Raw genomic sequence first — 206,260 nt, 5'->3', positions numbered from 1 at the left:
ATAGTTGTCATGAACAGCAAAAAAGTGTGGATTTTGGACATGTGGTCACTACAAGTAATGTCATAATTAAATACACTTGTCCCTATACGGATGCCTTTGTGAATGAAAGTGATCCTAGGTGATCTGTGTACAAGTTTAAGTCATTTTCCATTTACACCTTGATCTGAATTACACTTTCCACTAAGGACGCGTCTCAGAGTTTAGTGTTTGTACAAACTGAATTCCACCGAACTTCCTAAGCATAGGTTAAAAAATGAGATCAGACTAGTTTTTGAGAGGTCATCTGCTTCTTCTCTGTACCCCCTCAATAGGCTCAACCATATAAATTAATTGTGATAAGTGTTTCAGAGTGGTTTACGAGGGCCTCCACTGACAGAGACTCCAGCTACTCTCCTCTAGTGCTCAACTGTGCTTACCATTAGAAAGCTATTTATAATGTCCTACTGAATCTTGCTGCAATTGGAAATCAGACACTACTTATCCTGTCCCCAGTAAACAAAGAAAACAATTTAGTTTCCATATCTCCCTTTTCAGTCCTGTTTTCTGTATGCAGGACAACTCTGGATTGTTCATTCAGCCTTTTCTCACAGATTTTATTTCCTGACCCCCATCGTTCTGACTCTTTGCCTATTTCGTTTGGGCTGAGCCTGTCTTGCAGTGTAGTGCCTGGCGCTGGACACAGCATGCTGCACGAGGCCTGTCTGTGCCAGTTAAGGTGGAAGGATTACGCCTGCCTGTGCCGCTCAGGTGGATGTCTTATGGATGAAACTCCTGTTCATCTATCCCTTTTTCGTATTTGTTTTGTTTCAGTAGCAGGAGATGGTCACCTTACATTCATCTTGTTTTCCACTGTAACAGTGGTATCCTACCTAGGTATTCCCAATCCAGTAGCTGTCTTGCACGTGTCATTATTGAATTTCATTCCTCCACTACCTAAGATTTTGTATCTGGTCTTCTGATTCATTTTGAATTGCCTTTTTTTTTTCCCCTAGTAGCCTCTCTCAGCTCCCTGTAATCTGCTAATATTAATGAAGAGGATTATTGTATATTATTTGGGTTGTCCGTGAAACTGATGAGTAATGTTGACCCTGGGAAGCCTTCTGTGAAATTGTCCAAAATACATGATTCCTCTTTGATAGCTCTTTCCAAGAAAAATTGCACTCACCACATTAAAGTTCCGTCTAGTTATGCTTCCCTAATTTGCATGTGGAAGTGTTAGAAGTTTTATCAATGTCGTGTGGCTTCTGGAACTTCAAAGGCTTTCACCCACTTTAATGAAAAGGTAACACACCTTGTAGCAAAGGAAACAGGATTGCTTGAAGTACTTGTTCTTACTTACAAATCTGTGATTACTGTTACTCAGTTTCTTTTTGAGTACTTATTTTAGTAGATTAGCTAGTTTAACTATAAATTCCTGTTTGTATTCTGTCCTCCCTTCACTGCTGTTGAAAGAAATTTGAGGAATGGCCAAACTATCAGTGTTCTGGAACCTCATTAATTTTTTATAAAGTCCTATATAGATGACTACTAATTGATTAGAAATTGCTTCAGCCAGTTCTGTAAATACTCAACGGTGGTATTTTTATCCAAGTTGAAAATATTTATCAGATTAGAATGCTTGCATCAGATTATTTTTTTCCATAAACGCAGCTTTCCTTGTTCTAGCCTGACTTTATATTTTACTAGTTATGTTAGATAGCTTGGTAACACCAAATTGAAGCAAAAAACCCACTACCTTACACTCTTTGGGCTTTGCAATATTTGTTCAGTAATTTTCCACTCTGGATAGTAAAACAACTATTTCTTAAACTTCTCTGTTAATATACTATGTAGGATGCTGCCTTTATGTCCATTGCTGGTTGGATCTCATTTCTGTGTCCAGGCCTTTCCGAGTCCACATCCCCATCTCTCTGCGTTCTGCTTTTGATACATCCTTCATGACTTGACCTAGTTCATATACATGGCTTTCTTGTACTTGAGGTCATAACTTGAAAAACTTGAGATTTTCCTGTGGTACTTCATTCATATACTTCCTATCCTTCCTCTGCATTGAAAAGTTTACACTTTTACTATCATTTTATTAAGGAAGTGCTAACTCCTCTAAGCTGCATTTTCCCTCACATCAATTTCCCAAGAGATAAGAGATTCCTGAGGTTTGCATTTTTATTTGCTGTTACTGTTTTGTTGTTCTGCTTCCTTTGAAAATTCATTAGGTATATCCTTTTCACAGTCGTTCTTCTGTTTTTACACTTTTCAAAGTGCTTTGCTATTTTTTTCTAGAAGCAAACATAGGACACTCAACTTCATAATTGCTTTTTTTTTTTCTATTATCAGGAAAAAAAATCTCAGTAGTGTATTCTGAGAATTTCCTGTGCAATCTGTCCTGCTGTATCGCTTCCTGAATGATTGTGCCTATGGTTTGAGTTCCCTGTCATCACAAAATCCTGCTCTCTATCAGCAAAAAAGTATGTTCAAAAAAAGCTTCAGCTATCAGGTTTGGGAGGTTAATATTAGAATTTAACCGTAGCAAAATTGTTGTGTCTTTTAATTCAGAGGCTTTCACTGGTGTGTCTCACTCTGCCTTCTGCAGTGTGGCCTGTCCTTGCTCGTCCTTCCCGAGCTGTATTTGGACAGGACCGCTTGACAGCATGCACATTCTAGCTCTCGGTGAAGAGAGATGCCGATTCCCAGCCAGAGGGCAGGTGACACAAATGTGATACACTGGATATGGGGGCCTGGAAGGTCGAAATTATGGGAAAGAGGTGAAGATACGCAAGATGCATACAGAGAAAAGAGGTATAGGATGTTGAGGAGAAATGTGTTGGAAGAAGGGAATATAGTCATTAAATTTGACATATTAAGTGAAATCAACAGGTTACTTATCCCCTTATTTAGGAATGTGTAAACATTACTAACTATAAGCTATTTAAACCCTCAGTTCCTTCACACTCTTAAAAAAGAAATTCTGCTACTTTCACATAGTCTGATTAAGAGAAATTGTCTTTCTCACAAGAACCAGACAGTAAAAAGTAGATGAGAGAGAAGATTTTATATATATATATATAATTTGATACCATGTTAATTGAGAAGTTTTAATAAATATCTGTGACCTCTTGCCCTTGTCAGTTGGTGTTTGAGATTCAAAGAAAGATGCCCAGGTAAAACCGGCAGGGCTAGAACAGGGGTTCTGATACCTAATAGCTAAGGACGGCAGCCGCAGCCCCCGCAGTGCTGCTCCCCCCGGCTGCGGGCTCGCGGCAGAGGCCTGCGCGAGGCGGGCAGGCCGGCGGGCCCACGGGGCGCCGCGGCGGGGCCCTGGCCTCGGCCCCGGCCTGGGGCGGCGAGCGAAGCCGCGGCGGCGCCGCGCGGAGCGGGCCGGCGGCCCCGAGCCGGGCGCGGGCACCCCGCCGCGTGCCCCTCCGCGGCGCTCCGTGCCGGGGCCTGTCTTCGCTTTCCCGAGCGAAGACCTCGTGGCCGTTACGTGGCCTGTCGGCCCGTGTCCCGGGAACCCGACCCGGCCCAGGCCCCCCGCGGCTGCCCCGGGCACTACAACTCCCAGCATGCCTGGCGGCAGGGCGGACGTGACGTCAGAGAAGCGGCCGGAGCTGGGGCGCAGGGACGGAAGTTCCGCCTCCGCCGCGCTCTGGGAGGGCGGCGGTGCCGTCGGGGGAGGCTGCGCGCGGAGGAAGTCTGGGCCCGCCGGCTCACCGTCGTGAGAGCGGCGGCCATCTTGTGCGGAGGAGGCGGCTGCGCTGCGCGGCGGGAGCGGCGGTCGCGCGTCCCCGCGAGCCCTTTCCGCGCCGCGGTCGCTGCTGCCGGGCGCCATGTCTGCCGAGAGCGCCGAGCCCGCCTCGGCCGAGGAGCAGAAGGTGGGTGCCAGGTGGCCCGCGCCGGCCCACCGAGCGGCTTCCTCCGTCTCCGTCTGCGCGCCGCAGCGGGCGCCGGGCCCGGCGGCCGGGCCTCTCCCTCCGTTCCGCCCGCAGCCGGCGGCGGCCCTCCGGGCGGCGTCTCCCGGCCTGGCTGCCGCCGCGCCGCTCTCCGGGCTCCCTCAGCGCCGCGGGCCTGGCTGCGCAGCAGCCCCGGCGGCCCTCGGCCCCGCTGGGGCAGGGGCAGGGCCAGGCCCTGGGCGCGCTGCGGGCGCGGCGCCGCGCTGCAGGCCCTGCCGCCCGCGCCTCGGGGCGGAGGAGCCGCATCGCCGGGCTGGCTCCGCGCTCGGCACCGTGATTCCCCGTCAGCAGCCGCTCGGCAACCCCAGCAGGAGGGCGCGTCCGCGCTCGGGGCCTGCCCCGGCTCCTCCGGCCGCCTGCTGCTCTTCTGCCCGCCGTGTCCGCGGGGGAAAGACTTTCTCCTCGCAGTCTCAGGGGCTGGAGACCGGTGATAATCCAACTAGTCAAACTTTATTGCTATTATATGAGTGTGTGTGCGTGTGTGTATATATACATATATATATATATATATATATATATATATATATATATAAAATTAAGGTAATCTACTAAGAAAGAAAAATACACAAAACCCAATTGCTGTGTTGCAGCTCGTCGTACTGAAATGTGGCTTCTAGAAAGAACAACTGCTAAGTTTAAAGGCACTCATGTCATTGTTGTAACTAATAATTTTACAGATGCTTAAATGGGATTTAGCTTCATAGGTGACTGTATGCTGTTTGCTATTTCCTTCTGCTGGACATGACTTTAAAAAGTAATTTGGTTTCTTAGTTTCATCTTTCTTATATGGACTCAGTTGCAATCTCTGTAGCTATTTCTAATTGGAAGAAGTTATGAAACAAGCGCTGCTCTGAAGGACCATAAAAGGAAAAGCTTAATTTACCTCACTTATCTGAGATTTTATTTAATAATTTACAGTCTGTAATATGAGTTTGCCATGTAAGAAGGAAAGATTTGGGGTAATATAGAGTGATAATGTTGTAAGTGCAATAATCAGGTCCAACCTTCTACAGCTAGTATATTGTCTGTGTTTTTAAAATTTTGTGTTCTGCAGCTCAAATGTACTTTCACATTAGGTAGATTATTGAAAGGATAGTGTTTCTATTCAAAGCATACAAAAATTGTGGTTGCGGTCCTGGAATAGCTCTGTAATAAGAGCATAGTAAAACATGTGGTAGGAAGTTTATTGTGATGCCTTCTAGGGTGTTCTGATGAAGTCAAGTGACTTCAGCTCATTTTGCCAACTCAGTTGCGATATGAAGTTTTAAAATGTAGGGCTTACACATGGTATTTTGAAAATTCACTGAGTGTTTATGATATAGGGATTCCTCACTAATTTTCTACTTCAGTTTTAATCGTGTGACTTATTCAAGCCAAATGAAATGAAAAAAGCAAATAGAATTGTGTTTGTTTTCTGTAAGATTATATAAGATTATATATGTAAGGATACTGTGATATCAGTATTTCAAAGTTGTGTTATGGCATTACAATACTAAACTTCACTAAAAATGTTTATGCCAGGCTAGACAAAACTGAACGTTGGCTTAGCAAATGCTTAGCTCTGAAGTACTTCTTGCAAAACAGGTTTGCTTAAATACTTCATATATGTGCTTGGAAAAGATTAAGCCCCTAAAGCAACCTTGACTAAAAAGTGGCTTAATGATCAAACCTTTTACTCTTAAGTTTTTCTAATGTGGTCTAAGGAGAATGAATATATGTTAGATGAGAAAGATGTTAAACAGGAAATTGATACACATTTGAAAACTTGTGTAAGACCAGTGTTTCCAGTTCTCAGTGTGAAAACTAAGAATATTGGGACAGGGAATTTGAACAACAACAAAGAAGCCTTTAGGTTATGGAAAATGTGCTTGATTGTTTCATTTTGTTTTGCCTTAAATCCCTGTTTTTTCAGGAAGTTGTTAAAAATGGTGCATCTTGTTTTAAACTGGCTTTTGATGTAGCTGTTGGGTGAAGACTTACATTGTTGCTCTAGTCCTGTTTTCCCATTTCTGCTTGTCATTTTGTCTGATTCTTTTGTTGGAGAGGCTGAGCTCTTCATACCACAGTTTGAGAAGGCTAGTGGTTCTTTTTTAGCCATGCAGTTTACTTGTCCAGCAGATGTGAAACCTCACACATTTAGTACTGCTGTAAAGATTAAAAGGCAAAAGCTACCTTCCAATGAATTATCTAACTACTGGCTGTCTTTTAATGAAGTAAGCAGACCTATCAGACAAAAATTATAATTTGCTAGAAGGAAGAACATGATGCGTTTTGATTCTTTTTCCATCTGTTGTTAGTCACTTGGTTATTTATAACTTAAAGGAAAAATACTAAATATAAGACCAGCCTTATTGACTTGGGTTCAGGGTTAGTTTGGACTAGTGATGCATCTCCAACACTACTTGGTACTACCTAAACTGCACAAGAATGTAAGGCTAGGGCAAGCATACAGTGATTTTTTTTCCTCCAACTACTATCCCAAGCCTCAGCAATCTATGACTTAAGAGCCTTTTGAGCTGTGAGTGTTCACATCCAGCTTCTTTTTGAATCCATCTTGGCAATCCATTCTTGGCATCTACTCTATCCTGTAGCAAGGAGTTCTGTAGTTTAACTGTACGTTATGTGAAGAACTATCTCCTCTTCGAAGCTACCATCAGCTGGTTCTGTTTGACACTGCAAATATTGAGGTTGAAGTTCTTCTTTAATTTGTTTCCTGCTGTTTTGGGATCTTAATTTTCTCAATCAAGAGTAGGTGATGATAGTCTGTGTCCAGTTTAGCCGTATTTTTTGATTCTCTACTGTGTGATTATGTCAACCCTGAGAATTTGCTTATACGTCTCCTTTGATGCACCATAAATACATATTTATGCAGCCTATTTATTATTGGCCCTCTATTCTTAAATTCTCTCTTATTGGTTAATGTTAGCAAAACATTTTGCTTTGTTGCTCCGTTGGTTCAATGATGAAGAGCTCAGCATTAGATCTTGAAAGTGTGTTTAGCTGAAAGGATAGTTTTTGAGGAAAATCTGGGAGTCAGTTTTGATGTGATAGCAAAGCATGATAGGAAGAACAACTGTTGAATGTTTTTTGTAACACATGACAATTGTAGTCTTGATTGGTATGATATGTAGTGAAAAAAAAGTTTTGTGTTCTGTAGCATGTTAGGTAAATTTGCGTATCTTTTATACTGCCAGCTACATTTTCATCTGTAACTGAAAAGCATTGGTTCCATTCCTCACAGAAGTTTCTTTGAAACAGTTATGATGATTATTGTCTTTCCTTGGTAGAACTGCTAATTTAGATTCCCTTTGATTTGTGAGAAGTTCTCTTTGTGAGGTTTTGGACTAATGGAGCAACTAGACCATCTATTGTATTTTAATTCTGTTGGGAGTTACCATATCCTTTGTTTCTGGAGTTTCTTACCAGAAAGATGTTGCATATTATAGATTCTTGATCTTTTATAAGAGATGTAGGAGAGCACTGTTAATTGTGGTAGGCTAGTTTTATGGCTGTATTTCTTTAGTAGTTCTGGCTGAAGGAGCCCCCAGCTGCTCCATTCCTGTGATCTCCCTGCCTCTGTGCTGACATACCTTTTTGTGTAGCTGCTTAGTGAACCAGATGGGGAGACTGATCCAACTGAGATGCAACCCAGTACGAAGAAAGGAATATATATATAGATGGCTGTTTCTCAGTTGAATTAGTTTCTGTAACCTGTTTGTGTGGAAGATACACAGTCATGCTGATTGATGCAATGAAAGGATGATGACATAGATGGAAAAGAGAGTGAAGGCGCTACCTGTGTAACTCTACAGTAAATATACAACTCTAGTCAAAGGTGAATACTGGGCTCTTCTGATCTGAATGGGAATTCTTTTCCTGGCTAAAAGTCTTCCTGTGAATTCAGATGGTAATTACATTTCAAGGCATGCAGCAGCAAGTGCAAAAAATATATATTTTTCCCCAAATAAGCCCTGTTTTGCATACAAAAAATTATACTGGATGAATATTGGAAAGTAGTGAAAGAAGAAATTTGAATTGAAGGTATTTTAGAAATGGTCTGGTAGTAATTTGATGCATATAGTACAATTTCTTCTATGTGAACTGGAGCAGATGAGTATAAAGTAGAGGTCAGTATGGAAAGACTGGATGTACAAATTACAGCTTTTGCCAAATGGGTATCTTCAAATCATTTGGGTATCTGCATTTTACAGTGTGCTCATAAAATAAGCATTTTATTCTACATAAATGGGCTATCTAGGTTAGGATGATCATAGATAACACTGCCTTACATAAAAGGCTAGCATAGAGAACTACAGTATTGCTGTCATTAATATGATAGCAAGCCTATTTTTGAGACTGAGGTACTTTAATACTGTTTCATGGTGAACATCAGTGCGTCACAGTTATAGTGCAGTCATAAAAATAGATTATTTCAAGCATGCAAGTACTAATCTGTCACTACTACTTTATGATGAAGAGAGGTACCTGGAAAAAATCCTGTGTCTCTGGCTCACCTTTCAACATTTGTTTAAACCTAGTGAAGCTCTACCTTTGCCTGAAAAATGTTTTTGTTGTTGAACTTGAATACCATACCTTGCTCTTAATATAGACTGCTTTTCTGTAAAAATGATCTGTGTTGATTATATTTGAACATGTTCAGGAATAGTATTTATGTAAGATAGCTGAACTCTTACATTTGCTTCCCATCAGTGTTTTTGAGAGAATACGAACATGTCTACTGAAATAATTGATACATTCAGGTACTAGCATAAGTCAGCATGTTGATGGATTGCCTGTGAAGGTGTTCTGATACAGAGTATTCTGATGTATTTAACTTACAGTATTGTTGATTGTGTTTCAGGAAATGGAGGATAAGGTGATCAGCCCAGAAAAAGCTGAAGAAGCAAAATTGAAAGCAAGATATCCTCATCTGGGCCAGAAGCCAGGAGGCTCAGACTTCTTGAGAAAGAGGCTTCAAAAAGGAGTGAGTTCTTTATTGTCCACAGGGTGTGGACAAGAAATGTCAAAGCTCCCATATCTGTAATTCTTTTTTGCTCTACAGACCTTCATATGCCTACAGCTGCTAAGAAGTTCAAACTTTATCTGGAAAAGCACAAGGAAGAGAAACCTGTTAAAACACCATTTCCACAGAATAGATATCCAGTTGGCAAAGTAGATGCTTACAGCATCAATGGTTTACCTGCACTTTTAAGAAGAAAATAAGGCTTAAAAGCGAGCTCACTGCTACTTTGATAGACTTCCATAAAAAACATAATATTAAACATCAAGGGTCAGAACCTCATATATGTTCTGTACTGATCTTATCTTACCCATTCTTACATTGCCAAATTGCATGGCCATTCTGAATTATTGTCCTTGTTTTTAGCATGTGAAGGCTTGGAGCACCTGTAATCTTACACCAACCACTGTCTTGCATCAGTAGCTTGAGAATGGCATTGTAATTCTGAATATATACCCTAGGCCAAAAGTAATGATACAATAATAAAGAATGAATTATTATTTCAATATTGTTCCACATTTGACCAATGTTTTTTATGTTCTTAAAGTCATTTAACTGATTTTTTGCTGTTCTTGAAAAAATCTTTGTATATCATAACTTTTGACGGTGCTTTCATTACTGTCTTATTTTTTTTAAAAAAAACATTATTTAGGCCCTTTGAGTGCACACAATGATTACAAGTATAAATCCTTCACGAACCAGCTGTTGTTCGGTGGTGATCTAGTTTTATGCTATTTGGTAACATCTCCTGGGAAACGACTGCTTTTGGTGACTTTTCTGTATATAACACAGCATAGTTAATGACTACTGGGAACAGTCAGGTAGTAGGCCCCTGGTGCACTTTGGAGTGCCTGAATTGCTGCAGTTTAAAATATGGTCCAGATAGTCAGGTAGTGGATTAGGTGGCTTCTTCTGTGAATTACTCAGTTACGTGGTCAAAGGCAACCTAAGTAAGAGTTCAGCTAGTTCGTAGTGTGTGTAGATACAGAATGGTCACGGGATGTGTATAGGGTACTGATGATTTAGGAAGACAGTACAGAGTTCTTTTTGTCGGCAGAACAATTGTTATTTTTTGTACTCTCAGTGCAAATGTGAAAAAAACACCAACAGTAACAATCTCTACAATATTTTCATCTTGATAATAGTACTGTGTATGCAAAGGATGTAACAGCCTATATTTTCAAATTTGAGTGCTTGGATGCTGTTTTGTTTTTAGTATTTTGATCCAGAACCATCAAGATCAAGAGAAGGTCATCTTATTTGGCTCAGGGTTTGGGAATCTGCTGTTGCGATGAAGGAAGACAAAAAGTTACAGATTCTGATTCATAACCTACCTTCTTCAGTTCTCCACTCATAATTTGGTGATAATAATTTTCTCCCATGTTATATTTTTTATTATTTTTGTTTAATGTGTTCAGTGTCTTAAAGGAGGAAGCCGTTTTGTTTGGTGTAGGCCCCTGGTGCACTTTGGAGTGCCTGAATTGCTGCAGTTTAAAATATAGTCCAGATAGTGAGCGTACTTTCAGAGAGTTTGACACTAAGATTCCTACGCAAATTTAGAGTCTGTTCAAGTGGGATGGTCAAATACAGGCTATTTATGAGAAGCTAGAGTATATTAGAAGAAAATAAAGAAATAAGCTAAAGAAAGAAATGGGCTGATATTCTAATGCATGAAAAGCGTTTTTTAGACATTTTTCTAAACTTACATTCTCAGATTCTCTTGTATTTGACAACTCAGACACTCTGCCTGTATAATTAGATGAATACATCATTAGCATGTTTCCTCTAGAGTAATAATAGGTAAGAATGGATGCTATGCTTCTACAGAAAGAATTCTAGTTCTACAGATGGAAATATATATCAGCTAACAGCAGTAACACATCTAAAGATTGAACAATTTGTTATTACTTAGTTCCTATTTAAAAGTTCATTTTCATTCCATCTTGAAGCACAAAATACAAAAGCCTATTTTCAGGCCTGTCTGCAGATACAGTGCCAGAATATTGTGGTGTGAAAAGGATTATGCTGTCAAAAGGGTTGAATCGGAAGATTTGCCAGTGAAAGTATCTGAATCAGGTGTACTGACTCCCTGGGAAAAAACAGATTTTTTTCTTAAAAGGTCCAGCAAACTACAGCACAAAACATTAAATGCCTTCTTCAGGAGCTCTAAATATATCTCCTCTTCATTTCTTAGGTAAACACCTGTTAATTCAGGTGTTTAAATTACTTCTCTTCAACTGCTGACACTGAACATTTTACAAGTAGTTAGTACTAATACAAAATGAAGGGAGAGGTGGTAATATGTTCTCTGACAGCTCTTAAACATAACAGGAAATGATGGTTGCTGTGGAACTGACTTAGAGGTAATGCCCATGTAAACTTACCTAGGGAGTGTTCTCTTCAGAGGTGATTGTGCATTGTAAGCAGTAATTGCTAGTGCTAGTCTTTCTTCTGAATCTAATTTTTGGCTTCATTTGGTAATCTGTGTGAAGTTGTAAGTTAAAAGTACCTTTGTGGTAGGCCTCTGAATAGGTATAACAAAATACATTTGTTTCTCTAAAATGTGTGAACCAGCAATAGAAGACTTTGTGCAGGACTTGAATGATGCTTCATCTTATCATAACACAGATAGTTTTAAGTTGTTTGTCTTTAACATCCATAGACAACATTGAGAGATGTGACAGCAAAAAGGATTGTAAAGGTTAATACTAATAAAAGTTTATAGAAATATAATATGAACGTTTGTATTTAAGGAACACTGTTTTGCAAAGTGAACGTAAAGCAAAATTCAAACTTAATGTATTCCTTAGATTCTAAATGAGTATCTTATGTCCAGAAGAAACCTGGAGTTCTGATAAGAATTTCATTCACAGTGCTTTTCAGAAGTTCTGGACAGTAGATTTGACTCAACTGAATAACAAATTTTGGAATTTAGGGTTTGTAGCTTCAGTGTTTGAATATATGCAGCTAAGACGTTTTCTTGTTATATGCAGTTTTGTGCTGCTTTGATACGGTATGACAGAGCAGACTCAGTTCTCCAGCTTTAGTTCCTACATTGATATAGTTTGGTTATTCTGTCTAGCAGAGATTTCTCACTGCAACAGATTTTACAAACCCTAAGGGCTGAAGTGTGGGTGAGCAATGCTCTTGTGAAAACTAAGGCAAAAATAATGGCCACGTGATATTAGATGAATGGTATCTGTGGAACCTTAACCATTCACTTAATAATGTTCCGAATTTAACTATGCATGCCTGATACTTTTGATAGGATTTTTTTGATCAGCGTAGAGCTAGTTATCTTACAAATCAAAAAGTTTTAATAACAATTTTTAAGTTTTAAAGAATCTATTTAACCACGTAATTCAGCATATATATCTAACACTTCAGACTTTTAAATATATGTATATAATTTTGTCTTTTAGCAAAAGTACTTTGACTCTGGCGATTACAACATGGCTAAAGCAAAGATGAAGAATAAGCAACTGCCTACTGCAGCTCCTGACAAGACAGAAGTCACTGGTGACCATATTCCTACTCCACAGGATCTCCCGCAGCGGAAACCTTCTCTTGTTGCTAGCAAGCTGGCTGGCTGACTAGAACAGCTGAACTGCATGAATATTCTCATTCCTGTTATTTCTCCCTAATAGTTATTTCTCACCTCACTCCCCCTCCTTTTTTTTTTTCTTACACTAAGTCATGAGACTGACAGCTTTGCAGGTAGCGATAGCATGTGCTGCTATTGTAAGGGAGTACTGTTAAGAAGTAAAACGTGTAGTGTTTGGAGTAGTTGAGAACAATGCACTGATTAAAAGGACAAGTTTGGTTAGAGCAATGTAATCTACTTGAAAATGTACATATTGCCCATTTCCTAGTGTAGGACTGGTTCCAGCAAGTGACATCACAAGTTTTACAACTTTTAATGTTCCTGCTTTTGTTATTTCACCTTAATTACAGCATATTTGTATTTAATATAACCTCCAGTTGTGTTGGTTTTTCTTCTGTGTTTGGGTTTGTTGTCTAAAATAGAGGTTTAGATCACAAGTTGCTAGAAGATGAAGCATGTATAAAAACAAAGACAGGGCTCTGACTGAATTTTGTTTCTGCTCTTGAACGGCCTTAAACCTGTTTCAGCTTTAACAATAGAGTTTTTACTTGGGCAATATTTGCCCATCCTGGTGTAACTCTTGTGAACCTAGTGCTTATTGACAACTGCCTGTTGAAGCTGGTATTCTCTTGAGTTCTGTAGCTTAGAACACACTTTCGTTGAAGATGTGAATGAAGTGTGCATGTGCATAGACTGTTGAATTCACTCTTGTGCCATTTTTGTAAATACAATAGTTTTGCACAACCTTTTGCAAATGTCTATTAATTTTACACTTTAAAAAGCAGATAATGTGCCAGTCAAAGCACAAGTGATTCTGTACCTTTCAGAGTACCTGAAACTAGGAGCCCAGAATCTTGCTACTGAAAGTAAAAACTGCATACCTGAGATTTGTGAAACACACTTGATTCAGCCATATGCTTTTGCAGTTGTATATTTTATTCAGCAACAACTACACACATTCAAATTTAATCTGAAATTCATACCTATATTTGAAGGCAGGTGCCCTTTTTATTCAGCATCTCTTTAAGCTTTTAAAGCTGAAATGCTCTGTGTGATGATGGGAAAGAAATGAATTGTGCTTGAGAGTTTCCCTCATGACAGACTTCAAATCTAAGCTTGCTAAGGTTAGATACTCTGTTGTCTTTGACTCTCAGACTTCTGGAAGTGAAAGAGTATATACCTTTAATTTTCTTCTTGAACTCCTGAAGTGGTAGTAAACTAACTCCTTGTCTCTTTGTTATACAGCAGTTGCTCACTGGCTTTGGGCAACATATAAATACCAGTTCAAAAAAAATTTTTTTTTAATATAATGACCTATGGAGGAATAGGCAGTTTTTCATGCCAGTAAATGGGAGCAAACCTCAGATCATCTACATGATGCAAGTCATAAGTACTAGATTGCCAAAATACAGTTGATATTAGATAGGTAACTTGATGTGTTTAAGAGCATGTTTACTCAATGAAAGCAGATGTATTAAAGTATAGTGTGATCCAAAATGTAATTGATTTTAATATAAGTAATCACAGCTGTGATGTTCTCTGGGAGTATAAGCTCTTTCAAAAGATCAGCCTACTGAATACTATTTTCTTTAAAGAAAATGTTCTGATACAGTTTCGGTTAAAAAAAAAAAAACACAATACAGGCATCATAAGAGAAGATGTTCTTAATGAACATGCATGTTTTTCAAATAATGTGCTTTTTATTGACATGTTCAGAAAGGTCTTACAGGATAAGTAATTGCTCGTCAAGAACAACATTGGCCCATATCTTTTGCAGTGCTCTCTTTTAAAGGCAAACTTGTACATCAGAAAATGATCAGGAAAATGAATAATCTTAATTTGGTCTCAGTTTGATCAGAGCATGAGCAAAGTCTATCAGTGTCTAAATAACCAGTATATTCTTCTCCATTCAGAGGATTTCCAAATTGCTAACCTTATTTTCAGTCTATATAGTAATTAAGGACAGGCTTGAGAACACTCCCCCCTCCCTTATCTACCATTAGCATTTTGATGAATTTGTGATTTTTTTTTTCACAGGAGCAGGCTGAAGAAACAGACCTACTTGGTTTCTTTAGGTAAGAAGTTAGGCTGGGAGAAGAATATACCAAGTTAAACGTAAACCAATATAGCAAGGAAAACGAATTTATTGGAGTAAACTGCTTTTTGTAGATGTGAGTCCTAATGTGAAAATTCCTCTTTATTTTTGTATGTATAAATGAAAATCAGAACTTAATTATAGGACTGGGCCTGAAACAAATTTTGAACAACTAAAGATGACTTGCTATGTATTGTCTGGTGCCACTGTTCTGTAGTTCACATAGGTAAAGTTTTCTTGATGTTTAGGAAGGTTTAAAAATAGCCATTCTGATTTAAACATTCCGTTCATTCACCTACAGCTTGGCTCATCCTGCTGGTTGGACAACACAAGCTCTTCTGATGTTCACTCAGTGGCTTGCAGACTACTGCAAATTCAGCTACATATATCTTATCCATGCAAAGTGTGTATTTGGAGTACTGTATTATTAACTAGGTCATTGATTGATTATGAGCCTTCACATCTGACAGACCTCAGCAGCAGGCAGAGCTATTTTAATACTATACGCTGTTGAAAACTTAAGTCCAATAATCACTTAACAGTAATTCAAACTTGACTGCAAATTGATGCTTACTTTCAGCTTACTCCAGCAAGATAACTCAGCTATCTAAACTTATGTACATAATGTATTATATGAGTTTTACCATTTGATAATGACCTTTTTCAAAGAAAACCTGTCCACACTGTAGTCCAGCAGTCCCTTTCATATCCTGCCTTTAAAGATAGTGTTTAGTTATTAGAGTAGTACTCATGTAGGCTAGTAATAGTTGATAGCACCAACATTTTATTCAAGATAGTTACAAGTGGATTAATGACAACTTCAGAAATATGTCCCAAATCTGTAGCACCAAAGGCTTCCCTCTCATTGTTCTTTATGGAGTAGGACAGTGTTTGTGTAAAGGCCACAGGAGTACATTTTGTTGGACATATTTATACCCAGTCAGGATGTTACAGTGATGAAAATGTCAATTGTTCTTTTCAAACATACACATTGTATAGTATACAGAATAAATTGATCTACTTAGTTTTTACTGCAATGTGCAGATTTGTCTCGTCTTTACTGTCGTTTCCTAAATGATACTGCATACTTCATTATGGATAATTTCTAAAACCTGACTCTTGCTACTCTGTATGATTAAAAATATGACTGGGCTTTGGATTGTAGTATGTTAGACTACAGAATTACTTTAATGTAATCACATTTATATATATTTCAGTGCTTATTTTTCTAATAAGGCAATTAAAGCTTATTGTTTGAAAACTCTGTAACAAATGATTATTTTGGTTCCTTATACAGAGTAAGGGGGATTTCTGGGAATTAACTTGGCATATAGTAGTTTGCATTACTATAGATTATATTGACCTGCATATGACAAAGTTTCCAAGAAATCAAGATCTTGGAAAAAAATCACATTGATCTTATACTCAGAGCTGTGACTTAGGTACTGGTCTTCTGTGCAACTTCAGGATCCTCGTAGTATGCTTATACAATTAGTTCAGTAATCAAATTTATGATAACACCCTAAGTGTATACACTTAACAGCTATACCAAATTGAGGAGAACAATGTCCAGTTTAAGTAGTCTAGTCCAGATACCATACTGAGGCAGTGCAAAGGTGCCATTAGCACTAGCATTCATATTCTAGCTCATCTGAATCTTACCGCGTGGAGAATGGCACCCATTTTCAGGCAGAGTCAAACCATTTAAAAACAGGCTTATTACCCAAATCTATTTCTAGTTAACAGTGAAGTATGCAGAGTTGCACAGACCTGCGTTCAGAGGAGCTTTGCATTTAGTAGCTGTGGTCACAGAAGAGTATGCCTGCACCAGATCAGGAGGGAGACAAGATCGCAAAAACCTGTTTATTTGAGGCATTAGGAGGTGTTCTGAGAGATGTGAAAGGATAGGCTAGGGAGTAACTTGAAATCCTGAAAGTTCTGTACGTATTAAAAATGTTTATTTCCATTAAATATTTCCTTTAAACACTTCTAAATACTTGCACAGAGGCAGGCAAGCTTTAGCTTCACTTTAGACGAAAGTGACTGAATTGTTCCTGCCTTTCTCAGGCTTTGTGTTGTAACTAGAATGCGGCTTGGTGTAATTTTACGTATAAATATTCTTGTGTATATATAGCAGGTACAGAAGTCTGCTTAGTTATGGCTGTGGAAAAACATTGCCAAAGCCTCCACCAATTTCAGATAGATATTTATTTGACTCTGGTTTAAGATGGGAATGTGGAATACTTTTTGTTCCTGACTTGATTTTAATTTAATAGCAGATACCTGTTGGTGGTTTTAGTTTACCCTTTTAAAGAACAATATTGTAGCTGTTACTTAGAGAGAAATATACTTAGATGATGTCAGCTTCCCTTGACAATGTTACGGAATAACCATCCTCTGACATTTCTGATGCAAAATAAGTTGAATTTGTAGAGACCCAGTTCAACCTGTGGTCATGTTTCTTCTGTCTTTAAAGGAGTGCTAGTATGATACTTACTGGATTAAGGGGGTGTGGGAGGGGAACTGCAAGTCCTCCTTGAGACACAGAATTTGGATTTTTAAATGTGCAGCATTTCCCAGAGTTGAATTCTAGGGCTGAAAGTACAAGAATGTGTAAATGCAAGAGATGGGAGCTGTAGGTTCTTCTAAACATCAAGCCTGTTCTCAGGTGATTTTTTTTATACTGTTAATTTCAGCTATTACATTGAAAGGAAATTATTTGATGTTCTGAAGACTACAGAAATAATCCTAGTAGGATGAGGATACTAGGGAATACTTGGGAATTTCATCATACCATTTAACACTGCTCTCTTTGAAAGCCTGCAAAAACAGAAGTAAATCCTGTTTTATCTGGAGAAAATGTACACAGCATACGATTCCCTTATGTTTACATTTCAGAGCTTTTAACTGATTTTTAACTGTTTAATCAGTACTGGCTGAAACCAGTGCACTTTCTTTCCTACAGTTAAATGTTATAGGCCTAATCCTTGAAGTGTGAGAAAGTAGCAAAGCATAGGATGAGGATTTTTACCTGTGAATTCCTGGGTTATTTTTGTGTTATTTTTTTCCACTATCCAATGGAAGCTTGGAATTAAATCAATGGTCAGTGCTAGATATACAAGAGCTTTTCTGAGGGGGTAGTTGGGCCCATCCACTATATAAATGATACCATGTTTGTTATGTTATCGATGTGTGTTATTTCTATGTCTCTAATGAATTCCCTTTTTAATTTGATCAGCAGAGAATCCACTGATCAGTTTGGCACAACATGACAACAACTGAGCACCTAATCCTAATTCAGAGGGAGGAATTTTTATGCCACAGTTGAACGGACCATGGGTATAAACAGAACACGGCTATAAGCAAAAAGGCATGACACCTGCTTTGTAGTCACTTCTGAAGAAAGTCATATGAACTAATATCAGTTCCTAAAAAGATAACTTTTTCTACTTTTTTTTTTGATTTGATTGAAATTCAGTATAAAATTGTGTATGTGGACTGTCAGTTATGTGAGCCATTAATTCACAGCCGGAATACCCTGGGTATGTGTCCTGAAATCAAATGCCATACACGATCTTTTTGAAAATATGCCATGCAAGGTATGGGATGAGAACATCTTTAAGATTTTGTCAGCAAGTGTTTGAAGCAGGAGACGCTTGTTAAAGTAATAGCTAAGTAGTCAGTCCAGATATGTTAAACAGGTTGCTTCTCTACAACTTTCATTGTCCCCAATTCCTGTCCTTAGTGACAGATTTGAAATCCTGGTTTATGCAAATTGTGTCAAATCATAGCATACTTTGGACTTGGCTATCTATTTTTTGCTGGTACTTATAATTACATTTGGCTCCTGAGCTCCAGCTATGAATGGCTGATACAGTGATCTACAGCCCAGATGAACTCCGTGAATTTGGGATAGATGGCACCCTAGAAAGGATATTAAATATCAGATATGTGATATTTACACTTGCAACATGTGTGAGGAGAGATTCGAGTCTGTTCTGGAAATAAAATTAGGAGAATTTTGTGGTCTGGACATCCGGATTCATACACCAGGTCTGTTAAAAGGGGTTATTCAGAATATTAAACCCCCAATCGCTATTCCTCTCGCTGTTTTCTGTTATGTGAAAGGTGATCGGTAGCTTTCTGGTGTAGATCTGTTTTACTACAGTGTGTGTACAAAGAGCAGCTGTGCAAGCTTCTTGCCTTGACCTGGGCACAACTGAGCAGAAATGAGCAGAAATCGGTCCTTGGCTTCTAGGACTAGCAGTGAGTGTCCCTGCTGTGTTGATGGGAGTGGGCCTCGTAGGTGTGGGCAGTGATAGTAATCTGAGATGCTAACCCTGGACATACTGGCAAAATATGGGAAGGAAGGTATTTTTTAAATTCAATTCTCATTAACCAGTTTCAACTTTCTGAAATCTCCCAGCAAAAACAAGGATTTTTAAAAACTACTTTTTTGAATTTACTAACTTTAGTTTATTAGCCATCTTATATCTGAAGCTAATATGAAAAAACTCTCAGTAGGGCTCCATATTTTCATCTTAGTTATTTTTCATCTTTTTAATTTGCTTTTGCTATCTTCTTTATCTCCTTTCTTACAGATAGCAGCAGTGAAGCACGGCTAGTGATTATAGTATTTATCGGGTGTGTTTATTTTGCGAGTTAAGGGAGCTTGCTTTTCTTTCTGGCTGTCGCTGAGTTGATACATAAGCTTGAGCCTCTGTCTTTCACAGCTCTCTATCTGTAAAACAGATTTGTGTATTTATCAGTCTTAGCTGCACCTTTCCGTGGCAGTCCGGATACCATCCGCTGAATGCAAAGCTGCTATTTAAACAGTTAAATTTTGCACAGAGATGCTGCTTGAAGAATCAAAACACTTTGACGGAGAGTGTGGCAAAGATGCCTGTTTCGATCGTGTTTTGTACTTCGGACCACTCCGAATGGAGGAACGACAGGACGTGTTCCCAAGGTGGAAAAGTAAACTGCTCTCGGGAAAGTCACGTCGTCGAAGAAGCCTCGCCACGGCGTGTGCCGGAAAATGCCAGCTACAGCTCACGGGGCGCACCAGCCCCGTCCCGGGACCGGCCGCGCTACGGGCTCTTCTGCCCGTTCTCTTGGCGGGGCGTCAGACTCCCCGGGGATGGTCGCGCCTCTCCCCTGCCGCGAGCGCCGGTCGCGCCTCGCTGAGGGGCCGCTTCTCCTCGGCGCTTCCCTCAGCAGCGTAACGTCCGCGGCTCGTGTCGTTACCGCTCGGCAGGCTGGGACCGGCTACACCGCGCGGAGGTACGGGCTGGGCGCGGAGCGGAGCGTGCGGCCCCGGGAGAGGCCGGAGCGGAGCGCAGGGGGCGGCGGGCCCCGGCGGCTGCCGGCCGGGCCCTGGCGGCTGCCGGCCGGGCCCCGGCGCAACGCGGCGGCGGCGGCCGGGGCGCGCCGCTCCCGCGGGGCCCGGCAGGGCAGCAGCGCCCGCGCCGGGGGCTCCGCGCCTCCCGCCGCGCCTCCCGCCGCCGCCGCCCCGGGGCGCGGGCGGGCCGCGGCGCGCTCGCTGCCGGCCCGGCCCGTGGCGGGGGCGGCGGCGCGGGGGGGGGGGGGGGGGGGGGGGGCCGCGCCGCGCCGCGCCGCGGGGCCGGGGCCGGGCCGGGGCCGGAGCGCGCGGGCCGCCCGCCGCCGCCTTCCCACAATGCACAGAGCGCGGCGGCCCCGCAGCCCGGCAGGTAGCAGCATGGCGCGCCGCGCCCGCGCCGCCGCCTGAGCATCCTCCGCCGCCGCAGAGCGGCCGCCGCCCGCCGCGCCATGGCGGCCTCCGAGCTGTACACGAAGGTGGGGCCGGGGCCGGGGCCGGGGCCGGGGCCGGGGCCGGGGGGCGGCGGGGGCGGCCGCGCCGCGCTGCGCCGGGCCGGGCTGGCGGCGGCGGCACACGGCGATCCGCGGCGCGCCCGGCCCGGGCCCGGCCCCGGCCCTGCCGTCGGGAGCCGAAGGGCGCCGGTCGCGCAGGGCGCCTCGCGGCGCAGCCCGCCCGCCGAGCTGGGCCCGCGGGGCCCCGGGCCGCGCCCGGCGGGAGGGCGCGGAGCGGCGCGGTGGGCGCGGAGCGGCGCGGAGCGGCCGGGTGACGCTGCGCCTTTGGGCCGGGCCCGCGCCCCTGGCCGTCGTGCGGGCCCTGCGGGCGGCGGCGGCTCTCGCCGCTTTTGAACGGGCAGCCCTCTGATCCTGCTGGCCTCGTGTTGCACGGCAGCTTGTACCCAGAGGAGGTTATTGCCCTGCAGGTCTTTCTGGTGGGAAAGCCTGCGAATTGAGAGCCGTTGAAACGATTGTTTTGTGCATTAGCGATGCTTTGGGTTTATTCCTCTGTCTAGTTTTGGTGCAAAATATCTAAAAAAGGTGGCTGACCGTAGACTGAGGGTAGTAGGGATCTTTGGGGTCACCTGATGTGAGCACTGCAGTACAGTGCAGAATTCCCCCAAACAACAAGCTTGTGAAGTCAAAGTCTGCTCTACTGCACGGCACGTCATCCAGATCCTTGAGCCACTTCATGAAATGCTCCTGAATTATCCCCAGTCTAGCTCTTTGTCTAAGAAGAGAAAGGGAAAGGAAACAGCCTGTTTGTTCTGGCGCAAGCAGTCCACCTTATCTGTGGAGCCCACCCGCAGAGCTGTGGTAGACGGCACGCTGAAAATGCATCCTGAAAATGCATCGGCACAAGTCAGATTGGACAGTCCTTTCAGTAGGCTTCATTGACCACATCTCCTATTTGTGTAGGAGAGACTGTATGTAAGGAAGTAACATAACATGCCTGCACGCCCTAAAGAAAGCTTAAAAAAAAAACCCTAGTGGATATGATGCATCTTTGTATGTCACAGACAAGTATCTGTATTAACTGTAATTGCAGAAGGGATGAAAATTAGCACTGTGGTCAAAAGGACAATGGTAGAGTTGAGTTGTTCCCAAGTTGTCTATGCAAGGAGTTATGCTATGGAAAGTTTTTCTATTCTTACCTCTCTCTGTGGATGTTCTTATTAGGGAATTACAATGTTCATATAAGACATATAAGGTTAATCAGAAATACTCATTTTTGTTTTTATTTTCAATCCCTATCATAGCTGGAATTCACTTCCTTGGATGGTTAAATCCCTGGTCAGAGACTGCCCCAGAAATGTGGGTGTCCTGTTGTCTTGGTGCCATGTTACAGTGAACTGCTCAGTGCTTCTTTTAGTCCCCAAAGAAGACTTGCCCCAGTATAGGTACCTCGGTACTGGTACAGCCCCTGGGAGAGACTGTCTTTGCATCCTTCCCCCTCTACCTGCTTGTCCCCAGGTGAAACCATCCTGCTGTTTAATCGAGTTCAGTATCTCACTTAGCAAGAAGCAACAACAGACCTCATCCTCGGTCAAGTAACGTAAATAATGGCTTTAAGGTCGGAGTGGGAAAGGTAGAAAGACCAATCAAAAAAGCAGAACGAGCACAGAGTATAGTGTTCCAATAGGGGGTTTACTGGATGACTAAGGTGATCAAGATTGCTTCTGTGCTTTACTCTCACACAACAGGCTATTCTTGTCCTCTTTAAAACCATATGTAGGCATGGGAAGAGTGACTTTCATACGTTTTTTTGTACGGGCAGGCATATTCAGGATTGTCATTCAGGACAGCTTTTTAACGTACCAGAGCATCCAACTTAAAACGCACACTTAACATACGGTATTCACGTGTATGTTTTGCCGGCAGGTAAGGTAGGGTGTGAGTTTGTAGTGCATCATTATTGACTCTACCAGTGCATGTTCTGAAAATAAGTATCTCAGAAGCTCATTTACCCCTCTTTCATTGCCAGTCCCCATTCCAGCTTATCTAAATTCTGCAGATAGCTGTATTTGTATGAATTATTTTTTTAAGTTAGTAAAAAATATGTAAATAGCTGGAGTGCCAGTGATGCAGAGAAGTTGTCAACAACTCTTTAAATATTGTCCGAGAAAGTGAGACCATATTTTTATTTCAAACTGTGAAGCTCTGTGCTGTACCCCTCTGTGTCTGGTTTTGTTAACATCCACTGTAGAGCCTTCATATTTTGCTTCACTTCATGCCAGAGTAAAAATAGTGCCTTCTGTCCCAACCACATGTATATGATATCTTGAAATAGTATACAGGAACCATCATTTTCCCAAGCTAAATTCGTTTTTGTCAAAAATTAACTGTGTATGTTTTCCCAGAAGTCATGCCAGCCTTAGGAAAATCCCATTCCTTTTATTCATGCATGTGTTTATTTAAACTCGGTGACCATATAGACAGCCTTGTTGTACACTGATGTTCGTCAATTAGGAAGTTAGGAAATTTGTATTTAAGTTCTAGAATAAGAGCATTCACAAGCTAATTGTGAGCAATGGGCTTATCCTGTACTGTGCTTTATATTCTTGCACCCACTGAGATTTCAAATACAAATTCTACTTGAAAGTATTAGTATCACTTTTGAAGTACAACAGTTAAAATCTGTTCTGTGGTTGTATCACAGGCCTTCTTATTAAACATATCTTGTGCTTGTGAGCTCTGTTTTACTTGGCTAGTTGGAAGTCTATCAGTGACAGATCAGTAGTCCTACTGTAAGATAATTTTTGAAAACTTTGGTTTTCTGACTTTGAAAACAAATTTAGTAGAATCTGCTGTGTGCCTTGTACATGATAGTAGACCCCGTACATGGTATGCATAAGTAGTTGGTTGCGTTTGGTAACTGTTGGCCAGGAATAGACATTTATGTGCTTGTGCTGACCCATAAAAACCAGTAAGGACAAGCCAGGTCATGCATCAGCTTGTGCTGAGTGTAATCTGCTTTCTTCTGAAATTAAGGACAAGTGAGAATGCTTTGCTTAGTCCTAGAACACACTTGACTTATCTTTGCTGGCAGAACAGCTAAGTTCAGTGTTAGACTTCAGTTTGTGTAAAAACAAACCCCAGCAGAAATTCTCATCTGCATACAAAAATTAACAAAGCAGATGAGATATTGTGCATAAGCCTCCTCTTCGTCCTTTTTTCCCCTTGGTTGTATTTGTTTTTTTCCAGAAGTATGTTCTGTGCTGTGTTTTCCCAGAGCATTTTGCATTGTCCCCTGGGGATTTCTTTGTGAATTTTGTACAGTTGTGTTCAGCTTATTTATTTATTTGTATCTTTGCTGCTACTGTTTTTTTTTTCCTCCCTGTCTGTAATCTCTCAAATTTGGGGCAGCTAGCTCCAGCTAGCTTGCTCTTAACTTAGGGCCTAATCCAATTTCAGTTAAAGTGGAGGGAAATACTCCTTATGACGATAAAAGGAAGCACTGAACAATTTTCACTGTAGAAATAAAATTCACTGTGTAAGCTGAACACGGGAGCTGACCTTCAGTTCTGTCACTCTCTCCTTGAAATGGTTTGGTTTGAGGGTTTCTAAGCATCAGACTGACTTAAGGAAGTGTCAGAGGGAACTGCATAAAACAAAAAAACACTTAGCAGTTCCCAGCATCGCAGGAAGCCCCTTCTGGGTTTTTTGGGCAGCCTGCGAGCAGCTGCCTCGCTTCCGAAGGCAGAGTGTTAACGTGCGTTGTCTGCCCCTTCGCTGTGTGCCGAGTCCTTGGAAGTGCAAATGAGCAAATGCAGACACTAACCAGGGCAAACTTCTGGTGTATATTAATGGTGCATGATGAGAGAAACGTACGGGAAAAAAAACAGAGTATAATAGCGAATAGAGAACAGTATTCCAAAATGTCTGTGCTTATTAGGGTATTTTCCCTGAAAGAAGTGCTGTTTTACTTATATAATCTATACTGCTACTTCAAACGATTGCCTGTGATATATGAATTTTCTAAAAATTAAGCAGTAGCCAGTTGTCTCAGTAGAGAACTGCTTTGTTTTTCCAGAGTTGTATTGCCTAGTGGTGTACTGGTGGAAGTCATTAATTTCCATGTGCAGAGAGAGTTTTATGCTATGTTGATCAGGAGGAGAGAGACATAGCATCCCACTTCATTTCCAGGTAGGATCTGCGCAGCTCAGAACAGTAAGGCCAGCGTAGAAATTAAAAATATACTATCAAGGAATTACATCTGTAAATGACAACAAACATTATAGTATATTTTATAGCGCGCTCTCTCTCGTCTTCTAAAAATCTAATGGAAAAGAAGGAGGAGATATTTTGGTTGCTTTTCTATTTTGGGGCCCTATTGCCCTGTTATTTGAATGAAAGTTACTGGAATTCTGTGATGACAACTCACAATTAATGTACAACAACTTTACTGCTGTTGTCTTCAAACTGAAGGTGCTTGGTGTGTAATTACCCAGCTGTCTAATGAGACTTGGTTTAACCTAAGCTTGACATTTTACTCTATCTTTGATTAAAAAAAAAAATCCTGTCATTGGATGCCAACAACAGCAGCTGAAGAACCTTTAAAAAACCTCTTCGCTTTCTATTAGCAATTCTGTGATTTGACGAGAATTTATTATTCTTGTTAAAAGAAAATGTGATCTTTGGGAAGCAAAATTAATGACAGTTTGAATCTGAGGCCGTGCTGCTCCAGAGCTGTCTAGGGAACGCAGAGAGCTGAGCTGCTTGTTTGAACCCGGACTGTGTTAGAGAAGGAAATGAAGTCAGTCTGGGCTGGGCAGCATGGCCTGAGAGGCAACAAGCTTTTTGTGAAACTGCTCGCAGTCCATAAATAGGTTTTTGGAGGGTGTATTATACAAGCCTACCGCGAAACTGAAAGTGTGGCATCATTGGGAGCTGCTTTCTGGGGAGAGGGAATAGTTGCTGTATACTCAAAATGATTCTTTTGGGGTTTTTTGCTACTGAATACCAAATCTTCAAAGGTATATCAATTTTCTATCTTACATGTAAGAAATAATTGTGAAGCTCCAATTTATAATAATTAGTCTCATTTATCTAATTCTTTGTATTTCACTTAAAACATTTACCTTTTAATAATATTGGTGGAATATGTGGGATACTTATCAGAAATCCTTGCAGAATCATGACGTCTATATATTGAGCTGGTTATTTCCTGTTTCTACTGCAGTGATTTTATTATATGTGCCAGATGGCTTAGATAAATATATATATATATAGATAAATAAATAATTAGATAAAATCCTGTCAAGCTCCTACTGTGCTAGGAAATGTGTGCAGTGACCACTGTTACCTTTTAGAGGGAGCACCAGGTTAAGTTGAAAGGGATGGTGGCAACTCAGGCAGACTTACCTGGCCCTTGGGGTCTTCTTGTGGGGCTTTGGAAAGTCTAATCCCTTCCATGTGTTCTAGTAACAAAGTAATTTCTCCCTCTGTTTAATGAGACTCATCATTTAACCTCCGTAGGATTAAAGAAAGCATTTTGTTTTTGAACTAGTCAGAAAATGTCCAATATCACAAGATCTGTTTCTGGATGATCTATTTTTAATAGGATTAAAAAAAAGCAAGAAGTAATAGTAAAGTTAGATGTACCTGGTGTCGTTTCTGCTGTGGGGAAAATACAGTGCGCAGCTGAGAAATACGTTGTTGCGCTGGTGAACACTGAGATGATGGCTGGATTTCCGACAACTTGGGATAAGCCAGCCATTTAATGTGTTTTAAAGGCATATCGTTGCTTGAAAATCCAGCGCGTACACAGAGGTTCGGAAGAACTGTTTGAAGCCTTGCTTGCGTTGCAAGTGTTTACTACTGTGGCGATCGTGCTCGACTCCGGTGGTGTTTGTACGGTTGGGCCCCGGGCCAAGACACAAGACACCTGGGCAAGACTCGTGTTTCTGCGCGTCTGTTAGAGTGGGAACAAGCTGCGCTAACGAGTTAAGGTAGCAGTGTGTGCCTTCGCCCTTGTCTTCCGTGCTGCTGAAACAGCCGGGAAGGATTTCGTATTCTCACTTAGTATCACATGGTCCTTGTTGCAGAGAAGATACATTTAGGATCAGAATGAACACTGGAGATTTTCTTCATGTTTGTGATCTTGACTTTTTCCTCTTCCATCGTACCAAGTCTTTTTGCTTAAGTTATTGTCATGTACCATAACCCTGTTCATGATACACCAAAGTGAATGCATGTTTTTGCCCTGGGGGATGATCCTCCTAAGAGTGTGATTAGTTTGGGTTGGAATCCAGACTTTTAAATAAATGTAGAACTATGGTAGGCACAAAATTAAATCTGTTACCTAAAGATAATAGGAAATGTGGAGAGTGAATTTGAGCTGTGTTGGATTCAAAGGCTCTTTGTACATTTTTTTTCCCTCTCTCTCCTTGTGTTGGCTTTAATTTTGAGCTGTGTCCAGGATGGAGTGCTGTATGATTGGGTTGCTAAGACCTCGTTTACCAACGCAACGCTTTTAGTGGCCTTCATGATAGAGCAACAGCCTTTTCATGCCTGTGCCAGTGCTGGGTTCTGTGTTATCCTTTGCAATGACTGCATCATTTCCGCCTTTTACTCAGTATTATTTGGCTTTAGTTAACCCTGATCCTGCAAAGATTTATCTTTATTCATTGTGAGTAATCCTGTTGCTTAATTTTATGCTTTGAAATCAAGCATGTAAATCTGCAAGATTGGGGCTTTGATTTTCTATTTCTTCTTACTGCAGAGAAATAATTTTGCTGTCATACACCTGCCCAGAAAATTTGTGCTGGAAAACATGTGAAAACATACCCTTGGGATGTTTTCCTCACAAGTTCTTCTTGTTAAGTTATGTGTATGCAGTACTGCAGTTAGGGAAGACCTGTCTACTTAAAATGCTATTTTAATATTTAGTAGCAAGAGTGTATTTGCAGGAGTGGCTTTCACTTCCTAGGTAGTCCACCATCTCAGTGAGATAATTGTTGGACACATCCTCTTGTAGCCATAGCTACACACAGTCACTTTATTCATTTGTTACAGGCAGCAGCCTAGTGTGAAATGCTGTGTGAGATGAATAACCTGAACTACCAACAGTGTGCAAATGCAAAAAGCACGAGAATTTTTGAGCTGATAATCTTGATTATTTTGGTTCCTTACTGTTCCTAGCCATCTGGGTTACAACTCATCCTTTTCTTCCAGAATGCAACTTATTTTCTAGCTGCTAACAGTTAATGGCAACATTTAGTAGTTTTATTTCTATACGTTTTCTCTGTTTCTCTGCAAATAAAATGTGAAGAAGGGGTCAGGGCAGACTAAAGAGGTGGGGGGGCAAAGAGAGAGAACGTGAGTCCTTGATGTCGTTATGTTGGGATAGTACCCCTCTGGCTGATTCCTGGGCATCGAGCAGCTGTAAGATAAATACAGGCAAACATAAGGCGCTGTTGATAAAGTCTAAAGATTTATCTCCTACTGGCTGTCTGTGGATTGCAGACATCAACCCACCTTTTAATGTGAGTATCTGTAAATTCTAATGCAAATTCTGAAGAAGGTGAAGATAGATTATTTATGAAAACAGAGATCTGTCACGTTCTTTACACCATCTGTTTTCCTTAGTGACATGGATTTAACTTCTTTGGCCTGTTGGTCTTGGACAGTAACAAGCATTGTCACAGGTCTTTGCTTGCTTAATAATAGCCTGGCAGTACTCAAGGCTGGGATGAAGCTTCTTAAAGCGTTAAGAGAAAAGAAGATACGAATGTGTAACACTACACAAGCAAAAGTCATCGAGAAGTCACCACGCTGATGAAAGGTCTGAGTGAACAGCATGGAGATTAAGCTGGGGCCAGGCAGTTGGGATTGCTCACATGGTCTGGCTAACGTGCTGCACAAGTGCAGGCAAACTGCTTCGTCTCTTTGTGTGTGCTTTTTGTATCTGTTCAGTGGGTGAAATAGTAGATGTTTTGGAAATAGTCTGAGACCTGATTAATGGTTGTTAAAGTGCTCCAAGACTTTGATGGGAAAATCTTGCTGAAGTGTGTTGGAAAGAGCAGCTGCTCCTACTGAGGAGGGAGGTCTGCTACCATGCCCCGTTGCAAGGGCGCCAGGGAGCTGCCGTGTACAAAGTCAGAGCTGTAAGGACTGAGAAAGCTTCGCTCAGCCGCGATGTGTGTCCGAGATCTCGGGCATCAAATTTGGCTGAACTACTACTTTCAAGTTTGTTACTTTTGTATTGTTTGAAAGTTGTGGAGTTTTTCTCTGAATGTCTTGAAAGCTGTTGCGTTTCTTTCAGACTGCTTATGAAGTCCTCCACTTTTGCTTTTTCATCAAGTACGGTTGTAGCTAAGACTTTCAGGTTAATTCATACAGAATAAAAACTGCCACAAATATTCAACAGGATAACTGGCTTGTTGAGTTTCCTTAGTTCTGAGGAGATGTAGAGGTGCTTGAGAGCAGGATCTTCCAAGCTACTTATACTTTGGTCTGATGAAAGTCTTAGTTTTAAAATTGAATTCAAAGGCTAAAGTAGCCTTGTTTTGAACAGCTCTGATTCTGTCTTTACAGTACCTGATACAGAAGCAAAATACGACTTGTGACTTGCCACGTAAAGTTTCGTAAGAGCTTTGAAGTTAGATGTAAACTGCATGTTTGTAGCATGATAGTCCTAAATATAGTAAGCAGACACTTGTTATTTGAGATTTTCATACCCGTATGGTCTCTCTCTTTTATTTATTTATTTTTTTTGTGTGGGTAAATGTTATGACAGATCATTAATTCTTGCTGGAATTACTAACAGTATCTTTGAATTCTTCCATCTGATTATCACAAGACAACAGAATTTTGCAATTATTTGGTGATTTATAGGAAAACACTCTTGCTCTTTGTAGAGTTAGAGAAATAAACTAAAATACTGTGAGTCAGTTTAACAATAAGGGAATTCATTGCTCCACCATGGCTTGTCACACGTTACCCTCTGCAGACTCCATGGGTTATTCATACATATCTTTAAAGCAGATGACCTCAGTTGTTTTGCTGAGGAAACCAGAGAGATATTCTCCATTTGCTTTATGAGTTAGTATACACAGTACAAGAAATATGGAAATATTTTCCATGTAGATTAAGGCTATTTTGCCTGAAAAGCAAACACTGGCTGATTCTGAAGGTGCTGTAAATCTGTGTTGTGAGAGATTCGGGATGGAAGAAGATGATTTAGACTATATGTATGTTAAAGTAAGTAGTGTATGTTTGTTTTTTGATTTTGTAGTTGAAGGCTTTTGAGCCAAATATATAATAGTTTCAGTTTTGTCGGCTTATTAATTGAGGTTTAAAGTAGGAGTAGTTTTGCTTATGATCTGGAGGTGGATAAAGAAGATTGTTTCAGGCATACCAGACAACAATTTCATTGTTTCATTTAGAAATTTTTATTTGAGAAGCATTTGCATAGTATGATATCAGGGTGCACTTCTTCATTTTGATAATGTATCAAAATGTAAATTGGAAATTTACAATTTCTATTCAATTGGAAACGTAAAGGCAGTACAGACTTTTTGCTAACAATATAACACTTGCTAACAATATAACACATGCTAGTAGCAACTAGCATGAAAGACTTTATGCTGGAGACCGAGTAAAATTAGATGTGTTTTCCATAATTTCTCATGATAATCAAGATTTGAATTTTACTGATGAAATAGGCTGGAATTAAGGAGCACTGATCTCAAATGCCGTGACGTGCTGCACCCAGCAGCTTGTAGACACGTTTCTTACTTTGGGAGTGTTAAGAGTTTGGCGGCTAACATCACAGGCGGTGAAACAAAGTGCTTCTCCTCTAAAGTTACCTGGTGTTTCGGAGCATATACTCTGGCCACTAACCACAGTTCTGCTTTTACAGCTTCCCCCTGACACTTGTGGAGGACCTGTGGGAGATGTAGCTCTGCCTGCTGACTTTAAGTTAGAGGTTGACAGCTTGTTCACACAGTTGCTGTTTTGCTTACGAATTGACTCGTTAATCTCCCAGGGAAGAGTGGTGAGACTAAATACAGCTTCATCGGATGTGCTTTATTTATGTTAGGTTGCTGTTAAAACATCCCAGTAAGGTGTCTGATGTAGGCTTGACCATGAAGACAGAGGTATGTTCTGGAGATCAGCTGAGTAAAACTAGTTTCCCCAGGTAAATCAAGCCAAATCGGTAAAAGCCCGCTTTCAATGATGGAATAATCAACACTTGGTGCTTCTGTTTCGTTCTAACAAAAATTATTATTCGCTCACTAGCTTAGTAATTTGTAGGCATTAATTTTGGATTTGTATAACGTCAAACAGGTATTTTACCTTCAGAGTGACTTTTCTCTGAGCTAGGAACCAAAAGAAAGCTGTTAGGTCCTGAGCCCAACTTTACAAAAAGATACTCAGGAAAGTACAGCCTTATCTCCTATCCACATTTATACCAAATGTCTTTGCTTTTATTTTTATCCTTTTAAATTAGCTTTAACAGAACAATTGCCCATACTGCAGATGTTTCACAGATATAGATAATTTAGCCTTGTATCACCTCTGTGAAATAGGTGATCAGTTATGGCTCCACAGCTTTTCCTCAATAACTTCTTGTTTCAGCCTCTAAGTCTGTAACACAGCAGGGTTCAGTACATCTGTCTGATCAATACAGCCCTTTATTTTCTCTTCCTGTTTTAGTGAATGCTAGATATGCCAAATAGTCTCATCACAGCAATGCAGATGGCTCTGTGCTAGAGCAGTAACTCTGACACAAGAGCAGATACTTCCTCTTTCTGTTTCTATGAACCTAAGATGAACAACCAGCTGCATTCAACGCTGCTGAGCTGCTTCTTCCCCCAAGAAAAACTTGGGTTGCTCTGCATGTTGCAAGAAACAGTTCAGTTATCCTGTCTGTCCTAAGTGAGGTTTTTAGAATTTTTGTGAAAATAAAATTTAAAAACCTATATAAGAACTTCAGTGGATTTAAGAACTTTAAAAAACGTGTGAAATTAACATTTAAAAATATATTTAAAAAATGGGTCTTCATTGAATTTGTACTAGTTATTCAGAAATGCTTCTGAATTTTAGCATCTATTTAAATAAAAAATCTTGTATTTGTTGGTCTTGAAACAAAAGCTGTACAACCACTTGTTTCATATGGCCTCATAGTATTTGTATTCTTGGCTCTTAAAACTCAGGCACCAATTAAGTTAATCATGACATATCGAAAATTTTTATGTTCTTTTTGTATTTTTAATATTCTTTAAGTATTGACTGATTTTCCTTTAAAATCAGAGTGTTTTTATTATATACACACAACATTCACTATAAACAAACAAGTGTGAAATCATGCATCCTTTTCCTGATGCTCCTTTTTTTCAGGTTTTTTAAGTTGGATGGATTAGGAGGTATTTTAAGGCAGACTTGTAATTAACTTCTTTTTGGAAATCACCAGCATATAATTCTATGTTTTGATGGTATGGACTGAAGTGTAATATAGCAAACCTCTTTATGTGGAAATGAGCCAAAACTAAATTTTATATATGTCGTTACCCAGAATAGTTTTCTATTGCTCAGGCCGGGGTAGGTGTCACACTTCTGCTCAACTCTTTACTAATCTTTTTGTACTTATTCAGAACTTTAATTATGTGTTTGTGCCTCAAGTGGTGACAAAAATATTTGTGCTTTTAATCTAACTGTAATTGTCATCTTTTGTGAAGATTTTTCTGAATCACGTTAATTTCTTTGACGAGTCTAGAAATCCTTATTACTCCAAACACAAGGTTTTCTTAAGCAATGATTTTTTAAATGCTTTATTTGCTTTACAGTATATTTATTACTTGAGAAATATTCTGAATTAACACTGCAGCATTAATATAGAAGTACTGGTGTTTAACTGAGTTGTTATTCAGTAGATTTTCTGCAGGTTAGTGGTTGTATGAGGAATACGTTAGGCGTGTGGAATACTTAGGAATACAAGGAAGGAGCAGAGAGGAGGTACTGATGGTTCATTTATCTTCTGTACACAGACTTACTGTGGCTGCTGGGATGGGAACTGTGTACATTTAAGTCATAGAGAATGCTGTGACTGCAATTTCTTTTTCTTCTTCTTTTTTCTTTCTTTTTTTCTTTAAAAAAACATGTAGCTCAGGCTAGTCTCCACACTAGTCTTTGTGCGACCCTTTGTGAAATATGTTGCACTTCCATGAAATTGATATTGCCACCATAATTAAGCCCTGTGAGAAACATCTTGTGGTCAAATTCATTATATACCAAAGGAATATTGCATGTGACTTTCTTTAGATATGTAATGGTTTTCAACTATGTATGCTGCTAGAATCACAAGTTACATAATATAAATAGTAAATATCACGTAATAAAGGATTTTAACAGTGGGAGCTGACTGAAAACTACTACTTTTGGAGAGTGGTATAATACAAAGTGTGAAAGGGGAATTTGTGGCAAAAAACCCAGAAACTGGTAGACGCCGTTATTGCATATAGCAGCTCAGAGGGTTATATGAATGGGCAAAATGTTGATAGCTAAAATACTGTATGATTTAATAATGACTGATTACAAGCCAAATATCACTCTTTCTGTATGATGTTTTTAAAAAGAGAGGGTCAACTATAGTCAATATAAAATATAGAGAGGTACATTTTTAAAGAGGAAGAGAATTTTCAATTTTAAAACACTTTACAAATTTTAACTCCTCGCAAAACAATTTTTATCAAATTCGGACCAAAAACAACCTGGAAGTGTAACTCTTTGATTAGATTTGATAGTTTGATATAAACACTAGGTTTTTTGGCTTTGATGTCAAAACCAGTGTGTTGCTTTCCAGGGTGATTGCTTTCTTTGATTTTCAAAAGAAAGGTTGCTAATAATTTCAGCATTCAAAGAAATAAAATCTTTTAGATTTTTGTTTCATAACCAAAGTTGCCTGTAGTAGCATGGATATGTATCTTGTGGCTGGGTTTTGCATCATTTCTTTAAAATAAGGTGACATTTGATGTATATGTAAGTTAGTGGACAAAACTGGCTTTATCCCAATGGCTAAAGATAGCTATGAATATGTACAAAATACATGTTAATGTAGAGCTGGCGCCTTTATACAGTGGCAGATGTAAGAGTCTGCTATACTCAACTTTTGAAAATGAGGAAATGAAATTGAAGTGAAATGTAAATATTTTAAATCAGAAAATATGCATTCTGGGCGTGTGGGCCTGTCATCCAGTCCAAACGGTGCTTCCTGAGAGGTGGCAGTAACTCTAGGAATGGTTAAGTAAGGATGAAGATACCATAATAGACTCAGCAATGCTCAAGAGAAAGTGTCGTAATGAATTGTAATCCTTTATACGACGCTGATAGTTCACCCACACTTGTACTTTGTGCCAAAGACATGTTTGGCACGCAATATCCGAGTTGTTTTTTCTGTTGCAAACAGTCAACCCTAAATACAAAGAATGCTTTGTAAAAATGTTTAGAAAGGATAATGCTTTTGTTGCCTTAGAATTCAAATGTAACAGATATTTATACAGTAGATATAATATTCAAATGCAGTTTTTTTTTGTATGCGTGTGTGGGCTATGATTCAAGTAGTTTCCTTATGAGTAGTTAAGAGTATGACATCTTATATGCTTAACCTTGAGAGCTGCGGACACTTTGACCTACATTTGCAAATAAATAAATAAATAAAAAATCAGTAGCCTGCAAGCTTATGGTAGATGCTTGATGTCTTACTCTGTAGTTCAGTGCCTAAGTCAGTACTATTGCTGAAGAAAGTGTTTCCAGCTGCCTTTTTCTGGTTGCATGTTCCTGTACCAACAGCAGTGTTTAAGGAGCTCTACAGTGCGGCTAATTAGGGAAGTGGAATAACTGAAATACAAAGTTTCCCACACTTCAGTAGTTTTTGAATTTAGCCTCATACTGTAAAACATATTTTCTGCAAAATTAATGACCACTTGTGGGTCTAAGACCTCAGTCTTGCCTTAAATCTTGCTTCTTTGTTATTTTTCAGAGATTCAGTTCTCTGAGCTGGTTCACCATGTGCTCGTGCATGTGCTCAGGAGGCAGCAGCAGGAGGTGCCCGGGAGAAGGAAGAGGTGGTTGCTCTTTCCAGCAGCAAGGGTGCTACAAAATACGTGTTAATGTAGAGCCTTTGTACAGTGGCAGATGTAGGAGTCTGTTATACTCAACTTTTGAAAATGAGGAAATGAAATTGAAGTGAAATGTAAATATTTTAAATTAGAAAATATGCATTCTGGGCATGTGGGCCTGTCATCCAGTCCAAACGGTGCTCCCTGAGAGGTGGCAGTAACTCTAGGAACGGTTAAGTAAGGATGAAGATACCATAATAGACTCAGCAATGCTCAAGAGAAGGTGTTGTCTGTTGTCTGTACTGTGTTGGGTGGCAAGTCCCCTCGCGGCTCTGCCGGAGCTCCTCTGCCGTCCAGGCCACAGCGGGCTCAGGGCTTAGATGGGTGAGGGGGCTGCTCCGGGCAGTGCGACCAGAGTCACTCCTCTCCGTGGTTGATACTTGACTGACACTTGTCCTCTGGGGGGACTTGTTGCTGTAGCCCATCGGTAGTAGGCCGTATGGGGTCTGGCCCCGTGGGTGGACAGCGGAGCGGGTGCCCAGAGCCGGGCTTTGCCGAGACCCTGGCTGGGACAAGGGAGCGTGAAGAGTGGGGCATTGCCGAGACCTGGCCAGGCCTGGAGCAGGTCATGTTTGCTCCTTGCAGCTTGGTGAGCAGGGCTTGGACTGCGGTGTTGTCTTGAGGCCACAGTGCTGCCTACCTGTTGGTACAGAGGTACCTTTGCTCTCTGAATCGTAGAATCAGTAAGGTTGGAAGGGACCTCTGGAGATCATCTAGTCCAACCTCCCTGCTCAGCAGGGCCACCTAGAGCTCTTCTTCCTGTAGTTCTTAAAAAGCTTCCCAGATGTCCGTTGACCGGTGGGTCGTCTTTATCTTGTAGCTATCTGCGTGAATTGCAGCCTAACATCCTGTAATTGAATCCCTGTGGGCTCGTGCTATGCTCTGCTGACTAAAGGGGATTACTTAACTGAGGGGGAGATGCAACCAGTAGCGCATTCATCTGTGTATATGATTTTTATTCCCACCTGCAATGGGTTTATAAGAACCTGTCTTACTGGTTAGGTCTGGAGAGTGATTCAGCCGAACCACCAAACTCAGTTTATACTTTCCAACTGTTACACTGATTCTTGGAGCGACTGTGATACTTAAATGTAAACATACAACTTCCGCTTTTGGAGATCTCTTGTATTTATTAATTTCATGGGTATGCTGTTTTGTTCTTAGTACCTTCGTGTTCGTTTTCACTTTTTATTGCAGAGAGGAACCTCCGTGTGTTTTTTGGTGCTATGTTTTACTTGCCAGTAGATGTGGAAACTAGAGGTCCTAGGTCTTACCTCTTTAAGCTCTGTTTAGTTGTGAAATTATAATGAAGTTTTAGGTAGTATTACAGTAGTTTTCATCAGCTCTCAATAATATTGGTGCTCTGTTTTAGTTCTGTCCAGATGTTTGCCATTTCTTAACAGCACTGAGTGAACTCTGAGGCCTGTTCAAATGATTGAAGCATTTGGTAGAGTTATTTGGTGTTGTTCATGACCCATTTTCTGCTTGTTTGTCTCAGAATCTGTTTGTATGTAGCTCTCCATGTGCATATTAATAATCTCACTGAGGACATTAATGCAGGCCCAAAGGACTCTCATCTGTCTCTAGGTTCCCATCAGGTATCATGTTTCCCCACTGCTTTTTTCCTTTGTTTTCGTGGATGTCTTTCCTGCACCTTTTGTAGTTCTTATGTAACTGTTAAGGATATGCTAATACCTAAAGTTCAGTGTTTTCAAGCTCAGTGAATTTTATAAATATATCTAAGAATACTTCAAGACATCAATGTAACTATTTCTGTGGCTGGGAGAAGTTTCAAGTTATTCCAGCTCATAAATTCAGCTATGTTGTAGTTGGTTTTAAAGTGCTTTGCATTACTACTAGTAGAAGCTCCTGCTGGTCAGAATTGGTGCTTTCAGACCATAGAGCTTACCAAAATAGCTGTCCTTGTTATTATGAAAAGGTAGGGCCCAGCTGACATTAAATGTTATGAACAAGCTGTGTAGTAAGCTAAGCAAGTAAAACATGACCATCTGATTCCTTTAACTTACTGGTCTTTGAAGGATTTAACAATGAAGTCCAATAACATCTAAGAATTCTTTTTCTTTGTTATTATTACAACTAAACACTATGTGAGGGCTGAAGTATGAGGGAAGAATGATGGTTATCTAGTTTTAAGGCAATTAAGAGCTACGACTGTGTGGAAAGACTGTTTATTCTCCCTGAAAAACTAAAATGTGAACTGCAAAAGTTGCAAACAGAAGTATTCAACTAAATTCTTTTTTTTTTGACTTTTCAAAAAATGCAAACTACAGTTTAGGTACTAAAGAAAATTGGTTACATGTTAGACAACATATGTACAGAGTTCAGCAATTCCCCCACATTTGGGGGAAACAGAAAGTAAAATTTCTCTTCCTGTAAGAAAGAGATTTATGTTATTACATAGGACTCTTAGTCTTCCTATTAGAGAGACAAATTATGTGAGATTATTGTTCAGATAATTAGCATTAATCACTATGTCACAGATATTTTCCTCACTATATATATCATGATATAAATATCTCTTTAAATTGATACTCCCTAAATATCAGGCCTTAAACTGTATAAGAGAGAGAAAAATGACTGTTGCTGAGCAATGAGACGGAAAATACATTTCAGTTCTAATGGCATGCTGTGCCAAAGGCCAGAGTAACGCATGCCACTACATTTAAGAAAGTCAATAATTTTTGTTTTGATTCTTTTGCAAAATTAATTATGCAATTTCCCTTGTCATAACAAGAATTTAGATGAGTTGGTCAGAGACTGTGCAGCCTCCTTGTTCTGGAAATGCCATCTTTGGCTGCTTATCGATTCTTCCTAGTTACTTGGCCTTTTTACAAAAGAATAGTGGTCTTGTCTGTCTTTTCAAATTGCAACCAACAGCAACACTTTGTTAAAAGAAATGCAGTGCTTCCTTGAGACTGCCTCTATATTGTAGGACTGACTGCAATTTTATTGGTTTCAGCACAGAAAGAAATGGAACCCCCTCCTGCCTCTTGTATTAATTATGAGGCTCTCTCTGTGTGGGGTATAGGTTGGTCAAGATAGGACTTGTATTTAAGCCTGGCCTTCCCTGGCTGTGCCCCTGCTTCTGTTATGAATATAAAAGATTAAGCTTTTCTGTTTTTAGGCTTAGTATCGTCATTCTTGGTGGTGGCAGTGTGAACCAAGCTTAAGGGAAACTAGGAAGCTGAAAGCAGAGCCTTCCAATAGCATCAACTTACATTTTAAGAGCAATTCTAGCCAAAGTAATGATGCAGCTCAAGAACTCCCTTTCTGATATGTAAGCATTTTGCATAGATGATGCAAGTTCAACAGTTTTGCAAAGCGCAAGTTTTGAAAACTTTCTCCTCCCTTGTAGTTACATCTCGCTAACATAGAGTTTTCTTTTTCCAGCCTTAATAATGCAGATTACTCCCTCCAGGAGGCCATGTACAGAGTTAGCAACAGTAATGTTCTTTCTTTCTGGTTCACCTGAGTGATTTTGGTCAAATTTGAGTTTTGAATTTTATTAGTTGATGCTGTTTCATCAGCTCCTTTAGCTAGTGCTGTCAAAATTGACAGCATATCTTTGATCTAGACAGTAACAAACTTTCCTGTATTCCGCTCAAAAATAAGGTCATTCTTGAAAGAGGGAGGGGCAGAGGTCTGTCATAAATGTTCCATGATTAACATCTGAAAGACTGATTTTGGAGTCTATCTGTAAATAAATAAAGTTATCTGTGCTGAACTAAAAGTAGTACAAGATCACGTGTGCAGGCAGATCTTGTTGAGAAACAAGGGGAAAGCTTTTATTCATTGAATTCCTTTTTTTTCTTTCTTTTTAAGGATATAGACCATTCCATGAACTCTCTCAGTGCACATCAAAAGAGCTGTTAAGTTAGCCAAATAGTTATATCTCTTTCTGCAGTAAATCTGGTTATGCAATAGAAGTAGAAAACTCTGCTGATGTGAGTGTTGTGCCACTTGGATTTCTAATTCCTGTCTGTCAGCAATGTCAATTAGTACTTCAAGAGGTTAATATCTCAGAAGAGAAGCTTTGTGAGTCATATGGTCTCATTTAATAGATAATTATTGTAGTCTGCTGATTTTTTTCATGTGATCTAAGATGAAATCATGAGATACAAGAGAATACTGCAGTTTCTCGTTGTGTTTTCTTATTATAAGAAATTCTAGTAGTGCAGCTAGCTTTCTGATGCACCAGGGGAAACAAAAACTTCTCCCTGTCTCTTTTTTTTTTTTTTTTTTTTTTAACACGAGCTCCTTTGTAGTCATCATACGGATATTATTAGTTACTGCTTTTTAGCTGCCCAAGTTACTTAAATTAAAATATTCCATTCCATTCCTTGAATAAAGTACAGTGATTCCATACTTCGGTGTGATTTTTGGAGACGACGTTGTTTTTACGTCCCTCTTCTGAGGCCTGGAGAGAGTCTAGGCAAGAAATTGAGTTTCAAAATGAAGCTGTTTTTATGCATTACATTATTCCTGTTTTCCTCTTGATACAATGCTATCTCATCTGTGTGCCTTATACATTCATTCTGAATTCAGTGGCTTAGTTTCCAGAAGATCTCTTGGAGCAACGGATCTCTTTTTACCTAGTTTGAGGTAAGTTACAGTCGAGTGAGCTCGGAGCCGCGGAGGCGCAGCTGCTGTCAGCAGCCGCCGCGAGGGCGGCAGGACGGGCTGCGCGCCCTCGGGATGCTGCCTCCCATCTTACGCACTGCTTTGGACGCAGAGAAGTTGCCAGCGGTGAGCCACAAACGTACTCGCAGAGAAGCTGCAAAGTTATGAAAGTGGCTAGCAAAATAAAGTTCTGAAACGTAAATAAAGTAAATAAAGTACTGAAACGTAAAGCAAAAGTGACACTATTGGCAAGCTTGTGATGTCATGGACAGTGATAAAATCTAATTTGATTCACTGTCTTTCCTCAAGTAAATTTGCTGTTACCTCACCTGTCAACATTATCTTTTTTTTGTGGTTAAAAGTTTGTATTTACAGAGAGCAGTGAACTCACTGACCCTAATCAGGGTCTACAATTTCAGTAGAGTTCTTGCTATACTTTTTATTAACAATTTCAGTTCCGTTTTAGGTCAGAATTTCCTTCTGTTTTTTTACAAGGCTGATACACAATTTAATGTCTCTAAAAGCTTGTCATATTTTAGTCTTAGTCTTATTTTAATGTTGTCATAAACCTCATTTTATACCTTAGTAAATAAGGAGAGATGAGTAATAAACATACTAAAGTAAGGTATTTCCTGAGAGATGAACTTAAGTGTTTTCATTCTTCAGGACATTGTCCTTTTTCTGCCAATGATAATTTTATGTTTTCTGCTGTAACGTCGCTAGGTCACTAAGGTCACACGTTCACCCTAGAACCTGTAGAGCAATCGGATTTTAACATCAATGGATTATGTAGAAGATAGCATGAAAATCTGATTTAAATCTGCTAAATTAACAAGGTGCTAATGTTCTCTAGTGACTCAGTCCTGGTAACTAAAAACATCTTTCTTTTTCCTCCCACCTGTTCTTTTTACCATTTTTTTCCCCTGGCAGGGATTTAAGTCTAGGTAGCAATCATGTTGGAGGTGAAAAACTGCAGCTTAGTGCTCTTAGGATGACTTTAATATCTGCAAGGTTATGTCATGTGAAAGACTCAGCTGGCTATAGTTACCCCGTTTCTATGGTGAGCTGCTTTCTGCTTTCTCTTTCCCTTCTGTAGACAGTAGAAAATACACAGTTTCAACTGAATAAATTAAAGGTGCCTGTTTCCTACTGGCTTGAATCATGTGCTTAGAAACTGCTATGCAATATTTGCCACTTGAAGTGAATAGAACTTGTGTCTTACAATGCTGCAGCCTTTTTTACATGAAGAAACTTTTTTTGTGTAGCCTAGAGGAGATTGACCTAATAGCTTATTTGCTAACACAATATTTAAAAGCATTTTTCTTCTTCCGTATTTACCTTTACAGTGCTTTCTGTCAATTCCTCTGCCGAGACAGAAACAATATCCCATCAAAAATGTTACAGATGTGAAACTGCAGCTTTAGCTGAGAAATTAAAAAAAAAACATAAAGTACTGGGAGAGATGTGATATGCATTCTCCTTTCATATGTTTCTGATAGTTTAACACAGAAGCTAATCTAAGCTCCCCAGTTGCTGGCAGAATTTTGATTTTTAGTTTAAAGAAAAAGTTCTGCAAATAGATTCGTTTGAATAAGTTTGGAAATACATGTATTTATGAGGTTTTACTTGTAATCATTTGTCTAAAAAACAAGTGGAAAGGAGAGAAGACATGGGCTCCTGAGTGCACTATTTTGATTCTGAAACTGTATCTTTATTGTGATGTCCTGTTTACTTATTTTGGAATTATTCTGTAGGTTTGTAGTTTCTACAGGTTTGTATGTGCATCAGCGCATATACTTGCTAGTATACACCTTCATTTTAATTCAAATATGCTTTCTCAGCTTGAAAATCATGGATACTGCAGGGCTAAAAGCAAACTTCTGTAGATTCTTCTTTTCATAGATAAACTGGCATCATATGGAAGCCCAGCTTTATTTTTTGGCTTTTAAAACAGGGCCATAATATAGAAGGTGTTGCCAGATTTGAAAGAAGCAAGATTGTGTGATGTTAGTCCAGCCTAATTTTGGAAAGTGGGGTAGAGGGAGTCATCTTAAGTCATGAAATAAGAAAAGGTAGGAAACTCCTAACTCCCTAAATGTCAAAATCCGGCATTATAAATATGTTGCATATACGGTGGTTCAAGACTACTATTCCAAGTATTATGTGGTAGCTGATGAGCTGTTAGTCCTTTTGAAGCTAAATATGAATAGATAGATTAATGTCATCGCATACGTTTTATTCCCCATGTTTGTGGTTCAGTCTTTTCTCCTGTTCTCCAGTATTGACAGTGATTTATCAGCTGGAAATCTCCCTTCAGAGATTTTACTGGAGAAACAGTACTTAAATAATCCAAGTGACCAAGCTATGTTTTCTGCAACTAATTTCAGAGCTACTCTGCTGAATTTTTATTGGCCTCCGTTACTTGTGTATGCAGCGCTGTATGAATTGCAGCAACACATGTTGAAGAGTAGTTTTTTGAATCTTCCAATTATCAAATAATTCATCATCATCCTTACCTTTCAGTGAGTGGTGAGGAGGGTATGCATCCAAAAGTAATACAGAACTTCTGTATTAAAAACAGTAGCATGAATCTACTAAAGCTCAAAGAAAAGCATATTTACTACAGAAATGAACATTTCTTGTCATTGTATAAAATACGTTCTTAAGGGCTAGCATTATCATCTGGTGAGCAGTAAGAAAGACCAGGCACAGAAGCATCAGGTATTTTGTACTGAAAGCAAAGGAAGTGAATTTTTCAATCCTTATTTCATTATTTTTCTCCTTTCACTTGGTAGAGAGAATTGGTTTACATATATGGCATAAGCTTTTCAGTTCAGGAGCTTTCTAGATGGAGCTGGTGGGAGTGCTTTAAAGGCTGCAGTATATCAAGGGTGAAAGCCATTGATCTAAGCCCTTGTAAATTTATCTTGCACACTGTTCTTCAGAAATATCCCAGATGTTTTGTGAAGTTTGAAGTACAGGCACATTTCAGGCCATTTTTACTTCTGTTAATTTTATCTTTTCATTTATTTTTTCCTTCCTTTTTATTCTTGAAAGGTTTTTGCAATCATTGGTTTGGCTCTGCTTAAATTAGCCTAGTTGATGGAATGCCCCCATAGTAGACTTAGAATATACCTGAAATAAGGGGAAGGTGTAATATTAAAACCCCCATTGGCTATGCAGTAATACTTGCATTAAATGCTGAAACTCCAGGAATAGCACTAAGTGCTCCCTTCGAATGGGGAAGAGTGCACTTGCGTTTGGGAGAAACAAAAACTGCAGCCAGGAGCTGCTGTCTTGAACTCGGCTACTGCCACTGGCACTCAGCCAGAGTTGAAAATATTTCAAATGAGATATTAAAGCTGGATAATTAAAAATGCCATAATTTTTTTGCAAGAGTTAGAAATGTTAATTTGATGTCCTGGATACTTCCCAGCTTGTGTAATTGCAGCCCTGCTCTGACTCTCCCTAGCAATCGCAAGCCAGGTGGAGCGTTTCTCTCCTTTGGTGAAGTGCTGGTGCTGTGTGCTGTTAAATACTTGTCAGGTTTCCTTCCAGAAGAGCTGAAGAGCTTATCTTTGGTGGACCTGTTTTGTTGTTTCCTGTCTTGCAATGAAAAGGCAATCCAAAGTTTTGTTTTTCAAAAAAAAAAAAAAAAAAAAAAAAAAACCCACTGAATGGGAGGTTGTCATCGAGATAGTTAGAAAACCAGGTTAATAAGAAGAAAAGAAAGAAAGAAAGAAAAAAGCAAGCTTCAGCATTTATTGAGACAGAACACGTAATACAAAAATAAGTTGTGTAAGATTAAGTGATTAAGCTGCATGACCAAATTTTCTCTGCTGTCAAATGCCATGCTTTGACAAATACTTTCTAGTTACTTTGAAACAGTTTGTGGATACTGATTTCAGTGGTGTGTTAGTCATTGCCTTCTAACTTGGACAAACTTCTACTTGCCTACCAGTAACTGAAGTAAATACACACTGTATAGGTTCAGAATCAACATTTTTAGAGGAGAATGATTTCCTCTTTTTTATGGCCTGGTTGTTATTTTCTTTGGTGTCCTTCTAAGCAATATAATCAACATAATCTACTGCTTTTCATGTCTGTAACCATTGTTCTTATCCCTGTTTCAGCAGTCAGGCACATTGGTTAGGGAAATGACTTAGCTGAGCCAACAAAGAGAACGGCAAAAGTAAGGATAAAACAAGATTTTGCTAACTCCATGTTCTGTGCACAGCCCAACAGGTGTTTAATGAAATCTGGTCAGCCAAAATATATTTTCAGCTTTATTTTATCATTAAGTTGCCTCTCCAGTCACTTTTGGATGCAAAAAAGGATGCACCCTTTTCCTTGGTTTTACTGAAGGGTAAAATTCCGCACAAGTCTTACCTGAGCACTTACCTGGATGTTGGCTGAAAGAATAACCTTAATTCTGTGGATAAAGGCCAACACTGTGATATCATGGTTCATGAAAGGGTTGTATCTTTTATGTAGTATTCTTTACGTATCCAGCTACCCATGCTCGTGGTGTTTTTAGATGGTTTGTATTTAGAGTGTAGGAACGACAGGAACCATCTTCACATTGTTGTGGTAGTGCGAGTCAAGGCATGCTGCAGAAGGACCTCACAGACCTTTCACTGCATCCTTGCCTCATGCCTGTGCCTCAACCGGTGATGGGAAGGTTGGTTACAGATCTGATCAAAGCCTCAAGAATGCTGAACCTTTATTGTTTGCTTGTGAACTAAGTGTGTTATGTGAATTAATTGTATTTTGCACGAGAATAGCCTGGACTAGATCTCCGTGCATGCTGTCCTTTAGGAGTCCTTTAAAATGAGATGACTGACTGACTTGTTTTAGACACATAAGAAAAATGATGAACTAACTTTATCAGAAGAGTAGGAAAAATGACTTGAATTTATTAATCTGGCAAAAATGAAGATTTTTTTCCATCAAAGTATGATGTGCCATTTCCCTCTGGAGCTCTGTCAACAATCTTCAAGTTAAGAAAACAAAACTCTCAAGTGACTTTTTCAAATGTAAGTGAATTGAGGTTGCCATTTATAAAGTTAGGCTTAGAGAGAGTTAAGGAGAGCAGTTCCAGCCTGTTTGCTGAATAACTTGTCTAACTTACCTTGTTTCAAAAAGGCTGTGGATCGATGGCTCACTGGCTTGTGTAGCATAAGCTTCTCCTCCTCTCCGGCATCGCATCCTGGGCAGCGCAGCTCAGGACTTTGGAAATGAGCCCGTACCATCTGCTCGAGGGAGAGCAGCAAAGGCAGCCCCCCCTCTGATTAGGGTTCTAGCCTCTTACGTAGAGACGAGGAAAATATCAGCTGCTTTTGCCCTAAGGCTGATCCTCTGCCTTGTTTTTGTTGGGATTCATGTCTGAGGATGTTTTGCAACATGACAGCACCTATAAAACCAAGCAGCTGTTTTGTTTGCAAGGCCCTGAGTGTGGGACAAGCTGAGCACTCTCCAAAAGCAGCAGGAGCATCAGTTCAGAAGCTTTCACGTATTAAAAATACCATAGCCTTTGCCTAGGGTTACTCAAGAGCTGTTTTCATATGTACATATTTGCAAGTACCTGCAGTGGTATAAGCAACTACGTAAGTTTGCATACAGTCAAGTTATTCTTTAACATGAGATAACCATGATCTCTGGCTTCACTCAAAAATATAACTATTCTATTTTTGAAAACCTGTAGTATATCTGTACTGGTTTACAAAAATTGCTTTTATGAGCAAAGTGTGATTGTATATCTGTCCTAATACAGCTGAATTGTATGAAGATCCAAAAGAATCTAGTTCCTTTAGCCACTTAGCTCACACTTCGTGTCTTAAAATGTGTGACTGCTTCTATTTTAAAATGATAAAGAACTTTTTGATATTGTTAACAAATACGTTAATATTCAGAACTATTTAATGTGTTTTAAAGACCTTATTTATTAATTTATGGCAGTTAATTTGTGGCACATTGTCAGAGGTGAACTGGGAAGAAATGCAGCAGTTGATGTCAGAACAGGGGGATTTACCATTAATAGTGTTTCTGTGGATCAAGTAAAAAGAAACATTTTTGGTCATTCTTAGTGTGTTTGTTTGTTTTAATATATATTTTCTCTGTTGTTCCAATGGAATGGCCTAGTCCCACTCCACTGACATCAGTGGAGGGGCTTACCCCTCCTGTCTGTTGTCATATTGATAAGACCAAATTTAGAAACTTTTGTTAAACTTATATTAGTGGGGTTGTCTGTCTGATATAGGAGTAGGCGTGTATGCATTTTTCCCATCTTCTCGAAGGAAATTGCTTCTTTAGTTGCTAAACAGTAGGAGAACTAAAGACGCTTGCTAGACTCTCCAAATACCTGAAGCAAACTGCTTGCTGAAATATCTGAAATTTCTTACCTGTTTTCTTGTGACAGTTTCCTCCATTGATTATAAACATTTTGGGAAAACAGGCAAGATGTCATTTGGGATTTTAAGAAGCAGCTATTAGGAAGGCCATCCAGTGACTTTTGCTGCATTTCCCCCCCCCCCCAGTTATTCGTCTCTGTGCCCGGGTGTTAAAGGACCGCTCAGTCGAAAGGGAGCTGCCGCAGCTGCCTCTGCCCCGTGTGCTGTGCTGCTTTTCGCGCTCAGGCTCTCGTGGGCTTCCACGTGTTGTTGTTCTCTTGTAGGGCACCATGTTCCTTGTCTTTATTTTCTTAAGTGCATCCTAGGTTATTTCGAGAGGGGAAAAAAAATTGCTATTTGACAAAACGGTAGCCTATCAGTTAGAAAATATTCTTTTAAAGGAAACTCCCCAAAGCCTTAGTAACCTTGCAGAAAGTGAGTCCAGTTCAGGTCCCTAAATTTTCCAGTTTTTGGAGCTGATTGTGGATGTGGATTCTTTCGGAAATATTTGAATGCCTTTCAGGGTAGGCTAGAGCCAGTCACAGTTTTTAAATCTGTAATTCTTAAGCTGTTATCATGGTTTGGAGAGACTTGGGTAGTGATTATTGGCTGTTTGGATTTGGTGATTGAAAGGAAAAATACTCTCCGAAATTCTTCTGTGTTTTTAAGAAGAGTTTTTTAGTGCAGTGTAGGTTATACTTTGTCATTTTTCCAAAACTTAGGGAGATTATTGCCTTTGTGCAGCAGGCTTGTGCGAATGCTCCAGGTTAAACTTGTTGTCAGATTTGGGGCCAGGAGGGCATTCCTCTCTCCAAGTCACGCTGGCAGGGCCGGGTTTGTTTGCCCTTCTTACCCCATATTACAGAGGTCTGCTGCTTATGATCCGGAGGGTGTTTTATTTAATATATATCCTGCAATCTCAGAGGCGTTGGGTATGGCGGGGGTGGTTGATCTCTGCTGTTCGCTCCCTGCCCACACTGCCGTTGCAGCTTTTTGGGGCTCTGGGAGGCGCCTGGTGCAGGTTGCAGGTGGTCGGGGGTGCTGCGGGGGCCGGGCGCTGCGGCGGGCGCGCTCGGCCCCGGCGGGCGCCCGGCGCGCTCCCGCGCTCCCGCCTCCCCGAGGGGAGCCGCCGGCGGCCTCTCTGCTTCCATCCGGAACGGGGGTGTTTGCCCTGAGTGTTCTGTTCGGTTCAAAGTTACCGCCGCCAGTTCAAGAAAATGCTAAAATTATACGTGTGTGTATATGTATATATATACAAGTATATACATATAGTCAGAGAAACTCAACAGTGTACACTGGAGAAGAAAAACAGTTTACATGAGGTTCCTTAATTCAGTGGACACTGATCCAGGTGCTGAATCCTGGAATTAAAATTAAAGAGGATTGACGTTTTAATGATTTGGGGTAATTAAATCACTGGAATGTCTTATTAAGAAATGTAGTTTGGTCCTTGTGTTTGGGCATATCTTTACTTCTACGTCAACTACTTTATCGAACTTGAATTTTATGATTAGTGAGTGAAGTTACTAGACCTGCACCAACACCTGTGATTAGGGTGAATACTCATAATATCCCTTTCTGACATTAAGGGGGGAAAAATAAGTTGTTCATATGAGCAATGAAAGCTGTTGCGTAGTGCAGAACGGTTCTTTCCATCATATGTGCCACGGGGTGTTGCATGCTCCAGGTTTTCCTTTCTTCTCCGAACCGCTACGTGTGATGCGGAATTGGAAATACGAATGTGGAATCAGCAGTGGTGGATCCGTGGCATGTGGCAGCTTCATGTGATCATGCATGATCTGAAGCAAAGGAAACATCTTGTGGGTTGCTGGTCCAAAGAATACCTAACTTGAAACATAAAACCTGTTTTTTTTTTTTTTTCCCCTTGTGAATGTTCTAAAATCTAAAATTAGAAAAATAAGCTTCTTTAGTTTGCTTTTTTTTTTTTTCCTTCAGTATTCAAGGTTTTATCTCAACACTATCATTAGAGGTAGTTGAGTCAATTCAGACCAGAAGGAAGCCATCCACATGAGCCTTCCTTCTTCCTCATGACATTGCTATGACTTAACATTGGAGAAGACAGCTAGGCAGTTGCTTGAGTGCAGCACGCATGTGACACTTCCTAAAGACAAAGATCAAGCCCTTTGGTGTGAATGAAAATGATCCTTCACTGGACTTGCAGATTTTTCTTTTCGATTATTTGGAGACCTTTTAAACAAGATCTTTCTTTCTCTTTTTTTTTTTTTTTTTTTTTTAATTTATTTTATTTTGGCATTATAGAGATAATCCTTTCTAAACTTTTTCTATATTTTGCAAATATGAAAGAAAGAGCTTTCAATACTTGAGGTCAGGTAGCTTTGTCTGAATTAACATAGATGTGCCTAAGTGTTCTTTTAACATTACATGGCAACATTTTTAATGTATATGTTGCAAATGCACTTAGAACCTACTCAGATAGAGTAAGTCTCAGAAGAGTCACCTTAATTAATTTTTTTTTGTAGCCAAATTTTTGATATCTCTGAAAACAGATATTTTTCTTTTTAGATTTTCAGCATTGAATATGTATCTTGGAGCACTATTTTGCCTGTGAAATGCCCTTTTCTTTCTGAATAGGAAATAAAATTAAGCTTATATGCAGGCTTTTATCAACCAATAGAACAGCTTATACACCACAGACATTCTGATAAATTTTTCTCTATTGCTTAATGTTTTGGCTGTTACAAAAATATACGTTTAAAAAAAGTTTTTTGTGTCATATATATTGAAGATTCAACTACATTGCAACAAAAAGTCACTTACCTTTTGCTATTGTCTTCATATTGCAGTATGCCAGGGTTTGGATCCCTGATCCAGAGGAGGTCTGGAAATCAGCAGAACTTCTCAAAGATTATAAACCTGGAGATAAAGTTCTCCAGCTTCGACTTGAAGAGGGCAAGGTAGGTCAACACATTATTTGCAAGCTGATTGTTCTTGGTCGTGCTGAAACCTGGTTTGTCTAACACAAAAAGCTGTGTTGTCAAAATATCTCTGTATTTATGTAAGTGCAGTTATTCTTGCCCACAGACTTTGAGTACTATTTTTGTGTGTGATAAAATTTTCTGTTTTTTTTGCAAAAATCCATTTAATCTGATTTTTAAATGTACTATTCTTTATTGCTTTTATCCTGCTGCTCCTTGTGTTTAGCTGGATCATCTTTTTTTTGTTTATGCTGCTAAATCTGTAACCCTGGTTTGATATCCCAGTGGGCTGCTAGGACAATAGTGTTGCAGAAAAAGAACTGTGACTTTTAATTCAAGCATAACCATCACAAGATTAGTAAAGATAAAAAGGAGCAAGGATTAAGAATATTCTGAAAATGATATTGCATACTATGTAAAGAAATGATGACATCTTTACATCAAAAAGTTAAATCCTTGCGGCGAAGGCATGATAACTTTTATTTATGCCATTGAAATGATTTTTTAATTTCAGTATGTAATGATGGTGATCACTTAGATCTTCATAGATGGAAAATGAAGATATACTGTATTAGGTCTCTTTTTTCTTTTTTTTTCCTTTTTATTTCTTTACTTCTTATCAGTGAGCCGCTTAGATGCTGCTTTTATGCAGTGGTATACATAGTAATGAGGTAGAAATTAACAGATTACATATAGAAATGGTTTCTAAATAAAATATTTTACTTGAATAATTTCAGTCTTTGAATCTGTCACAACCCTTATAGTGCAAGCTGAGTACAACCTTTATAATCTGACAAGATTAATTTTCCCCATGCATGTTCCAGGATATATGGTGATGTTACACACTTGGATATTACATATAGTACAACAGGGCTGTTTGGCAGTTGAATCATACTGTTCTGAGACAAGAAAATATCAGCTAAATGGAAGTATTGTTAGGTCTATGAACAGATGCAAACAAAACATCTAAGTATAAATAACTTTATAGCTGCGTTAATTTCCATTTATTTTTAGGCATTTTTTCATTTTATACGTTCTTAGTGTTCTGCCAACATTCTCATATCTTCATATGAAGCTCACTAAATTGATTGAACTTTGTTCTGCTCAAGAAGAAAATAACATGAAAGATATATATATGATATAACATATTTCAGTTTATTTTAAAATAATTTTTGGTAGCCAAAACAAGAGATTTGTTTAAGTAATGTTTTTAATAAGATGATATCCCTTTGTTTCTACATTGCATATAGAAAATGCTTTGGGGAAAAATTTTAATGATGTTTTTGGGGAAAGCAGTGCTAAGTCAAAACACTTGTTGACTTAAACGTTGTATTGTGGTTTTTGTGTCTTAGGAATATATTCTTCACTGAGGAAGAATAGTCAGAGAGGCTGAATGAGAAAGCCTACAAAACTGAGTTCTTTCAACATATGTTTCCATTTATTTTTCAGGATTTAGAATATTGCCTAGATCCGAAGACCAAGGAACTCCCTCCCTTGCGAAATCCTGACATACTTGTTGGTGAAAATGACCTCACAGCACTTAGTTATCTCCATGAACCTGCTGTTTTACACAACCTCAAAGTTCGATTTATAGACTCTAAACTAATTTATACCTATTGTGGTAAGTACTGTCTTTTTATCCCATAGAGTATAATCTTCATAGAGAATGCCATAGATGACAAGAAAAAAAAGTTGATTATTGGTATGTGTGCTTTTAACTTAAGTATCTTAATGACATGGCACATTGGGGTATTCTTGTAAAAGGCCCTGTGTTTGTGGTCATCAATTGCATTGAACAGACTTGAAAGTATTACAGTTCAGAGAAAAGTGACTTTGCTTTATGTCCTCTAGCTTCCCAAAGAAGTCTATTTATAAAATGGGTATTCAGCAATCTTAGCTTGCTGATGGTTGGTCCCTTCAACATGCTCAGCTGAGTGTTAGCCGGAGGAGAGCTTCACATGGTGCAAATGTAGGAGCTTAGCTTCTCTGATGGATTTATTACTTCCCACCTATGATTACCTACCTCTGTATTGAGATCCTGTATCTCTGTACAGAAGATACCAATTTATTTTACTTTTTCTGTTTTCCATTCAGTAGAACTATAGGAGCGAATATACAATAGTGTGTGAGGCAGGGCTTGTCCATTCACAATTATGAACAATGCTGGTTTTAAAAATGCCATTTAACCAGCAGTAGAGGTTATGCAAAGCTATAATTGCCTGTGATATTTTCAGCTGGCCAAAATGGGAGGAAATTACTGATCATTTCATCATAGTTTAAAAATTGCAGCTGAGTGGTCTATTTTAAGGAAACATAGTGAGACAGTTTAGGCTTAAAATTTAGATTTCATGCTTCTAGGCTCTTTGTGCATTTTTTTTTTTTAAAAAAAAATCTTAGTGTTTAGTCAAAACACATGGTTAACCTTTATATAACCTTTCAATATAAAATATCTTTGTTGATTTTTAAATATTCCTTTGGTTTATCTATACTTTGGATATTGTGCTAGTGCAGAAGAAACAAAATTTAACTCATTAGTGGATTTTTTACATAAGCTGAGTAAAAGTAAAACAAAATATGATGATGGAAAACAGATATTGAACATTCCCTTCCGATAACTTTTGGATTAAAACAAAGACACATTCTCCTGTTGCATGTAATCAAATTATTTTTCTGTACTCCTTGTAGCCCAGGTAATAACAACAGAAAATATATTTCAAGATTTCTTTCTAAATATACAATTTTAACTTTTTCAATTTAGACTGTCTCTAGTCAGACTTTTGTAGGACAGTTTCAGTTCTTGATATGGCATCCCGGCATATACCTGGCCTTCCTGATATCATCATATATTAGATTTAGTTATTAGACTTAGTTATTAGATTTGCTGCTTATATTTTCATTGCACTTTGCACTGCTTTGCAAAATCTAGGTTAGATTGTCACGAGGCTGGGGAACTCATCATGTTTCAGGATGGCCCCTGGCAGATATCAGCTGATCATGGTTGCAGATATCTGAAGTAAGACTTTGTGTTTTGTTGCTGAAAGCCCTGTCATGTCCTGTCCTGTTCTGGTCTGCCTACAGAGCATGCCAAGAATCAGCTTTTTCTCTGTCCAGGTTGCTGTTGTAGCTGCACCTATGGCGATGGATATGGAGGGTGAGGGCAACCAGCATGTTAAACATGAAGTGATGAGCAGACTGCAGGCACTAATAATGCACCACCACCTTTGCTCAGCCTGGTGATTCCTAATCTGTGGATGCCCAGCAGAGTGCACCTACTCCGTAGTCCTGCTCTCTGTGTCCAGACCACAGGGGACTTGGTCAAACTTTGCTTCCCTCTGCTTGTAGCCAGCCTTCTTCACCCTAGGCGTGAGAGTGATTCACACCCACATCTCATCCTGTCATGTCTCATCCTGTCATGCAGTCAGAGTGTGACTAAAGGCACAAAGTAATTTAGGTCAGAAGGAACCTCTGGAGGTCTTTAGTCCAGCTCCCTGCTCAGAACTGGTCTAGCTAGATCAGATTATGCACGAATTTGTCCAGTCTAATTTTGAGCATTTCTGTGAGTGGAGATACCACGGGCTTTCTGAGCAGCCGTTGCTAAAGGTGCATGTTTTCATCCCAGAGCAGGGAATTCTTCTCAGTTCTACAAGTTTAGATACCATCTATATTTCTGTCCCTAATGCCTCCATGACAAAGCTTGTGATGGGGGAACTTTCTGTAAAAGAGCATGTGTGTAGCTAGAGTCTCATGGTCTCAACTTGTAAATGGCTCTCAGTCTGTACTGACATTAGTGGTACGGTGTCTGTTAGTACAACGATAACCATCCCATAAGACAGCCTTATGTTTGATTTGCTTACAAATGCGGATTGTGTAGCATCGTTTAAGAGGTTTTCAAAAGGAATGTGTTGTCTGCTAGTTTTGTTTTGCTGCGTTTTCGAAAACTTGTTGTTTTCATGGTTTTCCTAGTGCTTTTGTTGATGGTTTGGCTGATTTTATGCAGCCAAATGGCTGGAAGGCCTTTAACTGTTTCTGGAGTTCAGTGATTTGTCAGAGAGTCTGGGATTGTTGAGTTTGACAAGCCTCTCTGCTTCCAAACAAGACTCAAATGAGAATTCTCAGAAATGCATGCTAGATTTATTAGAAACGTGTGGATTAAGTAGTTTGGAGTTCCAGGTGGTGAAAGCACAGGTGAGTGAAGTTTAATACTAATGGTTGAACTGAGGAATACATTATGGTGAGGATATATTAGCTTGGGGTATAGGCATATATACCTTATGTTATAAGTAAATTAAGTAACTGTGGTATGTTGGCTTTTAGGAACCTAATCCTTTGGCTGTGGACATATATTTTTCAAATCACACTATCAGTTTTCATCCAAAGTGTTTTGTTACTTCCTCTCCACCAAAGCTTGTTGCCTTAGAGCTCTGCCCGTGGATGGAATTGTATGTGCCGCCTTAATCTACTTCAGACAACAGTGGCTAGTTCATATACCTGGTGAAGGTGATTTAAATTAACCCAATTGATTTAGCCTGAAGGAGATTAAGAAAAGCTTTCATCCACCAAGAAAATTATAGGAAACGTTATTCTCAACCAGTAGAAGTAAATAGGGGATGGAAGCATGTCCACAGCCTTAGAAATTAAGTCAACTGTTCTGCCTGTATAGTAATATGTCAAAAGAATATTAAATTCTTCAAAATTTCACTTTGAGGTCATCTGAATTCTTAAAGAGAAGAACTCCTGATTTCCTAATTTCAATTCAGCCTTTCACCTGAATCCTGGGGTGATTTCACAGTTCTATTTTACTGCTGAGAATGTGAAATGAGGAATTAATGAAGTAAGTTGAAAGGTTACAAAGGAAAATTTGAATGTTTACATGAAAAAACTATTGTGGCTAAAATCAAAACTCAGTGAATATTGCTGTTTAGTTCAGATGTATAAAATACTACCTGTTATGCAAGAGGGCAAGCTTTAATTTAAATTAACAAATTATTTATTTTAATATTCAGCTTGTCTGCAGATTCTTCAGGATCTTCATGATGAAAGAATTGGTGCTTCTTATTTCGGGTGTACATAAGAATAGCCAAAAGAGTAACTAAGGAGTTCAGTTTAATGTAATTCTGTAAAATAAAAACACACATGAATCTAATTTGAGAAGGGCCATGATATTTCTTATGAAAAATCCAATGTGATTTAGTAGGAATAAAAATTTAATATAAATTATTCTGAATTATGTCCCTGTGAGATAGATTGATTTAAATGTACAATAGAAAACATATAATTCCTAATTTATATCTTTTGGATATTTCTGGATGATAATTATTTGCTTGTTGATTTTAAAAATCGCTACTGAAGTTAAGTGATTTAATATGCTGGACACTTGTCATGGGGCTGCTTATTTGCAGTTTAAGGAATTATGCTTGCCAAAACAGCCAAAAGCACAAGGGAATTGTCTGAAATTTTGCACTTTTAATGTCTCTTTGATTAGACTCGCCAGACTCAGAGGCTTTAAGAGAGTCTGTGCATCATAGTGATCAGTGGCGAAGGCACACTTTTCTCTGATGGGTTGTGGTGTGCTTGCTTTGGTAATAAGCTATGCTGCACAGAGGCACTGAAAACACTCAGGTGGTACAGAAAGTACCACTGAATAAGCACAGAGCTCTGATGGAGCTAATCAGTCCAGCTTCTCAGCACTGCTCTGTATAAGGTGTGTGCAGTCACAACTCCCTTGGGATATCTGGTATAGAAAATGCTGCTTTGATCCAGATCCTTTAAGCAAACACCAGAATGTAAGCCTTTTAATTTCTTCTCTTGTGAAGCCATTAAAATGCCTTGGATTAAGAACAGATAAAAATTTCATTTTGTTTCGCAATGGTACTTTATTGATGGAATTAGGAATTGGAACATGGTTCTTGTTCAGCGCTCAGAGGGGCCTATCCCCGAGGAGATGTGGGTGTCCATGCTACTGAAGTATGTTGAAGAGAAATAAGAGAGTAAGCATTTTTTCTGTGTATTTCTATATACTGGCAAATCCCCAAGGACCCTCAGGATCCAAAGGTGCTTCTCAGTGTTTGTTTCATGCCAGGTAATTTCCCTTAATTCCTATTGGTAGCAGCACAGGAGCCTTGGGATACCATCTTCTCTATTACATAGGGCTATGCTCTGCTGTCCTTCGCAGCAGCGGGAGGAAGGTACAAGGGGTCTGGTGCCAATTTATGAAGGTGTCTTAGATCCCTGGATTATACCTGCCATCTCCAAGAGACAGTGAAAGCTTGCAGTGAGGTGAACATACGTGCATTGCTGCCCCAAAAACAAGTAAGCAGCTGAGCTTCCTGTGCCACTCTGAAGTGTTAGTGAGACCTGGGTTTGTCCCCAGGTTTTTCACTGTAGAACTAGTTGTGCTGTAGCTGTATTGCGGTTTGCATGGGTCCATTTGGTTTTACAGAACAGGCGACCATGCTGTGGACATGTCCTGGCGCTGTCCTCTGGAAAGTATTGCCAATGTGCATTCGTCCTAGTTTGTATCCCCTCTGGCAATCCAGACTAATTTCATTATCCCACCTAGTTTTATTATTGCACCCAGTCCTCATCCTTCATATCTACTGTTCCATCTTTGTACTTCAGTCTAATTGAGGGTATTAGCATGAATTTGTGGCAGATCAGCCTGGGATGACTGGTTTGGTGACTCTCCCAGGCTGGCTGCTCTGTTCTCTGCAGCGCTGGTGGTGGTTACCTGTGCTGTGCTGGGATGCAACTTGCCGCTGTGCAGGAGCAGGTCTGCGCACCGTGGGCCCGGTCAAAGGTGTGCAACCTTTCCCAAGCAGGCATGGGAAAGTGTTGGTTCAGCTGCCCCAGTCTAACCCACTGCTGACTGTCTCGAAAATCCCAGATTGCTTATTTTTCAGTGCATCTGATGGTCACTGGAATGTTCTTTGAAGAAAACTTTACCTTTATATATACTTACTCATAATTTCAAAGTACAGATGTTCAAAACTGAAACTCAAACCGTTCCATAACTTTGCTAGTACTGAGGTCCTTTATTCCTCCCTCCCTGCCTGCTTTATTTTTTGGCTCATCATTAAAGCATTTGAACTTGGCATAATTTTTTACAGACACTTTTGACTTGCATCCCTGAGTCATTTCAGTGAAGTCATGGCTGATGGAAAAACACTGAGTCTAGCTAGATAGGTGTGTCTAGACATGTAACTTGCAATACATTTGTGGAAATAGATCAGTGTCTCTCAGATCTTTTCTTGAAAGGTATTCTGTTGTTTAATGTTTTTGCTATCATGTTTGCTTCATTTATAAATGCATGATGGGATTTAAAACTGGGACGATATTCACAGCAGCAGAGCCACATTATAGGTGCTTTCACTTCCCTTCTCTGCTTTTGCATGGAAAATTTCCTAAATATAAATGAAAACACTGGAATCTGCGCAGACCAGCTGCACTCAGGAAGCGTGTGTGTGGGTGGTGAATTTGAGGAAATGTATTGAGGGCTATGGAAATGTTTTCAGTGCGAGTTCATCAGTGACTGGTTAGTTCGAGAAGTGTTTATACTATGCTTGCTGCAGTCATCATACAGCCCCTTGCACCTATGCTGTCACTTTCAGATGCTGAAATATATATGTAAGAAGAAAATCAATTTATTTGATGGCCACAGTTAAAATTGATTTCCTCCTGCCCCCCCCCAAAAAAAAAAATCACATTGTCAAAGCAAGGAGGATTTGCCATGTCAGGAGAGCACAGGTTGCCTGACACAGCTGGGGCTCATGTGGCAGTGGTCAATGTTTTCACCTCTACAGGGAGCAAATAAGTGTTCCCTACCCATCGCAAATGCAGCAGAAGAGCAGGCTATTAGTTGCCTTTGTTCAAACCCTCCGGTGGCAGAGCAATCCTCTTTTCTCACGTAAAAGAAAGTTGGACGAAAAGCATCTGAAATCTCACTTTGCAGATAGGAAAGATGTGCTGAGTAAGGCTATGTCTTCCTGTGAAACAGGAGGGAACTAGAGGGAGTCTGTGTGGGGAGGGCAGAAGGATGCAATAAGTTTGGAAATGTTGTAGTGAAGAGTGCTGTAAAGAAAGGCAGATATGTATTAAATTGGGATGGAAAATTTGGAAGATGGGAGATGAGGGTTTTACGATGCCTTTTGGAAGTGTAAATACTTCATTAGTTTATATGGCTATGTACCTCTGTGTCAGTCCTGTGAAAGATGTCTACATTTATTTTTTGGTCCCTTGTAAGAGGTCACTGTTCAGCCCTCCTTTGAGCAGGATGTTGGACTACGTGATCTCCAGAGTTACCTTTGAATCTAAATTCTAAACCATGATCGTATGATGATTTGTAATGAAAAGGTATAGTGAAAATGTTAGTCCTGGCCACAGCATGGTTAACATACTTAATCAAACTGACAGTCAGCAAAATCTTGTGGTAGTTACAATTTTCAAATCCAAGTAGCCATAAAGTAGAATATGGGGAAACACAGTGCCCATTTATCAGTTTACTGCACTGAGCTGGCTGTGTTTCAAGCAGATGCACTCTAAATCCGGTTATATTTTTTCGTGCCTGCCAGCTTGAGAAAAGAGAGAGGAAGAGATGAAGTAAAAAGTTGTCCCTGGTATGTTTCCTATAATAAGGTACAAGTAAACTCTTCTTACACTTTTTGTATGCATTTTTGAGGTCAGGCTAAGTATCTGTTGAAGTCAATGTCAGGTCCATATTCTACTACAGTTAGTGTTTTTAGAAAGAGCAAAAGATAGTTGTTGTTAAAACCATTTTTGTTTTGTTTTAAGACAAGTGTTAATAACATCCTTTGTTTCATTTGCTTTGTAGGTATTGTCTTAGTGGCCATAAATCCTTATGAACAACTGCCTATCTATGGCGAAGATATCATCAATGCCTACAGTGGCCAAAATATGGGGGATATGGATCCGCATATCTTTGCAGTGGCTGAAGAAGCGTATAAACAGATGGCCAGGTTTGTAGGACGCGTGAGGCTTGTATTCCTTGTTTTTCTAAAAAGAACAAGATGAAAAATTTCCGACCAGCTGACTTTTATTTATAACTTTTGAAATATTTTTCCGTATCTGTCTTATCCAGTGTATCAGTAAATTTCACAAGAGGATAAGCAGCCTCAAAGTAGCAAACACTGTAACATAATGAACACCGTAAAGACTATGTCTGCCGACAGGTAACAGAAAAGACCTCATTTATTCTTCAAAATTTAAGTCTAAAATTAGTCCAATCCTATAGAGATAGGATTATGTATTTTTAATTTGATTGGCAAAATATGGACATACTTCCTAACCATCAATGACTTTTTAAAGAGAAAAATATGAGTTTCTTAACTATGTCATATTTATATTAGATACTGACAAAAGAAAACAATTACATAGCTTGTGAATGTTCTTACTGTTACAGTCTCCTACTCATACCAGTAAAGAAAGAGCAATGTGATTTGCCCTTGACTGTTACTGAGTAGAATTATGAGAGAAGAAAGAACTGATTGCCTAGAGAGTGCTTGAAGACAGAACAGATACCCATGATTACAGTTCTCTGAGGACACTGCAAGGACTGCACAGGAAATATTTGGTTTTTTAACATTGCATAAAAATGAACTCATCACCCAGGGAAAGTGGTTATTAGAACCTGTTCTTCCCCTTCACTCCAAGAGCATGCCAGTCAGAGACTTCTGAAACATTTTCTTTTTGGGATTAGTCTTCAGGTTTGGTCATTGGGACTGGTCTTTGGTTAACAAAATGGTTCCTAGTGTCCTCACTGTTTAGCTGGAAGTTGCTGATACAGTTTTCCTTGGTAGCAGTACACCCCATGTCAAGTGAGTCAGGAAAAAGACTGATCTCTGAATTAATTGTGGTGGCCTGCAGCTGTACTGCAGGAGAGGGAGGCAAAAGGAAGATGGTTTGAAAATAATAAAGTATTCATCTTTGAAATTAGCTATCTGTTCATTTAAGAATTCATATGAGAGTAAAATAAATGAATAAAATGCTCCATACCCACATAGTAGATCATTTCAAAATAACAATGCAATATTTCTTGATTTAGGGTAGTTGCAGAACAGCCACTGTTTCAAAAATACTCTACACCTGCATATTGTATAGTAGATGCTGAGTCTTTCCTTTAGTTGCCTTCTGCTAAGTAAAAGACAAAGTTTAGTATGAGACTGTAAAGGTAAAACAGTATATCATGACAGTGCATTGTGGCTTCTTTAGTTTAGATCACTGTTGTTTTATTTATTAATCAAGTCCTATTAATCAAGTCCTATTAATCAAGTCCTTCTAACTACTCTATGAAATAAGAATTTATTGGCCCACTTTTACACCTGAGGCACAGCGACCTGCTGTTCTGTGTTGGTGAGGAATGTAATTCAGGTTCCCAGAAACTTTGTTCTTAGTATTAACCAGCATAAGTAGGAGGCAGGAGGAGGATCTCCTGGCACGGGTTGTTTTGACTGCTGTTTGAAATAGGCTGACCTCTTGCCTGAGTTGAAGTTTCCCAGAGCTGGATTGCCTGTGTTCTGTTCACTTGCTAGCTGAAACGTGTGCATGGGAGCTAGCTGTCGGCCACAATCTGCATTTGCTCCTGTTTGCTCCCTGTGACAGCAGAGGAGCACTTGGAGGGCTGTGATTTTGACTAGACTTTCTGCTGTGTTTTTTCCTTTTTGCGTTAACTACCTCCTCTTCAACTCTAGGTGCTTCTTCCAGCAATTCTACTTTCGTGAATAGTTAAAAAGAAACTTCTACTACTCTTATTTGTAAAACAAATGATGAGAAATTAAGGAAGCTTAGAAATGATCTTTAATAATCCTTAGCCTTAATAAATTATGTGTTATAAACAATTTGTTACTCTTTTATGAATAGATGACAGTATTTTCATATGTACAGAATGAAATCTGAGCGCACAATGAAAACTAACACCGTTCTTCAACACTGAAGTAACAATTTCATTGTTCATTTACATTCCTAATGCTTATTTTCTTTTCTCTCTGTCTCTAATTTTGTGGATATTTTTCTTAAGAATTTTTTTCTGGCGTTCAGGCTTACTGGTTCTGTTTATTGAATTATATCTTCTGATCCTGTTCCCAATTCCTTAGATGGCTTTTCTTCTCTTTAACATCAGTGATACTTTCTGTGTTCTGGATGAGTCACCTTTTACTCCTGAACTGTAAAATTAAAAGAAGATGTGCAGATTTACAGTTCTGTAGTTGGTTATTTAAAAAGGAAAATCAGATTACATCTGAGACTATTTCATTGCAGCTTTGATAATTGCATTAAATATTCAGAAAGTAGTTATAGCAATAATCTCATCAAGTATAGGCGTATTAGTAGATTTATTTTTCTATTGTCTCTAATCTTTCCTAACTCCATGTTTAAGTGATCTGGAATAATTAGTCATGATGTTGCTATCCATAAAGCTTTAGTGGGCACCTGTAAGTACTTACTCCTTATGTCTTCTTGGTATTTTGTATTATAATGATTTAGAATTTGTTCTTATCAGCTTCATTACTGTCCCTGCTGTAGCTGAGAAACTCCTTTCTGATGTTTAGTCATAACTAAATGATTTCTCTGGTCATCTTTAGCCGGTGCTCCATGACAGCAGTCGGGAGAACTGGTAACTGTAAATTTTATGTATTTCTATCGTGTCTTCGGAACCTCCAGTGTGGAAATTCTGACTGGTAGAATTAGCTCAAGCACAGAGCTCACGTCTGGCTTCTGGAGGAAAAGTGACGTTCAACAACTGCTTGACATCATGCTAGTGTAAAAAAGTAAAGCTACCTTTTGCACATGAATCCTGCTGCGTAAAGAGAGCCCAGTTTGGGGGTATTTATGACCTGTGGACTGTTGTGCACATTTAGGATTCTGTTACTTCATATTTTCCACGGGAGTCTGTTGACAGTTTTCAGTGGAGGATTAGCAAAAGGAATATAGCTCTTCTTTGCTGACAATTGACAATCAAATAATGGGTTGTTATTTGCTCAGTAGCTTACTGTCTTTTTCAGCTCAAGAAAGTGTGCACATCAACTCTTTAGGGCTACTCTCGTGTTGGTCTTTTCTCTCTGTCTGTCTCCGTCTCTCATCTATAGCTTTGTGCCTTTTTCCTCTCTCTCTCTCTCTCCCCTCCTCTCTCTTTCTCTCTCTCTCTCCTCTATAGTTTCTCTGCACAGACTAACAGCTTCATTTCTCCCACCTTTCCTTTGCTTTGCTCAAAATAAGTGAAAATAAGCAATGAACTACTTATCACATTAAAATTGTATTAGACTTAGGATTATACCCCAAATCCTTATACTTAGAGATAATTTCACTGGGATGGGTGGCATGATTGTCCAGACTGCATGTAGAAAGATTTCAGGTGCCTATCTCTTTTTCCCATCCAAGCAGGGAGATGATTGATCGGCTGGTGTGACACCACAGAAGGAAGCAGGATCTCTCTGATGGGCTCTTCTCTGAGGGCCTGAAAGAAGAGAAAGAGTACAGAGCTCCCCTTCTGCCTTTAATGTTTCATGCCTCGTATTTTGAGGGCTGCTGTGGCTCTGTAAAAACAATTTTAACACAATTATGTTTTTGGGAAGGGCTGGGACCTCAATTCAGATGTCCCTATCTTCTCACAGATACATAATCTGCCAGATTTCAAGGAGCTGAAGTCATTCTGCATTCTCACGAGTGAGCAGATCCCAGCCTCTGAAAGGTGGTGGGAAATACGTGAACAAAATATTTCTCAGGGTCCACCAGAGCCCGGTCCCTGAGCAGTTACATTAAAATATAATGGGATAGCACTGTGGATTATTTGAGACTGTTCTTAAGACTCCATGTGAATAGTTCTTACTCTTCTGTAAGACTTAGCCAAACAGAATCACAGAATCACAGAATGGGCAAGGTTGCCAGGGACCTCTGGAGATCATCTAGTCCAACCTCCCTGCTCAAGCAGGGTCACCTAGAGCATGTTAGACAGGGTTGCATCCAGGCGGGCTTTGAGTATCTCCAGAGAAGGAGACTCCACAGCCTCTCTGGGCAACCTGTTTGAGTGTATATTATTAAGTTTATATGAGACACAGTGGACTTGCCTTTGTCCCTGAGCCTTGTATTTCAGTTTCTGTTCATTCATTTTGGATTGTATGTAGCCAGGGTGTGGATGTGTGTATGTATCTTTCATATATAACTTAGTTCCTTTGAGCAGACTTCAACAGGTTTGGGACAACATTTAAGGAAGATGAGCACTTTAAAAGGAAATAAATTATTATTGAAGCACTAGGTTTTTCTGGTTTTATTTTTTTAACCTCAGATATATAAATGACAATGTTATGATTTTGGTGTTTTTGTGTATTGAACTTTTCAAACTGCAGTGCAAACTGCTATTAAAAGTCAGCATTTGCAAATTGTTAACAACAAAAAAGGTTAGGCTTCACAGTTACCTCTCTGTGGTAACTATGAAAACAGACACATAGCATCAGTTGGCAGATTCTTATTTTCTTTCAGAAGTATTACAGCTTCAGTAGGAATCATAACCATCAGCTCGTACTGCCTTCCTTTCTTTGTAATGATCAGTAGAAACTCTATTTTTAACTGTATGGTTTGCGATAAGAGGAAATATTGATGATTATACTCTCAAAATTGTTAAGGAGGATTGTGTTTATATGTGAGACTTATGATTATCAATTTCCCAACATTATTAGAGAATAAAGTTCTAACATATACATGGGATCACTTCTGCTGTATAGTAAGAATCTATTGAGATAATTAAGATAATCTGTATTTTTATCAACACTTAGGTCTGTTTTTTCCATTTTTATTGTGGTTGATGACAGGTACAGCAGGCCAATGTCCAATGCTTGGACAAAGCATGATGATTCATTCAATGTTAGTGTGCATCTTTTTCATTAAATTATTTTTAATAAGCAGGTACTGCCTCCCTGTTTTGTCAGATTTGTGGCATGTGTCTTGTGGCTCTCAACTGTTAAAAAAAAAAAAAAAAAAAAAAGATATTTTTTACATCACTTTCCTTTCTTTTTTTAAAAAAAAAAGTTGGTGAAGTGTTGAGTAGGTGTTTTGAAAGCACCTTGACTGACAGTGTGCAGTCATCCCAGGCATCCCAAGATGATGTCCTTGTGTAAAAATGCACATTTGATCAGCTGCTACTTTGCCTCCCAGCATTTCATAAATGAATATGCTGTTCTCTTCTGCCAAAAGTTGAGAGAGGGATGATTAACTACTTGTCATGAATCTCTATCTAGTTATGGAATAAGAGCCTACTGTGGTGGGCACTGTGCAAATATATAACAGCATTCTTTGACGTATGGCTTTTGAAATGAAGTACTTATCTTGGAAAGAGGTGGTTTTTTGGGGGCTATGTTGTTAAAATTAGAATGGAAAGGGAAATCATCCTTTCTGGAGAAAGCAGATGATTTTGAGAATAAGAAGAAACCATCCTACTTTGGATCTGCCTTTTTAATGATGTTATAAGAGAGCAGATATGGCAATCAAGTTGACATAACATCAAGATCTTGCTTGTTTAAGCAGTGATTATTTTTAGGCAGCCGGACGGTTAAGCCTGATCATAATGGAAAGCTAGAGTTCATGCGAGGTGTCTTGTTGGTAGCTAAGCAATAAGCTCTAGTAGACTATTGCAGGAATGACCTCTGGCTAATCCCTAGATAAATCAGTTTGTTAGTGCTGGCTCATCTTTGTGCTCCTCTCGAGTTAATCTGTCATGGTTTTGCAGCATGTGCTGACCTCAGTTTCCTCCATTTGTATGTGTCGAGAGACGTTACAGTCAATTCATTATCTTTTCACCTTTTGGCATTTTTACAGTCAAGAGCTGTGTTCCCTGGACACAATTAAAATGGCAAGTGGTAGGATTTGTTCATTTTAAAAAGGTACATCTGCTGATTTTGAGAATATTTGAGAGTGTTTATGCTGAGCTGATGTTGAACAGAACCATAGGATGCTTAAAAATGTGAGATGTTTTGGAGTGGCTGAGTTTGTAACTGAACCCACTCAAGAGAATTCGGTTATAATACTTACTTCATCTTTGTGACATTTTCTTAGAGTTCTTCACAAAGGAGATCAGTATCGTTATTTCCATTTTATACATTGAAACAGCTATGCAGAGTGGGAAAGCACCTTTTTCAAGTTCCCCAAGGTAGGCAGTGGCAAAAGCATGGCCTCTGTCTTTGAAGTCCTCATCCAGTATCTAATTATTTGATCGCGTCACCTTGATAAAGTAAGTGTGAGAGTAGACTAAGTGATTAATAGGATTGCAGTTGAACTGATTTCATGGTAACATTCTTCCTATGATTTGTTTTTGCTATACAAAGATTAACCCGATAAATTTTGCATGCTTCCAAATTTGCATGCCTCCATGTGCTGCAGCGTAAGGGAACGCTGTGCCGGTAACATACATTGCATAATAATATTTGCCTTTACAGAAGGCTTCAGGTTTTCCAAACACTTACAAATATTCACCAAAGTCTCTCCTGTATTGCCAGTATAACTATTCTCATTTTTATAAAAGAAAAATTAAGGCAGAGATGGTAAGCTGCAACCATTTCTGTGTCGCCCCAGAATTATTCCCAGCTTTGAGCTTCCAACCCCCAGTATGTCCTCCGAACATCCTCTTTTCTCCAGTGGCAAAAGAAGATGTCAGTGAGAAATGTTATTACAACCAAAGGTTTAAACAGTAGCTAAACAAGAAATGTATTTAGAAATGCACTAAAAGGACATGGTGTGTCTGAGTAATGTTTCATGCCTATTAAAATGATTAATTTTAGAAAAAATAAATGTACTGATTAGTCAGTACCAATTGTTATGACTCAAGTTGCAGCTGAATGTGAATTGTTAATGCACAGCTTCTGTGAAGACCAGGATGTTTCAAGTCAGAGCATGTTAGATTCAGATAGTCAAACTACGTTGATGGGTACAGAGTGTGCAGATGGATAAACCAGAAAATGTAGCTGCTTAGTTCTCCAGAAGAAGTGATGCTTATTTCTGGGGCATAGGCATAATAAGAGTGGGTTTATTTGCTGCTTTATTTCTGCATCACATGACTAGAGAATGCTTCAAAACACTTTAGTCTCTAATAAAAATCCTTAGCACTTACATAGCCCTTTGAACATTCTGGATGTTTTATAAAATTTAGCTTGTTAATCCACACAACAGGCCTTTGGGGGTGGAAAGGATTAATTACTGTGTCAGACTGCACCCTGTGGCGTATGCCAGTACGAGTGAATTCTCTAGGTTTCATCACTGCGGGTCCAGGCATGGTGTGACTCGGGTGACGGAGGAGTTGTGCCCAAGTGTGGGGAAGGTGGCTGTCAGCACAGACAGGAGGACTGAAAGAAGGAAACTATTTTAAAATGAGAGAAAAGGGAGGATAGGCTTAAGTATAGTGTTGATGCAGCATTTACCAGTGGGGACTGGTTGCAGGAGACATCTGCAGAGGATGGTGGCCTCCTAGGGAAAGGGTGCATCAGGCTGCGTAAAGAGAGTGGAAAGATGTTTGTTTTATGTGCGGTACAGGCAGCAATTGGAAAGTAAGTAGACAAAATGGGGCTACTTTTTTATATCAAGGAGGCCAGAGAGCCAAAGCCAGAGGGTAATAGAATTTAGAGCTGCAAAGAATTGTGCAGTTAAAATAGTTTGTTCAGAAGGGTAATGAAGGGCAAAATCCTGCCTCCTGCGATCAGTGGGATTGGTCACAGGAAGGCTGACCAAACCTGGGGTTGGCACATGTTCGAGTCTGTTGCTTTCTCGTTTGGTCTGAGAGCATTAGAAAATCACTTACTGAATTCTTATTTATTGAATAGTTAAATTACTTCTACTTAAAAAGCAAATCCTGGACTTGTAGAGTTGCCAGTTTTTATAATGGCATCTTAACAGATGCTGCGCATCCTGGGCTGAATTTCAAAGGCCTGCGCACTGCACAAATGCTGCTAAACATGTACGGCCTTGTTTGCAGCCCCAGCACCCCATGCTTGTGCAAAGGCAGAGCAGAATGCATTGCACCGAGTTGTATTAAACCTTCCTAAGCTGGTGGATTTTATGGTTCCTTTTTATTTCAGGATACGTACAAAAAGCAATTTTCATCTTTTGAAAAATAAAATAAGGCACCACACAGAACTGGAAGATGATTGAGTGGGCAGTGAACGTGTGGCCTGGCAGGCTGGGGGACCCAGAGGGAGCAGGTGCTGGTGAGAGTGTGGAGTCATGAGCTCTGTATGACTGCACAGGTAAGAGGGGGTGAAAGATGCAGATCCAGATGCAGTTACAGTATCTGTGAGTAAAAGCTTGGAGAACAGCTTTTGGGGGAAGAGCAGTCTAGAAAGGGCTTCAGTCTGCAAGTAAAAGAACTCTTTCTGCCTGGGGTGTTACTCTCAATTCTCCTGAATAAATAGGGCTGCATTAAAATAATTCTTAATTGAAGGTAGTATCAATCTTAATTGAAACGGTGATAGAACACCTGAATATTGGCTAAATATTTGCACACAAAATAGGAACAAGATAAATGTAGGCCTTATAATTTCAATGAGGCACGCACATGTCACATAACTGACCTGTTTCACATAGGGTATAAATCCTATGTCTTACATTGTGGACATAGGGCAAAACTACCTTTATTCAGAATTTTCACATTAAGGTGTAAAATGCATTAGCTTTTTCCGAGCTACTGCTTGCAAACCTCTACTGGAAGGCTAATTTGGCTAAGGTTATCATGTTTCTGTCCAGAATTTCCTCTAGAGAAATACATGTATGTATGCCATGTGCGTGTGCACTCTGGATGTGCCCAGCAGCACAGTGAGAACTACAGGAAAGTAAAATCCTCGTACCTCTCGCAAACCGTGGTTCATGTTGAAAAAAGAAGAATCTGCTAGGAAAATATGGACCTATTTTAGTTCCAGTTTTGCAGCCACAGGTATTTAGGAAACATTCAATTCAGTATTTATTGAAGTCAGATCTACTTAGACTTCAGAAAAGGTGTGCAAAACCTTATCATTACATCTTATGCCACGGCTTTACTGTGCTGTTTTGCTGATAGCTTTTCCATGCTTTACTCTTTTCCTTGCGTTTGTCTACTGGGAATCTTCTATGTTGAAAACCCCTGGTCCTTTGATGATGGTAGTCCCTTTAGCCAGCCATGACTGGGCTGCTGGGAATAGTAAGTTCTTTCCTGGATTTCTTAGTAAGTTAAACCAGCTGCTTTCTGTGAAGGTCATAAAGCATTCAGTATTAGAGAGAACTCTTGATTTCATATTGATATCTGATGAGAGCTGATGGAGTTCTCAAGAACGGAGCTTAAAATCTTTTCTATGGGAAATTATTCCAAGGAGAGCTCTTAATTTAACAAATTTTTAATGAGGCCAGAAAACAGTTAGTGAAATACTTCCAGTCAGGACTTCTGAGTTGCTCATGTCAATAAAATCAGTCTTGTAGCTGCATTAAGTATCAATAGATTGTTTATCCTGTTAAAACTAGTTATCAGTTGAAAATACTGTGATTTTATTAGTTACAAATACGACACTACTGAATTCAAGAGATATTAAATTTATCTGCTTGACAGCATGCCTGTGAGTTAGCTAGGTGATCTAAAATTACTTCAGCATATATCAAATGGTAAAGAAAGCTATAACTCTGTTAATAGTGTTCCATAGTACTAGGAAACTTCAAAGTGATTTCATTTCCATTTCATTTAGGGTGTTTGGAAAAGGTGCAGTATTAGATCTCTTTCTATATTCCCATAACATTAATCACTACCTATATTAACCTATAATATTAACCTGTAACCTATAAGTTATTTTGGAACGCTGATGAAGCAGTTACAATGATATTTAGGACTTAGATGCTGCTTTTATTTTTCAGTGCATTGTGAAAACTTGTTTGATTTCATCATATCAACAAGGAAGTTATTTAGCATTACTTTCTGTGCTCCTGTGTTTGTTATAGCAGCCTCACAGGAGGAAGGTGTTCTTCAGTAAATCGATTTGTTAAGTCATCCTGTCAGATCAAAAGATGTGCGAATGTTTTGACTCTGGATACACTAGGTTATTTTGGTTGTAGGTGGTCACAAATATGCTACTGGGATGTTGAAAGGTTCATTGCAAAACATAGGATGCCTTCTTAGTTCAGAATTATGTTTGCATTGCTGGTGACATTTAATCATGTCAGCTGCACATATGTACTATTCTCTTTGCACAGTTTGAAATTCCATTTACCAATTGTGGAGTGTGAAAAAAACTCATCTAAGCTAAATTTGTCGGTCCCTGTTTAATCCTAGGGGTCTCAGTGTGTCCACAGCTGATGGAATTACAGCAAGATTTCAAACATGCTAGCATTTCAGAATGACTCCTAGTTGACCTTTCATTAATGTCATTGCATTTTTAAAGTTATTCTCTTGGATTGTTTTATCTGCTGCTGCTAAGTCAGCTGTAGAATGACATAACATTGAAAAAGCAAACTTAAGTTCCTCATCTGTCTTTGATGGGCATGACACACATTAATGTTAATGGTAGTTACGTATGTATATTAAAAACAGAATCTATCCCAAATATTCCTTGAGTCACAGATTCTTCTCCTTGGAAGTTTGTGTCAGGTTAGTTTTTAATGTTCTTTGATCATTCAAAATTCTCTGTTTTGAAAATCCAAAGCAATTACAGGCTTATAAGTCTGCTTCATTACCACAGAACTGCAGTAGAGAAATTGCGGTGAGATGAAGTAGGCCAGGCTGTCATTGCTAGATTAAATAAAAGCTATTTTTTATGATCTTGGCCTTGTATTGAAGCAATATGAGGTCTGGGTTGAAGGATCAGGCCCTCAGCAGCAGTTTATGCTGTTTTTGTTTAAGAGAAAATTGAAACTGTCATATGCTATGGGGGTGGTGCCCTTAGCCATAGCCTAAAGATGTTACTCTAAATGAAAACAAGAAACCAGTTGCAAACTCCATAAAAAAATGGTAGTAGATTTAATTAAACCTTTCAGCACTGGAGTAGCAAGGGGCGAGTGTGCCCTGAAAGTATTATTCTTCAAACCACACTGACAAGAAGTTTCCTTAAAAAGACAAGCACCTCAGCACTGTCCTTGAGGTTGACAAATACAGACTATACAGGATCAAAGGCAAAGTAAGTTCTAACAGTTTTCTCATCAAGATAGCCCTGTTACTTAGTCTCTCTTTTTTATACTGAGGAGGTTTTCCTCTGAGCCAGTCTGCCAATCTCATCTGCATTGTATAGCACTGAGATTAGCTTTTAAGTAGTTCATCATAGACAAAGGTTTGGAAGTCCATAACAAAATATTTTAAGTTCAGTTTTTGTAATATACTTTTGCTAGATAGTGATGCTTTGGTAAGCATGGCTTGGTATGAACGTGGACATTGATGGCAATAGTGGTGTATTCTCTTTCCTTTTTTCCCCAGGCTTCTCTCTCTCTGTGTGTGTGTGTGTGTGTGTGTGTCTAAAAGACAAGATCAAGCGGTATATCCAGTGTATCAGTCATCGAAGGGAATAGAGCACAACAGCAGTGTTGTGCTTTGGTGATTAAACTGAATAGTTCTGGGCTGCTTTAGTTCCCTCTGAAATACTTACTGATGTATAGGTTTCTAATTGCTTTAGTGTTCCTGCTTCAGAGAAGGATTTTCTGTTGATATGTATGTAAAAAAAGTAAACAAATACATCTGTAGTGATTTTTCAGTCTGAATTATCTTGTTTTTTCTGATTTGTTTGGAGAATTTGGTTTAGAAATAATGACTGTAACACTGTTAAGACCTTTTTTTTTTTTTTTTTTTTTTTTGGCAGTCAAATTCAGTGGGTATAGCGATCTTAAGGAATGAAAATTGTTTAAGAATGGGCAGCTCTACCCCTTAATGTTTTACTTCTTGCACTGGTTTTCCTTTTTTTTGCCTTTTTTTTTTTCCATTGATCAACTGAAATTGTTAAAAACTATCTTAGATAATGACAGTTGTCAATGATTAGTAAGTATTTTTACAACACTTAGTATTTTTACAGCACTTCATACACATTGCAGCTGCCCAGTGACAGACTTGCTCTTGATTCCACTGAAGTTAATAGCAGTGACCACAGGGGAATAGTGTCTTCTGTTCTGAGCCCTTCTGAAAACATCTCCCTTGGAGTTCTATGGAATACAGAATTTATAGGTAGCAATAGTCAGTGCATATGAAGGCATTGCATTTAAGATATATGCACATCCTGAGCAAAGTTTTCTTCATGTCTTGAAAACAAGATTATTTTCTTCAAAATATTTTCTGATTTTTCATGCACTGTCATTTCATTTGTATTCTGCAACCCTCTTTTCTATATATAAGGTATCTCAAATCAATTTGTAGTACTCTTTGATATGAACCTCCTTTGAGCAGATGCTATCTTCAGTGTTGTTTTTTGCAATGGTTTTGAAAAGCATAATAAAAGCCTATTGGAATATAGATTGTGATCTCAAGCTTCCATGAATTAGGTAAGTCTCTTCTGTTCTGACACTCTGGCAGAGAGTTCCTCTTAAACATGTTGCTTATTGACAGGATTTTGTAGGTAAAACAAAATTGTCTTCAAGATTTAAAGACATGAAATGAATTAAAAATTAGTGACATTTATTGTTCATACTTCTCATAATACATGGAATTTTGTATAGCTTGGATACAGCATGTGAATATTACCTTTCAAAATTAAACATCAGCGTTATTTTTGTGATAGATAACGCTGTTTTAAACTAACATTTATTTCATAGTGATTAAGAGAAGCATATGCTGAAGTCAGTTCCTCGCTACTGGAAGCAGTCTCAGCCTGTCATTTTGTCTGAGAAGTGATCAGGCCTATCATTTTAACACTTGAATTTTATTTCATTTTTGTCATTCTCTTATTTTTGTGTACTGTTCAGAAATTACAAAAGCTGAATGTGATCCTGACCAATAATTTGACTAATAATTTAACATAATACCCTGTGTTTCGGTGAGTGGTAAACTGCTCCCAGTCAATCTCTCTCAGTCTGCTGTGATTAAATGGCTCTTTCTAAGGTAGTCTGGCTTAGTATCATATCACTGTAGTGTAGTTCTGTGTCATAAGATGTGATTGTTAACCATCTTTTGGTGAAAGAGGACTCCTTTGGCTTCTTGTCGGCCAGAAGGCTTTCCCTCACTTCTCTTTTTAAAAGCATAATTAAAAAGTTCCTTCCATTTGGAAATTATCTTCGTTTTTAAAATAATCTAATTAAGTGCTTTATGCTGAGAAAAAGCTTCAGGAAGCTGAGGAGGTATTGCACAGATAAGAGATTGTGGGATCAGACTGCAGAGAAGTGTCACACAAATGCTCTTGCGCTACTTGCTTTATTGACTGAAAGTTTTAATCATATATTTTTTTCTGACTGACATGTTAAGTACTCAAAATGTCAGGGCAAATGTTGGGGGCTAATAATTTAATTCAAAATAACTCCGAAGGATTTTTATAACTTGTCTTGTTATTTCTATCTCTTAGAAAGAACTTGTGGTGTTATTTGTATGTGGTTTTTTTTTAAATATGGCCTGATTATGCATATTTCATTTGACATAAGCAGTGATCATATTTTAGACTGATCATTGTTTATGCCAAATATTTTAGATACCCTTGAATGTATTTTAATTCTATTTTAGTTGAGTTTTTTTCCCAATAAATGTGACACTTTGTTTCCTTGAAGTTTAATGATGTAAAAAAGCCCTCTGCAGTATTGTCACAGTTGTCTATAAAGACTACCTCACCCTGCTGCTTTGAAGAATAAGTATCGTGCTGCCTGATGTAGGATGTTCATCTGTCTTTTCAAGGGTTGTGGCTGTAACAGCTCATCCTTTGCTGCTTTTGTGTTTTGCGTGTTGTGTTACACTCTCCTCTCTCCTCCTCCACATGTCAAGTGGGATCTTGGACATCCTGCTGTGTTCTCCTATCTTTCTGCCAAGAAAACAAAAGAATAATATGCTAGAGGATGGTAACTCCAGTGTGTTAAAGCAAAACAATGGACTAATGTGCTTTTAAAGACAAGAGGCATTCTGAGCATGAATTGAGCTCTGGCACGGACAATGCAAGAAGGCGCTGAATGCTGACAGTGAGAGAGGCCTTTATGTCTCGTTGCTCAGTAGCTTTTGCAAGCACAAATATTCATTGCAGAATAGATGGCAGCAACTTTTCCAGCTCACACAGAGCCCCTTTGTGCCAACCAAATCTTCTCTAGGCAAATTTATAAAAAGTATATGTGTAAAAGTATGTATATAAAAATCTTATAATGGATATTTTATTATCAATTACGCATGAATGGAAAGAAAAAGAGTAAATCTTCGTATCTTATGTCAGAGGGGAGATAAAATGACCAAACTGCAGATTTGACTTGCAACTGTGTTCTTAAGAGAAATTATTTCATCCTCATTTTTTCATTATTGTCTTTGAAAATATGTAACTCCCTCCTCTGTAGCACTCTGCAGAGACTAGCAGTTTGTTACTGTTCCTAAATTCTTGAGAAGGTAGCTGCCCACGTGGCAGACAAAAATAGTGTGTGGTTTGCATGTTTGTGCATGTGTGCTGGATGATCTTACATATGGCTTGGTCTGATGCCATTTTGTTGCTGTTAATTTTCCTATCTTCTTTAAAAAGTGCAATGCCAATTGTGCAATGAGGGAAGAGTCATGCACATTATTTAGTTTTGTTTTTTCAGTGCTTGACTGGATTGAAGTGACAAGGGATAAAGGAAATTTTGAGGCAGATTTTGTTACTCAGTCTGACATGTTATCAAGTACCTCCATTGGAGCTAAACTATTGGATGAGAAAAGGGAGAGATTGGGCCGTGATTGACAGTTCAGTACTGGTAAACTTGGATGGGCAGCAAGATGAGGTATAAGTGTGGATTTTTTTTCTCTAAAATGAAACGCTTGTTTCTGTATACAAGGTAATAACGGATCACTTCCTCTGCAGAAATAGGGGGATGAGAGCATTAACAAGATTTGCTTAGATCACTAAGAAATTACTGGGATTTAACAGTTTTCTCTTAATGCCAGAAACATTAAGATCCTGCTTCAAAATTGCTTCAGAAGACACTGTAAAGGTCACCTAATGATTTTGGAAGGCATTTCTTGCATAGTAATAATAAACACTATACATTAAAGCCTATTCTCCTTGGCTATATATACTTTCACACTTTGTAGCTGGAAGAGTAGATGGAGCCCATGTGGTATTTCATCTGTTGGAGACAGTCCTTCAGGGATGTGGTAATTAGTCTGAGATACTTATTTTGATGTTCTTATCTTGGCAACAGTGTTAGTGAGCTGCCTGCAGATTTTATGTTTATAGTGCTGAGGTTATGTTACTTTGCTTTAGGAAAGCTTTCTGTACTTCAGAAACTAGGCTAAAAATAAGTTTAATCACCAGAGGATATATTTCATAGGACTTGAGCTTCATGAGTCTTCATATATTTAATGACATTTGATAGATGCAAAAAAGCTGGTGATCCAGAAAATAAAAGCTAGTTATGTCATTGCCAGTCTCCTGAATTCAGCAGGTCTTGAAATCAGACCGTAAGTTTAATTTGTTATAATGTTATGATTTTTTTTCCTATAGGAAGGAGTAATGGAGGAATAAAAGCTACCAGGCCTGTAAAGAAATTGTTCTGTGCTTGTAACTCGTTGCAGGGACTGCCTATATGAGAGGAAAACGTTCATTTTCAGTTGTCTTATTTAAGCCTAAGTGTCGTAACTTGAGCTGGACTTCTTTCGTGTTCTTCTACTTCTCTTTTTGAACTTGAGCATGTGTATAACTCATGCCACCTCCTGCTGTGCAGAGCTATAGGCTTTTCCTCATGCACATATATCTGCCACAGATTAATATCTGCAAGGAGCAAATGAGGAAGAAGCAAGAGTGCTGCTTTCCAGGTGCAAATTCTTGATCTTTACCCGAGGCTGTCGCACATACCGCTGTCCTCGCTCAGGAGCACGTACTAGCCTTTATAAAGGCTTGCTGGCCTTTTTAAAGGAGATGTCGTTAAGAGGTTGGAGGATTCATTTTCCTGGGACCAAGGATACCATCTCTGGCAGTGCAAGTGGACTATCTGTTACCTGGTATCAAGCTGAATAGTTTTGCTTTCCTACAGCTTTCTTCCTACTGACAGCTTGATGCATGTGAATGTGTGAACTGTGCTGTAGTCATTCACACCTACCCATATGTGTGAACTAGAAGTTGAGAACACAAAATTAGGTTGCTTTGATCTCCTTAACACTTTCCTACTAAATTTAAAGCGGCACCCAGCCGTTTCAATTACTTTTCTATTGCCAAAAAGTAGAAAACTTGCTTTAACCAATGACTACTTTTGGTTAAATGAATGACATCTTGCCTCTCCCAGAGATAAGTGATATAACCAGTGGCTCCCTTTAGCCTGCATCCTGCATCTTTGTGCAATATAGAACAGATGCTGAAGTTGTATGCTTTTCTGGGAACTGGGGGAAGTTTTTGAAGATGGGGTAACAGCTTGAGAGTTAAGTGATCTGTAATTTAGCTTCGTAATTTCATCATCATCCTTTTTTTGAAAGTCTCAGAAATAGAACCTCAAATCTCTTGGAGATCCTTTAGGCTGTAGAAATCCCAGATAGCTTTTAATGCTTATTTCTTCATTCTGTCTCCCCTGCATAGCATTTACTGGTGGCTCAGTAGACATTTGGAGGCTGTGCAAACTGTATATATGTTGCCTGAACATGTACGTGCCTCAGCATTCATTCACAATTATTGCACTGTAAATGCAGCCTGATCTGGGACATGACACACTTTATGTTTCAGTCCCAGCCCTGTAAATCTTCAGGGAAAACTTTTACCTTTCTTTTTCCATTATCCAATGTATAAGATAGCGTTAAACTTGCTTGTCTTGTAGGAGTATTTTGAAATATTATTCATTTTAACTTCTCTGTTGTTTTGGAAATGTAAAATACTGATGTATATTTTTTACTTTAAAAGAGCCAGGTTGTATAAACACTACTTTCCATTGTTCTTATTTTGTAGTCTGCTTACTAGTTGTATATTTGGGGTTTATGGCTAGGAACCTCTTTGGGAGGAGAGGAAATTGTTTCAGTCTCAAATGGATTTTTTTCTTTTTAAGTGAGAAGAAGTTCCTATACAACAAAGGCATCCTCTTTGAACAGTCCTACTTGAATTTCTCAGATTGAGAAAATTCTGGGAAAAGCTGATGATTAGATCAGAAGGACGAAAGTTTTCTGTTGCTGACTCTGCTGTTGATTTCCCTATCTGTAAGATGGCATTAATGATCTTTACTAATGCGCACTGATAATTTAGTGGAACACCATACCAAAGATACTGGGTAGAAGTAGCTACAGAAGTATATAGTGTAATAGTGGTAACAGGTAATTTTGTGTAGACAGGTTCTTAGAGCAAACCTAATGACTAGTTGGGCTATGACGGCAGGATCAATTCTGAATGACCGTCATGGTCACACGAGTCCAATTAGCCATTCAGGAGGCTTGATCACTAACAGCCTGATTGCTGCTGTATGCATTTACATTATCTGTATCGCTAACATTTATGATGGAAGGGTTGCTGCCAAGCTGGGAACACAAAGAGTAAGTCTGCTTGAGAGAACAGCTGGTCATTAACAGGTCTCTGTGTTTCAGAGATGAGCGGAATCAGTCAATCATTGTAAGTGGAGAATCTGGAGCAGGAAAGACTGTCTCTGCCAAATATGCCATGAGATACTTCGCCACGGTCAGTGGATCTGCCAGTGAAGCCAATGTTGAGGAGAAAGTCTTGGCTTCCAACCCCATAATGGAGGTGAGAGAGCTAGTGCATTAACTCATTACTCAAACGTAATTTGCAGTTGTTATTATGGGGCTAATGCAAGTATTTGATAAAGAGAACAATCCTTGAATTTTAAGGATCAAAAACTGTAGAATTAGTATATTTTTAAAACTTGATTTTTCATCGACTTTCCAGGAAGTGCTGTAAGGCATTGCATTGTGTAGCATTTGATGACAGTTTGAGAGAAGAGAGGAGGTAACATTTTCAGTGCTGTTAATGTATTTCACATAATAAAGTAGTTCTTATATGAATATTACTTTAAATCTGTTTAGCCTTGTAACTCTGGTAGTTTCCAGGCCACTAACCAAATGAATGTGCAAAAAAAATGTACACACTTTTGTTTGTAAAATTCAAAACAGTATTAAAACAGGATTCTGCATTTCACAGAACTACATTACGCAATGAAGGGTGGGTAGATTATATTTGAAAGGGAAGAGAGTTGTTGAGTAAAGCAAATGTTCAATTTTAGGAAATGTAATTGGGGAAGATAGATTGGAGAACCAAAGTTATGTGGGCTGCACACAATTTGTTTCAAAGAAAAAAATGACAGAAGATGCAGGTTTGCAATAATCAGCTCAGACTGTAATGTTTCAATTCCAGAGTAACCTTTGTATAACTCACTGTAATGAAATCCCAAAGCCATTGGCTTGGGAGTATTAGCGCTGGCAGTAGACTCTGAATGTGTACAGTTCCCTGTTGCTTCAGGATCTTTTTTCTCCAGGAAGCTGTGGAGACATTTTAATTCAGCTCTTGTGGCCTAGCAGAAAACACTTTTCAAGCTCATCTGAATTACTTGTTAACTGTGTTTTTCTTCCTTGCCTACAAATGCAAATTTTAGTTGTAGCTGAAGTTGAGGAACTATATTGAAAAATGATTTGCCACAGAGAAGCAGTCTTGAGGGAATTACTTATGAGAACTAGCTCAGTGCTATGAACATGCACATAGCATTTAAAACCAGCTAAATAACCAGCAGATAAAACCAGCTGTGTCGTGATCTGAGTGATCCAAGCGTACAGCTGCAGGAGGAAACCAGGCAGCACATGGTGCGGAGGCTTCCCTTGCCGAGGGCTGTCAGACTAGCCGTGCCCAGCACAGCCAGACCAGGCCCTCGGCAGCGCTTGCCGTTCTGCACTGGGGAGCTAATCCCAGGGTGCTCCTTTCAGTCTTCCAGTATTTGAGAAGTCTTATGCTTCTTGGCCATATTAATACTGGTATGCGGCTGACGGGAGGGGAAATGCTGCCTGCCCCTTCTGCTTTCTGCACGCCACCAAAATGGTACGTGTGGACGAGCAGGCAGCCCCGTGCTGAGGCTATGTCTGCTATTATTAAATATGACCGTTTTTAGTGTGCTTGCTGATCAGGCAAGAATCATTCTTTGTTAAATTCTTGATTAAACATTTTGAAAACAGCACAAAATTGATGCTGTTTAGTGTTTATGAGCCATATAAATGAATAAGTAAATATTATTTTTTCTAAAAGTTATTTAACTATTACATAATTCCTTTTCCTCAGTCTATTGGAAATGCCAAAACCACAAGGAATGACAACAGCAGCCGCTTTGGAAAATACATTGAAATTGGTTTTGATAAGAGATATCGAATCATTGGTGCTAACATGAGAACTTACCTCTTGGAAAAATCAAGAGTGGTGTTTCAGGTAATACTGGTACAATCTTCCTATTGTAGACTTCTGTGACTTTTCTGAAAAACTTACTGCCTGCTGACATTAGATATATTTTCTGAGATTGCTATAATGCATTATTTGTAATGTGGTTCATGTGGGGAGGGGGGAGAAGGAAAACCAAGTCAGTCCTTTAATATTTTAATTATTCATGGTTGTAAAATATAAAAAGGTTGTATGTTTAAACAGAAATAACTTTGGTGCAATACTGGTAAGAGTTTGTGCATACCATGGTGCTACAGAATAGGGCTTCAAACCCTAGCAGAAACCTAGCTCATGCTCAAGAAGAACTCTCCGTTGTGATTTGAAAGGCTGCCATCTTAGCTTCCTTTAAATCTCTTGTTAAAACCCACTGCTATCACAGGAATTATAAATCACTCTTAATTGCTGTTATTTAGGAAAATAAGAATATATAATTTCCTTTCTTGAACTCTCTTTATTTTGCTGTTTCATTCTCAGGCTCATCTGCAACCTCTTTATCTCCTGTACTTCCTCACTGTATTTGCCTGCCTTATGGTCTAGAGCTTAGTAGAAATGGACTTAGCTGTGATTTGGTGCCTACAGTTGTAAAACAAATAATAGCGAGGTGCATTGTATACGGCTGTTAAAAGAAGTACTGTTGCTTTTTTTAAAAAAAGAAAGAATTTTTGTGCATGGTTTAACTGAAAGAGTCTTTCTCTGTTTTTTGTTTTGAAATTACGAAATTTAGAGTGGTTAAGTTCAGAATTATGGTGTTAATCACGAGGCCAACCTTTTGAGATATTTGTTCTCCATTTTAAGATGCCAATTTTGCCTGGGCAAAAAAGATATTCCCTTTTCCAGCTTACTATAAATGCCGAGACAAATGGTATCAGTTATTTTTTGGACAGTGAAAAGCTTTTAAATATGTTCAATTCATCCACCCATAGAATCCAGATATATATTTAGTAGTAATCACAATTCTGAAAAGTGAAATTGTACATTTTTAAAATTAAAAAGTCTGCATGCCTCTTGCTTTTGAAAATAGATTAAATTTATCAAGAAGGAAATGATGCTGATTTATCTTTCCGGCTTCTGTGCAGCTTCTACGTAATGCTGGAGGATGCGATGCATACATTCTTTTCTACTCATAAATGTTTCTGGCACATCTTAAATCAATTCCTTTCTTTTTAAAGGCAGAAGAGGAGAGAAATTACCACATCTTCTACCAACTCTGTGCCTCTGCAGCATTACCTGAATTTAAAACTCTACGATTAGGTATAAAATTCACATTCACTGTATTGTGTAATCGGTATGTACAAAGTATTATCTCCAAGCTTTCTGAGCCATAGAACTAAAAGAAGAATTGCTGGCTTTTAAATTATAAACTTTTTAACCTTCATGTACTAAAATGTGTTGAAAATAACTGAAATGGCAGATTTCAGACATTCTGATTTGTAAATAAAACAGAGGTAACAAATTTGTTTATTTGGTACACTCTACAATTATATTGTAATTATAATCCTTAAGATTTACTATGTATTGGATTTCAGAGTGGTTTTCCAGTGACAAGGGTAGAATTCTCTTCTCTTGGTCCTCTAAAATCTTTTTTTCTGTGGCTCCAACTACAGAAGAAATATAACATTCCTGGTATGAGCACCTGGAAAGTTGTATTTTGCCTGTACATACTTTTGTCTGTGTAATTATTTTACCATCTCTGGTAGCCTGGTGATCACAAATTTGATTAGTGAAATTTTTCCTTTTTTTAAACAAAAATATTGATAAATGAAATATTTCCTGTTTAAGAGGGACTGACACTCTGTAAAGCAATGGCATTTTGATGACTTTGGGACAGGCAATCCTCACATGACTTTTAAACACATACGGGAAAGCACTGAAATTTGTATTGAATTTTAAAAGTTAGTTTCTTAGCACAGTATGTCGATGCTGATTTTTGAAATACCAGTTCTGATTTTTAAATGTTTTCCTACTCTTCTACACCATCTCGGCATGTTTAGGATTCACATCTGCTGACACAGGAAGAAAGGAATTGATGCAATTGTAACTAAGGAAATCATATAGCAGATTTCTCTTTCAGCTTTCTTGAAACCTTAGTAGATCAGAAGAAAAAGAGATTGTTAGTGCAGCTGAGAGAATGACAACCAATCCCGTAGGAAATACTCCCTTTACCCAATACCTAGGAGAATTCCAACTCTCTCAGTGAAGCCCAGTGCTGTCCCCAGAGTGATACAAAGCTATCAGTTCTCTGACCAGGTCTTCTCAGCCGGAACTGATACTCATCCAACTAAATTGTTGGGATCATAAATTAGAGACAAGAAGAAATCAGGTGTAAAATGTGAGTGTATGTGTATGTATATATGTGTGTGTGTGTGTGTGTATGTATGTATAAAAAGTCTTTAGTACAGAAATGTGTAATATATAATAATATTCCCAAAGTGCTGTTCACTGTCAGCTCTGTACCTACTCCTTGGGTTGTTGGCTTAGACTTGTTTAACTGTTTCCATGTGATTATTACACAGGTGTGGAAGTGTGAAGCATGGTTAGGTAGAGAATATGCTTAAGGACCTATCATAGGAACTAAACAGCTTTAGGAATACTTATCTGTACTATTAAATCTAGAAAAAGATCTTTTCCAAAATAGGTAGGATCCTATGAGTCAGAGATAAAAATACACTGACATATTTCAAACTATGAATTCTGCCAGGAGCAACTTAAACATTACATAGCTTTACACAGATACGTTTGCAGTGAGGTGAATTTCTACATTTGTGTGTGTAAAAGATCTATTTTTTCTCTTGCAGGGAATGCAAATCACTTTCACTATACGAAGCAAGGTGGAAGCCCTGTGATTGATGGTATTGATGATGCTAAGGAAATGGTAAACACCAGGCAGGCCTGCACTTTGCTAGGTAATCTATAGAACATTTTCATATCCTAAATTTTTTATCCAAGCAAATATTTTCAGTGTCGTTTGTGTTTGTACATACTCTGTTCAAGATATAGGAACGTTTGATTACCTTTCGGATCAAGATATTTCTATTGCATTTAGAAGTTATTTAAATTGCAGTGAAATCACATATCTAGTGCAGGAGTAGGACACATTATATAAGCATAAATAAATGCTGGGTTCCCTGATGTAGCCTGTACAGTGTTGGAGGTCACTGAGAAAGCTCTTTGAAACAGCAAATTAAATAGTTCAGTTTAATGGATCTTACTTGCATCTGGATGTAAAAAGGTATTAATAGAAGTGGAGCCAAGCAGCACTTTCAAATACCAGATTCTCTGCAAAAACACACACTGGGGACATTTTTTTTTTCTTTCTTCCTAACAAATTTTTTCATCAGCTGCAGCTCTTGGTTTTTTAGTTTTCTCAAAACATTTTATTTATCCTCTTTCAGGGATTAGTGATTCCTACCAGATGGGAATTTTTCGAATCCTTGCTGGTATCCTTCACTTGGGCAATGTGGAGTTTGCATCTCGGGATGCTGACAGCTGCACTATTCCTGTGAGTAGTACATGAGCTGAAAGGCCTGGTTTCTACTACGACAGTTCTGTTTTCTGTTTATTTGCAGGGGTAGGGACCTCTGGTGAAAAAGAGTAACAATATGAAAACATGAGCAATGCGTTTCTTTCTAATTTAGTAACAAATTCACTGTTCTTTTTGCAGAGGGATTCGACTCTTTCCAGTTCAGATCCTTTACGCAGACTCTGCATGTTATAACTAGGGCTCCCTTAATTTCTTTGCAAAATTGTAATTCATCTGCCCTAGAAAACTCTCCCAGATAGATGAGCTTTGAAGTTCTGGACAGGCATATAGATCTTTATATTCTTACATAAATAGTTTTTCTGCTTACAGTAAGTGGTTTGCAGGATGAGTTTTTATCTTAAATGCCAGACTGACACAAATAATTGCAAAACAAACATTTCTCAAAGCTCTCTGAGGTGTCTAGAGGGGAGCACAGGATATACAGAAAAGGAATGATTCATGTGACTCTTTTAAGGGTGTCATGGTTTTATCAGTCCTTTCTTACCTGTCTGGAGGTCGGCAATGGAGAATATGAAGTCAGTTCTGAAAAACATTCTTTATTCAGTGAGGACCAAAGCTTCTTACGGAAGCTCATATTCTGGAGATGAGAGGGGAAAAAAGCGATCTAGCTTGTTTTCTTTTTGTTGCTCTTCTCTTCCTTGGACTCTCAAGTGACCAGTTTCTCATTCTTCCTTTCCCTGAATGTCCGCTGCTGGACCACGCAGCCTTAATCTTTCTCTGTCTTCAAACATTAGTAGCATTTGAAGGTTTTTTTTCTCACTGTACTCAGAGTTGGTTTCTCAAGTGTCTGCAGTAGCAGTTTGTGGGCCTGAGACAACAGGTCCTCGATCAGTTTGCAACTGATGTGGCTGCCTGTTCGGACACTGTATATGGGATATATTGGACAGCTGCTGTGAAACCACGGTGATCGTCCAGCTCTTTGGTGTGTCTTAAAAAGGTTTTCATTTCAAAGAAAGCCTAATTTATTGATCACAGATAGGAAGCTGATGAGCCCCAGAACATGGTGTGCTAACTTACGTTGTAATGAGTATCATCAGTACAAGAATCCCACTGAATGAACTAGTACAAAGCTGAAAGTTCCTGTGCAATCCCATCCTGAAGTAGGAAGCATTAGCAGGCAGAAGTGAGTATCTGCTCAATGGCATCAGCTACCTGAGCTATGCTGTTCTCTGACAGTAGCCATGTCATTCCAGAGCTCTATTACCACGTGAGTTGATCCATCTGGGAAGCACAGATGCAGTGATGCACTGGTACCACATCAGGGAGCTAAGCACCTCTATCTGTGCATTGTGCTGTGTGAATGAATCAGTTTGTTTAGTGCCAGCTTGAGTAACCCTACTGTGGCACTTTTTATGTGCAGTGTTTATTTTTATTATTATTATTTTATTATTTATTGTCTTCTGAGCTGGTCAAAGTGGTATAGTTAAATTTAAAGTGTCCAGTGTCCTTGCCACAGGAACTTTGTGCTGTAAAGACTAGAGAATGCCCCCAGAGACTTTAGAAGGCCAGAAGATGTGGAAATAGAAGGATAAAGCAGATGTACCCTGAAGTTACTGGACATAAAGTAACAGTTCCCTGTAATCTGTCATTTTCAGCATACTGTTGAGCCACTGGATGTGAAGTGAACCTGAAGAGGAGGTAGTGTTAGGAGAGTTCCTTGAGAGGAAAGATTTGCCTTGATTTCTAGTTATCAGTTACCTGTTAGTGATGAGGTGTGGTATCTTAACTCATTAAGTGGTAAACCCACTGTACTGACTTTATCTAGGAATACTGTATAGCCTTTTCAAGATACAGTTTTGCTAGGTGATTTTATCCCATTGACCAAATGTCTTTTTTTTTTCTTAGACTTGTACAGTCTGACTTGAGACTATACATAAAATAATGTCCTTTGTGTGCTCTAATCTCTTAACATTTGTTTTCACAATTCTTTAAGGAAATGCATGTTTTAATTTCTGAGATCAGAATGCTAAAGCACTTCCATACCTCTTCCTCTTTGTCCTTGACTTGGACTGTAAATGGCCTGTTACATGTAGATCCCAGCCATGGATGTATATGAACAGATGAGAGTGCCACTCAGGAGTTTTATTCCATGCTATCTTCAGCACACACAGCTGCCATCCTGCCCTTGTCATCTCATTATTTTCTTTACTCAAAACTGAAACAATTGGTTATAAGAATTCAAAATACAAAGCCTACCTCTGCAAAGTTAGATGATTCATTTTTGCGAAGGTTATGGGTTCCCTATGTGGCACTTTTTGTTGAATACAAATATAGTAAAATGGCTTTGGGAAACTAATTCAGTAATTTACTCAAGTGATGTAAATGTGGTAAGTGAATAGGGAACTTGTTACATTTCAAGGGAAGAAGAACTAGAAGCATGCTGTTGCTGCTTGTTGTGAGATCGCTTCTGGCAGGCTGTTCTTCTGATTGCATGATCACATGTGTGCGTTTGGTAGCACTATTTCAAGACCTAACAAGATTGTTTTTATTAGCCCAAACATGAACCCCTTGCCATCTTCTGTGACCTCATGGGTGTGGAGTATGAAGAGATGGCCCATTGGCTTTGCCATAGGAAGCTCGCCACTGCCACTGAAACCTACATCAAGCCCATATCTAAACTTCATGCCATCAATGCCAGAGATGCACTTGCCAAACATATCTATGCTAATCTTTTTAACTGGATTGTAGATCATGTGAACAAAGCCCTTCATTCTACTGTAAAACAGCATTCGTTCATTGGAGTGTTGGACATTTACGGGTGAGTCTTTATGCCATAGATATAATTATCTCAGTGCAGAATGTCTTTATCACGTACTGCTGTGTGGATTAAACCAAAAACCTTAGCAGCTACTTTCTCCAGATGAAAGAAGTAGGTTTTAGTTTGACATTAATTTAAGATGTCTTGGGTTTCAGATTTTATATTTATAGTGGGATTTTTTTTGCCCTTTGTAATTCCTTTGTGCATTGCATTAGGGAAAATTACAATAGGGTTGTAATCTCAGGATTCTTCCAGGGGTGCAGTTTTAGAGAAGGCAAAGGTAATTAACATACTCTCCAGGAGCATCCCTCCCTTCTCTATGTTCCTCAGTTCGTCCAGCAGTCAGAAGAGGGAACATCTCTGAATTGTCCTTGTACTGCAGTTTCCCATTTCTCTACCTGCTTCATTGCCTAATATTCCTGGGATAACTTAATGAACTTGGAGAGAAGGAATTTAAAATTATAGGGTCATTTATTTTGTGTTTTTCACTGCACTAGTAATCTTGAATATCTGCATTTTTTAGATTTGAGACATTTGAAATCAACAGCTTTGAACAGTTCTGTATCAACTATGCCAATGAAAAACTGCAGCAACAGTTCAATATGGTAAGTAGGAAATTACTGGCATTTCCTTTCCCCTCACCAAAGTCCATTCTGCTAATTGGGTCCCCAGTGGTTAAGATGAATTCCTTGTCTATTAACCAGCTGTCCTGGCCATGGGCGTTAGGGGATGGGGGAAGATTGACTATCTCCTAGAAATAGATTTTATGACTAACTGCTACTCTGGGACTATTTGAAATTCTGATCACAGTAACAATTACAAGACAGAAGCAATGCTTTGCAATTAACACCCTGAGATTGCCTGTCAATGAGAGTACTATGTGGATGAATTTGGAGTTAGTGGTGTCTATAACCTCCAATGAGAACCTCTTCACTGACAGCAGTGAGCAGAAACACACTACTGGAGATCTGCCACTTTGATTTTCCTCTGCTGGTGTAACTGGCATTATTTTTTTGAGAGTTTACAGCTGCCTCATAAAGTTGATTACTGTCGTGTAGTAAGAGGCATCTCTTCTGCCTCCTTCACAGAGATCACAGTTCGTTCTCTCTCTCTCCTCAGGCTTAGTGATGTTTGTAATTATGTATCCTACCTGCAGAATGAAGAACCAAGTTATTTATGCTATCTCTGTTGCTAGGCTCTACTGCAATACTGAATTAACTTTGAACTATATTTACAAATGTACCTCAAATGGTGGTGCACATTTGCAGAATTGGATCACCCTGCACAGTTGTTAATCCCAGCAGCAGAGATACATGACTAAAAGCAAGCTGTTTGTCAGAACTGAAGCTGAGCTTTCCAGCTCCAAAAAGTGCTTTCTATATTTATAGTTCTACAGATGGTTTGAACTGCAAAAACTTGATGTCATAATTGCTGATTACAAGGAATTTCTGAGATCTCTCAGCTCTGCAGGAAAAGCTCAGTCACTGTGAAAGTTATAGGTTCACTTCTTCAGTTACGGTCACTCTCCCCATGTTCTCGTCCTATTTCACATTGTTGCTATTGGCACTTGCTTCATGAAAGAAATGACCAAGGAGCTTCTGTTCTGTAGCTACTTTGATTTCCTAATAAGCAACCGAAACACCACATTTCTCAACGTGTTCCCATAGGATTGACTTCTGCTACCTGGAATGCAGCAGGGAGACCTAGGGTTGAAGGCTGTTTAGAAAAGGGCTGTCAGTAGCCGTTCTTGCACCAGCTGGGGTTGCTGAAGTATCATGTAATTCCTCACTCTTCCCTATCTCACCCATCCAACACTTTGTCCCTCTCTGTGGAGGCTTTTGGTGCTGGAGAGAGGAAGATATAAAAAGATGGAAGTGGCAGCTTCTGTACTGCTGTTTAAGAAAAACCAACTTCATAGAACTGGGAAATTAAATGAACTTGAGAACAACAGTAAGTCTTAGCACGACTAAATATGTCTGAATAGATTGTCAAGACATACTGGCACAACGCACTTTCTTAGAAAATAAGGACAGTAACTGTATCTATGCAGGTAAGAATGTGGCTCAACGTTAAACCTGTTGTTTATTTGACAAATGTCACAACTTATACAAACCTGAAGCTGTGACAGCTTCTTCATGTACAGCAGGCATTACTTTGTGATGCCATGAACCTCTCCCAGTACTGAGCCATCTGACACTTTGTAGCTTTGCATTTGCCAGGTCTTTCATAACAGTCTTCACTCCTTTCTTCAAATGTCAAGCTTGGGAGGAGGGGACTATGTACTTGTACATTCATGGAGTCATAAACTGTGTAGGTTGGAAGGGATCTTGAGAGGGTACGTAGCCCAGTCTGCTGCTCCGAGCAGATCCAGTTGAGCAGGTTGCTCAGGGACCTCCTGGTCAAGTTCTGACCATCTCCAGGGATGGTGATTCCACAACTTCTGAAGGCCCCTGTTTCAGTGTTTGACCACCCTCGTGGTAATGATTGCTTTTCCTTGTATCAAGTCAGAATTTTCAGTATTCTAACTTGCGTCTTTTACCTCTTGTCTTTCAAGTGGGCACCTCTGAGAATAGTGTGGCTCTGTCTTCTCTATACCCTCCAGTTAGACAGCTGTAGACAGCTAAGATCTCCTCTGAGCCTCCACTTCTCCAGGCTGAACAAAGCCAGCTTGCTCAGCCTCTCCCACGTCGCGTGCTCCAGTGCACCGACCGCCTCGGTAGCCATGGGCGGTGCGACAATCGCCTTGTAAACCAGATTTTGTCTGAAGACATTTTTCACCCAATAATTGCTAATTCCTTTACAGCAAAGAGATGGTTTTATGTTTTCTTCTAGGATTTAGATAGCTTGGATATGATTTGCCAATAAAATGTTGTCATTTACTTTCCTGTCAGGAATTAGCTTACCACGTGATGCAGTTAAGTGACTAGCATGTGGAATGACTCTCATGAGCACTTTCAGGGAGTGCTATTTTGGAAAGGATTGTGTTAAGCTAATGAAAAAAAAGGGATAAACTGCTTTGTCAAGATAGTTTTCTACTATCTTAGTGATTTGTGTTGGAGAGCTACAGGGTGTTTATAGACTTGCACGCTGAATTAAGAGGATAATAAAGAACTATTGTTCTAAGAATACAGGTGCTTGTGTTGGTCCCCTGAATGGTGTCAGTAATGATGTGGCTTGGTGTTTATTAAGATATATTCTGAATTTATTTTTGCCTGTTAGAGCAGTTAATACATATTAAAATTTAAATGGGAATAAAAACATAGTTTAAAATAACTGGAGTCAGCAGTCTCTTTGTTTAAAAAAAAATGTGCTTGTGCTATGAAGACCACAATTTGCTTGTTTCATATTTTTTATTACTACTACTATCTTCACTTTTTCTGAAGTTTCACTTAATTTCCTTTGTGTATTTCATTGATGGTTGCAGCCTTTTATGATTTTTTTCAAACATTTACAGTTTCATTTTATTGCTCTTTGTATCAGATAGAATTTCCACAAAATTTTGTTTAAAGAATTTCTTGTGCTAATAGTCAAAATCATTTTTTCAAGTTTTTGCTGGATGATGTAATACATCATCGCAGAAAAAAAACAGGAGTCATTTGAGAGAAAAAAGAAAACATAGAAGTATATATAGTGAAATTTTATTTGAAATGGGACTGTGTGCATAACTTTAAAATCATGTGTGACACATCCAAATTTGTGAATTGCTATTCCTATATTTGAGGCTTTTTCTAGGATATGTGCTTTTAAATAAAAACTTATAGTAATTATAGGGCAATATAGTAGAAAGATAGGAAAAAAATAAACCGTATTTTCAGAGAATACAGAAGAATGCTCTAATGTAGTCTCTTGTTTTTATGCCAGTAAAAAAGGTTAATTCATCATTCTTACACTTAATTGTTAAAGGGTTTATTCAGTTGAACTTGTGTGTCATTGATAGCCTGAATTAATGTGCTAAAAGGAATTCAAGTGAGAGTTCTGTGTATTTATTCTGCATTTTATTTCACAGAAAACTCTTTTCTTTTTGCTCTGTAGCATGTCTTTAAATTGGAACAGGAAGAATATATGAAGGAGCAAATACCATGGACCTTGATTGATTTCTACGACAATCAGCCTTGCATTAACCTCATAGAGGCCAAAATGGGAATTCTGGATCTATTAGATGAGGAGTGTAAGGTGTGTGTTCACTGGCTTTTATAGTGAAAGAGGTTATCAACCATCCTGTTTCTGGAGCCTAACAGGAAAGAGGCATCTGCACATAACCGTTATTTGGACATTCTGCTGTTGAAATGATTTGGAGAACTTGCAGAGTTGCAATTACAGGAGGAGTCTTAGTCGTGTTGGAGGGGGGTTGCTTTGTTTTGTTCTGTTTTGTTTTTTCCCTTCTCCACCCACGTATCTATAGCTGCTACTAGGTCTCTGATCAACATTTGCTTTGACTGTGACAACTTTCTCCTTCCTGAGCGTAACAAATACAGTCTTCAATTCTATCAAATCTCTCCTAAGAGAAATTCTCTCACTTGAAGTTTCACCTTTTGTCTTTCATCTTAGATTATGTAAGCTATGTAATTGGCACTATTTCTTTATTGCATGGTGTGTGGTGCCTAATTCAGTGGCATCTCAGCTTGGGGCTTTTGTGTGACAGCATCACAAAATTTCTAATGATGGCTAAGTTGCTGCAGGTCAGAACTGTACCATTTCAGGTAACATATCTCTTAGGTCCTTGCTTTCATGTGTCTAACACTGAAAGCATTATTAGCATCATATGTACTGTATGTTTATGTCTATATTCTACCTTCTTTTTTTCCTCCTCTTTTCCCTCCATTTGATGTTTCAGTAATTCAGTTAAGGGACTTGCTCCACAAGCAGTGTGGAGACTTACGGAGGAGGAGGCAGCCCTGGGTGTTGAGGGGTCTGTAGCAGGCACTACACTCCGCCTTCAGTGTGTGAAGCACAAGTGCATAGCTTGTTACACAGTACTCAAAATTCCTGGAGCTGAAGTTTTAAACAACACATGAAGTACAGTCCCTCATCTTCCTAGTTTCTTTCGGTACTAAAAAATTTAAAAAAAATGTTAAATGGTGTTATTTGTTCTTTTATGCAGATGCCAAAAGGCTCGGATGACACTTGGGCCCAAAAACTATACAATACTCACTTGAATAAATGTACCCTCTTTGAAAAACCACGTTTGTCAAATAAGGCTTTTATCATCCAACACTTTGCTGACAAGGTAGGGATTTTTCTTTTGGTACTTCCTTCCCAAAGTTTGGGTTACAAAGAGTATGGGGAGCAAGGGGGAGGACGGGGATAAGCAGCTGTTTCATGCAGTTACCAGGCTGGCATAGCTGTTGACTCAGAATGAAGCTTGTGCCTGGAAACACTTTGAACCTGCATAGACCTGGCTGTTGAGCTACTTTTGTTGCCTGGCCAAACCTGTCTGCAGACTAGATACAGAGCTCGGGCTGTGGAGTGACATACACTTCCACATCTAGTTGCGCCAGAGGTTACCAGCTCTGCTTGCTCATTGCTGTGCTCCTCAAGGTCTTAGGGGCTTCTGTGGGTGGTTTTCTCTCCAAAATCAGATGTGGTGAGCCACTTCAGCTCGATCAGTTTAAGTGGCAGATTTTGGCTAATCTGATTCAGTTTGATGAAGTTGGTTAGCAAGTGCCTGGCAAGCGTTTCCAGTGGCCATGAAGCAGTAGTAATGAGCCGAGGAGCTCATTACTAGTGGGCAGTAGGCTAATTTTCTACTCAGCTTCTTGCAAAATGTGTGCTTGTCTCTATACTAGAACAGCAGAATGAAGCTGACCTGGCAGCTGTGCAGAACCAGGAACACAAACAAGAGCTCCTGACTCCTATCACATGCTCTCACCACCAGCCATCCTTTCTTCAAAACATGACAGTTTACTGTATTTGCAAGTCACAACATAGTTGTACAAACTCCAGTTGCACTGTAGAAATATGCCTGATAGGAAATCATACATCTCACTTTATTTTTAGCTAAAGAGCAACAACAAAATGATGTTGGTTTTGCCTCCATCTTAATGTGCAAACTGGAAAGAGGCTAACACACCCTTGCTCTTATCACAGGAGCAGTATGTACTTTTTCCACCCTTTGCCCCTGCTGCTCAGTGAACGGCTATTTCTAGTAAGCTGGAAGACAAGTAGCTTGGTGCAGTGCAAGTTTTGTTAGACCCTGACCATGTGCATAATCAGATTGAGCAGCCCTACAGGTTAAAAATAAACAAAATCAATCCAACTGAAGATAATTGTTTTGTTGAAAAAAGAAGCTGGCTGAGAATTTTGTCAAATTTGCCAAAAGAAGTTTGTTCACAGTGCTTAGAAATATTCTGGGGTTCTTGTTTGTAGCTTTGTATGTGCTAACTTACAGGATTTGAGGCCCTTATTTGCCTCTACTTTATTTCCCTCAGTTCCTTGAATTTGTACCTAGAAGGGAGATCCTGTTCCTGTTGCTTCTAATGTTCCCTTAAAGAAAGTAAACGGTTACAGAAATGTTCATGTTAGATTCAGGAGTTCTGTTTTCTTTACTGGATGGGAGAACAAGGAGGACTTAATTAAAATTTCATATACTGATAAATAGGCTAAACTTAAGTGTTCAAAAACAGGGCATTCCTATGACTGGTTTGAGGAGTGTGGTCCAAGAAAAGCTAAAAGTAGCTCTAAGCGGGTTATCGGCAGAGCTCTAAGCTCTCATGCATTATCTGTGCTGATCGACGCGTACTGTAACGTATGCTTACCTGGGTGCATACAGACATCTGGAAGAAAACGATGGCAGGTTAGTAAACTCCGTGCCTGTCTTGTCCTTGTCTGGAAGAACGCAGAGGTCTTGCTGCCCTCCGGTGGCACTGTGTCAGCCTCTCTCAGCAGCGCTCGTTGATGGTACCCGAAGTAACACAGCGGGATTTGAGTTGTGGATGGACCTTGAGGAAGTCCTCTGCCTTTTTTCTTCATAGGATGTAGTTTTTAATTTTTTTGCAGCTCCTGAAATACTGTCATTGTGCAAGCATTGTTAAATGGCAGTACTGATCTGTTTTGAATGAGTGCTACAGTTGATGAATTCTGTACAAAACATTCCTATTTAATACTTTTAATACTTACTTTTTGTAAAATTATTGTTTTCAGGTGGAATATCAATGTGAAGGTTTTTTGGAAAAGAATAAAGACACGGTTTATGAAGAACAAATTAAGGTCCTGAAATCAAGTAAGGTTAGTATAAGGATTTTTATTTTCTTTTGCTATTATGAGGTCTTGTTTATGGTCATTTTTCTATGAAATTTCTCATAAACCTAGGAAAGTTTTGCCTCTTAGTGTCAGAATATCTGAAAATGAACATATTTTGTGTGTTACTTGGTTATCCTACAAATCTAGAGAGTCCTGTAGCATGATTTTCCTGCTTGTAAGATCATTCTCTATATAGCCATTGATTTCAGTGGGTCAAAATCCAAAATTTGTTTTTAACTTTCTGTAAAACTTTGCTATATTTTCTGTAAAGGCTCTTGATATAGTATAGTAGTAAAAGAAGGCTTAATAGCTAAGCCCTTGGGGTTTTTTGTTTGTTTTAATCTGAAATTAGAAACTCCTTGGTTTTGGCCTGAAAATTGAGCAGAAAATCTCTGAAGCAGAGAAAAATTCTGTTCTAGGGAAAAAAAAATAAGGGAAGAAGGAAATTCATAGGGGCTGAAGACATGAACCAGTAGTTATTGAGTCTTGCCTTTTTGGTATTTATGAATAGATACATCTGAATTGAAAAATATTTCATGAAGAAATATTATAGAACAGGTGCTCAGTGACAATTGCCTACTTTATGGCAGAAATGCTAGTTGTGCTCTTCTGAAATGTAAAGGCAATTAACTCAACATTGCCTTGTGATGACTGTTGGGAATTTGCTAGCTTTAATGTCCCAGGAAGCTTGGTGTCAAGGACAGACTATATACAATTATCAGGGCAGTGCAATTACTGTTCTGTCAGGAAATCTTTTTTCTTCTGTGTATATGCTGAGTAGATATATGAAGTTAAATGTTAAAACATGTAGTAAAATGAAAAACTGCAGCAAAATTTCTACTGAGAAATGTTGAAATCACCCTCTGTGTCTTTACGAGGCACTGTGGTATCTCTTGGGAGGTGGCATGGTCTGGGCTGTGCTGCGGACGGTGCCTCTGTCCAGGCAGTGGTGCAGGACGCTCGGCGGGGTGTAATCCAATACGAAAAGCAGAATGAGCACACAGCTCCCATAAAAGTATGGCGACAGCTTGGGCAGATTCAATAGGTTGAGTCAATTCAGTCTGAGTATTAAGAAACAACATGTTTTTCCCCAGTGGAAAATTTTACCAAAATCCATGTTTCCACAGAAAAATTCAATTGTGAAAGAAAAACATTTTTCAAAAGGAGACTGTTTCTTTGTATTTTTCAGAAGGCTCTCTTTGTTAGTGATTGTAGTAGGATTATATTTCTGGTTTTTCTTAATTTGTTTTATTACTTTCTTCTGGATCTGCTGTACAAATTCAACAGAAGGTAATTCTAAATTGAATGCGTTGTTTGTCATCCTGCTCATGCATAGTGTGGCTTCTAGGGACTTGAGCGTACAGCTAGAATGTTTCTTTGCTCTCCAAAGTGCATGACACGCATACTTCTCTTGGCAGACTCTGTCTGATCCACCCGCAGGATCTGTTTGAACTAGTTCAGTTTCCATGCATGTTGTCATGAAAGTAATATGATAATTACTGCCTTTTCTGCTTGCTACTGGCATGTTGTTCAAATCTCCCTGTTGTTGTTCTCTATTGAAAGAAATGGTCTGTTAGATTATGTTGGCAGCATGTCTATAAAGTCATTTGAAAAAATAATGGGGGAAAATGCTTGCTTGTATTTTACCATGTGAATTATCTGCCCTTTGATCAGTGTTTTCCCCCTCTTTCAACATTGCTAGTGTTCTGTGAAACCAAGAAAACTGATGATGTCGTAAAAACCAAAACCAAATAAAACATAAATATCTCCACAGTGTGGATGTTCTCAGCAGTGCCCTCTTGTTGTTAACATCTGCTGGTGAAGGCCATACGTTGCTCCTTTCTTCTGAATGCAGTAGCTGAGGCAGTGTTTGTGAAAATGGTGACTTTGAAAGGCACTTGCCCATTTTTACAGGCAGACTTTCCTGGGGGTGAAAGGAGGGAATGAGACTTTTGTACTTGGTTCCCGAGATGATCTGGTCCGTCAGCAATCCAGACACAGGCGGACACTCTTGCTGCACCCTGTTTTGTTAGAGCATCAGTAGTTTCTTTGGAGACAAAGCATGTTTGAATTCAAGTAAGTTTCCATATGTGATGGAAAGACTTGGCAGTGTAGCTCGGATGGCTGAGCACACAGATTCACTCCCGCTGACTGCAGGCAGCTGAGCGAGGTGTCGGTGGCCCAGTCATCCTAAACTCTGTATTGAGTCAATGGAAGGAGATAGGTTAAATCACCCTCTTGAGATGTCATTCTTCCATCAACTGAAGAGATAATCTGGAGTGACCGTGTTCTTAATCTGACAGACTCAGGTGAGATAAGGCTGAGCTATGATACTCCTCTTTTAGTTTAAGGATTTAAGATATCTTTGTAGCAGTCATTATATTCTGCTGGAGTGCTGTGCTAGATGCTACTGAGGAATGTTTGATGCCTTCTGGTAGTTCCTTGGTAGAACCACTGAGTGCAAATATCATTTTGTTGCACCGCATGTTTCATTGGATATCATGCATGCTCACCAAGTTTTAAAAGGCAAAACGAATTTTCTTACTTTTTAGGTTGTAATTAGCCCAAGTACTTTCTAGTACTGAAAATTGAATGCTCCTATCTCTTGGGAGAAAATGCACAGATGCTAGCTAGATAAAAGATTATTCATTGACAGGTAGAGAAGTTCAGATTTTCTTATTCTTATAATGCTTCTGAAGTGATAAAGTTGTTGGTAGAAAGACCTGGTGGTATTGTTTGTAGTTGCAAGTTACTTTAAAGCAGTTGTTATATTTGGGTGTATTTTTTAGCCATTTGTAGCTATAGAAAGGGAACCAGAACCTTGGATGATACTTGAAGATTTTTCTTTTTTTTTCTTCCATTTCCACTGGCCTGAGAACAGATCTTCAGTCAGATGACTTTGGCTGATGGCTTTTTAGTTGATGATTGCTCTTTTAAGTTGATTATTTCATTTCAGAATGATAAAGCAGGGATATTCTTTGTTGCCTGTTGGGCTATTCAGTGTCCTGTCCTAGATATTTCTCATCTACTGGAATATGAGGGGACCAGTTTATTTCCTTCTAACATCAAAGCAACTATATAATTGCAATTGGCACTTACAAAACTGTTCTCAGTATCTAACAGTTTCACATGAAAGCTATTGCTGGCTCTATAAAGAAACTCAAATCAGAATTTTACCTTCAGAAGGAGACTCACTGATCAAAAACATGAAATTCTTAGTCACTGGTCAACTCACTATACTACTAGCTTGCATGCTTTTTGCACTTGTCCCCATTTCTCAACATGGGATAGAAGAAAACAGTGCTTAGAGAACTGAGCTTGAATTCTAACGTCTTAAATACAAAAGGGTGGAATCACTTGCTGGATTCTTAGCTGTCATATTTTTTCTACTATTACACCAGTTTAAGCTGCTACCGGAGTTATTCCAGGATGAGGAGAAGGTCCTCAGTCCCACGTCAGCAACCCCCTCAGGCCGTGTGCCATTGTCTCGAACTGTTGTAAAACCAGCCAAGACCAGGCCGGGTCAAACCAGCAAGGAACATAAGAAAACTGTGGGACATCAGGTGAGTTTGGAGATGTAACTCTATTAAATATCATCTCTTCCTTCAGCTAATGTCTGATAGGTCTTAGGGTTTACTGCTGCTTCTTGTAATCCCTTGTGATTGTGAGACAGCTGCAGTTGCTTATGGCTTAAGTTTGGAGCAGATATACCATAACTACTAATACATTTTAGGTAAGAATTTTTGAGAGCTCAGTTCTCATTATGATGGCAAAATAGAAGCTCACATTTTTCAAAACAGGTTTAGCATGCTGGATGCTGAACAGCTTTAAAATCTTAGTGAGTCAAAAGTAGTTCAGTCCCCAGAAAATTTGGCTCTAATTATCAATGGGCTGATCATAAAATATCCATGCAGATGTGCCAGAATTAAAATAATACTATCCAGATCAGTATGGCTGGGGAACTCATTTTTCCTTGTTACTTTCCACCTAAAAAAATCAGATTTAATAAGTATTTTCTCAGGATTGTCATATTTCCAGTTAGTGCTTTACAGATGATAGATTGTTCCTTGAACTATACACAGGAGCCAAGGGTAACTTTTTTGAGAGTTTGGAGCTCATTTTTTATCTGCATACCAGCTTGAACCACTTCACTAGTGAGCAGTTGCTCCTGTTTTGCCTGGAGCTTCTTGGAGGCCTACACAGATAACTTCTTATGCTATTGTAGAAAAGCCTGGAAGTGTAGCTGTATACCATACAAACTGGTAACACAGTAATGTCTAGACCTGGGTAAGACAGGAGAGGCTCGATAGAGAGGCAGGGCTATAGCTTTGGGTCAGTCATGGTAAAAAGCCTTCAAGGTCAGCATAGTTTCTGAAGTCTATAAGATAGTAGTGTATCTACAAAGAATCTGTGATCACAGATACAGATGTAGGAGACCTGTGTTACCGCTGTAGAAAAAGCAAATGATTTCAAAAGAGAAGAGAGTCACAAACCCAATCAATTTGTCACTGCTTCTGCCATCTCTCCGTGTGGAAAAGATGATTTGTTCTATGTGATGTGGATAGCTTCTATTCAAAATCTAGTGTCAGCCGAATACTTGGAAAGCAGAATGATCACAGAGTCCAGCAATAAAGAAAAAAAGTCATGGAGTTAAGAGTTGTTGACAAAATGCCAGAGTTGCAGCCAAGTATTACAGGACCTGTCCTTATTGCACCAAAATACATGTGGACTGCAAGGAACCTTCACTCCCAGAGAGCATAAGCTCTTTGTGTCCAAGTCCCCTGCCAAATCTTGAAGATGAACTGGCCACATCTCTTATATTCTGAAAGTCCTAATAAAAACTACAAAATCGTCTGACCCTTGTCCATCCTGGCTTGGGATGATTATTGGCCAAAGATATTAGCACAACGTATGTGTCCAATGTCATGCTCTAGTCAGACTGCTAAATGAGATTCATAGAATGTTTGAGCTTGGATATTCATAACCTTTTCTGGAATCTCCCCCAAACAAGCTGTGCCAAGCTATGGGTGGAAATAGGAATGGTTATTCATGCTACTGAATGCAAAGTTTTGGCATATATTAGTGGCATGGACTGCAAGTACTACTTTTCTGCAGTTCATACAAGAGAATCCAATTAACTTTTTAATTTGAGCCTTATTTCTGATTTTGCAGACAGACCATATCTTGAGGATGGTAGAGGCTTTAGCAGTTTTGTTGTCAGACTGAAACTGAGATGAGATGTAGGGGATACTTTCATACTATTGCTGTTGATCCATTCTGTATATTTTTTCATATATTTTAAAGAGACTAATACAAAAGTGAGTTTGGTTTTTTCATATTCTACTTACATATTCTACAAGAAATTGGTAATTTTTTTTTTTACCATTCTCCTAATTTTAAATTTGATTTAAAATGGACTTAAAATTAAAGGACTGTTTAATTTGCCATGAAGTTTAGTCATGGTGAGATGGATTAGACAAAGAGTGGGGTAAATGAGACAGTCAAAAGCTGAAAATAACTTTTTTGTAATTTATCACATGCCTATAGGGTAGTTTTACTCCCATAAAGGTTAACATTTAGAAGTCTCTCTGTAACCCAGTTCACTCAAAGATGGTATGTGAAGCTGTAATATTTGTTTATTACCTCAAGCACTATGACAAATAAGCAAGTATCCCTAGATCCCCTTTCTGAGATTATTTCAAACATGGCTGAGCTCATTCAGGTTATTGCCAGATAATTTTCCTCCTTTTTTCTTACAGTTTCGAAACTCACTTCATCTGCTGATGGAAACCCTCAATGCTACAACTCCGCACTATGTGCGTTGTATTAAGCCGAATGACTTCAAGTTTCCATTCACGTAAGTTGGGTCATGTATGTGGTTCATGTAGGCTTCTTCAACTAGTGGGGAATGGACCAAGTGCTTGGAGGATCACGCTCTGCTAGCCATTGCTCACTCAGGAGTAAAGTGGTATGTCTCATTTCTGTTGTTATATACTTACTGTGCGTGTACATGTACTTAGAGGAGATGTTTTGGGTTGAACAGAGGGGCAAGTACTTTCTGAGGTGTATATTTTCTATTAGGAGGAAAAATATCTGCAACCTCATTGTTTCCTATTTTGAATTTGACTGATAGGTTGTACTCCTTGAGTTCAGCTGACATCTGCATACTTTGATTGGAATCTGCTTTCCTCAAAAGTCTGCTGATGGACTCTTTTTATTCTTAAATAGATTTGATGAAAAGCGGGCAGTACAGCAGCTTAGAGCATGTGGTGTCCTGGAAACCATCCGAATAAGTGCAGCTGGCTTTCCCTCAAGGTATATTTGCTTTTTTTTAGATTACTTTCAGCAGCAGTTATTTTTATTGAGAGAGGTTTTCACTATTTGGACTGACCCTGACTCTGTTTCATGGCACAGGTGGACATACCAGGAGTTCTTCAGTCGTTACCGTGTTCTGATGAAGCAGAGAGATGTCCTTAGTGATCGAAAACAGACATGTAAAAATGTCTTGGAGAAGCTGATTCTGGTACTAGACTCTGTGCTTAAAATCTTTGGAATCTGAAGGGATAAAGATAGCTTCCTCTTACTAGCTTGTAAATAATTACACTGTCTTAGTATTTTATAAAACTACTGAACAACCAATGTAAGCACAAGAAGTCATAGGTTTTCTAAATGCTGTGTTAGTTATTCGTTGTTCTTTTGAAGCTGTAGAACTTGGCTCTTACTAAGGACAAGCAGTTCTTACTATAAAAAAATAAAATAGGCTCTCTTAGGAGTATAGCTCCAGTATTACTGTAGAAAGAATGTGGTTTGAATTTACTAGTGTATCAGAGGAAAGGAAGGCAGTGATTTAAAATGTGGGTGGGTTGAGGGTGAGCATTACTTTGATTAACAGTAGGGTATATTAACTCTGAAGGTTATCTGGAGGCTTTCTGATGTGGCGCTGTTTCTGTCTGGGTATGTGTTTTTGAGTCTCTTACTCTCCTCTTCTCAGCTCCTATGTTAAAGTCAAACTTTTTCACCATTGCCTGCCTGTTTAGCCCCAGGGGCCTTTCTCATACCTTATGAGGCTTTTGCTTTACCTCCTCTCTCCTATTGCAGCCCTGTATTTGCAGGCTATGCCATCAAAAACATTGGAGTTGTACCTGAACTCATGTGGTTCCTTGGGATTTGCCCATTTCTTGAGGCCTGAGGAACAGAGAGGGGAAGGCAGGCTCCAAAGAGACAGTTCTGTTCATTTCTCACGTAGAAAGTGGTTAATTGGGACTTAGTCAGGGGTATAGGTTAGGAAGAGAAAGAAACAAAGTTTACTGAAGGTTTAAAAGCAAGAAAGTCTACCTTACTGAGATGCAAAGCTAGTGTGAGGAAGTTTATGAAAAGAAAAAGAAAATACTATGTAGGGTTTTGGGGGGTTGGATTTTTTCATTCTGTGTCTATGATTGAACTTAACTGATTTTTTTTAATACAAATTCAGTGTGTGTGTGTAAGTGTGTGTACTTATACCTACCTACCTATCTACATATGTATATGTATGTGTGTGTGTATGTATGTATGTATGTATGTGAACACCATGAAATACCAAGTATATTCTAAGCTGTAGCTCTTTGCCATTCTTTTCAACTTGGCATCAAATAATCAACAGACTTTTCTTTTTGTTATCTTATCTTTCTTTATATGTATTTTCAGTATTTTCCTCCTAGAAGTATTACAACCATCTAGAAATAGAATACTGTTCTCTTGCTGTTTTAGTTCTGAAAGTTCAAATGTGTTCAAATGTTCTGGCTTAGTCCTTAGCACAGTAAATGACAAGTACATATTTGAAGCTCTAGCTGTCTCATTTTTATAATGTAGTTGTCTGACCACTCAGAGATGGAGAGGAATTGCAAATGTACACTATCTATATTGCTTTCATCCTCAGGCCTCTTCACCTTTCCTACTCTCCAAGTTTCTTACAAACTTTGTGGCACTCTTGCCTAAGAGAAATCCTGATGTTTTATTCCATAAGGCCCTGTATGTAGCCTTATTGTATTTATTTAAGAGACACATACAAATAGTAGAACTAAATACTTGCCTCCACTAGCTAATTTAAGTTTAGATTTATTAGAAGTATTAAACAGATCATTTTACCTATCTACTAACTGTACTTTCATTTAGCCTTCATGCCTTTTTTCTTTTTTAATCCACTAACATTTAATCCTGTTACTGATCATCTTTTTACCTCTGAAAATAGGACAAGGATAAGTACCAGTTTGGTAAGACAAAAATATTTTTCCGGGCTGGTCAAGTAGCCTATCTGGAAAAAATAAGGGCAGATAAGTTGAGAGCTGCCTGTATCCGCATCCAAAAGACAATCCGAGGCTGGCTGATGCGAAAGAAGTACATGCGTATGAGGAAGGCTGCCATCACCATTCAGAGATATGTCAGAGGGTACCAAGCACGATGGTAAGCAATACTCTTGGGAAAACCCACACTAGCCTCAATTCAGATCCCTTTAAGTAGGACATTTAAGTGTGATGCATTTGCTCTCTCCTTCCTGTACTGGCTGAGAGGAAATTATTTCCTGAGAAATGAAGGAAAAGGAATATAATGAGTATATCTCTCCTGCCTATTTCTGACCTTCATAGGAGGATGGTAACTTTCTGGCTGCATGATGCTTAGAACAGTGTGGTGTTAGTTGGAGTAGAATAAAAGGACTGTTAGGAGATACGTCTGCAAGTAAGGAAGTAAGCACAAGTCATAGGTTTCTAAATGCTATGTTAGTTGTTCATTGTTTTTGAAGCTGTAAGGCTTGGCTGAATTCTTATTGCTCAGCTTCCACTAGCGCTCCCAGTTTGGTCAGTCTGTACTGCTGGAGAAGCCGTTGCTCATGCAAGGTGCAGCTGTGAGGGAAGGTAGATCCACTAGAATCACTCCTTTGGATTGATGACTGAGGGATGGCCGTAGATGGGCCCAGAAAAAGAGTAGGAGGGTGGGTAGTATCATTCAAAGGCAAGGAGGTTACAAGAGCTGTAAGAAGCTACTTTGGGAAGCAGTGTCAAGATACTGTGCAATTCTCTTGTTGAGAGAACAAACATTTTAAATAGCTAGCAATCAGGAGGGGAAATCTGGAAGGTGGCATAGGGGAAATAGCTTTAAAGCTGGAGAAAAGGTGGTGAGAGATGAAGCTGAATTTATCTGTCAGTTCTATAGCACAGTTCTCAGAGGAAATGAAAACGCTTTGAAAAACTTGCGTGGTTTCTGTTCACTTGTTATTCTGTCATGTTGCCATATCGTCGAATGGTAAGTGAATATGCTATACCACTGATGACATTAGGAAGAAACTGAAGTAGAATATGCAGCTCTTAAGAGAGTAGAGCTATAAGATGTAAAACAATGTTCAGGAATTGGAAAATAATTGCAGGTATAATCTATAATCTTTTTCTTGATTAGCTATGCCAAGTTTCTACGGAGAACACGGGCTGCCATCACTATTCAGAAGTTCCAGCGCATGTATGTTGTCCGCAAAAGATACCAATGCATGCGAGCTGCCACTATTGCTCTTCAGGCTCTCTTAAGAGGTTACGTGGCCAGGAACAAATACCAAATGGTAAGAAATCCTAATGTGTTACTACTACACTTAAGTTTCATTCCTACCTTCAGAACGAAGCTGCTCTGTGGTATCCCCCGGAGAATCTGAAATGTGTGTGTGCACATTGTTATGCATGATGCACAAACGAGACGCCAAAGCATGGATGAGGCACAGCACCTGGGAGTTAGAACTGATACTGCAGTCAGAGAACTGGACATTCTAGAGATACTCACTTGTCATCTAACCTGAATGCATCTGGACTATACAGTCAGCAGAGTATCTAGCAGGGATTTATACCACTTCTCTTCAGAAAGTTTTTTCATTCATTATATAGAACGCTGAGGCCTTTAAAATAAACACTGAAGATCTGTTCGTGTGACTATGCCTTCATGAATCCAAATTAATGTTGTTCGCATTGGCGTAGATATGCTGCTCTTCCAATTTCATCCCTAATTTCAGTAGTTTTTTGAAATGGTGGAAGGACTGATAGTACATACTGAATGAGATTAATGTTAGTAAGCAGATACTTGTAAAAATAGGAGATTAAAACTTTAGCATGTTTGGGGGTTTTATATGTTAATAATTTTGGGTTCATTTGCAGTGAAATTGATACAGTCCTGTCCTGGTGGTGTTGATAACATTTTCCTGACAATGCTTGTTTTAAAAAAATTCCTTTGAGAAATTAGAATTTATTCTTCAGTGGTTACTGGACTGGAAACCAAATTATGGTTCAAATGGTTAGACCATAAAATATCAGCGTTTTTCATGGCTCTTCTGTCTATGAGAATTGGATAGAACTAGATTCAAAAGTCAGCTTATATTTCACTAAAAGGTTTCCAAGAGTTCCGTTTTTTTTTTTTTAAACAGATAAGAAAGATATATAACCCCAAAGTTAATTAGTGCTCATGTTCCACATGGTTGTTTGTTTTAAAGTTAGTCATATATGTACATGTCTACACGACATCTTAACATACATTAACTGGAAAAAAAACCAAACTCGACTTCTAGGGAGTAAATTTTGCTCCCTGTGCTTGGCTTGTCTGTATTTTTTATAGGTATGTGTTTGCCTTTTTATTAGAATTTTTAGCATTTTCAGTGTTATAAACCATATTTTATGTAGTTAGAAGATATAAGATGCTTTTAGCAGTAATCTGACAGACTTGGTTCAGCTGATCTACAGAAAGGAATAAACTTCACGTTAAACTGAGAGATAGATCACCTCAATATGTGGAATGGGGGCCATCCTTGGGAACCTGGGAGTTGATTCTGTATGCCTGAGATTAGTCATGTGAGTGGTATACACAGCATCTGTTCTGTAGCAGAGTGCTTAAAAACCTGTTAAATTCCCTTTTAATAGAGATGGCAGATTTCTAGGCAGGTCATTGCAAGAGGCAGTTGGACTTGCCTGTCAGGGAATATCCCCGTAGAGCAACAAATTATTAACTGTAGTAAAACATGAAATTCTGGTAATGCAGATGGAGTGTGTATTAATTGTCCTCAGAAGGTGGAATTTTATTAAAACTAAGATACAAGGATGGCTGTAGAAAGAAACACAAGTTCTGCCATACTAAGATTGACGTGGTGGTTCTGAAATTCACGACTATTTCAACTGAGCAAACCTGAAAGGCTATCCCATGGCAGTACACTTGGGTTGAACTATGACTCTGTAAGTAATGTATGGTACACGTGTTGCTCATTAGAGTTGTGAAAGGTATCTGTTGTTGTTTTTATAGCAGAAGGCATGTGTTACTGTCACATGACTAATGCAAGGAATTTAAAATGGTTGAATCATCTATTTCATCCGTCCTGGGGAAAGCTGCTGCCTGAGACATTGTGATATGTTTGTCAGTCCAACAAGGAGTTGAGTTCGCCACAGCTTTTACATAAACTCTCTAGGGAAATATCTTGTAAATTAAGTAAATTTTCTGATATTCTCATCTTTACTTTGGAGTATACTGTTTCACCATTGGATTACACGTGTGTAAGAATTCACAGGCAGATGAGGACCATCCCTACAGAATGGAGGTATTTTATGTGACTTGTTGCTTTCAGGCTTGAGGTGAAAGTGCTGTTGAAAACAAATTGTATTTGGGTTATTAAGGCATCTGCAAGTAACTGGAAGAACTACTCCAGTAAACATGTAAGAAGGGAAACGAGTCAGGAAAGCTAACTACATGCCATACACTCAGAAGGACTTTGACTTTTGACCTTCTGTACTTTTAATAGATCTTTTTCTTTACCTAAGCGTGTTATTTAATCTAGTGCTGTTATTTCAGTTCCTCAACTTTTCTTTAAAAATAAAGGGAGAAAGTTTGTATATCTTATAATCATGCCACTTCACCATTGAGCTGTTTGTTTCATTGATCTGAAAGTGTAACACTTATAACACATTTCAGTTTGCTATGAAGTCTAAGAGAAATTTTTCTTAGACTACTGCTTTGCTTTATCAGCTTCATTGTAAATCAGTGTAAGAATGTAAACTGCATATGATCTTTAAATTATCAAATCGAGGAAGTAACGTAAAATCTTAAGTAGTTTTAATCTTCGGACAAAACTGCTTAGTTTGCAGAAGCTTTATTAGGTGAACTCCAAAGTTCTCTGAGTTGTGGAAGTCTTGTGGGTTTGGGCATGCTCTGTGAGTATAACTGTGGTCCATGGGAATTCAGGTCCTTCAGACCTTGGGGGATCTCTGATAGCATTGGTGAGGGAAGGATCCAAAACCAAGTAGCAGAATCTTCCTAGTGGAAATCTCTGGCTGTCATATTGACAAAAATTGCTGGCATTGTTTACTGCTGTTCTTGAAAAATGATTAAAAGAATTTTTTTCACCTCAAAGTTATGGGTGAAGTTTCCCCCATGAAATAGGTCGGAATTAATACAATGTAAAATTTCTTATTAGAAGCAATAGAAAGAAGATTATTTTTCTATGCAGGCTAGTCTAAGGAATTTCAAAAAAGGGAAAAAATGGAAAGTGAAATGGAACTTTTAGTCTACTCAGCTAGACTACAGCTGTTTTTTTAGCAGCTGCTCTAATGTACTCTAGATTCTAACATAGTTTTAAACTGTGTATAGATGAAACTTATGCTGCATGTCAATGTTTTTAAGAAGTTTCAAGATAAAAGATACAGTTAAAAAAAAACAAGTAAAAACACCCATCACTTAAGTCATCATCTGAATTGTATTTTGTAATCTTACCAATAGGTACCATTTAGTTTTGTAATTAGCCTGGATCTGACATCAACAGAAAGGAATGTCCAGTTTTTCAATATGTCCCTGGTTCCTCCTTTATATGTTTTTCATCTAGTTCCTTCATAGTCATCTTCCTTATCCCTGTCCTCTTTTCCTTTTCACTTTTTTAAATCCATTACATATTCATTTCCTGTTACTTCAACAGCATTTTTTATTTTCAGACTGAGATATCTCTAGCTACATCATCTTATACACCTCTCATTATGAAATCTGCTTGATTGAGCAGGTGTACCTTGCAACTCTGATGTCCCTTGTGCTGTTTTTTCTTAACTGTAGATGCTTCGGGAGCACAAGTCTGTTATTATTCAGAAACATGTAAGAGGCTGGCTAGCTCGAGTGCGTTACCAGAGGACCTTGGAGGCAATTGTTTACTTGCAATGCTGTTACCGGCGCATGATGGCCAAGAGGGAGCTAAAAAAACTGAAGATAGAGGCCCGGTCTGTGGAACGCTACAAGAAGCTTCACATTGGCTTGGAGAACAAGATCATGCAGCTGCAACGCAAAATTGATGAGCAGGTAAGGGCTTCCTCCTCAGGGGAGATGCTTGGAAGTCTTGTGCTGTCTTCCTCAGTAATATTGTGGGCATTCACTGAAAAAATGCACTGAATTTTCGTTGTAAGAGATCATTTTTTTCTTCCTTGCTGAAGAACACTGATAGATGAGACAGAGAGACCACAGTAGTACTGAAATGGAACATCCATTTATGTATCTCACAAACACTGAGAGAAAACATCTGCTCCTTTAACTTCGGTATTTATTCTGAAGCACTTCAGTTGTTTTGTTTTAAGGGGAAGGTGGGCTGATCATATTGGATGTATATGGGCTTTCTGTCTGATTTCAGTTCAGGACATTAATGTGCAGGCTTAGAGACTGGACTGTTCTGTCACCTCTTTAAGCAATTCTACAAAAACAGACTGAAGGGAAATGGGGAAACTGCTCTTTTGCTCCTCATCTGGGTATATTCTGTAGGCAAATAGAAAGCTCCCATAATCCAGAACATTTTCAGCTGCTGCTATGTCTGTGTTTTTGCAAAGAACAAAGAGTACAAATCTCTGCTGGAGAAGCTGAGTAGCCTGGAGATCACGTACAGTACAGAGACAGAGAGGCTGCGGAGTGATGTGGAAAGGCTTCGGCTGAGTGAGGAGGAGGCTAAGAATGCAACCAACCGTGTCCTCAGCCTTCAGGAGGAGATCACCAAGCTTCGGAAGGAGCTGCACCAAACTCAATCTGAGAAGAAGACCATCGAGGAGTGGGCAGACAAATACAAACAGGAAACTGAGCAGGCAAGTGTGCGGGCCCCAGTTGCTATAGAGTTAGGCATAATCTCTTTTTTTCTGCAATCCCTTTTATTTCACTGTTGTTGACATCTTATTAATGGAGTTTGAAATCTTGTTTAGGGTTTGAGATGGTCCCTTTCTTTCTCCTTTGTTGTTCCTGCAGGAGAATGCAGCACAGGCTGCAATGTGCAGTGTTTCAGTGAAGCATCCCTAAAAGAAGGCTTAGTGTACTGTCACTTTAGACAGATCTCAGAACCCTTAAGAACAGTCCCCTTACTGCTTCCCTGCTTGTCCGTGTCACAGATCTTTGACCTGTAACATTTTCCTACATAACGTTAGCTGATGTCTGACATAGCTGATGTCAGACAGGAGGTATGTTACTGCAAAGCGCAGAAATAAAGCAAGTGCTCTCATTTACTCATATTTCTGGGTGCTCTGGATGAGAAAATTTACAAAGGCCTTATCTCCTTCAGTTGTGTGGCTGATATTTTTACAATATTTTTAAGTAATGCTATACCTGTACAACACTAAATAGGCTTAGTATCTAAGTAACTGCAGCTATGCTAGAGGAATATATTAAATCTGTATTTCATATATAAATATAGATATTACATTTATTCAGGTTTTAATACTGAAAATATTTGCAAATCCAAGTATGCAAGCTCACTCAGAGACAGAGTGCTCATACAAAGAAATCCTTTTACCTATCTAGAGAACAAAATTGTGTAGATTTCAGAAGTCTGTCTCATATGCAGTATTCAAAGGTGCCTATTTATATCTTACCTCATTTGACCAATTAATCTACTGAAAACACACACACACACACACACACACACACACACACACACACACGTGTGTGTATGTGTGTGTTCAGACTAGTTCAGTAGGTTTTGACCAATCCTTGTCTTTGCCTTAACCATGGGCATATCAAACAAGTTGTTTTCTTGTCACAATTACGTGCTGATACAGTACCAGTTTTGAATACAGGAAGATGAGTGCTTTCATTATGCTATGCTGCAATGATACAATTCCAGGTTAGATGAGCATAAGGAAAAATATTAGTTGACCAAGCATGCTGAGTGTGTGGTGACCATAAACAAGGCAAATAAGGACCTGACAAACCTTAGCATGGTTAAAGTGATTCAACTTTTGTGCATGGGCAAGATGTTAGTTTACAATGTTATCAAAAGCAATGGAATTACATGACAGAACTACTGAATTTGTTCCTATTTTATGAATATTTCTACTTTAAGGAATAAATTATATCTTTGGGAATTTTACTGGAAAACATTATGGTACAATGGAGTGGTCTGTTTCACATCTGATCAGAAATGGGATATAGAATGTGTGGGATAATCTGCAGTGGGGCATGCATAAATGTAATTTGAGAAATGACAATGTCATGACTTAGGTTACTAGATTCATTCTCTGAGGAACTGTTTAAAAAAAGTCTAAGTATTTGAACTCTTACAACAAGGGTGCTGTTGTTGTTAGGGCTAGTGGTGGAAGATTAAGTGCATTCTGATGACAGTTGAATTTTTTTTTTTTAATCTTTGTAGCTTGTATCAGAACTGAAAGAGCAGAACACATTACTGAAAACAGAAAAGGAGGAGCTGAATCGTCGCATCCATGACCAGGCAAGGGAAATAACAGGTTGGTTTTGTTCTCTTCACTCTTGATTTATGCTTGATTATGCCTTGTAAAGTAACACTCTTTTGGCTAGATTTCACTAATCTGCTGTAGTTTATATTCCTTTATAGTTTAATGATTTAATTTCTTTGAATTAAGAACTTACCTGCATCACAATTATTTACTATTTGAATTTCCAGAAAGTCTTAAGGCTTGGGGTCTTCCCGATAAGGGTTGCTGTTACGAAATGTTTTACTTTAAGGCTCTTTTGTTTAATACGGTGAACTTACTACAGTGTGATTCTTCTGATGTGATCTACTAACTGTGGAAGCAAATGTTGTACTGCATGGTCAGGCAGACACTCGTGTTCCTAGTCTCTTATGTCTTTAGAAGGCTCTAAATATGAGCCAGAATTTCCGAGCCCTCCCAGCTGCTGCAGCAGGTAGTGCTACTGCCACCTAGTCAGCAGGCAGAAGACTGTAGCTGTGGATGTGAAGGGTGTGTAGGAGGCAGCTGGGATGAGGGGGAACAGTGTGCCTGAGGCATAGATCGTTTCACATTTGCTTTGTCTGTAATACAGCATTGGGCAAGTGCTCCTTCTTCCTATCCTCTGGAATTATTAATGCAACACATCAGAAGAATAGCTAGCTTCACTAAAGCCTTCTATGAACCCTTTTGTGGTTACCACAATAAGTCTTTGGTCCTTTGTGTGTTTAACCATATCTTTACCTACAGAAGGATAAATACTACACACCAGTTTCAAATGGCAGACCTCTTTCAGCCTGTTATGTTCCTGGTGTGCGTACACCACCTGTAACCACAGAACAGATGCACCGCAGATGAGGCAGAGATGGAGTTCTCACTTTGGCTTCCTCTTCTCTGTTGCAGAGACGATGGAGAAGAAGTTCATGGAGGAAACAAAACAATTGGAGCTAGATCTGAATGATGAAAGGTTACGGTATCAGAACCTGCTGAATGAGTTCAGCCGCTTAGAAGAACGTTACGATGATCTCAAGGATGAAATGAACTTAATGGTGGTAAGTGGATAAAGATCTGAGAAATGAAAAGCTGCTCATGAGCATGTTTTAGTAGAATCTAGTGGTATAATGTAAGACCTGATTTGGCACTTAGCTGTGTGGTAAGTTACCTGTATCTGAAAACAAACTTTGTTTTTGAAGTACTGGTTAATTAGATTAGCTCAGTAAAAACACAGGATGCTATCAAAACCATTTAAAATTTGTAGTTGAATAATCTTTTGTTTTCAATTTTGTGGAAGAAGATTAAAGTTCTGCTGTGACTTGGCTAGTGGTAATCCGCATACCTTCTGTATTCATTTTACCCTAAAGTTATTGATGCGTACTGGAGTCTTTTGTATTACATTTGGCCACTGTTAAATTTTCAGCAATTCTAAGGCTATTTTTATGTGGCAAGAGGAATAAATATTCCAATACTCCTCACTGCAGTGTCTGTAGTTCCGGACAACTGCTGCCTCTGCTTTCCTACCCTATCTGTTCTTTCCATGTAAACAGAGCTTTTTTTTTTCCCACAAAATGCTGCATAGTTGCTTGCTTCTGCATTCAACAGCAAGTACTCAGTGGAGGAGGAGCTGACCTGTCTCCATATATTTGATTGTGAACTGTATCTCACAGGCTTCTGGCAGCATGAGAGACCAGAATCACAAACCTTTTCTTGTAAATTGTGCAAGCTATGAAATAACAGCGGATATTACAAGCTAAATTATAGATTGTGAACAAACAATTGTAGGAAAAACATATAGTAGTATTGATTTATTTCATTTTTTTTACTCCAGAACATCCCCAAGCCTGGACACAAAAGAACAGATTCGACTCACAGTAGCAATGAGTCTGAATATACTTTCAGCTCTGAGATCACAGAGGCAGAAGACTTACCACTGAGGATGGAGGTAACATTAAAAAAAAATCAAAAAAAACAAACAAAAACCCCCACAATTTTTCATTGATTAATGCTTGAGCTAATTCCCATCTCCTTTTGTGTGTGTTTTTGAATACCAGATATTTATATTGAGAAATCTAGTGCTTCAGTCCATCCTTGTTCTATTTCCTTTATGAAAAGTTTAGTGTATAGTTGGTTGTCCTCTGTAAAAAGACTTTGTGAAAGGATGCTTAGAGTTTCTCTCTAACATAGTCAGTGTAGACTAGATGCTTGGCCATCCAACTGATTTGTATCTGTCAGATGCCTGACACAATTTAAAGCAAAATCACCTTTTTGTCCAAAAGTGGCAATTCAGAAAAAAACAAGAGACTTCTAGGAGTATTATATTTAAGGGTTAAAACTGATAGAGTGGTTAGCCACCTACTTAGTAGCCACATGCCCAGATGGAAAAACAGCCACAGAGACTATGGCACTGGTGTGTTATCAGTTTAGTAGAGCTGCTGCAGGAGTTCAAGGAAAGACCACAGTGGAGTTCTCATATATGTGAGTGACAGTCTGCAGAGAACATGTCAATTCTTTTAAGTCTTCCTCATCCCTAAAGGTCTGTTTTGAAAGGTGTAGTGCGAACCGTTTGCATAGAGTCAGTTGCCTATCAGAGTTGAGACCCTAATGTTGATTTTTTTTTTCTTTCTCTATTTCATGTGAAAGAATAGACAGTGTACTGTCCCTTTGCATGTGCAGTGATAGAAATGCCAGGTTACTTTTTTTTTTTTTAAGAAAGATTACTCTCTCTTATTTCAGATAATGAATAATAATCATGAATAATTATGATGTAACTCTAACCTATTTTCCAAATATTTTGAGGATACCTTCCCCTTTTAACCCCTCCCACATAGTCACACAGAAACTAGGACTGTTAACACATTAGAGAACCATCATATTAATGGTCTGACTGTGCTTGGCAGCTTGCTTAGCTTTCCCTGTGCATACTGGAGTGTTGGGGTTTGGGGGAGTTTGTTTGTTTGTTTTAATCTTACTTCACTTTTAATTGTGATCAGTCACACAGCTTACCCATTTGTTCTCTGTCCTGGTTAGTAATGCTGTATTTGCATTTTATTTACTGTCATTACTGTTTTAAAATTTTCTACAGAAAATGTTTTTCTATCAAGGATTCAACTACTGTGACACATTCATACTGAAGTTATATTCTAGGCAGACTCTTTTATAGTGTTCATGCCTTTCCACTTATATTTTTTCACCTTGTAGAAGTGTTTCACAAAGAGATCCTTATCTTTATGGGTTGTCAAGAAAAGGAAGTGCAACTGCGTGTGATTGAATTTCACATATGAGCCAAATGTTGTCTTTGCCCTTGGCTAATAGACTTACTTATTTGATGTCCTAGAGCCAAAATCATGCTTGTAACAGTTTGGGGTTTTTTTTTTTTTTTAGAATATAAATGAAAGAGGTAACCTGCATAAGAGTATGTGTAAATGCAGCACCAGGAAGATTAAATCTGTATTCATTTAATCCCATAAAATTTCAAACTCTAGTTTGACTATAGATTAACAATACAAAACCATACAAAAAAAGTAGAGGATACTTTATTCCAAAACACTAAAGTGAAATACCTCAGTGTCTGTTTTTTGTTTGTTTGGTGTGTGGGTTTTTTCCCCCTAAAATGTTGTTGTAGTTTATGACTCTCCCTTCAGCTCTGAAAGCAGATGAGGTGGAAATGGCTGTGCTTGCTTGTCTGCTACAGTTGTTAATATTAATTTTCTAGGTCCTTTTCTGGGCTTCAAAATTTTATGGTGCACTTCACAGTAAATGCTTTAATCTTCTTGCTACATAAAGTACAAAATGGCTGATGAACAATTTCTGATGCACTTTCAGATTATAAATGCTCGTCCTTGCCCAGAAAATACTGAGAAAGCTAGTGGATTAATCTCAGTACAGTCTGTTTAATTAGCATAATAGAAGGAAAAGGCATAAAATATATCTTCTAGTACCTTTTTATTTCACATCCCTCTGAATTGCCTTGCTTAATCATGGGTCTAAATCTATGATCAGCATAGAGATTTTTCTGTAGCTAAAGAACTTGCAATAGAAATAATTGAAAAAGAAAAAACTTAGCTTCTCTCTGCAGTTGTTTTTCAAGCAAGTCTAACCACAGATGTTTTTCTCCTTTCCCCCTCTAAACAAGTAAGAAAAAAAGGTATGTTTAATTGTAGACCTACTGTCTGCTGGATAGTCTCTAGTGCTTTCTTTTGTTAGCCTTTAGATTTAGATATGGTTTATAATGGTAGATTCCTTTTAAAAATAGTCTTCTGATGGCTGGTGAGACATTTTAGATGCCTGTAGCCAACTCTCAGAATCCAGTAACATTTCTTTCTTTCCCCCAATTTATTTCTCTTCTTTACTCACAGTAGTGCTTCCTTTTGATGTGGAAATGCAGTACTTCTTGACTTCCTTCTGTTCTTTCTAAAGCAGGAACCAAGTGAGAAAAAGGCACCACTGGATATGTCTCTGTTCCTCAAGCTGCAGAAACGGGTTACGGAGCTGGAGCAAGAGAAGCAATCCCTGCAGGATGAACTGGACAGGAAGGAGGAACAGGCTCTACGCGCGAAGGCTAAGGTGGAATCCTCCTAGCTGTGAAATGCTGATGCCAGACTATCTTTTGTTGTGGTAGATCAACTGTGTGAATGCTGACTGGCTTTTACTAAATTCTTGTCTTCCCATAGTACTTGCTTTATTTAACCGCAACAAGTTTTATGTCTCGCTACTTTCAGAACTTGTGACTAGGGGCTGCTTATTTTCTTTTCCAGCATTACTGAGATCCCTTCACTGGAGTTAACAGGAACCGAAAGCAGTTGCAACCTTTTGTGGCTGCAAAATGCTTGCTTTCCTTTTCCTTCTTTAACTCTGTTAAAGAATAGAAAGGATTGGATTGTTTTTCACTTTTGTGTATCTCCTTTTGTAGGAGGAGGAAAGGCCCCCTATAAGAGGTGCAGAGTTGGAGTATGAGTCACTCAAGGTAATTCTGCAAATTTTATGTTATTTCCTAGTGAGAATGTTGCCACCAATTATACCTGCTAGCATATGATTATATCACCCCTCCTGTTTCAGCATATTAGCTGGAGAAAGGAAAATGAAAATTCCCCAATAAGCCTTTTATTGTAGGATTGCCCTTTTTGAGGTATAGAATGTGTGGCTGGGCCTTGCAGATCAAGAAGATCCCCATGAAACATGGGGAGTTCTCTGTTAACAGCTTAATACAACTTGCAAACTAATTTGAGAAAAATACAATGATGAGTGGAGCCCTTTGCTCCAAACATGTTATTGAAATTGATGCATATCTTAGATCACTAAAACCAAAAATATTTCCCAGTATCACTGAATGCTGCAGAATCTTCATTGCCTGCTAACTACTGTTTTTTTGTTTTGTTTTGGTTTTTAAGGGAATAACAGGGGCGGAAAATGGGTAATTTTTTCCTTCAAATCTGTATGATTCATGTATATGTGTTCTGACTGGGCACTTCCAGACAAAAGGTAGCCCTATTACTGAAATCCTCCCAAGCACTAGTCACAGTAGTTAAGAACCTAGGGTTAAGGGAGCAAGTAACTGATTTGTCACAGTTACTCATAGTGTTTACCCCCTCTATCCATAGCTTCATGGCTGTATTTTATTTGCATGTAGGAATGGTGCTGAGTTGAAGAAGTTATCCTTATTTCTTGCAGCGTCAAGAGCTTGAATCTGAGAATAAAAAACTGAAAAATGAGTTGAATGAGCTGCAGAAGGCCCTCACAGAAACACGATCTCCTGAGGTAACTGCTCCTGGTGCCCCTGCATACAGGGTCCTGCTGGATCAGCTGACTTCAGTAAGTGAAGAGCTTGAAGTGCGCAAGGAAGAAGTCCTCATCCTCAGGTCTCAGCTGGTTAGCCAGAAAGAAGCTATTCAACCCAAGGTGAATAATAGTCAGCAAATGTACTGGGTAGTAGAGTTAAATTGCATCACTGAGGTGCTTTATTTAGCTTAGCAGCATGCTTGAAAAGGCAGAGAAAAATGGTCTAGGCTTTGAAGCCTTTCTTGCTGCAATCCACTGATCAGTTATTAGCACACACATTTCAACAGTTCGAATTGGGAGATTCTGTTCCTCAAACAATTTTGGACCTGTCTACTAGCACTCATATAAAGAAACTATTTCAATCACACCAGGCTGGCAGATACTTGCGGTCTAGATTTCCTGAAAATCTCTTAACAATGTGGAAATATTTCTCATTTGGAGTTGTATCATTTCTGCACTGAATATGTAAATTCACTGGGAAATTTACAACAGGAATCTTTTTTGATTAATACTTCAGTAGGAGGTACAAGGAACTTTCTGCTGCAAATCTATGTATGGTCATAGATGATCATACTTACATAGCAGTAAAATTTCATGAAGGCAACCTATGAAGGTGTAGAAATTCCGTATTATTGCTTGATAGGTATCGTCTCGTTTTGTAGAGCAGATACCATCAGAACTCCTGAAGTGCATATTTCTAATATAAAAAATAAAGCTCTAATTCTGATGAGATACTTGTCTTTCATGGGAAGTAATAGCTTTGAAAATAAGAGTTATTCAGCTTTAAAAAAGTATTAGGTAAATGCAGTAACTGGTCACTTCAATTCAATGGAAATACCTTGTGATTCATAACCTCAGCAGGAAATGAACAGAGGTGTCCTCTTTCCTTTGCTGCTACAAAGATACTCTTGTATTTGTGTTAAATTAATTGAAAGTCTGTGATGCATGGAGGTGTACATATTTTGTTTTAAATGACTGATTATAAGGAAAACAAAACGTTAGTTTCCTGAAATTCCTGAATAGTAAATCCCTGAGTTACTTATTCTCAACAAAGATTGCATATAAGTTTTGTTTTGACAGCTGTTATGAGAGAAATATAAAGGTGATGGGGGGATGGCTAATTGCCAGTTTGCATATAGCTTCTGCTTGTTAGGTTGGATAGCTGCAGCATGAACAGAATCTTTTAATGATTTGTTTCTCTTCTTTCCTGCCTACCAATTTGATTGCCAGGAGGATAAGGTACATGTTTTCTCCCACAGCTATAAACTAGAATCTCTTAAATGCGACAAAAACCTCACCAGTACTTGAGCTATCATTTCCCTACATCTCATAACCTGCATGTTTTTGAAGTTGTTCTCACACTTTGCTATTGAGGAGACCATTCTCATTATCCCTTCCCTGATTCCACCCACCCTCCCAAAAGGGAACAATTTGCTTTGAAACAAGCAGGTTTAACAATTTGGAGTTGTTGCTTTATGGTAACCTGAACATGAAGGAAAAAGCTCATGAATCTGTCTAGCAAACTGAATCAGTTTATCTTGTTGAGTGCGTTTGGAGAGTAGAAGCAACACTGTGATTTTGCAGTGTTAGGAGTATGAGAACGCAAACCAACTTTAAATGAAGGCTGATAATTTAAATGTTACAACTAGAGTGTGTAGGTGTTCTTGAAAATAGAAAAGTAATTAGCACTTCTTTTTATGAGCACAAAAATATGTGCAGATTACTAAAGCTTGGGAGATTGGCAAATGAGGTTACAACAGTTTTGCTGTGTAATAAAATAATAGTAGAAAAATTGCAACGATTTCTTAAGGATGTTGGGAATAATTTGATGAGAAGCTTTTGGTTTTCATATAAGATAATCCAAATCATACAAGATTTGCACTCCAAAAATGTATGTGCACAAAATTATTACAGCCAATATTTTGTAAAATTTTGCTCAAGGAAATAGCATTTAATTGTTTTGGAAGTCAGAATTCAGTCTCTTATGTTCAGTAGTGTCTTGTGGTTTCACTGTTATCATTCACAGGAATGGCATAAGGCTCAGATCAAACTAGCTTAAGTGACTGTGAAAACCTGTTAAATATTTCAAGTTTTACTGAAGAAAAAGGAAAAGTGGTAGTGGTTGTGGTAGTAAACATTCTCAACTGAAACAAAATAGTATTATGATGACAACTAACTTTAAAAAAATTCCAGTCCTTGTAAATTGCTTCCAGTTTTGTCAGAGTACTTAATATGTGTCAAGGGAGGAATAGAGCTTATTTGCAAGGTTCCAAAGAGTACGTATAATGCTACATTTAAGAAGTACGACTAGAACTAAGCTGTATGTGTAAACATGTTGCAAAATTATACCTCTTCACTTTTAGTGTTAGCAACTGTTCCTGGTAATTTAAAATAAAATGCAAATCCATCATTTTACAAAATGTATTTCCTTCCTTTTTTGTGATGAACAAATGAAAAGAGGTTGTCATATATACATGCTTATTAGACAGACTGGTATTTCCACATGTTGCTTCCATGCATGTTAAAAGATATGCCAAGTAGTCATAGAAATTATGGACTAGACTCCTGCTCCCCAAGTACCCACACTAATTTTGGTGGGGCTGCTCTAGGAGTAAGATTCCATTTAAATAAAGTGACTAAAATATGGATTCGAAGGATGATTGCAGTGTTAAATTTACCCTGGAAATGATGGTTCTTTTTTCCAGAATACCATGACAGATGCTACAATCCTCTTGGAGGATGTGCAAAAGATGAAAGACAAAGGAGAGATAGCACAGGCTTATATTGGGCTGAAGGAGACAAACAGGTATGAGTTCTCTTTATTTGATTTACAGTCATCTGGGGTCTGCTATGACATGCTTAGTGTATCATTTTCAGTAAGTTGCATCCATGTAAGCCTAGATTCTTTGAGAGCACTTGTAGTGGGGGATATAATTTGATGAGTTAAATTGCTGTATGCAGTATTCAAAAGGATTAGGAACCAATAGGGAAATGCAAAATCAAGCTTCCTGGATTCCACCTGCGTAACATTTAATTGGTTAAGTTGCACAAACAATTATTTTTTGATACTCCTTCTCTGTTTTTGGGTGCCATTCCCCATGCTGTTTTTACCCATTATCCAGTAGTTGTCACAGTAACCTGTCATAGTACACATAGTGTAAAGTCGTGAAATGCTGTAACCAGCTATGATCTCTAACACTGAGAACTGAGTTTCATCATTAGGAATAAATAGATCTAAGCATGAGAAGTATTTTGCTAAGAAGCTTTAGAGTATTGTTTTATTCTCTTTTATAGTATCTATAATTTAGTGTGTACTGCCCTTAACATGCCATCTCATCACCATCATGTATCTTTTTTGTATTTTTTTTTTAACATTTTTCTTGGAAGACAATCTCCCCAGGACTATCATATGCTGAATGAGGACGGAGAACTTTGGCTGGTTTATGAAGGGTTAAAACAAGCCAACAGGTTATCAGACTTTTCAGAATTTTTTTTTCTTCATTTGCATCTTCTTTTCTAGCTAACTGTGCCCCTTGCTGTGGGTTTGCTTTAGCTACAATATTTCTTATGCACTAATAGTTTTAAAAAAACAATTCGTCATAAATTTTACAAACTTACTTTCCCTAAACTTAGTCCCCAACCTTTTTACCTGTCAAGTTATGTCATTAAAACTTAAGGTGGTAGTTACATCTAATGTATAATCCACAAAAATATTTACACAGACATAGACTAGAAAATGCCAGAAGCTGCACCGCTGGAAAAGTTTTGTAACTGTATATTATTTGTCTGCCTTTATGTTGGATATAGAAATTAATGTTCCTTACGGTTTTTCAGCTTAAAGTAGTACCTTCATTTTAGTAATTATAAAGCTATTGTTTGAATAGCTGCAGTATACACTTAACTTTCAGATACTTATATTTCTTAGTCTCCTTATTCCACCTGAAGTTCAGTAGATTTAGCCTTCCTCTCCTACATCTTTGTACAAGATTCAAAATGTAAAGCGCGCACAAAGTAACCAACAGAAGTAATCCGTGGTTCCTCATGGCGTTATTCAAACCTCAGTACAGTCGCTGAGACCTGTGCGTGGACTGCGTGCTGGTCGTTTCACTGGTGGAATTCACCCTGTTAGTAAATTCACTCTGGCTGTATGTGCATATCTGCTCTCTATATTCATAAGCGTGTCCCAGACTTCCAAAACAGTTTGTAGTCATGTACAGCCAACTAATTCAATAGGTCAGCAGTGCTGACTTTCTTAAATATACACATTTGTTAGCTTTAACTACAAAAGGGGGTATTTTGCAACAAATGCTACTAACTACTGTCTTTCTATTTCTTCTGCTAACAAATTCTAAAACTAAACTTTTTTATAAGCCTGCCAAGAATGAACTTAGCACCAATGCTCTGCAGAGCAGGGTGCGGGAGTGAGTGCATCTTCTTTTTCTTTTTTTTTCTTTTTTTCATAGTATTGTAGAGGCAACAAGCTTTTTGTTAAATGGCAGAGCATTGCAGGTAAATGACTGTTTGCCCTTGCGTGCTTGATCAGTCTACTTACTAATAAATATGCCCGCCTTTTGCATATTTAAACCCTGAAAGTTTGTCTAATTGAACACTAGTGGTCACTATTAATGTCATTTCCTATGTGTGTATATTTATGAAATTATGAGTCAGAGCTCTTGGACGGTGCCTTGCAAACATGAGTTAATCCACACAGCACTGCTTTGAAGGAGGCCATTAGGTGTTATCCCCATTTCTCATGAGAAGAGTTCAAGACATGATTTGCCCAAGGAGAAAGAACAAGTCAGTGGCAGAGCTGGGAATTAAAAAAAAAAAAAAAGAAAGAAAGAAAATTTATAAACCTTAGTCCAGAGTTTGGGTCTCTTGTTAACTTTTCCTGCCCAAATGACAACAGTCTTCAAAACATCTATTTTAATGTAAAAATAAAGATAATGTATGTGTATTTGCAGTTACATGTTTCAATTTCTGACTGAACCGAGTTAACTAAAAAGATTTGCCTTTGTTAATATCACAGGATCCTAGCTTAAGCAAATATATTGTTGTCTTCCTCTTACAGAGTTGATTTGATTTGGTTAGAAGTGGAACTTGTCTACACCTTTAAAAACAGTGGCAAGCTGTGAAGGCTTAGCAGTACATGCATTACCATGTGTTCTCTGTGGTACCATGTACAGTGTTTGTTCAATCACAAAGCAAATGCAAAGCAGTGTCCCAATTAGTTTCTCTCCACTTTTTGATCATACAAGCTTTAATTGAAAGGCATATTGAAGGGTTTAAAGAGTACTCTGCCTTTTTCATTTTCCCTTGCAAGCCATGGCTAATTGTTCCTGAGCAGCAGCTAAAGCTTTAGACTCCCTCTGCAAATGTGAGGTGCAACTTTCTAAGTGTCTTGCAACTGTTGCTCAACTTCTTTAGGCTGCTGGAGTCTCAGCTTCAGTCGCAGAAGAAGAGCCATGAGAACGAGCTGGAGTCACTGCGAGGCGAGATCCAGAGTCTGAAGGAAGAAAACAATCGCCAGCAGCAGCTCTTGGCGCAGAACCTGCAGCTGCCCCCAGAGGCCCGGATCGAAGCTAGTCTGCAGCATGAGATCACCCGGCTGACTAATGAAAATCTGGTAAGGGGAATGATGCAGGGCAGCGGGATGCAAGACAGACTTGTCTGTGCCCCTAAGTTCTTACCGCTTTTCTAGTGGCAGCCTCCCATGGTAAAGCGCAGCAGTGCAATAGATTTGTGTAGGTAAATTAACAAGAAAGAGAGACTAAAGATTGCTGATGAAGTAATAATGTTGCAGGGAATTTGTTAGAGGTTTCCAGCATGGGAAAAGTTCATGAATCTCTAACAAAGTACTCATTTCAACTGATAAGCTTTATCATCCCTGTATAGAATGACTGATATCCATGGACATCATGTTGTAGAAAAAACTCTGATGGAGTTCTTTAAACGTAGCTTTTCTTCCTTTTTCCCTCTGCTCTGCCTGAAGCTACATAGACAATCCACTGTGTTATGAGCTAGATCTGTTCGGTATGTTTTGAAGAAACAAATAGTTCCAGAAAAAGACACTTGATTGAAAGTCACTTGGCTAATTGGTGTTTCTTGTTTGCTTTACAACATTTTTGTATGAAGGACGGATCAGGTGAAACTCCGTACTCTGAAGGAGTATGGTTGTCATGTGCAGATTGGTTGATTTCTGAGGGAATTTTCTAGAGAGGCCTTTGCTGAAATATCATTGACTTATTGATAAACTGCTGATTAGCCTGGAGTCTTCCTATCAAGTTTCTTCTTTATAGCAAAATGGACCGTGCTACTTCAGGAAGAAAATTCCTAGCTCTGAATGTCATTGTGTCCTCTAAACAAACAAAAGTGTAGTCTTTTCTGCTTACATCTTTCCTTGCATCTTGGTACCAAAGATTTTGAGAAAAGCAATAGATAATACAGCTGATAGATCTGAGTAAACTGTTATTGGAAGTGTATTTATAAGCAAAAATACATTACAAGCTTGTCTCTGTCTGGAAAAGGTGTATGGCAAATGTTTCTATCTTGGACAGCTCGCTTCTGCTGCCTAGTTATATATTATGATTTCTAGTCTTTTTCTCCCCCAAGAGAACTACTCATCACGTTATGAGTTCCCAAGACAACACGCAGTTGTGTAATTACCTCTTTATTTTCAAATATAGTGAATGTAATTTTACTTGTTTATTATAGACTTGTACTATAGTATTCACTAGTATTTCACTTCAGCTGTTGCAGCCTGTTTCACATCAGGAATATGTTTATTTTCCACTCCTATCCCTATCCAAATCTGATATTAGAATTTCAGTATTCACTGCATTCTCATCTTTATTAGCATAAGAAAATGTCCTTTCCAAATTCTCACACAGGTTATATTCTAGACTTTCATAGTAATACTACTCACCATTTTTAAAAGATATGACCATTCCGCAATCCATCTATATCAGCTTCTCTTTCTGAGAGCCTGGAGTAAGACCCACACATAAGAACTAGACCACCTAAAAATTAAGAGATTCTTGACCTTGTTTTAGCCTGATTGAATTTATACAGTGCTTACTGAAATATCAGTATCTCAAAAGGAAGGAAAAAAACAATCCTGTACCTATTTTTACAGTTTTATGAGGAGTTGTATGCAGATGATCCCAAGAAGTATCAATCGTACCGGATTTCACTTTACAAACGGATGATTGTATGTAGATCACTCGAATCCTGTTTCTCTGTTGTCTTGTTCGCTATTTCTAGAGCACTAATGAACAGCAGGTTGCCTGCCTTTTTTCCTCTCCAAGGAACTCCCCTGCAGAGAGCTTCACAATGCTGATTTCTTCCCTCACTGCTTTTTTTGTTAGTCTGAGTGTCCTCTGTGTAATCTCAGTGTCTCTTTGATGCACAGTTTTTGTTACTAATAAAAGTCTTGCACTGTGATCAAAGCGGTTTTTTTCCGAATACCACTTAAGTATTAAAAATGCCTTTATGCCTTGAAAAAGAGAGGTATGATGCAAAAGATGCTCAATTTTCAGATCCACCTCTTTGCTTTAAAACTTCAATACATTTACCTACAGCTCAGCAAAATAGAAGCTTGAACCTACAGCTAGTTATCAAGGCGAGTTATGCCTGCAAACGTGAGTAGCTTGACCCTAGACTGAATTTGCTCAGATCTGTTTGCAGGGCAGTTAATCAGAGGTTTTAATAAACATTTTGCAAAAATGCAAAATCTAAAGGATAAATTAGAAATAACAGGGAAAAAAAAGGATATTTTACAATAATTAAAGGTAGGCTAGCAAACAGAGATTGTATCATACCTAAACTTGGAAAGAATATCATTTATGAGATTCCAAATGTTAATGAGATGTGAAATCTACTTGAATGTTTAGAGGAACCATAGAAGTGTTTTCCTTCTCACATATTTGTTGTTGTTCAGAAACCAAATCCCTTCACTGATATTTTCAAAACAATCAGACTTTTTTAAAAATTAATTTCAATATAAATTGTTATATCTGAAGATAGTTATGTTATTAACAGGATTTCTCTTGTAAAATTTTTTACCACTGTTTTGAGTATGAAGCATGTCCCTGGTTCTGTTCTTTCAACAGGTCTACAACCTTATGTTTAAAATGTTATATAAGGTTGTGAACTCTTTACTATGTGATTAAAACTGACTTTGTGCCTAATTCTCATTTGCTGTCAATGTTGCTCTAGCATTTTTCAGTATTTTTAAGGAAGTTTTGGTTCCCATGATAACTTTTTTGATGCAGAGAGTTCATGGTACCCTATCTATGTCAGTGCCATGAAGAATCAGAGCATTTTTCTTTTAAGCTGCTTTCAAACCCTTAATCTGAAATGGCGTTCTTTTTTTTTTTTTGAACTTGAGGTGTTTTACTTCCTTTGTAAAGACTTTCCATTTTATAATTACATGATTATTTCATGAATACACTACCCTTGATCACAGAATTATTCAAAGATAGATTTCTGGTGATTGTTCCTTTGGAAGAAAAAAGCTATTTTATTGCAACACTAAGACTGTTAGCTGCTAGGTATTGTTCAAGTACAGAATAAAAGGATGGTTCCTATAAGAACTCTGTTTCAGTCTAAGGAAAGATTGTGACAGCAAGCAACAGGGAGATGGCAGAGTGTTGTGAGAAATGTCATATGTTTGTTTGGATGCCTAATATTTGAGTAAACTTTAATACAATTTATGTTCTTTTTTCAGATTCCTCTTTTATATTCCCTTAAAATGGATAGGACTGAATAACAAGTCGGTCCTGAAGGCATAAATAAATGGCACAGAAGTACAGGGTAGCTGTTAAAGAAGTTCACTGAAACATTTGGAAGAGCAGAGAGGAAGCATTAGGGAGATCTGTTTGCAGCAAAATGTCTTATACTCACGATATGAACTGACCTAGTTCTGAATGTCTGCAGAATATACCTGCATAAGAGCTTTGCCTTTGTCATGCTGCACATAATAATATTCGTAATATCTGGCTCGTGTTACAGGCAATGTACCGGTTTGTAAACCTCAGCCAGAGGGTGGCACTACTGTTCAGCTTTCCTCACCATATTGTAATTCTAACAGTGCTGGTTTTGTCTCTGTCACAAGTTTTGGCATTTTCTTATATGTTAATTTTTCTCTCATCTTAATTTACAGGATTTAATGGAGCAACTTGAAAAGCAAGACAAAACTGTTCGCAAGCTGAAGAAACAGTTGAAAGTATTTGCTAAGAAGATTGGTGAACTTGAAGGTACTATGAGAGAAAGCACAGATTTTGTTTTACTTTTTGTGATCCCATTGTCATCTTATCCATCTGTGCTAGCTGCCTTGGAGAGCATGGGGTCTTTGGTAGTGTTTCTCTTAACTGATTCCAGAAACAGGAGGTCCACTCAGAGCTCTTTGTGTTCCTTCATAAATATGTTGAAGATTTGTTATATTTTAAAGCAGTGAAAAAGAGATGAATCTTTCTTTGAAACATGAAAACATGAGAAAGTGTTACCTAACCTCTTTGATTACTCAAAGACATTATCTGTTTTTGTCAAGACAAAAGCTATGCTGAATGTGAACCAGGCAGAAATAACTTTCCTAGTTTTCTTTTGATTGTGAATTTCTGTATCAGTGGAGCTGAGAATGCTGAGGTAGTCTTTTGCTGCTTGAGGTTTCCTTTCCAAGTTGCTGACCAGACCTGAATATGAGAACACTGAGATACAAACTAAGCTTATTTTATTTCTATGTACTGCAAAGTGAGTTGCCTTAGGATCTTAGAACTGGTGAGACAGAGCTTATTGTGCCTCTGGTTAAATAAAGTTCTTTTAATTGCTATGCTAATGTTTTGCTGGACAGTTAACAGTGACCTCTGCTGTATTAATCTGTGATGTGATTAACTACTATCTCTTGACCCTTGCGCTTTTATGTGATAAAATTTGGGAAATCAGCAGTAATTCTGTATTAACATGTGATTCACACACTTTAACTGTTCTTCAGAGGCAGAATACTAACCCAAAATACATTTGTCAAGAATATGTGTTTTTGTTTAGTGGGTATTTTGTTTTTAGGTGTTAGCTGAAACCGAAAAAATACATTTCTTAGCTCCAAATGGTGGAGTTCTTCCTTAGAAATGTCATAGTATTCTGAGGTATGCGTTGCTTTCACTGGAAAACATTTTATCATTTCTTTTCTCTTCTGAAGTGGGCCAGATGGAGAACATATCACCTGGACAAATCATTGATGAACCTATTCGTCCAGTTAACATTCCGCGGAAGGAGAAGGACTTCCAAGGGATGTTAGAATATAAGAAGGAGGATGAACAAAAACTTGTCAAGAATCTTATTTTAGGTAAATATCTTTCTCATTTACAGCTTCCTCTGCTCCCATGTGATCTGAAAAATGAAAAAGAGAACTATAAGAATCTAGAATTTGCATTATGAGACGTATCTTTTAGTTTACTTCAGTTTTCAGTGTTCAGTTTATATATTAAACTAAATTAAATTTCTGTTGGAACATAATCTCACTGTTTGATTAGTATAGTACCTATTGATGTGTCCCCACATTTTTAGCAGGCAATTATGCTTTCTTCTCTTCCGACAGATTGCTAAGAAAATGCCTCATATTTTCTTAGTTTATTATTAGGTTTCACTTGCCATACATACACAATTACTGGGGAGGTTGCAAGTACTACATACAGCATTTTTCAGTTAACAGAATAATGTATGTTTGTTTATCCTAAGAACTGAAACCACGTGGTGTGGCTGTCAACCTGATTCCAGGATTACCAGCATATATTTTGTTCATGTGTGTACGCCATGCGGATTACCTCAATGATGACCAAAAAGTGAGGTCACTGTTGACATCCACTATCAACGGCATCAAAAAAGTGTTAAAGGTTAGTTAGTCCGTTTGGTTCAGGAAAATACTACTTGAAATTTGCTTGTGCTTTTACATTAGAGAGTGAGGAAAATGCTTTTAATGAATTGGGCCTGGGTTTCTGATCAGTAAACTCCTCCTGAGGTTCCAAATGTTGTATAAACAAGCAACAAATTATAGTGATAGCATTTTCTTCACACAATAGCACAGATGCTTTGAATTGATGAAAAAAGAACTACCTTATTTTCATTTTGAACAGTCTGCTTTCTCTGGTGGTATAACTTTAAAGCTTTGAGTACAGTCATTTGCATAAAGTGAGTCTTTATAAATCCTATCCAGAACACGTATCGCAAATGTTTCATTTGCTATTTTGTTTGAAAGACTTGCTCGTTTGCTTCATCTACATACAGATTAGATTGATAATAATATGTTACTGCCTTAAGTCCTTGCAGTGAATGACCTAGAGGGGTTTAGGCCGGAGGTATTTTGAAGGTATTATTAAACTATAAACAGGTTCTTTATGCAGTTCCCTTTATGCTACATGGAGGTTTTTTAGTTGTTAAATAAAACAGCTGTGCTTCAAACAATCATTTAATTAAGCTACACATTTCTGGGGGAAAAAAAGTTCAGTAAACAATTCTCTAGCAGCTTAGATTTTTGGTGAAATTTTTGGAGATTTAAGTAAACAGAGTACATACTGTAGATGTCTAGAATCTTTATTTACAGAAATAGCACATACTAGCTTCTGTGTTCTTTCAGGAGGAGGGGTTTTTGGATTTGGGTTTGGTTTTTGGATTTGGTTTGTTTTACCCTGTCGGGCTGCTAGAATGGTTATGATGACCTAACTGACATTCATCAAAACTGAATTCCTTTCCTCTTCCCCTTCTTGGCTATGCCTTGTTACCATCCTTCGTGTTGGGCTCTTCTTGCAACAACAGTCATGCCATAGGATGGGTGTTTTGGGAATATAACCACGTTGCCCTGTGATTTCTGCACAGTGCTGTTAGCATGGATCTGTAAAATACAGAAATGCCACAGCAGTGGAGGAATCATATTTGAATGTTCTTAAAGAATGACACAGAAAATGAGGGGCGTTCATAGGATTTTGTAAAAGACCTTGATTTTCAAATCTGTTCCTAAAGTATACAAAGTTTTGCAACACATAAGAAGCTGAGGAACTACAAGAAGAAAGTGGGTTTGAAGAGCTTATTATTTATCTAACATTTTATTATTTTATTCCTCTTACCAGCTTTGTTGAAATGTATTTGTTTTTATCTCCAGAAAAGAGGTGACGACTTTGAAACTGTGTCATTCTGGCTATCTAATACCTGCCGATTTTTACACTGTTTGAAGCAATACAGTGGAGAAGAGGTGGGAAGTGCTGCTATTTTGGTTTCTTCTGCTTTTTAATACCACTGTGAACACTAGTCTGTAACAAATTCCTGTAATATCTCAAAATCTAATTAAAGTCCCTTAAAAACAGCTGCACTGTCTGGAATGATGGTGATGAAAGCATAGGGAGATAAGATTTAAACCAGACTCCCTTTATCACAGGCTAGGGGCCATTATGTTTCTGGAAGTACTCACTCAGATTAAGCAGAAAAATCAGGTTTCTAGCATTGTGTTGGTTAGTAAAGATTCACTGAGCTTCCTGTGAAAAAGGTCATATTAAGTACTTTAGCTATGGTATTGCAGACCAATTTAAGTTTGAAAGCTAGAGTATGCCTAATTTGTTCTACAGACTGAACTGAGATTTTGGCAAAAAGTGGCTAGATAAGATTGCTCATGCTGGAGTGAGAAGGAAGGGCCTTACCTACCAGAAAGCCAGCAGAGTTTGTGCTGTGTCTGATACTTGAAGCTTCAAGTCAAGGAAACAGACATTACACAAATCATAATTGAAATGTGAACTCCAGCATTAGTTGCAATCAGAACAATCTCCAAATCACAGTTTTGAGGGACTGTGAATATTATTTTGAAAGTACCATTTGTCAGTTGCATGAAAAATATAAACACTATAAATAATATAAATACTGGTGTTTCATAATGGTTTTGTGTTCCATTGAAGCGTTCATTTGTATTATTTTATGAATGCAGGGATTCATGAAGCATAATACACCTCGTCAGAATGAACACTGCCTCACTAATTTTGACTTAGCTGAATATAGACAAGTACTGAGTGACTTGGCTATTCAGATCTACCAACAACTTGTCAGAGTGTTGGAAAACATTCTGCAACCAATGATTGGTAAGGCAAAGATTCATTCCTTAAACTTCACACCATAGTAACAAAAGCAAAATTGTGATGGTGGTAACTTGCTACATCTGTCATTTCTTCCTACACTGTACAGTTCAAATAGTTCTGCTGATATTTTGTTTATAGATGACAAGGACTACACTGAACAGGTTGGATTAGAAGAAAATAAAAAGAACTGTGGCTAGTTCTTCTGAGAGTGACAGAATAAATGGATTTGCCTTATTAACACTTGTCATAAATCATGTATTTACAGGAAGGAACCACTGTTAGGACAGTCTGACATTTGCTGCCCTGTGTGTTGGGAAATGTCCACTGGAAAAATTGGACTGAAATGTATGAGAATTCATAATGAACATGGAGAAAAAGTAGCTGGCTGTCATTATGGACAGCAATCAGTAGTGAAATAGCAGTGACAAAGAGACATTCAGAGAGGGTTTTTTTCATTTAAAGTACATTCTATTTTTCTTACCGGATAGTAGTTGTACACACATTTTTGTTAATGCTTTCTGATCACACCACTTAGAAGAATGGAACAGCTCTTGGTTTGCTGTCTGTACTGCTCATCTAGCCATTTCGCTGAGCTACTGTCAGACCTTCCTTTCAAATATACATGCTGGAATCTTTGTAAAAACACTGTGTGACTAGAAAAAAAGCGCAGCCTGCTCTTTGTGCATAAATACTAAGTCTTGCTGGTTTGCATAGTTCATCTGCATCTAGCTAATATTTGATTATAATAATAATGTTGTCAACCAAATACAGTTTCAGGAATGCTTGAGCATGAGACTATCCAAGGTGTCTCAGGGGTGAAGCCAACTGGGCTGCGGAAGAGAACATCCAGCATTGCCGATGAAGGGACCTACACTTTGGACTCTATTATTCGACAGCTAAACTCTTTCCATTCGGTGATGTGTCAGCATGGAATGGATCCAGAACTGATCAAGCAGGTTGTCAAGCAGATGTTCTACATCATTGGAGCTGTGACACTTAATAATCTTCTCCTGCGGAAAGACATGTGCTCCTGGAGCAAAGGAATGCAGATAAGGTAAAACACCTCTTTTCATCCTTCTCTTGAATGTGCTTCTGGAAATTATAGTGAACTCTTGACATTGCAGACAGTCATTCTGATGGAGTGGCAGATAAACTTTAAGCATTTCTTATTTCACACACAGTTGCAGGTGATGTTAAACTGATTTTGAGGTTCAGTTGAACCCCTCAGGGAGGTTTCTCTGTCTTCCAAGGAAATTTGGAAGGAGCAAAACAAAAACATTTTGTTGACAAGTAGGAGCCAGAACTGTAGCTGAAATGTTGATAGTTGCTTCTTCAGCTTTTAGGTAGGAGTAGCAAACATGCCTGCTGTGGTCTTTGTAGGTTGGTGGCTCAGTGGATACCTGCTGTATTCAGGCATATTATAATTTGCTGCTTCCTGCTGTAAAGCCATCTTATTCTATTCCTGCCCTTGGCATCTGTTGTCCAATGAATTCTAATAGCATTTGCCAGGGAATTTAGCCAAGGCATTCCAGTGCCTCAGGTAATCTTGAAGAGCCTCACTGTGCAGTTATGCGGACAAAATCTTGTTCATCTTTCTTCACTTACTTGTCACACTCCTGCCAGATAGAGGAAAAGGAAAACTTGGCCATAGCTTCTAACTGTTTTAAAACTCAAGTTTTCCTTTCTTAATTAAAGGGAAATGATATGAAAACAAAATTACAAAAAATCATGACTGTAAAGGAAAAACACGTGCACAAAGAACAAACACTGTGAAAGAGAAATTGCAGTGTCTTGATTTAGTCATAGTCAAACATTGTCTTTGTACGCTTACCTCTTTGTACAGATACAATGTGAGTCAACTTGAAGAATGGCTACGTGATAAAAATTTAATGAATAGTGGAGCTAAAGAAACACTAGAACCTCTCATCCAGGCTGCACAACTGTTGCAAGTGAAAAAGAAAACAGATGAAGATGCAGAAGCCATTTGTTCAATGTGCAATGCTCTGACTACTGCCCAGGTAACTGAACTCTCATTGGTGGTTTTTTTTTGTTTTGTTTTGTTTTTATACTATCACTTTTGAGCACTTCTCTGCTCTGCTAGGCATGCCTGCACTGCTGTCACACATGGATTGAAAATTTCTGACTTTATTTTGAGTTAGTACAGCCTAAACAGTTTAAATTAGAGATATAAAAAGAAACAAATCTTATCTGGAGTTTGATGTTCAAGCTAAGTTTGCTCAAATGAGAGAGAGTTCAATTGACTGTGCAGTGTGTAATGCTATATGTGGTCTCTTAGATTGTGAAAATGCTCAGGAAGAAATCTTCACAGATATCTCTATAATCTGGGCAGCTCTGCTTGGGATACTAGGATCTGCAAACAAAAGTGTTATGTTATTGTACCCATTATACTCAAAAAGAATGAACCAAGTGTATCTCAGTAAACAGCACAGCTGAAGACTTTTATTTATGAAAGCTTAACTTTGTACAGATAATTTTTTTAACTATGTTACACGTGCATAGAGTGGATACAGTTATTCCTGTATAAAAGCATCTTGGGTGATTACTAAACATTCTCATCTGGGAAGGGGACAAATTTTTCTCAAAGTGGTATCAGAACTAGCAGTTGCAGTGATTATAACAATTTTGATCTAGAAATCGATATTACTGGAAAAATAACTCTGAAGTTATAATTCCACATGCCTCAATTTGTTTTTAGCTTTGTTTTAAAAAGTGTTATTTTTAAAAAATAGAATAATGTAAAAGACTGAAGAGAATTCTTTATAAGCTATAGATGTTTAGCCAGCCTGTATTACTATTTAAAGCCTTTGTGTTGCAGTTCTTTGCTCTGGTGATTTTAGCCCTACTTTTAGAATAATAATTTCCTAAAACTATAAACTTTCTTGAAGAGCAGTCAAGTCACCAGACTCTCTTGAATGGAAGCAGAGGAACGTCATAAGTATAGAGTTAAGATCAAATAGAGAAATTGAGCGTGTTCCTAGCAGGTGTGGGAATAAAATGAGTTCTTTATCATCTGATTTTCTACAGTTTGGCCTTTTCCATACATGTAAAAATAAGAGTTTCTGCCTACAAAGAACACAGTCTGAAGTAGGCAGATTAATAACATAGCTTTGAATAGATAATGAATCAATAAAGGAAAAAAGAATTAATACTTGTGAAGAATTTTCTTTTTAAAATAGCTAATAAAAAAAAATATTAGGAACCATGGATGTGCCTGTGGATTCATCAATAAAATGAAACTAATAATGTTTTTTCTTCTTCACAGATTGTAAAAGTTCTGAATTTGTATACTCCAGTTAATGAGTTTGAAGAAAGAGTCTTGGTATCATTTATACGTACAATACAGGTATGGCTATATCTTTTCATCAAAAAACATTTTGCTAGTTCTAAGAAACCCACTGATGAGCCAAAACACATCATGTCCTCAAACGTAGTCAGAAATCTCAAGTAAACTAGACTTTTTAGCCATACTTGTTTCTCCTGTGTTGAAAAGATGTCAGACTTAAAAGTTTAAGTATTTGCAGTTTACTGCCTCCACACTTACATAAAAATGTTAGTTTACCTCTGTATGTGCAAGATTTTTCAGAAAATGAGAAAATGAATTTTTGTGCTTATACAGAAAATCTTTGTGTATGTAAATTCTGGTATGCCTACTTTTTGAGTGTTACCATTTGTATATGGAAATTCACTTTTGTCAGACCTGTGTCTGCATGAGAGTGTTTTGAAACCTGAGGCCTGTGTACATTTCGGAAATTCTTCACTTAGCCCTTGTAATTCTAAATATACTGATGAAAATGAAAAATTTTGAAAATTCAAAAGAAAAGCAGCCAGTAGAACAAAAGAAAGAAACAAAGATGGTCTTTCTGATCTGTCAGAAGTTTAATTACACTGCTGACAAGGTAAGGGAGACTGGGAAGGTAAAACTGAAATAAAATTTTAATTTGATTTACTGAAAAAATGCAGTAACCAGATATTGAGCAAATTCTACCTTTTACAGAGACTCTAAATATCTTCAGGTTGCATTATAAGGGGAGGATGAGCAGAGTTGAAACTACACAAAGTAACCACGGTTTAATGGCACAATTGTTATAAATATTCCAAGTCAAGCTGCCATAAAATTTGTGTGATGATTATTATGCAAGATAATTATTTTTATCTATAAGGGAGTTAAATGCTAACGTAATCACTTTCTTACCTTTCCAGATGCGTTTGAGAGACAGGAAGGACTCTCCTCAGTTGCTCATGGATGCTAAACACATCTTTCCTGTTACTTTTCCATTTAATCCATCCTCTTTGGCATTAGAAACCATTCAGATTCCAGCTAGCTTGGGCCTGGGCTTCATATCACGTGTCTGATCCCAAGGATGCACTGTCAGTGATACATGGTTGCTCAGCGTCTTTATCCATTAAAATCTAGTGAGCCACTGAAAACACACTTTCTGAACAAACAGTGTATATATATTTATGCGCAGATCTGTAGTAAAATCAGCTGGAAAACTACGTAAGAGTGGCACAGATAGAAGGCTAATAGAAAGATGTGCATTTGTGTTAAGTCGTTACATTTATGAAGGCATTACTAACTCATACATTTCTGGAGTGTGGAAATAGAGATTGGGCAAAAATTGTGTCTTCAGCTGTCTAGAGACATTTTTAGATCTTTAGTAACATATTTAAATAGTGTAAATTAAACTCCATGTGTAATCTTCTTGTAGGCAGGGACCAATAAGGGGACATCACAATCCTGAACATGGAAAACTTAAAAAGTAAGGCATTTTGTAGTAGCAGATGCAGTCACTTGGGAGCCTGTTACATTTAATTTGTAAAAACTGGAATGGAGAAACGAAAACTGGCAATATATACAATAGTTTCTTAAACCACTTCCTTATTTATGTCAGTTTGACATAAATTAGTGATAAGTCTTATAGCTTACTACATGGTATATAACATAGGTGGTTATTTGTTAGTAGTGTGGTTTACCAAGCATATTAAATCGCTGCTGCATATTGTGTTCTTTTTAATATATGACAGTATCATTTTAGGCACTAAAAATGAGATATATCACTTTTTGTTGTCAACCTTGTTTACAGTCCAGTGCAGTCTGTTACTTTAACTGGATTTTTGCAAATGTTATCAAATATCACCTGCAAAGGAAAATGGTAACTAAGCACAACTAGCACACTGGAAGTTACATGTTTAGGTTTTTTTAAATAGTTATCTAGAAATACAGTATGCTGAAGCAAATGATCAAAAGTCAATCATGATGTTAGTATTTATTTAAATTTTGTAGTTTGTCCAATGTTTTTCTTTGTTTGTAGACCCCAGAGATGACAGTCTGTATTTTTAGTATCATCATCTGTTTTGTTTTGTTGTTGCTTTATAAAATATATTCTTTCATACTGGTATTTAAGAGGAAAAACTTTTGATACAAAATTTCTGCAGTAGCCCAAGTCTGATATTCTTTGAAAAGTTGGCTAAGAAAAATATTCAGTAAGTTTTGAATATGATTCATGCTGATATAATGTATATCATTACAGAGTGCATATTAGAAGCGGAGTTACTTTGGCTATTGCACATCTTACCATAAAGATTTTTCCCTCTTACATGCCTTAGATCTGTTATATAGAATTCGTATTTTACAATTTGCAACAATAAAGGCAGAGGCTTAAGATTCCAATTTAAAACATACAGTTTGTGGTGTATGGCTCAAATATACCTGTAAAAGTCTCGCATACTACTCATGAGGTTGCAGTATGCAATATTTTTAATGTATTCTAAAATTAGCAATTTAACATTAATTTCTTTAAAAATACAGAGAAGTAATCTAGAGTTACTTATCAGTTTGCCTGTAAAAACGCAGAATAATTTTTGTTGTTAAACAGACTGAAACATTTCAGTTGTTTTACTTGAGAGATAGACATGCTGTTCATATGGTTGCTGATAAAATCCTTAATAAAGACAGCTTAAACTTTGTCAGTAACATTTTGAAATACTCATGTCATTTCATTTTCAATGTGTATGCCCCATACTGTGTTTGATGGATCACACGGATGCTTTCAAGAACCTACATTGCATTGCATAAATATTTCGAATGAGCCTTGCTAAATGATTTAGATTATTTACCTGTGCATAGCGTATCAATTTTTTTCTTCAGATGTTACATTATTTCTGAAATTACAGCTACTGTAAGTGGCTCCAAATAAGGTAAAATATAATAATGGTGGAGTATAGTAGCTTTTGACTTTTAGGGTACTCTATTTGCAGGAATGTAATAGGAAAATCTTCACATCCAGTAACAAGGTAGATGAGAGAACATACCGACCTACAAAATTTTTCTCCTATTAAAAAAAAATGACATTACAGTATGTTCATACTGTAGATCAGTAAAAGTATCCAATACTTAAACATTAGTGTATTGACACATATGCCTAAATGTATTTTTGTTTATTTTTAAAATTTGTTTACCTGTAAAAAGCCTTATTGTATCTCGTTTCCTTAAAAAAAAGTAGTGTTAGTAATTTATAGGTATTATCCTTAAACTCAGTGGTTTGACTGGTATTACTTTTATATCACATTAAAAGTATATGCTGATTGACATGTTTTAAAGGAAAATATTTTTAAGTTGAAATAAATGTGTAATTGGTAATTCATCTAATATTTTACATGGCAGTATTTCACATGCACTTTTCAGAAGTAAAATTTTAGTGTCAGTGTATAATATAAAGTTATCTTTCATCTTAGGACTAATAGCTCTTTAACCATGGAATATAATGCAAAATTATGTTAACAATTTTTTTTCCTTTGAATCATGGTTATGCTCTTTTAATGTGGATATATCTTTTATATTTTAATTTATTATCTATTGCTGTAATAGATTCTATTGGATGCTGGAAAACACTTGCCAATGTCCCCTTAGAATTACACAGTTATTCTAGAGATTTTGCACAGAAATTACCTCATTCAGTTTCATGTCTATTTATTCCAGTGATCATTTTATTCTGACGTTTAGAGCACCATCTTCTACACAAATTTTAACAGATTGTTTCTCAGACTTTGATCTGGGATGAAACATGAAAGTGCTTAAGTCCATTAAATGTGATCAATCTTGCCTACCTATCACAGGAGAAAAATAGGATCAACATCAATGTTGAACAGTGGATTTATATCCAGTAACATTTGTCATTTGTTATGAAACACCAGCATTTGCAATTTGAAGATAATTTATGATTGAACACATTTCAAATACCATTCAAAAACTTTGAGTAAACTTTTCTTTTTTTTTTTTTTTAAGATGCTGATAATTCATCTGGTAAATAAAAGCATTTAATCATAGGTTTTCACTAGATACCACTGAAGTACGTAGATGAAAACCAAAACATTATCAGAATGACCTGAGCTCTGATCTGTTGTAGTGTCTGATGTTGTACTTAGTAAATGTATGCATCAAAAAAACTGTAGCCTAATAGCTATCACTGGAAAATGTCCAAATAAAAATACAACTGTAAGACTTGCTTTGTTTTGGGGTTGTTTGTTTGTTTGGGGGGCTTGGGGTGAATACACAGATATGGGACTGTCACACTTCTGACTGAGCCTGTCCAACTGGATGCCTGCTGCATCTCTCCTCCTTTTCCCAATTTTTCACAGACTTTCTTTGGACTAAATAGATTACAAAACTGCCTTGTCTTTTGTCCCAAACCTCCTCCTGGGGCAGCTTTCTGTCTGTTAGCCGTTACAGACATGCTGTAGCTGCCTTGTCTTGGAGCAGTGCTGATCTCCTCCTCTCTTCACACTCCCTACAGTTCTGGTACACACAACTTGCCAGCTGAATTCTCTGAATTTCTGTGTGTGGTATGTAGTAAATGTAACCTGTCCTAAAATACCCGCATTTAGACGAAGTAGTAAGCTCTGTATTCATTTTTCCTCAACAGTTTGTTCTGGGAAATTATTTATATTATTCTATATATTATGTGCTGTGGTTAAGTCAGACACCTTTGGGGTATTTGGTGTCCTGGTCCTGGCTGTCTTGTCTTCTCAGTTACAAATTTACTGTTGTCATTTCTTGATTAGCTTGTTAGTCCTTCATTAGTCCCTCCAACGAAATAAAACTGTTCCTCCTCCCTCCCCATTATTTTCTGTAAAATGCTTACAGTCTTTTTCCTCTCCTTCATTTCTCGCACAGCTCTAGCAGCTTTTGAAGATCCTGCTTTATTGGTTCTACTGCTTTGTTCTGCTTTGGCCACTTCAGCATATTCATTAAGAACTGATCTGGGTATGGTTCCTAAGACGACTAATGGAACTGTGTTCAGATGTTGGCCCCTATCTACAATCTGTTTGCAAATGGTGAACCTAATGCTCACAGAAATGTATGAAAATACAGGGACTTCGTAATTTCTTAACATAAACCAGAATTCATACACTGTGCACTAGCAGATTCCCCAGATGATCTCATGGTTTTACTGTTGACTGTAAAGGGAGTTGTTTAAAAGCGGAGGGTTGTATATATACGTACCCTGATACTGAGAGCGTGACTTGAATTTCTGAGCATATTTGAAAGTATTTTGCTTGACATAACCCAGTTCTGTTGGAATCATTTGTTACCAAAGATTAAGCCAAAGATTAATACCAAAGCACTAAATGCTATTAAAATAAGAGCTAAAACTTGTAAATCACTAAAATTTCTGTATAAGTACTAGAATTTCTGTGTATGTACTAAAATTTCTGCAACTGTTTCACCAAGTGCGCTGTATTATGAAAGCTCTACATTATCACGCTGGAAGGGAGGAGTAGCAGCCCATTGGAATTCAGATCTGCTTTAAGTATAAAGCCTACTAGTGCCCTAAGCTTAGCATGTGCGTTCTGAGTTTTTTTATTTAATTCTAAGTTTGTTAGAGAAATTCCTTCAGTGTTTTACAGCCAGGTGATCAATATTTTTGTTGGTTTTTATTTGCTCAGAAAAGGCGCTCCTCATTCTTCTGGCAACTAGCCAAGTCTTTGTTTTGTTTTGTTTTGGTTTTTTTATTAGCAAAGTTGTATCCAAGATGCCAACTGTACCCAGGAGCATTTGAAGGCATCTATCTCCATACAGTCATTGAGGATACTACATCAGCATGAAAAGCCCTGCATGTTTCGAATGTTTTTAACTTGTTCAGCAATAGGTCGAAATAGCTGTCAGGGGCTAGGCCCTGGACTTTCTGCACTAGGGAAAGCGTCACGGCTCAGAGCAGAAAAGGGTGCCTGAACTCCTCTGCGCTGTGGAAGGTGGACAGACAGTCGAGACAGCCCTCTGCAGTTCTAGACTTTTAAAGCTTGTTGCACAGCTCCTGAAATCACCGCCTGCCCTAGGACACGCTGCACCCCTCCGCATGCTGGGGTGGAGGGAGCGGGTCACGGAGGCAGGGCTCCCGAGCCGCCCCCGCGCCCTGCCTGCGGCGGGGAGCCGCCGTCCCGCGCGCGGGCAACGGCTTGCCCCGGCGGGCACCCACGCCCGGCATCCGGGACGGCGCTGCGGGGCCGGGGCGGCGGCCGCCTCGGGACGCCCCGCCCCGGCCACCTGCCCGCTGCGGAACCAGCGCCACCACGTCTCTCCCCGCGGGCGGCGGCGAGCTCTGCCCCCATGGCGCTGGCCGAGCTGTACACTCAGGTGAGTCGGGCGGCGGGCGGCCCTCGGGGTCACCAGGGCTGGGAGGCCAACGGCCGCCCCGTGAGGGGGCCAACGGCCGCCGGGCGAGGGGACCAACGGCCGCCGCGTGAGGGGCCAACGGCCGCCCCGTGAGGGGACCAATGGCCGCCGCGCGGGGGGGCCAACGGCCGCCCCGTGAGGGGAAGGGGGAGAGGGAAGGGGAGGTGAGGGAAGGAGGGGAAGGCACTGCCGGGCCGGGCGAGGGGCTGAGTCAAGTAATGTGAAGCTCAGAGGTGCTTCTGTAAGCTCCTTCTTTTCGATTTCGGCCTCAGTCTGTTACTAAAATTTAGAACGAAATTTAGAAGTTTGCGTTCTTAAAATGTCTCTCACTTCTGTTAACGATAACAGATGCTGACTGGGGACCTGAGGGAGGGAACATATTCCCTGTATGTATGAGCATACCAGGAAGGCTGTTCACGTTTTGATTCTGTATCGAAAAGTTCGTAAACAGCTTCTATACACTATCCATCGCTTCGTGCTTTAGCACGAGACAGAGGAAAAATTCTGACTTGTTATTACTTGTTGTAGAAAGGGCATCTTCAGTGCGAGGGGCTGGTCAGTGAGTTTGTGAGGTCGTCTCCTGCTGCACAGATTTCTTGTGCTGACACTGTTTCTAAGGCTGTGTAAATGTCAGATTTATTTTAAAGATTGCTGTTGTGGATACCAGGTGAGCCAAAGCAAATCTGGAGAGACTATAAAACTCCAGGACAGCATCATTTTTGAGACTCTTAGACTTTTTTAGACAGAGGTTTCTGATAAGCTAGCAATGAGGCAGTTTTAACGAGTTTCCTGGCCACTGCATTGCAGAGCATTCTCTCTTTTCAAGTCAGTATTGACTATGATTGGCAATTTTAGAAACAAACAAATAAAAAAAAATCCTTACTTCTAAATGCAGCCAGTGCTCATTTGCTCAATTTTTTATCCATTTTGCCTGTAGTCACCATAGTGTTGTGACATGTAATTTGTTTTCTTAAAGTAACAAAAAATAAACAACATGAACATATATTACTAATTTATAACCTTGTATCTCTTTTATCACAAAATCAGCTATCAAAATAAACTCCTGTTCAGCCTTTTGTTGCAGTGATACGTATTCATTTGTTTCAGAACTGCCACATTCCCTGTGGGCAGCTGAAAGAACAAACGCCTTTTTTTTTTCTTTAAACAGGGCTAGTGTTACACAGGTGAAGGGGAGGAAAGAGTGTGGGTGTAACTTGATACGAAAGTGAGCGAATTTCCTTCTGTTTACTTGTAAGGCAGGGTTTGGAGAAACTGAACTTTGGTAGGCTGGGCACACTTGCCAGTGCCAGAGCCAGAGGCTCCTGGAACCGCAAGGACTTTTTTGATGAATAATTACTCTGGTCACAGGCTGTTTCTTTTTTCTCTCTTTTTTATCTATATACTTCAGTTTCTTACATGGGAACATGGTAAGTTCTCCTGAGGCTATTTGGTTGTGATATTCTTAACTTACTTATAGTAATAATGAATAAAAAATTCCATTTAAAGCCTCTAAATAGATACATAAATATTTTAAAGGGCTAGGAAAACAAGATTACATGAGATGATACAAATAAATGTCTATTTGTACTTAGATACACACAGAAAAAGGCAAGTTAAAACTGACTTTGTTTCATTTAGCCCTGTCTTTCATTTGCCTGTTAAATGGATGTTTGTGAAGTTCCTTTTTGACTTTGGTTAGATAGATGAAAACTCTGTCATCATTATGGTTTGGAGTTATGTGAAAAAGTACGAAAAAAAGTATGAAAAAGTTCTGTTATGCTGAAGACATCAGCTAAGAGGCATCACGAAAGTGGCTGAGGCTTTGATTGGTGTTCATCACCTGGCATACATGCCAGGCTGGTTTATGATTGCCCAGAAAGGTGTAGGAAACTGAATCCTTAGAGGTACTCAAAATTCAGCTGAAGAAAGACTGAGCAGCCCGACCTAACTTGCAGCAGGTTCCTGCAAAAGGTTGCCTTATCCTGTATTGCTTTGTGGTGATGCTCAGAGGTCAGAGTTTGGAAAGCTACTGTTGAGGTAGCCTACAGAGTTTGCCTGTACGCATTTGCCATTGGCACTGTATTCTGCAGAGGTCGGTAAGGTCCTCAGGTTGGAAACCTTCATGTGCTGAGGATCTGCTGGAGCTGCCAGGGCTTTCTCCAAGTTAGAGAAGAAAAAAGTGACCTCTGCCAACATAACAGTTGCAACGTGGAAATAAAAACATCTTATGTGTATATGGGTATGTTAACACTTCCTGAAATCCTTGACTAATGTTAATTTTCCAAGCACACAATTGCAGCAGTTGTTACAGTATTATTTAAATACAGGACAAGGTTGGTACAAACGGACCATAGATACAGCTAGGATAGGAGAATTAATAGAAGATTTCTCGCTATCAGAACAGAAAGATGCTGGAACAAGATTATATGATGTGATCGGTAGTGACAGCAGGTGCTAGATTCAGTGATCTAATGGTTCTGTGCTCTCTAGTGTTACTTTATGACAAATTAGGAGAGGTGGCCCATAATAAACTCTGTATTGGAATTTTCTTTATTTGGATTTTCATGCATTTTTTTCTGATACTTCTCATCTTCCTCTCGTCTTCTCCTTACACCCAAATGCATTCTGAGATATGTGCAACATAGTGTAAAAACATTTTGCATCAAGGCTTAAGGAAGGTGGTGGCATGGCAACAGATGGTCTCAAACTGCAATCCTGGGTATGCTTTCAGTATTTTTAAGAAACGGTATTTGTTAATGCGTTAGGGAGGCTTTCAGGGATGGCACTGCTCTGTGAAACCCTGGCAGGAAGAGGAAGTTGTGCTCCACATTAGTGAAGGGAAACCTATCTCTGGTTCTTCCTAAGGTTGCCAACTGTGTTATGTCCTTCTGAGGAATGTTGTTTTCTGTAAATTCGAGGGCAGAGGATTTAAAGACATTGCTAATATTTCAGCATTTTAACTTCAGCATAGGGTAACTAGATGGTCTGTACAGAACAAAGCAAATTTGCTGGTAACTCAGATAGCCCAGTCTTTGAAAATCGTTTTCTGCAGTAATATGTAAACCACAAGGATACACTTCCTTGTATTGCCAGCTACTTCAGATACTATTCTTTTGTATTGCTGTTAAAGTTGAGTGCTTTTAAATGGATATTTATTCAGTAATACCTTAGCTATTTAGTTCATGCCCTTATGACAACAACATGGGGAAAGATAGGCATGTATTGCAGTGGTTTGTCATGTATCGGCACTGAGCATCATATATTCTTGCAGAATTTAAACTGTTATACCTCAGAAAACTAGAAGTTGTTTTGTTATTTGAATTCTTTGAATACCTAAAAGAAAATTAAAGTTCATCTTCTTCCTTTAAGTAAGTAAGTAAGTAAGTGTTTTTAAGTACAATGCATTCTTCATGAGACAGCTGACGTACCTTACTGGGAATGATTCCAGCTGAGCCAGCTGGTCTCTTGTAAATAAAGAAATCTGCCAGTAATCTTTGAAGTTTGCTGTAGAACAGGGGAAGATGTTATTTGCAGGTTGTTTGTCAGTCCTCTGAGAAGAAAAGTAACTGTGTAGAGGCTTTCTTCTATGCTTATGGCAAAATGTTTTTTAAGTTCAGTAACCTACATTTGAGTTCAAGGAAGCGGTCTTCTAAATGAGACATCTTCTCTGGTACTTGTTTGCTCATTTGATTTTTCCTGGAATCAGAGGCTTTGCCATAATGTATTTTATTTTCTTTCTTCAGTAACATGGAGTTAGAGGGCTTGAACAATCTGGCAATAATCTGGCCCTTGTTCAGCTTCTCGCACTCTCTGTTGTTCTGCAGACTTTATACTAAGCAGGAGTGGAATAAGTATATCTGAGATTAGTAAGTCTGCTCCCCCTTTTTTTTTTCTTTTACAAAGAATAATTAAAGCACAAAAATTTAGCCCACTGAAAGGCTGGGCACAAAAGACATAAAAGGAAAAAGAGTCCTGGCATTCAGTTCTGTATGTAAGTGTTTAGGTTACACTTAAAGTTTTTACACTAATCTGGTAATATGATAATAACAAAGCTAACTGTTGTCTTGTTCTTTTGTTGTAGTACAATAGGGTTTGGATCCCTGATAGTGAAGAAGTTTGGCAATCTGCAGAAATCACAAAAGACTACAAAGCTGGAGACCATTTGCTTCATGTGCAATTAGAAGATGGAATTGTAAGGAGAAAAGCCATAGTTACTGTGGGGTTTGTTGATACATGTTTTTGCAGAAACATCAAAATCATCATTACTGAACCTAAGTTACTAGTCCATATGGTCCTTTATGTTACTCTACAGTGACCAGAACAACTTTTTCATATTAAAATTTTTACAATAAGTAGCTGTTGTCTAAAAATATAAAGAGTGCAATTCTACTATGCATATCAGATTAGTGTATACCACATGGATTAAAGAAGAAAGTTCACTGCATTTTTGAAACAAGCAAGGAAACTGATTTTAAGCTGAAGTAAATCAGAAGTACAAGGCAGGTATAATTACCTCTCACAGACCTAGCCTTTTTTTTTTTTTTTTAACTACTTTATATAGACCTATGATAGATGAACTATAGAAGCACACTACTATCCACTTAAATTTTATGATACTGATTTTATTTTAAAATGCAGCTCCTCAGCTTGAGAGTAAATTATTGCACGTTTTCTTGGTTTATATATCTCAAGGTGTTTTGAAGTACTTAGAGGGGAGTGAAACTTACTGTACGTTGTACTGTATTGTATCTGATAATTTTGGTATCTGAGTTCTTTACTGATTTAATATTTTGAACACAGTATTTCTACATTTCTGCACCCCTATTCTGTAAAGAGAAGTATTAGATCTATGATTTAGATAGAATTGTTGGGAGAAACAGAAGCAAGTTTTAAATTTTGTGTAAAGACAGCTGAAGGGTTGCAAATAGAATTGTGATACACGCTTATTTCTATTCAGTTGCAGCCTATCTAACATTTTCATCTGTATATGTTTATGTGAAATATGTGTGTGTTGGGGTCTTTTTGAACTTCCTTATTTTTATGGTTTTTAATACAAAATATTGTAAATAAAGAGAATGAGGCTTCATTTTTAATGAACAATGAAGAGTACTGTCTTGAATGCTGCAAGTTCAGTAAGTTGTATGGAATTTATGAAATACGACATCAGAGAGTGCTCCATCATCCCTGTAACTTTTTGTAAATATAAATAAAAGATCAATTTGTGTTTATGCAGATACTGCAAGTCATTTTTGTTGACAGGAATTGGATTACCCTGTTGATCCAGTCGCTTTGCCACCCCTACGAAATCCTGACATACTTGTTGGTGAAAATGATCTCACTGCACTTAGTTATCTCCATGAACCAGCTGTTCTACACAATCTTAAAGTTCGTTTTGTGGAGTCAAAACTTATCTACACCTATAGTGGTAAGCAAAGTCAAATGCAAGGTTTATAATATTTTAAAAATAATAAAAAAAATATTTAGGGGTTAATTTACAGTGTGATCTGAAGAATGTTTTCCTCTAGTGTATTTGAAATCATTCAGATTTTTGTATGAATGCTGACTTGTCTGCTGATCAGGATCTTGGATCTTGTATTTTACCTAGTGTAGAAAATACTGCTATTTCATATCTGTTTCACTGTTCTTGACTGTTTTCATTGACCTAACCTATATTTTATTTTTGTTGTGTACACTTTGTTGTAGGAATAATTTTGGTTGCAATGAACCCCTATAAACAGTTGCCAATATATGGAGATGCTATTATCCATGCATATAGTGGTCAGAACATGGGAGACATGGATCCACATATATTTGCTGTTGCTGAAGAAGCTTACAAGCAAATGGCAAGGTTCAGTATGTTGTTTAATGTTGATAAATAACACTTGAAGTCTAGTGGCAGTCAGTGTTAAATGTAATTTAATTTGACTGTGTATGTGACATAGGCTACTGTAGTACTTTTAAATGGGTAGCTTAGCTAGAGAAGGAGTAACTGCTTAGTCAGCTGAGGAATTTCTAGAACTCATTATCATTTTTGTTTTTGAACAGGCGAAAGACAAACCTGTCCTAGCTGAGTGAGTAGTAATGACATTAGCTTAGATGATATAAGCACAAAGGAATAAAATAAAAGAACGGATGGAAGTTAGCAGTAAGGACAGTTGACCACAAATGTGTTTTCATATGTTTGTTTCATATAGATAATTCTTACATATGTAAGATAGTCTGATAATTCAGTCTGATAACCTGATAAGATAGTCTGATTATTTTGTTTTAGAAATAACAAGAATCAGTCTGTTATAGTCAGTGGAGAGTCGGGAGCTGGAAAGACAGTATCTGCAAGATACACTATGAGATATTTTGCCACTGTGAGTAAATCAAGCAGCAATGCACATGTGGAGGAAAAAGTACTGGCATCCAATCCAATAACCGAGGTAAGTTTTAGAAAGTATCTGTCGAGTCTGTACTCATCAAAGGAAGAATTCTGAACACTGCCGAGCGTCTTTATTTGAACTCTTTAGGTGTTGTTTTTTCTGTTTGACTTAGATATCTAAATTAGAAATTTAGCCTCTGAATGTCATCAAAGGAAAGAGGCAGTTAGGCAGTTTCAATAGGCAGTTTGAAACACCCAGGTTCTCCCTAATTTAACAATTGCCCTTTGGAGGCAGTAGTTTGCAATGATTTTATCTGATAAAATCCTGTAAATTGGATGATGGCAGAAAAATATTGAATAGTTTTTTTGTTTGTTTGTTTGTGGTTTTTTTTATTCATGGGGATAGAAAATGATTAAGACTTCTTTGTAGGGGTGAGAAAAATTACTTTCTCTAATTCTCAGTTTTTGTAGTATTACATTTTTTGATTTGAGACTTTTTTCCACATTTGGGCCTCAAAATTTAAATTACACAGTTGAACACTGAGATTGACCTGTGAGCAAATGAGATTTTACTAACTTTTATGTGAGTGATGTTTTGAGAAAGTTATTCGTCTGAAAGATGCTAATAAACCCTAAGAATTTATCATTTTCATAGGCTGTTGGCAATGCAAAAACTACGAGGAATGATAACAGCAGTCGATTTGGAAAATACACTGAAATCAGTTTTGATCAGAGTTACCAAATCATTGGAGCCAACATGAGAACATACTTGCTTGAGAAATCCAGAGTTGTCTTTCAGGTGGGTAAAATAAAGTTTTTAAAAAGTCGTAAATGTAAGCATTAATATGCTATCGTTTATCTTTGCTGTTTAATATGAAAAATGTTTTGTGACATTTTGCATAGTATATCTAAGAAAGATCTGATTCCTTTTTTAATAGGAGCTAATCTTGTTTAGAATAAGAGACTAATTTATTCCATGTTCTTCCTTACCTTAAGTGGAGGTGTCTTAGAGACAATTCCCTGAGATAAGTGCAGGAGATACTTGAATATCTGTGACTTCCAGTCTCAGTCTGTATCACTATACATGCCAATTGTCTCTGGAAAGGAACAGCATATGTAGGGCAGAAGGAGTCTCAGTAAAATACTGTCTGAACAGTTCATGAAGTCAGGACTTATGTGACCAATTACAGTGTCATAGTATAATCATAATAGTGTACTAAAGAAAGCATTTGATTTTATAAAACTATTTTTACAAAAATTTTGCTTTCAAGTAGTATTATAATTTTTAAGTACTATGGAAAATAATTGTATGTATCTGCTGCATGAAAGATGATTTAGAAACAGTTAGGGAGTTTTATGTGTTTTTATGGGATAATGTTTCAACTGGCACTCCAAGCGAGTTGCTAATTAGAGTATTTGTGAGTTCTTATTAGCAGGTGGTTGTTCAGACTGAAGCAATTATTAGAGGAACAGTCTTGAGGAAAGAACTCGGCATATTGATAATGGACAGAAAGTATACTTGGATTTATTATCTTCAAAGCTCTTGCTGATGTCTAAAATGTACCATTTTAGTATTGGGCAACGCTTATAGATCGACTGCAGAGGAATTTAACTGTCAGTAATCCTTATTTCTTTGCAGCCATATTGAATATCAAATGTTTTTCTATATTTATTTTTCTTTCTGTAATAGTATTGTTTTCTTTCATTTGCAGTCAGAGAATGAAAGAAATTACCATATATTTTATCAGTTGTGTGCATCTGCTGTACAATCTGAATTTAAGCATCTTAAATTGGGTAGGTCTCAAGAAAATAATCTGCTCTTCATCTTTGTAATGTAATATTTTGAAGATGGGATCTTGACAAGCTAAAGTGTTAAGTGTCTCATAACATGAATCTCACTGACTTAAAATGAGATTTGTTTTTAAGTCACTTTGCTGCTGATTTCAATACAAGTGAGATTAAGAGCTAGTCTAGTAACTTGAATAGTGCGTGATCAAGTACCTAAGTGTCTTTGAAAATCTTAGTCTAATACTTTCTTCGGTGACAGATGCTGTAATGACAGTTTGGGGACTTGTTTCATTTATCTACAGAAAAGCTTCAGTGCCACTTGGGAGAACCAGGCCCTAGGTGTATGGTTATTCAGTCTCTATTCCTATTTGTTTGTTAGATCAACTATTAAGATTGCTAGGAATTAGGAGTGTCAATTAGCGTCAGCTTTACTGATTAAGTGTGTGGATTTCTCTTTACCAGAAAAAAGACCTCCATCATCTCACTGCTAAAGAGATGTCATCTGACAGGATCTGTATTTTTCTAGTGTTACAAGAGTCTTAACAAGTGGCTATCCCCAGTCCCTAATTTTCCAGTGTTACAAGTTTTGCTTCTTATCGATAGGAAGTGCAGAAGAATTTAACTATACAAAAATGGGTGGCAGCACAGTCATTGAAGGAGTTGATGACAGAGCAAATATGGTGGAGACTCGGAAGACATTTGCTTTACTGGGTAAATGCTTGGCAATACTTACTCAAAAGATTTTTTTTTTCCCTGAAATAGGAAAAGGTGGTTTGTTTCAGATGTCCAAAATATTAGAAGTAATTACCAAATTAATTTCCTTCATAGCTTATCCATTTCACTCTTGGTCCATTTTAAAAGGACTTTGCAAGAACAAATGGCTGTTAACAATTGATGTTCATTGTTAATGACAGAATCACTAAGGGCTAGAGCCTGACAGGCTCTTAAGCTAACATACTGTGAAGGAAGTAGCATTAGAAGCTACTTTGCCCCATATAGCTGATGTAAAAGTCAAAGTGGGCTTTTGCTGGGAATGAAGGAGGCACAGGAATTTATACCTAATCTCTCATCAAATCAGGCAGAAAGTAGGCAGAACCAGGGCTTTGCACAGCAGTCTGTAAGGATGCTATGTAATCTTTGGTTATATAACAAAGCAAGTAATTCAACGTTATGCTATTTTAATTAACTGTGATGTTCTTGGTGTTTAAAATGATTAAGGATTTTTTTTTAGGTCTGAAGGAAGATTTTCAGATGGATGTTTTTAAAACACTGGCAGCAATCCTACACTTAGGCAATGTGCAAATAATGGCTATTGGAGATGAAAGATCATCTGTCAGTGTAAGGAAATAACTTGTTCAGATATATTACACTTCCTTTATATTCTGTGCTAGAAGTCCTTTAGAAATACTTTTTCTCATTTTTGGGGTGCAGAGCAGCATTAAATCTCGTTTGCTAAACTTAATTGGGAGATCTCTCTGTCTTCATCTATGTAGAATCACAGTGATGGCTTTTATGTTAACTCTGTTTCTTACCCAAGTTTGGAAAGTCTGAACAAAAGGCAAAATGTTGCTGAGAGAACCTGATATCTAGCTGATCCACAACTGTTGGAAAAGCCATTTGGGACTATTTCCAGGATGCATGAAACAGAGCATTGGCAAAGCTGCTCAGAATGTGTCCCAGCAGACTACGCAAATCCAAAAAGCAAGGACATCTAAATGTAGACTAAAGTAGCCTTTTTTTTCTTTGTATACATCCAATGCATCTCATCCAATCTGAGTTTTTCTTTCCTGTATCGGTAGTTTATCCAGAGTTACTTGCTTTAGCAAAACTCTTTTTGATAGTTTACCAGAGTTCAATGTCTATCTAAAAATAAAAGCCACAGGTTGAAATCAGTGGTGCCAGGATTTTAATGATTAGACAACAATTATTTATTAAGGTATTAAGGCAATAATATAATAATTATTTATTAAGATATTAAGGTAATCTAATAATATTTATACATCTTCTTTGAAGTTGGAAGATAAACATCTCAATATATTCTGTGAACTTCTGGATTTAAACTGTGACAAAATGGCTCAGTGGTTATGCCACCGAAAGATTATCACTACCTCAGAGACTGTAATAAAACCAATGACAAAATCTCAGGCTGTTAATGCAAGGGATGCTTTGGCAAAGAAGATCTATTCTCATTTATTTGACTTCATTGTGGAAAGAATTAACCAAGCTTTGCATTTCACTGGCAAACAACATACTTTTATTGGTGTTTTGGACATTTATGGGTAAGAATGTCTCTGTAGACAGTTTTACTTTAAATTGTGCCTTTTCAATGGAGCTGCTAAGAGACAGTTCCTGATTGTGCTGCTTATCTGTTTGGAGGGGTTTGCTTTACTAAAAGGATGTAGTCATGTAAGTTCTTTTTTATGCAGATTAGAGGGAATGTTCTGCATCTATAAATATTGGTATTTATTTTGAGTGAGGATTAAATTTGAGTTTTGATACAATATGTTTAGATTTAACACTGATTTTTTTTTTAGCTCTGTCATGTCTGGTAACATTAATTTCTAGAGAAAATGTCTTAACAGCTTTGGTAATGTTATGGTTATTTAATTTTCTTAGAAATACTATGTTAGCTTCAGAATCTTACAAGTATATTACCATTTATATTTAAATGTCATGAGATTTATTTTTTCTCCAATACAATTGTATCATCTTCCTTTTCTTATTCAACATATATTTCAGCTTTGAAACATTTGATGTGAACAGTTTTGAACAATTTTGCATCAATTATGCTAATGAAAAACTGCAGCAGCAATTTAACATGGTATGTTAATGTGTTTATTATAGTTATCTTATTTTGCACCAGTTTTGAGATTATTAATAACAGATAATAGCAAATATTATTGAGATATTTGTATTTGAATAATGGATTTTACCAAATGAAGGCTGTGTAGTAATGGATAAAAAATATTTATATACATACACACACACATATACATATGCATAAATAAATAGAATTTTCTGAGTTTTTTTTTCCTACAAGGCAGAAATTACTACAAAAAAAATTTTTTTGCTTCTATCTTATATATACAAGCACAAATATGCATGTTATCTAAATTTGTTTTCTAAATTGTTAATGTGAACTTTTCATAATTTTCTTGTATCTAGCATGTCTTTAAACTTGAGCAAGAAGAATATATGAAGGAAGATATCCCATGGACTTTAATAGACTTTTATGACAATCAGCCTGTCATTGACCTTATTGAAGCTAAAATGGGTATTTTAGAACTTCTGGATGAAGAGTGCTTGGTAATTTAAAAATTCTTGCACCTATGAGCTGATATGAAACTATATATGTAGATACAAGTTGGGCTAGTGGGTTTATCCATATCTTGTTTCTTTTAAATGGAAAGATGGGTGTTTTCTTTATGAAAAGAACATTTATCTGTGTGCCCTCTATTTCATGATTTTAACTGCAAGACACTTGCACTTTTTTTTCCTCATATGAAAATAAGAACTTAAAACCAGATTCTTACCTAGAAACTAGCTTAGCAACTAGATTTCTTCACTGTGAGGTTAGTGCAGGCAGCACTAGAAAAGGATAAGCAAAGTTGCAAAGGGATCTTCATCCTTGAATATTTTCAGGATTTAGATTCAGCTGAAAGCTTGACCTGGTGGTGGTGGTGGTCTTGCTCTGAGCAGGAATTTGGACTATATAGTCTCCAGGGATCCCTTCCAACCAAGATTTCTACAGTTCAGTGGTTCCATGAGTCACTGATTTTGATACAAAAAAACCCCAGTCTTTGTTTTCTTTTTCTGCAAGCTCTTGTTAAATTCACCAGACCTACATCTTTACTCTTCCTTCTTCAGTCCTATTGTTTTTTCTCTATGCTTCTCTCCTACCCATAGTAATTCTTGAGTCTGTTATTTTTTCCTTCCGCACATACATCATTCCGCTAGTTTTCCCTACCTCTTAAAGTAATTTTATCAGTGGAAAACAGGGCAGGGAAAGGCAAACTCCCTTTAAATGGTCTCTGGAAGGTGTTCCTATGATGTTGGCAGTTTTTACGTCTCCAAGTCCAAACCATCGAGTGAAATGGGGGGAAATGAGGGAATATTTCCTAACTCATCAGCTTGCTTGTTAGTTGCTCGTTAGCGTTCTCATGGACCAGATTATCATAAGATCAGATGAATAGTTATGATATTCCTATTTTGGTGTGATGCAGACATCATCCTCTCAGGACAAAATGATCTATGATTCCTCAGAGATTTTTCTCTGCTCAGCAAATTTGAGGGTTAGTGTGATCCTCTTAAAATGATTTCTTACAGGGAGCCACTGGCTATTCTGAAAAGACAAAAACCTGGATGCTATTAGGGCTCCTAACTCACTGAACGCTTATTATTCAGATAACATTTATTGATAGTAAGCAATTTTGCTATTTTGAATAGTCAAGCAGAGTTTTGTTAAAGAGAGCTCACTTATCTCATTTTTACAGTTACCTCATGGAACAGATGAAAACTGGCTTCAAAAGCTATATAATAATTTTGTCAACAAAAATGCACTCTTCGAAAAGCCAAGGATGTCAAATACATCTTTCATCATTCAACACTTTGCTGATAAGGTAGAGTGTACACAGTCCAGTGTTATTTCACACAATCCAGTATTATTTCACCATATTTCTTGCTGTATCTTGTTCAGAAAAGAAACATACTTATTAAATATAGAGTGAATATTAACCACACTTTTTTGGGAACATCTGTGTCATCTGTCTTCAATACATATTATTTATTTATTAGTAATATTGACCGTGACATGCCATTTAAGAATAGGAAGTACCAGTTATTTAAATTTGAAAAGTGATATTCATTTCTTGGCATTTTTATTTAAAATCGTAGAAGAGAATAATGAAAGGAGGAAGAAACCCCTAATCAAATCAGAAGGAAATGACAATTAAAGTGGATTTTGGCAGCTTGTCCTTCTTCTAAACTTGCAGTATATATGTGTTTATGTCTGCTTACCCTAATGAAACTGGTTAAAGAAGAGTTTCAGCCATCTTGTTTAAGACTAAAAGACTTGTTGTCCACCACAGCTTAGTAAAAATTGTTGCTTTGCCAGCTGTTCATGTATTGCTGAGAAGTTAATGATGTCACCTCTTTGCACAGGTGGAATATAAATGTGAAGGATTTCTGGAAAAAAACAGAGATACAGTATATGAAGATTTAATCGAAATCTTGAAAATCAGCAAGGTTTGTGAGTAATCGACAATGAAAAATTTTCTGGATACCTGCTTTGAAATAATTTGGATCTGATTTTCAAAGTTTTTTTTCTGATAAAAAAGCTTTTTTGTTTAATTGTCAATTAGTTTACATCTTTCTTTTTTTATTAATCTATAATAAAAGTTTGTAATTTTAACCTGAAAATCACATACAAGATGAAAAATCACTGTCTTACACTGTGTCATATTATGTATGTTTACTTGGTTACCTAGTATTTTTTTGGTTTCTTAATATCACTCATTAATAGCATTTTGGAATTCTTAAAACTGAGCAATAGCCTAAATCAAACTTTTTTTTTTCATATATATATACCTTGATAGATGGTTTATCATTAACTGCTGCCTTTGTTTATTTTTCAAAAGAATTTAAGAAAATACTACACCAGATAAAGAGAATGCCAGGTCAGGGAAAACATTAGGTGTGTTATAGGGGCCTTCCACTTCCCAAGTGCTTGAAAGCCCTGTCCCTTTCAGCTCTATGGCCTTGAGAATACAAGATTATTAAGAAGCTAACTTAAGATAACCAAGAAAAGCATATTCTTAATTTAAATATATTATGTAAATATTCATTGAGTTATCTTATGTTCAGTTCTGTTCTGTATTTATGTCTGTGTCTACCCATACTGGAAAGGCTTGTGCAGGCCCACTTATAGTTGCCAAGTTTTGTCAATGAAATGCAAAGGATTCACAGTAGATTTAGGACTGCTATAACTGTTTCTACAGCAATTGTTTTTCTGTGGCTTCAAGATCCAGTTCCAAATTCTACAAAACCTAGCCAAGGGTATAAGGTGGACAATTTTTGCCTTTTGTGTTATAGTAATTACAGTTTGTTTATTGAAATGTTATTACAGTTGCACAGCATTTAACTGTGATTCTTTCACCATTCTTTCAGTTTCATCTATGTGCGAGCTTTTTTCAAGACAATCCAGTGTCCATTTCACCTTTTAGTTCAGCTATAAACATCAAATCTGCAAGACCTGTTCTCAGATCGCCTAACAAACAATTCCGGATGACAGTTGGCAGTAAGGTACTGTATAAATATACTGCTCTGTGGCTCTTGTGCTTTTAGAAATGTGTACTGGGCAGTCTGAAACTATGGTACTTTATATATAGGGAACTATTAGGTACAAATACTGCCTGTATTTAAGACCAAGACCCTAAGAAAATCTCTCAGTGTCAGCCAATAACTAACAGAATTAAAAAAACTGAGATTTGAATTTTCATTTAGCTATCAATGTTTCATTAGCAAAACTGTTATGTCTTGTATTTTCTAGTTCCGCAGTTCTTTGTATTTACTTATGGAGACACTTAACACAACTACCCCTCATTATGTAAGATGCATAAAGCCAAATGATGAGAAGTTGCCTTTTGAGTAAGTAGATTAGTAGTGTCAAGCTGTTAATATATTTTAAATTGAAAGAGTATTTTTCTATTTCACATAAACTACATGTCAACAAGCTAATTTCTTACTGTAGAATAACTTCACATACAGAACATATTTTTCCTTTAATGAAAGCTGTATAAAACAATATTGTATTCTTACATAAGTACAATCATTCAGTAATAGTTACTTGCATCCTGGAAATTTTTTATTATGCTAATAATAAAAAAAAAATATATGCTAATTTTCAAGTCAGATATTAGTGTTTGCATATTTGTTATAATATTTTTGGAGGACAGGTTGTCTGTTTTAGAGTTAAGTTGATGGAAATTTTGTATAGGTTTCAGATACATAGCATATTTTTGGAAGGCAGTGTAATGACAAATGATATATGCCTTTTTTATATCTCAGTAGGAGAGAAGAGGCAAACTTTGCTGTTTGATACTAAATTAGTTTTAGCATCAATTAGTTTTAGCATAAATTAGTTTTAGGTGTAGTAGCTTGCTTTTGTTCGTGCCATACAAAATATACCTGTGCAAAACCTGTTACAAGTGCCAATGCTTCACTATCTCTGCACTGAGACTTCATTATTCTGTGTAATAACAATGAAGCGGAAAACAGTTTGGATAATGAAAAATATTTTGAAAATAGACCAGAAGAGCTTATGATAAGTTTGTAAAAGAATGATATATAGTTTTACAAGAACCATAGGGATCTCTGAGCTAGTACTGGACTGACACCAGAGCATAGTGCTTTGTGGACATATCAGCTCTGATCTAGAATTGATATGGCATTAGGAGTCTTTTCTGTTCCTTATGTTTTTAATCTTGAACCCAGATGTTTAAGATTAAGTTCTAGTTTATTCTCAGTTGGTGTGCTAAGGAGTACCAAAAGACTTTTGCCAAGATAATTTGTTTCTATGCATGTTTTGTGCTGAGAGTAGCATGATTCTTCACTCCTCGGTGATACAAATTTACATACTTAGTGTTGAAAGGGACAAGGCTTTTCATAAGAGAGAAATAAATGTATTCTTCCTTTTTTATTGAGGAAATAGAACCCAGATACTCCCAACTACATACAAAAAAAAGCAAGTAAGACATTAAAAAAAAGAGGAGAGCCATGTGCCCTATAGGCAGAAATATAAATCCAGCTGGTAAAATTGTTCTAATTTTGTATCGCCTGCCAAACCTGGCAAAAACATAAACTATAACTCTGCTTTTTAGGTTTGACTCAAAAAGGGTGGCTCAACAACTACGAGCATGTGGTGTTTTGGAAACTATTCGAATTAGTGCACAGAGCTATCCATCCAGGTAAGGGTAGCAGTAGGCCTTTGTATGTGAAAAACATGTACTTAAATCTGTTTTAAATAAGTAAGATTTGCTAACTTTTAATTTTTCAGGTGGACTTACATAGAATTTTTCAGCCGATACAGCATTCTAATGACACAGCAGGAACTCTCCATAAATGATAAGAAGCAGATTTGCAAGATCGTATTGCAGCGACTAATTCAGGTTAATTTATATGCACTGATCAATTGTGTATTATAGCATCTATTATTAATAAAAGGTCTCTTTTCAAAAGTGTATTATATCACTCCATAAATTGGAAAGATAACATTATATTTACATTATTGTTAGGCAAATACCCTTAATATGTCTTTCCTGATCTAATGTGTTGAGATTCAATAACCCTGTGTTGTTTTTCATGTGATACTGATTCATGAAGTGATCATATGCACATGATTTAATCTTTCTGTGATTAATATGTTCACTAACAAAATGGCAGGTATTCTGCCTATCTTTACAAATCAATGAATAGTAAATGGTATAAATTTGCTAGGTATTATAAGTTTGCATATGCTAAAAGGGCTTTGCACAGTGGAAGGTAGCATATTAGAGAACTATTGTAAAAAGGTGCTATTTTGCATGCTGTTTGTTGAAGTGAAAAACTTCTCCCAACAGGGTCTATTCAGATTTTTGTTGTAGTTTAGTAAGTAAGTTGTGTTTACTGTTCAGTTTACTCTGGGTTTTTTCCATAAGGAAGACCTTAAAAACTGTGGTCCTCTTCCTCTTAGCTTTAGAAATACATTGTCACTTTTTGTCTGTAGGATGTTTCTTCTCTTCCTCTGTTATGACTCTACAATGTGGAGCTGAACAATACCATTTATTCAGAGCCCTCCACTTCAGAGGTGGCTACAGTTCAATAGCTGTACGTTTATAGTTGTAAGGGAGCAGCAAGGGTAGGCAGAGGAAGTAACTTCTCTGACAGGGATGCAGGCCATGACTGTCAAACAAGTCCATAGTGAAGAAGCAGTTCCAAGTTAAGCCAAGAAAAAAAGTCAGCATGTCAGCACTGGATTCAGACTCAGGGAGGTGCAAGCCTGAGCACAGGCATACTTGCAGTGTAGCTCAGGCAGAGATCCCCTAGCTACAGACCCAGCTACCAACCTCTACAAACCTCTTAGGGCAAGAATCTGAGTATAAGCAGCTCCTGAATGACAATGCACAGGCCCCTGCTTCCCAGAGCTTTTTCTCCCACAGCTCACTGATTCAAGGCCAGACATCTGCACCAAAAGCTAGCGCTGAACCAAGCAGCCAAACTCCTGGGAAAGGGGGTGAAGAAGTTGCATTAAGGGTGCTGACAATAAGTCCAGATCCTCCTTTTAGTATGAGACTGTGAGGTTAGGGGTTTGGGTGCTATTCTGTTTCTTTCGTACTTTGTGGTCTTCCCCTGCCTATACTTGTATCTGTAAAGAAGGCAGAGAGGATGTTTTTCTTTAGCAAGATCATGTCATTTGAATATGGTTGGCTAAAGTGATGGTTTATGGAAGGGAGCAGTGTCTACACAACAAAAATAAGATGAAAACTTAATATACCTATTGTTTTCTTTTTCAGGATCCTAACCAATACCAATTTGGGAGAACAAAAATCTTCTTCAGAGCAGGACAGGTTGCTTACTTGGAAAAGCTGCGGTCAGATAAACTGAGACATGCATGCATCATGATCCAAAAGAGTGTTCGAGGCTGGCTGCAGCGGAAGAAATTCCTTCTCATAAAACAAGCAGCTATTATAATACAGCAATACTTTCGTGGGCAGCGGACTGTACGGTACTTTTGGTTAATAAATGAGATTGCTGTTAGAGTATGCCCAAAGATACCTAGGTTGAACTCACTCCCAACACTAATTTGGAAGGGTAATTTTACAGAAGAGCAATCTAGATTGTGTTTTTTTCTTGAGTTGTAATTATGAACTTGAAAACGTTCAAGTCATTCAGTTCATTTGAAGAAAGTACTCTAGCAGATTTCAAGTGTCTGCCAGATTTCTGAGAGGCCTGCCTACCTGTGAGAAACTCGGTCCTTAATTTATGCTAAGTGATCCAACTGTGGAATTGGGATTACTGCTTAGCTTCAGAACCAGAGAAGAAATCAGGTAGCAGAAAGCAGATTTAGTTTGCAATGGTCTCCGTATTAGTGTGTACAAATCATTACGAGGAGTTGTTCATCCAGTAGACTGCAACAGTCATTCACAGAGCATATTGAAAGGAAGGTTACTCTTATCTAGGCTGTCAACATTTCAGAAAGAGACCATCAGAACACTTCGTCATGAAAGATGTCTGAAAGATTTTGAGTTGTTCACTCTCCTTCACTTTGACTGAAGAGAAAGCTGTCTTTTAGATAGTGAGTGTCATTTCTCAGTATCTTCTGCTTCTAGAAATTATCACCCTGAAGCAGGGTGACCTCTTTCCTACTGCCAGGCATATGTGAGAAAGTTAACATGAAATAAACTAGTGCATGAGTTCACAGAGCTCTTTCTGTTTCTGTGAGTCTTCCTGTGCAATAAAAGCAAGAGACTAAGAAATCAGATTGCCTAGCTGGTGAGTGAATACCATGGTTATGTGCCTCTAAAGAGGACATTCCAGCCTTCCTGATTATCACTTCCCATGAAATCTAGTTGGTGCATATGGCAGAAAAGGGCTCACACACAAGACCCTCTAGGTGCTCTTGGAGATGCTCCTCACCAGTCAGGATTTAAGTAGCACCTTTCATGAATTTTAGTCAGAAGCTAGGATTGACCATGGCCTTCTGACACTTGAATTGAGATTTGGCTGTGTATGTTAGGCTTTTCCCTCCAGGAATGAACCAAATGAAATATGACATTCTGTAACTACACCTCAGTGGAACATACCTCATATTGATCCCAACTGCACCTCCATCTTGTACTTGGTTGATACAACTTCACTTTTATTATCATAAACTACATGTATTGCAAGTGTTGTCCTGAAAGTAATACTAAAAACTGTGTGTTTAGCTAAAGGAGTTAGTTCTACGTGGTATAATTGTCAACCAAACTACTTTTGTTATTGTTTGACTGACTGAGGGAATGAGAAAGAGAAAGCTAATGTGACCTAGGTAAATTTTATTGTCTTTTGTATTAAGGCAAGCTGTAACTGCAACAGCTCTGAAGCAAACCTGGGCAGCTATAGTTATTCAGAAATACTGTCGGGGTTACCTGGTTCGTAAACTTTGCCAGCTCATCCATGTTGCTGCTGTAACAATTCAAGCTTATACAAGAGGATTTCTAGCAAGGAAAAGATACCAGAAGGTACATCCAGTAACAATTTGATTTCAGTAGTTGGAAACAATTATTGCACTATAAGAAAGATGGAGATAAGGGGAATGATATGTAATACTTTACCTTTTGCGTGTATGGTTCTCATACCTTCTAGTGTATTGGTATACTGTTATTGTTGATATATTGATACACAATAGCTTAGATCTAATCTGAGAGTTACAAAGAACTGTTTGGTTGTCTGATTTATGCTTGTTGGAGATTATATAGTGTGATTATTATGATGATTGAAATATACGTGCAGTCCGAATATTTCAGTATTTTGATGCTTCTGATAGAATCATTGTCATCACCAGTGTATGTAGATTCACAGAGTATTTTAATTGATGCTGATTGATCCCCAGATAATTATGGACAAATGTTAATATTTTCTTTTATAGATGCTTGAAGAACACAAGGCTGTAATCCTTCAGAAATATGCCCGTGCATGGCTTGCAAGACGCAGATTTCAAAATATTCGGCGGTTTGTATTGAATATCCAGCTTTCCTACAGAGTTCAGCGACTGCAGAAAAAGATAGACGAACAGGTAAAGGACACAAGTCTTTTTTTATTAATTTTTTAATCATTGCAACTTTATTCAGAACTCGTGTTGACTAAATGCTTAAAATATCCATAGTTTATTTGACAAGGGTTATGGCCCTTCATAACAAACCAATAATAATATTTCCAGAATTCCACACTGTTGTTTTTGTCTATTTATGTTCTTGAAGCATATGATACTGAGATTTTCAGGTTAACTGTGCCAATGAGTCCCTAGTTAGCATTTTTTACTGTTTCATAACTAGTCAGTCCCATGTCTAGATGAAATTAGTCTTATTAGGATGAAGGATGTGTTAGTTACAGCTCTGGTTCAACATATTTGGTGAGTTTTGGGAATTCAGTATTGTATTTATTTCAGGGGTTATTTCAAAGAGCCATGCTGGCCAAATTGTCTTTAATATGGTACTTTAATCTAACTGAAGGAAACAATCCTTGGCTGAAGTGATTATGACTTAGCTGGAGTGGGGAGCAGAAATAGTTCAGGTGCTTCCTCATAGTTGAGGTGAGATAAAGTACAGATTGCATTGTGCAGGTGTTGCTTGATGATTATTCTGATAAGCCACAGAGTTCTGTGTAAACACGGTTAAAATTTACAGATATATTCAAACTTCATTTAAAAAAGTGCTAAGCTATACAAGAGTGCTGGTAAAAACCACAAAAAGTGCAACTTGGCTGAAGGATGGAGCTGAATTTTTTTTGCAGTAATTTTTAGGGGAATGTGAAAATACAAAATGAGGTGCATTTTTCTGTTTTATTTTTACTTGTGTTGCTTATTGTAGAGTAAAGAAAATCATGGCTTGCTGGAAAGATTAACTAATATGGCTTCAACTCGTATGAATGACTTGGATACAATTCAGAAACTTGAACTAGATATTGAAAAGTTAACTGCACAGAAGAGAACATTTGAGGAGAAAGGAAAGAAATATAAAGAGGACAGTGAACAGGTAAATTTTCCTAGATCTTCTTGGTGCTTGTAATTTAGTTTAAAGATGTCTTTCAGATTCAGAATCAAATGCATGATTCTAAGCGTTAAGTAACTTCACTTTTGGGCGGGGAGAAGGATGAGGGAAGGAGGAGGGAGTCTGTGTGTGCCTGTTACAAATGTAACACTGCCTGTGATCTGTTTCTTCTTTTTTCTTAATACGTGTCTTATTTTTTATGTGCACAGAAAATCTTAAAACTTGAGAATCAGAATAAAGAACTGCAAGAACAGAAAGAGACCTTAGAAAGAAAGCTCCAAGAAAAAACTGATGAGATGAAAGGTACAGTAATTAAAAGGAGTTTTAAAGCAGTTATGGTGGGGGAAAGCTTTAAAGTCAGCTTTACAACAGATGTAAATGATTCTTGTTATATTAAAAACAATATGAATGCTCAGTTTACAGTAAGTTAAATCAGGTCCTACACCTCTGAAGTTAGTTTAGAAGTGTAGGGTAAATGGTTTTAATATAATAGTTCATTCATTCAGTAGAAAAAACTGTCCTCTTATTATGTTTCCTGTCTCAGAGGCAGCCCATGTGTTCTTCAAAGCATCCCTTCATCCTTGATTCATTTAATATACTATTTTGAAGAATCTTAAGTTCAAAGGACCCAGGCAGCACTTGAGATCAAATGTATTTTATACAAATAATGTTTGGGTGTTTCAGAACCTTTTTATTCTGTAGCCTTACTTGTCAGGATTATTGTGATAATTCATGATTTTTGAGAGATGAATTTCAGCCTAAGAATGTTAAGGATTGCTTATTAAAATGAAAACTTCTTATTGTGTTCATGCCGTTTTGGTAAATATTCATTATTTTATGAGGGTCTCTAAAATATTGAAATATGTTTTGACAGATAAAATGGATGACCTCACAAAGCAACTCTTTGATGATGTACAAAAAGAAGAAAGACAGAGAATGTATGGAATCTGAATTCAATTGTTTTGAAACAGTATTCATTTTTTCTTTCTCTACCTTTCTTTCTCCTGTTGCAAATGTATTATACTCACATATCACTTATGAATCTGTGCATAATTTTTGATGCCAATGCTAGTATTGAAGCAGTAACTGAAGTACTTCATGTACAGACAAGAAAAAGCTCATGCTTATGAGCCAGTCACATTATATTGGAAATTATCTTGTAGACTTGAAACTGTTTTTGCTTTTGTAGTTTCTTGTCTTTTCATGCATCTTTTGGAGGTTTGAAGGGAGACTCTCAGCATAGTGGTTTCTTTGGACGTATCCTCAGAATCTAGTCAGGGTTAGAAAAGTAGCTGATGACCATACAAGTCAGACTTCCTATGAAGTGGATATTAAAGGACAGAAATTAATGATGCATCTTGAACGAAAGGGAGTGTTTATAAAGGGCATTCAGTTAAAATAGAGGGGAAATACAGGGGATATTCCCTTTGGTATTTTGGTTGCAATATTAAAAATCTTATTATTTAGCAATATATGATTGTTGCTTTGCAGCATATTTCTCTCAGATGGCATTTTGTCTCAAAGTAACTCTACCAGGATGAGATACACACCTTGGGTACCAAACAAATGCTGTCCCCTGAAGAGTGAAGTCTGTCTCTGTTCCTCAGGATGGAAATCCTGTGGCTTTTGAGCTCTCAAAGAATTGGGAAACTAACCTTTAAGTGGAAAAATTCAGTTCTGCTTTGAATTCTATCCCTATACCTGAATAGGAAGTAGGGAGATCCAGGGATATTCTTATCCCATTCTTACCCATTTGGGAGATGATTTTGAAGATGAGCTTAGCAGTTTAAAGCAATTATTGTTTATTTAGGTTTTCTTCATTGAAGTATTTCCTTCAAATTAAAACAAAAACAAAGCCTACTCTTTTACTTATGAATGTAGGAAAATGAAACCACCTTTTCAATTTGTCATGTTTAGGATACTCGAGAAAAATTTTCAAAATCAGAAACAGGACTATGAAAAGGAGATTGAATTGCTTAAGGGAGAAATTAAGACTCTCAGGGAAGAAAAAATTCAGCTACAGCATCAAATTCAGCAAGAAATTGTCATTCAGGATGGTTTGAAAATGGAAGTAGGACAACTTACAAAACAAGCACAGGTAAAGTGTAACTAATTTCAGAATCTTTGCTAGATAAAGCAGGTAGAGAATGTTGGTGTCTTATATATACGTTATCTTCACTGATATTTTTTAGCACTATGTTGCATTATTTTCATGTAGAATACATTATGAGTAAGTTAACGCTCACAGAAATAAGTAGCATTCAAGAGTGTCACAGTAGTTGTGCCTGAATATTTATACATTTAAATATGTGGATCTTTTTTTTTCTTTCTGTGATTCCTTTTCCAATAACGTATTAGTTTCTGAGGGGAATTTTTTCATGAATATAATTTATAAGCAAAACCTGAAAGTACTATTTTTGTATAAAGTCATATTTTTTTTCCCCTGAGTCAATTTTATGACAGAAAAATATATGGATTCACTACATCACATTACCATTTTGCTCGGATGTCTATGAGAACCAGAAGCTTTAAACACAATACATTTTAAGCCTTCTGATTTCTGGCATATAAACTTGTTCTTATTCACATTTTTCTTCATGATTTAACTGATACCCAGCCCTTTATCCTTCACATTCTATAACTTATCTCTGAATCAGACAATACCTGAATTGCAAAAGGAAATTGAACTGCTGCAGACACAAAAAATGGATGTTGAAAAGCAAGCGCAGTCCCAGAAGCGAGAAATGAGAGGTAAGCTACGTACTAGATAATTCAGAGAACTTACCAATCACGGTCTGAACTTTCTTCCATGTTTGTTAGTTGTAACAAAGGCCCAGATCTCTTTCCCATCCCACAGTGGTTTCATTTTATTCATATCTTTACCTGCATGGGGAAAAACAAAAAACAGGTGAGTTTTCTAGAATGCTCCCTAAATACCAACATCAGAGGTATCTGAGCAAATTCTGCTCTCAACCATTTCTCCTTTTAAGTTAGATGTTAGTGGTTGGTGTTGTGTGCATGTGTGCTATGATCATGTGAAAAGTAATTGATGTCTTAGTCAAAAATAATAGCTTACACTTCACTTAGAATTTAATAAGTCGCTTCAGCCATTTAGCTCAATTGGTTAAAGTGTGGTGCTAATAATGCCAAGGTCATGGGTTTGATCCTCCATACGGGCCACTTGTTTGAGGGCTGGACTAGATGATCTCCAGAGGTTCCTTCCAACCTTACTGATTCTATGATTGTAGAGACCCAAGAATATGGAAACAGTATGTTATCTGGCCTACATTTAGATTAACTTTAGCGACAAGTCTGAATAATGTCAAAAAGGCTTAAATAACTTGGTGAATAGAGGTCCCTTTAGGAAGGGTGCACTAACTGCAATGCAAAGTATGTCATAGAGTAAACCTCTGTCTACAACATTTAATGTAGTAGCTTAGCACTAAATGACAAAACATCTATATAACTCTAGCAATTTTCCAGATCAAGAACAGAAAGACATAAGTTTGTGTGTAAAGTTTGATGTATTAAAAAAAAAAACAGTATTGGTGGTATACCTATCTAATTTTCCTTAAGTGTTCAGAAGTAGAACAAAGTGCCTCATCATATTCTTGTAGTAAATCAGATATATTTGTTGTGTAGAAAAGAACGTTCTATGAAGGAGTTGTTTCAGTTTTTATAATGATACTTAATTTGAAGTGTGAGGAGAAAATTATTCACATATTAAACATCTCTTTTTTCCCAGAAAAGATGTCAGAAGTTACGAAACAGCTTCTTGAAAGTTACGATTTTGAAGATGTAAGAAGCAGGTAATTTTGTTTTAAGGTTTCTCTAAAAAACTTGAAATGTATTTTATCCACTACTAATATTATCTTTTGTTCTAGACTCTCTACAGAGGACTTGGAACACTTAAATGAGGATGGAGAACTGTGGTTTGCTTATGAGGGCTTGAAAAAAGCGACAAGGTTAGTCCAGGTCTTTGATGTGTTCATGGTTGCAAGCTGCAATCTAGAAGATAAACAGAAAAATTACTGAATAACTAATTTGACAGTGCGGTACTGAACATCCATCTAACAAATAAAAAATACTACATTATGTGAGTTATTGAGTAACTTAAACTCATTTTTATAAACTTTTACTGAATCAGTGAGACAAGTGTTTATGTGTCAATCTGATTCAGTCTGGGAAATGCATTTCCTCTGAGATACGATGTTTCTTAATGCAAAGGTGATGTAATGGAATGTCTGTGTATTAAGCACAGTACTTTATTTTCACTTTCTATTGAACTTGACCCATTGCATCAAGGTCATACTAAATGTGCAATTTTCTTCTCCCCTTCTCCCTTTTCAACAGAGTATTGGAAAGCCACTTCCAGTCTCAGAAGGAAGCCTATGAAAAGGAGATTGAAGGTCTGAATTTTAAAGTTGAACATCTTAGTCAAGATATTAATCATCTACAAAAATTATTTCGAGAGGAAAATGACATAAATGATAGTATTCGACTTGAAGTTAGCAGGCTAACTTCAGAAAATCTGGTAAGATCAAGATATACTAAAGCAAAATATGTTCTTATTGCTTAGCAACACAGTGCAAATGTGTTTGTGGTGCAAAGCCGTCAAAACCTTGCAGTCATGTCCTCGAATTCTCAAGGCTCTAACAGATATGGCCGCGTGAGAGTGAACATCCATGAGCCATCCAGGCTCTTTTCCTGCCATGCAGGGATGGCATGTTACGAGGCAGCAGAATTTATTTTGTCAGCATACAGCTTGTTGAGGAAGCCTCACAAAGGCTTTTCTCCATCTTTTACATAAACTTGAGTTAAGATTTGATTCTAATCACAGAAAGGTAAAATACTATTTTGCAAACTCTTTCTTGGTGTGTGATGCAAACAGTTTTGCAAATTTATGCAAATATTTTGGTTTTGCTTTGTGCAGTTCCTGCCAATGCAGGCAACTTTTGAGGGGTGTAATAATTTCTACAGATATGCAGCTTTATATTGCAAGTCATGAACAGCAAGTATTTATTGATGTTTTTTATTTATATAAAATTTTAACTAAAAAAATGAATCAAAGGTTTAGCAGTAACCAGAGAGCTAGCTCACTGTAACTTTTTAAATATTATTTAATTTAAATTTTGAATCAGATAATTAAAAAAACTAACTAGTGTTTGATCAGATCATTATGTTTATCTGATGGAACATTTTTGGTATTTCAGACTTAATGAGGAACAGTTTCATAACAGTGTAACTTTCTCTGGGTTAATAGTAAAAAAGAACAAATTGTTCTAACACGTTCAAATTTTCATTGTACTGAAGCATTCATGTTCAGAATTTAGTTACCATATTCCTTCCCTGTAGTCGGAGGCCAGTATCTTCCAATCTCTGACTCTTAGGTTGAAAATTTCTCTATAGTTTGGTAGAAAAAAACAGACTCCTGTAGGATTTGTAGTGGTTATAGATTCATGCAGTTCTGAGGCTCTCCACCAGAGGGCAGTTAAGCATATAAAGTTGTTAATAAACTGCATGCCAGGCTTACGAGCCTAAAATCCTTATAGGCACCTAACTGAATAAAACTAATACAAGAAAGTGCAATTATTCAATAAGTTAGTATATACCATATTATCCTTCTATTTAGTGAAAAGTAATAGAAGAAATATTTTCAAAACACAGTTACTAAAATTGAAAACATAAAGAATAGCAACTTATATTTTTATTAAAAAAAAATTTTTGTAAGATGCTGAGTGTTTTCCAAAATTAACTGAATGAGGGGAATAAAAGGCACAGCATATTTCACTTTAAACAACAAAACATAAGAATAGTAGTATTGAGTCAGGTCAAACATTTAGTTAGATGATTAGTTCAGCTTTAAGAGTGGCCAGCAGCAGATATATAGAAAAGTTATACAGATGAGGCAAGCAGGTAGCAGTGCTTCCCCACAGTATTTTCCTAGTCCTTGATAACTTGCAGTTGAAGGACTTCCTGTGTCATAGGAATTGTTTGCTATGTTTGAAAAGAGGAAGGTGCTGAATTACTCAAATGTCCTTTTTCAATAAAAGGTGATCCCAGATCTTAAACAGCAAGTCTCTGAGCTTGAAAAACAAAAATCAGATCTTGAAAATCGTCTTCAAGAACAGACTGTAAAGTTGAAAGGTAAAGTACTTGTGCGATCACTTACCTTATTGTTGTTTAAAAAGAACATAATGAATTCCCTAGATTTGAATTTGTAAAAGCTAATACAATATTGCATAACTTCATTCCTTTATTTCATATTTTCTTGTTAGTAAAATGGAAGAAACGCCAAGAAGAAAATGTGTTGTATAGTTTATATCTGTTACTGAAGAATAAAATATATACTCGAGTAGATGCTTTTTTTTTTTAACCTTTATTTGATCTTTCATATAGTGTAGGTACATTTATTCTTGCGTATGTATTCAGTAGATTTTGCTGAGAGTAAGTGTAATGGAGTATGACCTTTGGAAACAATCATAAAAAGGAAAGATGTTTCAGAATTTAAGGAGCTCCCTGAGAGGTGGACTTAAATAAAAAGAGTATTGAAGGGTTCAGAGAAGTGTGTAGGAGATAGAGGGAAAAGTTCCTGCTAGACTCTAATTAGGAAAACACATTTTGAGGATTCTGTGTCCTTATAACATAGCGTCCTCTCAAGCAGCTACCTACTTTTTAATTAGGAATTAGCTTTGCTGCTAAGTGCAATAATTTAATGGTGCTTAAAGTCACTATCCCATATAATCTTCTGTATGCAGTGGAATAATCAGTTATTTATCTGATACAGTGTTGGACATGTCATTCAGTTTTGTTAGATGAACTATAACTGTGAGCGTAAGAAAAGATTTACTACGTACTAGTACAGATCAGTAAGCAAATGTGATTTTTTTGTTTCTCTTTTGTTTTGGGTTTTGCTGCTAATTATTACTGAAAAAATGAAAGAGATGTCTAATCGGCTGCATCATGAGCTAGAAAGGGACAGAACACAAAGGCGGTAATCTTTTTTTTTTTTTTTTTTTTTTTTAATGTAAGAAATGTAAGTGCCGTAGGCTGGAGTAACAAAGTCACTCAAAGTCTTTGAAGTTCCACGTCCAACGTAAGATTTGCCATACAGCTCTGGTACATTTAATAGATAATAGCCAAGTATGATACGACTATGCTTTAAGGAAAAAAGAATAAAAGAAAAAAACTTCCTGTCTGTTTCTAGAGCAAATGAAGCCCAGAATGAAACAGACCTAAAAGAAAAAGAGAGACTGAAAATTACAACCCAAGAAATTGAGGGGCTGAGCAATGGTTTCAAGCAAAGTGAAGTCCAGGATGAAGTAAAAAGCAAGATAAAGCAAGAAACAATTCGACTTACTGTAGAAAATATGGTGAGGTTATTAAATTTTCACTAAGAAAATACACCTAAAATGTGAGATAAGAAGAAAGAAATCTTGGTTTCTTGGTATGAGCAGGATGCTTTCTCAGTTTATCAGGGGAGAAAAAAGACATGAAGGTTTCAGCTTTCTTCCACCAAGTAACAAAAACATGTTATAATGTACTTTATGTGTGACAGCGACATGTAGCAGGAAAAGGCAATTTTTACATGTGGTTGTTCTGAACTCACTGAATTTTATTACAGGATCTTGAAGAAAAACTAGACATGAAGGACAGAATAATAAAAAAATTGGAGGATCAGATCAAAACTCTTACCAAGACTCTTGAGAAAGGTGAGATACTGTTGTGTGACTTTTTTTTTTTTAGTAGTTTTGGATGTTTAGTATATTAGAGAGAAAGGCAGGGTTTGGAGTGGGAGGGTTACAAATTTAAAACCTCAGGAAAAAAGCACCAGGGAAGTATCAGCAGGTGTTTCATAAAAGCCCTTTACCTGTTCTTCTTTTTCCCCCACAAAAAAATGGACAGGTATCTGGCCTAAGCTAGGCTAGAAAGTTTAGGCCAGTGACATCAGCTTCTGTCAACAGAAATTAATATATATCTTCACACAAACCGTCTCTGAGCCAACAGAATGTTAGTTTTGTATTAGGTGAGTAACTGCCTCCTACTGGACATTCACCTTCAGATGCCCATGGTTCCTGATACATAGTTTGTACAAATGTCATATGTAATAAGTAATTCTTCACTGTAGAATACATTCCAAAAGATTGCAGAAGTATCTGATGCTGAGATATAGCGCTACTACTTGTTTGCCTTATTAATACAAGTAATTCCACTGAATACAGTGAAACTATTCACATGAATAATATGAGTGTTGTTTAACTTAAAATGCTTGGAACCATAAGTTAGAGCATTATTGTGAACAGAGCCTGCACTTTGTTTATTACAGTGAGAACTGCTTATCTGCAATAGTTTATACTAAAATGTGAATGTTAAATTAATCATTTACCTTCAGGTAACAGTGCTTTTGCATTTTACAGCCAATGAAGTTCCTGTGCCAACTTTGTCTAAAGAATACATTGGAATGATGGAATACAAAAAAGAGGATGAAGAAAGGATTGTTCAAAATCTGATCCTTGGTACTTTGGTAACACTTCAAATTTAAGCAGTAGTCAGTGATATTCATTGTGGACACTACAACAAAAACTGTCAGTCCCCATGCTTCAGTTATGTTCAAGGTTGGCTTTATCCCATTCCCTGACTGCCAGTACAGCCTCAAGGCTCTATATAGCTCCTTTCTGTTGCCAGTCATTTCAAAAACAGAAGTGGTTTATCTGTGTGAAGATCATTTATCTAACTCTACATAACTCTATTATCTTTCTTATTATTTCTTCACTGAAAAAGCTAGAAATCTCAAGAGCAGTCCAGGGACTTGAATTTACTTTTGTCCTGGTCATCTACTTAGTCTGTAAATCATTGGCTTATATCAAAGTGTGGCTTACTAATCTCCTGTCTGTTTTTCCCTGTCGTTCTCTTCACTGAAGGCTGTGCTTTCATGTGGTTCTCTCTTGTAGGAGAATTACGCCTTCCTCTGAGTTACTTCCACAAGCATATTCCACATCCATCTTTACCACCAGTATTTTGCATTTGCTTATCATTAATAGTAAACTCAATGAATTTTCTATATGTGTTAGTATCCGTGTTAATTACTACTTAGAAATTACATCTTTCTTCTCATCTACTTCAGCCATCTGCATTTTTTTTCTTTGTGAAAACAGGGCTGTTGTTAAGCAATTCCAGAATTTGGTGGGGCCTCCTGCAGAAAGCTAAGTGCCAGTCACTTTTTTTGAAGTTTTCTTGTCATAGTTTTCCTGTCATTTCCTGGCATAGCTGCAGTACTCTCCTAACTCTCTGGAAAATTTTATTAATACTTTAGTATTAAAGATACTGTTACACAAGTTTTCAGGAACAAGCAGTTCATCAGTAAATCTGTTATCAAGTGACTGATCACTGAATAAATGAGCCCCATGGTGCTTATCTTTTTCAGAATGACACATTAAATCTTTGCATTCATATGTAATAAACCTGATGACTCTCCTTTTTGCAGATTTAAAGCCACGAGGAGTTGTAGTTAATATGATACCTGGCCTTCCAGCTCACATCTTATTCATGTGTGTGAGGTATGCAGATTATCTGAATGATGCTGACATGCTGAAATCATTCATGAATGTAACCATTGAAGGTATCAAACAAGTTATTAAGGTAGGAATAATATTTGGCTGTACTGTACTTTCTGATTTTAGTGTAAGGTTTACAAGATGCATGCCTTGCACCTGGGGAATGCTCACACTTTCATTTGCTAGTATTCCTAAGATAGAATAATTACTATTAGTAACATTCCTTTTGGAGTTTGTAGTAATATCCTAGTGCAGCCTTCAGGTAAGGTTGCACTATGCTGAACATGGTAATACATGCATTAACAGGAGCTACTTTATCTGCAGAGCTTGTTCGACAAAACATTTTCAAGTATTTTACATCTGAAAGTGAGTAACTAATTAGGTTCAGTATGCCTATGATTTTAGCCCTAGTAAAAGTTGGAAGGCCAAAAATGAGGGTTAGTGTGTTTGGCTGTAGAATGGCATGAGACTTTTAAGTGCTTTATACTATACTGTTCAATTAGTGCAGTGGTTTTTAGACATGTCATTTGGTACTGCAGTGTTAGTACCCAAATGATAGAACGTTATGTTGTCAGCCAGTTTAGAAACTAAATTATGAATACAAATCATTAGTTTATTATCTGATATGCATTAAAATTTCAGCTGTGTGAAAGCCTTATTGTAGATTTATAATGCAATAGAAACTTAGGCATGCTTTGTAGCACGGGTAGGAATGGATTGTGCTTTATGCAGTTGACTTTGTTGTGTAATTAGTGCCTATTGTTTGTTTGGAAACGAGTTGATACAAGTTATCCTTAGGAAAAATGTGTACTTACTTTGTTAATAAGACAAAAAAGCACATTTAAGCATAGTTATAATTGAATTTATGTAGTTCTTTTGTGTATATAGACATTATTAGCACTATTGCAGGAAGTCCTCCAGTACAGTACACTACAATATTTAGGTATGTGTTAAAGCTGGTGGATTTAGACTAATTTGTTTAGACAATCTATCATAGTAGAAGAATTAAACAGGGTTTACTAAAGAAGAGGGAACTTTGCCATATATATATTACCCTGAAAACGCAGTATGAGATGTACAGCTAGCATGTTACAGATGCTGTATGTTCCTTTTGCTATAGATAGATGCTAATGTTCATTCTCTAACGTTCAGTAGTGGGATTAAATTAGTTCTGTTGAATGATCTTGTTAAAATATTGCTTTATTTATCATTTTCAGGAATATTCAGAAGATTTTGAGATGTTGTCCTTTTGGCTTTCCAATACATATTATTTTCTTAACTGTTTAAAGCAATACAGTGGGGAAGAGGTAGGAATGATTTTACCAAATAATTTAATTACCTTACCATCAACCAGCATTTAATTCTGTAAGCAAAATAGGGATAATTATTCTCTAGGTCCCCACTTCACAATACTTAACGTATTCATATTGCTGTGCGGTGAAATATGTCTTACGTGAATAACAGAATAGAACTAACTGATCAAATGAACTCAAGAAAACATTAAAGTGCTAAACTTAGGTAAAGACAAGACGTGTAATCTGTTACTTAATCTCTTTAACATGATTTTAATGTGAGATGGATTTCAGATGTCCAACTAAACGAATATAAAAGAGTTTTACTATTTTATAATTGTGACCACTTCAAAAATTTACTGCTACCAAAATGAGGTTACAGAAGAAGACCTCAAGAAAGATGCATAGTAATAAAAAGCTATTTATTCCTTATGCTATTTGCTTATTTAAGCTAAGATTCATCCTGATTTTTGAGATTGTTTTAAATTGCAAACTCTTGTTATATTTGATTGCTAGAGATTATAAACTTAGACTGAACTGAAATTGCACAAGCACATGAGAATATGGTCTTCAAGATAAAAACAAAGAGGTATAACAAAGCCAAGGAATCACAGTAACTGTGTACTGTCTAACCTACAGTACTCCCTCTTGTGCTCATGTTGATAAGATACAATAAGCAATGGAGAATTGAAAACATGTAAATTTAATTAATACCATTCTTTTATAATAAATTCCAACAATAGAGAGAGGTCTGAATACATATTTTACAGTTTTAATCTGTATTTGTAATGGACTATTCCCAGAGAGTGAACATTCAGGGCTTCACACAAGCTAGCACCCTGTCTGGATTTTTGAAGTCAGAGCTTTTCTGATAAAAAGTCCAAGAATGACATCCCTTTGCAGCACTAAAATATACATTTTAACTTTTTGTGCTAGTATAGTTTAAACAATTGTGCTTTGACTTTTTCTGAGAAATAACTGCTTATTTTCTATTAAATGATTTTCTATTAAATAATCTATTAAATGATTAAATGATTATTAAATGATCTGAGCCAAAGTCCATTGAAATCTATGCAGGTCTTTCCTTTAGTAGAAGCTAGATTTAGCTTTTGGAAGAAACTACTTGTGATCTGTAAAAATAAGCATGGGAAGCTCAGAACTGGAAGTATCTCTTGAAGACAGCAGTAGCTTTGACTCATTTTGAGACTATGTTTGGTCAGAGACAATGAGTTGCTGTAATAAATACATTACCTCTTAATGCTAACTGATAATAATAATGTTACATGATTTTTTAATATTTGCAATTTACTTTTAGGAATTTATGAAGTATAACACCCCACGTCAGAACAAGAACTGTTTAAAGCATTTTGATCTCTCAGAATACAGACAGATTCTTAGTGACTTGGCCATTCGTATCTATCACCAATTTGTTACTGTAATGGAGAACAACATTCAGCCAATGATTGGTAAGAAAGCAAGAATCCAGAGAAAGTTAAATGTAGCTTGTGAAGTACATGAATAAAGCTTATATGTGGAGGCAAAGGGTGGGACAAGCTTCATTCTCCTGTTGACTGTGCATATATGTAGCTGCATGTTTGTATATGCATGTATGTTTCTGCACATATAAATTCCATTGAATGTTATATCCCTACAGGATTTGGAAAGACTTTGTCCTCGGAACAATTCACCGATACGGGATAATGCTTTCAAACAGAGTGGTCTTGCTGGGGTAGACATGGAACATACGCCTTTGTTTTCCTATAGATGGAGACACCACTGGGAACATTTGCTCTTTAGGTTTTCACTGCCTTGTGTTTCCCGTCTAACTAATATTGCTAGCTCGCCAAGCAGAATGCAAGCAATGAAGTGTCAGAGTATACCACTTTCTGTATTATTTTATAATACTGTTTTCACTATAAATTATAGCATTTGTTCTGGAAGATTCCTGCATTGCTATTATTTTACTACTTTTTAGTGATTTTGTCTAATTATTTGTGATAGTATGAGTGCCATTTTAATTATGATTTATGCAAAGCAATTTTTTTCCTAATTCTCTTTTGACTAAGGACCAATGGTGCTAATGTTGTAGGATGTGCAATGAATAACTCACTGTGTCTGTAGCCTTACGTTAACCTGGAAAGGAGAAAGACATCAACGTTTTACAAAAAGAACAGACTTCTTTTAATTTATGTACTCCAGAAGCCTTTATCAGTTTCTTATTTTTCTAGTATCATTTAGCTTTTAAAATATGCTTAAATTGTATTTTGTTCCAGAATTAAGTTAATATAACTGAAAAGAGCCTTAGTAGCATTAGTCTTACCAGTTATTTCCTATTGTCATCCAGTTCCAGGCATGCTGGAATATGAAAGTCTCCAGGGAATTTCTGGCTTGAAACCTACAGGGTTCCGTAAACGTTCTTCTAGTATAGATGACACAGATACCTACACAATGGCCTCTATTCTGCAACAACTCAGCTATTTTTATAGTACAATGTGCCAGAATGGCTTGGACTCCGAGCTTCTAAAGCAGGCAGTGAAGCAGCTTTTCTTTCTGATTGGAGCTGTCACCCTCAACAGTCTGTTCCTTCGCAAGGACATGTGCTCTTGTAGAAAAGGAATGCAGATAAGGTAAAGCCAGTAAAGTTTCAGCAAGCAGTTGCTTGAGAATGTACTTCTTAACATGTTTTTATGTAACATAGTCCCTTTTCTCTGAATCACTAGATATTCTCTGAATATTCTGCTCTAAGTAACCAATTGGTTTTTTACTCTTTGTGAAAAAGTAATCTTTGCCTTTTGGACTGAGCTTTCTGGTACTAACATATTACAAACTGTGCTTTCTATGGAAACAATAATGGAGGAAAAGACAGAGAAAATCACGGTCTGGAGTTCCAAGTCAGATGTGTTTAGGACTCCTCCCATGTCAGTTCGCTCGTGAGAACGAACACTATATTTAATTCTTTCTTAGTATAGGGAACGGGTTCTGCATTCCCTGGCTGGCAAACAGACTTGCTCTTTTCATGCTCTGAGAAAGGCACTGAGTCAGGACTATTGAGAGTTTGGGTCAGGTGACATCTGTCTTGTTATGAGCATGAAGAAAATACATTTCTAACTGTTTTGCAGAAGATACAGCTCATTTGTTCTCCATTAGACAGTCTGCAGACTAAAGTGAAAGAAAATAAGTAGATCTTGACCCATCTAGCAAGATTATTAGAAGAAATCTGCTTTAGCCTTTAGATCCTAAGTTATAAGCCCCACTCTACTTTGCAATGTACAGATTGTTCTCATCTCTTGTATAAACTCAGTTGCAAATTAATATTTTAAAGATACATAGTGCACCAGCATGACAGCCAATGCCAATATTTATTGGTAGTGTTCTGTAAGTGACAGTTAAACTAATAAGTTGCTTTATATTATCCAAGCTTTAAGAAATAAGGAAAATAAAAGGGATTAAAATGTTCATCAAAGGGATTGAACTTACATATCAGTAAGCCATTAATTGTTTGATTTTATAATCTATGGATATATTTTTTAGCCTAAAATGTATGCATTTGAACATTGCATTAAAGGAACATTGTTAATTTAATATCATTACTGACAGAAGGTTTTAGTATAACTTGCTTATTAGGGGGACCTTGACATTTCCTTGTCTATTCCTCGTTAAATTCAGGTGCAACATCAGCTACTTGGAAGAATGGCTTAAAGACAAGAATCTCCAAAGTAGCAATGCTAAAGAAACTTTGGAGCCTCTGTCTCAGGCAGCCTGGCTCCTTCAGGTCAAAAAGATCACTGATGATGATGCCAAGGAAATATATGAGCACTGCACATCTCTTTCCACTGTGCAGGTGATGAACGTTTTGTTTTCTCCTGGCAGCACCAATTACAGAATCTTAGTTTTTTGAAATAATTTATTGCAAAGAGCTACTGGCCTTTTGTTTTGTGAACATAGCATTCCTCAGTATTTCATGTCATCACTTGCTATATTTGAATTTTTAACTCCTTATTCCTGATTGTTAACATTTGAAAGACTCCTGTGGTGAATACCTGTCTGCATTGTTCTACATACCACCTTTTTATTCCATAGTATGTTTTCTTTACTTTGACATAGACTTTCTTGTTACATTTCTCTTAACTAATTCAGCTTTTTCTGCTACTCCTTGATCCGACTGACATTTGAAAATAAGTCATAACAATCATCACATGCAAAACCACTCAATAGGTAACCAGTTAAAATTCTGTCTTTATTGTAAAACTCCTTACTAAGACCTAATTAAATATCAATAAAAGCATCATATTATTGCTTTCTCCTTTTTGTCTGCTCACATTTTGTGACATACTAAAATAAGTCTTTTTAATTTAAACAGATAGTTAAGATCCTTAACTCATACACACCAATAGATGATTTTGAGAAAAGAGTGACTCCGTCATTTGTTCGTAAAGTCCAGGTAAAAGCTCTGATTACCATCTTTGATATTTAAGTTACAGGACACTTCATGCACACTTGTCTTTCATGCTATAAGTTTTACAGCATGACTATTAAGTCATATTATGACGAAGCTGCTCAGCTTCTAAACATTTGGAAATGATTAAAAAAGTCTCTTTAATGTTACATGAATGCAAGATTTGTCATGAGGAAAAATATTTTTACTGGGTTTGCTTTTATTCCTAACAGAGTATTTTCTTACTCTTTCTGTTATAATTTCAGGCTATGCTAAATAATCGTGAGGATGTTCCACAGTTGATGCTTGATACCAAATACCTCTTTCAAGTGACGTTTCCTTTCACCCCCTCTCCACATGCCTTGGAAATGATACAAGTCCCCAGCAGCTTCAAACTTGGCTTTCTCACAAGAGTGTAATAAAAAGAGGCATCAATATTTCTTCAGAGGCTAGAGACAGACAGACTTTCATGCTTTGTTTCTTCAGCTAATGAATGGTATGGTAGTTTGCAGTGAACTCTGTCTTTAAAAACTTGTTGTTGAGTCCAGACTTAAAAAGTAGGAATAATCAGCTTGTGATTTCCTTTTCTCTTTTCTTGCTGTTCTCCAGTTTTCATTAGTCCTAAAAGAGATGGCATTATATCACCAACTGGATATAAAAGTGGTCTTACTGTTTTGTAGCCAAACATGACAAGAAAAGCATTTATCTGACAAGCTTGCATTGATGCTCTGTCACTAACCCTAAAGCACCAGTCACAGGAGAAAGTTACGTCTATCATGAGATAACTGCTGTTATCTTGTAATTTTTCTTGGCATCGCTTTTTTTTTTTCCCCATGCTAATTCCATTCATTGCCTTGATGTAATAGAGCTGTTTTACAGTAGTTTTCACCCTTCTGTATTTTTATACCTTTCTTCCTTTTGTGAAATATGTGTCTTCTAACAGTTCCTCCAGAAGACTGTAGTAGGAAGAAATGGAAGGTCTTCTCACAGTAGTTTAAAAAAAATCAGCACTGTCAGATTCCATGTTGAAGCTGGGAATATTGCTGATATCAGGCTAAGAGAGCTACTGTTAAAACTCGTATCTGCTTGTGGACACACTGAGTTGCTCACCCAGGCAGAATGCTTGGATTATAGTCCAGGCACACCAAACAGTTCTTTAACCAGAGAAGCAACTCAGATGCTTGTCTTGAAGACAGATTTCAGTTTTGCTCTGCAAAATTCTGTGGTGACAGATCTAGATTTTCCTATCAGTCGTTACAGTAAAAAAGTCAGGTGTAAAATCCATGTTGCTATCCAGGTTTGAATTAGAGGCTTGTTTCTTTAAAAAGCAGAAGTCCATCTCCTATTTCAGGTCCCTCTCTAATACAGCGTATTTCAGAACATAGACTGAGTATACACAAGTTTACACATCTTTTTTTTTCACCCTTCCTTTTTGCTTTTTTCCCTCCTCCAGTCCTGACACTGAGTAGGAATGAATGCAGGCACTGTGGTCTAGTCTTACTGGTAAAACAAACTTAATTTCTTAGGTATTGTTTTTATTTATTAAATTTAGATTGCAGGATCCCTATAAGCAGAAGTAGTCCCCTTTTTGCTTTGTACAGCCTTCTTCCTAGAATCCAGAATGCAATGAATAATAACAGCATTTAATACTGGACCTTGTCAGAACAACTGAAGAAAAGGCATTTACTCCACTACAATGACTGTCCTTAGAAATTTCTCAATAAATGATGCTATTTTTCTATCTAATATATTAGACATAGTTATTATAATAAAATACTAAAGCTCTGCTGTATTTAAAGGATTCTATTTTAATTCAGTTAATTTAAACATTATATTAGACATAGTTATAATAAAATACTAAAGCTCTGCTGTATTTAAAGGATTCTATTTTAATTCAGTTAATTAAATTTTATTATAGGAAGGAACAATTGTTTTTTTTTATTATACAGTATTGGTACTGCTTGTTTAATTTCACAGAACAATCTGTAAATGTAAAGATGAACCATTCTTGCCGTTAACTATCCTTGGTATTTACTATGAACAGTGACATATTTGTAGTGATGTCCATAGAGAGATTTGAAAATTTTATGAAGAAAAAACTTTGTTTAATAGCAACAAAAAGTATAAAAATATCACAGACATAGGTAATAAATTACTAAATAAAGTAGCTTTTAAATCAATTTGAAGTACTTTGAATGATGTAATAGTTATTTTATGTTTTCAATACTTAATCATGTTAAGGAAACTATTTGGATTATATGAATCTTAGTGAATATTGTTTGTCGTGTATTACACTGTAGCATCTTATTTACCTAATGGTCTGGTGATTTTACTGCAGCATCATGCATCTTCCTGTCAGAATGGTACGCTCTCCCTGACTCCTCATGAATTTCTGTAAATACATGCAAACAAGTTTTGTTGCTATAAATTGTATATAACCTTTTTTACAGTTACTGGAGCTGTATGTCTGTTACCTGGTATGGTATGGCTAAAATCACAGTCTGCTCTTATATTCACATCACACAGAAGTATCTGAAGGCATTTGTGAGGAAAATCAGTGGTAGCTGATCAGAGAAAAATGTTATGACAGTTTGGTGCTAAGTTATTTTGAGAGGCTTGCGTGAAATGTGCTATTAACATTGTATGCCAAGAACAAAATATTGATTTGTTTTCAAAAGAAAGTTCAAACTGACCAGTGTTTACTGTATATTGTCAAAAACTTGTCTTGCCTTTGCTGATGTTAATACCCTCAACCAGTATATAAGGTAAAAAACTCCATTTGTTATCTGTAATTCTAAATGTAAGAGGGCAGTAGCAGTGAAGGCCGATACGTGAAAAAAGTGTTATTGAGGATAGCTTTCCTAAAAAGATAGTAAAGGAGAAAGCTGGTCCATTCACACAGGAAGATTTTGAATGATAATCTTTACTGCAGTGAGAAAACACTAAAATAGCTTATGAATGGACATATGAGATGCTATTGCCATCATTGGACTTGTGTCCATATGCGACTCCTGCAGCTTCTGCAAATGGGACTTAGAGATGGACCCAAAGGTAGTCCCTTTCAGTCCTGTGTTTCCATAATACTCTGATAAAAGAGATTAGGATGAGTTAATTCTACTCAAATTTACACTGAACTGAGACCTTTTTTCCCTCTTTTTTCCTCATTTAGCCTCAGATCCTCTGACTATTGACTGCAAGTATCTAGTGGCATGATTTCATTGACTTCAGTGGGGTCACAATAACAGATGTGACCTTCACTGCACTTTTTTAATTGTTCAGACATGTTTTCATAGTTTTCCACTGAGTTTTTAAAAGAGTGCAAAAAGGTAGATTGTTTTTATTTTGTTCTTTTAAGACAATAACTTGAAAATCAGGGGAACAATAGAAGTATATCTAAGGAAGCATGCCTGAAAGCAGGATGGATATTAATCAAGTGTTTGACTTTTAATTTTATTTAAATGTATGAGCTAGATTTAGCATGACAGTGTCATTTGTCACAATATCAATTTGATAGTTGGAAAAATCAGTGCAGTCATTCATCTCCCCAGTATGTTTAAACTTACGCGTTTGAAACAAAACAAAAATTCCTGCTATATGGAACAGATAAAATCTGTTTTGCCTAACAGTTTGAGTATGTTCATTATTTCTTATTCTGAAAGAGCGCAGTTAAAGTGAAACATTTAAACTATAATCATCATAACTGACCTGAGGCGATACAACCAGAGAGGCTGAGCTTTAAATACCCTTTAAGCAGATTTAACAGGAAGGTTGCCTTTCTGCATTAGCAACTGCACAAGCTTATTTACTCATCTTGAGACACTTCAGGTTCTTGTTCTTCAAAAAGGTAAGTAAATCTGAATATTTATCAACACAATTCACTGTACAGAATTTCTCTACAAGTAACATATTTGTTAATGTGTTTCATCATGCTACTATTTTTAAATTGCTACTGTGACCTTTTAAAAATGTAATAAGTTTAAAAATCTCAGGCTGTGGCACAGGAAGGTACAATCCTTTTAGAACTTTCTTGGTTTAAACTGTTTGTGATAATGATGAATTTCTTTCCTATTTTATAAAGATAGGTACTATCTCAGATATAATACTGTTTTCTAATTATCTGGAAGTTTTGTTGGCTTTTCTAGCAAAATTTTATAATATATCACAATATCATCTGAGGTAGAATTCTGATATTGGGCAAAATTCATCCTGGATGTGACTCCAGTAAATTTGCACACTATCTGAAAGATTAATTCTGCCCTTCTTCCAAACATTAGATCCTTGTTTAAAGTCTCTAGTTCCAGTAATGATATTCTGTTCAACTAAGATGACATTTTGTCTATCATACTTACCTTTTACCCTTCTTCAAAGTGGAAATTTTCCTCCCAAGATCTAGTATAGGATTAGTGTCTTGTGGCTTCATACCAAGTATATAAGTGTAGCCTGCTTATGTCACTTGAGTTGCCCACAGTGGGAATCACTAATTCGAAGAACCTCTGAATAAAAGATTATTCTGCTGTAAATGTCCAGGTGCAGTTAACCAGCATAATTGAACCCTGATGCTATAAAAACAAGAGAAACTCCCTGAAAAGATGGTGGGTTGTGGTATCAGGGTCGTTTCTTTTTTGCAAAAGAACACATTAAAAACTTCAGAACGTATTTGTTGCAGTTCATCAAATAAGATATAAACCCCTTTGACTACATGTAGCTCATTCAAAGCTCTATGTAGATTTCAAGATTACAATGTAGTGTGTTGTACTTCATTTCAGGACAGATTTCTTCCAACATGTTTTGAGAAGAAGTTGTGCCTCTCCTGAGACAACAGCAAAATTTCTATTGATTTGGGTATGGGCAGGGTTTCTGAGTTCATTGTTAAAAATTAGAAGAAACTATTGCAGGGCCTACCTAAATGAAGCAAAAGATATTGAATCCAGATATTCAAATTTGTTTGGCTAGGCATTTTATGAAAAAAAAACATTCTAGGCACATGCCAGCATTCTACTGCTTATTCTTAAGTATTTCATTGGACTAGTTGAAAAATGAGGCAGTAAACTCATTTTGTTGACTGTACATGTATAAATACTGTTAAAAGCTTCCATTTTAGAAGTGATGAAAGATCTCATTTTCCCTATGAAAAAAACAAGGAGAAAAATGACACTAGAATATTGTGCTTGTTTCTATTTCTGATTCTCCTGTAGCTACTGACTGAATCCTCAGCCATCTTTCCAGATTTAAAAATAATACATAATACTGACTATATATTAATGCAGTGGGGAAACAAAAAATTATTGTTCAGTGCCGATTTCTCAGAAATCCAGATCATTGTTATGTGTTGACTCGTTACTGTCTGCTGACATTAGTTAAGTAAAAACTAAGAGTTAATTCCTGCATTTAGTGAATTAATGCTGCATTTTATAACAAAATGTTCTCTTACCTACTTTTCTTCATAAAAATGAAATCTTAAGAACATGTGCTACTGACTGTGTTGCATATAGTCACAGTTCATCAAACTTTAATGGTTAGTCACAGACATTATCCAGCCTGCAGTTATCTATACACAGTCTAAGATGCATTAGCTACCTGAGAAATACCAGGAAGCTTTGCATTAGACTGGAATGCATGCTTGCTTTCTTCTCTGTCTCTTTCAGCTCGGTCATACCACAAAGATGTGCGACCAGACCTTTCTAGCGATTGTATTTGGTCCATGTGACAAGTGCTCCAAAGAGAAGCCCCTTAGGCCTGTTTACATCAAATCAGAACAACTCAGCTACTGCTCACTATGTGTGGAAATGGTACGTTGTTGATTTTATCAGCCAGAATATGAAAATACTGCTAAAAATAGAGGTTGGATTTATTAATGTTTTGTTTGTTGGATTTTTCTGGGCAGCAGATAGGCTTCAGTAGGCAGAAAACTTGCTTACTTCTAATCCAAATAAACCTGATTATAAGCATCTGATGTTGTTCCCTGAGCCTGGAACAGAGGGGCTGTGAGCTCAGTGATGCCTTTTTGATTCCTGAGTGGAAAATGACTACAAGTTTTTTTTCCTTGTGTTTCTGTGTAAATGTTATGTACCTAGTTAACTTTGCTCTGAAGTAAATGCATGCAAGTCTGCTGGGCCTGTGATCTTCAGCATTGCCCATTACCTTTAGCAGAACTTAACACAAGATGAAACTGTTGCAGTAAACTTACTAACTAAAGACTAGGGGCTATAAAGTTGGTTTAGCCTATCTCAGTAAAACTGGGCCTATTCACATGTCAGAACTCCTTCGTGGCCTGCATGTCATACTGAGACTGTGTTGTCTTGCATGCCATGTGCAGTATGTGGGTGAGGATCTTTGAGAGCCAGAGACAGCTACAATGAGGATAAAGCAGGAAGAGATTGTTGCATGATAGAGCAGGCTCTTCCGTCATCATGTCCATGGACCATCCCAGAAGGTGGTTTGGGGGAATATCAGCAAAACTGCTAAGCTGACCAACAAGTCCTACTAGAATACCTGCACAAGGAAGAGATCTTCTGGAGGCCTTCTAAGCTCTGAGAATTGCTGGTGAGGCAATATCCCACTGTCCTGATAGGGAACACTGTCCCAGTGAGGTCACTGTTTTTTAGATGAAATTCAAAGTTAAGATGATAAACCTGTGTGGCCACTAAAGAGCTAGTCTCCAAAACTCCCTTTATAGACTTAGGCATGTTGATGTCTTGGTTATACTCCAACTTGGAGTAATTTTGCTCTTCCTGAACCATTGTGTATTATCAGTTAGAGAAGACATCCTTCATTGCTTCCTCCCTGAAACTGGTCTGTACTGGTACTGAGCAGTGTCCAACAGTTCATTGCATTTGAGTGTCAGATCAAATGATCTCTGCAGAAATCTTAAAGGGTTTAGCTAGCTATGTTTACAAAACACTGTAAGACAGGCAGATGAGCGTACTGATCTGGTGCTCAGATGGTGCAATGTGTACAGTTTACTGACTGACACAGCACACTCTCATGTGTTACATTGTTTAGAAGGAAATTTAGATACAATGATGACAAGGCAAAAGACAATCCCTTTCCTCCTGACTTTAAAATTACTGTTTTATTCATGTCCTCCTTGGCCAGCAGCCTATAAATAGCTATGTATCCAGTAAATATTTGCATGACTTGATAAATACATACTGGAATTGCAAGAAACTGTTTGTTATTTACAGTTCCTGCAGCTTTCTCCTCCTTCCTTTCTCTACTTTCCATGTTACAGTAGGTAGGCTTCTGCCAACAGAAAGCACTATTAAGTGGAAAAAAAGAGAGCTCAAGAATTGCCTCAGCAATTAACAGTCTGTTAGGCTTCCTCTTAACACTGAAATAGGATCTTGGGCTTTCTAGTAGGTCTGGCTTCAGCTTGCTCCTTCACAGATCATCCTACTTGGATTTTAAACAAAATCATCTTTTGCCTCTGGGGTTTACCAGTTTTGGTGATAGATGCTAATCAGTAGAATCTCTAATGCAGTCAGCTAGCGTCTGCTGTTTTAGTATCCACAGGAAGTATTAATAACTGCAACAGAGATTAACTGGTGAATTAGTGAGACTGAAAACTTATTTTTAAAATTTACTTTTTCAGATAGGCAACAATTTGTGTCATGCTGTCACCCTCCTTTTCCCTTATATCCTTATTGATAGAACATTATCAACTTCCCTGCATGCTTCCCAGTTACTACAATCTGGTTTGTTTGCCAGGTTTGAAAGAAAGGTTTACAATTGCAGTAACTATTGGTTTTGCCACAATTCTCGGCAGTAGAATGCTTTTTCTTCTGTAGCTGTGCCACAGAATAATGCTGTGTAGAAAGCTGACTGCTCCAGAGTGGCTGATGATTACTCTGAAAATATATGAAGCCGAGTCAGCTTGCCTGTTCTCTATTGGCAATGGTTAGAGACAAGCCATTTTATAAGAAGTCCTTCTTTTGGGAAGCTTGAAGGCTCACTGCCATTGAGGACATAGCAGCTAGTCTGGAAGCAGACAGTTTTCTAGGGAACACTGGTCAGTATAAGGCCACAGCAGTAAATACTTTTTGCACCAGTCATTATTTCACCGATAATGGATGGTATATGGTTATATAGCACAGTTCAGTTAATTACCACTTTCCCATAGAGTCCACATACCGTATTTCCTGTAGAGGACGATTTTACAGATATTTGGCCTGTGCTGACACATTCTGAAACCCTTTTCAGAGCACTCTGCAGAGTCCAAGTTTAGAGGACCTACACTTTATCCTCTGCTGCAGATTGATCTGCCATTTCAGATTAAATGCACCTTCAGCATAATGAATCCTGACATTGTGTTAACCAGTTATTTACTATTTATAATTATTATTTGGAATAATTGCTCATGTGTTGTTAAAAGTATATTGGCTTCAGCATTACTAGGTTTTATGAAAAGGGGGAAACAAAAAGGCTTGATTTAAGCATTGTTTACTAAATGGTAACGTTCTTGCTTTGCCTTTCTTTTTTTGTAGTTTCCCTAGTACTGTGTTCCTCTAAATTAATCCAACCTTGGTTCATTTTATTTAAAGCTCCCAAATGGCCTTACTCTAACCTGTGGTTTTTGCATGGTTAACTAATGACTACATTGGTAGTTAAGCAGTTTGGTTAGATGAACTAAGTACTTTCTACTTTACTCAGGCTGATGAAATGTATGTTACATGTCACACACTGTAAGATTCACTTTGTTCAGCAGAGACTTCCCTTTCATCTCATGGTTCTGCTCATCCCTGTCATCTTCGAACTGGTATCAAGACTCAGTCTAAACATATTTGGTTTCCAATGACTCTCACACCTTCTACAACATTCTTCATAGAAAAATTTAATCCCATTCCCCAAGGCAGTGAGACTACTAACATCAGTAAAGCAAGAAACTCTGGATCTTTTGCTGTAATTACTGTGCTAGCCATCTGACATACAAGCATTATCAGAACCAAGGTCCTTAGAGCTGAGGCGTTCCTATTAAGGCAAATAACATTTTCATAGACTCTGTTGGATTTGGCTTCCAGATCTCTTCACACTTTTCAGGTGTCAGAAGCAGAACATTTATCAGAGATGAAACTCCTTCAAAAAATCAAATTGCTTCTTTAAAATCTTCCCCTCTGACACTCCTTTAGGACAAGAGAAGACACGTTGTTGAATTTAATATAAACAGATTTAATTTTTCAGACAAGAAGATAACGTGCTAGAAGCTTCCTGACACTTTCCTGCTTCATGATGCTTTTCTTGTTGTTCTCGCATGACTTTAAAATACTGAATTTTATTTCTTCAGCACTGTCAGTGTGTTTGGAAGGTTTTGCAAAGTGCTCTTTACTTTGAGGGGCATTGAAGAATGTTCCCATATCCAGCAGTATGTGAACTCCATAGGTTATACTGTCACCTTTTTCTTCTGTGATACTGAACATAATTGGATCAAAGTAAGTTCAGGGTTGCCTGAACAGCCATCAGGCTGACATGATTAAGTCACTCCAGTTTATGTGGACAATGAAGACTGGAAGTATATCCACTGCTTTTGACTCTCCAGCTAAATAACTCAGCTCCTGTTTGTAGATGGATTGACTAAAATGAACTCAAATAAGCACAAGGTCAGACCAAGGTTTGAATTCAACCTCCAGCTCTACACTGAAAAGCTCAGCAGCTCTGCCTGTGTGTCCCAGCTGACAAGTGACACTACTACTAAACTCAGTGTGAGAAAGGACTTGATTTTCTCTGGGACCCGGTACTGTGTCCAGGATGTGCCCAGAGCCTAAACAACAGCTGCAAACGCTCGTTTTCTTATCTCACTTTCTGTTCTGGGAACATCTCCAGGTTGAACAATAGGCATTTGGGTTGTCTATTTTCTAGCTAAAGGGAGACAATGAGAGTCAATATTAGCAAAGTTACTCCATGGAGATAAAGGACAATTACTATAAAAAGGAGAAGACATTTTCAAGGAACTCCCCTTCCAGGGAACAAAAAGCTGCAGGGCCATTTGCCACAGGCTCCATCTCTGGAAACTTGAGCTGCTCGGTGTGCACAGTGGATGCAGTGTGACTGCACGCAGTCAGAGCTCGCAGCCAGAGCGGGAGCGTTGATCTGGGTTCATGCTAACACCAAAGTGAAGGATTCCTCGTTCTGGCTGGATTTTTAAAAACTGGCCCATTTCAAGGGTAGGGAAGGCCACAAATGCTAACACGGATATCTGTGTGCAGAGTAAAGAGGAAGTTGGTTTAAAAAGGAAAGAAAAGAGGAAAAGTGATAGCAGAAAATTTAAAAACAAGGAATTCAAAGCCTAGTAGAGAGAAGGGCTCATTCACATCACTACATCTGTCATACAGGCACAGGGATTAGGTGAGAGACCTTCTGGGTGCCTGAGTGCTCATTCAGCCCCTGCCTTAGGGGTGTAAGGGAACAATGGAGCTGGGCGGGGACAGAACGAGTCTTCCCAGTTTGACATTTTAAAATGCCATGGAGGTAAAGAATAAGGATTTCTTTTTCTCCTCCCACAAAGTGTGCAGTTTTGGGTACAAACAAATTTTGGTTCCAAGCAGAAACACTCTTCTGCACATTTATCTGGGGAAAGGAGACCTTTGGGCTGTGCAAATGGCTTGTGCCATTGGGCTTTGTTGGAGAAAGCCTGTGACCATGGGGGCTGTTTGCACACAGCCTTGGCAGGAGTGAGGAGAAGAGCTGAGGCCAGCTCGCAAGTGGCCTGCCTTGAGGCTGGCCCTGAGCACTGAGCCCACCGGGCCGGTGCTGCCTGCTCTCCCGGGGTGTGTGGTGGGGGAAGGGGCTGTGCAGGCAGGTGCTGGCTGCAAGCACAGCGAGCAGAGCCTCCAGTCTGGCCTCGGACGTCAGCGTGGGGAGGGGGTGGGAGTCCAGTCTGGCTCCGGCTCAGTTGCTGAAGCAGCGGGAGCCTCAGCAGCATCCCTGAAATCCAGGCAATCAAACTCCTCCTCTCTGCCTCTCGCTCCTTTTCTCCCTCCTTGCTTCCTTTGCAAAGATGGCAACCGAGGGGCTGCATGAGAACGAGACCTTGGCATCGCTGAAAAACGAGGCTGAGAGCCTGAAGGGCAAGCTGGAGGAGGAGAGGGCCAAGCTGCACGATGTGGAACGTGAGTGGGGCCAGGGGAGCGTGGGGCCGGCGAGGCGGGGCGTGGGGGCAGTGAGCACGGTCAGCTGCAGCCCGGCAGCACAGGGCTCAGCTCTGCTGAGAGGGACCCACGGGTAAACAGGAAAGCATACAGTGTTGCTGCCCTGAAATGAGCCGCAGCTGGAATCCGGGTCTGCCTGCCTGCCCGGAAAATGGAGGTTTCCCGCTGTGCAGCGGGACATGGGCAGGGCCCTTCCCCCAGCGCACACCCGGCTGTTAGGACAGTCAGTTTTCCGTATTTGCTGCAGGCGAGATGAAAGCATGATGGGCGCGTGAACATGGCGCACGGTTCAGGCAGCGCCGGGGTCCTCTGCTGCGATAAATAGGAAGCGAGTGCAGCGGGCAGGCGGGCAGCAGAGGCTGCCGGCTGGAAGCAAGGGCACCTCCTCCACGCATGTGCCCTGCTGTGCGGGGTCCGTGGGCCTGGCTCAGGCTGCAGATGCAGAACTGCTCATTTTGAACTGTATTTGGTGCGGGGGGAAGGGTGAGAGACAGGGACAAGACGAGACTGGGACATATTTCACTCAGTGGATTCTGAGATTTATTCGCATCATTTTAGTGCATATCTTAGTGGCAGAAATAGAGGTTAAACCTACCCTTGCAGAAGCTAATGGGAATTTAATGAGGCCCAGATTTCAGTCAAGGTATACCACTCAAAAAGGTACATTGTTTCTAAAAGCAACCCCTCTTTGTCCCAAAGGAAAAAACAGCCATCTAGGGCTGACTCAGAGGTGCTAGGTGATTGCATACTCCAGCTATCAATGCTTAACTCATTGTTATCAGCTGCAATTTCAAGATGCATGGTTAATGTAAAATAAATGATATGGTCAGAGTTCAGCCTCCTCTGCCTCCAATTCAGGATAAAAATAAATTAACCTTGTTTTTATGGAACTCCTCAAAAATGTACAAAGTCACCTGAGATACAAAAATGCTTTTTATTTTGATTAATTCTTTTCTATAATTACGATGATGCATTGAAATTCTTTTTTTTTTTTTTTTGAGAAAATGTGTTTATATAAATTACTATATTCCTCTGAAATCCTGTGGCTCATTAGGAATTGTTGTAGGTCATTATAACTTTTTTTCTTCCTTTTTGATGCCTTAAGTGTTGAAGAGGAATGTGAGTCTGTATCTAGTGATTTAGATTTTAATATTTTGTAAGACCAAGGGACTGGCAAACATTCCTAAATTGGGAAGGGGGGATAAAATATTTTTTTTCTAGAGTAAATAAAGCACTTTCTTGTTTAAATTGGGAAATCATATGTTATATCAGTGTCCTATTAGTAGGAATCATTAAATATATGGAGGTGGCCTCATTACAGAAATGTTACTGTAAATCATCATAATCTTGACATGTAATTCCTGTATCAGAAATAGTGGGCTCTCTGTTCAACAGACCATTTAAGTATATGCTTAAATGCAATTTGATGAAGAAAGCAGAGTTTTACCTCTGATTGCAGTGATACTGTAACTGTGCGTGTCCGTGTAGTCAGTTATAGGATATTTATGTCTTTCAGTCACATGTACAATCTGTAAAATTATGTTGGAAGACAGTGTTTGCTTATCTGTGACATGATTTCCAAGGCAAAAGTCTTACACTACTGCAGAACAGTGCTTCCTAATGATATTTTATATCATTGATCAAAGCTTTGGGGCACTTAAATTATTGCCAAGAGCTATTTATGCAGAGTTTAGAAGTTCCAGAATAAACCATTTCTTTCGTGTTTTTTTTTCTAATCTAAAATTATATCTTTCACATTTTTTAGGCTGATCGTGATTTTCCCTCCATGGTTCCCAAAACAAACAACTGGCTGAATTAGGATTGTCCTTATTTGTTCAACTGGTTTTGAACTGCAGCTCTCAAAAATGTGGATGGAAAGAGGAAATACCAAACATACATATGATTTGCAATCTGACAATTTTAAGGATTCAGTTCTATCACTTTGAATTTCAAGTATAAATAAAACAGTTTGTTTTATTGTTCATGTGATCCTTAGATTTTTAAAGTCAGAAGGGACCATTAAGACCAAATGACTTCCAAAACAGAAAAGATCAAAAACTGGTACCCAGTATTGTCTGCATCAAGTCCACAGCTTCTGTTCAGGCCAAACCATGTGTTTTAGAAAAATAATCTGTTTTATCTGGACCCTTGTAAAACTACCCAAGTTACTCATTGACTTTAGTTGATCCTTCCTTGAGTGCATAATTTTTAACACAGTTTTGAAACAGTATCGCAGAACACTTCAGAATAATTATCTGATTCTAAAACCTGTGTTAGGCGAGTGCAAGGTTTTATGGCTGTGGTTGGAGATAAGCATCCTCAGAGAATCAGTAAAGCTAAAATAGACAATTCCATAGAGTCTATGTTGTATTGACGTAATAGAAACACTGCCCATTGTCTGTGGAACACTTGTTTTTTCAGATATTTTCATGGAGACAAACATCTTTCCAGCTGCCATAATAACCTCCTCTGTACTGTTTTCAGGTCTTTTGATTGGATCATTTAGCAGGGTTCAGTGGGCAAAAGAAGAGGAAAAATGTATCTTTTCTTCAGTGGGCTTATATGGTACTTCCTCAGACCTTTTTACTTGCTCCTGACCCCTGTTAAAGATGATTCTGTAATGGACAGGAATGGTGGATAGCACTTGTCCCTTGGCTGAGCGAGGCTGACAGTGGAAGAGCAGAGATTTCAGGTGAGAGCCTTATGCTGGCACAGTTTGCAGGGCTGGTGTTTTTGGAGAACATCTATGGAAAAGCTATTCCATTAGAAAACAGTTCCTGATGTAGACAGAAATTGCTCACCAGATTCTGTTCCAGGGAATAATCTCAAATAATGTTAAATATGCCTGTTCTTTCACTGTGACAGCCCTTTCCAGCCTATGAGCTTTCTGGCAGCAGCCCTAGAAAAGACAAGGGTGTGAAGCAGCAACATAGCTCCAGAACAGTCCCCTGCCATGCAGGGCATGAGCTTGGTCTCAAGCATCATACTGAAAAGCTTAAGCTTTCCTTCACCAGCTTGTTATAGCATGTGAGCTTCTCACTTTATTTCACCTGGTTTGGGTCAGGCATTGCCGCTTTAGCTGACAGCAGCTGTGTCGTCATAGGTTTCAGCATGGACAAGCACATAACGTAAGGAAGGGCTGGAACCTATTAACTGCCCTCTGGGTCGAGTCATACTTAATTCTGGTGCCAGGGTCTCCAACCCCTTCCCCAGGACCTCCACTCCATTATGAGACTTTTGGCGACTTCTACACTCCATGGTGCTCCATGTGAGGTAAATTAGAGCAGTTGGAGCTGCCACAGGATGCCAGGCCACATCGTGCCCCGGCTTAGCTCCACAATGAAGCAACAACAGTGGAGCAGGGCAAACCAGTTTCCTTAGATGGTACTTTTTCCTCGATGTGTACAGATGACCCCAGCACAAGGCATCAGGGTTAAGTGAGACAGCTTAAGTTGTGTCCACTGCAGTGGGTTGAATTTTACATCAAAGTGAGTTTGCACAATTGGAAATCTGCGAGAAGGGGAGTTAAAAATATCAACTGAAAGTACTGCTATTAAATGAGGTATGAAATAACTAACTTCTCCCTCAGAGGATGTTACTCATGAAAGCCACCTGCCTGCCCTCTCTGTTTCTTTTTTTTTTTTTGTAAAAGAAAGTGCTGGCCTACCCAAGGTCTTTGAGGTCTATAAACACTGTTTGGAAGTTGAGTAGTGCACTCTTAGGGAGAGCATTGAGCTTCTCAGCTTGCTCAGAGCTGTGTCCTGCCAGCACCTGGCCCAGAGGCCTCCTCCAATGCCATGGCACAGCAGTCACCAGTGTCGACAGCCAGTACCCATACCACCTTGCCTCTCAGCTGCAGCACGCCTGGCACTCTCACACTCGGAACAAGGGTCTTACTGTGAAAACCTTGGAGATTTGGTGCTGCCTTCCCTTCTACTTGAGTACTACAGGGCATGTGTTAGGCTGGAGGCCGTCCATGCTCTTTGAAGCCTCAGTCAGACTGAGTATTTTCCAGTAAGAGGGGAGAAGGAGGCCAGGTAAAATATATTCTGGTTGTATTTGGGTGTGATAGTTTGCAAGAGCTTTAGCTGCTACAGCTCTGTACACACAGAGTGTGTGTTTATCTGTATCTTTATCTGGTGAATATATTCATACATTGCTTACCATAGCATCGGTCTTTACAACCTGTCAGCTCTGAAACAGAGTTCTTTGGTTTACACCATAGACTGATACTTCATGGATTTATTACTGGAGCATAAAGGTTTGCCAGGGCAGAGGTTTGATAACAGTCTCTCTTAAAAATCAATTCTTTGCAGTTCATCAGGTGGCAGAGCGTGTGGAGGCACTGGGCCAGTTTGTGATGAAGACCAGAAGAACCCTGAAGGGCCATGGAAATAAAGTGCTCTGCATGGACTGGTGCAAAGACAAAAGAAGAATTGTGAGCTCTTCCCAGGTATGCCACTGTGTAGATGTTTTTCAAAACTAGTGTTGGGCATTATAGAAACCTTTTGGCTGTGGTACGTACCACTCTGCAAATGCTACCTCTGTATAGCATAAATGGTTTCAAGATACTCTTAAAGCAATTCATTGCCAACATGTTTATTCCAAGAACACAAATCCAAGTTACTGAGCATTGCTACATCTGTGGTAGTTAAAACCCTAAAGAGTTTTTGTCCATATATATTCAGATTTCTCTAAGTATTCCCTACTACAATAGAAAATAAAGAGAATGCATTTGATGCCAAATTACACTTATCCTTGTTCTTTACAAACTCAGTATTCAGTGATGATTTCAATTCATGTATTCAGAAAAAATAATTAGGAAAAGGGAAAGGAAAATTTTTTGTTCTTCTAGAGATTTCTCTGCACAGAAATTTCTTCTGCAGTCTGTGATTGGTGCAACCTTGAAAACCTCAGCCAAAGTTACTCCCTTTGCTAGGGCATTTTGAGAAAAACAGTCCTAACACCTGTTCAAGACCAGTCTTGTTAGCTGAGAGAAGGTAATGAGATAGTTACTTTCTAGATGTACTGGTTCATCCTGAACCCAGAATGGTAATAAGTGAGCTTGTTACATCTCACAGCTGTTTACAGGCCTATATGAAATGTCAGGAGGTCTCACTTGTGGGATAGAAAGAGGCAATCTACATAGCAAGCCGCCTAACGCTGGATGTTACCATTCATGGTGCTCTTAGAAGAGAATGAAAATTAAAATAATTAATGTAATTTTTTTAAGTGGTAAAAATGTCAGTGTATAAATCAGAAAGCTAAACAGGGAATTTGTAAAGCATTTTTTGCACTTTTGACTTCAAGAACTGTAATAAGTCCAGGTAACAGCAACAATTGTTTTACCAATAAACATTTCACTTTCGAAATACAGAGAGGATAAGCAATATTATATGCATAAGACAAAGTACCTGGCCTAAGCGCATAGACAAAGTGATTATTTTGATTTTCCTAAGTGTTCTTGTTGGCGCATTAGCCAATTGCATCAAAGGATAATTGAAGGTTAAGTAAGTGTAGTGAGAAGTAAAGAGAAAAGCAGATAAAGCATAGGAAAACAAAGATGAATAAACAGTTCAATATTCATAAATAGCCCAGAGCTGCCAGCTCTGAGAATGATTTGTAATGTAGATGACCTATTGTGTTTGTAAGGCCCTTTTTAGAGCCACCAATAGATTTTGTACAGAAGATATGACTGGCTTTACAGATGGTGGTTATAAGCTAGGAGAAATACATTGTCACTGAAAGGAAGCAAGTAAGGATTCACTCTAGTAATGTTTTCCTGAGGAGATGATCTTTTCCATAATGTGTGCTGTAAATGAAAGAACTTCTCATAAACAGGCTAGGAGAAGCCCTTTTAAAAATAAAAGTCCTCTAAGCCCACATTAGTCATCTCTGTAAAGAGAAGATATGCCCTTCTCCTGGTTAAAGAAATAACTAGCACAAGGAGTGTCTCCTCTGTGCTTCATTATGACCATTTTACCATTCTTAAGATGAAGACAAAAATTTCATGAGGGAACTGAACAGGGGATAGAAATGAGCAGCAGTATTTTCCTCAGATATTGGAAGTAGGCTAACAGTAATGTGTCTGGTATTCCTCAGTTTCTCAGTGTTTCTGTTTCTATTTGTGTATTTTCCTTCAGGATGGGAAGGTGATCGTGTGGGATTCCTTCACTACCAACAAGGTAGGTAAAACTTTATAGAGTAAGCCTGAGATTTCTATGCACAGGGCAAATGATGGTGGGATAACAGTGCTGGGTTGGAGGACTCACAAATGTGTAGCAGAAGGCTCTGGGATGATTGGATAACATGCAAACCTCCAAAAGCACCTCAGGCTGAGGGGTCCAGAGCAAATGAGCTTACTTGTCACATCTCTGATCAAAGGGCCTGTGTCCTGGAGTTGATCGTGCTCAGCAGGGTATCACTGGCAGGCTTGGATCTGCCCCTGTTCCCAACAGAGAGGGCTCCCAGCACATGGTTCCACATGCAGGGAACAGCTGCCTCGCCATGCAGTGCTGCAGGGGAAGGCTGGGTGGTGAAACAGAGATCCTTCCTGGGCAGTATCTTTACCAAGTGCCATGCTTAAACAACTGGAACTCTTCAACCTTGGTATTCACTGTGACATGGTGCTACTGCTTCTCTGAGCCCTGCCAGTACTGCCTCAACACCTACAGCTCCAGATACCTGAGAATAAACAGGTTGTTTGTAACTCGCCTGCCTGCATACAGCAGTGAGACCTTTTTAAAACACCAAGTTCAGTAAACCCAATAAAAGATGTTCTGTGATCAGTACAGGGCTCATGAACAAGGTGGGACATGTCAGGAAGGAGGTGACTGGACATCTTCTTGCTGCTCCTCTGTGTTATACGGTCAGGGTTTACCCAGCCTAGTTGTGTTGTGACCAGGGAAAGCATTTGTATCTTTTCCCAGCCCCAAGGAGGTCCCACGGCAATATTGGACATACTACTCTGTGCTAATTTCCTTGCACCAGTTGGAGAAATGTTAATGTTTGAGCTTTATGGAGATCCTGTGTTTCAGGAACATGCAGTGACGATGCCATGTACCTGGGTGATGGCGTGTGCGTATGCCCCATCCGGATGTGCCATTGCTTGTGGGTGAGTTTCCAGTTTCTGCAGCTGCTTCCTTGTAGCACTGTCCCAACAGCTTCACAGATGCTGACAGTTATAAGCTTGCATGTTGATCATGGACAGGAGGACTGCACTCAGTTCCTGTGATCCTGTTCCTATAATGGTTCATACACACAATCTCCACTGACATCAGTGCAATAACATCTGTTGTTTAAGCATGGCAAATAATCCTCTTTCAGCATTTATATCATGGCTTAGGAATTCTTCCTGCATACAATTCTCAGTTCCAGCTTAGTTTGTGTGTATCGTATGCATGCTCTTAGAGGTGGAGAATTAGCACAAGGATATCTGAGGGTGAGGTCAGACATTAAGGATTATCAGCACTTGAATAAATCTTGGGGGTGGGGGGGAGGAAGAGAGGGGGCAGTAACCCTATCCTCAGTAAAGATAATCTTCAACTTCTCTGAGGGCTCAGGTTTGAAGAAATGGATTTTTTTTCCAGGGAAGAAAACAAAGAGATATGACGTTGACAAAACACCTTTTAAAAATGGACTGTATGGATTAGACAAAGAAAGCTTGGGGCAAGAGAAAGCAACAAGGAAGACTATTTTATTGTACAGTTAGGAAATATGGAAGTAAGCAGACTGAGACAGAGAGATTTCATAAATATATGTGGAGAAGGACTCTGGAAATTATATGATTTTGACTAAAACTCAAAGATGGCAAGATAGCTGTCTTCACTCTCTTAAGTCAGGCAGGGAGGGTGTGTATGTGTTGCATTACCTAGTTCTGTGTATCTGTTGTGCTGTCAGGTAAGTGCTGTGCCCTTAATACAAGACACAGAATCTTTAATTGGCAGTGAGCCTGGGATCTTGGGGACCAGGACACAGCCTGAATCTACTTGGACTTCAGGAAGGAGTCAAAGTGGGCATATCTGGCCTGTGAGACCCAATCATATCTGGTGTAGGTACAATTGGTAGTCAGACACACTAGCTACAGAGTCAGTATTTATATTGCTATTTTTCCAAATTCTTTTTAAAAACGCTGTCTCTACACATATTAATCTGCTGTACCATCTTTCCAGAGGAGTTAGGTCATATTTATTAAGGTAGATAAATAGTGATGTTTTAAAGGCTAATACTCACAATCACAAAAGTCAGTAAAATAATGTCCATTTGCAAAAAAAAAAAAAAAATAAATTAAATAAAAATAACCCTAACGTGACTGCTTTCTCACCTCCCAGTTTAGACTTTACAGAGATTTGTTTCAATGCTATTTATAAACTAGATAAGGGCAAAAAATACTGGACCTCAGCTGCTGAAGTATTGTAAAGTAAACAGTGTGGTGAGGCATCTGGGGCTTCCCTGCACAGGTAGATCTCAGCTAGTATAATAGAGGGAAGTCAGTGATCGTAAGGATTTGGCAGTGCAGTGCTGCCAGGTGGTTTCCTTCTATCACCGCTTCCCTTTTGTCATTGCGGTTTTAACCAGTTCCCTTCTCTCTATTATTACTATTATTCTCTTTAGAGGCCTGGACAACAAATGTTCTGTGTACCCACTGACATTTGACAAAAATGAAAATATGGCTGCAAAGAAGAAATCCGTTGCAATGCACACAAACTACTTGTCTGCCTGCAGCTTCACTAACTCAGACATGCAGGTAAATGCATTCCCTACCCGCTGCTCACTGTCTAGCCATGCCTAACTTGGGCTGCATTTGTACTTGGTGCAAGTAACCTTCCATGCACCTGAAGTGTTTTGGCACCTGGTGCGATGTTCTGCACCATGCAGGAGCTGCTGGAAAACCCTCCCTGGTGGCAGTGAAGGTGCTGCGAAAACTACTGTAAGAAATACTTGTGTCAGCCCAAATGGGAACAGCCACTGTTGCTGCTGCTCCCTGAAAAGGCCTATCCCTTTTGCTGCTCCCTTGTGAAAGGAGCTCACTGCTACCCAGTGTGTTCTCTGTTTGTTAGATCTCTGCTGGCTTGTGCTTTTAGGAGTTCAAACTAATATAAATAAATAAAAACCCAGTTCAGGTAAGACTGGATTGAGTATGTGCTCTGCCAGCTGGTGGAGACCGTGTTGCTTGCCTGATTTGTCCTAGATGTCCAGCCAACTTTGCTTTTGCAAGTATTGTGCTTTCTGTCTTAGTATTTTTTGTTTTGTACCATATGAGATATGTGAGCTCAAGACGAGGGCCTCACTGGGCTGACTCTGCCTGTGCCTGTGGTATATTCCCAAGAGAGAGAAAGGAAGTAATATTATCCCGGTTTTGCACCTGGGATTTGAAGCACACAGAATCAGCGATTGCTCAAAGTCGCAGGGGGAGTCAATAGCAAAGCAAGGAACAAAATTCAGCTCTTCTGAGAGTAGGCCAGCTTCCTCTGTACTGAACATCTAAAAGATCTATTTCTCCGGGAACACGAAAGACAATGAAAGAAGCCAGAATAATCCTCTCACTGACTCTGGCTGTCGTGTTTTAATGCTCAGTACAGATCTGTAGCAAAATAAAGGGAAGGAGGGAGCATTTTCATTGTTCTCCGTGGCAGCAGGGCTGAGTACAAAGGGAATACGCTTGTTCCCTTCTTTCTAGATATTCGGAGCTCTTATGAAAGAAATATGAACTCTGACTGCTTCTATTTCAAGACATGAGATATGCAAGAGCAGGTTATTTGCCATTCTGTAGTTTCAGTAATGACTCTGAGGTGCTAATTCAATTTATTGTCATGGAAACAGAAGGCATGGAGGTACCACAGTGCTCAGACATGCTTAACTGTGACCTTGCTGTGCAGGAGCCCTGTATGATTAAAACAGTGTCTAAATTAAGTGGAAAACTTTTGGTGAGATAGAAAAGCCAGTATTATGTTTTCTTGTCCATATCTATATGCATTATGATTAAATCCTACGAAAGGCAAAAAATACTTATTTTTCATAATAAAAAAGAAGGAAAAACTGAGTCTTTTTTCTTCACATTATATAAAACACTACATACATTCTCTTCCATATCAATTTAATTTTGTATTACTGTTATTAAATAATAACAACAGTGGGTTTAGATATTATATATACAGTGATTCAGAGACTTTTCTGAAGAATTCATAATGAAATTTTATTGAGATTGATAGGCTTATGCTTTTAAGTGGACATTTATAGCTCAGCTTTAGTTCAAAATACAGAAGTGGGTTGTCTAAGCCTCTGTTGGGACACAATTTTGTAAAAGAAAATCGAGAATCTTGAATTTCTTAACTTTTTTTCCTCTTATATAATGGCCTAAGTATTAAAATTATTCACCATCTCTGAAGCTGTGAGGTGAAACAAGAAACAAACATGCTATGCTGGTGTTTCCTAGGCCTCACTGGAGTGTGCTGGGTAGCTCTGCTCACTTTGCTTGTGTCAGCAGTGGGCTTGCTCCTCGTCCTGGCCCACGCTCGAGGCCTCCGCAAGCCTCGCGCCAGCAAGAGCAAGGGGTGCCGGCAGCACCAGGTTCACTAGTGCTGCTGTGCTGCCTCTGTTGCTTTCTCGCAAGAGTTGCAGGTTTCCTGCAGAGAGGTGAAGTCGGGGGGGGGGGGGAATGCAGGGACTGAGATCCGTAGGTGTCTGGTAGGTGCAACAGAAAGAGGGGAGAGCTGGGAGAGATGCGTTGTCGGTTAAAGCCAATCTCTGGCTGTGCGGCACTGTAAGATGTCCCAGCCTTCCCCAGCCTTGCCCCTCATCACCCAGGCTTGGACTGACTCTGCGCTGAGAGGCGCGCACCGCCTTCACAGCGCCCCAGACTAGTCTGGCCAGAGTGAGCATCTCTGCCTCAGCTCCACACAGAGCCAAGAGAGACTAGCTTTTTAAATTAGATATCCACAGTTCTGAGGTGTGATAACGCTCCCCACGTGACAGTGCTCTGTGTATATTAATAGCAATGGTTAATTGGGATCTCAAGTGTTCTGCATAGGGAAGCCAGCCATGCTCCCAGCTCCCACCTTCCAAGAGCTGAGAATCAAATGCAACCCTTTGGGAACACTGTGTGGCTGAGAAGACCAAAGTGGGAGTCACTGCTTTCCCCCCAGTGCTGCCTTCAGCCAGGGCTTGCCACTGCAGGCCTGGGGTCAGTGAAAGCAACAAGGAGGAGTGGTGCTTCCTGGACTTCCCCAGCAGTGTGCAAGTGCGGCTTGTTACCGCCAGGTGACAGGCAAGGATCCCTCATCCCATGCTGTTGGCACCCGACGGAGAGAAATGAACACCTAAAAGCAATGATTCTTTATTCCTTTCTGGTTTTATATGACAATACCTTGAACTTGAGTCCAAAACATTTTGTGTTAAACATTATCTGGAGCTGGAACTCTGGGTTGCCAACAGATCATCCATTTACACCATTAGTTACCTCTACTCCCCTCCTGTCTTTCTTACAAGCTTTTTAGAAGGGCAAATCCTCAGAGCTGAAAATCTGTCCCTCATCCAGAAGTACAAATATTCCAGAGAACAAAGAAAATTATCAATCGATGCTGAAAGCTAGGCTAAAAGATAATTTAGGACTTCCTTCTGCTAGTCTGCTAATCTCAAGATACTAGCACATCTCTGCTACGGGATTCACAATAGTCTGTTTGGCAATTTTTGTAGGCCTCTGTTTATGGTAGAGGTTTTTGGAGAATCTGTCAAACATGATCTGTGTTTAACTTTTATGCAGCTATGTGAATGTCTTCACAGTTGTGTGATAATTTTCTTCTTGTATCTTCTTGCACTGAGATCCCTTGAGTTTCTTCACTGAACATGAAAATAGTCTGTGTACAAAACTTAAAGGGTCTCCTAAGTTCGCCTTTGTCTCTTCCATGCTTGTGCACAGGCACCCTTACAACCTACAGAATTTGTGATTGCATAACAGCTTTGAGTGCCAAGGGGAAATTTTGAACAATTGAGCATCATCAGGATTTAACCACAATAACAAGCCATGATCACATGTGCTTTCTGCAAGCACTGCAGCAGATGAGAGAAGCTATGAGCTATGTTTGGTCAGTATATGCTCAAGTCCTTTCATGCATAAGTGGTTTTGGATAAGTGAGAGGTGATGGACTTGTCAAAAAACTGTCTAGACAGACTCACTTCCCTTTCAGAAAATCCATGAAATTCAGTTTATTGAGTTTGACCTGATTATTTCAGGTAGAAGAAAATGTAGAGAGTTAAACAGGTATATTAAAACAGGTGTACTTAAATCCAACAGCTCATTTTTTTTAACTCCTTTTGAATTCCAGCAGCCTAAGTGTGGAGAAGACTATGTACTTTGGCAGACAGGAATACAAATCTGGTTCTACCTCCTTTTGGAGGATATGGACATACCAAGAGAGCCCTGCTGACATCAGTTCTTCAAACTCTGCTGCACAAAACCGACCATTATTTAATAATGTATACACTGTGTATTACTGTGTAGTAATAGCTGTGCCAATACTCCTTTCCTTTCCACTCTACCTTTTCTTAAAAAATAAGAAGCTCAAACTCTACTTAGACCCACATTGCTTTTATGATTTTGATTTATCACATAGTATATGAAATTAGAGCCATTCTTGGTATATGTATAAGATGTCAGCGGTTTCTTCATGAACTTGAAGATCATATGCTGATTTTTGTACTGTGCCTTTTATTGCCATGTCCTATAGATCCTGACAGCAAGTGGAGATGGGACTTGTGCACTCTGGGATGTTGAGAGTGGGCAGCTTCTACAGAGTTTCCATGGTCATGGAGCTGATGTCCTGTGTCTGGATTTGGCCCCTTCTGAAACAGGAAATACCTTTGTTTCTGGGGTAAGCAGGAGCTTAATATAAAATTAAGCATGTGGAAGGGAAAAGGCAGCAAAACAGGAGGCTCATGATCTTATTAAAAGAGTGCTGGAGCATTTAGTGGGAGACCCAGTGAAATACACTTATTACAAGCACATTTCCCAAGCTGGAGCAAATTAAACCTCTGACTGTGGGGTCAAACCCACACCGCCAGTCTGACTGCAGTTCTGCTTACTTAACAAATTCCACCCCACACTAAAACAATCCAGCTTATGATCAAAACAAAGTCTCTCCTGGGAAAAGAAAAGGCTCAGAGTTAAAGCGGTGGTTCATAAAGCAGACAGAGGTGTGAACCCTCCTTACACGGGAGCCCCTCCACAGCAAACAACTTCTCACATTTGGCTCCTTTCTCGCACCCAGCTGTTAGGAGTCAGGGACAGGGTGCGCCAGGCTGCTGCTCAGGGCATCGAAGCAGGGCTGTAAATAATGTACATGCCACTGCGTTGCTCAACTGCTCTGCAGAAATCAGAGGATAGCTTAGGCACTGACTTAACTCTAGCACAAGTTGGAGCAGACACAGATGAGGTGTGGCCACATCTTCAGCTGTTGCTAAGTACCCTTTGCCTTCCAGTGGTACTACAGGCATTTAAAGCCCCTTAGTCAGGCAAATGCTGCCTTCCTCCCTGTCTTGGCCCAGAGGAATATACAAACCAAGCAGGGCCTGCAGGACTAGTTTGGGAAAGTACGCAGTGCATCTTTTCATTCTTGGCTGGCTGCTGAGGGACTGTTCTCCCAAGGGCAACTGAGACACAGGTGTTTGGCATTTAACCACGCAGTAAGTCAGGCAAGGTATAAAGGTGATTTGGACAAGGCTCACCTCCCTTTCAAGGTGGTGGTGTTCTTTCCCACAGTAGAGGTTGAGTGTGCTATTAAGAATTGTCAGGAGTTGTGCGATGACCTCTCTTAAGGAGGCAGGTTGCTACCAGTAACTTTGCTGAAAGTATCTGGTTTCTAAGGAGAAGGTAGATACCTTTACTTGGAGTGTAATGGCAGTCAGGAGCTTGCAACTGCTGCCTCACAGATGTGCCTTTCCCTAGGTGCTGTGGTCCCCACTGACGTAGCCATATGTTGGTCCTGCAGCTTGCTGTTGTGCCAGAGGTTGCTGACCGTGGATTAAGAGATTCCACTTTATGTGTTCTGAGTCAAAGACCTGTCTATACACAATAAACCTGACCTGTTACGGCTCTTTTATTTAATGTTTGGCTAACCCATCATGAGTAGAGCCTAACATATTGGCCCAGTTTGTCTGTTGCTAGCACAGCTGCTCTGAAGCGTGACTGAAAGCTAATTCCATCTGAGTGCATTAGTCTTCCCAGGCTTTTTTGTAACTCAGCTTACTTCCCAGAAAGGACAGATTCATTCTCCATGAGAACAGCTCAGCTTATTATAAGGCAAAGAATCACAAGCAGCTATGGTACCACCAAGAGAATATGTAATACTTGTGTCGATATAGCAGCTTGGGCATGTCTGTACTTACAGTGACTTAACTCATCAAATACCAACTCAGCAAAGATTGATCTTACAATGATTTGATGTGGATATAGCTGAAGCAATAAGCAGTACAGCCTGAAGTTGTAGTGCCATAGAAAGACTCACTGTATTATGGCTACACAATACAGTAACCTTGAGGTGGAATAAGCAATTCCTCCTCAGCATGTAGACTGGGTACTGCTGAATTTAACCACTTAACTAAAAATCACAGCTCTCCTTAGAGAGTTGGGTGAGCTCAGGGATGAGCCCCTGGCTGTTGTGCTCTCTGAGCACTGTTCGTTGGGGTAAGTTTGATAGCACTCGGGGCCCATCTCTCCACAGGTGGTTGCTGATTTCTCCTTCAAAACCTTAGGAATCAAAGCACCAGCTTGTCAGACTGGTCTTGCCCCAAGCTCTCAGAGAGGTCAGTAAGAATGCTGCACATGGAAGCAATGTGAAGGGCTGGCTTGGGTTGTGGCTGGGTTTCAGAGGGAAATCTGTTGAATCCAAAATGTTCTCCATCCTGTATGTTTTCCCTTATGCAGAAACCACAAGGTGGTACAGAAGGAACATTACCTCTTAATTATGGCACCATTTGTAAAAAAGCCTAGAATTTAGTTTCATTAGAGAGTTGCAGGAAAAAAAAAAAGGTGTAAATTGTGAGGAGACTATTTAGTTTAACTAGCAATTATATCTGCTTAAAAATAAAAAATGAATGTGCTACGGTCTGTTCAGCAGAATGTACTCTCTAGGAAGGAGGCCTGGTGTGCACCACATTTCCCAGTCTCTGTGTCTCTGGGACTACTGGGACCTGCACAGAAAGGCAGAGGTCCCCTGAGCTAAGCCTACTTACTACCTTCCCTTTAGCAGAGTCATATGTATTAAAATCTCCCATCACCCTTGGAAAAAATCCTGTGCTTTTTTTCTCCTGTCACTGGTATTGTGATAGTAATGAGACACTGCAGCTAAGAATGAGGTAAGAAATGGTCCCCACCCGGAGGAGCAAGCATTAAATGATCTTTCTAAAGCATAGCTTGGAAGGACAGATTAAGTTTTCACAAAGAGATGAAATGGTATTACAATTCTTTTGTCTAACTGAGCTAGCAATAGAGTACGTGGACACAGAGCCACAGCAGGAGTTATAGTGGGAGAGTGGGTAGGGGACCCTCCAGATACAATTATTCCATATTCTCTTTCAGTATATTAAAAGAATTTGTCATAAAACTTTCAGTGTTGAATATTAATTTTTTATATCAGGCATGTTAAGTGGTTAGAGAATGAGTCAGTCATGCAGCTTGGTGTGTTGGTGGGGATTGCAGCATGCAGGTATGGCAGCAGCATTAGCAGAGCAGTGCAGTGAGTGCTGACTGGTGTTGGACAGCATGCGCAAGTGCCTCGGGCCTATCTGCACAAGAACACCTCTCCAGCCTCTCCTTGCTGAGTGGCATCGCAGCACTACAGGAGTGCTTGTACGTGACACCCCTGAGGGTTTTGCCTTTGTGTCATACATTCCTCCAAACTCCAGCTCCATCAGTTTTGGGGGTTTCAGTATGGTAAACTCTGGGTCTGCTTTGCTGCTTAATTCTCCTTGGAGCTGTGATGTTCAGAGCCCTGTGAACACAGCTGGGCTTGAACATGCACATCAGACATGTGGGGGCAAATGTCACCATTTGCACAACTGTAGTGATTTTTTTTTTGTCCTGTTAGGGATGCGACAAGAAAGCCATGGTTTGGGATATGCGCTCTGGTCAGTGCATCCAGTCATTTGAAACCCATGATTCAGATATCAACAGTGTCAGGTCAGTATGTTTCTGGGTGAGGACACGTTTGTGATGCTGAGCCATGCACTGGTTCTATTATTGAAGTCTGACCTCATTAAGTAATGTAATGTGTTCTGGTCTTCTTTTACTCATGCACAGATATTACCCAAGTGGAGATGCTTTTGCCTCTGGTTCAGACGATGCCACGGTATGTTAATTCAGCAACCTAGCTTAGGAAAGATCTGTTACCTCTCAGGTCAGATATTCCTAAAAGAACAGGTCATATCTACAGATGTCTTTAAGTGGCTAAACTGGGCCTGTGACACCAAAGTCACAGAAACAATAATTTTCTAATATAATATATATAATGCTACTGGAAAAGTCTAGTAAGGTTTTTTAGGTCACCTCTGCAAAGTTTTCTGCATGAGGTATTTGCCAAATATTCATTATAGATTTTCTATTTTTTTTAAGTTTTATGATCAAAATTAGTTGTCTTACTAGAATATATGTGACCACATGCAGTCATTGATCATAGCGTGGGAGGAAACTACAGCTTCTGTTAGAAGGACCAGCACGTTGCCAGGGCATGAACAGAACCTGAACACAGATGTACACATGTCTTCAAGGGAGGAAGCAAGACAGATGCAGAGGGACAGTGGTCTCAGCAGTGCGGTGCAGGGCAGACCTAGTCAGTTGGCCTTCAAAGCTCTGTGTGTCCTGGGAATGTAGCCCCAGGTTGCCCTTGGCTATATATTCTCTTCCTGTGAGCCTGACTCATGTTTCCAGTGCTTTTTACTGCAATGAGTAATTGCATCCAAGTCATCCTCGATGATATAATAGCTCTTGCCAAATCCTACTCTCTATGGACATGCTGCTAGGAGGGGACAACAGTACATTTTGACTGGTAATTTTGATCAGCGCATTGCATGCAAATACCACTTACCTGCTGGTGTCCTTAGGCCCCTGAGTGATCTGCATGATCTAGCAGATCTCACTGCGGTCAGCGGGTATCCATGTGGGACAGCAGTCTGCCCACAGGCATAGTCTTGCAGGAGCTGAGCTGACTGTAGTATTAATTCAAAAGGAGAATTAATTGCCTCTGCGGGAGGCACCTGGCACCTTGTTTCTCCTGCCTATTCAAACATCACGCTGAGTTGCAGGAGGGTGAAGAATCTTTCTGAAGTATTCTGTCTTCCAAGCACATTTTGAGTCTGCTCTGACACTGGCTAACCTCAACAGAAACATTCCCCTGGATTTCAATGGATGTGGAGACCTGCTGTGGCACTTCTGGAAAAAAATGTATGCCACTTTTAGATCTTGAAAGCTTCTACTGTAAATTAACACCTTTAGCTCTGTGGTGAGCCCAGTGCATCTCTGTGCATTCAGATGTGGCACTGGAGCATGTGAGATGCTGAGAGAGATGGAGAAATTCTCCATCATTAAATTCCAATGAGAGCACTCTCTTCCCCTCCCCCCCCCCCCAAGTACCACTTGTTCTGGGCTCCTGTGCTTATTAATTCATTTCATGAGTTTTTCTTCCTTAACTATTCCTGACTCCCCCGACCTGAACAGGAGAATGGAAAATTCCATCTTTGTACTTTTGACAGAGGCCTTGGCAGTTTCTGCCAACTTGATTGTTTAAATGAAGAAGTTCATGTTTTCCATGTTACAGACTGGTGCACTGACTGATCTGATTTGTATACTTGGGGATTTGGGGGAGCAGATAATCCTGTCTGTCTGGAGGGAAATCATAAAAGTGTGTTCACACAGCAGTACTGTCACCTGAGGTGACCCTGACTCTGTATCAGGATATTCAGATAGAATTATTCATTAGAGATGGCACTGGGAAACTTAGACTTCAAAAACCTGGCAGCTTACCATGATGCTGTGAATAAAACAGTCTTTCCTTTATGTACAGACTTGAATATCAGCCATTTTTCATTAGTTAAGTCTTAATATTAACAAATCCATGTGTCCAGTGTTTGCTTAAACTCAACATATTAAGGAAGATTTCAGTTAAAATAGTTTCAAAAATGTATTTTGATTTCAGGCCTAACAGGCTGCCATTCTGAAGGGCACTGAAATTTGATCTGACTATATAGTATTTCCATGTTAAACAAGCCTAAATACATTGGAAAATGGTTAAAACAGAAATTTAAGGTTGTGGAGGTGATTGAGGGAATTTTGTCTAAGAAACAGAAATCAAAGATTTGTATAAAAATATGTTACAAGTTATTTTCATGTTGATTTTTCAAATTAGGGTGACATTGCTGTTGAAACAGACAGGTCTCCCTTTAGGCCTGTGGCTGTTTTTTGTCCTATCTTACTCAGAGCAAGTATTAGCACTTAGGCTTCCCTCGTGCCAAAGGACTGTCCTAACCATCATGCTCTACAGTCAGTCTTCCCAAAGTACGTGAGGGATTTAATCCTGTGTCTCCCAGATTCCAGTTACCACTTAGACCATTGGCTTTAGAGACTGTCCCCTGTGCACAGCTAGTAAGCATCAGCGTACTCTAAAATGTAAGGACTCACAGTGGGGAAGCAGGAGGGTAGGCTGAGAGTGCTAGGACTTTCTGTGGGTACCCAGGATCCAAAAACCACCCCTAATCTCCTTTAGAGAAGTGGTTTGGAAAAGCAAGTTCCTCACTCAGTTAATGCAAAACAACACTGTGTTGTTTAGACCCCCACTGGACTCCTGAGGATTCTCAGTTACAGTGGGCAGAAGTAGCAAAAGGAAAGAAGCCACGCAATCGTTTCCTGTGATGCCTGTTAAGCCGGGGTCCTTCCCACTCACATTTTTCAACGAGATGTAGTAGCTATTGACTCCAGCCTTTAGTGAGGCATGTGTGTTGTTTTTGTTTTAATCCTAGTGTCGTTTATATGACCTTCGTGCGGATAGAGAAGTAGCAATTTATTCCAAAGAGAGCATCATTTTTGGAGCATCTAGTGTGGACTTCTCCCTCAGCGGTGAGACCTGAATTTTGGATGTTTTCTTGGTATTGGGAGTTGCTGCAGATTGTAAAGTTTTGTCAGTTTAATTTGACAAAGCATTTGTTATTACAGATAAAAGCAACATTAAATACCAAAAGAAATTTTTAATATATGGAAACCTTTTTTCCTCTGTAAAGAAAAAATATTCCTTAAATAGCCTAACTGGCTGTTGCTTAGCTATAATGATGAAGAGTATTTTTCTGGCCCCCTGAAGGCAGGAAATATTTTACCATTATTACAGCTGGCCTGGAATTACATGATAATGATTAAAAACATTTCAAAAGAAACATGAAATGTAACTAAAATATTAAGCACACTCACATAAATCGTTTATAAAGGATAATAAATGATTAATACATGTAAAAGTATGTTAGAGGGGCATGAGGACAGAACCATTAACCGTTTTTCACTACTGATCCAGAGACTGAGCTTGAGCCCTTACTCTCCTCCCTCCCTTCCTCCCCTGCCCTGGCACAAGCCCAAAGCTGCCTGCACTATCCCACTAGAGGACAAGCGTGTGGCGCATCTCGCCTCCCCGCCGTGAGCTGCCCCTCCGATCGTCACGCAGACGGTCTGTGCACAGTCGCAGGCACCATAGCAGGAACTGCTGGAGATAATGAATCACTTACCAAATTGTTCAACTGTTTGTATCCAAATAGTGAAGCTGTTCTTGTGTAAAGTCTGTGCAGAATATTCTTACCTGTGATAGCAATTGGAGTGGGTTTTTTTAGTTTCCCATTACTTTAGCTTGATCTCTTATCTCTAATGACTGAACAGATTCCATGTATTTTCAATGAATATTTTAATCTAATTTAACTTAATTTTTAACTGTATTTTAAATTGATTGATTTTAATTAATTCAGCGCTTAATGTGGATAACTCAACTGTAGAAGGTGGCGTTAGTATGGATAACTCAGCAGGAGCATGGCTAGCATGTGGGAAGCAGTGCTTGCAGCCCACTAACAGACAGAGGGAAGTCTCCTGTGTCAGGCACAGGAAATCTGCATTGTATCTGGCTTGGTAATAAATGTCCTGCAGGAGGCACTTGCTGCGGTCTATAAATACTACCCGCTTAAGACCTTATTTTGTACAAATCTAATTCTCTTCGTAGGTCGACTACTGTTTGCGGGTTATAATGATTACACTATAAATGTCTGGGATGTGCTGAAAGGATCTCGTGTGTCCATTCTATTTGGCCATGAAAATCGTGTTAGCACCTTGCGTGTATCTCCTGATGGGACAGCGTTCTGCTCGGGATCCTGGGACCATACTCTGAGAGTAAGTATGTGGAAGACCTGGTTTGGGTGTTAAAAAAAAAAAAAAAAGAAAAGAAAAGAAAAGAAAAAAAAAGGGTGAGAGAGGGTAAATTATCTCTAGAGAGACTAAAATCCCCCAGATTTTCAACAAAATTAAATGTTTGTAGAGAAGCAACAAAGATTTAGTTTTAAGTACTATTCCTCTGTTATGTAAACAAATGAACAGGAAATTCAAAACAAAAAATACCCATAAAATGCTAAGAGAACTTTTAAGAGAATTTTGAACTTATGGCTTAAAATAATAATTTTGCCTCATATAATGGTTGCTGACAACTTGTACCAATAATCTGACTGGCCAAATTTTAAATGTTTGGTAGAATAGTCAATGTCATAAATGATTGTTCAACTCTCTTTCTGCAGATCTGGGCTTAACCTGAGATCCTGTATCTAAAATCGAATGAAGACTTGTATCCTGGACTACAAAAGCTGCATAAAAAAACACCCCCAAAATCAAAATATTTGCTACACTATAAAATGGTGATACTGAAACCACAGATTAACACAACTAGGTAGAAAAATGTAATCTGCTTGAACACATAGCAACTCTCAACTTGTAGTAAAATGAAATGTTTTAAATTCTGTTTTTGAAACTACCTTCTTCTACTAGAACTAGTATAGATAAATATAAAAAGAGACTTTTCTCTGAAGTCATCTATATGATAGAAACGAGTACTTCTGTGCACATTATATATTTATTTGCATGAATTGAGTTTCCTTTTACAGTAAATTAAAAAAAAATCCTGATTTTATTTTAGCATATTAGCATAAGACTTTGGAAACATTCCTTAGTAGTGTGTTGAATTTTGATATTGAGAAGTGGAAGGAAAAACAACTCTCTGATACTTTATGATGGCGTTATGGATGGCTGAACCTTGGTACTAAGTAGAACAGCAAAGGGCCCACTGTGAAGGTACAGGTTGTTATGATGTTATTTTTTTGTATAAAAAAATAATCATTTCAATCCCCTTTTTTTCCTACTTCCTTTTTAGATAGAAATAAGTATTTCATTACTGTGGTCTGAATTTAAAGAATCTGAATGTATATAGAAAGATTAACTGCAAAGTTGAGGGATATCAACATGATTCACATAATCATGAGGTACTATTTTAACCAGTAGTTTCTTAGAAATTTTTAATTGTATCACTTGATGAGTGAATTTTCTTTTACGTACAGGGATGTTACATGCTGAACACTAGGCACCATCACGCTGATTGTCAAGTGTTTTCCAAAAGTCATAGCCATTCTATGATCATGGTTCTTGTTTACACGTTAGCCAGTTCACACCACTTTAGCAGGGTAATATAGTGTTAAATGTGTAAAAAGGCAATATATTCCCAGTTTAAGGTCCTTTTGCCAGATGAGAGCATTATAAGTTAATGTAAATACAGACCAGACCTTACAAGCCAAATTGAACAGTCCTTACTCTAAAAGATCTCTCACTGAAGTGCAGGCAGTTTTGTCATAATTGTACCTCAGCATAAGTAACAGTGACTTTTTGAAGAACTGCTATGAGTCACAGTCCTGCGAATGCGTGATACAGGTACCATACTTACCAGAATGAGCAATCCAGCAGACCGATGAGCAGGTAGGTTTTAGGGAAGCAGTGTAACTGGCCACACATGCTTTAAGGACCTGGCCTTCTCTGTGAATGTCATAACATGATATAAACCAACAGGACTGGAGCCACGTGGAGCCAATGCTGTAGAACTAAGAAATATTCAGGTAAAATGGAGATATAGTTAATTGTAGAACTATTGGAGAATCTATCTGTATTCATACACTGGAAACTGTTGAGACTAGAATGTGTCACCTTTGCTCATACAGATGCCTGCTGAGTTGAGCTGAACGGAGGTACTTAAGGAGTGAAGTATAGGAGAAATGCCAGGGGCCAGCAGAGTCTGGCCTCCAAAATGCAAGTAATAAGATGCATATCTGAAAAGATGAACGATTTATATTTAGTTTGAAACAGCAGTAAACAAATGATCACTGGAGTTGGCTGTTCACATAAGTTAGGATGCTCAATAACCTAAATCCATTAAAAAATGATTTTTTTTTAATTGTATAAAATTTGTTTTAGAAAAGAAGTCTCCTCTTTCATGAAAACATTAGGTTCCATGAATCCATGACCAATTATGGCCATTTCAGTGGAAAGGTCAGCCTTCAGTGTCCAACGAACTAATTCAGCTGTTTCCGTTTGGAAAAGTCAACTCCAGTGCTTTGCAATATTTGTGGTAAACTGTCCCTGTAAATAACTGAATGCACTATGGAAAATGTAATGTCATATAGATTTCACTGTGCAATACTGAGTCACTACACTGTACACATTTGCTCAAAAGATTAATATTAATGTTTTGATCGTATTTATTGGTAAGCTATTTGTTTTGAACATACTACATTGTGTCGATACTTATGAATGGCCTAAGTATAATAAATTGTATTTTACATACTGTGAATGTATATATAGTCATTTTTTCCCATTAGTTAGGTACTTGTAATGGAGCTATTGTTTTTGTTTCTTGGCATTTATTTTTTGCAACATACAGTTTCTTGGATCATTTGTCCTGCAAAGAGCCATGTGAAATACAGATCTATCAGCAAGGTAAGCAACTGTAACGGTAAAAGAGCAGCCCTGGAAAATACCTGGTCTGTACTCCATCTGAGTTCCTTCTGAATTTAGGAGGCCAGAATTCAGGTTGTGTTTTTCTGCCCAGAAGAGTCACAGCTAATGTGATGTTTCCTTTTCAGATCTTCAATGCTCTACCCAAGAATGCACTGAAAAATGCAGAGTATGTGTCTTCTGGGAGCACAGGCTTCTCCTCGTATCGCAGAGTGACGCCAGTAGAAGTCAGGCATCTAAACACTGTTAATTGCCTAGGCAATCACTGTTTGGGTAAATCATATTTGCAAATTACCTTATATGCAGCAGCTCAGTTTTCTGCCTTCTCGGCAGAAGAGAACTGTGCTGGGATCAGCTGTTGTCTCCACTTCAGTGTACGTTTTGTGGTCAGCATTAAGGCTGTTGGTGGAAGTGCTCAATTTAGACACTGAAAAAGCACTACCTCAACTTAAGCACATTGTTTCATTTCCTTTTCTTTTTTGGGTGAGGGAAAATGCTGAGACAGCCTATTCTAAGTGACATCAGTGCCAAAACTGTCACCAGTTCCAGCGGGAATAGGACAGACATCAGATCTTGGACTTTTATTCTTACAGGGAGAAATTCCATGGTTCTTCCACTTCACAGTAATGGTGCTGGTATTCTGTATATTAGCTGTGGTCTCTTAAGTAGGTTTGAATGGATTCAACACCTATGAAAAACATCTTTTTGTTTCTATGGCAATAGCGGAAGCTATGAACCAGGACAGACCTCAACTTCCCATCAAATAAATAAAAATATAGGAAACAGGGTATTAAAATACGTACTGTAATCTGGCTTACTAACAGTTGCCCAAGGAACCTTTGGAAAACCCAACATTTTGAGACACCCCCATTAGGACAGTCAAGCCATTTGTTCCTCAGAAACACCTCTCTCACAGCTGCCCTACTCCTG

General features: G+C 38.3%; 4 protein-coding genes across 5 annotated transcripts; all 4 read left to right on the top strand.

Moving 5' to 3' along the window:
* The first annotated feature begins 3,635 nt into the window (after positions 1-3,635).
* ARPP19 (cAMP regulated phosphoprotein 19) lies at positions 3,636-13,320 on the top strand. Of its 2 annotated transcripts, none has more exons than XM_062583621.1 (3): positions 3,636-3,869; positions 8,809-8,931; positions 9,010-9,473. In XM_062583621.1, exons 1-3 carry the CDS (start codon positions 3,825-3,827, stop codon positions 9,121-9,123), a joined length of 282 nt encoding a protein of 93 aa, XP_062439605.1. In that variant the 5' UTR covers positions 3,636-3,824; the 3' UTR covers positions 9,124-9,473. The 2 variants fall into 2 exon arrangements, with proteins under 2 accessions (XP_062439605.1, XP_062439604.1); XM_062583620.1 differs by lacking the exon at positions 9,010-9,473 and adding an exon at positions 12,390-13,320 and having other exon boundaries at positions 3,659-3,869.
* Positions 13,321-35,063: 21,743 nt separating this feature from the next.
* On the top strand, positions 35,064-132,743 carry MYO5A (myosin VA). The gene is made up of 41 exons (XM_062584031.1): positions 35,064-35,213; positions 48,480-48,590; positions 50,061-50,232; positions 57,439-57,583; positions 75,244-75,400; positions 76,940-77,083; positions 78,262-78,343; positions 79,888-79,995; positions 80,485-80,591; positions 83,126-83,391; positions 83,915-83,996; positions 87,424-87,564; positions 88,493-88,618; positions 90,532-90,615; positions 94,032-94,193; positions 96,390-96,487; positions 96,859-96,945; positions 97,045-97,153; positions 98,858-99,069; positions 100,057-100,213; positions 103,720-103,959; positions 104,478-104,726; positions 106,280-106,373; positions 107,238-107,386; positions 108,160-108,273; positions 110,748-110,894; positions 111,241-111,294; positions 111,999-112,226; positions 114,812-114,912; positions 115,494-115,574; positions 117,534-117,732; positions 119,242-119,316; positions 121,270-121,363; positions 122,302-122,448; positions 122,841-122,995; positions 124,258-124,347; positions 125,071-125,221; positions 125,990-126,272; positions 127,062-127,236; positions 128,502-128,582; positions 129,440-132,743. Exons 1-41 carry the CDS (start codon positions 35,064-35,066, stop codon positions 129,590-129,592), a joined length of 5,760 nt encoding a protein of 1,919 aa, XP_062440015.1. The 3' UTR covers positions 129,593-132,743.
* A 2,103-nt stretch (positions 132,744-134,846) lies between these two features.
* On the top strand, positions 134,847-171,636 carry MYO5C (myosin VC). The gene is made up of 41 exons (XM_062583328.1): positions 134,847-134,873; positions 138,994-139,104; positions 140,172-140,337; positions 140,616-140,760; positions 141,184-141,340; positions 141,935-142,078; positions 142,992-143,073; positions 143,671-143,778; positions 144,299-144,405; positions 145,081-145,346; positions 145,807-145,888; positions 146,233-146,373; positions 147,561-147,686; positions 148,228-148,311; positions 149,233-149,367; positions 149,615-149,712; positions 150,945-151,031; positions 151,121-151,232; positions 152,616-152,827; positions 154,157-154,322; positions 154,730-154,876; positions 155,670-155,834; positions 156,059-156,152; positions 156,724-156,787; positions 157,767-157,947; positions 158,507-158,600; positions 159,595-159,658; positions 159,734-159,814; positions 160,203-160,383; positions 161,903-161,997; positions 162,781-162,843; positions 163,057-163,222; positions 163,474-163,561; positions 164,267-164,365; positions 165,334-165,488; positions 166,621-166,710; positions 168,011-168,161; positions 169,040-169,322; positions 170,362-170,536; positions 171,056-171,136; positions 171,397-171,636. The coding sequence occupies exons 1-41, from the start codon at positions 134,847-134,849 to the stop codon at positions 171,547-171,549; spliced, it is 5,226 nt and encodes a 1,741-aa protein (XP_062439312.1). The 3' UTR covers positions 171,550-171,636.
* A 10,398-nt stretch (positions 171,637-182,034) lies between these two features.
* GNB5 (G protein subunit beta 5) lies at positions 182,035-205,127 on the top strand. Its single transcript, XM_062583380.1, has 11 exons — positions 182,035-182,232; positions 186,588-186,724; positions 188,415-188,456; positions 189,309-189,385; positions 190,885-191,017; positions 194,997-195,140; positions 198,354-198,445; positions 198,566-198,614; positions 201,277-201,373; positions 202,509-202,675; positions 203,074-205,127. The coding sequence occupies exons 1-11, from the start codon at positions 182,121-182,123 to the stop codon at positions 203,083-203,085; spliced, it is 1,062 nt and encodes a 353-aa protein (XP_062439364.1). The 5' UTR covers positions 182,035-182,120; the 3' UTR covers positions 203,086-205,127.
* Positions 205,128-206,260: the final 1,133 nt, after the last annotated feature.

The sequence above is a fragment of the Rhea pennata genome, chromosome 10 (genome assembly GCF_028389875.1).
Source record: "Rhea pennata isolate bPtePen1 chromosome 10, bPtePen1.pri, whole genome shotgun sequence".
Taxonomy (NCBI): Eukaryota; Metazoa; Chordata; class Aves; order Rheiformes; family Rheidae; genus Rhea; species Rhea pennata.
This window is presented reverse-complemented; position numbering and strand designations above follow the sequence as displayed.

What these genes read in the sequence shown, in the direction of transcription:
- ARPP19 (XM_062583620.1), top strand. Translation starts at nt 3,825, where the DNA reads ATGTCTGCCGAGAGCGCCGAGCCCGCCTCGGCCGAGGAGCAGAAG. An exon ending in CCTCGGCCGAGGAGCAGAAG is followed by an intron (nt 3,870 to 8,808) that starts GTGGGTGCCAGG and finishes ATTGTGTTTCAG; the next exon opens with GAAATGGAGGATAAGGTGAT. An exon ending in GAAAGAGGCTTCAAAAAGGA is followed by an intron (nt 8,932 to 12,389) that starts GTGAGTTCTTTA and finishes TTTGTCTTTTAG; the next exon opens with CAAAAGTACTTTGACTCTGG.
- MYO5C (XM_062583328.1), top strand. Translation starts at nt 134,847, where the DNA reads ATGGCGCTGGCCGAGCTGTACACTCAG. An exon ending in TTCAACACTTTGCTGATAAG is followed by an intron (nt 147,687 to 148,227) that starts GTAGAGTGTACA and finishes CTCTTTGCACAG; the next exon opens with GTGGAATATAAATGTGAAGG. An exon ending in AAAAACTGATGAGATGAAAG is followed by an intron (nt 156,153 to 156,723) that starts GTACAGTAATTA and finishes ATGTTTTGACAG; the next exon opens with ATAAAATGGATGACCTCACA.
- GNB5 (XM_062583380.1), top strand. Translation starts at nt 182,121, where the DNA reads ATGGCAACCGAGGGGCTGCATGAGAACGAGACCTTGGCATCGCTGAAA. An exon ending in GAATTGTGAGCTCTTCCCAG is followed by an intron (nt 186,725 to 188,414) that starts GTATGCCACTGT and finishes ATTTTCCTTCAG; the next exon opens with GATGGGAAGGTGATCGTGTG. An exon ending in GAAATACCTTTGTTTCTGGG is followed by an intron (nt 195,141 to 198,353) that starts GTAAGCAGGAGC and finishes TTGTCCTGTTAG; the next exon opens with GGATGCGACAAGAAAGCCAT.
- MYO5A (XM_062584031.1), top strand. Translation starts at nt 35,064, where the DNA reads ATGGGGTCTGGCCCCGTGGGTGGACAGCGGAGCGGGTGCCCAGAGCCG. An exon ending in CTTCCAACCCCATAATGGAG is followed by an intron (nt 75,401 to 76,939) that starts GTGAGAGAGCTA and finishes CCTTTTCCTCAG; the next exon opens with TCTATTGGAAATGCCAAAAC. An exon ending in CTCTACGCGCGAAGGCTAAG is followed by an intron (nt 110,895 to 111,240) that starts GTGGAATCCTCC and finishes CTCCTTTTGTAG; the next exon opens with GAGGAGGAAAGGCCCCCTAT.